The 285,039-nt window shown below is 41.8% G+C and overlaps 3 protein-coding genes and 2 long non-coding RNA genes across 8 annotated transcripts; 2 read left to right on the top strand and 3 right to left on the bottom strand.

Moving 5' to 3' along the window:
• The first annotated feature begins 1,056 nt into the window (after positions 1 to 1,056).
• Positions 1,057 to 10,793, top strand: LOC112256343 (peptidyl-prolyl cis-trans isomerase D). The gene is made up of 10 exons (XM_024429517.2): positions 1,057 to 1,227; positions 1,683 to 1,823; positions 2,535 to 2,641; positions 2,806 to 2,994; positions 3,163 to 3,285; positions 4,448 to 4,554; positions 4,743 to 4,887; positions 9,279 to 9,365; positions 9,961 to 10,003; positions 10,335 to 10,793. The coding sequence occupies exons 1-10, from the start codon at positions 1,143 to 1,145 to the stop codon at positions 10,421 to 10,423; spliced, it is 1,116 nt and encodes a 371-aa protein (XP_024285285.1). The 5' UTR covers positions 1,057 to 1,142; the 3' UTR covers positions 10,424 to 10,793.
• Positions 10,794 to 10,828: 35 nt separating this feature from the next.
• On the bottom strand, positions 10,829 to 31,229 carry LOC112256342 (electron transfer flavoprotein-ubiquinone oxidoreductase, mitochondrial-like). Its single transcript, XM_042325640.1, has 13 exons — positions 31,013 to 31,229; positions 26,870 to 27,022; positions 24,976 to 25,205; positions 20,551 to 20,632; positions 20,290 to 20,408; positions 19,652 to 19,729; positions 19,249 to 19,395; positions 18,927 to 19,067; positions 18,502 to 18,645; positions 16,861 to 17,029; positions 16,307 to 16,489; positions 15,869 to 16,090; positions 10,829 to 11,335 (listed from the first exon to the last, which is right to left on the bottom strand). The coding sequence occupies exons 1-13, from the start codon at positions 31,041 to 31,043 to the stop codon at positions 11,172 to 11,174; spliced, it is 1,863 nt and encodes a 620-aa protein (XP_042181574.1). The 5' UTR covers positions 31,044 to 31,229; the 3' UTR covers positions 10,829 to 11,171.
• Positions 31,230 to 32,324: 1,095 nt separating this feature from the next.
• On the bottom strand, positions 32,325 to 37,385 carry LOC112256341. Of its 2 annotated transcripts, none has more exons than XR_002954390.1 (3): positions 37,108 to 37,385; positions 34,302 to 34,418; positions 32,325 to 34,201 (listed from the first exon to the last, which is right to left on the bottom strand). It is a non-coding gene; the product is annotated as an uncharacterized LOC112256341 (long non-coding RNA). The 2 variants fall into 2 exon arrangements; XR_002954391.2 differs by lacking the exon at positions 37,108 to 37,385 and adding an exon at positions 34,564 to 35,943.
• Positions 37,386 to 54,899: 17,514 nt separating this feature from the next.
• On the bottom strand, positions 54,900 to 187,231 carry LOC112256337 (relaxin receptor 1-like). Of its 3 annotated transcripts, none has more exons than XM_024429516.2 (19): positions 186,937 to 187,231; positions 170,439 to 170,585; positions 112,296 to 112,379; positions 90,025 to 90,130; positions 89,341 to 89,412; positions 80,800 to 80,871; positions 80,369 to 80,440; positions 80,089 to 80,160; positions 79,618 to 79,686; positions 79,457 to 79,528; positions 79,134 to 79,205; positions 77,958 to 78,029; positions 77,702 to 77,773; positions 71,719 to 71,790; positions 66,048 to 66,277; positions 57,781 to 58,191; positions 56,221 to 56,439; positions 55,875 to 55,990; positions 55,429 to 55,597 (listed from the first exon to the last, which is right to left on the bottom strand). In XM_024429516.2, exons 1-19 carry the CDS (start codon positions 186,977 to 186,979, stop codon positions 55,574 to 55,576), a joined length of 2,097 nt encoding a protein of 698 aa, XP_024285284.2. In that variant the 5' UTR covers positions 186,980 to 187,231; the 3' UTR covers positions 55,429 to 55,573. The 3 variants fall into 3 exon arrangements, 2 of the variants coding, with proteins under 2 accessions (XP_024285283.2, XP_024285284.2); XR_006083905.1 differs by having other exon boundaries at positions 55,580 to 55,597; positions 55,875 to 56,057; XM_024429515.2 differs by lacking the exon at positions 55,875 to 55,990 and having other exon boundaries at positions 54,900 to 55,597.
• LOC112256338 lies at positions 135,899 to 170,555 on the top strand. Its single transcript, XR_002954388.1, has 3 exons — positions 135,899 to 136,172; positions 168,483 to 168,586; positions 170,471 to 170,555. It is a non-coding gene; the product is annotated as an uncharacterized LOC112256338 (long non-coding RNA).
• Positions 187,232 to 285,039: the final 97,808 nt, after the last annotated feature.

A 285,039-nucleotide genomic window follows, 5' to 3' on the forward strand; every position in this document is an offset into this window, starting at 1 on the left:
TGAGGATCAGCGAAGTGGAGATGTTTCCTACCTTCACCACCTGGGGGCGGCCCGTCAGGAAGTCCAGGACCCAATTGCACGGGACGGACAGATAGGGGGGCCCCTTATCTGAGATACCTACTGCAACCCTCATCCTCCACATTCAACAACCGTTCTGCCAGTCACATTCTGTTAAAAGTCCACAAAGCACACACATCCTTGGTTTGATCCTCTTTTCAGTGTTCTGCAAATAGCGACTGGAACGAGCTGCAATGAATACTCAAACTGGACAGTTTTATCTCCATCTCTACATTCAAAGACTCAAACATGGACATTGTTACTAACACTTACTTATTGTTGTCTCTTCCTTTTTGCCCTTTGTGCTGTTGTCTGTGCCTAACAATGTTTGTACCATGTTATTGGAGCAGCGGTCTAAGGTACTGCATCTCACTGCAAGAGGCATCATTGCAGTCCCTGGTTTGAATCCAGGCTGCATCACATCCGGCCGTAATTGAGATTCCCATAGAGCGGCGCACAATTGGCTCAGCGTCGTCCAGGTTTGGCCGGGGTAGGCCGTCATTGTAAATAAGAATTTGTTCTTAACTGACTTGCCAAGTTAAATAAAGGTTAAATACATTTTTAAAAGTAGTGAGTAATCCCATCCCCGCTTTTACTTCGGCACATAGAATCGTTTTCTCTTTAACCCAATATGTAAATTGTAGGCCAACAGTTTATTTCATTAATGGAGAATAAAGTATTGCTGGCCATAAAGACCTCAGTCCCGCATGAAGGAACACCATACAGATCCTAGTGAGGAATCCTAACCCCACTTTTACTTCAGCACCTAGAATAGTTTTCTCTCCATAAGAGTACTGCGTTGGGGGCATTTATTTGACCTTGGAACATGTTTTAAAACCCACATTAAATGCAAATGTCACTTAAATATGAACAAATATTCATCATTATTAATGTGTAGACAATGTTTCACATCATGAATAAATACAGGTTAATGACACTTGTACTATTACGTGAGGGGGCTTTTATTTGTAATTTTTCGGAAATTCAGTGACCCGGAAGTTCTTTTTGAGTGTTGCTGACGAGTCGCTGATAACTAGGAGTATTGTGGAAGTAACTTTAGCTAGCTGACGTTTAGAATTTTAGAAATGTCTAACGCAACACCCGTGACCAAGCCTTCAAACAAAGAAAACCCCCGTGTCTTCTTTGATGTAGACATTGGTGGTGAAAGAGGTTAGGATATTTTCAATAAAGCGCTGTTAGTCATTCAACTGGACACGCTAGGCTAATGGCTAGCCAGCAGCGCCGGGTGGTTTCTAGAAAAAGCACATTCATGCTAGCTAGCATGATCTTAAATTAACGTTACAGCGACCAATGTATATTAAAGTACACATTTGTAATTCCTATGCTATTTTGAACCATTTAGGTACTTGTATTGTTAGCTATTTGTTACTGTCTAAATATAACAAGTTAGTCTAATTTGTGAATATCCATTCGCCTGATACATTAACGTTCCATTCGAAGCAACAAGCACGTGCTGTCATGTTTTTCGTAAATATTCAACACTCCAGTGTCTACCAGATTAGCTAGTTGAGGACTAAAAGGCTTGTTTTTGAGTTACATCTACTTTGAAATTGCATTTTTTAAAGACCAACTATCCACATAATGTCATGCTATGTTGTCACCAGCTGGCCGAATCGTGTTCGAACTGTTTGCTGATGTTGTCCCCAAAACCGCTGAAAACTTTCGAGCACTCTGTACTGGAGAGAAGGGAACTGGCAAAACCACAGGAAAACCACTCCATTTCAAAGGATGTCCTTTCCACAGGAGTAAGTATTGTGCATTTCCACTGCTTGTTAGCCAGCAGATCGTACCTGCTTGCTTACAGCCTGACTAGGGTCTAGTTAAGCGATAAGGCCTGAGGAAGTGTGGTATATGGATAATATACTAATGCTAAGGGCTGTTCTTTAGCACGACGCAACTCGTAGTGCCTGGACCCAGTCCTTAGACGTGGTATATTGGCCATATATTACAAACACCAAAGGAGCCTTATTTTTATTTTACCTTTATTTTACTAGGCAAGTCAGTTAAGAACAAATTCTTATTTTCAATGACTGCCTAGGAACAGTGGGTTAACTGCCTGTTCAGGGGCAGAACGACAGATTTGTACCCTATCAGCTTGGGGATTTGAACTTGCAACCTTTCGGTTACTAGTCCAACGCTCTAACCACTAGGCTACCCTGCCGCATTGCTATTATAAACTGGTTACCAATGCAATTAGAGCAGTAAAACTTAAAATTGTGTCATACCTGTGGTATATGGTCTGATATTCCATGTCATTCAGCCAATCAGAATTCAGGGCTCAACCGCCCAGTTTATAATGATCAATATGGGCTATTTATCAATGTTTGTAAAGACTGCTGAATGAGTCCAAAAACGTGTTGTGATTTATTTTGATGAGTAGTACATCCATTTTATGGTAACAAACTGCAGTAAGATCAATAATGACCACAAACATGTACGCTGTCAATCAATTTAAGTTATCAAGCAGTTCATGATCCAGGGAGGAGATTTCTCCAACCAGAACGGCACTGGAGGGGAGAGCATCTATGGGGAGAAGTTTGAAGATGAGAACTTCCATTACAAGGTAAGGATTTTCATAATGACTTGGAATAACATAGGAGATTTTCTTGACCAGTATAAAGTCTGGGCTTTAGTCATAGGAATAACTCCTGGCCCTTAGCATGACAAATTATTTCTGTTTTCTTGGTCATCATTGAATTAACATGTGGGTGTCTGTGTCCTCTCCAGCACGACAAAGAGGGCTTGCTGAGTATGGCCAATTCTGGACCCGCCACCAATGGCTCCCAGTTCTTCATCACCACTGTGCCCACTGCTCATCTAGATGGCAAACACGTTGTCTTTGGACAAGTCTTGAAGGGGTTAGGGCTGGTGAAAACACTGGAGGCCATAGAGACTAACGAGGACACACCTCTCAAGGTCAATCAATGAGAATAACTACCGCCACATTCGATAACATTAATGCAGCAGCAAGCTGTATGTTTTGCCTTGCAGCAGGTAGATTACCTAGTATTTTTCTGTAGTGTGTGACACTTGTGAAATGCTCATCGTGTATTTACAGTTTTGCTCTTGATTCTTTCCCCATAGCCCTGTGTAATTGCCGAGTGTGGTGAGCATAAACATGGAGACAACTGGGGAGTAGCCCCGAACGACGGCTCAGGGGACACCCATCCAGACTACCCAGAGGACGCCGACGTCGATTTAAAAGATGTTAGTAGTCCTACCTCATTTTCTCTCTAAACGCTTCTCTGAAGATACCCATGCTGACGTTCTATTTTTTATTTTGGTTATTGTCAGTCTCAAAAGGTGATCTTATGAAAAAAATAATATATAGCTCCATTATCTTTTCCACGTACATTATCTGTTTTTAGTTTACACTGACATTTTACAATCACGGAAATTATAACGCCTCTTCATATCTTTTGGAGTGACAGGCCGCCTCTGCTAAATTTATGTAGGGGAAACACTGGTTGCACCTGTATTACTGTACCTCGATTCCACCTCGCAAAGTTTGCATTTCCTTCTAATTTAATTTCTCAAAGCATTGCCATACAGGACTTTGCTGCTGTCGCTTGCCTTTCTCTGCCTTTTCCCCAACTGTTAACGACAATAATGTAGTGGCGGAGAGTCCACTAAAATAATAATCGACTACAAAGATTCTGTATTTTTTGGAACGGAGGAGACAGATTAGATGCCGAGAACACAAACACTTGTGTCTTTCATAGTGAGCTAGCGAGAGAGGGGAGGGGCACAGTATAGGCAGGTCGGCCACTAGCCAGACATTCAGAACCGTGCACTAGGCCTATCTAGAGGCAATTAAAAGGTGTATCTCACAATGGAATGCTGCATTTCGCAATGTCTTGGCTTGCAATGTCTCGTAACTTCAGTAGGTTATGATATTCTTCATTAGCAAAGAGCAGGTGAGCCAGCGTGCGAGAGTGGAGGGGGCAGGCTGAAAGAACCGTACTCATGTCTTGGTAATCTGTATCTCGAAATGTCTTGTCTTGCATGTCTCGCACATTCACAAAAAATTGCAGGAAGTTAGCCTCTTCCTCTCTGGTTCTATTTAAATTACACAACTTTCTCCAGGCCTTTATAGCCTATTGTCTAGTTAGGCTATGGCTAGGAAAATAATATGCTTTGTGATAACTGCACTGTGATTTTAATTTTATGGATTTATTATTATTTTTTGGTTGTGGGTGTTAACGTTAAGGATCCTGATTTAGTTTAAATGTTCACATATGTGGATTGATTTATTTAGTCAAAATGAAGTGTGACATGAACTATGAATTTCTGTGATTGTGAAATGCTGATGCAGCACTGATTGTGAAAATAGCATAAATGTCTCATACTTGTTTTTTTGTTTTGTTAGGTTGACAAAGTCCTATGTGTTGCTGAGGATATTAAGAATATTGGGAACAACTTTTTCAAGAACCAAGACTGGCAGTCTGCAATCAAGAAGTACTCCAAAGCTCTCAGGTGAAATGTTGTCTGGGGTTCACTCCACTCGCACTGTGATTTACAGTGTGTGTGTGTACTAGGCCTGCTTGTGTCACAGCATGACATGCATTTGAATGCACAATGACCATAGGAGTTGGCCAAATGGCACAAACCGATCTGGGACCAGCCTAGCAAAGGACTAAATGGTGAAACGTGTCACTTGCCAGGTATCTGGCAGTTGCCGGTGATGAGCAGGAGATTGAGAAAGCCCAGGCGAAGCTGGAGCCCACGGCGGTGAGCTGCATTCTCAACACCGCTGCCTGTAAACTGAAGATGCAGCTCTGGCAGGAAGCCATGGACAGCTGTGACGAGGTAAGTAATTTAGGCCAATATGGGGGCATTACACAGTCCTGTGCAGACAGAAATGGCTTATAAAGCCAACAACTAAAAACAGTACAGCCTGCAGGTAAAATAATATCCTAATAAAATAAAAAATCCTATAAATCACATTGGCTGTGAATGGCCTGTCTGAAACGAACTTGAAACATTGTATCAACTATGAACTTGGATCCGTCTGAAGATCCATGCAACATCGTATAACATATTCTGGGCACTCATAGTTTCCCGCGCCAGTGACCTCAGGACAGACACAGCTCTAGGCTATGTCCGCAAGGGATAAGTAATCAGGTAGGCCTATTTTATGATGTTCCCACTGGATCAGAGCATGACATTTCAGGCTGAGTGGTTATCGAAAGGGAGAGGGCTGGAAAGATTTTTCAAATACATTGAGGAGTTGTCAATGTCTGTAAAAACAGACTTTGTTTGCTTGCTGTTTGAGGCGAAGAATACATTAATTTGAAGCTCTACAGCTCATTAGTGGTGGTGCATTAAGCCGATCATAAATACTATCAGATCTCCAAATGGGAAAATTTATAAGCCTACATTTGCACGCATCCAGGCAGCCTATAGACCTACTTCTATGCGTAATCAGGTGACGTCATTACTCAACATTGACAGGAGTGCTCCAAAAAAAGACAATGACTAAATTGACACAACACAAATGAAATTAACAAAAAAACGTGTTTCTCACAAGTGTAGCATAGGTTGTTTACTCTGCAAACAACATGTCCGCTCCTACAATGAGAACGGTTAAAGACTGGAATAATATATTGAATGCCTTGACAGACATAACCGTAACCAACCAAACATTGTAGATTAGGAATTAATGATAAATGTACTACTGGTGATATATGTAATGGGAACTCGAGACACTAATAATCGAACGCAAACAATTCACACAATGAAGTTATGAAACAATGAATGTGCACAAATTGGTGGGAGAGAGCGCATTCTGGAGAGAGACGTGCATTGTGCAGCCACACCCCTTCTTGTACTGTGCCATCCCCTAGGCCTACGCAATGGATTCGTTCACTTCGATTGGCACGAATAAGACGGGTGTCTTGTGTGCCCTAAAAATATAAATATATATATGCTACTGCTCGACCAAAAAAATCTTGGTCGACCAACAGCGTATCGACCAAGCAATTGACCAGTCGAATAATTGGTGTCAGACCTACTCAGTCACAGGAGAGGTGGTATGGTTATGGGATTTCTTTTTTTAAATAAAGTGGATTAGAAATTATGCAAACAATTTTAAAATTGAAAGAAAAATATTTTTGGCCAACTGAAATCCTAGATGCCAGCCCCATCACACTTCCACCACTCAACTACGGTACAACTGTTTATTAGTGGCAAAGATTCAAAGGCCATTTGTGGTCAGCACTATAAAAGTCTTTATGGAACTCATTGTGAATGCAACTGAGGATATGTTTTTGTAGAGTACCATAATATTTCTAGTTAAATCTGTTGATAAACATTCTTATTCAGTATTTATGGCGCCGGGGGGATGGCTGCCGTTTTACTTGCTCCTAACCAATTGTGACCTGTTTCAGGAAACTAGCTGTATGTCGCAAGTCACAACTTCACAGGAGAGCCATTTAAATGTTTTATTTATTTTTATTTTTTACCCCGTTTTCTCCCCAATTTCGTGGTATCCAATTATTTTCAGTAGCTTGTCTCATCGCTACAACTCCCGTACGGGCTCGGGAGAGACTAAGGTTGAAAGTCATGCCTCCTCGGATACACAACCCAACCAAGCCGCACTGCTTCTTTAACACAGCGCGCATCCAACCCGGAAGCCAGCCGCACCAATGTGTCGGAGGAAACACCGTGCACTTGGGTAGCGCGCACTGCGACCGGCCCGCCACAGCAGGTGCGCGATGAGACAAGGATATCCCTACCGGCCAACCCCTCCCTAACCCGGGCGACGCTAGGCCAATTGTGCGTCGCCCCACGGACCTCCCAGTCGCGGCCGGTTACGACAGAGCCTGGTCGCGAACCCAGAGTCTCTGATGGCACAGCTGGCACTGCAGTACAGCACCCTTAACCACTGCGCCACCCGGGAGGAGTGGCCAGGAGAGCCATTTTAACGTTATTTTATTTATCAAAATGCGTTTTTTGGCAGAAATGCCTTCTGCAACGTCAATTTTCATGTGCCTTAATAATATACTTTTATGCCATCTGTAATTATGAATACAATTGTTAAATTACTAGCCTTGTTGGTTAAGCCACAGAAGAAAAAAAAAACTTCCCACTAGCCATGATTGGCTGAGATGAGTGGGCTGGACTTGCCGAGAGAGGAGTTTGGATTGGTGTGCCATATAGAAGGCTTTTGTCTATTTGAGCTGGTCAGTCTGTGTTGGTAATCCTGTCGAACGCGGCTTTTTATAACAATGTGTAGTGGAGCTGTTTAAGTGTTGCTCTCCACTTTCTAGAGGATCATGTTTTGAAATCAGTGGAATTAGAGTATGATAGCTAAAGAGATGGAGAAACAACTCCGGATTACATCTTCAAACTAAGGGAAACCGTGGCATGGCATCCGTGACAGGGAGACGCATCCATCATGCATGATGATGTATAAGATAAGATAGTAAGATAGTCTACCACTAGTTAGATACATTTTCAGATATTACACGTGTCTAATTTTGACCAAGTGGTTTCATTTCAAGTTAGTGTACTGTTAGCTAGCTAACTAACATTAGCTGGCTGACTCCCTAGCTAACGTTACATGTATGACATTATTATTTGTATCCCAGAACTGTTTGCTTTGCTAGTTAGAGCCTAATGTTAGCTACATTTGAACCTGGTTGGTTAGCTCCCAGCAGATTCATGCAGGGTAGTAACAACATGATTTGGCACTATTTCATTGTTGTTTAACTAGCTAACGTTAGCTGGTTGGCTCATTAGCTAACGTGACGTGTGTGCAGATGGACGTGGTACCTTCAGCCGTTTGGAAATTGCTCTCAAGGATGAACCAGACTTGTGGAGGTCTACCATTTTTTTCTGAGGTCATGGCTGATTTCTTTTGATTTTCCCATGATGTCAAGCAAAGAGGCACTGAGTTTGAAGGTAGGCCTTGAAATACATCCACAGGTACACCTCCAATTGACTCAAATGATGTCAATTAGCCTATCAGAAGCTTCTAAAGCCATGACATTTTCTGGAATTTTCTGAGCTGTTTAAAGGCACAGTCAACTTAGTGTATGTAAACTTCTCACCCACTGGAATTGTGATACAGTGAATTATAAGTGAAATAATCCATCTGTAAACAATTTTTGGAAAAATGACTTGTCATGCATAAAGTAGATGTTCTGACTTGCCAAAACTAGGTTGTTAACAAGACATTTGTGGAGTGGTTGATAAACAAGTTTTAATGACTTCAACATAAGTGTATGTAAACATCTGACTTCAACTGTACATGTTTCAAGCAGACCACCATAGCCCGTTTCCAAGAAAGCTAAAGTAACCTACCTCAATGACTACTGCCCCGCATGGCTCACATCAACACTATCATCCCGGAAACCCACAGATGACGCAGTCACACTCCACACTGCCCTTTCCCACCTGGATAAAAGGAACACCTATGTGAGAATGCTGTTCATTGATTACAGCTCAGTGTTCAACACCATAGTGCCCTCCATGCTCATTACTAAGCGGGCACGACGATGCCTTTCCCCCTCAGGAGACTGAAAAGAGTCGGCATGGGTCCCCAGATCCTCAAAATGTTCTACAGCTCCACCATCGAGAGCATCCTGACCGGTTGCATCACCTTCTGGTATAGCAACTGCTACAGAGGGTAGTGCGTACATCACTGGGGCCAAGCTTCCTGCCATCCATGACCTATATACTTGGCTGGGTCAGAGGAAGGTCCCAAAAAAATTGTCATGGACTGTTCTCTCTGCTGCCGCATGTAAAGTGGTACCGGAGCGCCAAATCTATGTCCAAAACGCTCCTTAACAGCTTCTAAGCCCAAGCCATAAGACTGCTGAACAATTAATCAAATGGCCAGTCGGACTATTTGCACTGCTGATACTCGCTGTTTATTATCTATGCATAGTCACTTTACCCATACCTACATGTCCATATTACCTTGACTAACCTGTATCCTCGCACATTGACCTTTTACCAGTACTACCTGTATATAGCCTCAATGTTATTGTGTACCTTTTTTTTCTTTTTCTTAACTCTATTTTCTGAAAACTGCATTGTTGGTTAAGGGCTTGTCAGTAAGCATTTCAGTTTGGTCTACACCTGTTGTATTCGGCGCATGTGACAAATATAATTTGATTAGGAAGGGAAAGAAACACTGAGAAGTGCAGTCACTAAATAGTTTGATTTATATATGTTTGCTTGTTTTTTTTTAGGCACTGGAGTTGAACCAGAAAAACACTAAAGCTCTGTTCAGGAGGGCCCAGGCCTGGCAGGGACTGAAGGAGTACAGTAAAGCCATGGTAAAGAAAAAAGTTGATATACACTCTTATCATACCAATCATGACTTCAGAATGTGAACCATTTGTCCCAGCCTAACAAAAATGGGCTTTCTGGACTGGAACCCATGCGACAAGGATATTTTCCCCCACCGATTCATATGGGTTTATTTGCACTAAAACATTGCTTCCAAAGAGTTGGGGCGAAACAATGGTCACCCGGCCTGTGTATTGGTATACAACTGAGGAATGGGCCTGGAGAAATGTAACCACTCAAATACAGACAGAGCTATCAATTTACGGACTGACCATCCATGATATCATCATTTTAACCATGTTCTGACGCTATACAGTGTTTTACATTGGTGTAAAACAAGCATGTATTTTGGGTTCTGATGGGGTACGACTATTGAACTAATAAGCTCATGAGGCATTTATAAATGATATTCTTGAAGAATGAAATGGGTATATCATTCATTTGTAAGTCCAAAAATGGATGTAGCAACTAAGGATTCCAGCTTTAAATCTGGAATTGGAGGAAGTGGTCAATAGCTGGATCATTGGAGTATGACTTGTCTGTCAACTCACTAAAATATTTCTCACCTTTTGCCATTTGCAGAGTGATCTGAAGAAAGCTCAAGAAATAGCACCAGAGGACAAAGGTTGGTACTGCTTCTTTATGGTAACAATCAATCCAGGGGATCATTTGTGTCCTTATGGCAGCATTTACACAGGCAGCCCAAGGATAATCTATTGCCCAATTAGTGGAAAAAATATGAATAATTGGGCTGCCTGTGTAAATGTAGCCATGTGTTCTTTTGAATATTCTAAAGGCTAACTAGAACTTAAATGGTCAATAGTGAGAGCAGTATGATGCTCAAAGTAACTTATTTACAAAACCCCTTCATGACATATGCAACAGTTTTGCCATTTCGTTGTGATAGGTTGTTTTCCTTGCCTGACAAGTGAATTTACTTGTTCATCCTTTGACAGCGATTGGAAACGAGATGAAGAGAGTCCAGTTGAAAGTGAAGGAGGAAAAGGAGAAAGAGAAGCAAATCTATGCAAAAATGTTTGCATGAAGATCAGACAATCATTTGATAAAGTCCACTCGCCAATAATGAGTTATTTCTGTAAGGCAGCTAGCTACAATCAGGTCCCAATTGAAAACCACCACAGTATAATATTGGCTGTTGAAAGTTATTTGTGTGGCTGAAAATTAAGTATGGAGGACGCTTAACCCTGTCAGCATTTTGTCTGAGTATTTCACTGTATTCATTTATTTGGAGTGTTATGTCAATGATACTCATGTTTACAAAGAACTACTGTAATATCCCTTTGTCTGAATGTTTAAGATAAGCCATAAAATTGTGGTTGGTTAGTTAAGACTCATTCTGGAATTTGCCTACTCCACCTGTATGCGGTGCAATTAAATTCTACCTGAACATTCAATGAGAGCTGTGATTTGTGGATTAAGCTGACACGAGGCATGGCAAATATTTATTCACCAACATACATTTGTCCCACTAATGACATTATGTACAGTATCTCTCAGATCATACGCTGTTGCAAATGGTACCTGCAATAGCTAATACATTTAAGTGGGTTAAGTTAGTCTATTTTAAAGTTATGTCAATGCAGCTTTCTGCTTATGACGTGCATTATTCAGGACACCATACATGAACCAAAGCCACTTGTCTTTTATAACCATTTTACAATTCCCATATTGAAAGAATATGGTGACATTCCGTTTCATATCTAGGCACACAGTATAGTATTCTGCAAGCCCTGAATGTGTTTTTGCAGCCACCTCAACGAAGAGAATCAAAATCACAATCCGTTGTAGGCTGGTCCTCCACTGCCTTCGGGCACCACCCAGTTGATGTTCTGGCTGGGGTCCTTGATGTCACAGGTCTTGCAGTGGACGCAGTTCTGAGCGTTGATCTGCAACCGCATACCTTCTCCAGTCTCAAGGGGAACGTACTCATATACACCTAGTAAAAGGGGGGAAAGAAGGGCGTCATTCAAAATGGAAACAGCAAGCAAAGATGTATTCCATCCACTGTACATTTAAATTGTTACAGGAAAGATAGGATATGTTTGTGTTGCACCAGAATGCAAGGCCAAGCAGTTATGCATCGTAGGGGACCAGTTTTTTTTTTATAGATTGGGGTACTCCATTAAAGAGATTCTAGTCTTAACTCATTTGGCAATGGTGATTTAGTCTCCCTTGCATGCTTTTACATTTCTTCCCATTCTGACTTTGGTATTAGGCTATAGGCCTAGTGAAGTATGTACAGAAGAAATTGAAGTTGTAAATGCCAATTATTGTTATGCCGTATTTTAATTCAAATGTAACTTGTACTTTTTTCAGGTTTTAATATGAACGTTTTCCCCTCAAAGTTCTTGATTTATTAATATATAATTTGTCTGATTATCATACTGCATATGTAAGACTAAATGCCATTTGTAATATGTTTTAGTGCAGGTATGTACCAGTAGTTAATATACAATCCAGAAGTGTCTGATTAAAGGACATTCCATAGAATTCTACAAAAATACGACCGTTCCCTAAAACTGCTATAACTCAGAGGTAAATGCATTTCTATTCGGATTTCAAACCTTACAAAATAAGGAAGACTTAATATGCTCCATCTGCAGGTTCAAAATATCATAAACTCTGAACCAATTCATGGTCTTATTTTGTGATAAAGATATTTTTGGGGAAAATCTTGCCAGTGATGCAACAATGGCAATTTCCAGCCAGTTTACTACTAACTACTCACTGGACCCCTTCAAAATATGATCATTACTTTCCAGCCAGCTAACTACTCACTGCCTCTCCCCCTAATGTCAATATGCCTTGTCCATTGCTGTTCTGTTTAGTAATGGTCTTATTTCACTGTAGAGCCTCTAGCCCTGCTCAATATGCCTTAGCTAACCCTTCAGTTCCACCTCCCACACATGCGGTGGCATCACCTGGTTTAAATGATGTTTCTAGAGACAATGTCACTGTGCCTAGGTTTACATCCTACCATAACTTTGTCTGTACATTATGCCTTGAATCTATTCGAAAGCAAAGTTAACAAAACAGATCACAGACCATTTCGAATCCCACCGTACCTTCTCCGCTATGCAATCTGGCTTCCGAGCTGGCAATGGGTGCACCTCAGCCCCTTTCAAGGTCCTAAACGATATAACTGTAATCGATAAGAGACAATCCTGTGCAGCCGTATTCGTCGACCTGACCAAGGCTTTCGACTCTGTCAATCACCACATTCTTATCGGCAGAGTAACCAGCCTTGGTTTCTCAAATGACTGCCTCGCCTGGTTCACCAACTACTTCTCTGATAGAGTTCAGTGTGTCAAATCGGAGGGCCTGTTGTCCGGACCTCTGGCAGTCTTCTATGGGGGTGCCACAGGGTTCAATTCTCAGGTAGACTTCTCTGTATACGTCAATGTCGTCGCTCTTGCTGCTGGTGATTCTCTGATCCACCTCCATGCAAAAGACACCATTCTGTATACTTCTGGCCCTTCTTTGTTAAATGTTTAATTAGGGGACAGGTTAAAAAGCATTAATGTAATTGGTTCAGAGTTTGTTTTGATATTTTAACCTGCGTGTCGTGATCGCATTTGGTGTGGGGGGACAAAATAAATGTATGCACGATGCCACTCGCGCACAGCCGGTTTGGGTTCCGTGTAACACCTTTATCTACTACTGTAGGTCTGCTCTCGAGTGACTCATATTTGATTATCAATGAACCTGGTTTTGCAAAGAAAGGCCACACCTTACTTTCCTGATCCTACATACACAACATGATCAAAAGTATGTGGACACCTGCTCAAACATCTCATTCCAAAATCATGGGCATTACTATGGAGTTGGTTCCCCCTTCGCTATAACAGCCTCCACTCTTCTGGGAATGCTTTCCACTTGATGTTGGAATATTGTCGCAGGGACTTTCTTCCAGAGCATTAGTGTGGTTGGGCGATTAGGCCTGGCTCGCAGTTGGCATTCCAATTCATCCCTAAGGTGTTCGATGGGGTTGAGGTCAGGGCTCTGTGCAGGCCAGCCAAGTTCTTCCACACCGATCTCAACAAACCATTTCTGTATGGACATCCGTTGGACTGCCAGATGCTGAAGCGTGATACATCACTCCAGAGAGCGCATTTCCACTGCTCCAGAGACCAATGGCGGCAAGCTGTACACCGCTCCAGCCGACGGTTGGCATTGCGCATGGTGATCTTAGGCTTGTGTGCGGCTGCTCGGCCATGGAAACCCATTTCATGAAGCTCCTGATGAACAGTTCTTGTGCTGACTTTGCTTCCAGAGGCAGTTTGGAACTCGATAGTGAGTGTTGTAACTGAGGACAGACGATTTTTACACACTTCAGCACTCTGCGGTCCAGTTCTGTGAGCTCGTGTGGCCTACCACTTCATGGCTGAGCTATTGTTGCTCCTAGACGTTTCCATTTCACAATAACAGCACTTACAGTTGACTGGGGCAGCTCTAGCAGGGCAGACATTTTATGAACTGACTTGTTGGAAAGGTGGCATCCTATGACGGCCATTCTACTGCCAATGTTTATGGCGATTGCATGGCTGTGTGCTCGATTTTATACACCGGTCAGCAACGGGTGTGGCTGAAATAGCCGTATGCACTAAATTGAAGGAGTGTCTACATAATTTTGTATATATAGTGTAGGTTAATGATAGGTTTGTGAATATAGCTATGCAGCCAGAATCATGATTGTTGTGTGCAGTGCAGCCCTCCCAAACAGCCATTATGTGTCCCTACTCATTATCCATCAGATTACCACCCATTTGAAAACGTCAAGTTCAACAATGTATGTAATAGTTATATTATGGATGGAAAACCATAAAAAAAGATTAACAAAATAAATAACAGGTTCAGGGACAGTATTTTGGGCCAGACATCTGTGGAGAAGACTGATTTCTAACAGTTGTCTATGTCGAATCAATCATACTGCATGCATTACATCTCTGCCTTAGTAGCAGTAATGGGTTTGATGGCCATTTCACAAATATATATATAACTCTGATCATTTATTGAGACTTCCAGAGAATAAACCTGGCTGTGCTGATCAATATCAATGTCTTGAGTCATACTGGTCATGCAGGCAATGACAGCACTTGGAAGCGGCAATGGCGTGCTTGAGCTTTATTCATGGAGGGTCAGGTGTTTCAGTGGACAGTAATATTCAATTCCACAGAGATCCCTGGCCTTGCTCCATACCTCCTAGGTGGAGCTATTGGGCACGTCCAGGTCGTTCTCATTGCAGTCGTGCTGCACAGATTATTATATCTCACAATGCCTGAAGGCACCACAGTAGTATTACACAGCAATCTTAAACACATGCTGTTTTTAAGGAAACGTTAACCATTGTTGTAATATTATCACCTCTTGAAGAGCATAGTCAGAACTATACATTTTTGATTATTCCAGGCAAAACAATTGCACACATTTTGCTTGAGTTATACAGCAGTTCACTGCTGTATAACTCAAAGCAACAATTGATCATGTAATTTCAGATACGTGAGGGTATCCTCTCTCTCGCTCAATATTGGCCACCATTAATTGGATATTTGAGTGATTTAAAATAAAAGTGAACTATAATTGACATGTATGAGTGGTTTAGGTTCATTTCCCAACCTTTGTGGGATCTGCCTGTCAAGCAGCAGAAAGGCACATTTGCCGATGTAGTTAGCTGATCATGTTTACTTTGCAAGCTACCAGTAGAAACTTTGTACAGTTGGCTAAACATATTAATCAAAGGGAAGTTTGTTATAAAGTGTTTGTCCTATATCAGAGATAAGAAGGAATAGAAAAAGACACTTAACCCTTTTTTTAGCCACTAAACTACTTCCATAAGTATTGCCATTCATTTTTCTAACTGGTACTGGGCTACCTTTTGGCGAGGCTTGTGGGCGTCCTAGAGCAAAACATGTACGTGTCCGAGAGAGAGTCACCTTTCTATAGAGGGATCATATTAGTGTGTAGCCCAAACTGTTGGGACGCTACAGACAGAAGTTGGCAGATCAGCGGTACCGAGTTCAGACGAGTCCCGTGACGCTTGTGGGGGTCTTTTCAAAAGTCTAATCCGACGAAGCAGCTAAATGACACATTGTTTGCTTAGCTGGCTACATGCCAATCGATAGGCTATTCCTCACATATCTGAAATGACATGATCAATTCATGTTTACTGATCATAAAAAGCACTGATGTACTAGTAGCTAAATGTGGAATAATCAGAAATGTGTAGTTCTGACTATGCTCTTCGAGGTGTGACTATATTAAAGTCAAATAGTTGGCTAGGTAGCTATAACATTTATTTAACAATCCCTTAAACTACGCGTAATTGTCAAAGATCGAATGCTCTGCACTGTATTGTAACGTTTTATTGATAATGACCTATTGCTTATACCTATCCAACCCTTTCAGATCTAAATTAAGTGCCTGTGTTGTATGGGCTAAGGATGGATTTGTAATTGTGCATCAGTCGTACCTGCTGGACAGAAGCGCTGCTCGGGCCCATCGTAAATGGCCAGGTTGTTGGCCACAGGGATGCTGTCGTCCTTCAGGGTGAGGTGGGGGGGCTGGTCCCCCTCGTGGTTGGTACCGCTCAGGGCCACAGAAGAGAGCAGGTCGAAGCTCAGCTTGCCATCAGGCTTGGGGTACTCGATGGGCGTGCACTCCTTAGCCGGTTTCAGTTGGGCTGAGTCCAAGCCTAGGGTAAAAGAGTTGGGAGTTATCAAACCTCAGTTGGTTGCAGGCCAGATAAAACATTGGTTTGTTCCTTGAGGCAATTCTTAGCATGAGTGCATGATTTTGATGTGCATATAGCAAAACTGAGTTGTTGCTTTGTCCAATATCAACTTGGCCGAAACAGAAACGGACCATCTTTTCTGATGAATACGTCATACAAATCATCAATATGCTGCACCTGCATGTTTCAGTGTCCATGGCTCCTTCCCTCTAAGTATCCAGTAGAAGACACCAGTGTAGATCATGCCCCCGTACAGTCCAAAGTAGTTGTGGAACGACGGCCTGATGTTCCTCACTGCGTACAGCTCTTTCCAGATCCAAGACTTCTTCAAATTGTCCTCATACTCCGGTATGTGAAGTCCTGGAAGACAAATTACCAGAAAAGTATAATTCTATTCAGATGACAGTAAAATGTTAGAGATGATCTTGCACCCACAAATTAAAATTGCTCATTTACTTTGTGTTTTTTTTATCAAATAAAATTCCATTAATTTACTTTTAAAAAATGACACACTGGAGAGAAGCAATTAACATCTCCCCCCCCCAATTAGCATTAGCGATAAAAGTCTCAACAAATTACACTCTTTAATAGTGTATTCATTGCATATTTTATAATGTAGAAATGTGCCTTTGGCTTCACTTTACAATCAGTGAGGTGTGTGTGTGTGTGTGTGTGTGTGTGTGAGGGAGCATTTAAATCAAAGGAAAAGGTTTTGGTCTGGTTTAACCTACCTGCCGTTTCAGATGCTGGGTCTTCGGCTGTGACTTTGGGGAAGATGGCCTCTGCGGCCAGCATGCCGCTCTTCATGGCCGTGTGGGTGCCTTTGATCTTTGGTACATTCATGAAGCCCGGACTGCATCCGATAAGCATCCCCCCAGGGAATGTCACTTTAGGGAGGCACTGGATGGAGGAAGACCGGTAAAGATTATAATCATGAATGTAATGGGGAAATGCTTTCATGGAATAAGAACCAGTGGAAAACCTGACCCAAGATTCACGTATTTCCCATTTTTGATGCCGAGACACACATTAAAGTTACAAAAATGTGGCGCAGGACATTTGACAGGCAGCATTTTTATTTACCGGACCGGATTAGGGATTCCATCCATGGTGCTCAGAATGAGAGAAATCCCATTTAGATTATAAAAAGAATATGCAAGTCGAGGATGCAACAATGTGCAACAACTCTTACCGAATTCCGATGTGCATTTTGAAGATGTTAGAATAACTCTCCATGTGTACTTTTCCTCAGCCAACAAGATGAGTAATGAACAGCAAAAACACTAGCCTATGTCAATCTACTATCCCCCATAGTAGAAAAGTTTACCTATTGTATTGGTCAGCTTTTCAAGAAAGAAACAGCCTATTCAAAACAGACTCTGGAACAGTTGTGGGACAATAGATCCCAAATTCATGCAACCAGTGGGCCCTTGGCTACATAAAAAGAAACCTTAAAAAGCAATGAGTCTGATGGAACAGATCTGAATGTTTAGCTTAAAAATGTTGATAAGCTGTTAATTTCTTTACATAAAACGTAGCAACGTGCACAAGACAGTAAGGCAACGCGCAAATGTTTGTTCCATAATGCAATTCATTGGAAAACACCCTTGTGAAAGTGCACCAACACATGCAAGCGGTTTCATGTGACAAAGATGAAAATATCTGTTTGAAATGTTGAAAGAGGGGAGCTCTAATATGCGACAACTAGCATGGGCTGCTAATATGACTAGGATTTTGCCTTTGGCTACTGGACAACGAGAGAAAGTTGATATAGAAGAATTGCCACCACGGATATGGTCTGATTTTAGCTAGGCTACCTTGAAGCAAGGTAAGACATGCCTCATAATATGTAGTAAAACGTTCGGGTTTCAAACAATTAAGTATACGTTTTCAAAATGCATACTGCCTCCAGCTCATTGCAAAGTGGTGTGTGTGACGAGCTGAGGAAGCCTGCCTTCCGTTGCCTGTGCATTTGCTGTTTGAGATGCTGTTGCAGCAGCAGCTCTCCTGCTGTCTGACAGATTTTCCGCTCAAAGGCTCTGTATCTATATGCTGTACGCATGTGATAAATAAGATACAGAAATACTGTACATGCGCTAATTTAATTCCACATAATTATGCATTTAACCTATAGGACGATAAGCATGACCAGTCAAATGTCTTTCCATCAACTGGTATTTCCATCAATGAATAGGTTAAAAAGCATTATTTTGCAATGGGATTTTTTTCTCTTCTTCTTCTTCTTCTCCCGGGCAATTTACGGGCGGCAATTTTATTTATCACTGAAAAGCTGGCTATTATCGGCTAACAGAAACCTTGGCACAGAGCCACACACATACCTTTGAGTAGTACATACAAAAATACACACACACCTGATAGCCTCCCTCGTTGAGCGCCCTGGCTCCGTAGGCGATTCGGTCACCTCCCTCCAGGGTCTTGGCAACGAAGGGGTGGTGCTTCCAGCGCTGGAACTCTCTGAAGGGGCTTAGGTAGGGGTTGGTGTAGTCCAGACCAACCTGGAAGTGGGGAAATACACAGCATTACGGTTTTGGATACAATCGGTCATTGACCCCAATGTATGATCTTCATAAAAGTTTGAGTTATCACATATCTCAAGTTGTCCTAATGAAGATAAAGAGAAGGGTAGAAGTATAGTGCATTGTCATACACTGACCTCAGTTTTACAAATGTTATTTCATTTAGTGTTTAGACCGTTGCCAAGTGTTAGCATGGCTGGTAGTTTGGCAGTTGACATCCATTGCAAAGAGCCAAAATGGCTGCCATAACCGGGACTCACCACAAAGCCCAAGGCCACCAGTGGCTCGCCCTCGTTCAGGTGGTAGAGGAAGGAGCCGCCATACGTGTTCCTGTTCAACGGCCAGCCCACCGAATGCTCCACTCTGCCTGGCCTCCACTTCTTCTCATCAATCACCCACAGCTGGTTAGACAGAAAAACAACATTCATGTACGTAAGTCGTTGTGCATAAAACATCTGCTAAATGACAAAAATGTAATGAATATGACATTCTGATTTGGCTACATGAAGATCTGGTTGCATGACTGATTAAAAACAGATTATTTGTTTATTCGGTCCAAATACAGTTGCTTTGGGATTTTACCTCTTTCAGGCCAATGGCGTAGGTCTGTGGTTCACAGTTCTCCCTGAGGTTGAACTGCCTGTAGAGCTGCTTGGCCAAGTGGCCGTGGCAGCCCTCTCCGAACAGGGTCACTTTAGCATGGAGCTCCATCCCCCTCTCAAACACATCCTGCAGAGGCAAATTCAGAGGAGAATGTTAGTCTGATACACCAGGGATGAGGCTACTTGTCGCTTTCATAAAACAAATTATATTCTATTCAGTGCTGATTCTTCCTCAGTTTTTACATTTACAATTTACAAACTCTATACTGTACAAAGTGACCATACATAGGAGAAAAACATTTGTACTTTGTCCAATGAAAATAACTTAGACTTTCCGTACAGCGATGAGTCCATTTTATTGACACAAATCTGCATAAGTTTACCTTTGGCGAACCATCCTTAGCGATGCCCACGTCATTGGTGGCAATTCCTTTCACACTTCCATCTTCATGAAACAAAACCTGAAAAACAAAATCTGAAATGAAAACACTTTTGAAAGTGGAATGACACCTCAAGCAAACACGATCAATGAAAGCCAGTCGCGATACGTCAACGCATCAGTGAAATCGACCTCAGGGATGAAAACGGAGCTGGCTCAAAATATCAGTCTATATCTCTGCCCTACCAAGAAAAAAGGCAGTAACTGCTCATTTGTTTGAAAATGAGTTAATGTCATTTTTGCTACATTAAATACATGCTTAATCATGTGGACAAGTATCCTGCCTCTATTGTACTGTGTTTGGGAGAAAATGGGGGTCATGTTAGCAGTAACTGCATAAAGTTACTGTGAAACCAAGGTAAATAAAAGCCATTTTTCTCAGTTCCACACTATGAGCAGTTACTGCCTTTTTGCTTGGTAGGGCAGATCTGGTCAAAGGCATACAATTATGTAAATGTTTACTGACAAAAAGCTGATGTTCCAGGAAAGATCAATGTAGCTTGTCAATGGTAATTATCACGCCAATATTAGTAAGATGGCCTGTGTTTTCTGAAATTGTCATGAATGGTGGGCAGTGCTCACCTCAGCAGCAGCGTAGCCTGGGTATATCTCCACTCCCAGCTCCTCAGCCTGCTCTCCCAACCAATGTACAAAGTGACCCAGCCGCACAATGTAGTTCCCATGGTTGTTCATGGGCAGACCTGGGGGGAAAATCAAAAAATTAAATAGAATGAAAAACAGACTAGACTAGCTAATAGCTTTATGTTTAGGACAGAGCTTACAGGTGACAAGCTAGAGTTGTCATTTGAAAAGATGTCCTGTAAAACATGCATGTGACTTTACCTGGCAACATTGGGACAGGGATTCTATACTTCTCGGTTAGAATACTAAACAAATCTTCGGTCACTGGTGTGTTCAAGGGTGCCTAAGAGAAGAGTACACAAATAACAGAACACTTCATTTTTTTTAGCCTAGGTGTTGCTTGCAAGAGGTTCCCTTGGGCAGGATCATGGTGTTGTCTAGGACTGTGATGTACTCTCAACATTATGTCGGTGATAGTTATGTCTGCAGTTAGGTATGGCGGCAGGTAGCCTAGCGGTTAAGAGCGTTGAGCCAGTAACTGAAAGGTTGCTGTTTCGAATCCCTGAGCCGACAAATCTGCCGATGTGCCCTCGAGCTAGGCACTTAACAATAGTGACTTACAGGAGCCATTTGGGTTAAGATCATCTGCTAAATTACTTAAATGTAAATTCTGAGACTAAAAAAAAAAGACAACAAAAAGAAAATGCCAGGTCCATAATCCTGTGTGTATCTGTGAATTATGCTGCATATTTCCCCTCACAACCTTTCCATAGACTGGCAACCTTTCTTAGACTGACGTGCTCAATACTTAAATAATAGAGAGCAGAGTTGTGGACAATTTCATTTGAAATCTCTCTCAGTGGAAAGAAACTCCTGCAGAGTGAACTCAGTGTGAAGATGCTTCTTTCCGCTGGATGACATTTGAACATTTTCAACGGACCTGCTGAAGCAGCCCTCAGACGAGAGTGCATTTCATTTATAAATCTATCCCTCTCTCCATAGAACTAGATAGGGCACATCTCCGCAGGAGTGTAATTCAATTCATGAATGTCTATGGTCCACTGACTCCAACTCTGCTATAACTAACAGAATAATGTAAGGAACATCCAAATATTAGCACATAGATCGAAGTTTTTGCAGAAATATTCAAATTTGCCCTGGGTGCATGTCACCAGTAAAGTAAGTTTGCCATGATAGCCCTAAAGGCTTGCCAGCTAATTATTGATATCGCTGCCCATCTCCATTACCCAGAATAAGGAATACACACATTAGCAAGCGAGTAGAGTAGGGCTGTCCCAGGGAAAAAAGGGGATTTATTTTTATCTTGGTCGACCAAGAGTCGTCTGTTCTTTCGACCAATCGATTGGTCAACATTTCTTTGTGTATTTTTCCATATATACACACACATCCTGTGTGTTTTAATCTAATCAACTATATGCACTGAGCTTGTCTAATGCTTTAAGTGCACAGTTTGATGAAATAATTAAGACACACAACTAGAGGGAGTCTGACCGCAATTGATTGGATTGTGCGGGCTGGGCTCAGACTTGCTGCGCTGTATATACACTTGTTTTTTTATAAAGACAGCGAGTGACTGACTAAAACCCGTTGTTTCTCACTCCTTCCTGCTGCAGCGGCCACCACAGAACATCAACAGTGTTTCTCACTCTGTCCGTGTTGCTGAAGCGGCAACAAAATTACAGCCATTTCTGACTGAAAAGTTCTGTTCCCGAAATCCCTCATTTGTCAAGGAAAAACATTCCCTACTACGTTAACTCTTGCTCTCTTTCCAGGGCACATGCATGCATCACATGCACGTGACCAATAGGGCCTGACCTATAGCACATCATAATCACATCAATAAAATGGTTACGACAAACTCTGAACACATTAACAAGTGACAGCAAAATGGATGCGGAGGACAACTCGAAACAGGGGAATGTTTGTTTACTGGTTGCTCAGGACATAAAGGGGAAGTCAGGTGTGTGGAATACATTTGACTAGTTGTGGAAAATACTGGAGATCAAGAAAAAGAAGTTAAGGAGCAATATAGTTTGACTGTTTAGAACAATGTCAACACTAAATAAATGATAAGCGTTGTAATGTTTTTTTTTGTAAAGCATTTATTACAGCAAAGACTAATCAGTCGCAAGCATTCGCGAAAGCGACTGCCAAAATGGAAGAGTTTATTTATTGTTTACAGCTAATAATTATTCCCCAAAATGTTGTGGTTATTTTATTTTAAAACTAAAATGGTTGATTGCATTTCAAATCATGAATGACTTGAACAAATGAATGATTATTTAATTACTTAGGCTACTGTATGAATCATAGGCCAAAGTTACAGTATTAAGACAAAACAGAATGCGCTCTTAGGACTACAGCTCCATCGATGGTGGTTATACAAGACTGCTATAATAAGTCTACTAATAATAATAATAATGATATTACTTATTATAAGTATCATAATAGTGATAATAACAGGGAGGGTTATTAATAATATCATTTTTTTGACCATTTGAAACAGTGTAAACACCAAATTAAAAGTAATACCAGAGAAGCTGTTCTAATGGGGGGAAAAAAGTATAAAGCCTTTATTACAGCATAACGAAGATGAAAAACAGTCAGATTTGTGAAATTGTTTATCCTACATGTGGTTGCGTGAGGCTTGGTGCTCACGGAAATCAGTAGGCTACTAAACAAACACTCAAACAGGCAATAGAAGCAGGATGTCTTATTTCTGTAGACATACAGTGCATTTGTAAAGTATTCAGACACCTTCACTTTTTCCACACTGTTACATTAGCCTTATTCTAAAATGTATTAATTAATTTCCCCCCCTCAATCTACACACAATACCCCATAATGACAAAGCGAAAAACAGGTTATTAGAAATGTTTGCAAATTTATAATAAAAAAAAATTAAAAACAGAAATACCTTTTTTACATAACTATTCAGACCCTTTGCTATGAGACACAAAATTGAGCTCAGGTGTATCCTGTTTCCATTGATCACCCTTGAGATGTTTCTACAACTTGATTGGTGTCCACCTGTGGTAAATTCAATTGGCTGGACATGGTTTGGAAAAGGCACACACACCTGTCTATATAAGGTCCCACAGTTGACTGTGCATGTCAGAGCAAAAACCAAGCCATGAAGTCGAAGGAATTGTCTGTAGAACTCCGAGACAGGATTGTGGCGAGGCACAGATCTGGGGAAGGATACTGTAAAATGTCTGCAGCATTAAAGTTCCCCAAGAACACAGTGGCCTCCAACATTCTTAAATGGAAGAAGTTTGGAACCACCAAGACTCTTCCTAAAGCTGGCCGCATAGCCAAACTGAGCCATCGGGGAGAAGGGCCTTGGTGAGGGAGGTGACCAAGAACCCAATGTTCACTGACAGAGCTTCTCTGTGGAGATGGGAGAACCTTCCAGAAGGACAACATCTCTGCAGAACTCCACCAATCAGGCCTTTATGGTCGAGTGGCCAGGCAGAAGCCACTACTCAGTAAAAGGCACATGACAGCCTGCTTGGAGTTTGCCAAAAGGCACCTGAAGGACTCAGACAACGAGAAACAAGATTCTCTGGTCTGATGAAAGCAAGATTGAACTCTTTGCCCTGAATGCCAAGCATCACGTTTGGAGGAAACCTGGCACCATCCCTACAGTAAAGCATGGGTGGAGTGGGGATGTTTTTCAGCGGCATGGAATGGGAAACTTGTGAGGATCAAGGCAAAGATGAACAGAGCAAAGTACAGAGAGAATATTGATTAAAAACCTGCTCCAGAGCACTCAGGCCCTCAGACTGGGGTGAAGGTTCACCTTCCAACAGGACAACGACCCTAAGCACACAGCAAAGACAATGCAGGAGTGGCTTCGGGACAGGTCTCTGAATGTCCTTGAGTGGCCCAGCCAGAGCCCGGACTTGAACCTGATCAAACATCTCTGGAGAGACCTGAAATAACTGTGCAGCGAAGCTCCCCATCCAACCTGACAGAGCTTGAGAGAATCTGCAGAGAAGAATTGGGAGAAACTCCCCAAATACAGGTGTGCCAAGCTTGTAGCATCATACCCAAGATGACTCAAGGCTGTAATCGCTGCCAAACGTGCTTTAACAAAGTACTAAGTAAAGGGTATGTAAATGTGATTTGAGTGTCATTTTTAATACATTAGCAAACATTTCTAAAAACCTGTTTTTGCTTTGTCATTATGTAGTAGTGTGTGTAGATTGAGATTTTATTCTATCCATTTCATAAATAAGGCTAACGTAACAAAATGTGGAAAGAAGTCAATGGGTTTGAACACTTTCCGAATGCACTGTATCTAGCTGTGAATTCCATACTGTAACTGCTGCACAACAGTGAGTGCCTCAAGGTGCCGGTCTCTCATTGTGTGCTTGTAAACAAACACAACGTGACTGGGGACTACATGTAAGCTTCATAATGAAAAACTCCTAATTAACGCAATCTTCTTTATCTCCTAATGTATTGCAGAAGTTGACTGCAGGTATTTACTTAAAGTAGCTACAAATATTCACATTTATAAAACAAAATGTAAAGGAAATAGTTTCAACAGTATTGAAAAACCATTGCATGGTATACCGCCCAAGCCTAACAGATACAATTGAAGCTAGAGACAGATAGCCTATAGGCCCTATACACACACACGAGATGACACTAACATACCCCTCTCTCCTTCCAGTCTGGGAAGAGTTCGTTGAGGGCGCTGGGCTCCAGGCAGGCCCCGGAGAGGGTGTGTGCTCCGATCTGTGACGCTTTCTCCACCAGGCACACACGCAGTTCCTTCTCCTGCTCTTTGGCCAGCTGCTTCAGCCGGATGGCTGCCGACAGCCCCGCGGGACCCCCTCCCACTATCACCACATCAGCCTCGTCAGCAAACCGCTCCATCTCCACACCTGGACAAAAACAAAATGCCACACACAAATAGGTATGTGTCACCAAGTGTGTTTGGAACCTTGTTCGTCTGAGCAGCACAAGAATGTACTAGCCCACTAAGCTACAGCCTAGTCATTAGCTTGGGGGAGATCACACAAATCCTCAGGTTTCGGGCAAGTTTACACAAGCCTCCATAAAGACCAACTGGAATATTAGTATGTTGTACTATCTGAATGTCAAAAGTAGAAACTTGTAGTTTTGACAGTGTTAATTTGCAAACAGCATCCCATAGATGCACATTGAAGGACAACTAGTATTTTCCACAAGCACATGGAGTAGCCAGCCAAATAGAAAAAGTTGACAGCCAGGATCCCCCAGGATTGCCGAACAAGCTCTATTTTTCATGGCCTCTGGTACATTCTAATGCCTTGATTCAATCTGAAATACAAAGCAATTATTTAATAGTTTATTAAGTTTACCTCCCTGATTGGAAACATTAGTTGTGGTATTGTGTTTACAATTTAAATGACTGAAAATGTATGAATTCAGTATTGTTATAATTTTCTAGGCCTTGAAGATCAGGCCTATTTTCTAAGTAACTTTTTTTATTTAAATATTGTACATTTAACCTGTCTTCGATATTAAAGTATTTTACTGCAAGATATGAATTTAAACAATTATGTATGTTCTTCAAATAGTTTATCAAAACAGAATTTGGGCTATTTACTTAATTAATTTAATAAATAAATCAAAGGTTCAATTCAAATTGTGTGATTGGCACTTTCTCAAATGGGTCTCTAAAATAAACAGAACAAATGCTCATTTTCTCAGCTATCTGCAATAAAACGTATGACTGAAAAATGAAGCAGGTGTTAATCATGGGCTTTGCTACGCAGAAAGCAGCAGTTGATTACTCCATTGTCAACACTTGGATTAAATCAGTAGACCTATATAAATAATCTTTGAAAATACTATATACAGTGCATTCATTAAGTATTCAGACCCCTTAGCTTTTTACATATTGTTACGTTCGTCTTATTGTAAAAAGATTTAATACTTTTTCCTCAATCTACACAATACCCCATAATGACACAGTAAAAACAGGTTTTTAGAAAATGTATGCAAATGTAGAGGGCAGCAGGTAGCCTAGAGGTTAGAGCGTTGGACTAGTAAACAAAAGGTTGACTCAAATAGATAAAGGAGCATCATGCTCTCTCCCTCAGTGTAAAGAAATTTGACTTCAACCGCAGCATACACAACACACACCGGGAGGTGGGACAGACAGCAGACTGTTAAAATCAACAGTGTTTCCCTGTCATCGCTCACTTTGACTGATGGGCGCCTGTCCTATGAATAGATCGCTAGAAGATGCATATTGTTTATTCTAGCGGGACCGGGCTCAGCTAACTTTTATTCTGACTTACGAATTGTAAAAAAGTACCTGGCTGAAAAGGAGTGGGTAACTGGCTGTATAGCCAACACGAGAGGAAAACACTGCAAATATGTTTGTTTTAGAAAGACAAATCTAATATTCCCCACGCACTCACATATGAGATCAGTTCAAATGTTATCAGCATTGGTATAAGGTAAAAAAACAAACAAAGGAAACAAAGGTGTTTGGGTCTCGCATAATATAACACATTCCATTTCAGACAGTGTGTCAAGGGTGAGAATTACACAGTACCTTCCCATCGTGGGTCTTTGTCCCTGGGGAAGATTGTGTAGTGTGATGTTATGCGAGGCATCACTGCAGATGAGCAATTCCGTCCCCACGTGTAGTGCTGTGAAGGTGCATGTTCCGCTTGCACTGTTTTCAATGCTCGTATACACCTTTGGGCTGCAAAGAACAAGGCAGATCCAGTCAGTGCCGACGGACTGGCGAGGAAGCTGATAAGGTGAGGTCCTACTGTATACCTTCAGAGTGTGTACACATGTTACCTTATGCACAGTACAAACAGTCAGACAGTAAAAAAGGACATTCAAGAGATGACTTTGTTTACAGCTATCTTGATGACTCAAGTCATTATGGAAGTTTTATTGTGGTCATACAGCAGAACTGTTACGCTGTACAATACATTGCAACTGAACGTGTCACTATTCTTCTGTGTAGCAGCCTATGAGATTTGTATGGGCTTATGTAGCAGTGGAGGGTTATCAGGAGGTAGGGGAGGGCCATCCTACTCTGCAGATTTCATAAAAACAGTGAAACTTTAAAAACAAAAGTGATCCTTAGATAAAACTATAGTAAATATATTAATGTCACCAAATAACTGATTAAAACTGTTTTGCAAGTAAGTTCTACAGTAGCCTCAACAGCCTCTAGGGTTACACCATGACTTCAATACAAAACCCAGGAGGCTCATGGTTCACATCCCTTTTCCATAGACTTACACAGTAATTATAATCGATTTCCGGGGGACGTCCTCCAACCTATTATAGCTCTTGCAGTATGAACTGATGTTGTCCATCCAATCAAAGGATCAGATAATTAATATAGTACTGAAAGCATAACCTACAGCTAGCGAACGCTGCAGTGCATATAATGCGGTGAGTAGTTGACTCAGAGAGAGAAAGACAATAGCTTAACAGTTGAACAAATTAATTTCTTAAATTAATGAAGCAGCAGAGCTATATTTTGTTATATTTCTTCTCTTCTTAGTTTACCTTTCACTTACTTAGCTTATGCGGCTAATTTAGCCTACTCAACAACCTGACTGAAAAAGAGAGGAATGTTATTTATGTTAGCTAGTAGGCTAAGACTATCCACCACTGCAACTCTTCCAAGTTAAGCAAAGCTTTCGGTTTTATTAATTTGCCATTGGGGTCCGCCGGTGTAACTGCTAAACTACTCGCTGTACTGCATGATTGTACACCTGGTTTGTGGGTTTACTACATGTTAGCTGTTAATATGGTAACATCGATGTAGGCTAAGTAGAGGTTATGGTATGAAGGTTTGCCTTGGAGAGGTTTTTGCGCCTGGTCAGACTGCGGTTGTGTTGTGCACTGAAGTCCACAAGCAAAGGGAAAAGGTGAGAGGAGAAGAGGGTGTAAATGTGAGAAGAAATTAAACAACGCGCAAAGTGATGTTGATGCATGCTTTGTGGCTGCTATGAGAGTGAACTGTGTGTGCAGGTGATCTGGGGGGAATTCATTCTGCTGATTCTGTTGCAAAACGTTTCTTAAATGGAATGAAACGGGGAGGGACCTACCGGAATTTGTCCAATACAAACTCTGATTTTTGACTAATGATTACACCCCTGATCAGCTTGATGCAGGCAAGAGTGTGCAAGGTCGGTATTGTAAGTTTCACTGTCATCTTGATTAATCCAATTTGTCTCTTGAACTGTGCACATACATTATTAACTTTCATTTGTAGGCTAGGTTGTAGCAACCTCATGATGGGTATAGGGCAAATTTTAGTATCCCATAGAAGCATAAACTCATCTATGTTAGATTGAGCTGGGTGAATGGTACAGTATATGAATGACAGTCATCTGTAATAGAAATAAGGCCATATACAGTGCCTTGCGAAAGTATTCGGCCCCCTTGAACTTTGCGACCTTTTGCCACATTTCAGGCTTCAAACATAAAGATATAAAACTGTATATTTTTGTGAAGAAACAACAACAAGTGGGACACAATCATGAAGTGGAACGACATTTATTGAATATTTCAAACTTTTTTAACATCAAAAACTGAAAAATTGGGCGTGCAAAATTATTCAGCCCCTTTACTTCCAGTGCAGCAAACTCTCTCCAGAAGTTCAGTGAGGATCTTTGAATGATCCAATGTTGACCTAAATGACTAATGATGATAAATACAATCCACCTGTGTGTAATCAAGTCTCTGTATAAATGCACCTGCACTGTGATAGTCTCAGAGGTCCGTTAAAAGCGCAGAGAGCATCATGAAGAACAAGGAACACACCAGGCAGGTCCGAGATACTGTTGTGAAGAAGTTTAAAGCCGGATTTGGATACAAAAAGATTTCCCAAGCTTTAAACATCCTAAGGAGCACTGTGCAAGCGATAATATTGAAATGGAAGGAGTATCAGACCACTGCAAATCTACCAAGACCTGGCCGTCCCTCTAAACTTTCAGCTCATACAAGTAGAAGACTGATCAGAGATGCAGCCAAGAGGCCCATGATCACTCTGGATGAACCGCAGAGATTTACAGCTGAGGTGGGAGACTCTGTCCATAGGACAACAATCAGTCGTATATTGCACAAATCTGGCCTTTATGGAAGAGTGGCAAGAAGAAAGCCATTTCTTAAAGATATCCATAAAAAGTGTCTTAAAGTTTGCCACAAGCCACCTGGGAGACACATCAAACATTTGGAAGAAGGTGCTCTGGTCAGATGAAACCAAAATGGAACTTTTTGGCAACAATGCAAAACGTTATGTTTGGCGTAAAAGCAACACAGCTCATCACCCTGACCACACCATCCCCACTGTCAAACATGGTGGTGGCAGCATCATGGTTTGGGCCAGCTTTTCTTCAGCAGGGACAGGGAAGATGGTTTAAAATTGATGGGAAGATGGATGGAGCCAAATACAGGACCATTCTGGAAGAAAACCTGATGGAGTCTGCAAAAGACCTGAGACTGGGACGGAGATTTGTCTTCCAACAAGACAATGATCTAAAACATAAAGCAAAAGCTACAATGGAATGGTTCAAAAATAAACATATCCAGGTGTTAGAATGGCCAAGTCAAAGTCCAGACCTGAATCCAATCGAGAATCTGTGGAAAGAACTGAAAACTGCTGTTCACAAATGCTCTCCATCCAACCTCACTGAGCTTGAGCTGTTTTGCAAGGAGGAATGGGAAAAAATGTCAGTCTCTCGATGTGCAAAACTGAGAGAGACATACCCCAAGCGACTTACAGCTGTAATCGCAGCAAAAGGTGGCGCTACAAAGTATTAACTTAAGGGGGCTGAATAATTTTGCACGCCCAATTTTTCAGTTTTTGATTTGTTAAAGTTTGAAATATCCAATAAATGTCGTTCCACTTCATGATTGTGTCCCACTTGTTGTTGATTCTTCACAAAAAAATACAGTTTTATATCTTTGTTTGAAGCCTGAAATGTGGCAAAAGGTCGCAAAGTTCAAGGGGCCCGAATACTTTCGCAAGGCACTGTACTTATTTTGTTCTCCCTAATTTTGAACGGCACCAACCGCCACTGATGTGCAATTGTCAATAGGCAATGTAATCCACGTCCATTTAGGTCATGAGATTGTCAGCAAAAGAGTACTGGTATCAGCCAGTTAAGTTATCACCTATAGCAGTCAACAAATACTGCTAGCTTTCCCGAGACAATGATTCCTGCCTTGGCTTGTCAGTAGATTGACGCCATGAGACGTCACAACTGTCAATATTGACACTCACGGTCAAGCTAGCTAGCTAGTTAGCTAAGATAGTCAGCCAATTACTTTTGAAAGTGCATAACTAATAATATTACTTTAGTTCAATATTAGTTAACGTACAAAATACTTAATGTATTTCTGCACGTACTAAACTAACATTGGCTGACCAAAGGACAATCGTTAGTGACCTATATTATAACAGTATTTGACTTCAACTTTGCCCTATATTTAGCTTAGCTAACTAGCTTAGCAAACCGGGCAAAAGGTGCCAGACTGGAGCTAGCGTTTCAAGATTCCACAAAGCTAATGTCAACCGTATTTACTAAGTAAATGTTAGTCCATGCCACTCTCAAATTATAGATAACTATCATTTACAAAATAGGGGAACATAGTGTCAAAAGGCAAGACAGAGAATATATGGAAACTGACAGGCGTATGAATAGCTGGCTACCTAACTTACCTTGAATTGAATATCTGCTAGCTGGAAACATCGTATGAAGGTCAGCTAGTGCTAGTAGCAGTCCTCTTTAGGTACTGACAAAGGCTCTTGCAGCTCAGCCACCCCAATGATCATGCAAGTCTGTTGGGACAACAAAATTCGTCTCATAACAGACCACTGAAGTTGTCGGTAACTCCACACAGTGCGCATATGCCTCAATGTCCTGGCACGTTCACACGTGAGTCAAATGAGGCGGTACCTGGGTAAATTTAGATCTAAAAACCGGAAATGAGTTATGGGGAAATAAAGTTTTGGGATAAACCGCAACAATTAGGTCTGAGGTTAACGCAGGCTTAGGAAATCTTATACGTTTTGTTTTTTATACGTTTTTTATTGTTTTCAGTCAGTTTTTATTTTCGGCGTTTATCCAAAAACCCGACAAACTCAATTTATTTCCACATAGGCTTTGGCCAACAAGTCATGGCTGAGTTAATGCCTACACAAAGATGCCATTACTATTGCTTTCTATAGAACTCCTCAGTGGACAAATAATAACCATAAAACCTTGCAGTCAAACACATAAATGGTTCTAATCATCTTCCACCATTCATTTTTTCACATAGTGAATTTTACAAGCACTTCAAATGTAGTATGTGTTTTGTGTAGTTTTAACTTGGTGTGATGTTTTGATAACTTTGCAATTCTCTCTTGGACAAGGTGAGTTTTATCAATATATTCACCTCAATTTACTCTGACATTTTTATTAGCAACAGAGAGAACCTCAGCAAGACAAAAAATCCTGCAGGAAGTTCCTGCACTTCATCTTTACCCGACGTTGTCAGCTATCATTCACCAGCACGATCAGAGAGAGACCTGTGCCCAATCCATGATGAATCCATGTGCTGTATTGAAATTACTTGAATTAAGTGTTGAACTTCTTCATCCCCTTTCTGTGTCTTCGCTAGCCACTGACTACACTTTAGCTAGCTAGTTGGCAGAGCAGTAGATCAATAAATCAGCCTAGATAGTTTTTTGTACAGTATATCGACTTTGGTGTCTATTTAAGACCTTATAGCATTTTTCAAGGATGAGCATAAGAACATTAAAAGGGGAGAAGACCACTAAATGTGGACAAGTGCAGCTATTGTGAGGTGCAATTTACTGGTTTGGTCAGGGCCAGCTTGAGGGATAAAGTTTATCCTGTGTCGGGGAGTGTATCTAAGTTAAGTTTGAGCATATTAGCAATACAATGTGTTCTATACAGCTGTCAACGTTCTACAAGGAAAGAGCCACTTAATAAACTATATAATCATTAACCAGATTACCCCGGATACCAGACTTAGGTGAGTGATAACTCAGTTCTAGAATGTTGTCATTGAGAATTAATCTAAAAATCTATTGACATTCAGAATTGACTTTGTTTAGAAATCGAGCCTGTATTGTACTTGCATTACCAGAGACAAATCTTCAAAGGCACATTATTTATTTACAGTCTTGATTTATAGGATCCTTCCCACTTTATGATTTACATGTCAAGTGATAAAATCCCAAGTTATTAATTACACATTTATGGGAAAACTGCACTTGTCCTCGAAAATTACAGTTTATGAAATATTATACACCTTCTAATGTCATCAATCAAATCAAACTTTATTTATATAGCACATTTCTTATAACAAATGATTTAAGGTGTTCAAAGTCATGCATTGAAAGACGTGGCACTTAACATCCTTCCTCTTGGCAGGTGTCTATAGGTGACCAGGGGATTCTCTCTACCCCATGCGAATGCCTCTGTGGAGCTCGTAAGTGTAGCCATATAGCCTAAGCCAGCCGTGCCCAACTAGGTGCAATTAGTGGCGGACCTGTACCCGGCCGAAGACTGCAACCCTCTGTCCAGGGGATCCCACAGAGGACGATCTTCAGTGGCTAAGGAACCGTCTCCAGGGCAAGTTCAATGGAATGGCATATCTCCATGAACCTGAGCCAGATCAACCGCTACCCTTTCTGTCATCCCTGTGTGTACCGGACATTGTTTAGAAGCAAGGGAACCTGGGGCTTGCAGGCATCCTGGCTGGCATGGCGCTGTCGGTGGAGCAGCAGGAGGCTTTACGGCAGCGCACCAACCCCAGCGCACCAAGTTGGACAGCGCACCAACCCCAACTGGCACACCATGAGGAGAGGGAGGTTGACGGCCAGCAGTTATGGAGCAGTGGTTATGGCCAAGCCCGTTACTCTGTTGCTGCCAAAAAGGGTCCTCCGATCACAGTCATTGGTTGAATTGTTGTCTGTAAAGTGGGGCATAGATATCAAAGACGAGGGCATTAAAAATGGCTACAGGGATGGATCTGCAGGAGTCAAGGCTTTGGGTCATGGAGTCTGGGATCCTGGGTGCCTCACCGGATGGCCTGGTGGGTACCACAGCAGTGGTGGAGGTCAAGTGTCCCTATGGTGCAAGGGATCTTACCACTGAAGAGGCAGTGAAGTCAAAGGATTTCTATATCAAGGAGGTAGGATCTTGCCACCTCTGTAAAGACCATTCTTACTGGTACCAGGTCCAAGTTCAGATCCTCATCACTGGAAGGGACACCTACTTCTTTGTTGTGTGGACCACCAAAGCCTCCGTCATCATCCCCATCCAGCATGACAACCTCTGACAGACTCATATTCCAAAAATATTCCACACAGTTCATACAAACACACTAGGCTCCCATAATAGGTTATATTACATACAAATACATTTGTGGTTAACATTATCATGGGCACAGTGGGAATTTATACATGTGATGTTCAAATTATTTTTTAACCCAGTGTCTTGATGAAGGCCCCAGTCATCCCTGCCTGTACCTGACATTGTTGAAAAACAAGTGAACAATGAATAAAGATCATACACAAACAAAAGGTTCCTAGAATAGGTTCTATTATATTCAAGTTTTGCTCACAGCAGCCAACTAAAGTAATATAGTTAAGTTCAATCACAGGCTGGTCTGAATGCATCTCCTCCGTTTCATTCAGTAGTAAAACAGTTGACATTGCATTTTATCATGGGCACAGTGGGAAAATATTTCTGTGATGTTTAAATTAGGTCTTACCCCCAGAGGGAGTGAGTGAGAGAGTACATCACTTCCAGCAGATCTCCTTGCTGAGGATGGCGTTGATCATGCACTGCTTCTCGTGGGGTGAGCTTGATGTTCTGCATGTCACGCCTCATGTCTAAAACATGGGGGAAAATGGGACATGAAGTCAACATTTCGATGCATCTACAAATTCAATGTTTTACACAATATTGCGTCACATTTGATGAGTTACTGACCTGTCCGTCCACATGCTCGATCTGCTGTAGTCTCCACAACTAGACGCTCGCGCTCGGATCACAACTGGTACAAGATATCCATGCACCGGATTGTCTGAGGGATACACTCCTGTTGGACTGGAAAACGGAGGCATTTGGTCAGTGTTAGGTATTTTTCAATGCTGTATCCCCATCTTTATCTGGACAGAAAACACATTGTCCAGGGTGTGTTTGTGTTATGATAAATAATGTGACATGGTCCCTTAACACCCAATTGTCACACCTCATTGTTTGTTCTTGTTTCCCAATCGACAGTCTGGATCTTCCTCTTCTGCCATGGGGGATGAGCTACCTTTTTTCTGGTAAATACTGGGCCATTTATCTTTCCCAACAGAAAATGGCAGCTGCAGACCAGTGTGTTGTCACTGGGTTTCCAGTTCGCCCATCTGAAAGTAGCTAGCTAAAAGAATTACTAAAATGGTAACATCTATATTAAAATACCATAACCTACAGACTTGACTATAGTAACGGTAAAATAGACTGGGTTTTGATCTAGCTGCACATCTAAAATCCTACTATGTGGATGGAACATTTCTGCTGGGATGGAGGAATTATTTGGAATGCTCAACTAGATGATCAGGACAGTCTAGGGTACTATTTGCCTGAAGATGTGAAGTATTGCTATGAGCTATAAGACTGTACGTCTGATTCTAATTCTCAAGAGGAAAGTTAAATCCCTCAGCCGTGAGGTCACTGAGGACCAACAGTAGTAGGGGGATCATCTGGACTGAGATGCAGGGATGGAACATAAGGATTTGGGGTAATGGCCAGCAGACCATGATTTCTACTAGCATGTAGGTCTTATATCTGTGGCATGCGATGTTTGTAAAGGCAAAATTTCACTGCTGTGTCAGGCTAGTTTGGCACATTGTCCACTAGCCCAGTCTGAAAAGTACTAGCCTCGGGCTAGCTTAATTTTCATCCCTGACTCCACAGGCCATTTGATCAGTCATGTCCAACAGATGCAGTAATGGAACAAAACCGTTTGTGTTATGTATGGGAAAACATTGAGCCCACACGTCCTTTGTGAGCTAGCTGGCCAGATAGTTAACGTTAGCTCACCGTTCGTGTAGTCACACTTTTGACATGCTAGCTAATGTTAGCCCACCAGGATATTTAGTGAAAGTTTAACTAGCTAGTTACGTTAGCTCATCGTTCGTGGAGTCAGACTTTTCCCCAGACCCCAGTGGTGGTGACATGCTAACTAGTCCACCAGGGCAGGGATATTTAATGTTTTCTCTAACATGTCATCCATCGCCTGTTGGGAAAGTCAGACTACACGACAGTGAGATACGGTGCAACATTAGCTAGTTAACTTTAGCTAATGTAGCCAACTAGGCAACCAAGGTGCCTAACCAGCTAGCCCATCAGGCAATATATAGCTGGATATATCCTTGCTTTGGTGGGCTAGCATGTCACCACGTGAAAAAGTATGACTACATAAACTGTGAGCTAAAGTTAACTAGCTGGCTAGTTCACGAAGGACTTGTCAATAATAAGAGGAAGGCGCAGCAGCGCCTCTTCAACCTCAGGAGGCTGAAGAAATTCGGCTTGTCACCAAAAGCACTCACAAACTTCTACAGATGCACAATCGAGAGCATCCTGGCGGGCTGTATCACCGCCTGGTATGGCAACTGCACCGCCCTCAACCGTAAGGCTCTCCAGAGGGTAGTGAGGTCTGCACAACGCATCACCGGGGGCAAACTACCTGCCCTCCAGGACACCTACACCACCCGATGCTACAGGAAGGCCATAAAGATCATCAAGGACATCAACCACCCGAGCCACTGCCTGTTCACCCCGCTGCCATCCAGAAGGCGAGGTCAGTACAGGTGCATCAAAGCTGGGACCGAGAGACTGAAAAACAGCTTCTATCTCAAGGCCATCAGACTGTTAAACAGCCACCACTAACATTGAGTGGCTACTGCCAACACACTGTCAATGACACTGACTCTACTCCAGCCACTTTAATCATGGGAATTGATGGGAAATGATGTAAATATATCACTAGCCACTTTAAACAATGCTACCTTATATAATGTTACTTACCCTACATTGTTCATCTCATATGCATACGTTGATACTGTACTCTATATCATCGACTGCATCCTTATGTAATACATGTATCACTAGCCACTTTAACTATGCCACTTGGTTTACATACTTATCTCATATGTATATACTGTACTCGATATCATCTACTGTATCTTGCCTATGCTGCTCTGTACCATCACTCATTCATATATCCTTATGTACATATTCTTTATCCCCTTACACTGTGTATGACAGTAGTTTTTTTTTTTGGAATTGTTAGTTAGATTACTTGCTCGTTATTACTGCATTGTCGGAACTAGAAGCACAAGCATTTCGCTACACTCGCATTAACATCTGCTAACCATGTGTATGTGACAAATAAAATTTGATTTGATTTGAGGTCACAACAGTCATTATGCTAGCCTATGCTGTTTTTTTTGGGTTTTTTTTACTTATGAGGAACATGCTTTGCACACGTAACTACAGTCCGTGGTTATCTAGCAAATATTTAGGGATGCACCGACATGACATTTTCGGCCGATACCGATATCTGATATTTTCCTTGCCAAAATAAACAGATACCGATAACCGCTATTAAAATGTTTAGGGCCTTTAAGCATTCTAGTACAGTTAAATAGTTTAAACACACACTGACCAAAAGGTTATTTTGTTGGTATTTACGTATGTCCCCATCACCAGTAAAACATAATCAAAACCTATTTCTTTCACTTACTTGCTGTGCTGTTTCGTTGTTCATTTGTTCAGTCATTTCAATCTCAACCAGGATTTGATCATACATGTCAAGCAGTGAAGTTTCAGCTCTCTGTCCATGGTCTCTTCTGTCGTGGGTCCTCTTCAGTGCGCACTGTCACGGTGTACGTTTCCATATTGTTCAGCTGTGTCAAACATTTCAGGTAACCCTGTTTCTTGTCTGCATCAAAGTAGCGGCCCTTGTATCTAGCATCGAGCATGGCGGCGACACAGCAAAGAATGCCACCGAATCACTTGTTCACTTGTTCACTTGTTCCGAATCACTCCTCCTCCCAGTTAGGGGGAGTGATGAGCTCTACAGCAGAGTCTCACAACTCAATCGCTGGTTGAAAACTGTTTTCTGCCCCTCCCAAAAGATAGAATTTGTAGATAATTGGCCCTCTTTCTGGGACTCACCCACAAACAGGACCAAGCCTGACCTGCTGAGGAGTGACGGACTCCATCCTAGCTGGAGGGGTGCTCTCATCTTATCTACCAACATAGACAGGGCTCTAACTCCTCTAGCTCCACAATGAAATAGGGTGCAGGCCAGGCAGCAGGCTGTTAGCCAGCCTGCCAGCATAGTGGAGTCTGCCACTAGCACAGTCAGTGTAGTCAGCTCAGCTATCACCATTGAGACCGTGTCTGTGCCTCGACCTAGGTTGGGCAAAACTAAACATGGCGGTGTTCGCCTTAGCAATCTCACTAGGATAAAGACCACCTCCATTCCTGTCATTACTGAAAGAGATCATGATACCTCACATCTCAAAATAGGGCTACTTAATGTTAGATCCCTTACTTCAAAGGCAATTATAGTCAATGAACTAATCACTGATCATAATCTTGATGTGATTGGCCTGACTGAAACATGGCTTAAGCCTGATGAATTTACTGTTTTAAATGAGGCCTCACCTCCTGGCTACACTAGTGACCATATCCCCCGTGCATCCCGCAAAGGCGGAGGGGTTGCTAACATTTACGATAGCAAATTTCAATTTACAAAAAAAAAAAAATGACGTTTTCGTCTTTTGAGCTTCTAGTCATGAAATCTATGCAGCCTACTCAATCACTTTTTATAGCTACTGTTTACAGGCCTCCTGGGCCATATACAGCGTTTCTCACTGAGTTCCCTGAATTCCTATCGGACCTTGTAGTCATAGCAGATAATATTCTAATCTTTGGTGACTTTAATATTCACATGGAAAAGTCCACAGACCCACTCCAAAAGGCTTTCGGAGCCATCATCGACTCAGTGGGTTTTGTCCAACATGTCTCTGGACCCACTCACTGTCACAGTCATACGCTGGACCTAGTTTTGTCCCATGGAATAAATGTGGTGGATCTTAATGTTTTTCCTCATAATCCTGGACTATCGGACCACCATTTTATTACGTTTGCAATTGCAACAAATAATCTGCTCAGACCCCAACCAAGGAACATCAAAAGTCGTGCTATGAATTCACAGACAACACAAAGATTCCTTGATGCCCTTCCAGACTCCCTCTGCCTACCCAAGGACGCCAGAGGACAAAAATCAGTTAACCACCTAACTGAGGATCTCAATTTAACCTTGCGCAATACCCTAGATGCAGTTGCACCCCTAAAAACTAAAAAAAATTCTCATAAGAAACTAGCTCCCTGGTACACAGAAAATACCCGAGCTCTGAAGCAAGCTTCAGAAAATTGGAACGGAAATGGCGCCACACCAAACTGGAAGTCTTCCGACTAGCTTGGAAAGACAGTACCGTGCAGTACCGAAGAGCCCTTACTGCTGCTCGATCATCCTATTTTTCTAACTTAATTGAGGAAAATAAGAACAATCCGAAATTCCTTTTTGATACTGTCGCAAAGCTAACTAAAAAGCAGCATTCCCCAAGAGAGGATGACTTTCACTTTAGCAGTGATAAATTCATGAACTTCTTTGAGGAAAAGATTATGATTATTAGAAAGCAAATTACGGACTCCTCTTTAAACCTGCGTATTCCTCCAAACCTCAGTTGTCCTGAGTCTGCACAACTCTGCCAGGACCTAGGATCAAGAGAGACGCTCAAGTGTTTTAGTACTATATCTCTTGACACAATGATGAAAATAATCATGGCCTCTAAACCTTCAAGCTGCATACTGGACCCTATTCCAACTAAACTACTGAAAGAGCTGCTTCCTGTGCTTGGCCCTCCTATGTTGAACATAATAAACGGCTCTCTATCCACTGGATGTGTACCAAACTCACTAAAAGTGGCAGTAATAAAGCCTCTCTTGAAAAAGCCAAACCTTGACCCAGAAAATACAAAAAACTATCCGCCTATATCGAATCTTCCATTCCTCTCAAAAATTTTAGAGAAGGCTGTTGCTCAGCAACTCACTGCCTTCCTGAAGACAAACAATGTATACGAAATGCTTCAGTCTGGTTTTAGACCCCATCATAGCACTGAGACGGCACTTGTGAAGGTGGTAAATGACATTTTAATGGCATCGGACCGAGCTCTGCATCTGTCCTCGTGCTCCTAGACCTTAGTGCCGCTTTTGATACCATCGATCACCACATTCTTTTGGAGAGATTGGAAACCCAAATTGGTCTACACGGACATGTTCTGGCCTGGTTTAGATCTTATCTGTCGGAAAGATATCAGTTTGTCTCTGTGAATGGTTTGTCCTCTGACAAATCAACTGTAAATTTCGGTGTTCCTCAAGGTTCCGTTTTAGGACCACTATTGTTCTCACTATATATTTTACCTCTTGGGGATGTTATTCGAAAACATAATGTAAACTTTCACTGCTATGCGGATGACACACAGCTGTACATTTCAATGAAACATGGTGAAGCCCCAAAATTGCCCTCGCTAGAAGCATGTGTTTCAGACATAAGGAAGTGGATGGCTGCAAACTTTCTACTATTAAACTCGGACAAAACAGAGATGCTTGTTCTAGGTCCCAAGAAACAAAGAGATCTTCTGTTGAATCTGACAATTAATCTTAATGGTTGTACAGTCGTCTCAAATAAAACTGTGAAGGACCTCGGCGTTACTCTGGACCCTGATCTCTCTTTTGAAGAACATATCAAGACCATTTCAAGGACATCTTTTTTCCATCTACGTAACATTGCAAAAATCAGAAACTTTCTGTCCAAAAATGATGCAGAAAAATTAATCCATGCTTTTGTCACTTCTAGGTTAGACTACTGCAATGCTCTATTTTCCGGCTACCCGGATAAAGCACTAAATAAACTTCAGTTAGTGCTAAATACGGCTGCTAGAATCCTGACTAGAACCAAAAAATTTGATCATATTACTCCAGTGCTAGCCTCTCTACACTGGCTTCCTGTCAAAGCAAGGGCTGATTTCAAGGTTTTACTGCTAACCTACAAAGCATTACATGGGCTTGCTCCTACCTATCTCTCTGATTTGGTCCTGCCGTACATACCTACACGTACGCTACGGTCACAAGACGCAGGCCTCCTAATTGTCCCTAGAATTTCTAAGCAAACAGCTGGAGGCAGGGCTTTCTCCTATAGAGCTCCATTTTTATGGAACGGTCTGCCTACCCATGTCAGAGACGCAAACTCGGTCTCAACCTTTAAGTCTTTACTGAAGACTCATCTCTTCAGTGGGTCATATGATTGAGTGTAGTCTGGCCCAGGAGTGGGAAGGTGAACGGAAAGGCTCTGGAGCAACGAACCACCCTTGCTGTCTCTGCCTGGCCGGTTCCCCTCTTTCCACTGTGATTCTCTGCCTCTAACCCTATTACGGGGGCTGGGTCACTGGCTTACTGGGGCTCTATCTTGCCGTCCCTGGAGGGGTGCGTCACCTGAGTGGGTTGATTCACTGTTGTGGTCATCCTGTCTGGGTTGGCGCCCCCCCCTTGGGTTGTGCCGTGGTGGAGATCTTTGTGGGCTATACTCAGCCTTGTCTCAGGATGGTAAGTTGGTGGTTGAAGATATCCCTCTAGTGGTGTGGGGGCTGTGCTTTGGCAAAGTGGGTGGGGTTATATCCTTCCTGTTTGGCCCTGTCCGGGGGTGTCCTCGGATGGGGCCACAGTGTCTCCTGACCCCTCCTGTCTCAGCCTCCAGTATTTATGCTGCAGTAGTTTATGTGTCGGGGGGCTGGGGTCAGTTTGTTTATCTGGAGTACTTCTCCTGTCCTATTCGGTGTCCTGTGTGAATCTAAGTGTGCGTTCTCTAATTCTCTCCTTCTCTCTTTCTTTCTCTCTCTCGGAGGACCTGAGCCCTAGGACCTGAGCTCCAGGACTACCTGACATGATGACTCCTTGCTGTCCCCAGTCCACCTGGCCATGCTGCTGTTCCAGTTTCAACTGACCTGAGCCCTAGGACCATGCCCCAGGACTACCTGACATGATGACTCCTTGCTGTCCCCAGTCCACCTGGCCATGCTGCTGCTCCAGTTTCAACTTCCACCTGACTGTGCTGCTGCTCCAGTTTCAACTGTTCTGCCTTATTATTATTCGACCATGCTGGTCATTTATGAACATTTGAACATCTTGGCCATGTTCTGTTATAATCTCCACCCGGCACAGCCAGAAGAGGACTGGCCACCCCACATAGCCTGGTTCCTCTCTAGGTTTCTTCCTAGGTTTTGGCCTTTCTAGGGAGTTTTTCCTAGCCACCGTGCTTCTACACCTGCATTGCTTGCTGTTTGGGGTTTTAGGCTGGGTTTCTGTACAGCACTTTGAGATATCAGCTGATGTACGAAGGGCTATATAAATAAATTTGATTTGATGATTTGATTTGATTCACAGCCTCTAGTCGAGTACTTTTGCAAGTTTTAACCCCACGGTCTGTTTTGACAGTTTTATTGAGCAGGTCTTTCAAGCGCCATGACAGAGGATATCACGTCTGCTGCAGACGCAGTTGATGAGCTTATTTCTCAAGTCAGTTGTTCGAATGGAGCTAGGAGTGTGTTCATGTTTCAAACATGTTCTCAAATGCCATTGAAATGGCAGAAGCGGTATGAGAACCAGCACATTCTTGAGCATGCAATACGGCTTTCCTCATTACGAAATCCTTGTCGACCCACTGTGCTGTCAGAGCTCATTGGGCTGACATCGCTGGTTCAAATGTCAGTCGTGAAGCTAATAGCAGTGACGCCCATATCAAGTAGCTAATTAATGTGAGTTTCAACAATACTGTGTAACTCCGGTAGTGCAACATCTGAAAAATAGCGCCTACTTGGTAGTATGTACCGGGGCTCGAGGTGCTTGACCAGTCGAAAGCCAACATCATCCACGACAGAACGGTTGATTGTCAAGCTCAATGAATACCATTATCTTGGCATTAATGGATTTCGCCTTTGAGTTGTCTCGCTGAAATGTTTTTCCTCTTTCAAATGACTGCTCGACTTGAACTTGTTTAGTTGTTGGAAGTATGTGTTTAGTTTTTTTCTGCTTTTGTCCTGAGTATTCGCTGAACATCTGGGGATGATGCATTTTCAAATGAGTAATTAGGTATGTGGTATTGAATGATTTCACTTTCTCCCCTCCTCAGGAAATAATAGGAGCACAAACGTTGCATATGGCCTTTTTTTTTATCTTCGTTTGAAACTTCTAAATAGATCCCCACAGCAGAAATTGTGGTTAGGAATGCTGTGTTGCATGTATAGCGTCAGCTTTGACATCAGTTTTGCGCACAGTGTTAAACTAGACATTGGGCCGATGTTGCCATTTTTAGATAATGTCGGCCGATTCTGATATGCTTACCATTGTGCATCCCAACTCATTTTCATGAGTTTCTAGCTAACCACAAATATTTGATCTAACCAAAATGGCTTGTTAGTGTAATAGGTTGAAAAATTGTCACACAAAATAGACACCCCCTAATTTGAAAAAACAAAAAACAAATTGTATGTATCTTAATAAACTTTGGGCCAGTAACCGAAAGGTTGCTGGATTGAATCCCCGAGCTGACTATGTAAAAATGTGTCATTCTGCCCCTGAACAAGGCAGTGAACCCAATGTACCCCGGTAGGCCGTCATTGTAAATAAGAATTTGTTCTTAAGTGACTTGCCTAGTTAAATAAAGGTTTAAAAAAACTATTTTCTACACGCTTTAGCAGTATTTAGCCCATCAGTCCAATAGATGGCGCTGTTTCATTGTGGCAGTGAGGAAAGCAACAAGTTCTGACCAAGCGCACATAATTTCCTTAAAAGTGCCAGAACTGTAAAGACTAACTTTTGTGCCCGTTTCTTATTATCACTACAGGTATGTAACAGCCCATTTGAACTTTCTAATACCGAAAGAACATCATAACATGCTGGATGACAAACCAGTAAAGGGATTATCATGTTTGGTGAATGTTGTATGTGTTCATTTTGTATCAAACTGAGTGGTTGAAGAACGTGACAGAATTAATGAGTGTATGTTAGCTTTTATGCTAGCTGTGGTGCAAACTATTTTACAAGTCACATAGAGACGTTGGTTTTCTGAGTAAATGTACATGATTTCCTAATAGTAATTTTGCAAATAATCAATTTATTTGAGGTTTCTGAGTTGGTTTTACGTGTTATTAGTCTTCTGTAAAATTGTGCTCCCTGCCTGTGTCAACGGACTTTAGTATAGGCAGTGCGGGTGCGAGAGAGAGAGTTAATGTCATGGTTGCACCACTGTTTTGAAGCTGAATGTAATGCTTATCTGTTTTCTGCATGTGTAGCAATATTCAGACACGTCAGTTGTTTATCTTTATCCATAAGTGTTTCGATTGTGAATGAGGGAATGTAGGTACATTGCATTTGTTTCAAGTTAATGTGTGCACTTGTATGTGGATGAATGTTTTGTCATCACTTATCAATCCACAGTGGTGTAAAAAGTACCCAATTGTCATACTTGAGTAAAAGTAAAGAAAGATATGTTAATAGAAGATGATTCAAGTGAAAGTCACCCATTAAAATTGAATTATTTGGTTGTAAATATACTTCACTATCAAAAGAAAAAGTATAAATCATTAAACATTTTATAAAGCAAACCAGGCGTCACCTTTTTCATAGTTAAAAAAATGTATTTACAGATAGCCAGGGGGACACTCCAACACTCTGACATAATTTACAAACACAGCATGTGTTTAGTGAGTCCGCCAGATCAGAGGCCGTAGGGATGACCTTAGATGATCTCTTGATAAGTGTTTGAATTAGATAACCAGACAAGCATTCTGAAGTGTCTTAACACTTAGTACTTATTTATGTAATAAGAAAGACTCTGAATACAAGCAATTGAACTGGAGCTTCACATTTACTCAAACTAGTTAGTACCAGAATAACATAGAACAACACTGCGCATGACCAAGGGTGCTCCATTCTTAAAGGGGACATCAGTAATTAACAGAACATAACACATTCAAAATGCAACTAGTACTTTTGGATGTCAGGGAAAATGTATGGAGTAAGTTTTCAAAAATATAAATAGTAAAGATACCCCCAAAAAACGACCTTAAGTAAAAAATACTTCAATGTACTACTTAAGTACATTACACCACTGTCAATCAATTTAAATTTAATTGATAACCAAATATTTGAAATGAGAGAATTTAATTTTAAAAATCATATTAGAGAATAAAGAATGTGTCAAAAATCACTTCAGAGGCCACCTTCAAAGTCAGTCTGAGGCCGGTAACATTAGAAGCTAGCAAACAGGACTTACTTGCCTTATCACACAGCTCCAGCGACATCTCTCGCTTACAGAGATCAGAAAACGATCAAATGGAGAAATGTGGAGGTTTTTCCCTACCCTGCGTCTTGAAGAATGACATCAAAGCTTGTGACAGGATGTGTAGTTCTGTATGATAGCCACATTGGCAGCTAATTTCATTTTTGGTGGGTACAGGCGAATATATTGATAAAGGTTACCTTCTCCAAGAGAGATTTCCGCAGTTATCAAAACGTCATGCCAAAGAAAGCCTACACAAACCAGCCATATATGAAGTAGTTCTAAAATCCACTACGGAAAAATGAATGGTGGAAAAACGATTGGAACCATTTCCGAATTTTACTGCTAGGTCTTATGACTATTACTCATACTATGGTACTCAATTGACCCAGAGCCATGTACAGTATTTTATATATTGACTCATAATGCAGGTTTCAATGTTTTTACTCATCTAGAAACATTTTTTTATACACATTGAAAAGGATAATATGACAAGAATGATATAAAATATTACATTGCTCACGTTACATCTAGAAAGCAAACAAATCATGCATAGTTTTTTATTTCCAAGCTTGATGCTATGTAAAGCTTTACAATTTTTGGGGGCCAATATCATACTGTAATACTGTAATATATGGCATTTACGTAACAGGTGTTTTTATCCAAAGTGACAACAGGGAGTCCACACATTTTTGTATGGGACCGCAGAGTGGTAATTTGACACTAGCGATCCACCACTCTGTTGTTGCTAGTGCCATGCTCTTACTAATTAAGCCACACAGGACGACTACAATACATGATTACAATACAGGTGGAAGGTGTATGATCGCCACCCACTTGAGCGTACCACCCTCCCAAGGCCTTGGATGAGGTATGCAATGACATCAATCCAGACCTGTCAAGCTTGGATTCATCATGCCAAAAGGTTTTCCCCAGGTGAATGAACAACCAACAGCCAAATGCTCAAGACAGATTTGATGCAAACTAGTGCCCGCTAAACATTGTTTCCTTCATTCATTTCATTTGTTTCTAGTACACCTATGATATCATATTTGAACAATACATTTATTTTTTGCATCAATAATTATGAAATATGTCTTCAATGATCACGACTTTGATTACACATGGGATTTTCACATTTTTATGGGTCAATTTTGACGTGTAGTGCAAGTGTATTGCCTAATGTGAAAACAGTTTAATGTACTGTCATTTACAGTACTGTAGCATATTACATTCAAATTGCAATTTTGAAACATGTATCTTGCATTTTTTGCTATTGGATTAACTGGTTGTTAAAATAACTAAAATTGAGAAGATATCATTATGTTGTGTTTTGGTAATTAACCCAAATATCTCTAACTGTCGCCCGTGCGTGAGTTAGTTTTTTTCATGCGCGTGAGGTCAGAATGATCTCATTGTTCCAAAATGTTACCTGCGCTGCCCTCAAACCAAGGCATGCTGCCTGCTAATTATCTATAGGCTGTTTCGATTTCAAATGATTTTCTAGCAAGTTTTATTTTCTTAACAACAGTTTGAATTGAGGTGTGTTCCGCCTCCTTGTTATGTCACATGAAGAAGCCCATTTCACTGTTGTGGACAATTTTATATTTGAGGCTTTACTCAGCTGGACAAACTTCTCTCTTCAAGAGCCCAAGCACTTCCTTTGTGTTTCCCAGATCAAGTATGAAGACATCGTGCATATCTAGTCAGAACAGTCCTTGCACAAATATTTTCCCCCGGCACATTATCTGACTGGCGCCAGCATTGCCTTCATAGTTGTTTTCCTTACAAATTGAACTTCGGAACGCACACATGTCCAATCAAAGTAAGGGGCTTATTTTCTGTATATCGTTTCTGCTGTAGCACACCGTATGTATGTATGTATGGATCTTAATGTATTTACGGTTTTATTCACGTTTTAAAGTTCTGGTGACAAATTATGCATTCCGATTCTTGCATAGATTGTAATGGATACACATGATGTGTGTAAAATACTTTTTTGAATGTTGTACTGATTACGATGAGCTAATGCTAAGCTATGTGTGGCGCCATGTTTGTTGACATTATACAATGCATTCTGTCAGACCAAAGATGTTATAACGAGAGAGTTCGCTCAACTGACTTATGGTGCTTTCAAATTCGGAGGTCTAGAAAGAGGCTTCACTTCCAAGTTGGAGCGTTCAAAACAATTTTTCCCATTTGGAGAGTCGTCCCCCCCACATCAGATTGTAACTTTGGTATTTCAGGGTTGGCAGCTCAGAGACCCTCCCTTTCCAGTTTAAAAAATATATATTTAACGTATAAACTCTTGTGTTTGTCCCCCATTTGTTGATAAATCCCCTATCATAGGTAGGCCGTCATTATAAATAAGAATTTGTTCTTAACTGATTTGCCTAGTTAAATAAAATAAATAGTAATATTTCCTGCAACATATCACCCCATGATACCGTCCCACATGTTTTAACCCCAATGGATTTAAACCCCCCTACAAATGAAATGAACCCCCCCTAAAGGGCCACTTTATTAATGGGAATTGATGGGAAATGATGTCAAATATATCACTAGCCACTTTAAACAATGCTACCTAATATAATGTTTACATACCCTACATTATTCATCTCATATGTATACGTATATACTGTACTCTATATCATCTACTGCATCTTACGTAATACATGTATCACTAGCCACTTTATCTATGCCACTTTGTTTACATACTCATCTCATATGTATATACTGCACTCAATACCATCTACTGTATCTTGCCTATGCTGCTCTGTACCATCACTCATTCATATATCTTTATGTACATATTCTTTATCCCCTTACACTTGTGTCTATAAGGTAGTAGTTTTGGAATTGTTAGCTAGATTACTTGTTGGTTATTACTGCATTGTCGGAACTAGAAGCACAAGCATTTCACTACACTCGCATTAACATCTGCTAACCATGTGTGTGTGACAAATAAAATTTGATTTGATTTGAACTGGCTCTCATGAGGTCCGCCACAGGAAAAGAAGACCCAGAGTTACCTATGCTGTAGAGGATAAGTTCATAGTTACCAGCCTCAGAAATTGCAGCCCAAATAACTGCTTCACAGAGTTCAAGTAACAGACACATCTCAACATCAACTGTTCAGAGGAGACAGCGTGAAATCAGGCCTTCATGGTCGAATTGCTGCAAATAAACCACCACTAAAGGACACCAATAAGAATATGAGACTTGCTTGGGCCAAGAAACATGAGCAATGGACATTAGACCATTGTAAATCTGTCCTTTGGTCTGATGAGTCCAGATTTGAGATTTTTGGTTCCAGATGCCATGTCTTTGTGAGACACAGAGTAGGTGAACGGATGATCCCTGCATGTGTGGTTCCCAACGTGAAGCATGGAGGAGTAGTTGTGGAGGAGGACTTGTGATGGTGCTTTGCTGGTGATACTGCCTGTGATTTATTTAGAATTCAAGACAGACTTAACCAACATGGCTACCACAGCATTCTGCAGCGATACGCCATCCAATCTAGTTCGCGCTTAGTGGGAATATCATTTGTTTTTCAACAGAACAATGACCCAACACACCTCCAGGCTGTGTTTAGGTTATTTGACCAAGGAGAGTGATGGAGTGCAGCTTCAGATGACCTGGCATCCACAATCACCTGACCTCAACCCAATTGAGATGGTTTGGGATGAGTTGGACCGCAGAGTGAAGGAAAAGCAGCCAACAAGTGCTCCACATATGTGGGAACTCGTTCAGAACTGTTGGAAAAGCATTCCAGGTGAAGCTGGTTGAGAGAATGCTAAGAGTGTGCAAAGCTGTCATCAAGGCAAAAGGTGGCTACTTTGAAGAATCTCAAATATAAAATATATATTTATTTGTTTAACACTTTTTTGCTTACTACATGATTCCACATTTCTACAATGTAGAAAATATAACATTAAAAAGTACTGGTACTGTACTTGTGAAAATAGCACCAAAGAGTAACAAAAAAAAGTTATTTTTGCTATCATGTCATGTAGTTCATGAAAATACATCCTCAGCAAAAATCAAACAATATGTCTGCAAAATAATATCCACAAAATCAATACATCAGAAATATTTTAAGACCACTCAACACTGGCATCAGTTGATTTTATTACATATAATTACTACAAATAAAATATCGAATGATAACACACATATTGTAAAGTGTGGGAGAGACAGTGAAAATATTACGATAGCTCATCCTTCCTTACAAAGGATGAATGACACAGTAGCACTGTTATCAGCAACTGTAAATTGACACCTTTGAACATCCTGTCATTTCTAGCCCCCTGTTGTCATCAAAGATGGTCAGAAACCCAAGGTCAACCATCTTTGGAACAAGAGATATCTTTTGTGTTGCAAAGGCAAATACAAGTCACCTCTGCAGTCTGCATAGCCTGTACCTTAAAATGAGAAACATGAATCCTTCAGCAGTTCACTGCTCCTCTCATAGATGACTTCATCATTACAGTGCATTCGAAAAGTATTCAGACCCCTTGACTTTTTCCATATTTTTTTTTTTACATTACAGCCTTATTCTAAAATGGATTAAATACACTGCTCAAAAAATAAAGGGAACACTAAAAATAACACATCCTAGATCTGAATGAATGAAATATTCTTATTAAATACTTTTTTCTTTACATAATTGAATGTGCTGACAACAAAATCACACAAAAATTACCAATGGAAATCAAATTTATCAACCCATGGAGGTCTGGATTTGGAGTCACACTCAAAATGAAAGTGGAAAACCACACTACAGGCTGATCCAACTTTGATGTAATGTCCTTAAGACAAGTCAAAATGAGGGTCAGTAGTGTGTGTGGCCTCCACGTGCCTGTATGACCTCCCTACAACACCTGGGAATGCTCCTGATGAGGTGGCGGATGGTCCCCTGAGGGATCTCTTCCCAGACCTGGACTAAAAGCATCCGCCAACCTCTGGGCAGTCTGTGGTGCAACGTGGCGTTGGTGGATGGAGCGAGACATGATGTCCAGATGTGCTCAATTGGATTCAGGTCTGGGGAACGGGCGGGCCAGTCCATAGCATCAATGCCTTCCTCTTGCAGGAACTGCTGACACATTCCAGCCACATGAGGTCTAGCATTGTCTTGCATTAGGAGGAACCCAGGGCCAACCGCACCAGCATATGGTCTCACAAGGGGTCTGAGGATCTCATCTCGGTACCTAATGGCAGTCAGGCTACCTCTGGCGAGCACATGGAGGGCTGTGCGGCCCCCCAAAGAAATGCCACCCCACACCATGACTGACCCACCGCCAAACCGGTCATGCTGGAGGATGTTGCAGGCAGCAGAACGTTCTCCACGGCATCTCCATACTCTGTCATGTCTGTCACATGTGCTCAGTGTGAACCTGCTTTCATCTGTGAAGAGCACAGGGCTACAGTGGCGAATTTGCCAATCTTGGTGTTCTCTGGCAAATGCCAAACGTCCTGCACAGTGTTGAGCTGTAAGCACAACCCCCATCTGTGGACGTCGGGCCCTCATACCACCCTCATGGAGTCCGTTTCTGCCCGTTTGAGCAGACACATGCACATTTGTGGCCTGCTGGAGGTCATTTTGCAGGGCTCTGGCAGTGCTCCTCCTGCTCCTCCCTGCACAAAGGCGGAGGTAGCGGTCCTGTTACTGGGTTGTTGCCCTCCTACGGCCTCCTCCACATCTCCTGATGTACTGGCCTGTCTCCTGGTAGCGCCTCCATGCTCTGGACACTACGCTGACAGACACAGCAAACCTTCTTGCCACAGTTCGCATTGATGTGCCATCCTGGATGAGCTGCACTACCTGAGCCACTTGTGTGGGTTGTAGACTCTGTCTCATGCTACCACTAGAGTGAAAGCACCGCCAGCATTCAAAAGTGACCAAAACATCAGCCAGGAAGCATAGGAACTGAGAAGTGGTCTGTGGTCACCACCTGCAGAACCACTCCTTTATTGGGGGTGTCTTGCTAATTGCCTATAATTTCCACCTGTTGTCTATGCCATTTGCACAACAGCATGTGAAATGTATTGACAATCAGTGTTGCTTCCTAAGTGGACAGTTTGATTTCACAGAAGTCAAATCAAATCAAATCAAATTTTATTTGTCACATACACATGGTTAGCAGATGTTAATGCGAGTGTAGCGAAATGCTTGTGCTTCTAGTTCCGACAATGCAGTAATAACGAGCAAGTAATCTAACTAACAATTCCAAAAAAACTACTGTCATACACAGTGTAAGGGGATAAAGAATATGTACATAAGGATATATGAATGAGTGATGGTACAGAGCAGCATAGGCAAGATACAGTAGATGATATCGAGTACAGTATATACATATGAGATAAGTATGTAAACCAAGTGGCATAGTTAAAGTGGCTAGTGATACATGTATTACATAAGGATGCAGTCGATGATATAGAGTACAGTATCAACGTATGCATATGAGATGAACAATGTAGGGTAAGTAACATTATATAAGGTAGCATTGTTTAAAGTGGCTAGTGATATATTTACATCATTTCCCATCGATTCCCATGATTAAAGTGGCTGGAGTAGAGTCAGTGTCATTGACAGTGTGTTGGCAGTAGCCACTCAATGTTAGTGGTGGCTGTTTAACAGTCTGATGGCCTTGAGATAGAAGCTGTTTTTCAGTCTCTCGGTCCCAGCTTTGATGCACCTGTACTGACCTCGCCTTCTGGATGGCAGCGGGGTGAACAGGCAGTGGCTCGGGTGGTTGATGTCCTTGATGATCTTTATGGCCTTCCTGTAGCATCGGGTGGTGTAGGTGTCCTGGAGGGCAGGTAGTTTGCCCCCGGTGATGCGTTGTGCAGACCTCACTACCCTCTGGAGAGCCTTACGGTTGAGGGCGGTGCAGTTGCCATACCAGGCGGTGATACAGCCCGCCAGGATGCTCTCGATTGTGCATCTGTAGAAGTTTGTGAGTGCTTTTGGTGACAAGCCGAATTTCTTCAGCCTCCTGAGGTTGAAGAGGCGCTGCTGCGCCTTCCTCACGATGCTGTCTGTGTGAGTGGACCAATTCAGTTTGTCTGTGATGTGTATGCCGAGGAACTTAAAACTTGCTACCCTCTCCACTACTGTTCCATCGATGTGGATGGGGGTGTTCCCTCTGCTGTTTCCTGAAGTCCACAATCATCTCCTTAGTTTTGTTGACGTTGAGTGTGAGGTTATTTTCCTGACACCACACTCCGAGGGCCCTCACCTCCTCCCTGTAGGCCGTCTCGTCGTTGTTGGTAATCAAGCCTACCACTGTTGTGTCGTCCGCAAACTTGATGATTGAGTTGGAGCGTGCATGGCCACGCAGTCGTGGGTGAACAGGGAGTACAGGAGAGGGCTCAGAACGCACCCTTGTGGGGCCCCAGTGTTGAGGATCAGCGGGGAGGAGATGTTGTTGCCTACCCTCACCACCTGGGGGCGGCCCGTCAGGAAGTCCAGTACCCAGTTGCACAGGGCGGGGTCGAGACCCAGGGTCTCGAGCTTGATGACGAGCTTGGAGGGTACTATGGTGTTGAATGCCGAGCTGTAGTCGATGAACAGCATTCTCACATAGGTATTCCTCTTGTCCAGATGGGTTAGGGCAGTGTGCAGTGTGGTTGAGATTGCATCGTCTGTGGACCTATTTGGGCGGTAAGCAAATTGGAGTGGGTCAAGGGTGTCAGGTAGGGTGGAGGTGATATGGTCCTTGACTAGTCTCTCAAAGCACTTCATGATGACGGATGTGAGTGCTACGGGGCGGTAGTCGTTTAGCTCAGTTACCTTAGCTTTCTTGGGTGTGATTGACTTGGAGTTACATTGTGTTGTTTAAGTGTTCCCTTTATTTTTTTGAGCAGTGTAGTTGGAAGGTGAACCTAGGGCTGTTGCGGTGACCATATTACCGCCAAACCAGCGGTCATGAGTCCTGAAGGCAGTCAAATTCCACATGACCGTTTTAGTCACGGCAATTAGGCTTCTCCAAGCTCTGATGCTGCTGCTGGTCATTAGTAGCCTACCAAACATGCTAACTGCCTAGTACTCCACATTCTATTGTCTCTCTAATCACTCTGACATCAATGCAAATATCTTCTAAAAAAATCTAATCAAACACTACATGAAAGCCCATGAGCTCATGTTGCGCAACATTTATATAGGCTATGCAATTGCAGGAGAAAACCGAGTGATGGCCACTAATTAAAACAAGATCCCTTCAGCTTTCTATAGGCTTACTATATTTATTTCTCAACTTTCCTAATACTAAGCACTTTGCTTATATTTACAACCAGAGTATAACCTACCTGACTGACTGGCATGAAAATAAACCCCCCCCCCAAAATAAAACGTCCTCCATTCGCTATTTAAGTGCATTGATGACATGTATTCTTTCCCGCTGCCCGTTTTGATACAGGTGCATGATGATGGTCCATTCTAAATCAAAGCAAATGTTTCACATATTATTTAGTATATTTATATATTTAGTATATTAAATCAAGTATACTCTGATGGGTGACAATATTAGCCTGTCACTTGTGAATTATATATTATCACTTGTGAATGCAAAAGAAACGGCCGTTTTGGCGACTTAATCGCACACCACATGTAGCTTAGCCCATAGGCCTATATGTTTTGAAGGTTTGTATCCCAACTATAGTGGCCAAAAAACGTCTTAAAAGTAAGCACATTAAGCCGATTACAAGGGGTGTAGAGCCTAACTAGCTTATATAAGCAGTGGGTGAGTTTCAATTTTAGGGAAGAACATTTTCACCATAGAAATTCACCTTTTATCATAAAAGCATTAAATGCATAATTGCATTTGCAGTCACTTTTGATAATGGTGTTTTCCGCTAGTGCAACATTCACGCTTTTTAGCCTACTGCCATGTGTGCATTGCTGCGCTTATAATGTGAAGAAATAGCCTAATAGTTTATCAACATTTTAAGCTAAACGTTCTGATCTGTTGCGTCAGCCACATTGCATAATTTTTTTTTTTTGATGCTAGTGTTTGTGTTTGCCATTAATTTGTGATCTATCGCATCCCACAACTGTCCCAGACTATTTAATTATCGCACAGAATGGAATAGGTCAACCTTTGTACTATGGGGGATAGTAGATTGACATATGCTAGTGCTTTTGCTGTTCGTTAAGGCCTACTCATCTTGTTGGCTGACAAAGTAAATGTGGACATCCAATATCTTCAATATGCTCCTTGGAATTGGATAAGGACGCGTGCAGTTGCGTCCCCAATGTGTGGGGACGCAACTTGTGAGAAAGACCCGATCACGTGACGGAAAGCCGTGTACACTCAGGGAGAAGAGCATAACACAGCACTCCGGGCCGAAAAAGGCATAGATTTTTTTAGGGTGCATACGGTCACAAAGGGGATGCCGCTGTGAAATTCCAGGCATTATCAAGTGCTTGTCAAATTGTGAATGAGAGACCATTGGCTTGTGTACAGCCTTCGTAAAAACAAAGCAGAGCTCATGCCTTTGAAGTGACGTTCATCATGCGGCCTTACAATGTATTAAAAATCCAAACATATAGCCGAACGTTTGTAGAACAACTAAAGTTACATTCATAACTCTACATTAAGCATATAGGAGTACTTATTTCTTTGTTAACCACTCAACACAGAATAGCCGCATGTGCACACTCCCTCAAATCGTTTGGAGAAAATATTTATATTTTATTCAGCGTTGTTCTATTGTATTCTTCATACTATTGTCTGTTAAATCAACTAGTGTAGCCCACAGCCATTTGGCATAGCCACATCAGGACAACCCAGAGTATGCTATTATTTTCTTATGAAATAGACTAGATTTTCTTCATATCATGTTTCATTAGACCTGTCTAAAATACATACATTTTGTGAAGGTGTAGGCTGTATTACATGGATTTATTACACATTTTAAAAGGGCTTGTAGGCTATGTGTGGAAGCCAGAGTGTGCAAAGCTGTCATCAAGGCAAAGGGTGGCTACTTTGAAGAATCTAAAATATATTTTGATATAACACGTTTTTTTGTTACTATATGATACCATATGTGTTATTTCATAGTTTTGATGTCTTCACTATTATTTTACAATGTAGAAAATTATAAGAATAAAGAAAAACCCTTGAACGAGTAGGTGTTCAAACTTTTGACTGGTACTGTACATGACAAATCCCAGTCTAGAACAGAGAATGACAGTGATTGCTTTATTCTATACAATACTGTACACAATCTGTAGGCTCCAGTACATCAGGAGCAATCTACTATACAGAAATGAATGCTGATGGGTGTGATTTATGTTTTTAGGAATAAGTATGTTAATAATCACATCAAACCGAAGGCATTCACAAAGCCAAAGTTTAAGCATCAGCAGAGTAGAATTGCACATAGTCCAACGTGTACAATGAGATCCTTTGTCTGTACAAATCACAGTGCAAAATGTTAATTGACTCTACAACCGTCAACATGCTGTAAACGTACCATTCACATGAACCCACATGAATTGTTGAAACCGAAGGGCATTATACACCATTTGTTCTTTCCACGGGCAGTAGCTGAGACGTGCAGGATATTTTTGAGGGATTCGCCATGTAGTCGCCAGGCGAAGTCAGGGTCTGGCTGTTTTCTTGGAGAGGCCACATCTCCTGCAATGTGAATGAGGGTTGGTGGGCTGTGTGGTTGCTCATCAGAGGTCTCCTCTGCCTGTAGTTGGCCCATACCTGGAGGATGGTTTCTTTGAATGGCCGTGTGGTCAGGGTGTACAGGATGGGGTTGAGGGCGCTGTTGATGGGCAGAATGAAGATCACCACCCAGGAGCTGATGGTTCCTATTCGGGAAGAAGATTCCATTATTGTCCATTTACTACATGAGCAATGCAAATGTGTTTTTTGTAATCCCATTCTCCCTGTAGACAATATGCATAACATACAGGCAGGGATGGAAATTAAGATAGAACTAGCCCGTCAGGCCAGTGAAATGGTGTCTTCTCAAATATTGCACGGCAACAAATGTGTACCCTAATGTTACCCAGGCTAGTTGAAATCATGTTCTACTAGCCCAGCGGGCTAGTGCTCAAAAGTTCCATGCCTGTATACAGTACATACATAGAAAGTAGGGGTGAGGTGGGTTGGTGGGCTGAAAGAGAAGATGATGGATGGAGGATGTTCTGTGATGCCAGTCCATTTGTAAACACGCAAACACCCATCCGCCTGGAAGTTTGCTATTCAATTTACAACCAGAAAATAGGATTGATTATGGAACTAATCTGAATGATGCAAATATAACATCTGAAAAAGAGACGAATTGAAATTATTATATGTTGATGTAAGATGGCACTGCATAGTAGCTTACATACGTTTTATAGGCTACAAATTGAGCCTGTCTGGGTTTCCAAATACAATGTATGAAATTATAAAAATTGTCAGATTATGACAGTACTGAAACTCCTACCTGGAATTTCCACCTGCAACAGTGATAGAATCTTGAGGACAAATATGGGTATCCAGCAAAGAGAGTCGGTGATGACGATGGAAAAGAACCTCTTGGCTATGGTCACCTCCTTTTTGATGTGGTTACTATATTTTGTCGTCTGTGTCCCTGTCCTCTGGATGTTGTAGAACATACTCCCGTAGGACAGTACGATTATAAGGAATGCAACCAGGTTCAGGCCTGTTGAGGAAAATAAATGAATCAGCTCATTGGAATTTATTCAATTGTAGATAATGTTAGGTCCATTATTATACAAAGTAAAACATGAAATTGCTTTTACAACACAATTCAAATAATTATTGCAGTTTTACACACACGTGATAAAAGACAGTGTGGCAACTTTAATGAGACAAAAGCAATGCATTTGTTTTAGCAATGCATTTGTGGTACTTCCTTTGTAACAGATAGATAATTGAAACATTTTCAATAATGGAAAATTGTCTTCTCCACCAACCCCTCATTGAAAGGCTGACAGTGGAACACTGCCACCTACAGTGTAGTAACCCTGAGGCAAATTGCTCAAAGGCACAATGGAAGTATACACTGAGTGTACAAAACATTAGGAACACCTGCTCCTTCATGACAGACTGATCAGGTGAATCCAGGTGAAAGCTATGATCCCTTATTTATGTCACCTGTTAAATCCACTTCAATCCGAGTATAAGAATGGGAAGAGACAGGTTAAGGAAAGATTTTTAAGCCTTGAGACAATTGAGACATGGATTGTGTGTGTGTGCTATTCAGAGGGTGAATGGGCAAGACAAAAGATTGAAGTGCCTTTGAACGGGGTATAGTAGTAGCAGAGAAGGTTGATGGGAGGAGCTATAGGAGGACAGGCTTATTGGAATGGCTGGAATGGAATTAATGGAACGGTATCAAACGTATGGAAACCACGTTTGACTCAGTTCCATTGATTTCATTCCAGCCATTAGAATGAGCCAGTCCTCTATAGCTCCTCCCACCAGCTTCCTCAGGGTAGTAAGGTGCCAGGCTCATGAGTTTGAGTGTGTGAAGAACTACAAAGCTGCTGGGTCTTTCACGCTCAACAGTTTCCTGTGTGTTTTCAAGAATTGTCTACCACCCAAAGGACATCAACTGTGGGACGCATTGAGGACCATTGGTAATAGTAATTACTCTAACAACTCACTTCCACCACCCAATGCTTCTGACACCTTGTAGTCCATGTTCCGACAAATTGAGGCTGTTCTGAGGGCAAAAGGCAGTGCAACTCAATATTAGGAAGGTGTTCCTAATGTTTTGTACAATCAGTTTATACGGTAGTTTGGGTTCTGACAACAGCAGCCTTCTTGTTGTCAGTTCAGTCGCCAGGCTTGGGAGTTGAACCAGGCAGAAACCCTCCAGCTACTGGCATAAAATGTCTAATAAAATGTAGGCTACATCTATAAAAAAAAAATGTAGGCTACATCTAATAAAAGCAGCAGAGAGCCATTGGAACAATACTAATTTCAGAATGACATTGGAAATAGACTCATTTGACCTTGAATTAGATAAGACACCCACCCAGGAAGATGACGATGGAGTACACCTGCGCCCCCGTTGTCTCAGGCTGCTCTGAGTGTAACGGAAAACACACGCCGTTGGTACCATAGAAGTTCCTGAACAATCCTTTGAATACCAGGGGGAGGAAGGCGATGATGAAGCCAATAAACCAGATGCTCAGAAGGATCGAGACAGTGCGCCGGCATCCGGGGGTTAAATACTGGAAGGGGTAGACGATACAGATGTACTTCTCCAGGGTGAGGTAGGTGAGAAGGAGGACAGAGACCTCGGTGGAGAGCATGGCGAGGGAGCCGATCACCTGACACTGGACGCTGTCCATCCAGGCCTGGGCATGGCGGTTGTACTCACCGCGGAACTTGAGGTCGTAGGCACCAATCATGAAGAGGTAAACGCCCATCAGTCCGTCAGCACCTGGGTGGTGGAAGTGTGTTGTTAGAGTAATTACTATTACCAAATTGAACTCAGTATGTGCATTAATACTATCTGCTCAACTTTTTACAGTGAAACGTCATACATCGGTTAAAGCTCATTTATTTTCAATCTAACTCCTTGGTTACATGGACTTACTCCATAGTCAATTAATTCTACATTCATTTGAGAGTCATAAAGTGCAGAAAAGAGAAACTGCAGATTTGGAGCAATGCAAACTTCAGTAATGTAATGGGCCAAGCTTTTAGTCTCAGTAGTAGGCCTTCAGAGCATCTACAAGTGGAATGTAAGTACAGCTCAACTTCGACACTTCTGAGGTGTAAATTTGAAGGACAAATTGATTTCAGAGTCAACAATCCATTCAGGGTTAATAACATTGTCATGTACACACCTTGTAATATAACCAGTGCTTAATTTGAGCCGCATCCTGCCAGAACAGGATCTGGCACCTCTCCATTTTGGACTGTTTTGTTCCGGAACCTATTTGACCAGATCCGGTACCTCTCGTGCCATGAAAAATAATTTTCACTGTTTGCAATGTAAAAATCCTAACAAAAGCTATCTTTTTTTATTTATCCGTTATTTTACCAGGTAAGTTGACTGAGAACACGTTCTCATTTGCAGCAACGACCTGGGGAATAGTTACAGGGGAGAGGAGGGGGATGAATGAGCCAATTGTAAACTGGGGATTATTAGGTGACCGTAATGGTTTGAGGGCCAGATTGGGAATTTAGCCAGGACACGGGTTAACACCCCTACTCTTACGATAAGTGCCATGGGATCTTTAATGACCTCAAGAGAGTCAGGACACCCGTTTAACGTCCCATCCGAAAGACGGCACCCTACACAGGGCAGTGCCCTGGGGCATTGGGATATTGTTTTAGACCAGAGGAAAGAGTCCCTCCTACTGGCCCTCCAACACCACTTCCAGCAGCATCTGGTCTCCCATCCAGGAACTGACCAGGACCAACCCTGCTTAGCTTCAGAAGCAAAGTTCATTCGAGTAGCCTCTTCATTAATTAACCTGCCCCACAAAAAAAACAATGTGAAAAGTACATTTTCAGCCCAGGCCTAATATTCTAAGAGTTGATTCGGGTTTGGCCGGCCCTGCTTTAGGGTTTGAGCAACATTGTAACCTTGGTTTGCAACACATGTCCATGGCTGTGTGAGAAGCGCGCCAGTATCTCTTCCATAACTAGAATGAGATTCACTTCATATGATCTATCTGCTCTGATAGACATGAACCTACATCTCATCTCTCCAGCGCTGCACTATATCATTTATTTCCTTATAGAATTGCGCAAAGGATTCTGAAGGAACTGCAGCACCACTGATAGATTTAAATACATTTTCCAAAGTTATGCTGTCTGTTCAGAAATAAATTGAATCATTCAGAATTGTCTACTTCTCCATGAGAATGCTTATAATTTAGCCACAGAGGTTCATTAGCTTATTTTAAGCTAAGTAGCTTAGCTGTGGATTGTAGCAAAATAACAATGAATAGTTTACAGTCGAGAATGCGTGGCAAATATGTCAGTGAAAAAACTAAATTGGAAATCACAAGTTGGATAGCAAATGGCTCCTGCTGTAGGCTACCAAAATACAGTATTTGATCAACTTCGATATATTGTTTTACTAAAAACAAGAGCGCGAAAGGATTTTGGCACGAGCGCATTAGCCATCACCAGCGAGTGAGCTGCGCATCATTGGGTTTTTAGGACCATAATTTCCTCATATTGTAGCCTACAATATTTGTCTCCACTCACCTAGGCCTGGGCTAATGATGGATTCAAGACCAGGTCATTTTTATTGATCTCATATTCTCAGTTTGTCAGTGTCAAAGTAACCTGCCATTTCGATCATTTGTGCGGTATTAAAAAAGGTTTTGCCAAAGTCTCGTTATGTAAAATGATGTGGGATTGCATGAAAGGTGTTTATAAAAGGCCCATTTTTTCCTGGACCCTAGGATACTAAAAATATTCCTCGTGTGCAACTTCTGTAAGTGCTTCTACTCTTCTACTGCAAAATGCCACTTTTTTCTCATGCGTTCCTGTCACCCCCCTCTCACTCTCACTTTTTGTTCCCCGTGTTACAAATGAAGCACTGAATATAACTGATGTTATGAGCAGCAATGACAAACTTTTCTGGTAATATATTAACTTTATCTTAAACCTCCATATTTGCAAGTAAGCTTTAGCCAAACTTTGAAGTCTGTTAGACTCTACTGAGATGTCCCCTTTTTCAGTAAGCCTTCAATCAACTTGGAGATGATATATTTGCACAAGGAAATCAAACAGAAATGTCATGTAAATTGAATACATATGACATTTCGGTAGAACACAAATTCATCTGGCTGGTGTTTGACTGCAGTCATGGTGATGCCAAAACAGACAACATACAGTATTTACCGCTCACATTTCCTCTGTATGGCACGAGGCTCTCTGTCTCTTACATGACTCAGTGACTCATTCTATAACATAGCTCTAGACCGTGTCATTGTACTTCCTTTGATGTAGAAAGGTACCAAATGTGCAAATCAAAAAAGCATTTTATCTGAAACATGCCAACATTAAAGTGTAAAGGATGGTGGGGGGTATGCCAAACACATTCTGATCTTCACAAGGATAAGTCCAAAACACATCAAGAGCTTGGGACTATAGGGTTCTACCTGCATTTTTCCCAAAGTTTAATTATTGACAGCCTTGTTCCGTTCAATGTTCTCTACCTATATAATACTCTTAATACTCCAATTAATGTTGTTAAGTTCAAAAGAATACAAGATAAAAAATAGCTGACATCATTCAAACCAATGAGGGTTCGGGAACTTTAAAGCCAATTCATCTTTTTGCAGATAGATCCTTATAGTCCCAAGCTCTCGATATACTGTATACCTCTAGGATTTTTTTATTTTTTTGGGTGGACAGATCAGCTTTAATATTACCTCAAGCCTTGCATACTGTATATCAAAGCTTAGTTAAATTGAACAGAAAGGTGTGTCTTACATTGCAGGGTACAGATACATGGAAAATTCGAGAAATATCGCTATCCTGCTAACTTCCAAGGAAGTAAGCCATTAACATGTCTCTCTCATTCCCTGCATCACCGTATCTGACATAGCTAGTTTAATAGAGCAGAAAGGTGGGCCTGGCTTGTAGCAAAGGCACAAAGACATGTTATGTCGCCAGATAATGTAGCTCTCTCTCCGACTCCCACGTTAGTAAGAAATAAATATACTATGTATCAATGGTTTGGTGGTGGCCACTGTGAATGTCGACAGTTCAAAAGCTAAGCCTGCACATCAAAGCTAAAGACCCCAATTCATTTGTTTGCTGAAAAGAAACCTGCAGTGAGGGTTCACTAAGAATGTTCACTCTTGAGTTGTTCACCACGTCTTAATCAACACACCCAGAACATTGTCCCTCTCACAGACATTGCCACTGGATATTGACACATTCTCACCTTCCCTTACAATAATGCGTTGAAGCTTCAGTGTGGTTTTTCTTTATTTGAAGTCAATAAGGGCTGTCCCCGCCTAAAAAAAATGTTGGTATACCGAAAGTTGTCTGTTCTTTCGACCCATCAATTGGTCGACAGTTTTAAACTTGTATTTTTTCCCTATAAAGACACGACCTACAGTGCATTTGGAAAGTATTCAGACCCCTTGACTTTTTCCCCTTTTGTTATGTTACAGGCTTATTATAAAATGTATTAAATATTTATTTTAATCATCAATCGACACACAATACCCCATTATGACAAAACCCATGACAAAGTTTTTAGAAATGTTTGCAAATGTATTAAAAAATGGAAATATAACATTTACATAAGCATTCAGACCCTTTACTCAGTACTTTGTTGAAGCACCTTTGGCAGTGATTACAGCCTTGAGTCTTCTTGTGTATGACGCTACAAGCTTGGTACACCTGTATTTGGTTAGTTTCTCCCAATTCTTCTCTGCAGATTCTCTCAAGCTGTCAGGTTGCATGGGGAGCGTCTCTGCACAGCTTTTTTCAGGTCTTTCCAGAGATGTTCGATCAGGTTCAAGTCTGGGCTCTGGCTGGGCCACTCAAAGACATTTGGAGACTTGTCCTGAAGCCACTCTTGCATTGTCTTGGCTGTGTGCTTAGGGTTGTTGTCATGTTGGAAGGTGAACCTTCACCCCAGTGTTGGATCCTGAGCACTGGAGCAGGTTTTCATCAAGGATCTCTCTCTGTACTTGGCTCCGTTCATCTTTCCCTCGATCCTGACTAGTCTCCCAGTTCCTGTCGCTGAAAAACAACACCATAGCATGATGCTGTCACCACCATGCTTCACCGTAGGGATGGTGCCAGGATTCCACCAGACATGAGACTTGTCATTCAGGCCAAAGAGGTTTCATCAGACTTGTTTTTTCTCTGGATTCATCAGACCAAAGAATCTTGTTTCTCATCGTCTGAGTCCTTTCGGGGGCCTTTTGGCAAACTCCAAGTGGGCTGTCATGTGCTTTTTTACTGAGACGTGGCTTCCGTCTGGCCACTCTACCATAAAGGCCTGATTGCTGGAGTGCTGCAGATATGGTTGTCCTTCTGGAATGTTCTTCCATCTCCACAGAGGAACTCTGGAGCTTTGTCAGAGACCATTGGGTTCTCGGTCACTTCCCTGACCAAGGCTCTTCTCTCCTGATTGCTCAGCTTAGTGGTTCCAAACCACTTTCATTTAAGAATGTTGGAGGCCACTGTGTTCTTGGGGACCTTCAATGCTGCAGACATTTTTGGTACCCTTCCCCAGATCTGTGCCTCGACACAATCCTATCTCGGCGCTCTACGGACAATTCCGTCGACCTCATGGCCTGGTTTTTGCTCTGACATGCACTGTCAATTGTGGGACCTTATATAGACAGGTGTGTGTGCCTTTCCAACGGATGTCCAATCAAATTTTATTTACTACAGGTGAACTCCAAGTTGTAGAAACATCTCAAGAATGATCAATTGAAACAGGATACACCTGAGATCAATTTCAAGGCTCATGGCAGAGAGTCAGAATACTTATGTAAATAAGGTATTTCTGTTTTTTTTTTATTTTGTAAAATAAATTTCATTTCAAAAACCTGTTTTTTGCTTTGTCATTATGGGGTATTGGTTTGTAGATTGATGAGGAAAAAAATAAATGTTATACATTTTAGAATAAGGCTGTAATGTAAAAAAAAGTGGTAAAAGTTAAGGGGTCTGAGTACTTTCCGAATGCACTGTATGTGTTTTAGGAAAATCATCTATATATTTATTAAGCTTGTCTGATGCTTTAAGCTCACTGTTTAATGAAATAAGACACACATTACTCAAAAGGGAGCCAGAGATCGAGATAACCAGAAGAACAAAAATCTTAACCTGTCCCAACCATCATCCACCCGCTCCTACTGGCTTTCACAGATTCTGCAGTTACTCTCCTGAAGTTGCCGGTAATAGGCTACACGAGGAGTCAGCTAACTTTCTTATGTGGAATGCCAATTTATCTTACCATTTCTACAGATCTGCGTGCCAGTTACGGTTTTCATATGCACATTTTCATTAAACTATTTCATTTCTAATAACGTCTTCCCATCTCTAAATTATTGTCATGTGGTTAATTAAAATTAGATCCAAATCTAAATGAAAATTATACAAACCTAAAAAGTCACTTCTATTGTCATTGCCAACTATGTAAAAATAGCCTCATATAGCCAACAACAACAAAAAAGTGTAGCCTGCAGTAGGAAAATATCCTGATATGAAAAAATCCTATAAATCACATTGGCTACGCATGGACTGTGTGCAACAAACTTGAAACATTATATCAGCTTTGGGTCCAAGCTATAGATCATTGCAGAATTGTACAAAATATTCTGGCCCCTCAGAGTTTCCTGTACCAGTGAGCTCGGGACAGACACAGCTGTAAGCTATTTTCGCAAGGTAAGTAATTAGGTAGGTCTATTTAATGACGTTTCCACTGTATCAGAGCATTACATTTTTCCTTTCATACTGTGTGGTTATCGATAGGGAGAGAGCTGGAAAGATTTTTCAAATACATTGAGGAATTATTATCATTCTCAATGGATGTAAAAACAGATGTTGTTTTCTTGCTTTTTAAGGTGAAGAAAACATTACTTTGATAAGCTCCACAGCTTATTAGTGGTAGTCCATTAAGCCAATCCGAAATACTATCAGATCCCCAAATGGGCACATTTATAGGCCTACTTCTATGCGTAATCAGGTATATATTAAAATAATATATTGAATGCATTAACAGACATTACCGTAACCGAACAAACATTGTAGATTAGGAATTAACGGTAAATGTACTGCTGGTGATATATGTAATGGGAACTTGATAGACACTAACAATCAAATGCAAACAATTGAATGTGCACAAATTGGTGGGAGAGAGCACATTCTGGAGAGAGACGTGCATTGTGCAGCTGCACTCCTCTTCTTGGACTGTGCCATCCCTGCGGCCTCTGCAATGAATTAGTTCACTAAGATGGGTGTGAATACGCGAGGTATCTTGTGTATCAAAACAATAAATTATATATATACTGTAGTACCAGTGAAAAGTTTGAGCACAACTACTCATTACAGTTTTTCTTTATTTTTACTGTTTTCTACATTGTAGAATAATAGTGAAGACATCAAAACTATGAAATAATACATATGGAATCATATAGTAGCCTATTTTTTTTTTAACAAATCAAAATATATTTTATATTTGAGAGTCAAAGTAGCCACCCTTTGCCTTTGATGACAGCTTTGCACACTCTTGGCATTCTCTCAACCAGCTTCATGAGAAATGCTTTTCCAACAGTCTTGAAGGAGTTCCCAAACATGCTGAGCACTTATTGGCTGCTTTGTCTTCACTCTGCAGTCCAACTCATCCCAAACCATCTCAATTGGGTTAAGGTCAAGTGATTGTGGATGCCAGATCATCTGATGCAGCACTCTATCACTCTCCTTGGTCAAATAGCCCTTACACAGCCTGGAGGTGGGTTTTGGGTCATTGTCCTGTTGAAAAACAAATTATATTCCCACTAAACTTAAACCAGATGGGATGGCGTATCGCTGCAGAATGCTGTGGTAGCCATGCTGGTTAAGTGTCCCTTGAATTCTAAATAAATCACTGACAGTGTCACCAGCAGAGCACCAACATACCTCCTCCTCCTCCATGCTTCACGGTGGGAACCACACATGCAGAGATCATCCGTTCACCTACTCTACGTCTCACAAAGACAAGGAGGTTGGAACCCAAAAATCTCAAATTTGGACTCATCAGACCAATGAACAGATTTTCACCGGTCCAATGTCCATTCCTCGTGTTTCCTTGTTCAAGAAAGTCTCTTCTTTTTCATTTGTGTCCTTTAGTAGTGGTTTCTTTTGCAGCAAATTAACTTTTAACAAGGCACACCTGTTAAAATGCATTCCAGGTGACTACCTCATGAAGCTGGTTGAGAGAATGTCAAAAGTGTGCAAAGCTGTCGTTAAGGCAATGGGTGGCTACTTTGAAGAATCTCAAATATAAAATATTTGGATTTTTTTTAACACTTTTTTGTTACTACATGATTCCATATGTATTATTTCTTAGTTTTGATGTCTTAACTATTATTCTACAATGTAGAAAATAATCAAAAATAAAGAAAAACCCTGGAACGAGTAAGTGTGTCCAATCTTTTGACTGCTACTATATTTGTTTATTTATTTATTTGCTACTGCTTGACAAAAAAAAAACATTCGGTCGACCAACAGCCGAATATTCGACCAGTCGAATATTTGGGGCCAGCCCTAAATCAATTGAATCGGGACCTGAGTTGAATTGATATGAAAGGTGTCTCTTACAACATAGGGAGATGATACACATGGCATGGAGCTTGTTCTCCGATCGGATGTAGGAGCGCATGCAGATGACGAAGATGTTGCCGAAGCACGTGGTGGCCGACACCACCCAGACGAAAACCCTCAGGACGATGTTGGCCAGGAGGTCCTCGAAGGACGAGATGCCGTCCGTGTTGGGCTTGCAGCTGCGCACGTGAGGGGCGTAGCCGCAGTACTGGAACTTCTTAAAGTAACTAAACACAAAAAGGAGGGAAATCAATTACCAGGATGGAAGCAGGAGACTCCAGATACCATCCCTAGCCTCTAGGCCAGTGGTCACCAACCTTTTCTGAGTCAAGTTCATTTTGAGTCAAAATGCAAGCTGAGATCTACTGTTAAGAAAACGTAAGCATATTCATCATTAACCAGTTCGAAACAGTTCTCTAACACTGAGGTTTGTGCAGTAGGTTATAGGCCCCATACATTAGCACTGCATATTGGCTCAGCTTGAATTGCCCTGCCAATGTTGTTATCAGACCATTTAGAAATTATATTTCAAAATTGTAGGTAGCCTATTTGATCACACTGGTAATATATAATTTGTTGTATTACTTGTGAGGCACAGCTGAGGGAGTGTAATAATTTATTTGTTTTTTACTGGACTGATGGCCTGCATCTGATGGTCAGTCTGGGGGCAGAGAGCAGCAGTGAGGATCCTGCTCACCCAACTAACCATCCCTGCACTGTGAAAAGGGGACACAGTCTTCCAGCTGATGGTGAAACTTAAGTCGCACTGCACTGCCTTATTTCTGCCTCATACATCAATTCATGGTGTTACTCCATGACCAGAAAAAGTGATATCTTCCTCGATATTAAAAAAAGACACAAGACGCAAATAATAACGTAAGTTTATCGAAATAGTTTGCTAAAGGCTACTCATTCATTACAGCTGCAGTGCTGGTAACACACATTTTATGGCTTATAAAATGGTTGACAGTTCTGAATAACAACTTAAACATGAACTTACTCATATAAACAGCAGCTCTATGCTGTATTCATTGAGTCTCTCTCTAGTCATGTTCAAAAAATAAATACAAAATTGGAAAAAGGAAATCTCACATTATAAACTGCTGTGCGCTTGAGGCTTCTTTTTACAGACTGTGGCGCAAGGAAACTGTGCAGACACTGTGATCTGAACTATTGGTCAGCGGTAGGTCTATAGGCAATGTTCCCTTAAATTTTTGGGGGCACTGAACAAATTGTAGGTCTTGTGAGTGGGAACTTGAACATTGTGAGAATTTTGTGCAACTTCTGGTGTGCATTTACAGTTTTAGACAGTAGCCAATTTTTTATTTTTTATTTAACTAGGCAAATCAGTTAAGAACACATTCTTATTTACAATGACGGCCTACACAGGCCAAACCCGGATGACACTGGGCCAATTGTGCACCGCCCTATGGGACTCCCAATCATGGACGGTTGTGATACAGCCTGGATTCGAACCAGTACAGCGGTAGTGACGCCTCAAGCACTGAGATGCAGTGCCTTAGACCGCTGTGCCACTCAGGAAGCTATTTGTGCATAATGTAGTTCTACCAACAAAACCAATGGAGCAAATCCCATAACATTTTCACATGGGAATAGCTTTTGATTTCTAGGGACTACAGTAGCCTACTGTATATGTGGTGTTCAATGCAGGCCTACATTGCGACTTTTAAAGTTTCTACATTATGAAGGGGTTGACATGAATTAATGATTTTCTGTAAAATCATGGGTCAAATAGGTGACTGTGAATTGTATTGTATGATGCAAGACACCACTTTATAAAATAAATTATTATTGCCATACAGAGAATTAGACAATGTAGGATACCCCTTTCCTATTGGCTTAGTTACATATTCAAGCCTGTCTCAAAATACAACACTGCCCCTTTAATTAAGACATAGGCTAAGCTTTTTACTGGACTGGTTTTTCAAAGACAGCTTGAAAATGGCGCCGGAGAGGATGGGGGACGTTTTACATCCTCCTAACCAACTGCTATTTTGTTTGTTTTTTTGCAACTTTTTTTTAACGTAATGTTTGCTGCTACCGTCTCTTATGAAGAAAAGACGGAGAAAACGAGACATTAAAAACTGTAATATCTTATGTTTCACCGAGTCATGGCTGAACGACGACACGGATAATATAGAGCTGGAGGGATTTTCCGTGCACCGGCAGAACAGAGAAGCTATGTCTGATAAGACGAGGGTTGGGGGTATGTGTCTATTTTGTCAATAACAGCTGGTGCGCGATGTCTAATATTAAAGAAGTCTCGAGGTATTGCTCGCCAGAGGTAGAATACCTTATGAGAATCTGTAGACCACACTATCTACCAAGAGCGTTCTCATCTATATTATTCGTAGCCGTCTATTTACCACCACAGACCAATGCTGGCACTAAGACTGCACTCAACCAACTCTATAAGGCCATAAGCAAACAAGAAAATGCTAATCTAGAAGCTGTGCTTCTAGTGGCCTGGGGACTTTAATGCAGGCAAACTTAAATCCTTTTTACCTAATTTCTACCAGCATGCCATATGTGCAACCAGAGGCAAAACATCTCTAGACCACCTTTTCTCCACACACAGATACATACAAAGCTCTCCCTCACATTCCATTTGGCAAATCTGATCATAGTTCCATCCTCCTGATTCCTGCTTAAAAGGAAAAACTAATGCAGGAAGTAACAGTGACTCGCTCAATACGGAAGTGGTCAGATGACGCAGATGCTACGCTACAGGACTGTTTTGCTAGCACAGACTGGAATATATTCCGGGATTCATCCAATGGCATTGAAGAGTATACCACCTCAGTCACCGGCTTCATCTATAATTGCATCGACGACGTCGTCCCCACAATGACCGCACGTACATATCCCAAACAGAAGCCATGGATTACAGGCAACATCTGCATTGAGCTAAAGGCTAGAGCTGCCGCTTTCAAGGAGAGGGACACTATGCCCTCAGATGAACCATGAAACAAGCAAAGCGTCATTACAGGATTAAAATTGAATCCTACCACACCGGCTCCGAAAACTATTATGGACTGCAAAGGGAAACCCAGACGCGAGCTGCCCAGTGACGCTAGCCTACCATCACTCATTCATATATCTTTATGTACATATTCTTTATCCCTTTACACTTGTGTGTATAAGGTAGTAGTTTTGGAATTGTTAGGTTAGATTACTCGTTGGTTATTACTGCATTGTCGGAACTAGAAGCACAAGCATTTCGCTACACTCGCATTAACATCTGCTAACCATGTGTATGTGACAAATAAATTTGATTTGATTTTGATTTGAAATACCTCGTATGCTTGCTTCGAGGCAAGCAACACTGAAGCATGCACGAGAGTACCAGCTGTTCTGGACGACTGTGTGATAACACTCTCGGTAGCCAATGTGAGCAAGACCTTTAAACAGGTCAAAGCCGTGGGGCCAGTCGGATTACCAGGACGTGTACTCAAAGCATGCGCGGACCAACTGACAAGTGTCTTCACGGATATTTTCAACTTCTCCCTGACCAAGTCCTGTTCCCAAGGAAGCGAAGGTAACCTGCCTAAGTGATTACCACCATGTAGCACTCACGTTGATAGCCATGAAAGGCTGGTCATGGCTCACATAAACATCCTCCCGGATACCCTAGATCCACTCCAGTTCCCATACCGCCCCAACAAATCCACAGATGACGCAATCTCAATCGCACTCCACACTGCCCTTTCACACCTGGACAAAAGGAACACCTATGTGAGAATGCTGTTCATTGACTACAACTCAGCGTTCAACACCATACTGCCATTTCTAAGGACTCTGGGACTAAACACCTCCCTCTGCAACTGGATCTTGGAATTTCTGACGGGCCGCCCCCAGGTGGTAAGGGTAGGCAAAAACACGTCTGCCACGCTGATCCTCAACACTGGGGCCCCTGAGGAGTGTGTACTTAGTCCCCTCCTGTACTCCCTGTTCACCCACGACTGCGTGGCCAAACACAACTCCAACACCATTAAGTTTGCTGACGACACAACAGTGGTAGGCCTGATCACCGACAATGATGAGACAGCCTATAGGGAGGAGGTCAGAGACCTGTCAGTGTGGTGCCAGGACAACAGCCTCTCCCTCAATGTGAGCAAGACAAAGGAGCTGATCGTGGACTACAGGAAAAGGCTGTATTTATTGTGTTACTTTTTATTATTTTTTACTTTAGTTTATTTGGTAAATCTTTTCTGAACTCTCCTTGAACTGCACTGTTGGTTAAGCGCTTGTAAGAAAGCGGTAAGGTCTCCACTTCTTGTATTCGGTGCATGTGACAAAGTTTGATTTGATTTGAAATGTAGCCTACACGTTTTGTGCTCTTATAGGAAGCATTGTTGACCTGTACTTATATAACTGGGCTAATAACTCGCTAACCTGCAATGAATATCAACAAATGTGCACATTTGGCTCTGATCTAAACTGATCTGAAAAGTCCATTTACTCGCAGGGATTGAAAGCTTCGCTCGTGGGCTACCGCCAGTTGCACGCGCTCCAATAGAATTCCGTTGCACTCTTGCTCTGCCTATACCAAAATCACAGACTCAGTCTTGCAAAGTTAAATTTGTTTTGGTTTGTTGCATTGTAAAGGGCCTGATATGATGCTGATTCGCTCACGGAAAAAATGTTGATATATAGTGCAAACTAATGGGGCAAACTCATGGAATTTCAATCTCTTGCATCTCTGCGCAGAATTGCATTTATTCTCTGCAGCAGTCCTGGAAGAAGTTCCCACGAGCGCTGTTTAGATGGAACATTGCCTATAGGTGTACTTGATTTGCTCTCTGGGCCTGCCGGATAGATAGAGTTCCATCTTCAGACACATGAAACCGATCAAAATCTGAAAGTGCACCTACAGGCAACACTGCGAAACGAATAAATAAAATAGGAACGCAAAGGCTTTATCATTGGGTTTTTTACAGAAATGTTTGGTGATCGAGGAGGAATGGCTTGGAGATCGACCTCTCGATCGGATTCGACCGGTTGGTGACCACTGCTCTAGGCAGTTCATGATCTGAAGCAATATGTGAGTAAGCTCTACCTTTACCTCTGATAGGCTAGGTGGTATTTCTGCCATATTGCTTACATCTATTATGTCCTTTCAGATCTACTCAAGTCCCTAGTGTGTAGGGGTAAGGAATTGTTTCCGGGCACCTATCTGGATAGGATGCACATCCAAAGGTTGCATAGAAGCGAGATACAAAGTTGTGCAGCATATAGTGAGAGGACAAGTATTTGGTTTCAAATTCATCTCATCATGGACCAACAGTGTTTTGGGATGACCTTACTCACAGTCAGATCAATTATGTATTGCACAGCTAGTGATCACACAGTTGGGAGTGAACATCTTGAAGCTTCAGATAAGGACCTGGGGCCAGATTGACTAGGAATCTTTTACAATAGTGGTGGTAAAGTTTGCAACTGCAATGGTTTAAAAGATAAAAGGAAGAGCAAAAGTTAAAGTAAATGTTGGGATGAGGGATAAGAACTAAGAGGTGCAAATGCTTTTTAAATAAAAATCATTAAACTCAAATATTTTTTTGCCAGGTGCAAAGGATTTTGTTCAAAGTGTAATTTCGGGTTTGATCATCAAATGAATTTGACAAAACAAAATGAACAAACTACTCACATGTGGGTCAATTGTTTGAGTGGTTCAAACATCCTTCGCTGTATGTTCCCAATCTCGATTCCCTCTATGCTCCTAAAAAACACAAACAAACGTTGTTTCCCTTAGGAGCTCACAGAAAAACAAACTAAACAAAAGATTTGAATTTCAGAGACCCTCTTTGCAACACTCCTTCCCCCAAAATTGTTGGTATTTTACACCTTTTTGGGGGGCAAAGCTTTGATGTATGACCTAAAATGCTATTTGTTTTCTTTCCTGATATGTGTGAATTAGGGAATTCCTCATGTGTGGGCCAGTGAGTGCACTCTGTTCCAATAGGATAACACATAAAACACATTGCATGTTATGTAGCCACATAATTGTATTGTATGATAAAAGGGTGCACATTGTAAGGTCACGTGCCTTTTGGTCTGGGCATGATGCAAGCTATGATTATATGTGAAATTGCATGGAATAGATCATGGGTTTCTCGTAAGTCTGAAAGGGCCACAGAAATGGATGTATAGAGAAGATGTACTAACTCTACACAACATATATTGGGATGCAAACTCAAAATGTAACAATATTTCAACTCTATACCTGACATGGTACAGTTGTCTACTTTATTTAAGTCCATAACCATACTTTTGTTTAAAAGTACATTTGTTTAAAACTACCAAGCAACCGTGTGACCCTGATTTAGCCCACTGCAGTAAAAGTTAAGAAAATATATTGAGCATTTTATTCCAAAAACAGCCAAACTGTTGTAAGAATATGATGTGTGACTATGCTGAGTGAAGTGCTAACATTAGTAGAATTGCATTTTTAAGTTTAGTTTGGCAATGCTAGTCCCTGTGTATTTTGATTTGTAGGTATCCAATGTTAGCTAACTAGCTAGCTGTGATAATGTTGCTATTGTTATAGCCAGACAAAGGAACAATTTAATTCAATCTTCATAATCCCATTTAATTATATATATATATATATAATTATTTGCTTGCTTGCACAACCTATTTTCTCCCTTTTGTTGTCACTCCTGTCACCTTGTTCTCTGATTGGCTTTAAGTATAGTTGTCGGCCACTGAGGAGCATTGCCATTTCATGGTTTAGAGCAGTCCATTGACTGCTTAAGAGGTAAGGAAAAAAACAAACTACATCACCAAAAGTATGTGGACACCTGCTCGTCAAACATCTTATTCCAAAATCATGAGCATTAATATGGAGTTGGTCCCCCTTTCGCTGCTATAACTGCCTCCACTCTTCTGGGAAGGCTTTCCACCAGATGTCGGAACATTGCTGTGGGGACTTACTTACATTCAGCCACGATTTTGGGTGATTAGGCCTGGCTTGCAGTCAGCTTTCCAATTCATCACAAAGGTGTTCGATGGGGTAGAGGTCAGGGCTCTGTGCAGGCCAGTCAAGTTCTTCCACACCGATCTCGACTAACCAATTCTGTGTGGAACTAGCTTTGTGCAAGGGGCCGTGTCATGCCTTCCCCAAACTGTTCCCTTCAATGGAACTAAGGGGCCTAGCCCGAATCATAAAAAACAGCCCCAGACCATTGTTCCTCCTTCACCAAACTTTACAGTTAGCACTATGCTTTCGGTATGGTAGCATTCTCCTTGCATCCACCAAACCCAGATTCGTCCATCGGACTGCCAGATGGTGAAGCGTGATTCATCACTCCAGAGAACGTGTTTCCACAGCTCCAGAGTCCAATGGTGGTGAGCTTTACTCCACTCCAGCCATCGCTTAGCATTGCGCATGGTGATCTTAGGCTTCATGAAGCTCCCAAAGAACAGTTCTTGTGCTGACGTTGCTTCCAGATGAGGTTTGGAACTCTCGGTAGAGAGCGTTGCAACCGAGGACAGATATATTTTCTGAGCTTCAGCACTAAAAGTCCGGTTCTGTCAGCTTGTGTTGCCTACCACTTCACGGCTAAGCCGTTGTTGACGTAGATGTTTCCACTTCCCAATAACAGCACTTACAGTTGATCGGGGCAGCTCTAGCAGGGCAGAAGTCTACGTACTTTTGTATATACAGTTGAAGTTGGAAGTTTACAAACACATTAGCCAAAAACATTTAAACTCAGTTTTTCACAATTCCTGACATTTAATCCTTGTAAAAAAAATCCTTGTTTTTAGGTCAGTTAGGATCACAACTTTATTTTAAGAATGTGAAATGTCAGAATAATAGTAGAGAGAATGATTTATTTCAGCTTGTATTTCTTTCATTACATTCCCAGTAGGTCAGAAGTTTACATACACTCAATTAGTATTTGGTAGCATTGCTTTTATATTCTTGAACTTGGGTCAAACGTTTCGGGTAGCCTTTCACAAGCTTCCCACAGTAAGTTGGGTGAATTTTGGCCCAATCCTCCTGACAGAGCTGGTGTAACTGAGCCAGGTTTGTAGGCCTCCTTGCTCGCACATGCTTTTTCAGTTCTGCTAACAAATGTTCTATGGGATTGAGGTCAGGGCTTTCTGATGGCCACTCCAATACCTTGACTTTGTTGACCTTGAGCCATTTTGCCACAACTTTGGAAGTATGCTTGGGATCATTGTTCTTTTGGAAGACCCATTTGCAACCAAGCTTTAACTTTCTGACTGATGTCTTGAGATGTTGCTTCAATATATCCACATAATTTTACATCTTTATGATGCCATCTATTTTGTAAAGTGCACCAGTCCCTCCTGCATCAAAGCACCCCCACAACATGATGCTGCCACCCCCGTGCTTCACGGTTGGGATGGTGTTCTTTGGCTTGCAAGCCTCCCCCTTTTCCTCCAAACATAACGATGGTCATTATGGCCAAACAGTTCTACTTTTGTTTCATCAGACCAGAGGACATTTCTCCAAAAAGTATGATCTTTGTCCCCATGTGCAGTTGCAAACCGTAGTCTGGCTTTTTTTTATGTCCGTTTTGGAACAGTGGCTTCTTCCTTGCTGAGCGGCCATTCAGGTTATAATGATATAGGACTCGTTTCACTGTGGATATAGATACTTTTGTATCTGTTTCCTACAGAATCTTCACAAGGTCCTTTTCGCACCAAAGTACGTTTATCTCCAGGAGACAGAACGCGTTTCCTTCCTGAGCGTTATGAAAGCTGCGTGGTCCCATGGTGTTTATACTTGCGTACTATTGTTTGTGCATTTGAACATGGTACCTTCAGGCATTTGGAAATTGCTTCCAAGGATGAACCAGACTTGTGGAGGTCTCCAGCTGGCCGGTGTGTTTACGGACATATTCAATCAATCACTATACCAGTCTGCTGTTCCCACATGCTTCAAGAGGGCCACCATTGTTCCTGTTCCCAAGAAAGCTAAGGTAACTGAGCTAAACGACTACCGCCCGTAGCACTCACATCCGTCATCATGAAGTGCTTTGAGAGACTAGTCAAGGACCATATCACCTCCACCCTACCTGACACCCTTGACCCACTCCAATTTGCTTACCGCCCAAATAGGTCCACAGACGATGCAATCTCAACCACACTGCACACTGCCCTAACCCATCTGGACAAGAGGAATACCTATGTGAGAATGCTGTTCATCGACTACAGCTCGGCATTCAACACCATAGTACCCTCCAAGCTCGTCATCAAGCTCGAGACCCTGGGTCTCGACCCCGCCCTGTGCAACTGGGTACTGGACTTCCTGACGGGCCGCCCCCAGGTGGTGAGGGTAGGCAACAACATCTCCTCCCCGCTGATCCTCAACACTGGGGCCCCACAAGGGTGCGTTCTGAGCCCTCTCCTGTACTCCCTGTTCACCCACGACTGCGTGGCCATGCACGCCTCCAACTCAATCATCAAGTTTGCGGACGACACAACAGTGGTAGGCTTGATTACCAACAACGACGAGACGGCCTACAGGGAGGAGGTGAGGGCCCTCGGAGTGTGGTGTCAGGAAAATAACCTCACACTCAACGTCAACAAAACTAAGGAGATGATTGTGGACTTCAGGAAACAGCAGAGGGAACACCCCCCATCCACATCGATGGAACAGTAGTGGAGAGGGTAGCAAGTTTTAAGTTCCTCGGCATACACATCACAGACAAACTGAATTGGTCCACTCACACAGACAGCATCGTGAGGAAGGCGCAGCAGCGCCTCTTCAACCTCAGGAGGCTGAAGAAATTCGGCTTGTCACCAAAAGCACTCACAAACTTCTACAGATGCACAATCGAGAGCATCCTGGCGGGCTGTATCACCGCCTGGTATGGCAACTGCACCGCCCTCAACCGTAAGGCTCTCCAGAGGGTAGTGAGGTCTGCACAACGCATCACCGGGGGCAAACTACCTGCCCTCCAGGACACCTACACCACCCGATGCTACAGGAAGGCCATAAAGATCATCAAGGACATCAACCACCCGAGCCACTGCCTGTTCACCCCGCTGCCATCCAGAAGGCGAGGTCAGTACAGGTGCATCAAAGCTGGGACCGAGAGACTGAAAAACAGCTTCTATCTCAAGGCCATCAGACTGTTAAACAGCCACCACTAACATTGAGTGGCTACTGCCAACACACTGTCAATGACACTGACTCTACTCCAGCCACTTTAATCATGGGAATCGATGGGAAATGATGTAAATATATCACTAGCCACTTTAAACAATGCTACCTTATATAATGTTACTTACCCTACATTGTTCATCTCATATGCATACGTTGATACTGTACTCTATATCATCGACTGCATCCTTATGTAATACATGTATCACTAGCCACTTTAACTATGCCACTTGGTTTACATACTTATCTCATATGTATATACTGTACTCGATATCATCTACTGTATCTTGCCTATGCTGCTCTGTACCATCACTCATTCATATATCCTTATGTACATATTCTTTATCCCCTTACACTGTGTATGACAGTAGTTTTTTTTGGAATTGTTAGTTAGATTACTTGCTCGTTATTACTGCATTGTCGGAACTAGAAGCACAAGCATTTCGCTACACTCGCATTAACATCTGCTAACCATGTGTATGTGACAAATAAAATTTGATTTGATTTGATTTGATTTGATTTACAAAAAAATGTTTCAGAGACCTTGGCTGATTTCTTTTTATTTTCCCATGATTTCAAGCAAAGAGGCACTGAGGTTGAAGGTAGGCCTTGAAATACATCCACAGGTACACCTCCAATTGACTCAAATGATGTCATTTAGCCTATCAGAAGCTTCTAAAGCCATGACATCATTTTCTGGAATTTTCCAAGCTGTTTAAAGGCACAGTCAATTTAGTGTATGTAAACTTCTGACCCACTGGAATTGTGATGCAGTGAATTATAAGTGAAATAATCTGTCTGTAAACAATTGTGGGAAAATGACTTGTGTCATGCACAAAGTAGATGTCCTAACCGACTTACGAAAACTATAGTTTGTTAACAAGAAATTTGTGGAGTGGTTGAAAAACGAGTTGTAATGACTCCAACCTAAGTGTATGTAAACTTCCGACATCGACTGTATATTATTCAATGATTGTTTATGGGCTAATGGCAGTAAGGCCAAATTCACTGTTTCATCAAATACATATTTTTGTATATATATATATATATATATATATATGTATATGTGTGTGTGTGTATATGTGTGTATATATATGTATATATATATATATATATATGTGTGTATATATATATATATGTATGTATATATATATATGTATGTGTGTATATATATATGTGTATATATATATATATATGTTCTATACCTACAGGGGTCCTAATATTAACAATAGGATCCTTGGTAAGAAAATCTTAAAACATTTTCATATGTTAGCTTCGTAGAAATCCAGTCCGGGCACTATGAATGATCTCTCAAATTATTATTACATATTTTAAAAGTGTTTTATAAATGTGTGAATAACTAGCTTACTAACATTAACACGTGGGAGTAATGATTCATAAATGATAAACAAACTACTCTACTGATGCTTTTCCCTTTCAAGTGTAACATGCATGCACAAAGTGAGCAGTAAAACAAACAATGGCTACTTACAAGGATTTCAATTTATGCAAGTTATCAAAGTGGTCAACTTGGAGATCCACGATAGGGTTACACGAGATGTTCCTAAAAAACATGTAAAAGCATTGACATCAGAGCTCCAGTAACAGCATCAATTATGAGACATAATATTTAACAAGAACTATAGCACCATAGCCGTATAACAATGTCTTTCAACGTTAGAGCAACAAACACATATAAAATATTCAAAGAATGTTTGTGCACAGATCCGAGTGTGGCTCTAACTCACAGCTGTAGTAAATCTCCCAGATGAACAAAGAGATTGGGAGGGATTGCCACGAGTCTGTTGCTGGACAGATCTCTGTGGAGACAAAGCTATTTACTGGAAACAAACTACAAGAACCAATATACCACAGCATTGTTGAATACTCATTTATGACTGGCCAGAAGGGCATTCTAGAATGAGCATTAAAACCAGATAACGGGACAGTTGGAAAAGATATCGGGAGATCATGCAATCATGACGCAATATAAGGCGACACATGCAGACCATACTTGCTACAAAGCTACAGAAAGCTAAACCATCAACTACACAAACCAACATTGTAAACGCAGGTCCAACGACAAACGTAGCTAGCTAGACATATTTTTTTTTGAGCATCTGATGACCTAAAATGGTGAGTGATGAACATACTGTAATGAAACAGCAGGGAGCAGGTCTCGAACCATCGACCTTCGAGCCCGAGGTCCGGCGCGCTATCGACTGTGCAGCAAAAGCATGCTCGTGCGGCAGGGTCGATGTCTGCGCATATAAACCCAGGGTCGTTACACTGCTCCCTCCTTTCAAAGAGCGCGTCCTCGCGCTTGCTTGCGACTCTACGTCTTACAGGAACGCGCTCACCGGCCAAGCACACGCACTGTCGTGGATGCAATGGTAAAGTATGAATTTGTTTCTAAAAATATATATATTTTTAAAAATACGTTATTTCTACCGGTAAATGTGTGCTTTAGTACTGTTTTCTTTGGCAACTGTTGTATAAGCAGGATAGACACCTCCATTCTGTACATTACCTTTGAAATAATGGAGTCCATTTTTCAAAGGTAATGTACAGAACGGAGGCATTTATCCAGTACTTATACGGTGGATGAAACTTACACAAGGTTTACATGACCACCTGTTCTGTAAATCCAGAAACAAGTGTAAATGCATGTCAGAATAATTGTTTGGATTCACTAAAACTCATAAAATATAAATCATAATCAACATCTTGGCCTGGGAACATGTTGTATATGTATAGTGCAGTCTGTACTGATTTATATGGTATTATCTGAATTATTTTTTTTAAAGTCAGTGGAATAGGTGAAGATATCACTGTGTCTGGGACTCAAAATTAACTGTGTCTGGGTATGACAGAAGAAAATGTCAAGCAATTTCATGTCTTGAGGCATACAAAACACAACTTACAATTCCCCAAGTTTCTTTAGAAATGAGAACGCCTGTTCATGTATGCGACTGATTCTGTTCTTCTGTAGGACACTAGAAAGAGTTAAGGAAAGACTGTCAAAACAAGAATTATAAAACAGACTGACATTTTCTCACTTTATTATCTTCTCTGTTGGTTCTAAAAGCAATTTAACAAGATTGTTGTTTTGGCCTCCACTATTTAGAATCCCTTAGGGAAACAAATAGATGTTGATATTTGGAATTGTAATGGTTATAGCCTAGTGAGAAAGCCAAGGACACAACAATAAAAATGAGGAAAACGAAACAAATTAAGTCACACTTACAGCACAGTCATCATGTTGCACGACCAGAATGTTACGTTTCCAACACTTTCAATTTGATTTCCCTCCATGTCCCTGGAGACACACAAGCGCACAAAAACATATTTTGAAAGTAATATCATGCTGATAACAAAGCTCTTTGATTTGTTGACTTCCAAACGTACAGCCAGTTTAGTCTTGGCATTTCCAGACAGATGTCATCCAGCTTTGTCAGAGCGTTGTTCAACAAAACCCTGCGAACAAAAAACAAAACAAGAGCGGTCTGATTTGTGTGCCATTCAAAGAAAACAACACTCACTGCCAAAATACTTTAGCTTATCACATTGGCCCTTTAATAATACCAGAGCACTTCAATAAAGTGCATATGAAAGCATAGACTTGGGAAGTAGTTTGGGGGTGGGGGTGCTGCAGTACTACAGCGGTATTAAAGGTCCAGTGCAATACTTTTGTGAATTATTTATTTCTTAAAAAATTTAAAAATAAATACAAATAATAGTATTATTTTTTTATTCAGATTTTTTCAGTGCAGCACCCTCAGCACCACTACTTCCCACTGCTACGTATGAAATAACTTATTCGATGGAAAAAGCTAAACAAGCCCAACTCATGAAGGTAAAAGGTAGAAATATACTCACAGGAGTACCAAGGAACGCAAGCCTGAAAAGGTCATGGGGGATATCTGATGGATACTGTTGTTTTCAAGGATCCTACAACCAAAGGGTAGAGTTTATTTTCAGCTCTCTTATTAAATTAAGTATTTGGTTGAACGTTGGTTGAAAGGAAACTGCAGCGATACAAGCTTTGTGCGATAGTTCTGAAGGCTGTCTAAAAATGTCGTTTTTGTACCCATTGTGTTAACAGTATGTCTATATATGCAAACAGGATATACAGACTATGTCAGTAAGGATAACCTACAACCACTCCAGCTTGTGTAGATCTTGGAACACCCCGGGCATCAGGATGGATATCTTGTTATAGCTTAAATATCTGAGGCAGAAAATTCAGATTTTAAATATGCACATTGAATTATTTACCATTTATTTCAAACATAAGCAACTTGATAAGGAAAACTTAAATCAACAACATGCAAGGTAAAAATCTGTCGTTCTGCCCCTGAGCAAGGCAGTTAACCCACTGTTCCCCGGGTGCCGAAGACGTGGATGTCGGTTAAGGCAGCCCCCCTCACCTCCCTGATTCAGAGGGGTTGGGTTAAATGCGAAAGACACATTTCAGTTGAAGGCATTCAGTTCTACGACTGACTTTTTATCCCCCTTTTCCTTTTCATTATAAAGTCCAACATAACACTGTCAAGTGCACGCATCGATGTATGAATATTATGAACTTACAGTCTTGTTAGATTGTATAGTCCTCTGAATGCGTTAGGACTCACAGCTCGAATTCTGTTATGTTGTAGATATCTGAAAAGTAGTATGTTAGAAGTATGTTAAAAAAATATCTTGTTTAATTGAACATTTGCTGTGTCCAAAATATGTACTACTTACTAAAACTAAACATTGTGTACTAATAGTGCATTGTGTTCAAAATACTATTTTTAGTCTTACATCAATTTGTGTGTTCAGGAGAACAATTGCCACGATGACTAACAAGTGAAAATTATTTACAACAAGTATAGAAGCCTCGCATTTCTACATTAAAGACCTAAATATAAACGGGTCCCCGTAGAACAAAATAAAAATACCAATTGGTAGATACTTTCATAGTATGTGGTTTGATTAGTTTTTTAGAAGAAGAAAATTACCCAAACAATATTGCATAGCTGACTTTATTCGAGAGATAGTTCTTGGCAGTCAATGAGGCATGTTTTTAGTCTCCTCATCTTGCTACTACTTCCATGCTGCCAATATGTTTCAAGGCCAATGTGATCCAGACTACTGCATTTGGGTCCCCGGGGCACCTACCTCCAGAGCCCCCCTCCTTCCTGTGCTGTTCCTACCTCCAGAGCCCCCCACCCCTGTGCTGTTTTATAGTTAATTCCATTAAGTCATTCAAATGAGATATTAAGTCATTCAAACAAGATACTAAGTCATTTGAATGACTCATTATCTTGTTTGAACGACTTTAAAGTTATTTTGTCTAATTATTCCTCATTTGTTATGCAGCTTGTCAGACCACATAATGGAAGCTGTGGCCATTCATTCACTGATTCTATCCATTGATATGATTATTAATTGTCAGTTCTTTGATAGCCTAAAGCAGGGCTGTTTTTAGGGCCAGGACGATACCAGTATTGCCATCGTCCAGGTTTGGCCGGGGTAGGCCGTCATTGTAAATAAGAATTTGTTCTTAACTGACTTGCGTAGTTAAATAAATGTGAAGGAACTTGTGAAGATACTGGACTAAACAGGTACAAAAGTATCTATATCCACAGTAAAATTAGTCCTATATCGACATAACCTGAAAGGTCGCTCAAAACCGACATAAAAAATCCAGACTACGGTTTGCAACTGCACATGAGGTGAAAGATCATACTTTTTGGAAAATATCCTCTGGTCTGATGAAACAAAAATGGAACTGTTTGGCCATAATGACCATCGTTATGTTTGGAGGAAAAAGGGGAAGGTGTGCAAGCCGAAGAACACCATCCCAACCGTGAAGCACGGGGGTGGCAGCATCATGTTGTGCGGGTGCTTTGCTGCAGGAGGAACTGATGCGCTTCACAAAGTAGATGACATCATGAGGAGGACATTTATGTGGATATATTGAAGCAACATCTCAAGACATCAGTCAGGAAGTTAAAGCTTGGTCGCAAATGGGTCTTCCAAATGGACAATGACCCCCAACATACTTCCAAAGTTGTGGAAAAATGGCTTAAGGACAACAAAGTCAAGGTATTGAAGTGGCCATCACAAAGCCCTGACCTCAATCCTATAGAAAATTTGTGGGCAGAACTTAAAAAGCATGTGCGAGCAAGGAGGTCTACAAACCTGACTCCGTTACACCAGCTTTTCAGTTTATAATCTGTGGTGTTCAGTACTCTCGAGAATAAACGCTGCTGGTTGATTTTGAGACTGGTCTCTGTCCATTTTATGCAAATAAGAGTCTTACAAATTCTTAGGAATTGACAGAGTGTTTAATTTTAATTGGGTATTAAAACATAGAGGAATTTCATTCCTGTTACAGTCACTTAGACATTTCCTTGTTTTTGAAAGAAAACCACAGTTTTTGTACATTGAAATAAACATCAAATTGATCAGAAATACAGTGTATACAATGTTAATGTTGTAAATGATTATTGTAGCTGGAAATGGCAGATTTTTTATGGAATATCTACATAGGCATACAGAGGCCCATTATCCGCAACCATCACTCCTGTGTTCCAATGGCACGCTAACCTAAGTTTATAATTTTAAAAGGCTAATTGATCTTTAGAAAACACTTTTGCAATTATGTTAGCACAGCTGAAAACTGTTGAGCTGATTAAAGAAGCCATATAACTGGCCTTCTTTAGACTAGTTGAGTATTTGGAGCATCAGCATGTGTGGGTTCGATTACAGGCTCAAAATGGCCAGAAACAAAGAACTTTCTTCTGAAACTCGTCAGTCTATTCTTGTTCTGAGAAGTGATTCTATTCCATGCAATAAATTGCCAAGAAACTGAAGATCTCGTACAACGCTGTGTGCTACTCGCTTTACAGAACAGCGCAAACGGCTCTAACCAGAATAGAAAGAGGAGTGGGAGGCCCCGGTGTACAACTGAGCAAGAGGACAAGTACATTAGAGTGTCTAGTTTGAGAAACAGACGCCTCACAAGTCCTCAACTGGCAACTTCATTAAATAGTACCTGCTAAAACACCAGTCTCATCGTCAACAGTGAAGAGGCGACTCTGGGATGCTGGCCTTCTAGGCAGAGTTGCAAGGGAAAAGCCATATCTCAGACTGGCCAATAAAAAGACAAGATTAAGATGGGAAAAAGAACACAGACACTGGACAGAGGAACTCTGCCTAGAAGGCCAGCATCCCGGACTCGCCTCTTCACTGTTGACCTTGAGACTGGTGTTTTAGTCACCGAGGGCATGCGCAATGGTGATATCACCAAAAGAGGACAGCTTATTGGTGCGTGAAATCAAATCTTAACCTTCAGCCCTTAAAATACTAATAAATTATCTAAATCACCAAAGGGACAAATCGTTTTTGTGATTTCAGACTAGGTGTGGCAGAAGGCATGAAGATCACTGCTCTGCTTCAAATGCCCTGATTGATAAAAATGCCGCTATGTAATTGTGACAATTTTGTTTCCCAAAGACCCCACAATTAGGCATTAGTTAAACTTCTTCCTGCGAATAAAAACAACTTCCCACAACATTGTTGTCCAAATAACCAGACACGTTTTGCCCAGTAGGTGGCTTTTGACTCCTGGTAGCTGGAAGTGTTTGAAATAGCTTAATCGGTCTACGTCAGCCTGCGCAGAATAGTAAGGTAGTAATTGATTATTATTATTATTACTGCTATTAATATGCATGAGGCTATAAAACTGCAACAGGAAGTTGATCCCTGCAATGCAAAGATTTATTTTGAAACCCTTCCTCCAAATCTATCCATTACGCAAGGTTCTCCCGATGAAGTACTCCATTTCAGGATGCTTTCAAAACAATACTTTTTCTTTGCCTTATCATCAAATTAAAAGATTGTTGTCATGGGTGAGACTGAAAATCGTATAGATTACTTGTATTTCTGTAAACCATTAGCCAACACTTCAAAAATTTAACAGTGTCATCATGAAAGTTGACTTTCTTTTCATTTTATTTCAGTAATTACATTTATTTTTTCCTGTTACCTGTCACGCCTTGGTCTTAGTATTTTGTGTTTTCTTTAATTATTTGTTCAGGCCAGGGTGTGACATGGGTTTATTGTGTTGTCGTATTGGGGTTTTTGTAGGCATTGGGATTGTGGCTGATTAGGGGTGTGTCTAGCATAGGCTTGGCTGCCTGAGGCGGTTCTCAATCAGAGTCAGGTGATTCTCGTTGTCTCTGATTGGGAACCATATTTAGGTAGCCTGGGTTTTACTGTGTATTTTGTGGGTGATTGTTCCTGTCTCTGTGTTAGTTGTCACCAGACAGGCTGTATTAGGTTTTCACATTTCCGTTTGTTGTTTTTGTATGTTTCGTATTTATCATCATTAAAGATGTCTCGATTTAACCACGCTGCATTTTGGTCCGACTCTCCTTCGACGGAAGAAAGCCGTAACAGAATCACCCACCACACCCGGACCGAGCGGCGTGGTAACAGGCAGCGACAGCAGGAGCAGCGAAAGGAGGAATGGACATGGGAAGACGTGTTGGATGGCAAAGGTTGTTACACTTGGGAGGAGATACTGGCCGGAAGAGATCGCCTCCCATGGGAACAGGTGGAGGCATTTAGGAGAGCAGAGGCAGCCGGAGATAAGAGCCGACGATAAGAGGGAACACGGTTGGCAAGGAAGCCCGAAAAGCAGCCCAAAAAATTTATTGGGGGGGAGGCTCAGGGAGAGAGTGGCAGAGTCAGGAGTCAGACCTGAGCCAACTCTCCCTGTTAATCGTGAGGAGCAGCTATCAAAGGACTTCTGGACTTGGGAAGAGATATTGGACGGAAAAGGACCCTGGGCACAGCCTGGTGAATATCGACGCCCCAAAGAAGAACTGGAGGCGGCGAGAGCGGAGAGGCGCTGGTATGAAGAGGCAGCACGGCGACGCGGATGGAAGCCTGAGAGTCACCCCCAAAATATATTGGGGGGGGCTCACAGGGAGTATGGCGATGCCAGGTAGGAGACCTGCGCAAACTCCCTGTGCTTACCGGGGGGCTAAAGAGACCGGGCAGGCACCGTGTTATGCTAGTGAGCGCACGGTGTCTCCAGTGCGGGTGCATAGCCCGGTACGGTACATACCAGCTCTTCGTATTAGCCGGGCTAGAGTGGGCATCGAGCCAAGTAAGGTTGGGCAGGCTCGGTGCTCAAGAGCTCCAGTGCGCCTGCACGGTCCGGTCTATCCAGAGCCACCTCCACAAACCAGTCCTCCGGTAGCGGCTCCCCGCACCAGGCTTCCTGTGCGTGTCCTCGATCCAGTACCACCAGTTCCAGCACCACGCACCAGGCCTTCAGTGCGCCTCGCCTGTTCAGCACAGCCAGAGCCATCCTTCTCTCTAGCGCTGTCGGAGCCTCCCGCCTGTTCAGCGCAGCCAGCGTTTTCCTCCTCTCCTGCGCTGTCGGAGTCTCCCGCCTGTTCAGCGCTTCCAGAGCCTTCCTCCTCTACAGCGCTGCCGGAGCCTCCTGCCTGTTCAACGCAGCCAGAGCTGCCAGTCTGCATGGAGCAGCCAGAGCTGTCAGTCTGCATGGAGCAGCCAGAGCTGCCAGGTTGCATGGAGCAGCCAGAGCTGCCAGGTTGCATGGAGCAGCCAGAGCTGCCAGGTTGCATGGAGCAGCCAGAGCTGCCAGTCTGCATAGAGCTGCCAGTCTGCATAGAGCTGCCAGTCTGCATAGAGCAGCCAGAGCTGCTAGTCTGCATGGAGCGGCCAGAGCTGTCAGCCTGCATGGAGCAGCCTGAGATGTCAGTCTGCATGGAGCAGCCAGAGATGTCAGTCTGCATGGAGCAGCCAGAGCTGTCAGTCTGCATGGAGCAGCCTGAACTGTCAGTCTGCATGGAGCAGCCAGAGCTGCCAGTCTGCATGGAGCAGCCAGAGCTGTCAGTCTGCATGGAGCAGCCAGAGCTGTCAGTCTGCATGGAGCAGCCAGAGCTGTCAGTCTGCATGGAGCAGCCAGAGCTGTCAATTTGCATGGAGCAGCCAGAGTTGCCAATCTACATGGAGCAGCCAGAGCTGTCAGTCTGCATGGAGCAGCCAGAGCAGCTAGATCCGCCAGTCAGCCATGATCTTCCAGATCTGCCAGTCAACCAGACTCTTCCAGATCCGCCAGCCAGCCAGGATCTGCCGGAGCCAACTACCTGCCTGAGCTTCATCTCAGTCCCGGGCTTCCCCTCAGTCCCGGGCTTCCCCTCAGTCCCGGGCTTCCCCTCAGTCCCGAGCTGCCCCTCAGTCCCGGGCTTCCCCTCAGTCCCGAGCTGCCCCTCAGTCCCGAGCTGCCCCTCAGTCCCGAGCTGCCCCTCAGTCCCGAGCTGCCCCTCAGTCCCGAGCTGCCCCTCAGTCCCGAGCTGCCCCTCAGTCCCGAGCTTCCCCTCAGTCCCGAGCTTCCCCGCAGTCCCGAGCTTCCCCGCAGTCCCGAGCTGCCTCAGTCACGAGCTGCCCCTCAGTCCAGTGGGGTTCTGGGTGAGGACTACGAGGTCATGGTCGGCGGCGAGGGTGGACTATCCCAGGACGCAAGGGGGAGGAACTAAGACATTTATGGAGTGGGGTCCACGTCCCGAGCCGGAGCCGCCACCATGGACAGACGCTCACCCGGACCCTCCCTATGGTTTTGAGGTGCGTCCGGGAGTCCGCACCTTGGGGGGTTCTGTCACGCCTTGGTCTTAGTATTTTGTGTTTTCTTTAATTATTTGTTCAGGCCAGGGTGTGACATGGGTTTATTGTGTTGTCGTATTGGGGTTTTTGTAGGCATTGGGATTGTGGCTGATTAGGGGTGTGTCTAGCATAGGCTTGGCTGCCTGAGGCGGTTCTCAATCAGAGTCAGGTGATTCTTGTTGTCTCTGATTGGGAACCATATTTAGGTAGCCTGGGTTTTACTGTGTATTTTGTGGGTGATTGTTCCTGTCTCTGTGTTAGTTGTCACCAGACAGGCTGTATTAGGTTTTCACATTTCTGTTTGTTGTTTTTGTATGTTTCGTATTTATCATCATTAAAGATGTCTCGATTTAACCACGCTGCATTTTGGTCCGACTCTCCTTCGACGGAAGAAAACCGTAACATTACCTTTTGAAGTAAAGGCCTATCACAATCCTCTTTTTGTAGGTGATTCTGGTAGGCTAATAAAAGCATGTTGTTCGCAGCATAAACTATTATTATTATTTCTGAAGTTCATTCATTTATTAGTGATGGATACTATAACTGTGCGCTTAGGTTACTGTTATTAAAGCACTCACATAGGCTACTTCTCTGCCAGATTGCGTGAGATAACTAGTCTTATCGGTAAGTGTGGTCTAAGCAATCCCCTTATGGTATCATGTTACCTCCCTACATTGATTGCACATGTAACGCAGGTCAACTAATGTTGAATACTTGTCAGTACTTATCAGTGAGATTCCAGTAACCAATCATATTATACTATATTGCTAGTGATATGTTTAAATTGACAGCTATTACAAATCAGCTGTCAGAAGCTGCATGACGAGCAGTTTATTTTGAGCCAATCAAAACTCAAAATTCTCTTAGTCTCTGTCCTAACCTCACGTTATACACCAGTTGGCACCAACATGCTAAAAACAAAAGCTAAAAAGGATCATGAAGAGCTACTGCCATTCCATGGAAGAAAAACTATGTTTCAAATTGTTGAGGAGTTGTATAAAACTGAACTAAAAAGAGAGAACTGGATATTAACACTCACTTATCAATACGAATGTGCTGTGAAGGGATTGAAGGGATCTGTTTTTATAAAGTTTTCCACTTTGTAGTTATGGTGTATTGTGTGTAGATTGATGAGGGGGAAAAAACAATTTCATCCATTTTAGAATAACGAAGCAACATAACAAGATGTGGAAAAAGTAAAGGTGTCTGAATACTTTCCGAATGCACTGTATAGGCTACTGTGGGTGGGGTAGGCTAAATAATTATTACAGAATAGGCCTAATTTAAAAAATTGTGATACAGGAAATAAAAATTGCTAGGCAGAGCAATACCAGAGTGGAAGAGAAGGCAAACACAATTCTTTAAATCTGCTCCACACTCGCCAACTTAGTCTCTGGCATTCAAAAGCAGCCCTGCTTTATATATTATTTTTTACCACCTTTTTCCTCCCCAATTTTGATCTTGTTACATCGCTGCAACTCCCCAGGGGGTGAAGGTCGAGTCATGTGTCCTCCGAAACATTACCTGCCAAACCGCGCTTCTTAATTTAACACCCGCCCTCTTAACCCGAAAGCCAGCCGCACCAATGTGTCGGACAAAACACCATTCACCTGATGACAGAGGTCAGCCTGCAGGCACCCGGCCCACCACAAGGAGCTGCTAGAGCACAATGAGTCAAGTAAAGCCTCCCCGGGCAAACCCTCTCCTAAACCGGATGATGCTGGGCCAATCGTGAGCCGCCCTATGGGACTCCCAATCACGGCCTGTTGTGATACAACCTGGGATCGAACTCTGGTCTGTAGTGATGCCTCTAACACTGCAATGCAGTGCCTTAGGCCGCTGATCCACTCGGGAAGCCCTTATATCAAAAGATCTTTCAATGAATAATCATATTGATGATGGAGTCAGTGAATTAATGCCTGCAGCAACCATTACATGGTCTGACAAGCTGCATAACAAACGAGTCCTTTTGAATGACTTAATACATTTTGCCAAAAAAAGTAGCTGTTTTAAAGCGAATTCCCTGCAATTCTACACATTTTGCCATTGCTTATGACGTGTTCATATGTTATCGGTGTGGCCCCCGACCAAAAAAAAAGAATAATCCAGTAATCTGGCCTCAAATGTGATAGCACAACAAGACTGAATGACAATCTTGAAAGTTTGTTTTTCCTTACAACCATCATCTGAAGGTAAGTCTTGCTGAATTAATGTTAAACACAGCCAATGTAAGCTTGTTTTGGCCATCACAACCATCAAAAGGGGACGGGAAATGCTTTGATATTGTCTGTGGCTGTCACAGAGGCCTTGAGTGGTTAGTCTATTAGAGAGTGTTTTTGAAGTGCTATCAAAATATTTACTTGCCGACTACAACTTAATCAAGTGACTTCTCTCGCCTGAAGACATTTTAAAAATGCAATCAATAATTCAACAACAACTTACAGTTTCTGAAGACTCTGGTACTTATAGAATATGTCACCATTCAATATCCGAAGTCGGTTCCTTTGCAGGGACCTATGGGATGTGATTAGTTCATAAGGTCGACCAGATAAATAAACAACAACAAACACAACATTGTGCCACCAAACAATACTGTGTGAATTTAAAAAGAGTAAAAACCTTTTCATTTTAATTACTAGGTTCTCGGCTCATTGTCTGTTTGAGGTTGGAACTAATCACATTTCTATGTGACCACATTGTGTGTATTCGGGAAAATCTTCCAATTACATTTGAAATAGAATTGGTGATGGAACATATCATTATTCCAAACAGAAGGAGCATCTTTCTTTATATTGTGACAGAGAATGCATAATTTTGCCATTTTAGTGATTATCTAAGCTCATTCCACCTCGATTACCACGGTAGCCATGTTACCTGAGGTTATGGAGATAAGCTTTGAATTAGTGAAGAAAGTAATTTAATTGAAATTTAGCAATGCGGAACGTGCCGCAGCAGTCTACAGGACCTCAATGAAACCTCCATCGAGACACTCATTAGCTAAGTGCGAGAGACACACTTTGTTTAAGTTGTTTTTCTCTTCCAATTCATAGGAGAAACAGGAAAAAGTATCTGCACACTTCCAGTCAGATGCAAATGTATGTATTCGAAATGTGTGCGGCAACTCACATCATGGTGACGTTAACAGACACGGCTGGGACATGGTGAAACTGGGCACCGTCACAGTCCAGCTCCAGATCTCTGCACTGACACAGCTCTGGAACAGCCAGCAGCACTGGATGAGGAAGAGACGGAGGGAAGGAAGATATCAATGACTGACGCAGATCCACGTAGGAGCTGGACAAAAAAAAAAATAGCAATGAAAATGAATGTCAACAAGGTCTTTGGACAACACTGTTGTTGTAGAACTAGCTTTACTTAAGATTACACGGAGACATAGGAGAGTGCCAGGGACCAACCTCAATCACTGCATATGTACAGTAGCGCCACACGTGACGGATGTGACTGCTTTGCAGTTTTGCTTTCTTCCCTGTCTGGGCACAATGTCCTTGCAAAGGCTCCAGGTACCCTCTGCTTCACAAACACGTTACCGCCCGCTTGATAACGTCGTTGCCCGTTACGACACCGAAAGTGACCATTTCGTTAGCACGAGTGGAGACATTTCAAGATGTGAAATGAGGTTACTGCACAATCTCAACACTGTTGCACACGGCCACAGAGAATTTAATTGAAGCAGCAATCTATTGAATTGGGGCCTCATGCCAAAGGAAAAGACAATTATTCTTTTCAAATTCAATAAGTCCAGGTTCCAACAGGAAATGTGTAAAAGGATAATAGCATTCAGTTAAGTGGGCATCAGAAATAATTCCTTTATGCTGTATCTGAGGGGATGTATAATCAGGCATAAAGGAAATGATAAGACTCCATGGAAATACTAAAATATCAATGGTATTCAAAGTTCTGTAGTGTTGATTTCCATTTTCCTTGCAAGTGAATTGATCATCGAGTACACTCATTGGGTCCTGACTAAAGGGGAAGAATGGAAATCAGCAATCTGGTTTTGAATATTGATGTTCTGATGGGGACATATTTGAGGACAAATTTGAATCGTTCTGATATTCAAAGAATGAAATATATGAAGAAAGAATAATCTTCTGTACATCTGACATCTAATGCAATGCATGTGTAATGACTAAATTGAATCCAAGATTTGTATTTGACCTAAAGTGTGAAATCCTATACTCGTCACTCATTTCAAAAGTATTTTTGAAAGATGGGTAATTTGCGATTTGAATATCCTTGTCAGTGACCTCTGTTGTACTCAGAATAAAGTTACTAATGAATTGAAAACATCTGATTCTGCCAAGGACAATTGAGAAAACATTGGATATAATCAAAGGATTATATGCACAAACTTGGAAGAAAAGAAACCTGTTTATTCAATAAGGAATTGTTTATTGCTTGTTATTTGATACCATGTCAGTCTTGGTGTAATATGAAGATGTGTTATTTAGAAACTCCAAATAGGGAAAGTTGCAACTCAATATTAGGAAGGTGTTCCCAATGTGTGGTATACTCAGTGTATATCAACAATGGACTAATGAAACAAATACCAAATTATTGTTTTGGGGCAGAGTTTTCCTTTAATGCCTCGGGGGAGGCAGCACAAATGGACTGTTCAAAACCACTCGATTTCCATCTGGTCTGTTTAATTCAGATCCACAAACTTAAAACATAGCTGCGAGCAGCAATGAACAGGCTGACCGAAGGACACAAGATCAGTTGGATAACAAAGCAAACACTGTTCCTATGTAATACTCTTCCTTTATGTGCAATCAGTGTTGAGTGGATATAATTGAGCATATTAGCATATTACCGTGTTTTTATGAATATTGCTAAATTACATACCCACAGTCAAAGAGAATCTTCTTTCTAATAATGTCAATTTTAATTATCAACTCCTAATATTGAGCCAAATATACTCACTGTAGTAGCTGACACACAGTGCATTGTCATGGCTGTGTGCTTAGGGCCAGTTGTATCCAATTGGTAGTTAGTCTTGTCTCATTGCTGCAACTCCCATACGGACTCAGGAGAGGCGAAGGTCGAGAGCCATGCGTCTTCCCGAAACCCAACCAAGCCGCACTGCTTCTTGACACAATGTCCACTTAACCCGGAAGCCAGCCGCACCAATGTGTTTGACGAAACACCGTACACCTGGCAACCGTGTCAGCGTGCACTGCGCCTGGCACAGGAGTCACTAGTGCGCGATAGGACAAGGATATCCCTGCCGGCCAAACCCTCCTCTCACCTGGACAATCCTGGGCCAATTGTGCACCACCCCATGGGTCTCCCGGTCACGACTGGCTGCGACAGAGCCTGGACTCGAACCCAGAATCTCTAGTGGCACAGCTAGCACTGCGATGCAGGGCCTTAGACCACTGCGCCACTTGGAAGGCCTGAAATTGAACCTTCGCCCCAGTCTGAGGTCGTGAGCGCTCTGGAGGAGGTTTTCATCAAGAATCTCTCTGTACTTTGCTCCGTTCATCTTTCCCTCAATCCGGATTAGTCTCCCAGTCTCTGCCGCTGAAAAACATCCCCACAGCATGATGCTGCTCCCACCACCATAGTGCCAGTTTTCTTGTAGATGTGATGCTTGGCATTCAGGCCAAAGAGTTCAATCTTGGTTTCATCACACCAAATAATCTTGTTTCTCATGGTCTGAGAGCCCTTTACTGTAGGCATCATTTGGCAAACTCCAAGCGGGCTATCATGTGCCTTTTTACTGATGAGTGGCTTCCGTCTGGCCAGTCAAATCAAATCAAATTTTATTTGTCACATACACATGGTTAGCAGATGTTAATGCGAGTGTAGCGAAATGCTTGTGCTTCTAGTTCCGACAATGCAGTAATAACGAACAAGTAATCTAACTAACAATTCCAAAACTACTGTCTTATACACAGTGTAAGGGGATAAAGAATATGTACATAAGGATATATGAATGAGTGATGGTACAGAGCAGCATAGGCAAGATACAGTAGCTGATATCGAGTACAGTATATACATATGAGATGAGTATGTAAACAAAGTGGCATAGTTAAAGTGGCTAGTGATACATGTATTACATAAGGATGCAGTCGATGATATAGAGTACAGTATATACGTATGCATATGAGATGAATAATGTAGGGTATGTAAACATTATATAAGGTAGCATTGTTTAAAGTGGCTAGTGATATATTTACATCATTTCCCATCAATTCCCATTATTAAAGTGGCTTGAGTTGAGTCAGTGTCAGTGTCAGTGTGTTGGCAGCAGCCACTCAATGTTAGTGGTGGCTGTTTAACAGTCTGATGGCCTTGAGATAGAAGCTGTTTTTCAGTCTCTCGGTCCCAGCTTTGATGCACCTGTACTGACCTCGCCTTCTGGATGATAGCGGGGTGAACAGGCAGTGGCTCGGGTGGTTGATGTCCTTGATGATCTTTATGGCCTTCCTGTAACATCGGGTGGTGTAGGTGTCCTGGAGGGCAGGTAGTTTGCCCCCGGTGATGCGTTGTGCAGACCTCACTACCCTCTGGAGAGCCTTACGGTTGAGGGCGGAGCAGTTGCCGTACCAGGCGGTGATACAGCCCGCAAGGATGCTCTCGATTGTGCATCTGTAGAAGTTTGTGAGTGCTTTTGGTGACAAGCCGAATTTCTTCAGCCTCTTGAGGATTAAGAGGCGCTGCTGCGCCTTCTTCACAATGCTGTCTGTGTGAGTGGATCAATTCAGTTTGTCTGTGATGTGTATGCTGAGGAACTTAAAACTTGCTACCCTCTCCACTACTGTTCCATCGATGTGGATAGGGGGGTGTTCCCTCTGCTGTTTCCTGAAGTCCACAATCATCTCCTTAGTTTTGTTGACGTTGAGTGTGAGGTTATTTTCCTGACACCACACTCCGAGGGCCCTCACCTCCTCCCTGTAGGCCGTCTCGTCGTTGTTGGTAATCAAGCCTACCACTGTTGTGTCGTCCGCAAACTTGATGATTGAGTTGGAGGCGTGCGTGGCCACGCAGTCGTGGGTGAACAGGGAGTACAGGAGAGGGCTCAGAACGCACCCTTGTGGGGCCCCAGTGTTGAGGATCAGCGGGGAGGAGATGTTGTTGCCTACCCTCACCACCTGGGGGCGGCCCGTCAGGAAGTCCAGTACCCAGTTGCACAGGGCGGGGTCGAGACCCAGGGTCTCGAGCTTGATGACGAGCTTGGAGGGTACTATGGTGTTGAATGCCGAGCTGTAGTCGATGAACAGCATTCTCACATAGGTATTCCTCTTGTCCAGATGGGTTAGGGCAGTGTGCAGTGTGGTTGAGATTGCATCGTCTGTGGACCTATTTGGGCGGTAAGCAAATTGGAGTGGGTCTAGGGTGTCAGGTAGGGTGGAGGTGATATGGTCCTTGACTAGTCTCTCAAAGCACTTCATGATGACGGATGTGAGTGCTACGGGGCGGTAGTCGTTTAGCTCAGTTACCTTAGCTTTCTTGGGAACAGGAACAATGGTGGCCCTCTTGAAGCATGTGGGAACAGCAGACTGGTATAGGGATTGATTGAATATGTCCGTAAACACACCGGCCAGCTGGTCTGCGCATGCTCTGAGGGCGCGGCTGGGGATGCCGTCTGGGCCTGCAGCCTTGCGAGGGTTAACACGTTTAAATGTCTTACTCACCTCGGCTGCAGTGAAGGAGAGACCGCATGTTTTCATTGCAGGCCGTGTCAGTGGCACTGTATTGTCCTCAAAGCGGGCAAAAAAGTTATTTAATCTGCCTGGGAGCAAGACATCCTGGTCCGTGACTGGGCTGGATTTCTTCCTGTAGTCCGTGATTGACTGTAGACCCTGCCACATGCCTCTTGTGTCTGAGCCGTTGAATTGAGATTCTACTTTCTCTGTACTGACGCTTAGCTTGTTTAATAGCCTTGCGGAGGGAATAGCTGCACTGTTTGTATTCAGTCATGTCACCAGACACCTTGCCCTGATTAAAAGCAGTGGTTCGCGCTTTCAGTTTCACACGAATGCTGCCATCAATCCACGGTTTCTGGTTAGGGAATGTTTTAATCGTTACTATGGGAACGACATCTTCAACGCACGTTCTAATGAACTCGCACACCGAATCAGCGTATTCGTCAATGTTGTTGTCTGACGCAATAAGAAACATCTCCCAGTCCACGTGATGGAAGCAGTCTTGGAGTGTGGAGTCAGCTTGGTCAGACCAGCGTTGAACAGACCTCAGCGTGGGAGCTTCTTGTTTTAGTTTCTGTCTGTAGGCAGGGATCAACAAAATGGAGTCGTGGTCAGCTTTTCCGAAAGGGGGGCGGGGCAGGGCCTTATATGCGTCGCGGAAGATAGAGTAACAATGATCCAAGGTCTTTCCACCCCTGGTTGCGCAATCGATATGCTGATAAAATTTAGGGAGTCTTGTTTTCAGATTAGCCTTGTTAAAATCCCCAGCTACAATGAATGCAGCCTCCGGATAAATCGTTTCCAGTTTGCAGAGAGTTAAATAAAGTTCGTTCAGAGCCATCGATGTGTCTGCTTGGGGGGGGATATATACGGCTGTGATTATAATCGAAGAGAATTCTCTTGGTAGATAATGCGGTCTACATTTGATTGTGAGGAATTCTAAATCAGGTGAACAGAAGGACTTGAGTTCCTGTATGTTTCTTTCATCACACCATGTCACGTTAGTCATAAGGCATACGCCCCCGCCCCTCTTCTTACCAGAAAGATGTTTGTTTCTGTCGGCGCGATGCGTGGAGAAACCCGCTGGCTGCACCGCCTCGGATAGCGTCTCTCCAGTGAGCCATGTTTCCATGAAGCATAGAACGTTACAGTCTCTGATGTCCCTCTGGAATGCTACCCTTGCTCGGATTTCATCAACCTTGTTGTCAAGAGACTGGACATTGGCAAGAAGAATGCTAGGGAGTGGTGCACGGTGTGCCAGTCTCCAGAGTCTGACCAGAAGACCGCCTCGTTTCCCTCTTTTTCGGAGTCGTTTTTTTGGGTCGCTGCATGGAATCCACTCCGTTGTCCTGTTTAAGGCAGAACACAGGATCCGCGTCGCAAAAAACATATTCTTGGTCGTACTGATGGTGAGTTGACGCTGATCTTATATTCAGTAGTTCTTCTCGACTGTATGTAATGAAACCTAAGATGACCTGGGGTACTAATGTAAGAAATAACACGTAAAAAAACAAAAAACTGCATAGTTTCCTAGGAACGCGAAGCGAGGCGGCCATCTCTGTCGGCGCCGGAAGTAACCGCCATAAAGGCCTGATTGGTGGAGGGCTGCCGATATGGTTGTCCTTCTGGAAGGTTCTCCCATTTCCACAGAGGAACTCTGGAGCTCTGTCAGAGTGACCATCGGGTTCTTGGTCATCTCCCTGACCAAGACCCTTGTTCCCCAATTGCTCAGTTTGGCTGGGTGGCCAGCTCTAGGAAGAGTTTTAGTGGTTCCAAGCTTCTTCCATTTAAGAATGATGGAGTCCACTGTGTTCTTGTGGACCTTCAATGTTGCAGAATTTTCCCAGACAATTCCTTCAATCTCATGGCTTGGTTTTTGCTATGCCATACACCGTCAATTCTGGGACCTTATACGTATAAACAGGTGTGTGCCTTTCCAAATCATGTCCAATCAATTGAATTTACCACAGGTGGACTCCAATCAAGTTGTAGAAACATCTCAAGGATGAGCAATGGAAACAGGATGCACCTGAGGTCAATTTCAAGTCTCATAGCAAAGGGTCTGAATACTTACATTTCCAGTCAAAAGTTTGGACACACCTACTCATTCAAGGGGTTTTCTTTATTTTTATTGTAGAATAATAGTGAACACAAACTATGAAATAAGGAACCACACATGCAGAGATCATCCGTTCACCTACTCTGCATCTCACAAAGACAGCGGTTGGAACCATAAATCTCAAATTTGGACCTATCAGACTAAAGGACAGATTTCCACCGATCTAATGTCCATTGCTTGCGTTTCTTGGCCCAAACAAGTCTCTTCTTCTTATTGGTGTTCTTTAGTGGTGGTTTCTTTGCTGCAATTCAACCATGAAGGCCTGATTTCACACAGTCTCCCCTGAACAGTTGATGTTGAGATCTGTCTGTTACGTGAACTCTGTGAAGCATATACAGTGGGGCAAAAAAGTATTTAGTCAGCCACCAATTGTGCAAGTTCTTCCACTTAAAAAGATGAGAGAGGCCTGTAATTTTCATCATAGGTACACTTCAACTATGACAGACAAAATGAGGGGGGGGAAAAAAATCAAGAAAATCACATTGTAGGCTTTTTAATGAATTTATTTGCAAATTATAGTGGAAAATAAGTATTTGGTCAATAACAAAAGTTTCTAAATACTTTGTTATATACCCTTTTGTCACGTTCTGACCATCGTTCATATGTGTTTTCCTTGTTTTAGTGTTGGTCAGGACGTGAGCTGGGTGGGCATTCTATGTTTGGCCTGATATGGTTCTCAATCAGAGGCAGGTGTTAGTCATTGTCTCTGATTGGGAACCATATTTAGGTAGCCTGTTTTGTGTTGGGTTTTGTGGGTGATTGTCCTTAGTGTCCTTGTTCCTGTCTATGTGTTAGTTTACACAAGTATAGGCTGTTTCGGTTTTCGTTACGTTTATTGTTTTTGTAGTGTTTGTATTTAGATTCGTGTTACGTTTGTTTATTAAATTATGGATCGCAATCTACACGCTGCATTTTGGTCCGACTCTCCTTCACACCTAGAAAACCGTTACAGAATCACCCACCACAAACGGACCAAGCAGCGTGTCAACAGGCAGGAGCAGCCCAAAGAGAAGATGCGTAAGAAGGATTTCTGGACATGAGAGGAAATCCTCGACGGGAGAGGAACCTGGGCTAAACCAGGGGAGTGTAGCCGCCCAAAGGTGCAGCAGGAGAAGAGGCAACAGGAGCAGCCCAAAGAGGAGTACAGTATGGACTATACTTCTTGGGAGGAGATAGACAGGTGGGCGGTCAACCCAGGGAGAGTGCCGGAGCCCGCCTGGGATTCGATGGAGCAGTGCGCGGAAGGTTACAGGAGAATGAGGTTGGCGAAGCAAGCACGGCGGCGCGGACGGAAGCCCGAGAGTCAGACCCAAAAATTTCTTGGGGGGGTATGGCTATGCCAGGTAGGAGACCTGCGCAAACTCCCTGTGCTTACCGGGGGGGCTAGAGAGACCGGGCAGGCACCGTGTTATGCAGTGGTGCGCACGGTGTCCCCAGTGCGGGTGCATAGCCCGGTGTGGTATATTCCAGCTCCTCGGATCGGCCGGGCTAGAGTGGGCATCAGCCAGGTAATGTTGGGCAGGCTCGGTGCTCAAGAGCTCCAGTGCGCCTGCACGGTCCGGTCTATTCAGTACCACCTCCACACCCCAGCCCTCCGGTGGCAGCTCCCCGCACCAGGCTTCCTGTGCGTGTTCTCGGTCCAGTACCACCAGTACCAGCACCACGCATCAGGCCTACAGTGCGCCTCGCCTCTCCAGCGCTGTTGGAGTTTCCCGCCTGTTCAGCGCAGCCAGAGCCTTCCTCCTCTACAGCGCTGTCGGAGTCTCCCGCCTGTTCAGCGCAGCCAGAGCCTTCCTCCTCTACAGCGCTGCTGGAGTCTCCTGCCTGTTCAGCGCAGCCAGAGCTGCCAGCCTGCATGGAGCAGCCAGAGCTGTCAGTCTGCATGAAGCAGCCAGAGTTGTCAGTCTGCATAGAGCAGCCAGAGATGTCAGTCTGCATGAAGCAGACAGAGATGTCAGTCTGCATGAAGCAGCCAGAGCTGTCAGTCTGCATGGAGCTGTCAGTCTGCATGGAGCTGTCAGTCTGCAAGGAGCTGTCAGTCTGCAAGGAGCTGTCAGTCTGCACGGAGCTGCCAGTCTGCACGGAGCTGCCAGTCTGCACGGAGCTGCCAGTCTGCACGGAGCTGCCAGTCTGCACGGAGCTGCCAGTCTGCAAGAAGCTGCCAGTCTGCAAGGAGCTGCCAGTCTGCACGGAGCGGCCAGAGCTGCCAGTCTGTAAGAAGCCGCCAGAGCTGTCAGCCTACATGGAGCAGCCAGAGCCACCAGTCAGCGTGGAGCAGCCAGAGCCGCCAGTCAGCATGGAGCAGCCAGATCTTTCAGTCTGCCAGGATCCGCCAGTCAGCCGGACTCTTCCAGATCCGCCAGTCAGCCGGACTCTTCCAGATCCGCCAGTCAGCCGGACTCTTCCAGATCCGCCAGTCAGCCGGACTCTTCCAGATCCGCCAGTCAGCCGGACTCTTCCAGATCCGCCAGTCAGCCGGACTCTTCCAGATCCGCCAGTCAGCCGGACTCTTCCAGATCCGCCAGTCAGCCGGACTCTTCCAGATCCGCCAGTCAGCCGGACTCTTCCAGATCCGCCAGTCAGCCGGACTCTTCCAGATCCGCCAGTCAGCCGGACTCTTCCAGATCCGCCAGTCAGCCGGACTCTTCCAGATCCGCCAGTCAACCGGACTCTTCCAGATCCGCCAGTCAGCCGGACTCTTCCAGATCCGCCAGTCAACCGGACTCTTCCAGATCCGCCAGTCAACCGGACTCTTCCAGTGCCGCCAGTCTGCCCAGCGCCGCCAGTGCCGCCAGTCTTCCCAGCGCCGCCAGTGCCGCCAGTCTGCCCAGCGCCGCCAGTCTGCCCAGTGCCGCCAGTCTGTCCAGCGCCGCAAGTGCCGCCAGTCTGCCAGGATCAGTTAGATCCACCAGTCAGCCAGGATCCGCCAGTCTGCCAGGATCTACCAGTCTGCCAGGATCTGCCAGGATCCGCCAGTCTGCCAGGATTCGCCATTCAGCCAGGATCTGCCAGTCAGCCAGGATCTGCCAGTCAGCCAGGATCTGCCGGAACCACCAGCCAGCGGTTTACACAAGTATAGGCTGTTTCGGTTTTCGTTAAGTTTATTGTTTTTGTAGTGTTTGTATTTAGATTCGTGTTACGTTTGTTTATTAAATTATGGATCGCAATCTACACGCTGCATTTTGGTCCGACTCTCCTTCACACCTAGAAAACAGTTACACCTTTGTTGGCAATGACAGAGGTCAAACATTTTCTGTAAGTCTTCACAAGGTTTTCACACACTGTTGCTGGTATTTTGGCCCATTCCTCCATGCAGATCTCCTCTAGAGCAGTGATGTTTTGGGGCTGTTGCTGGGCAACACAGACTTTCAACTCCCTCCAAAGATTTTCTATGGGGTTGAGATCTGGAGACTGGCTAGGCCACTCCAGGACCTTGAGATGCTTCTTACGAAGCCACTCCTTCGTTGCCCGGGTGGTGTGTTTGGGATCATTGTCATGCTGAAAGACCCAGCCACGTTTCATCTTCAATACCCTTGCTGATGGAAAGAGGTTTTCACTCAATCTCACGATACATGGCCCCATTCATTCTTTCCTTTACACGGATCAGTCGTCCTGGTCCCTTTGCAGAACAACAGCCCCAAAGCATGATGTTTCCACCCCCATGCTTCACAGTAGGTATGGTGTTCTTTGGATGCAACTCAGCATTCTTTGTGCTCCAAACACGGCGAGTTGAGTTTTTACCAAAAAGTTCTATTTTGGTTTCATCTGACCATATGACATTCTCCCAATCTTCTTCTGGATCATCCAAATGCTTTCTAGCAAACTTCAGACAGGCTTGGACATGTACTGGCTTAAGCAGGGGGACACGTCTGGCACTGCAGGATTTGAGTCCCTAGTGGCGTAGTGTGTTACTGATGGTAGGCTTTGTTACTTTGATCCCAGCTCTCTGCAGGTCATTCACTAGGTCCCCCCGTGTGGTTCTGGGATTTTTGCTCACCGTTCTTGTGATCATTTTGACCCCACGGGGTGAGATCTTGCGTGGAGCCCCAGATCGAGGGAGATTATCAGTGGTCTTGTATGTCTTCCATTTCCTAATAATTGCTCCCACAGTTGATTTCTTCAAACCAAGCTGCTTACCTATTGCAGATTCAGTCTTCCCAGCCTGGTGCAGGTCTACAATTTTGTTTCTGGTGTCCTTTGACAGCTCTTTGGTCTTGGCCATAGTGGAGTTTGGAGTGTGACTGTTTGAGGTTGTGGACAGGTGTCTTTTATACTGATAACAAGTTAAAACAGGTTCCATTAATACAGGTAACGAGTGGAGAACAGAGGAGCATCTTAAAGAAGAAGTTACAGGTCTGTGGGAGCCAGAAATCTTGCTTGTTTGTAGGTGACCAAATACTTATTTTCCACCATAATTTGCAAATAAATTCATTAAAAATCCTACAATGTGATTTTCTGGATTTTTTTCCTTCTCATTTTGTCTGTCATAGTTGAAGTGTACCTATGATGAAAATTACAGGCCTCTCTCATATTTTTAAGTGGGAGAACTTGCACAAGTGGTGGCTGACTAAATACTTTTTTGCCCCACTGTATTTGGGCTGCTAACTCTAATGAATTTATCCTCTGCAGCAGAGGTAACTTTGGGTCTTTCTTTCCTGTGGTGGTCCTCAGGAGAGCCAGTTTCATCATAGTGCTTGATGGTTTTTGCAACTGCACTTGAAGAAACTTTCAAAGTTCTTGAAATTTTCCAGATTGACTGACCTTCATGTCTTAAAGTAATGATAGAATGTTGTTTCTCTTTGCTTATTTGAGCTGTTCTTGCCATAATATGGACTTGGTCTTTACCAAATAGGGCTATCTTCTGTATACAACCCGAAAAATGTCACAACACAACTGATTGGCTCAAATGCGTTAAGAAAAATAAATTCCCCAAATTAACTTTTAACGTGGCACACCTGTTAATTAAAATGCATTCCAGGTGACTACATCATGAAGCTGGTTGAGAGAATGCCAAGAGTGTGCAATGCTTTCATTGTGGCTACTTTGAAGAATCTCAAATATAAAATATATTTAGATTTGTTTAACACTTTTTTGGTTACTACATTATTTCATATGTGTTATTTCCTAGTGTTGATGTCTTCACTATTATTATACAATGTAGAAAATAGTTTAAAAAATTAAGAAACCCTGGAATAAGTAGGTGTGTCCAAACATTTGACTGGTACTGTATGTAAGGTATTTCTGTTTTGTAATTTAAATAAATTAGCAAAAAAATGTAAACAGTTTTTGCTTTGTCATTATGGGTATTGTGTGTAGATTGAGGGGATTTTAAAAAACAAACATTTTAGAATAAGGCTGTAACGTAACAAAAAAGTCAAGAGGTCTGAATACTTCCCGACTGCACTGTAGGCTTTAAAAAAGCACCCATGAATAGACAAGCACTGGCTTGGACATACATTTTTGCCAACACATGGCTAACCTTTGTTTAACCAGCTAATCAGCTGCTCTTAGTGAAAATGGAGTTCCTTTTTATCTAATAGGCTATGTTAGTTTACACTTCCTCTTCCAATTCTAATGTGGGGAGGTCAAAATAACTATCCACCAAATCTATTCATTTTTAAAATCTAAACGTTAATTATAGCAAATGGACTGGGATTGTGTTTTTGGGTCCAATACTTTTGAAGAGTACCAATTGAGCATAAGCACGACCCACATCCTACACAGAGCGCTATATGCACATTCGATGAAAGGCCCAATACTCCAAGGCGATATTCACGTAATTCCCCTCGACCACGCCCACAAATTAGGGAAAATAAACATTCTTTCCTATTGAACCCCATTGTTAAAGAGCAAACTTCGTACATTTTTGTAATAATATAATATTTACAGAAAAGCTGATGTTGTTCAATGTACAGATGTGGCCAAAAGTGTTGAGAATTACACAAATATTAATTTTCACAAAGTCTGCTGACTCAGTTTGTATGATGGCAATTTGCATATGCTCCAGAATGTTATGAAGGGTGATCGGTGAATTGCAATTAATACCTCATCTCTGTACCCCACACATACAATTATCTGTAAGGTCCCTCAGTCGAGCAGTACATTTCAAACACAGAGTCAACCACAAAGGCCAGGGAGGTTTTCCGAAGCCTTGCAGAGAAGGGCACTTATTGGTAGATGGGTAAAAAAAAAAGCAGACATTGAATATCCCTTTGAGCATAGTGAAGTTTGTAATTACACTTCGGATGGTGTATCAATACACCCAGTCACTGCAAAGATACAGGTGTCCTTCCTAACTCATTTGCCGGAGAGGAAGGAAAACGCTCAGGGATTTCACCATGAGGCCACTGGTGACTTTAAAACAGTTTGAGTTTAATGTATGTGATAGGAGAGGATGGATCAACAACATTTTAGTTGCTCCACAATACTAACCTAAATTATTTAGTGAAAAGAAGGAAGCCTGTACAGAATAAAAATATTCCAAAACATACATCCTGTTTGCATTAAGGCATTAAGTAAAACTGAAAAAAAAGCTGAATACAAAGCATTATGTTTGGGGCAAATCCAGTGCCAAGTTCTACGTCATATTTTCAAGCCTGGTGGTGGCTGCATCATGTTATGGGTATGCTTGTCATCAGCAAGGACTAGGGACTATTTTAGGATAAAAATTAAATGGACTAGAGCTAAGCACATGCAAAAACCTGTTTCAGTCTGCAGTGGAAGACAAATTCACCTTTCAGTACAAACAATAACTTAAAACACAAGGCAAACTATACAGTTGCTTACCAAGACGACATTGAATGTTCCCCATTGGCTGAGTTAGTTTTGTCTTAAATTTGCTTGAAAATCTATGGCAAGACTTGAAAATGGTTGACTAGAAATGATCAACAAACACCTTGACAGAGCTTGAGTAATTTGTTTTAAGTATAATGTGCAAATATTGTATAATCCAGGTGTGCTAACCTCTTAGAGCCTAACCCAAGAAGATTCACTGCCAAAGGTGATTCTAACATGTATTGACTCAGTGGTGTGAATACTTATGTAAATGAGATATTTATCCATTTAATTTTTATAGATTTGCAAACATTTCTAAAAACACATTTTCACTTTATCATTATAGAGTATTATGTGTAGATGGGTGAGAGAAAAAAAAGATTTAATCCATTTTAAATTCAGGCTGTCACAACTGTTATGTTTGTTCGTTATATAATGACAAACAGGTGCGTAGGTTTAACTACGTTTAATGAACATGTACTTCAGCTAGAAAAGTCCATGTTTAGCCATGCAAGGCATTCTTTAACCAACTCCCGCGCCCGCATAGCCTGCTGGGTAATGTAGTCTAAATGTTATTAACACATAACAACACAACAACAAAATGTAGAATAAGTCTAGGGGTATGAATACTTTCTGAAGGCACTGTATCTAATACCGACTGGGACTATATAAATGTGATACTCTTATTGTCCATTTGATTCCATGGTTGCCATGGTGCCTTTATGGCAGTTTAGGCTTATTCTGCCCTACAAAGGGAAAATGCAGCACTGCGTAATTTTCTTTTAAGCAAAATCTGACTTCAAAGTCTTTTTCTGTCTAGGCAGAAAGCAATTTCTGATACTTAATGATATATTCTTATCACCTGGCTTGTTCTACTGTCAGGAATACCACATTAATCAGATAATATGCCTGGCCATTAGAACAGATGAAATACTTTTAACCAAATTAGTAGTTACTTTGTTTTGCCTTTGTAGGGCAGTATTGCTCTGCTATTTTAGTTGCAATTTAGTGTTGTTTTTAAAATGTGATTTTTTTTCCTGAATAACCTTTTGTTTTTGAGTAGCTAATCAAGTACTGATCATTTTAATGTAGTAATTATGAACCTCAATGTTAAAATCAGTTAAGCAATTGGACTTTCCTGCCACCAACAAAGTATATATTTTTTGTTTTATGTTTAATACCTGCATTAAAGTGTCTCACCTACTATCTCCTGAGGACTACAAAGTACAGAAATGGGGGACACTCACTCGCATATTTTACTCAAGAGGATTAAACAAACCCTGAGTAAGTAGCAAAAAAGTGACTTTTTCAATTTCTTTAGTACAGAAAAGCTCACAGGCCGGTACGAATTCCATTCATAAAACAGTCCACACAGAACTGTATGTCTCCCTTTCTCTATACAGCATAGATTCTGACTCTGCGGCCTGTTAAAAAAGTCCATGTGCCACCTCTGTCTGAGGCCCCTTTAAGACTAGGCACTGTTGAATGTATAGTCTCTAACAAATAAGTCTCTACTAGTACAATAGCTTATCACTGACAATGACCTGGGACTAATATGTTTGACGGAAACATGGCACAGAAATGGTCATTTATACCTACTCAATGAAACTAAATATCTGGAAAAGGCTTGTGCCCATGGCAAGGGTGGTGGTCTTGCTGTTGTCCACAGACTGTTTTGATCTGAAAATGTTGCCTGCCCCTGCTGTCTTTATTATTTGAGTACATGGCTTTTAGAATGAAGACTCCCAGTTCTCTCACTGTGATACTTATCTTTCGCCTCTCCAAAAAAGTGTCTTGTAACAGAGTTTTCTGAGCTGATCACCTCTGTGTCCTTCCCTCTCCAATGTTGTAATCCTAGGTGATTTAGTTCACATTGATTCAACAAAATGCTCCTCTGCTACTGACTTCCTGAACGTGTTTGACTGGTACAGCATGTCAATGTCCCCACACACAATCGTGGTTATGTTGGGGTTCGTTCCTTGTTCCTTGTCAATTATTGGCTCATTGGTGAAATTAGCATTCAGACAATATCTTTAATTAAATCAATCAATTAAATCAATCATCTTTATTAATGCAATTACAGACAGAAGTTGACAACAGGAACATAGCACACATGTTTCCGAGTAAGTTCTGGAAAATAGTCAAGGGTCCAAGTTATTTTAATAATCCTAAAGCCCAGCCTTAGTGATGTCAATGCCTACATCATTACCTTCTACTCATGAGACCAATCCCATCCATACACACAAATACAAACAATAGTTTCAGTGTTATCTAAAGGCTCAGCAGTAAATGTCCACTCCCCAAGTTGATTTATAGTGGAATGTCTGACTAGTCTCCTTTCTCTTTCACTCCCCTGCAGGGTTCTTTCGTCACAGACACCCTGTATTGACTGCCATAATTCACACATCCCTCAGACCATTTCTTTATAAGAAGAAGAGACTAGAAAAGAATCGTGGAACAATATTAAACCTTTAATTAATATATAACAATATATATATATATATATATATATATATATATATATATATATATATATTGTTCATCTGTAGTCTAGGACCCTATAAATTCAAAGAGGGAGGGGTCTTATAACTCTCCTCCTTCTATTAATACATCATAAGCATAATCAATTATTATAATACATAAACATTTGGTACAGCCCCTACCATGGCCCCAAGGTGAACCCAACAGTTATACAACTAAACCTCATCACTGGAGAAGTCCTAGATTTACATGAGCTACAAATCACTAAAAGAAGACCGCTCCGCCATTAAAGACTATGACCGAGGAAATCCCAGGACCTTGTTTTCTACCATCAGTCGCCTCCTCCACCCTACAGACGCCCTCCCAGAACAACTACCGAACAATGCAACCGATTTGCTAAGTTCTTCAAGGCTAAAATCAACGCAATTTAACAAAACATTGTATTCTCCAACCCCACGCTGGCTCATAACCCACGGCTTCACTTGCACCTCAGTGCTTACAAGCTTTATCAGGCTCTCCCATCTGGCTTTACACTCATGTCCAGTACTGAGACAGCCCTGGTGAAGGTTGTAAATGAAATGCTCAATGCTGCAGATACAGGATCCTCCACCATCTTGATTATTCTGGACCTCGGTGCTTTTGACACAATAGATCACACCATTCTACTGCAGTGCATCAGAGAGCACACTGCCATTTGTGGGACTGCACTTAACTGGTTCACCTCCTACCTCTCTAACCGCAAGCAGTACATCACCCTAGGTGAGGAAAAATCAGAGTCCACCTTAACCTGCAGTGTCCCACAAGGGGTCGGTGTTGGGACCTGTCCTCTTCCTGCTTTACTTGCTCCCACTTATCCAGATCTTCAGACAGCACAGTGTCTAATTCCACTGCTATGCAGACGACACACAGGTGTACGTTGAAACAAAGCCTGACACAACATCTGCTCTGTCAACATTGTCCAACTGTCTGGAAGAAGTAAAATATTGGATGCAGAACAGCTTCCTCCAACTCAGCAGCAGCACGACAGAGGCTGATAGGCACCCCCCAGCAGACCACCAACTCCTGCAGCATCCGCCTGTCATGGATGGCTGTAGGGCAGCCCCCAAAGTGACTCTTCTTATCAGCACTTATTAAAAAGGTGTTGTTTTCTGCTCAGGAATTCAGCCTTCTCTGTATTGTCTCTCCAACCCCCAATCTGTCGCACCTCTGAGAAGCAGAAGCTATGTTGTCTTTTGATTGGAGGTTAACTTTACAGTAATGCTATTGGTCAACAAATCAGACGTTTGTATCCAAACAACTCAGATGTTATAAAGGGTCTTAGATTCATTGTCTCTTTCTCTTCTGTTCCTGACCTGCGCTGGTGAGATACCTACACTCTCTCCCTCTCCCATGAGCTATGGGCCATGGTGCAAGCCATGGTTTCTCTCTTCCTCTCTCTGATCAAGCTTACAAAAATGCCATGAAAGGCTTGTCAATGCTTTGTAACTTAAGCTTCATGCTTTGTATGTGAATCCATACATTTTATAAAGTAATTAAATGCACTTGTTAGAATTCCCTCCTCAGACATGTCTTTGCCTTTTACTGTAACAACTATAGTCTCTTGCATATTGCTAAATCATACCTCATTTAATAGACTTTGTTAACATTAATTGCATAGTCTTATTACGAGTCGCATGTGAGGTGTATATAATATGCATATATGATAATTATTACCCCACTACATGGACACATCATTCCCCTCTCCTCAGCCATCACTAATTTGGGTATGAAATTTGACCCCACACTCTATTTCAATGCCCACAGTAGTCACGTCTTTAAAACGTCATTCTTTCACTTGAAGAACATCACCCACCTAAATCTCTCACCACATCTGACGCAGAAAGGCTAAGCCATGCATTCATTTTCTCCAGAATTATGGGAACACAGTACTTGGGGGGCCTGCCTTCAAATTCAATTCATAAACTACAGCTCATCCAAAACAGTGCCTCTTGGATTCTGACACAAACTAAAAAGTCTACTCACATCACCCCTATCCTTGCTGTTCTCCATTGGCTACCTGTTCCTCAAACAATTGACTATAAAATGATCCTCCTTGTCTACAAAGCCCTAAATGGCGTCAGCCCCGCCTACCTGTCAGACCTACTCTCCCCCTATGAACCTCCACGCACCCTCCGTTCAAGCCATGCAAAACTGCTCGGCCAAGTTTGTTGTGTCTTAAATCGGCTTTTAAAACTATGGGAAAACTTAAATAGCTGTCTACCAATGATCAACAACCAACTTGACAGAGCTCGAAGAATTGAAAAAATAATAAGGTGCAAATATTGGGGCTGCAGGTAGCCTAGTGGTTAGAGCGTTGGGCCAGTAACTGAAAGGTTGCAAGATCAAATCCCCGACCTGACAAGGTAAAAAACAATCTGTCGTTCTGCCCCTGAACAAAGCAGTTAACCCACTGTTCCTAGGATGTCATTATAAATAGGAATTTGTTCTTAACTGACTTGCCTAGTTAAATAAGTGTAAAAAATAAAAACAATATTGTACAATCCAGATCTCTCTTAGAGACTTACCTAGAAAGACATAAAGCTGTAATTGCTGTCAAAGTTGATTCTAACATTCGGACATCTAACATTTACTTTTCCCACATTTTGTTAGCCTTATTCTAAAATGGATTCAAGCACAGGTGCATCCTGTTTCTTTCCATTTTTTTAAATTTCACCTTTATATAACCAGGTAGGCCAGTTGAGAACAAGTTCTCATTTACAACTACAACCTGGCCAAGATAAAGCAAAGCAGTGCGACAAAAACAACAGAGTTACACATGGGATAAACAGACGTACAGTCTATAAGGCAATAGAAAAATCTATATACAGTGTGTGAAAATGTAGTAAGATTGAGGTAAGGTGATAAATAGGCCATAGTGGCGAAATAATTACAATTTAGCGTTAACACTGGAGTGATAGATGTGCAGATGATGATGTGCAAGTAGAGATACTGGGGTGCAAAAGAGCAACAACAAAAAATTATATATGGGGATGAGGTAGTTGGGTGGGCTATTTACAGATGGGCTGTGTACAGGTGTAGTGAAAGGTAATCTGCTCTGACAGCTGATGCTTATAGTTAGTGAGGGAGATATAAGTCTCCAGCTTCAGTGACTTTCACAATTCGTTACAGTCATTGGCAGCAGAGAACTGGAAGGAAAGGCGTGCTACGGGTGGGTGTTGCTATGGTGACCGGTGAGCTGAGATAAGGTGGGGCTTTACCTAGCTGTTACGAATCCCTTTTGGCCCGACAGTCCAGGGGGGATGGTAATGAGACCCGTAACATAACTCATGCAAATTATTATTGTGACAAAGTTAAAGTGTGAACGAATTAACCACGACAACAGAAATCTACCGTCAAACTCCAGGTTTATTTATAAACACACGGTAATGGGGGGAGGGAGCAGGAAAAGGGGCTGAGCTGGACCCAAGGAAAGAAACAATAAACATACAAAAACACCCCTAAGCTAGACTAGCCTACTTTAACAACAGCTAACTAACTAACCAAAAATACAGTGGGTGGTCCGCCCAGTTCTAACTAGTGTATTTAACAAAGTTCACCTACGGGTAGTGTATGCCCATGGGCGACTTGTCTTGGTTTCCCCCTTTTCCCACCAGCAACAAACAAACACCATAACCAAAAACAATACTCACAGGTGATGACAAAGTGCTATGGAGGTGCTCAAACAAAAGAGAGGTTAAGGCACAAAGCGAGAGTGAAACACAGAGACCTACAGACATGGCATTTACAGAGAGAATTGAGCTCTAGAGCAAACACATGATGGGGTTTTTAAACCATGGGGAAGGAACTGTGATAGGGTAGGAAATAGGAGGAGGTGTGATTGATTGGTGTGATTGATTGTTGACTGATTGGGGAGTGATGATTTTCACCTGTGAGGGGAGAAGGAGAGAAAAGAACACAGGATACACACACACAGGATACCTGTATCCGTAACACTAGCAAAGACTTATAGATAACCTGGAGCCAGTGAGTTTGGCGACGGATATGTAGCGAGGGCCAGCCAACGAGAGCATACAGGTCGCAGTGGTGGGTAGTATATGGGGCCTTAGTGACAAAACGGATGGCACTGTGATAGACTACATCCAATTTGCTGAGTAGAGTGTTGGAGGCTATTTTGTAAATGACATCGCCGAAGTCAGGATCGGTAGGATAGTCCGTTTTAGAGGGTATGTGTGGCAGCATGAGTGAAGGAGGCTTTGTTGCGAAATAGGAAGCAGATTCTAGACACCATTTCGGATTGGAGATGCTTAATGTGAGTCTGGAAGGACTCACATTAACCAGTGTCTAACCAGACACCTAGATAATTGTACTTGTCCATATTTTCTAAGTCAGAACTGTCCAGAGAGTAGTAATGCTAGTCGGGCGGGCGGGTGTGCGGGCAGTGATCGGTTGAAGAGCATGCATTTAGTTTTACTAGCATTTAAGAACATTTGGAGGCCATGGAAAGAGTGTTGTATGGCATTGAAGCTAGTTTGGAGGTTTGTATTTTTCCATTGACCATTCTTGAGATGATTCTGCAACTTGATTGGAGTCCACCTGTGGTAAGTTCAATTAATTGGGCATGATTTGGAAAGGCACATGCCTATATAAGGTCCAAAAGTTGATTGTGCATGTCAGAGCAGTAACCAAGCTATGAGAGGATTGTGTCGGGGCACAGATCTGGGAAAGGATACCATTTATGCAGCATTGAAGGTCCCCAAGAACACAGTGTCCTCCATCATTCTTAAATTGAATAAGTTAGGAACCACCAACATTCTTCCTAGAGCTGGCTGCCTGGCCAAATTGAGCAATCAGGGGAGAAGGTCCTTGGTCAGGGAGGTGACAAAGAACCCGATGGTTATTCTGACAGAGCTCCAGAGTTCCTCCGTGGAGATGGGAGAACCATCCAAAAGGACAACCATCTCTGCAGCACTCCACCAATCAGGCCTTTACGGTAGAGTGGCCAGACGGAAGTCACTCCTCAGTAAAATGCACATGACAGCCCGCTTGGAGTTTGCCAAAAGACACCTAAAGGACTCTCAGACCATGAGATGCAAGATTCTCTGGTCTGATGAAACCACGATTGAACTCTTTGACCTGAATGTCATGCGTGATGTCGGGAGGAAATGTGCCATCATCCCTACGGTTAAGCATGGTGGTGGCAGCATCATGTTCTGGGGATGTTTTTCAGAAGCAGGGACCGGAGACTAGTCAAGATCGTGTGAAAGATGAACGGAGCAAAGTACATCGAGAGCCTTGACGAAAACCTGCTCCAGAGCGCTCAGGACCTCAGACTGGGGCGAATATTCACCTTCCAACAGGACAACAACCCTAAGCACACAGCCAAGTCAACGCAGGACTGGCTTCGGGACAAGTCTCTGAATGTCCTTGAGTGGCCCGGCCAGAGCCCCGACTTGAAACTGATTGAACATTTCTGGAGAGACCTAAAAATAGTTGTGCTGCAACACTCCCCATCCAACTTCACAGAGCTTAAGTGGAACGGCAGAGAAGAATGGGGGAAATTCCCAAATACAGGTGTGCCAAGCTTGTAGCGTCATACCCAAGAAGACTCAAGGCTGTAATCGCTGCCGAAGGTGCTTCAACAAAGTTCTGAGTAAAAGGTCTGAATACTTATGTAAATGTCATAATATTATTATTTTTTGTATACATTTGCAACAATTTCATTATGTGGTATTGTGTGTTGATTGACGAGGGAAAAATATGATTTAATACATTTTAGAATAAGGCTGTTGTCATGATCCCTACGGAACTTTCATCACGCACACCTGTCCCCTATTCCCACTGATTAGTATTTGTATATATGTGCCCTTTATTTTCCATTGGGCTGTCCATTATTGTTACTATGTTTGTTGGTGCGTGTGAGTACCTGTGTTTTGGCTTTTGTGCCATTGTGGATTGCGCGTCGGTATTGTGTGCAGATGGGTGCGAAAAGCAATCAATTTCACCAATTTTGAATTCAGGTTGTAACAAATCAAAATGTTGAATAAGTCAAGGGGTATGAATAGTTTCTGAAGGCACTGTATTTGCTTGGTTTATTTCTCTCAAGAAGACTTGAAGAAATGTTCCCCTATACTGCTTGTGAGTAGCGAAGTTATAGAACTGCCAAAAAGGATGGATTAAAAAAAAAGAATTCAAAGCACTGATCCAGTAGGCAGAATGGTTGTCTTTCTGCACTAATGCACTTGCTTATTGGTTATTTGAAAACATTTGACTCAACTTACCTGTAATAAGCATAATAGTTATTGGAGAAAGGGGAGACAGTACATTTATGAAATTTCATATACAGTACTTACAACATTTATCGGACTTGGTCCCGATGTCGATGTTGGGCATCCCAAAATACTTGTCAAAAAGATGGGGCCATCCATTGTTATCTCCTAGGAAACAAAATATAAACACATTATTTTACTGGCCAGAAATAGTACATCCTTATGTCCATCTTCCACAGAGCAAACATAAACATTCTATCATACTTTATTAATAATTTAGATACATGCCAAGGTGTCAATTAATACCTTCTACAACACAGCAGGAACAATCTATTTTTTTTGCCTGACATCAGCTTGACATCCATTAACCAGCCAGTAGGCCTCAAGTTTTGACATGGCAGATTCTTACTCAAGAAGTCTAGGGCTTAGACTAGGTGCCAATCGGTTTCTGCTCTCTTGCCAACTCCTTATGGAATTATCATGTTTGGCTTGACAATAACAGCAATGGAGTTGGCAGGAGCACTACAAGATATGGGACCAGGCTTTCTAGGGCTCATTCATTGAACCATGAAAAGATAAATAGATTGCCTATTTTTGGTAGATCAATCTGGAATTAAGTTTGGGTTTGCCAATATACACTGAAAAAAAATAGAAACGCAACATGTAAAGTGTAGGTCCCTTGTTTCATGAGCTGAAATAAAAAATCCCAGACATTTTCCATAAGCACAAAAAGCTTATTTCTCAAAAATGTTGTGCACAAATGTGCTTTCATTCCTGTCAGTGAGCATTTCTCCTTTGCCAAGATAATCCATCCACCTGACAGGTGTGGCATACCAAGAAGATGATTAAACAGCATGATCATTACACAGGTGAACCTTGTGCTGGGGACAAAAAGCCCCTCTAAAATGAGCAGTTTTGCCACACAACACAATGCCACAGATGTCTCAAGTTTTGAGGGAGTGTGGAATTGGCATGCAGACTGTAGAAATGTCCTCCAGAGCGGTTGCCAGAGAACTGAATGTTAATTTCTCTACCATAAGCCACTTCCAATGTCATTTTAGACAATTTGGCAGTATGTCCACCTGGCCTCAAGCCGCAGTTTGCTGATGTCAACATAGTAAACAGAGTGCCCCATGGTGGCGGTGGGGTTATGGTATGGGCATGCATAAACTACACACAACGAGCAGAATTGGATTTTATCGGTGGCAATTTGAATGCACAGAGAATCCATGACGAGAACCTAAGGCACATTGTCGTGCCATTCATCCACCGCCATCACCTCAAGTTTCAGCATGATAATGCACGACCCCATGTCGCAAGGATATGTACACAATTCCTGGAAGCTGAAAATGTTCCCATTCTCCCATGGTCTGCATACTCACCTTACATGTCACCTATTGAGCATGTTTGGGATGCTCTGGATCAACGTGTACGACAGTGCATTCCAGTTCCCGCCAAAATATCCATCAACTTTGCACAGCCATTGAAGAGGAGTGGGACAAAATTCCACAGGCCACAATCAACAGCATGATCAACTCTATGTGAAGAAGATGTGTCGAAGCTGCATGAGGCAAATGGTGGTCACATTGGTTTTCTGATCCACGCCTCTACCTTTTCTTTTTATGGTATCTGTGACCAACAGATGCATATCTGTATTCACAGTCATGTGAAACCCATAGATTAGGGCCTAATTTATTTATTTCCATTGACTGATTTCCTTATATGAACTGTAACTCTGTAAAATCTTAGAAATTGTTGCATTTCTATCTTTGTTTAGTATAAATACTACAAGCTTTTAGGACAAACCATCTCAATAGATTCATATTTGTAAAACATTTTTTTTACTTCCTTAGACACAAAAAGAAGTTATTATGTTAACAAGGAATAAATTGTCCTTTCTAACAGCTCCCCTATTACTAGTGCAAATGGTTATGCGGTTTTTGCTGCCCTTCAACCTACTGCAGCATCATCAGTCACGACTGTCGCATATTTCAAAAGTATAGCATGGATGTGGTATCGTAATTTGAGCCAGTTTGCTACAGCAGGAAAATAATCCTTCAAGAACAGGAAATGTGAATTATTATGTGCATTATAATTAATGGATATTTTTGTAGGGGTTGATACATTTTCAGTATATTAAGTCTGACATTTCAAAGTAAAACATTTCCAACAGGGTGATCAAATTAAGATTCTACTTCTGTACAAGTTAGGGCCTTTTAACACCATATAGTGCAAACACACATACTCACAGCCCCAGGCACATACCCAAACATACATACACCAAAACATACAGTATACACACACACACATGTTTGTTTTACTATCCCTGCGCGGACCTGATTTATTCCTATTCAAACCCCTAACTCCAGTTGTAACCCTTAACCTAACCTCTAAGCCTTAAAATAGCCTTGTGCTGACCTGCGAAATGTACCCGCTTGTCCAAATGTTCCTTGTTTTATCATCCTTGTGAGGACTTCTGGTTTAAGACCAAACACACACGCACAGACACTCATCTCCACAGTCACTTTCAACTTGTTCTTGTCCCAGTCTGTAATCCCCACTAGAGTTCTCATTTTCAGCCCCAACACAATTCTGTGAATTGAGTCGCGCAGGGCGGGACTCGGGCTTGCCGTGCTATGTGAATAAAACATGAACTATGTGTCTGCGCACCTTTTAGCCTACTACGGCTCTCTCTCTGCTTGATTTTACTTAAAGGCATGAATGACTCGTGTTGCATCATGACATGAATGAATGAGTGTTTGATTATATTAAAGAAGGCAAAGTTACGTTATAGATAAAACTGGACACACACTCACAGTTTGATGATGGATAGATTGTATTAGGCAACTAGAGTCCAGATCAAAATAATACAATTGATTTAGGCTACATTATTGCAAGCTAAATGTTTCTGGTCAGTGATAGATGAGCACACAAATAAATGAGCTACCACCTCCATTTGCCCAGCCAGAGATCAATTAACCAAATATACAGACCGATGAAACAAAATCACATTGATTCAGACATGTCACAGGCTTTTGGTCAGGAGTAGGACAGGCTACTATGTGAGTGAAGAGCAACATTCAGTTGTTAAGCTACATAACATGCTAACAAAATGTTCTGATTGGCTAATATATGAGTAAACTATATATTTTTTTATTTAACTCAGCAAGTCAGTTAAGAACAAATTCTTATTTACAATGACAGCCTACCCCGGCCAAACCCGGACGATGCTGGGCCAATTGTGCGCCGCCCTATGGGACTCCCAATCAAGGCTGGATGTGATGCAGCCTGGATTTGAACCAGGGACTGCAGTGACACCTCTTGCACTGAGATGTAGCACCTTAGACTGCTGTGCCACTAGGGAATAAAGATGATCATGAGCACTCACTTTAATTTAGCCATACTGTTTCCAAATATCCAAACGGAAATTCAGTGAAAACTGTAATCGGACATCGATTGTCTCAAAGCTGTGCGATGGCGCTGTCCCAATCTAATGGTGCTGAAATGATCATCTCGGTGACCACACACCACTATTGGTTTAAATTGGCATAATAGTTTGATATGACTTTGGGGACTCTATTTTCGTCTGGCGTTAAGGCGACGCTAGTGTCAAACGCACGTTAGTTTGCAATTCTGTCACGTAAAAACTGTCGCACTGGCAATTTCCAGCCCTAATGCCATGTTCGGCAATTTACCTGTGTAAAATCAGCAAGCTCACGCTCTGATGGGAAGGCTGGAAATATTTTAAGCGTGTACTTAAAAACATGATCCAAAGTGCTAATGTCAGGCAGTGCTAGTAGGGATATTTAGGACCAACCAATAGCTGGTTTTAGCGGTAAAGATTATGGCATGAATTTAGACGGCGGAAACGCAGCCTGTCCAGCCGTGTTGCACACTGGACATATTCACATGAAACGAGATGGGATGTGGTGCCTGTATACTTAGTAATAAGAAACATAAAACATTCATGTTTTTTCCGCCATTTTCGTTTTATTTGATTAAAACCAAGCATAGCCTCCCCTTCTCCGTTAGGGTCACCACTTTATTTAAAAAATATGAAATGTCAGAATAATAGTATAATGATTTATTTCCGCTTTTATTTATTTCATCACATTCCTAGTGGGTCAGAAGTTTACATACACTCAATTAGTATTAAGTATTGCCTTTAAATTGTTTAACTTGGGTCAAATGTTTCGGGTGGCCATCATTAAGCTTCCCACTATAAGTTGGTTGAATTTTGGCCCATTCCTCCATGACAGAGCTAAGTGTAACTGAGTCAGGTTTGTAGGCCTCCTTGCTCACACACACTTTTTCAGTTCTGCCCACAAATGTTCTATAGGATTGAGGTTAGGGCTTTGTGATGGCCAATCCAATACCTCGACTTTGTTGTCCTGAAGCCATTTTTCCACAACTTTGGAAGTATGCTTGGGGTCGTTGTCCATTTGGAAGTCCCAAGCGTTAACTTCCTGACTGATGTCTTGAGATGTTGCTTCAATATATCCACATAATTTTCCATCCTCATGATGCCATCTATTTTGTAAAGTGCACCAGTCCCTCCTGCAGCAAAGCACCCCAACAACATGATGCTGCCACCCCCATGATGCTGTCACCCCACTGTACACCTATGTAGTTATTCCATTAAAAAATGTCATTAAAATAACAAAAAACAGCCGTTGACAGCTACATAATTCATTTTCAACATTAACAATGTCTGCACTGTATTTCTGATCAATTTTATGTTATTGCAAGTGAATGACCCCAAACTTTTCAAACCTAGTTTATATATTAAGAGCATAACAAATGGCCCCAAGAAGAGTTTGCGGGCAATTCTCTTTGTCATTTCAAAGTTTTATCTGCATTCTATTTTGGGTGAAATATGAATGTGACTCATATCTTGGATGCACAGATACACACGTTGTTTTTTTTCCTTACTTGTCAGGACATTTGGGTGAATTGTTAGGGCATTGGGGTCCTGATAAGGTAGGAAAACAATCACACACACACACACACACACACACACACACACACACACACACACACACACACACACACACACACACACACACACACACACACACACACACACACACACACACACACACACACACTTCCTTTGCTCAGACTAGGCTATTACAATGCTCATAGGAGCTGTTTATGAGTAAAATACAGTACATTAACTACAGGCAGACACTGAGGAACCCAACCAGACCCAAAATGAATTGGTTTGGGTCCTCTTTCATTTCGTCAAAACAGTAGTTGGCTACATCTGGCCCACATAAAATGGGCCAACAACACATTTTGTTCTCCTGACATTCTCCTGTATGGTGCCGGGCAAAACTATCGAACATATTAGCATGCAGATCATGTGTTTCTTGAAATAATCAATTGACAAGGTAATGATATGAACTTTTGCCGTAATGCTTTAATGGCAGGCAAAGGCCACCATTCAATAACTGTTTTATAGTACTGTTTGATTTATTCCTGTAAAAATCCACTTTTTTATGCTCTTCTCTTTAGAAAAGCGAGATTATCCCGGTTGCTTTGATGTTGTCTAGAGTAGTGTCAAGTTGGGTTCATTTGCATATAATAAAATCCACTCCAAAAATTGATTTTCAGACTTTCCAATTCTCCACAAATGTGTGACCAAAGTATCTATTATCAAGTAAATATCTGTAGTTGCTACCCACAGGTTATGAATCATTTGACTGATGGGAGTAGTATGTTTACTTATATTTCACATTGCATACTGTAGTTGTTAACGCTTAAGCACTCAGACCGAGTTATTAGTAACAGAGGTCATGGAAATTCATTACTCAAAAGGTTTGCACCTGATTGACAAGTCAATGGAATTGGTATGCTAAACAATGGATTGATGCAGATAGTCGTGATATTCTGCCAGGTAGGCATAGACTACTTTGTAGTTAACATTTTAATTGAGAATGTTTTTGGAAAAGTGTTTCCATCTATCAGAAGTTGTTATTAGCATCATCGCTACGGATTACACAAATTGGTAGGCAAATGCGCTTACACAGACAGGGGCATTCCTGTGCCATTGCTTCTTCAGAAAGTTGAGGGAAAATACAAATCACTGATCCATTTCGTTCATGTCATGTTTATCTTGGGCACATTTATAAATGTTCCAATAAATGTTCAATACATTTAGTTGATTTCCTACAAAGTTCCAAAATATTTTTTTATATTGTTGAATTCTGTTTGAATGTCTGGATTCCGTGATTCCGTCTGTTGCTCTCCGTATCGCAGATTTTATAGGGCCCTACAAACAGTGACTGTATTATTGTGTCCTATTAAGTTCGCAGAGAGAGCGAGAGCGCAAAGTCCAGTGAAAGATATTTATGTAGAACCCCCCCGCCGCTAAGATAGGGCTTAGATTCTAGAGGGTTAATGGCTCTTTTAACATTGCAGATGGCCTCCTACCATTTCGATGGCTGAAGTCCAACATGAATAACTGTTCAGGTCTGAAAAAGCTCTACATTTTTTGTCACCCTCAAGGTGTCTGCCTCTTGCAAACAAACACAGGATACACACACTCAATCACACTCACACACACACACACTTTCATGAACACGTACACGTATACACCCAACCGCAATGGCGATGACTTATCTACTTTCCCCAACTGTTAGGAACAAGACCATCTATCTGTGTCGCGCAGATGGCCACCTCCTAAGCCTCATAGTCCTTTGCACTGACGAGACATTTCCCAAACACATTTGTCAAAGAATACCACCATGCATAAAGCAAAACCAAAATATTTTTATGATACTTGCAGAGACTGAAGCAAACAGCCACCAGACGTGAACCATAATGATCTAGTATCTATCCGCCGATGCGAGCCACCATTTGACAAATTATGATTATATGCACTCTACCTCCTTGAGGCTCTCTGGCAGCTAGGATGAGAGGCTCTCTGGCGGCTAGGATGAGAGAGTACAGCACAGAGAAGAAAGGGGAGATGAAAACAACTTGAAAGAAGAGGATGAGGTTCAAGGGAAAAGGGTGATTCAGCTTTGCAATTATGCAGGAGTATGTTCGCAAAATATAGAAAGAAGGCTCCCCTGCCTGCCTTCTTCCAATTTGGTTCGGACTCATCAACGAGCAAAGGGGAGGAATTTCGACAATCATGCGCCGATCTCAAATCAATCCCACCTTGTTTGGGAGATAAAGGTTCGCGTAGGCTGTATGAGTCATCTTATGCCACGATTTTGCCTTCCCAGACAACATTTCCACGTTGCGTGCAAATTCTTAGGTCAAAACGATTGTCGGACATCTTGGCTCATTCAGTATGACAGGGTCTAGGGTCTAGGTTTGCCAATGATCCTGCTTTGTAGTCAAAGAGGCCATAACAATCCCACTCTACCTGGACCAGATGGTGATAAGTCTGGCAGACTGGCAATAGAAGCTGGATCAGCCCAGGAGGCTCAGCTCCTTAGCTGAAAGGTAGGCCCAGGTGGTCAGCTTCTAAAACAGACGTGGCTTCTGGTGTTAACTTACTATATACAGTATCTTCAGGTGTTGCAAACAATTGGGCCACCCCTTCCACTGCCCATTGGGATTCTGTAGAGCTGGAGGAACACTACTTCTCTGAAAGGGGGGAGTGAGAGGGGCTTAGAATATGGAGGAGGGGAGTTAGAGAAGTGGATTTGAGAGCAGGTGGGAATGGTGCAATGACAGCGGATCTAGATAGCCATTTTTGTTGGTCCGTAAAATAGGGACCTTGTAGATGTCATAGTGCTTTTTATTTGCAGATGAATCAGATGGTCCAATGAGTAATATTGACACACTGGTCAAAAAATTTATATTTACAAATTTCACACAATACTTAGTAGCAGGCAAACCTGTTTATTCCAAAGAGACCAGGTTAGGGGTGTACCAGGCTCAGCAGCCTTCCCTCTCATTTACCAAACTGCATCTCCCTAGAAGCCCGAAAATAGCCGCTTACAGTTGGTATCATAAATATTCACCCCCCTTGGATTTTGTTGCATTACAAAATGGGATTGAAATAGATTTAATTGTGATTTTTTTTTGTCAAAGTGAAAAGAACATTATACAAATGTGTCCTAAAATAGTAGTTTCATAAGTACAAGTATTCACCCCTTATGCTTAGGCAAGCCAAAATGAGTTTAGGAGTAAGGTTTGGCATAACAAATTACATCAATTACATGGGCTCACTGTGTTAAATAATTTGGGCTTGACCTGAATTTTGAATGATTTGTTCAGTGAAGTATTGAATTTAAAGAACATATTCAACTGCAAAGACCAGGGAGCATTTCGAAGCCTCATAAAGAAGGACAATGACTGGTAGATGAGTAACAAGAACAAATTAGACATTGAATATCACATTAAGCATGGTCAAGTTAATAATTATGCCGTGGATGACGTATTAAACCACCCAGACACATCAAAGACAGTCATCCTTTAGAACTGAGCTGCAGGGCAGGAAGGAAACTGAGGATGGATCAATAACATTGTAGTGACTCCACACTAATAATCTACTGTAAATGACAGTGAAAAAAATACAATTATACCGAATACAAAATATTTTTAAACATGCATCCTGTATGCAACAAGTAATACTGCAAAAAAACAAAATGGCAAAGGAATACACTTTTTGGCCTAAATGCAAAGACTTGTGTTTGGGGCAAATCCAACACATCACTCCTGATTTTCAAGCATGGTGGTAGCTTCATCATGGTATGGGTATGCTTGATTTTGGCAAAGACTGGGGAGACTTTCAGGATGAAAAGAAACCGTATGGAGCTAAGTACTGGCAAAATCCTAAAGGAAAACCTGCTTGAGTCGGGCCAGATACAGTTGAAGTCGGAAGTTTACATACACTTAGGTTGGAGTCATTAAAACTCATTTTTGAAACACTGCACAAATTTCTTGTTAACAAACTATAGTTTTGGCAAGGCGGTTAGGACATCTACTTTGTGCATGACACAAGTAATTTTTCTAACAACATATTATTTCACTTGTAATTCGCTGTATCACAATTCCAGTGGGTCAGAAGTTTACATACACTATGTTGACTGTGCCTTTAAACAGCTTGGAAAATCTCAAAGAATCAAAAGAAATCAGGCAAGACCTCAGAAATTTGTTTTGTGGACCTCCACAAGTCTGGTGCATCCTTGGGAGCAATTTCCAAACGCCTTAAGGTGCCACGTTCATCTGTACAGACAATAGTACACAAGTATAAACACCATAGGACCACGCAGCAGTCATACCACTCAGGAAGGAGACGCATTCTGTCTCCTAGAGATGAACGTACTTTGGTGCGAAAAGTGCAAATCAATCCCAGAACAACAGCAAAGGACCTTGTGAAGATGCTGGAGGAAACAGGTACAAGAGTATCTATATCCACAGTAAAACGAGTCCTATATCGACATAACCTGAAAGGCCGCTCAGCAAGGAAGAAGCCACTGCTCCAAAACCGCCATAAAAAAAGCCAGACTACGGTTTGCACATGGGGACAAAGATCGTACTTTTCTAGAAATGTCCTCTGGTCTGATGAAACAAAAATAGAACTGTTTGGCCATAATGACCATCACTATGTTTGGAGGAAAAAGGGGGAGGCTTGCAAGCCGAAGAACACCATCCGAACCATGAAGCACGGATGTTGCAGCATCATGTTGTGGGGGTGCTTTGCTGCAGGAGGGACTGGTGCACTTCACAAAATAGATGGCATCATGAGGAGGAAAATTACATGGATATATTGAAGCAATATCTCAAGACATCAGTCAGGAAGTTAAAGCTTGGTCGCAAATGGGTCTTCCAAAAGGACAATGACCCCAAACATACTTCCAAAGTTGTGGCAAAATGGCTTAAGGACAACAAAGTCAAGGTATTGGAGTGGCCATCACAAAGCCCTGACCTCAATCCTATAGAACATTTGTGGGCAGAACTGAAAAAGCATGTACGAGCAAGGAGGCCTACAAACCTGACTCCGTTACACCAGCTCTGTCAGGAGAAATGGGCCAAAATGCACCCAACTTATTGTGGGAAGCTTGTGGAAGGCTACCCGAAATGTTTTGACCCAAGTTAAACAATTTAAAGGCAATGCTACCAAATACTAATTGAGTGTATGTAAACTTCTGACCCACTGGGAATGTGATGAAAGAAATAAAGTCTGAAATAAATCATTCTCTCCACTATTATTCTGACATTTCACATTCTTAAAATAAAGTGGTGATCCTAACTGACCTAAGACAGGGAATTTCTACTTGGATTAAATGTCAGGAATTGTGAAAACAGAGTTTAAATGTGTTTGGGTAAGGTTTATGTAAACTTCTGACTTCAACTGTATACACTGGAGTTGCGTACCAAAATGACATTGAAATCTCCTGAGTGGTCTAGTTACAGTTTTGACATGAATAGGCTTTAAAATGTATGGCTGTCTAGCAATGATCAACAACATAATTGACAGAGCTTGAAGACTAAAAAATTAAAATATTGGACAAATACAGTATTGTACAATCCAGGTGTGCGAAGCTCTTAGACTTACCCAGAATGACTGACATCTGTAATCACTGCCAAAGGGAATTCTAACATGATTTTACTGTCTCTCAATCAATAGTTTCAATAATTTTTGTCTCTCAATCAATAGGTTTGAATTCTTATTTCCTCTTCACATCATGGAACAGAAAAACACAGATAGGGTTATTTACAGATTTGTATTACTTTTTATTGAACATTTATTCAACTAGGCAAGTTGGTTAAGAACAAATTCTTATTTACAATGACGGCCTACCCAGGCCAAACCCTAACCCAGACGACACTGGGCCAATTGTGCACCCTATGGGACCAATCACAGGCCAGTTGTGATACAGCCTGGAATCAAACCCGGGTCTGTAGTGACGCCTCTAGTACTGAGATGCAGTTCCTTATTAAACCGCTGCGTCACTCGGGAGCCTATGCCGAATCAATCCACCCCTGCCATTTTACATTACAGCAATCGATACAACAGAACCTGTAAAATCTTCTGCATACAATACTGTGGGTTCGCTCCTACAAGAATTCAGCTAAGCGAAGTGAACATCTGTGCTCACATACCTTTGCATGAAAAACGAGCCAAGGCTGTTGCACCTGTCTGTGTGGATGGAACATTTCAGGTTGTCAGTGATGTGCACACCGAGGAACTTGAAGCTTTTCACCCTCTCTGTTCCTCGTCGATCTGGATGGGGGTTAACTCCCTCTGCTGTCTCTTGAAGTCCACGATCAGCTCCTTCATTTCGTTGAGGGAGAAGTTATTTTCCTGGCACCACTCCACTAGGGCCTAATATGCATGAACTGTTTTGACTGGGAAGCATATAGTAGGCTTATGACCATAGCAGGGCTCCAGACTAAGGTTTTCCACTCGTGGCACTGGTTCCACTAACTTTTTCAATTGGAGGCACCGGCACATGATTTGGTTGCAAGAAAATTCTGTCGTGGCTTAATGCAATATATCTATATTTTTCTTTAGAAGCCATTCACAGGGCTATATTGCCAAAGATAAACTATGAGATTAAAGAAAACTTTTTTTTTTCAGCAAGCACGTAAAGGTAATTTCAACTGCACTCTTTTTATAAACTGTTTTTTCCCCGCAGTTGCATTTTGCATCAATCTGTTCAAGTTTTTTAGTTCCCCAAATTGTCTTTCAATCATTGGGATTGAATATTTATTTCCTCTTTTCACATCATGGAACGTTAATATTTATTGGACTTCATCATGAAATAAACACAGATAGGGTTATTTACAGGTAGCCTATGTAAAAACAGTAACATCTGGCCATTACTGCCATCTTACATTAGAGAATTCAAGACAACATAACTTGTAAGATCATAGACATACAGTACCAGTCAAAACTTTGGACACACCTACTCATTCAAGGGTTTTTCTTTCTTTTTACTTTTTACTATCTTTTTTGTGTGAGGCCGGTTGGACATACTGCCAAATCTTCTAAAACAACGTTGGAGGTGGCTTATGGTAGAGAAAATAACATTAAATTATCTGGCAACAGCTCTGGTGGACATTCCTGTTGTCAGCATGCCAATTGCGCGCTCCCTCAAAACTTCAGACATCTGTGGCATTGTGTTGTGTGACAAGACTGCACATTTTAGAGTGGCCTTTTATTGTCCCCCAGCACAAGGTGCACCTGTGGAATGATCATGCTGTTTAATAATCTTCTTGATAATCCATCCACCTGACAGGTGTGGCATATCTTGGCAAAGGATAAATGCTCTCTAACATGGATCTAAACTAATTTGTGCATCTTTCTGGTACATTTTATTTCAGCTCATGAAACAACACTTTACATGTTGCATTTATATGTTTATTTCAGTGTATATAGGCTTGGCCTTACAGCATCTATCTAAATGGTTTTGGATCAGCTTGTGAATTTTAGCACCTTCCCCTATTTGTCAATTTCTTGCATCACCAGCTCCACGGGATAGCTCGCCTCTATCTTTTCAGATGATTTAAAAAAGACTATCAGATCAGTCTCCAGCCGTGTCACCTGCTGTTTTAGAATGTAAAACCTCTTGCCAGAGTTGAAGTGTTGTCAAGATCCTCAACCTGGCCAAGTCATTGTACTGATTCATTACAACTCTCCCAACAACTGTGAGTTATGTCCCTGACTCTCTACACCCCCATTCATTTGACAATGCCTCTCAGTCAAAGCCCTTATTCTTAACTCCATGATTAATTTGAGTGATCTTAAAAGGCGGCACTTACACAGTTCAAAATCTAGGACACAGTTCAACATCTAGTTTAGATTTACATTTGGTTGAGTTGTCAACTATCGTGAATTCAATGTGAAAAAAAATCATGTCATTGGATTCACTTTCCAGCCTAGGCTTAATCTGTACTATAACGGTGGATATTGCTCGTCCGCCTGCCGCTAACTACAGCAGGATTGTAACTGAGCATGCATGTCGCAGATGGCTCATCGAACACCAAACTCTTCGTTGAGACAATGCTGAAAAGTAAATTCATGGGCTGGTCTGTGCTACATTTTCATTTGTGCCGAAATCAAAACGAAAATAAGGTTATCTTGCAAATTCAGCAGGCTCTGGTGTGAAATAGGCTTTTAGAAGTGCAACTCTCATTTGATTACTTCTCCTTAATGCCGCCTTTGATGTGTTTATCAATGCACAAGCACCTTTTCCCCACATTCCTATCGCCCCTTCTTCTGTGAAACAGCTTGTGTTGTGACCATAGAAATTATCCATAGAAGGGTTTTGGAACCTCTAACCCTGGCAATTTTGGGGGAGGGCCCTTTTCTCTTTCAGCATGACAAAGCGAGGTCCTGACAGAAATGGTTGGTTGAGATGGTTGTGGAAGAACTTGACTGGCCTGCACAGAACCCTGACCTCAACCCCATCGAACACCTTTGGGATGAATTGGAACACCAACTACGAGCCAGTCAGTCACGTAGTGCACTGGCGGTTCTAGCTTGTATGGCTCCTTGGGGGAATGGGGCTCCTTGGGGGAATTTGTGTTGATTTGGCACTCAAGCGTCAATACATTACCCATCCCCCGACACTGTCAACCAAGAGTCAAGACTAAACCAATTCACCTTGGTGGTGTGCAGACTGGCTTTATATTATTCTTAACCATTTCTCACAAACCAGAAAAAAATTCAACAATATGTCTTGTGAAACTATATATTCACAGTATTATGAATGAATTGTGGTTTATTTGGTAGCATTTCATAGTGGGACAGATTTGACTAATTGCATTGGTACTGTAAAACGTTAGAGGTGAGCTATTTGATAGATTCTCCTGCTCCACCTACCTCGGGCTTCCAGTGGGGAAACCTGAGGTCAACCTTCCCCCGCCCCCCTCCCAATCTTGTACTTCTGAGTGGGAGACCTTCCCGGGCAGTAGCCTGCCTAGCTCACAAACTAGAATCAGGGTACCCACTCCGACAAGGTTAATTGACCCACAGTCCCACACGGTGACATGATATCATTGACGTGACGTGCAAATGAGCAATAGAAAACCAATGGCACAAATGTCACTGTAACGATTTTTATTGTGCCCCGTGCCACCCCGGCAAGATGCCGCCCTGGGCGGCTGCCCATGTCGCCAATAGCTAAATCGGCCACTGATGTAGTGTACATTTTACGGACACTGTATATTTAACATTAGTTATCTTTTTTGATTGTTTTTAGTCCCATCCTTCAGCTACCTTCAACTCTTCCCATCTATCCTTGAAAACCATCCAGTTTGGATTTCTTATTGCCATATATTTTTCAACTGTGCTGTTTAACAACAGTTCTGAAACCTTTCTATTCTCAGTTTCTACAGATTGTAAATTAAAGATAAATATTTACTAAGAGTATTATTACAATATATGATCAATTGACTACAGCTTTTCAAGTCACCCAGCAGTGCTATTTGCAGAGTTAGCTTCAGGTATATGTCACAATTCTTAAGCCATTCCTGAACCTGCGACCAAAAATACTCCCTGTTCACCTAGGACTGAGTGGCTAAACACGACTCCAATGCCATCATTAAGTTTGCTGACGACACAACAGTGCTGGGCCTGAATACCGACAATGATGAGACAGCCTATAGGGAGGACGTCAGAGACCTGGCAGTGTGGTGCCAGGACAACAACCTCTCCCTCAGTGTGAGCAAGACAAAGGAGCTGATTGTGGACTATAGGAAAAGGCGGGCCGAACAGGCCTCCATTAACATCAAAGGGGCTGTAGTGGAGCGGGTCGAGAGTTTCAAGTTCCTTGATGTCCACAACACCAACGAACTATCATGGTCCAAACACACCAAGACAGTCGTGAAGAGGGTACGACAACACTGTTTCCCCCTCATGAGACTGAAAAGATTTGGCATGGGTCCCCAGTTCCTCAAACAGTTCCACAGCTGCACCATCGAGAGCATCCTGACATGTTGCATCACCCCCTCTTATTGAAACTGCTCGGCATTTGACCGTAAGGTGCTACAGAGGGTAGTGCGTATGGCCCAGTACATCACTGGGGCCAAGCTTCCTGCCATCCAGGACCTACAGTTGAAGTCGGACACATTTAGCCAAACACATTTAAACTCAGTTTTTCACAATTCCTGACATTTAATCCTAGTAAAAATGTATTCCCTGTCTTTGGTCAGTTAGGATCACCACTTTATTTTAAGAATGTGAAATGTCAGAATAATAGTAGAGAGTATGATTTATTTCAGCTTTTATTTCTTTCATCACATTCCCAGTGGGTCGGAAGTTTACATACACTCAATTAGTATCTGGTAGCATTGCCTTAAAATTGTTTAACTTGGGTCAAACATTTCAGGTGGCCTTCATTAAGCTTCCCACAATAAATTGGGTGAATTTTGGCCCATTCCTCCTGACAGAGCTGGTGTAACAGAGTCAGGTTTGTAGGCCTCCTTGCTTGCACACGCTTTTTCAGTTCTGCCCACAAATTTTCTATGGGATTGAGTTTAGAGCTTTGTGATGGCCACTCCAATACCTTGACTTTGTTGTCCCTAAGCCATTTTGTCACAACTTTGGAAGTATGCTTGTGGTCGTTGTCCATTTGGAAGACTCAAACTTTAACTTCCTGACTGATGTCTTGAGATGTTGCTTCAATATATCCACATAATTTTCCACCCTCATGATGCCATTTATTTTGTGAAGTGCACCAGTCCCTCCTGCAGCAAAGCACCCCCACAACATGATGCTGCCACCCCCGTGCTTCACGTTTGGGATGGTGTTCTTCGGCTTGCAAGCTTCCTCCTTTTTCCTCCAAACATAACAATGGTCATTATGGCCAAACAGTTCTATTTTTGTTTCATCAGACCAGAGGACATTTCTCCATAAAGTATGATCTTTGTCCCCATGTGCAGTTGCAAACCGTAGTCTGGCTTTTTTATGGTGGTTTTGGAGCAGTGGCTTCTTCCTTGCTGATCGGCCTTTCAGGTTATGTCGACATAGGACTCGTTTACTGTGGATATAGATACTTTTGTACCTGTTTCCTCCAGCTTCTTCACAAGGTCCTTTGTTGTTGTTATGGGATTGACTTGCACTTTTCGCACCAAAGTACTTTCATCTCTAGGAGACAGAACGCTCCTTCCTGAGCAGTGTGACGGCTGTGTGGTCCCACAGTGTTTATTCTTGCGTACTATTGTTTGTGCAGATGAACATGGTACCTTCAGGCATTTGAAAATTACTCCCAAGGATGAACCAGAGTTGTGGAGGTCTACAATCTTTTTTCTGAGGTCTTGGCTGATTTCTTTTGATTTTTCTATGATGTCAAGCAAAGAGGCTCTGAGTTTGAAGGTAGGCCTTGAAATACATCCACAGGTACACCTCCAATTGACTCAAATTATGTCAATTAGCTTATCAGAAGCTTCTAAAGCCATGACATCATTTTCTGGATTTTTTCAAGCTGTTTAAAGGCACAGTCAACTTAGTGTATGTGAACTTCTGACCCACTGGAATTGTGATACATTGAATTAGAAGTGAAATAATTTGTCTGTAAACAATTGTTTGAAAGATGACTTGTGTTATGCACAAAGTAGATGTCCTAACCGACTTGCCAAAACTATAGTTTGTTAACCAAAAGTTTGTGGAGTGGTTGAAAAACGAGTTTTAATGACTCCAACCTAAGTGTATGTAAACTTCCGACTTCAACTGTATATACTAGGAGGCGTCAGAGGGAAGCCCAAAGAATTGTCAAAGACTTCAGTCACCCAAGTCATAGACTGTTCTCTCTGCTACCGCACGGCAAGCAGTGCCGGAGCCCCAAGTCTGGACCAAAAGACTCCTTAACAGCTTCTACCCCCAAGCCATAAGACTGCTTAACAATTAATCAAATAGCCAACTGGACTATTTACGTTGACACCCCGCGCCCCATTTGTTTTTACACTGCTGCTACTCGCTGTTTATTATCCATGCATAGTCACTTTACCCCTACCTACATGTCCAAATTACCTCGACAAACCTGTACTCACAGGCTATTTTATTGTGTTACTTTTTATGATTTTTTACTTTGAGTTTATTTGGTAAACAACAGGTTAGTTCTGAAGGATTCATTGCCATGGAAATGTACCTAAGCCGAGTTGGCGAAATCCTTGCTTGATGTACAGGTCAAAGTATTGTGATGACATAATACATATTGAACCCAGTAAGCATAATGACTTTGAAAATGCCTATTTTCCAGACATTGACGTCAGGTGCACTTTAGGTGCTGATCGGAAGGTGAAAAGGCACACATTATGCTACATTATTTCGAATACCAGCTGACCTGGGTTAATCAAAAGAGAAGATGTCTTATACAGACATGAAAAAGACCGCAAAAGACGTCCGTATACAACGTTTACATTTTTTTTTTAAATACCCAGTTCCGTTGGTGTTTATTTTGTAAAATAATTGTAACTTTTATTTATCTGGTTTTCTCATTGAGATGAAATATATATTTTCAAGACAGACCTGGTCCAACAGCAGCTGTTGTCTATAGTTTTATTCTTATATTGAACAAAACTATAGACAACATTGAAAAAAAACTATAGACACACATACAGTACAACAATTAGAACAACAAAAACATGAATGTCACAACTAAAAAACGGCTACCCTAAAGACAGTTACACTCTTCTAAACTCAGCAAAAAACAGTAGCGTCCCTTTTTCAGGACCATGTCTTTCAAATATCATTTGTAAAAATCCAAATAACTTCACAGATCTTCATTGTAAAGGGTTTAAACACTGTTTTCAATGCTTGTTCAATGAACCATAAACAATTAATGAACATGAATTAATTACACATTAATTCATTAATGAAACAATTCATTACCCGTGGAACGGTCGTTCAGACACTAACAGCTTAGAGACGGTAGACAATTAAGGTCACAGTTATGAAAACGTAGGACACTAAAGAGGCCTTTCTACGGACTCTGAAAAACACTAAAATAAAGATTCCGAGCGTCTCTGCGTGAACGTGCCTTAGGCATGCTGCAAGGAGACTGCAGATGTGGCCAAGGCAATAAATTGCAATGTCTGTACTGTGAGACGCCTAAGACAGCGCTACAGGGAGACAGGACGGACAGCTGATTGTCCTCTCAGTGGCAGACCACGTGTAACAACCTCTGCACAGGATCGGTACATCCAAACATCACACCTGTAGGACAGATACAGGATGGCAACAACAACTACCCGAGTTACACCAGAAATGCACAATCAGTGCTCAGACTGTAGGCTGAGAGAGGCTACAGTATTTGTAGTTGTCCACATATTCTAAGTCAGAACCGTCCAGAGTAGTGATGTTGGACGGGCGGGCAGGTGCAGGCAGCGATCGGATGAAGAGCATGCATTTAGTTTTACTTGTATTTAAGAGCAATTGGAGGCCACGGAAGGAGAGTTGTTTGGCATTGAAGCTCGTCTGGAGGGTTGTTAACACAGTGTCCAAAGAAGGGCCAGAAGTATACAGAATGATGTCGTCTGCGTGGAGGTGGATCAGAGACTCACCGGCAGCAAGAGTGACATCATTGATGTATACAGAGAAGAGAGTCGTTCCAAGAATTGAACCCTGTGGCACCCCATAGAGACTGCCAGAGGCCCGGACAACAGGCCCTCCGATTTGACACACTGAACTCTATCAGAGAAGTAGTTGGTGAACCAGGTGAGGCTATCATTTGAGAAACCAAGGCTATCGAGTCTGCCGATGAGGATGTGGTGATTGACGGAGTCGAAAGCCTTGGCCAGGTCAATGAATACGGCTGCACAGTATTGTTTCTTATCGATGGCAGTTATCGTTTAGGACCTTGAGCGTGGCTGAGGTGCACCCATGACCAGCTCTGAAACCAGATTGCATAGTGGAGAAGGTATGGTGGGATTCGAAATGGTCGGTAATCTATTTGTTGACTTGGCTTTCGAAGACCTTAGAAAGGCAGGGTAGGATAGATATAGGTCTGTAGCAGTTTGGGTCAAGAGTGTCCCCCCCTTTGAAGAGGGGGATGACTGCAGCTGCTTTCCAATCTTTGGGAATCTCAGATGACACGAAAGCGAGGTTGAACAGGTTAGTAATAGGGGTGGCAACAATTTCGGCAGATAATTTTAGAAAGATTGTCTAGCCTCCAGATTTTGCAGCTCTTTCACAACATCAGCTGACTGGATTTGGGAGAAGGAGAAATGGGGAAGGCTTGGGCGAGTTGCTGTGGGGGGTGCAGTGCTGTGACCGGGGTAGGGGTAGCCAGGTGGAAAGCATGGCCAGCCATAGAAAAATGCTTTTATTGAAATTCCCAATTATAGTGGATTTATCGGTGGTGACAGTGTTTCCTATCTTCAGTGCAGTGGGCAGCTGGAAGGAGGTCTTCTTATTCTCCATGGACTTTACAGTGTCCCAGAACTTTTTTGAGTTTGTGTTACAGGAAGCAAATTTCTGCTTGAAAAAGCTAGCCTTGGCTTCTCTAACTGCCTGTGCATATTGGTTTCTAGCTTCCCTGAAAAGTTGCATATCACGGGGGCTGTTCGATGCTAATGCAGAACGCCATAGGATGTTTTTGTGTTGGTTAGGGCAGTCAGGTCTTGAGAGAACCAAGGGCTATATCTGTTCCTGGTTCTAAATTTCTTGAATGGGGCATGCTTATTTAAGATGGTGAGGAAGGCATTTAAAAAAAATAACCAGGCATCCTCTAATGACGGGATGAGATCAATATCCTTCCAGGATACCCCGGCCAGGTCGTTTAGAAAGGCCTGCTCGCTGAAGTGTTTCAGGGAGCATTTGACAGTGATGAGTAGGAGGTTCTTTGACCGCTGACCCAATTACGGATGCAGGCAATGAAGCAGTGATCGCTGAGATCTTGGTTGAAAACAGCAGAGGTGTAGTTAGAGGGCAAGTTAGTTAGGATGATATCTATCAGGGTGCCCGTGTTTATGGCTTTGGGGTGGTACCTGGTAGGTTCATTGATCATTTGTGTGAGATTGAAGGCATCAAGCTTAGATTGTAGGATGGCTGGGGTGTTAATGGGCTAATCCGTTCACATATGGTGTCCAGAGCACAGTTGGGGGCAGAGGGTGGTCTATAGCAGGCGGCAACGGTAAGAAACTTGTTTTTAGAGAGGTGGATTTTTAAAAGTAGAAGTTCAAATTGTTTGGGTGCAGAGCTGGATAGGAGGACAGAACTCTGCAGGCTATCTTTGCAATAGATTGCAACACTACCCCCTTTGGCCGTTCTATCTTGTCTGAAAATGTTGTAGTTAGGGATGAAGATTTCAGAATTTTTGGTGGTCTTCCTAAGACAGGATTCAGACATGGCTAGAACATCTGGGTTGGCACAGTGTGCTAAAGCAGTGAATGAAACAAACTTAGGGATGAGGCTTCTAATGTTAACATGCATGAAACCAAGGCCATTACGGGTACAGAAATCATCAAAAGAGAGCGCCTGGGGAATAGGAGTGGAGCTAGGCACTGCAGGGCCTGGATTCACCTCTACATCACCAGAGGAACAGAGGAGGAGTAGGATAAGGGTACGGCTAAAAGCTATGAGAATTGGTCATCTAGAACGTCCAGAACAGAGAGTAAAATGAGGTTTCTGGTGGCGATAAAATAGCTTCAATGTATAATGTACAGACAAAGCTATGGTAGGATGTGAATACAGTGGAGGTAAACCTAGGTATTGAGTGAGGATGAGAGAGATATTGTCTCTAGAAAATCATTGAAATCAGGTGATGTGTGGGTGGTGGAACTGAAAGGTTGGATAAGGTATATTGAGCAGGGCTAGAGGCTCTATAGTGAAATGAGCCAATAAACACTAACCAGGACAGCAATGGACAAGACATATTGACATTAAGGAGAGGCATTTTAAGTCGAGTGATCATAAGGGTCCAGTGAGTAGTGAGATTGGTTGGGGTCACGGCGATTCAGACAGCTAGCCAGGCCATCGGTAGCAAGCTAGAATAGGATGGAGGTCTGTTTTTAGTCACCTCGTGCGTTTCCGTCGGTAGATTAGTGGGGTTCCGTGTGGTAGAGGGGATCAATCCAATTGGCAAAATAGATATAGTTATAGTGACCCAAGAAATGTTGTCTGATAGACCTATTCAGATAGCAGCTGATAAGACAGCTAACGATTAGCGGGCTGCAGATGGGCGTTCAGGTAACTTCGCAACGGAGGGACCCGTTGGATAACTCCCTCGGGCAGATAACGTCGGTAGTCCAGTTGTGAAGGCCTGGTGGGGCTCCGCATCGGCAGTAAAACGGGTCCAGATAGGTGATTGTAGCCCAGGAGTGGCTGATGGAACTCTTCAGCTGGCTAGCTCCGGAATAGTTGATGTTTGCTCCGGAATCTACGTAAGTCAATAGTCACACGGATAACAGCTAGCAAGCTGCGAGATCCAGGTGTAAATGTCCATAGCTTGCGGGTGAAATCCGGGGATATGAAGAGAAAAATAAGTCCGGTGTGTTCTGGTCTGAGTCACGTTGTACAAAACTGGCGTAAGCTTTTCGAGCTAAAGGATAGCTGATGACCACAAACTGTGGTTAGCTGAATACTAACGTTAGCCAGTAAACTGGTTAGCTTCTGGCTAGCTTTTGGTAAGCTTCTGGCTAGCTTCTGGCTAGCTTCTGGTTAGCTTCTGGCTAGCTTCTGGCTAGCTTCTGACTAGCTTCTGACTAGCTTCTGACTAGCTTCTATTGTGGATTTTAGATTTGAGGTAAATAATACTTTTTTTAAATTGGTGAGGCGGGTTGCAGGAGAGTGTTTTGAAGTTGAGTTTTTGGAAAATAAAAATATATAAAATATATTCGAAGAAAGATGTAAATATATAGAAGTTACAGGTCTGTGAGAGCCAGAAATCTTGCTTGTTTTAGTCATAGTTGAAGTGTACCTATGATGAAAATTACAGGCCTCTCTCATCTTTTTAAGTGGGAGAACTTGCACAATTGGTGGCTGACTAAATACTCTTTTGCCCCACTGTATATACACGGGACACGACAAGACGAGGACAAAGGACAGCTGACTGCTATGCCATCTTGGTATATAAGTTCCACATGTCTTCAATTTATGTCTCAGTTTTTGAATCTTACATTGAGACGATGTTTCTTTTTTGCTGAGTTTATGATATTTAAATCGATTAAGTGTTTAAACTCCACCAATGTGACTAGATCATCAAATCTATAAACGTTCAGGAGAGAATTCCAGGACCACAGAGCTGAGTAACTAAAACTATTTCTACCATGACCTGTTCTAATTCTTGTTACTGTTAAAAGCAAATGAGAATGGGACTGTAAATTATATTTATTTACTGATCTGATTAAAAAAGAACAGAAATAAAGTGGCATTTTACCCAGTATGGCCATATAAATCAGTGTATACCAGTGTTTAAGCCTACGCAAGGTCAATAATGTCCAGCCAACGGCGCTGTAGAGATCACAATGTGTATAAGAACATTTTTACGATAAATAAACAACGCAGAGGATGAGAGGACGAGAGAGTACTAGAATTAACGATCAATCGGGAATTGTCAATGTAAATAAGAGTTGGGTTTCAGTTAAACAGCTGTTTAGAATCTGTGGAATGTCACTCCTGATCTCAGAGATACGTGTGCTACGGTCTGTACATTGAGTCTGAAGCAGGATACTTGTTACTTACATGGTGGGTTATAAATGGCATCCTGTTCCTTTGTTCTGTGGAGAAAAGCTGAGGACAGGGGAGACTGAATATCTACTTCCCAGCATAACATGTATGATTTGTCCTCTCTTACTAAACCTATTTTTCTCCCCCTGATTTGTTTTGGGGTTTGTGTTATTGAAGAATAATTTCAACCGCTAACACTTGGTGCCGTGACCCGGATGAATTGGTCTGAACAACAACAAGAAAAATGTAGCAACTGTTTGTTGATCCAGAGGAAAGAGAGAAGGCTGCGTGCAACCCACTTTTGGGGGGTCAATTCTTAATCTCCTGATTGATGGCAGAATTGCTGGGTGAGTCCAGACCAATATCATTTTAAAAGAATCAAATCAGGCTAAAATAGTGCATGCAATTAGTGATACATATCTTTGATGTGTAAGGTTCAAGTCCTTTGTTCTCTATTAAAAGGTTCAAGTCCTTTCTCTATTATAGGGGGTCAGTTCGCTGTAAAAATATTTGAGGCCTCTGTTTTTGTGAAACCTTCTTGTTGCATAGAAGTGAGTGGAATAACAATTTTTACACGTGTGGTTAATTTAAGCCTTCAACAAGCTTTTTGAAGGGAACATATGTTTTATGGATAGCCAGGCCCTACAAAAGAAAATTGTATTCTAGAAGAGGTTTGAGTACTCAAAAGGGGTTATGTAAATATATATATTTTGAGGGGGTTAATGTAATGTCATTTTTATGTGAGAAAACCACTCTGGAAAAAGACGGAACATCTCTTCTGGATGTGAACATGAAAGAGATTTTACATTTACTGTCTAGTAAACCATTTCAAAGTAGAGGAGACACGGGTGAAAAAGACATGACCCCCACCGGTGGCCTCTCTGTTCTCCAATCTATCCTCACACTGAGTTGTGCAAGGCAGATCAGGTTTCAAGCATCTGGTCAGCACTGCCTGGTTTTGAGTCAACAGATTCTGACAGTAGTGACGAACGATGTCTTAGGCCACCCAGAACAGAGGCTGGAATAGGAAGTCAAAAATAAACTTCTAGTGACAGTAATCACACATAAATCAGCATCTCCAAAACAGTTGGATGAATGGTCAAAAACATTTAAGCATTCACGAGATGTGGTTATGAGAGTTATGCAGGTTCTGAGTGATACCAACAACATTAGTTCAGCAAAAGAGAAACCTGGTGTATGTCATTATTGCGGGATTTCTGGTCACTGGCAATGAGAATGTCGGAAAAGAAAACATGATTTTATGAGAAGTGGCCAGGAGAAGAAGGGTCCGTCTCTAAGGGAAAATGGAATCAGGACAACAGCCCCAGAAATGTAAGAAGCTCTCGCCGGCTCAGCAGCAGAGTTTGCTGGATGCTGTGGAGGTAAACTACGACTCCCCTTTTTACGTCCCATCTCAGCTGGTGTACATGTGAAATCGGATGGAATATATGTGAACATTATGGTTGATAACTTTGCAGTAGATTTTTTGTAGATAAGGGTGCTGAAGTCACTGTAGTTCCCATATCTTAGGCAAAACATAGATGTCGTCAGAAGATTAAAGCAACAGGATTGGGGGGGACAGATATGAAACAATTTCTATTGGTCCAATGAAGATTGATGCAGGGGTGTAGATAGGCTCATTTGAACAACCTATTTTAGGCCTTGACTCTACATTGAACATTTCTGAAGGAAAGGTGACGTGGCAAATTAGGCAACTGCATGGTTCTACAGTTCAGAATCATGCTATTTGGACTACGAAGAAAAATCAGTGTGGACCTTTGGATATGGAACCAGTGTGTTTGACAGGTGTTGCCCCACCGTGCACAGAACAATATCACATTAGCAAGGAAGCTATGGACGCTACTAAAATAGTGAATAAAGATCTATGTGAAATGGTTATAGTTGAAAAGACACCATGTAATCCAGCTATTCGGATGTATCCTACAGATACCACATTACTTGAACACGACTGTTGTGAGTTGTTTTGGAGAGCTTCTCTGATGGGTTTATAGAGTCATTCTTGGGAAAACCCTAAGTTTATCTTATACACAGATAGTTCAACCATTGTGGAGGGGGGTGTGAGGAAGTAGGCTGGGTAGTTACTACAATGGACAATGTGATAATACCAGGCACGTTAGATTTGAGAGAAACAGATGTTCACTTTGAGTGACACAATGCTTAACTATTGCATACAACTCTCTAATAGGGAATAACTCCCGAGGGGGACATGACGTAGTGCCAGGACAGCGGGTGATGGTAAAAAAAATGTCACAGACACATTAGGGCCAAAATGGGAAGATCCTTATCAAGTTTTGCTCATAACGAGGGCAGCAGTAAAAGTCCAGGGAAAATCACGAGACATGTCATTCATTGCAAGGTTGTCCATGTTGATGACAAAGCGGAGCCTGGAGAATAAAGAACTGATTGATTAGCAATCGGTGGCCAATCTGGGGGGGGGGGGGGGAGCATAGTAAGATGATCAGAACCTGATAAGCTTCTATGTTGTATACCGCAGTCGTCATATTAGGGATATCTAGGTGAAATGACACATTTTTTCCTGAAAATTGGGACATGCTTAATTTCTCTTGAAACCAGGACATGTTACTTTCTCTTTTTTGTTTCCTTCGTTACAGGTTATGAGAATCTATAGTCTGAAGCTAAAGCAATATCCCTCGATTCAAGATATTTGATTTAAAGCTGCAGATATTTGATTTAAAGCAGTATCCAAATCCATAGGAGGTAGTGATCACAATATAATAACCATATCTAGGAAAACCAAAGTTCCAAAGGCTTTGCCTAATTTAGTGTATAAGAGGTCATACAATAAATTTTGTAGTGATTCATATGTTGATGATGTAAAGAATATTTGCTGGTCTGTGGTGTGTAAATGAGGAGCAACCAGAGACTGCACTTGATGCATTTATGCAACTACTTATTCCAGTTACTAATAAGCACGCACCCATTAAGAAAATGACTGTAAAAACTATTAAACCCCCTTGGATTGATGAGGAATTTTAAAAATGGTATGGCTGAGAGGGATGAGGCAAAAGGTATGGAAATTAAGTCTGGCAGCCCAGCTGATTTGCAAACGTATTGCAAATTAAGAAATCATGTGACTAAATTAAAGAAAAAGAAACTACACTATGAAACAAATATCAATTATATAAAGAATGATAGTAAAAAGCTTTGGGGCATCTTAAATTACATTTTGAGAAAAAAAGCCAATTCGTCTCCTTCATTCACTGAATCAGATGGCTCATTCATTACAAAGCCCACTGATATTGCAAACAACTTTAATGGATTTTTCATTGGCAAGGTAAGCAAACTTAGGGCCATGCCAGCAACAAACGCTGACACTACACATCCAAGTATATCGGACCAAATTTTGAAAGACAAGAATTGTACTTTTGAATTCCGTAAAGTCAGTGTGGAAGAGGTAAAACAATTATTGTTGTCTATCAACAATGACAAGTCACCGGGGTCTGACAATCTAGATGGAAAGTTACTGAGGATAATAGCAGACGATATTGCCACTCCTATTTTCCACATCTTCAATTTAAGCCTACTAGAGAGAGTGTGCCCTCAGGCTTGGAGGGCAACTAAAGTCATTCCGCTACCCAAGAATAGTAAAGCCCTTTACTGGCTCAAATAGCCATCCAATCAGCCTGTTCCCAACTTCTGGAAAAAATGATGTTTGACCAGATACAAGGCAGCATTTTCACCTACTGGATGAATGGCGTGCTCAGAGTAAACTGCCTCTTACTCAGTCCCAGATGCTAATATATGCATGTTATTATTAGTATTGGATAGAAAACACTCTGACGTTTCTGAAACTGTTTGAATGATGTCTGTGAGTATAACATAACTCATATGGCAGGCAAACACCTGAGAGAAAAATCCAAACAGGAAGTGGGAAATCTGAGGTTTGTAGTTTTTGAACTCAGCCCCTATCGAATTCACAGTGGGATATGGGTTATTTTGCACTTCCTAAGGCTTCCATTAGATGTCAACCGTCTTAGAACGTTGTTTCAGGCTTCTACAGTGAAAGGGGGCCGGATGAGAGCTGTTTGACTAAGGGGTCTGGCAGCAGCCTCTTTCTAAGTAACGCGCATTTCACATGAGAGGTAGCTCTCGTTCCATTGCTTTTCTACAGACAATGGAATTCTCCAGTTGGAACATTATTGAACATTTATGATAAAAAAACATCCTAAAGATTGATTCTATACTTAGTTTGACAAGTTTCTTCAACCTTTAATATAACTTTTTGAACTTTGTGTCTGACTGGACCTGAACGCGCGTTTGGATTTGTTTACCAAATGCCCTAACAAAAGAAGCTATTTGGACATAAATGATGGACATTATCGAACAAAACAAATATTTATTGTGGAACTGCGATTCCTGTGAGTACATTCTGATGAAGATCATCAAAGGTAAGTGAATATTTATAATATTCACTTACATTGACTAATGTTGACTGCGCAACATGGCGGATATTTATTTTGTCTGGTTTGGGCTCGGAGCGCCGTACTCAGATTATGCTTTTTCCATAAAGGTTTTTTGAAATCTGACACAGAGGTTGCATTAAAACCTTTTGGTGTTAGGGGGCAGTATTTTCATTTTTGGGGAAAAAAAACGTTCCTGTTTTAAACAGGATATTTTCTCAGGAAAAGATGCTAGAATATGCATATAATTGACAGCTTTGGATAGAAAACACTCTAACGTTTCCAAAACTGTAAAGATATTGTCTGTGAGTATAACAGAACTGATGTTGCAGGCGAAAGCCTGAGAAAAATCCAAACCGGAACTGCCCCAGGTTTTGAAAGCGCTGTGTTCCAATGACTCCCTATTCAGCTGTGAATGTACCATCAACGAGCTTACGATTTCTACGTATTCCCCAAGGTGTCTACAGCACATAGGCAGCCACATTGCGTAAGTGGTCACTTGGTGGCTCCGAGAGAGATTCTCGCGTAAAATACAGAGGTAGCCATTACTCCAATCGGTCAGAGTGAAAAACGAATTGTCCCGACTGATATATTATCGAATAGATATTAGAAAAACACCTTGAGGATGGATTCTAAACAACGTTTGCCATGTTTCTGTCGATATTATGGAGCTAATTTTGAATATTTTTTGGTGTTGTTGTGACTGCAATTTCCGGGCGATTTCTCAGCCAAATGTGAAGAACAAACGGAGCTATTTCGCCTACAAAAATAATCTTTTGGGAAATGAACTTTGGCTGTCTACCTGGGAGTCTCGTGAGTGAAAACATCCGAAGTTCATCAAAGGTAAACGATTTAATTTGATTGCTTTTCTGATTCTGTGACAAGTTTGCCTGCTGCTAGCAAGGCATAATGCTATGCTAGGCTATGATAAACTTACACAAATGCTTGTCTAGCGTTGGCTGTAAAGCATATTTTGAAAATCTGAGATTACAGGGTGATTAACAAAAGGCTAAGCTGTGTTCCAATATATTTCACTTGTGATTTTCATGAATAGGAAGATTTTCTAGGAAGATTTATGTCCATTGCGTTATACTAATTAGTGTCAGATGATGATAACCGTCCCGTTCACGGGCTGGGCGTCACTACAGGTTAAGGAGGAGTGTATCTAAAGTTCTATGCATAACACTTGAATTTTCATCAACATTTATAATGAGTATTTCTGTGAATTCATGTGGCTCTGCACTATCACAGCATGTTTTAGAACTACTGAATGTAACGCGCCAATGTAAAATTATGCACTTTATCGAACAAAACTTACATGTATTGTGTAACATGAAGTCCTATGAGTGTCATCTGATGATCATCAAAGGTTAGCGATTAATTTTATCTCTATTTGTGCTTTTTGTGACTCCTCTCTTTGGCTGGGAAAATGGCTGGGATTTTCTGTGACTTGGTGGTGACCTAACATAATCGTTTTTGGAGCTTTCACTGTAAAGCATTTTTGAAATCAGACACTGGGGCTGGATTAACGATAATTTTATCTTAGAAATGGTGCCTAATACTTGTATGTTTGAGAAATTTGATTTATGAGATTTCTGTTGATTTGTATTTGGCGCCCTGCAATTTCATTGGCTGTTGGGTTCCGCTAGCGGTTAATGGAAACATAATCAAGTTAGAATCAGGAATTCCCCAAGGTAGCTGTTTAGGCCCATTGCTTTTTCAGTTTTTACTAATGGCATGACACTGACTTTGAGTAAAGCCAGAGTTTCTATGTATGCGGATGACTTAACACTCAACAAAGAGCTGCAGTTAGTTTCAGAGTGGGTGGCAAGGAATAAGTTATCCCTAAATATGTCTCAAACTAAAAGCATTGTATTTGGAACAAAACACTCACTAAACCCTAAACCTCAACTAAATCTTGTAATAATGTGGAAATTTTGCAAGTTGAGATGACTAAACTGCTTGGAGTAACACTAGATTTGAAACTGTCGGGGTCAAAACATATTGATGCAGTAGTAGCTAAGATGGGGAGAAGTCTGTCTATAATAAAGCGATGCTCTGCCTTCTTAAAAAGCACTATCAACAAGGCAGGTCCTACAGGCCCTAGTTTTGTGGCACTTTGACAACTGTTCAGTCATGTGGTCAGGTGCCACAAAAAAGGAGGAGAGATTGACTTGATCACTACTTTTATTTATGAGAGGTATTGACATGTTGAATGCACCGAGCTGTCTGTATAAACTATTGGCACACAGCTCGGACACCCATACATACTAGAGGTCGACCGATTATGATTTTTCAACGCTGATACCGATACCGATTATTGGAGGACCAAAAGAGCCGCTACCAATTAATCGGCCAATTTTTTTAACATTTATTTGTAATAATGACAATTACAACAATACTGAATGAACACTTATTTTAACTTAACATAATATATAAATTAAAATCAATTTAGCCTCAAATACATTTTGAAACATGCTCAATTTGGTTTAAATAATGCAAAAACAAAGTGGGAAGAAGTCAAAGTGCAATATGTGCCATGTAAAAAAGCTAACGTTTGAGTTCCTTGCTCAGAACATGAGAACATATGAAAGTTGGTGGTTCCTTTTAACATGAGACTTCAATATTCCAAGGTAAGAGGTTTTAGGTTGTAGCTAATATAGTATTTATAGGACTATTTCTCTCTATACCATTTGTATTTCATATACCTTTGACTATTGGATGTTCTTATAGGCATTATAGTATTGCCAGTGTAACAGTCTAGCTTCCGTCCCTCTCCTCACCCCTACTTGGGCTCGAACCAGGAACACATCGAAAAAACAGCCACACTCGAAGCAGCGTTACCCATCGCTCCACAAAAGCCGCGGCCCTTGCAGAGCAAGTGGAATAACTACTCCAAGTCTCAGAGCGAGTGACGTTTGAAACGCTATTAGCGCACACCCAGCTAACTAGCTAGCCATTTCACATCGGTTACACCAGCCAATAGCATGATAGGCTTGAAGTCATAAACAGCTCTGTGCTTGCAAAGAACTGCTGGCAAAACGCACGAAAGTGCTGTTTGAATGAATGCTTATGAGCCTGCTGCAGCCTACCATCGCTCAGTCAGACTGCTCTATCAAATCATAGACTTAATTATAACATAATAACACACAGAAATATGAGCCTTTGGTCATTAATATGGTCGAATCCGGAAACTATCATTTCGAAAACCAAACGTTTATTATTTCAGTGAAATATGGAACAGTTCGGTATTTTATCTAGCGGGTGGCATCCCTAAGTCTAAATATTCTTGTTACATTGCAACCTTCAATGTTATGTCATAATTACGTAAAACTCTGGCAAATTAGTTCGCAATGAGCCAGGCTGCCCAAACTGTTGCATATACCCAGACTCTGCATGCAATGAACGCCAGAGAAATGACACAATTTCACCTGGTTAATATTGCCTGCTAACCTGGATTTCTTTTAGCTAAATATGCAGGTTTAAAAATATGTACTTTTGTGTATTGATTTTAAGAAAGGCATTGGTGTTTATGGTTAGGTACAGTCGTCCAACGATTGTGCTTTTTTCGCAAATGTGCTTTTGTTAAATCATCCCCCAGCGTTGTATCGATTATTTTCAACGCAGGACACGCTAGATAAACGAGTAATATCATCAACCATGTGTAGTTATAACTAGTGATCATGATTGATTGATTGTTTTTTTTATAAGATAAGTTTAATGCTAGCTAGCAACTTACCTTGGCTTCTACTGCATTCGCGTAACAGGCAGGCTCCTCATGGAGTGCAATGGGAGGCAGGTGGTAAGAGCGTTGGACTAGTTAACTGTAAGGTTGCAAGATTGGTTCCCCCGAGCTGACAAGGTGAAAATCTGTCGTTCTGCCCCTGAACAAGGCAGTTAACCCACCGTTCCTAGGTCGTCATTGAAAATAAGAATGTGTTCTTAAAAGCTCTCCGACACAACCCGAAATAAGAGGTTAACTAGGGATTTATGACTCCTGGGTAATAACTTATAGTTGTATAGGTAAGACCTATTGTCCGATCGACAGTCAACGCTATAGATAAAGTTTCCAGAAAGGAGAAACACACATTAAATACACCAGGACCCATCCGAGAATTCAGAAGGTGGTAACTTGATCTATAGTTAGACGATGAGGATTTTGTATTAACCAAGCATAAGAGATCACTTTATCTGGATAAACAGGGAGTGTAGTGAAGGTAAAGGTTTCGGTTGACACCTTGGTGCCATTCCGGGTAGAAGAAGTTAGGGCAGATGATAGCTCTATAGTCAGCCAGAATACAAGCAAAGCCCCTGACAAAGCAGATACTGACCGTGGAGTCGTCCAGAGCCAAGGGCCGGTGAGGATAGTGCAGACGAAAGATCTTAAGGAAGTGATTGAGGTGGAAACGGGTTATGTGGAATCTAACCTATGGTTAGAATGGATTCAGTATAAAGCCAGATCAGTAGCGAAAGAAGAATGTTACGCCTGCTTCACAGCAAAACCTCAGTTGACAACCAATTCCTTTCCATTTGATGGAATTGATGCACCCAGGGGAATGGTCTGTATGGTAAAGCTGTTCATGAGGGAAGGGAAGCCAGACAGTGACAGTTGCATTGATATGTTTTTACCTTTATTTATTTAACCAGGCAAGTCAGTTAAGAACACATTCTTATTTTCAATGACAGCCTGGGAACAGTGGGTTAACTGCCTGTTCAGGGGCAGAACGACAGATTTGTACCTTGTCAGCTCGGGGGTTTGAACTCGCAACCTAGTCCAACGCTCTAACCACTAGGCTACACTGCCGATATGCATTATCTATATCCCCATGTGCCCATTACATTCAGACTTCCCCCTTTCACAGTTACTCGAAGACATTATTATTGTATGGCTCGATACATCACACATAAGGAAAGTAAGAACATGCAATAGGACAGAGAATGTTACAACCGACAAGACAATGAGGGACTTGACTGGCAGATGAAATGGCCTGGAGTGGATGTCTGGTGATTTGTGGTGGTGTGAGACTGTGACCTAACCTGCCTACCAATTGGACCGGTAGTTGTGCACTAGTGCAGCTAGGCATGCTCTTCACCCTTGCCCAGAGCCAGGTAGAAGAGAGAAAAGGAGTGCTCCATCGGGATGTTTTGACAATAGAGTTTACATTGATAGCATTGGAGTTACAAGGGGGTTACCTGATGAGTTCTGGATTGGAATCAAGCATCTTATGGTGAAAACAGCTGCAACTAGGTTAATGGGATGTAAGGATAGAATAGCCTTGGATACGTTACTGGCTGAAAAGGGTAGGGGTGTGTGTGAGGTTTCTTCCCGGAATAACACAGCTCCAGACGGATCAGTGACCAAGGCCCTGGCAGAGAACTCTGGGGTAGATAATGCTCTAACAAATTTGTTTGATAGTGTGTTTGGGAAATGAATAAACGTCATGATCACTGTGTTTTGGGCAACCTTCACCTGTGTGACTGTGTTAGTTTTGTGCAGATGATTCCGTTGTGAAAGGTTCTCATATCCAGGACTCGATGAGACAACAGATGGTGAGATACGGGCCGATTCTGAGCTCTGACCAGTGGAATGATGAATACATGATTCTAGACCTAGCGGATGGATTCGGCTCCTTCACATACAAGGAGCCTAAGTTGGATGAGACCATTTTTGATGTTTAGGGATTTTAGGTTGTTTCTTGTTTTGATGTTTAGACTGTTTCTTTGATGAAGATTATAACGAAAATCCTGATAAGAAGAGTTATGATTCTGATGTAGGCCTGGAACAGTCAATGCAATACATATGTTGGCCTTTGTTAGGTTGTATTTGGATAACAAGAGATAGTTCTAATAAAAATAGATGGGTGCTTTTTAATATTTTAATAAAAATAGAGGTGTACCGCTTCTCATTCGATTTGTAATGTTTTTAAATTGTATAAACTGCCTTAATTTTGCTGGACCCCAGTTAGAGCAGCTAATGCGGATCAATAATAAATACACATACAAGCCAGTGGAACGGAAGAAGAATTCCTCACTTCCGGCAGACTGTCAGAATATAATTTCTAATAGTTATCTATGTGGGACTGATATCAGTGTGGAAGAGCTGGTCACTTTTAACTTCTTGCGACGAGCAAACCCGTATCCGGGAGCGTAATCATAGCCTCAAATGCATTACCATAACGCAACTTTTCCTATTCATGAAAATCGCAAATGAAATGAAATAAATATATTCAAACACAAGCGTAGCCTTTTGTTAACAACACTGTCATCTCAGATTTTCAAAATATGCGTTACAGCCAACGCTAGACAAGCATTTGTGTAAGTTTATCATGGCATAATGCTATGCTAGGCTCTGCTGGCAGCAGGCAACATTTTCACGAAAATAAGAAAAGCAACCAAATTAAATAATTTACCTTTGAAGAACTTCAGATGCTTTCACTCAGGAGACTCCCAGTTAGATAGCAAATGTTCCTTTTTTCCAAAAATAACATTTTTGTAGGTGAAAAAGCTCCCGTTTGTTCATCCTGCTTGGCTGAGAAATTGACCGAAAAATACTTCAACTATAATGCCGAACCTTTTTCAGAATTTGCTCCATAATATCGACAGAAACACGGCAAACGTTGTTTAGGATCCATCCTCAAGGTGTTTTTAACATATGTATTCGATAATATATCCGTCGAGGCAATTGGTTTCTCATAAGAAATTATTGGAAAAATGGCTACCTCAGTATTTTACGCAAGATTTTCTCCAGGAGACACCATGTGACCACTCGCTATATATGGTCCCTTACAGCCATTCTCCAATGGAAATGCCTAAAAAGACGTCACAATGCTGTAGACACCTTGGGGAATGCGTGGAAACCGTAAGCTCATTCGTAGCTCATTCACAGCCATATAAAGAGTCATTGGCATGAGGCGGTTTCAAAAAATGCGGCACTTCCTGATTGGATTTTTATCTGGGTTTCGCCTGTAACATCAGTTCTGTGGCACTCACAGACAATATCTTTGCAGTATTGGAAACGTCAGAGTGTTTACTTTCCAAAGCTGTCAATTATATGCATAGTCGAGCATCTTTTCGTGACAAAATATCTTGTTTAAAACGGGAACTATTTTCATCCAAAAATTAAAATAGCGCCCCCTATATCACTTCGTGAATGATTACATTGACAATAGGAGGGTTGAATATTGTCTTGCAGACACGTGAAAGATGTTTGAAAATTATTTTTCTTGTGAGTTTTCTCCTAGTACAGGATGTGGTTGGTGTTTCCTTTCTAACACAGAGATGTATCAGCAGGATGAGGGTCTCAGGCATCAATACGTTTCTAGCCCTCTCTCTACACCATGCCACAGTAGTCAATCAAAGTAGTTGATGTCTTTGTACGTATACACCATTCACATCAAGGGCAGGTATTCCATTAAGGGCTATTCCTTTTAACCAGAGTGAAATGTTGGATATATGGAGAGATGTTAATTGGTATAAGGCGATTATTGGTACTAATTGGAGTGTTGAGTATCAACATGTGAGAGTACCAGTTCTGCAGTACCTTCCTTCATTTGGAATTACCAATGACCCTAATCAGCGACCACCTTACCTATGTATTACACATGCCCCTGTTAGGTGGTTATGTTTTAATAGGACACTCCTTTTGTAAATAAATGGAAGTATGAAGAGTCTTTTGTCCTGCTAATAGCCCATCATGGAAACATTTGCAGAATTCACAGCCTGCTACACTTGTGAAAATCTGTCACGCCCTGGTCTTAGTATTTTGTGTTTTCTTTATTATTTTTGTCAGGCCAGTGTGACATGGGTTATTTATGTGGTGTGTTTTGTCTTGGGGTTTTTGTAGGTTATGGGATTGTGGTATAGTAGAGTTGTCTAGGTAAGTCTATGGTTGCCTAGAGTGGTTCTCAATCAGAGGCTGGTGTTTATCGTTGTCTCTGATTGGGAACCATATTTAGGCAGCCATATTCTTTGAGTGTTTCGTGGGTGATTGTTCCTGTCTCTGTGTTTATTTGCACCAGATAGGGCTGTTTTTTTTCACGTTACATTTATTGTTTTGTATTGTATCGTCATTATCTTTATTAAAGCTGTATCGAGATAACCACGCTGCATTTTGGTCCTCCTCTTACGACGGAAGAAAACCTTAACAAAATCAAAAGGCCTCCAGCTGTCCATCACTACTGTAAATATAAACACAGCATCTACATTGTTAAATATATGATTGAATTCTATTTTTTTTAAAACTGTAAACGCACATCATTTTCAATTTTATTCTAACAAGTGGTTGCCATGGTGAACAATCCAATAATAATTGGTGTGACACGGCTCTGGAAACTCATTAAGAGAAAGCTTCTAAATGAAAATACTTGCAGATCAATAAAATATCCCTGTAGATCTAATTAAATGTAGAGGATTGCAGGATTCTAAATGAATATCTAAGGGGATTTTATACAATTATAATGCAGGGTTAATAATACATGCATATATTTCTACAGTAGGAGTTGATGCATTTTTCGTTAGGGCAAATCTGGTCTGTGATATTGATTTAGAAATGTAGAAACTTACAGATAATATCTAAGGGGCTTTTATATAATTATAACGCATGGTTAATCATAATAATAATCGTTGGATCTCTCGGAACTCACTACGAGGCGGCTTCTATCTTCAATATATTCATTAATTCAGAAGGTTAAATCCATAGGTTTTAGGCCTGGAGTAGGTTATAATAATCAATGCCTTTTGGGAATGTTAAAAAGTTATGGGTGGCGATAGAATTCCGGCTGTCAGAACTATTCAAATCAACCACTGTCAGCCTTTAAATGCTTTATTATCCACATGTTTAAAGTGTGTGTGGGCGACGGAGAGAAACAAAATAGTGCAGTTTGAGGCCATGAGGCAGAGAGTGATGCGGGCCCTGGAGATGGGGGTGTTAACAGGTGGGTCTGGGCGGGTGTGACGTAGTTGTCGTTTATGTGTCGGTGCCGAGGCTATATGACTGCGCCATCAACTTGATTATTTAGCAGAAATCCCTTGCTGCTTTTATTCAGTCAACATACACAGTTGAAGTCGGAAGTTTACATACACTTAGGTTGGATTCATTAAAACTCGTTTTTCAACCATCCCACAAATTTCTTGTTGACAAACTATAGTTTTGGCAAGTCGGTTCGGACATAGGGTTGATCCGAACGTTCTGACCTGAACAACAGCGGACGGAAGATAATGGCGGACGGAAGACAGGGTGGTGCGGCAGGTGCCGCTTCTCATTCGAATGCTGTTATTTTATCTAAAATTCAGGTGTACGCCGACCCCAGCTAAGTAACTCATGCAAAGAGTTAAAGCGCAATTATGTGTTTTATCTCCAGTACTTTGCCATGATTGTCAGTTATGTAGCTGCTCTACTGATAATCTCAGTGCGTCCTTGCTGGGATGAATATCAATACCAAACACATTGGTTCACCGTTCCACAGGAGCGGACAGTACACAGCATCCCATAATGTTCTGAATAATGGCCAAGTCTACTTCGCTCCCTATTCCACTGAACCACTTAGGCGTAACAAACACAAGTCCAAAATTTATCGGAAACTGTTAAACTACCTGTTCACTACCCTCCTGCTCTCCGGGGATGTGCAACTCAATCCTGGGCCTAACATCACCGAGCCAGCGATACTCACCGGAGTGGAAAGCAGTGGATGGCCTCGTCCACTGATCGTCGCCGCTGTGGAAGTGGGTGAGTGCCATGGTCCCATAGTTTCTCTTGACTCACCCGGCTCCAGGGTAGATTTTGACTCTTCAAACATACCCAAGTCTCTATATGCGATCCCTGACTCTGCTTCTGGTATGCAAGCTGTTTTAATTAGTTCCCCGCATCCAGTGCAGGCGGGAGAGATTGTTAATTGCGCTACCGAACTGCCCCTAATCAAAACTAAACAAAACGGCCTAAACCCAGCTGTCAGAAAACAGGGAAAATGTCACTTTTTTTCAATATGTCAGTCACTCTCGAGTCACTCTCTCGATTTACATAAAAGAACATATCCGATGTAAACAAATTGAGTGGTCATGTGATAATGAACTAGAATGTATTGGGCTGAACGTTAGACTGTCTCCCCAAATGTATTTTACCCTTATTGGAATGTGTAGGCCACCTTCCACCAAAAGTGTGTTTTTTGATCAGTTTAATAACATGCTTAGGGAATGTGAGAGAATGGGAAAGAGGTAATCTTAATGGGAGATTTTAACATTTAAATATGAAGACAAGTCTTGTAGGAAAACCCTCAAACGGATCACTAATACCTTTGACCTTACACTGCTAGTTAAAGGGCCAACCAGGGTGACTTGTTGCTCTAAAACACTGATTGATTTGGTGTTCAGTAATAAACCAGAGAGTGACTAAATCATTCAATATGGTTACTGGGCCATCTGATCATAATCTGACACTTATAGCCAGAAAGCTGTCTAAGAGTAGGTTTAACCTCTCTACTGTTAGAAAGCCGGATCAACTAAGAATACCTAAGAGTTAATTAAACTATTTTGAAGAGGCAATTAAAGGGAATTAACTGGAATGATCTCTTGTCCTATACAGACATGGAAGCTGATAGTTAGGTTTTTCTATCCACAATCCAGACTACAAAAATGGTTTCCTAAAGAAAATCAAATCCAACCCTGGCCACACTCTTCCTTTGCTAAATGGAGAAATCTGGAAATTGATGAAAGAACGAGATTATGCTCTAAAAATAGCCCTAAGATCCAAATTGGAGCATGACAGATGTTGAGAAATAAGGTGATGAAAGAAATCAGACAGGCCAAGGCAAACATTTTAATTAACATAATTGGTGAAGCAAAGGGAAATTCTAAATTGATTTGGGAGAATCTAAAAAAGTTAACAAGGGAAGACCATAGTAACACTGCAAAAAGTGTAACAATCTAACACAGGATGCAGTCAAAATAGCAATAGCCTTCAATTCCTACTTTATTGACTCTGTCAGGGTACTGACACAGAACCCATTGACTGCTTTCTTGGGCTCAGCGCTAGTGAATGACGCTCAACCTGTCTTCATCATAAGGGAGGTTTCTGAGTCAAAGGTGAACAAGGTGATTAGCTCACTAAAGAACTCTAAAGCCAAAGATGAGTTTGGGCTGGACTCTACCTTTCTTAAAAACTACAAAGAGTCACTCATTGGCCCCATTACTAAGGTCACCAACACATCTATCTATTGGTCTCGAGGTGTTTCCAAGGGTATGGAAGTCGGCCATAGTAACGGCCATCTTTAAATCAGGCAACCCTGCTGACGTGAGTAACTACAGGCCCATTAGTATACTACCTGTGGTGTCAAAGGTTGTTAAAAAGTGTGTAGATAGCAGAACAACTGATTGCCCACCTCAACAACAGCCCCTTCACATTACACTCCATGCAGTTTGGCTTCAGAGCGAAACACTCCACAGAAACGGCCAACTGCTTTCTTCTGGAAAATGTGAAGTCCAAGATGGACAAAGAGGGCGTTGTTGGGGCTGTGTTTCTGGACCTAAGGAAGGCTTTTGATACTGTTAATCATGAGATTCTCATCACATTGTCCAAGTTCAACTTTTCCCCTGATGCCTTGAGATGGATGAAATCATACCTTGAAGGCAGAACTCAGTGTGTCAGAGTGAGCAATGAGCTGTCGCCCACTCTTAGCTATGATGTGGGCGTGCCCCAAGGGTCAATACTGGGACCCCTCCTGTTCAGCCTGTACATTAATGATATGCCTTCTGTCTGTACTGGGTCTGAAGTTCAAATGTATGCAGATGATACAGTGATATATGTGCATGCAAAGAGCAAACAACAAGCTGCACAAGAACTCACTACTGTAATGGTCCAGGTTACAAAGTGGCTCAGTGACTCGTGTATGCATCTCAATGTGAAAAAAACTGTTTGCATGTTCTTCACAAAGAGGGCAAAAGATGCTACTGAGCCAGATGTCTATGTGTCAGGGGAGAAGCTCCAGGTGGTATCTGATTTGAAGTACCTTGGCATCAAACTTGATTCCAACCTCTCTTTAAAAAGCATGTGAAAAAGGTAATTCAAATAACCAAATTCGACCTACCTAATTTCCGATTTATACGAAATTGTTTGACTACAGAGGTAGCAAAAATGTACTTCAAATCTATGATACTCCCGCACTTAACATGCTGCTTGACTAGTTGGGCTCAAGCTTGCTGCACAACATTAACACCTAAATTAAAAAGTCTGTCAACAAACAGGCTCTCAAAGTGCTTGATAGGAAGCCCAATAGCCATCGTGACTGTTACATCCTCAGAAAGCATGAGCTCCTGAGTTGGGAAAATCTTGTGCAATACACCGATGCATGTCTTGTATTCAAGATCCTAAATGGCCTGGCTCCCCCTCCACTCACTGTTTTTGTTAAACAGAAACCCCAAACATATGGCAGCAGATCCACAAGGTCTGCCATGAGAGGTGACTGTATAGTTCCCTTAAGGAAAAGCACCTATAGTAAATCCGCTTTCTATGTGAGAGCTTCCCATGTCTGGAATACACTGCCATCAGACACACATAACTGCACCACATATCACACTTTCACAAAATGCATGAAGACATGGCTAAAGGTCAATCAGATTTGTGAACATAATCCCTAGCTGTGTATTGCCGCTTTCCATGTTGTCTGTAGCTTGTGAGGTGTGGAAACACTTTGTTGCTTTTATGAATTTTTGTCTTGCTGCTTTTTGTTTTATGTTGCTATGTCTGTATGCTATGTGTTGCTTGTCCTATGTTGCTCTGTGTGTGCTCACTGCTCAATGATTGTCTATATGTCATTGTTTTTAATAACCTGCCCAGGGACTGCGTTGAAAATTAGCCGGCTGGCTAAAACCGGCACTTTTACTTAAATGTTGATTCATGTGCACTGTCCCTGTAAAAAATAAAATAAACTCAAACATCTACATTGCGCATGACACAAGTCATGTTTCCAACAATTGTTTACAGACAGATTATTTCACATATAATTCACTATATCACAATTCCAGTGGATCAGAAGTTTACATACACTAATGTCACGTTCTGACCTTAGTTCCTTTGTTTTGTCTTTGTTTTAGTATGGTCAGGGCGTGAGTTGGGGTGGGCAGTCTGTTTGTTTTTCTACGTTGGTTTTTGAGTTTAGCCTGGTATGGTTCTCAATCAGAGGCAGGTGTTGTTAGTTGTCTCTGATTGAGAATCATACTTAGGTAGCCTTTTCCCACCTGTGTGTCGTAGGTGTTAATTTTCCGTGTTAGTGCCACACGGGACTGTTTCGGTTTGATTACTTCATGTTTATTGTTTTGTTCAGTGTTCATTACCTTATTAAAAAACATGAACACTTACCATGCTGCACTTTGGTACTCACCTTCTTCCACCACAGACGATCGTTACAACTAAGTTGACTGTGCCTTTAAACATCTTGGAGAATTCCAGAAAATGATCTATATCCACAGTAGAACAAGTCCTATATTGACATAACCTGAAAGGCCACTCCGCAAGGAAGAAGCCACTGCTCCAAAACCGCCATAGAAAAAGCCAGACTACGGTTTGCAACTGCACATGTGTACAAAGATCGTACTTTTTGGAGAAATGTCCTCTCGTCTGATGAAACAAAAAATAGTACTGTTTGGCCATAATGACCATCGTTATGTTTGGAGGAAAAAGGGGGAGGCTTGCAAGCCGAAGAACACCATCCCAACCATGAAGCACGGGGGTGGCAGCATCATGTTGTGGGGGTGCTTTGCTGCAGGAGGGACTGGTGCACTTCACAAAATAGATGACATCACGAGGGAGGAAAATTATGTGCATATATTGAAGCAATATCTTAAGACATCAGTCAGGAAGTTAAAGCTTGGTCGCAAATTGGTCCTCCAAATGGACAATGACCCCAAGCATACGTCCAAAGTTGTGGCAAAATGGCTTAAGGACAACAAAATCAAGGTGTTGAAGTGGCCATCACAAAGCCCTAACCTCAATCCTATAGAACACTTGTGGGCAGAACTGAAAATGTGCATGCGTGCAAGGAGGCCTACAAACTTGATTCAGTTTCACCAGTTCTGTCAGGAGGAATGGGCCAAAATTCACCCAACTTAAGCTTGTGCAAGGCTAACCGAAATGTTTGACCCAAGTTAAACAATTTAAAGACAATGCTACCAAATACAAATTGAGTGTATGTAAACTTCTGACCCACTGGGAATGTGAAATGAAATAAATAAATCATTCTCTCTACTATTATTCTGACATTTCACATTTTAAAAATAAAGTGGTGATGCTAACTGACCTAAGACAGGGCATTTTTTACTAGGATTAAATGTCAGGAAATGTAAAGAAAAACTGAGTTTAAGTGTATTTGGTTAAGGTGTGTGCAAACCTCCAACTTCAACTGTATATCTTAAGAATATCATGGAATTTAATTGAACATTTTAATTTCTCTTAGAATAAAAACCTTAGCATAACAACAGTTTTAGTAAGTAATATTCTACAGTCCGGTTTCAGCTTCTTCTGACCAAGTAGAAACAAAAGAATAAGTGTATTTGTTTCGGGTTTGCGTGCAGGACAGAGGAATCATAATTCTTACACCCTTGTTCTAAATTCAATCACCTTCTTCATCATCATTCAGTTCATTGAAATTCTCATTTTGAGAATTCTCATTTTCTATTTGGTTTATATCGTCCATCCATTGACAGCATTCGTTGAGATAGAGACACATTAGCGCCTTAGGACCCAGAAGCATTATCAGTGCTCGAACGCTTCGAACACACTGACAAAATAGTAAGCAGCATCATCTGGGTATATACGCAACAAAAGATCAACATTCATCTTCTGCTACCATTTCTGTCCAAACGTCTAAGCATACAGTTTGACGCATACGTTCGATAAATCCAATGTATTCTCCACACTGAACATACTGCAACTGTCTGTTTCATTGGTATCAATATGCAATGACACTGTTGGTGTGTTCGAAGCGTAACTCCCCCTTGTGGTGGTCTGGAGCAATGAAGCAATGATGCAAGGTAATGTACTAAACCACAAATTACCTCTAAATCCTAATTTTAAAACTTTTAATTGAGGAACCACTGTAGAATGATAAAATAACCATTGGGCGAAAACAAAACCATGAAGGTGGTATAATCATTAACCAGAACGGTAATAAAAATTGCTACAATCCAGACCATAATGGATGGTCATGTAAAAGCAGGGAGCGAAATGTTTGGTGATCAGATTCAGTGTGATACAGAGGAGGTACTGACTTCTTGTAAAATTGTTTCAAGAAACGATTATCGGAACCTAGTGCTAAATCTCACATATGATAGACAGCAAGCTCCTCAATTACTACTGGGGTGGAAGTGAAATAATGTACTTGGATTTAACCATTTGAACATACTTTCAAATAGTGGGCTTTTAAAGGGAATCAGTTAACAGTAGAAGTAGTTGATACCGGCCACTTTAATTGAATATGCTAAATTAAACAAAGTATTCAAGTATTTGATAACTAATAATCAAATGTTAAATCATGTCGTTGATACATACAAAAACAATGTTAATAGAGCAGACACGCCAATCGATTCAGATCAATTTCTATGGTTACCCCGCATCCAGTTTTAAGTGCTCTGCCATGACACCATTGATTTCTACTTCAAGGGCCTTCAGGTCCCACTTCTTTACTGCACCTGCCACATTAACAGGGAAATATGCAGTCATGAGTACGGAAATGGCTAAAACAATGGCTTGAATTATTGCTACCATAAAGGAGAAGTGCGTAATAGATCCCACGGTTCTATTGCAAAGTAACATCACCATAAATGTAGCAAGACACATCGTAGCTGTAACATATCTTGATAAGAATGTAATCAATGCTAGTGTCAATTCACAAAACAATGGAAAATGGTGGTAGGTTTTGTTCACTACAGAGCAGATGGTGTTTAAGAAGGGTACTTTGGACAGGTTCCTGAAAATTAATGGAAAAGATAAGGAAACTATACTTGTTTTTTGTATTGTTTTTTATTTTGAACTTTTATTTAACTAGGCAAGTCAGTTAAGAACAAATTTTTATTTACAATGATGGCCTACCAAAAGGCAAAAGGCCTCCTGTGGGGACTGGGGCTGGGATAAATAAATTTAAATATATATGTAAATATAGGACAACACTTCACCCTGTCCGGGGGTATCGTCGGACGGGGCCACAGTGTCTCCCGACCCCTCCTGTCTCAGCCTCCAGTATTTATGCAGCAATAGTTTGTGTCGGGTGTCACATTCGTCGAAGTGAGGAGACCAAAGCGCAGCGTGATTAGAATACATGTTATATATTTTAATAAAGACGGACACTAAACAAACTACAAAAACAACAAATGTGCCGTTATAATAATACTAGTGCAGAGACAGGCAACTAGACATAGACAATAACCCACGAAATACCCAAAGAAGATGGCTGCCTAAATATGGTTCCCAATTAGATACAACGATAAACAGCTGCCTCTAATTGAGAACCAATCTAGGCAACCATAGACATACATAAACACCTAGATAGTAAACGACCACATAAACCTACAAAACCCCTAGACAGTAAAAATACACATACATCACCCATGTCACACCCTGACCTAACCAAAACAATAAAGAAAACAAAGAATACTAAGGTCAGGGCATGGCAGGAGCCCCCCAAAAATGTGGACTCCTGGCTGCACACCTAAACCTACATGGGAGGGTGTGGGTGGGCATGACTCCGAGGTGGCGGTTCTGGCTCAGGACGTGGACCCCGCTCCACTTCACCCTTACTTAATGTCTCTGGAGCGGGAACCCTCACCGCCGACCACGGACTAGAGGACGCCACTGGACTGATGGTCGAGTCTGGAGTGAGTTGCGCCTCTGGATTGGAGGGAGATTCTGGCGGAACCGGGCTGGAGGGAGACTCTGGCGGATCCGAACTGGAGGGAGACTCTGGCGGATCCGGACTGGAGGGAGACTCTGGCGGATCCGGACTGGAAGGTTCCGGACTGTGACCCGTCGTGGTAGGTTCCGGACTGCGACCCATCGTGGTAGGTTCCGGACTGCGGCCCATCGTGGTAGGTTCCACAAATTCTCCTATCTACGCACGCACTTGCGAGTGCACAAGCATTTTTGATGGTCTGTCTTTTCATTTTGAAAATATATTACCTTTTAATATACCGCTTAGCAGAACCAGTCGTAGCGTTTTCATCTGATTGTCAAACAAATCACTTCAAAGGCACCGTAGGCTACCATCAGATCCAACAGCTATTGATACACTTCTGGTAACCTGGATTGTGTTAAGGTTGATGCATCCTCTTGAGTCTTGGTCTCGGCCGGTCGTCTCTGCTTTGTCAATATTTCAGTGAACTCTAGTCTCACACACAATAGCAAGTACCCCCCAACCCCACACACACAATAAGCCAATAGAAAATTACGACGGGAAAAGACTTTATCAAGCAAATGTTTAACGGACACAGAGTACCTCAAGTCCTGTCAACATAACAAATAGGCCAACTATTTAACAAAAGCTATTTCCTATAGAACTTTGTGTGTGGGCGGCGGCCTGGCGCTGTGGCCAGAGGAAAGAGGTGGAGAGCGCTGTGGTGCTCACCATTACATCACATTCAAAGATGAATCGTCGTGAACATTAGAAACATTCAATATATCACCTTTCAATATATTTACAGTACCAGTCAAAAGTGTGGACACACCTACTCATTCAAGGGTTTTTCTTTAGTTTGACTATTTTCTACATTGTAGAATAATGGCGAAGACATCAAAACTATGATATAACACATATGGAATCATGTAGTAACCAAAAAGATTTCAACAAATATATATTTCATATTTTAGATTGTTCAAAGTAGCCACCCTTTGGGCTCCTGAGTGGCGCAGCGGTCTAAGGCACTGCATCTCAGTACTAGCGTCACCACATACCCTGGTTTGATTCCAGGCTGTATCACAACCAGCTGCGATTGGGAGTCTCATTGGGCGGTGCTTAATTGGCCCAATGTTGTCCAGGTTTGGCCGGTGTAGGGGGTCATTGTAAAAAAGGTGCCTTGATGACAGCTTTGCGCAATCTTGGCATTCTCTCAACCAGCTTCATTGGAATACATTTCAATTAACCGGTGTGCCTTGTTAATTTGTGGAATTTCTTTCCTTCTTAATGCGTTTGAGCCAATCAGTTGTGTTGTGACATGGTAGGAGTGATATGTACAGAAGATGGCATTTTACCAAATAGGGCTAAATCCATATTATGGCAAGAACAGCTCAAATAAGCAAAGAGAAATGACAGTCCATCATTACTTTAAGACATGTAGGTCAGTCAATCCAGAAAAATTCAAGAACTTCGAAAGTTTCTTCAAGTGCAGTTGTAAAAACTATCAAGCGCTATGATGAAACTGGCTCTCATGAGGACCGCCACAGGAAAGGAAGACCCAGAGTTACCTCTGCTGCAGAGGATAAGTTCACTACACCGCATATTGCAGCCCAAATAATGCTTCACGGTGTAAGGGTCCTATGTGTAGCTGGTGTAGGGAGTCAGGCGCAGGACAGCAGATATGAGTAATCAAAGTACTTTACTCAAAAAATACAAATATACAAGGCAACAATGATAGCCCACAAACACGGACCGATTTACAAAAAACAATCACTCACGAACACAACATGGGGAACAGAGGGTTAAATAATAAACAAGTAATTGGTTGAGTGAAGCCAGGTGTGATAAGACAAAGACAGAAAAAATGGAAAATGAAAAGTGGATCGGCGGTGGCTAGAAAGCCAGTGACGTCGACTGCCGAACGCCGCCCGAACAAGGAGAGGGACCAATTTAGGCGGAAGTCGTGACACACAGAGTTCAAGTAACAGACACATCTCAACATCAACTGTTCAGAGGAGACTGTGTGAATCACGCCAATAATAAGAAGAGACTTGCTTGGGCCAAGGAACATTAGTAATGGACATTAAACTGGTGGAAATCTGTCCTTTGGTCTGATAAGTCCAAATTCCAGATTTCCAAATTCCAACCGCTGTGTCTTTGTGAGACGCAGAATGGGTTAACGGATGATCTCCTTATTTGTGGTTCCCACCATGAAGCATGGAAGAGGTGGTGTGATGGTGTGGGGGTGCTTTGCTGGTGACACTGTCTTTGATTTATTTAGAATTCAGGGCACACTTAACCAGCATGGCTACCACAGCATTCTGCAGCGATACGCCATCCCATCTGGTTTGCGCTTAGTGGGACTATAATTTGTTTTTAAACAGGACAATGACCCAACACATCTCCAGGCTGTGTTAGGGCTATTTGACCAAGAAGGATGCAATGATGCATCAGATGACCTGGCATCCATAATCACCCGACCTCAACCAAATTGAGATGGTTTAGGATGAGTTGGACCGCAGAGAAAAGGAAAAGCAGCCAACAGGTGCTCAGCATACAGTATGTGGGAGCTCCTTCAAGTCTGTTGGAAAACCATTCCAGGTGAAGCTTGTTGAGAGAATGCCAAGAGTGTGCAAAGCTGTCATCAAGGCAAAGGGTGGCTACTTTGAAGAATCTACAATCTAAAATATATTTTAATATAATAACATTGTTTTGGTTACTACATGATTCAATATGTGTTATTTATTAGTTTTGATGTCTTCACTATTATTCTACAATTTAGAAAATAGTAAAATTATAGAACAACCCTTGACTGAGTACGTGTGTCCAAACTTTTGACTAGTACTGTATATATATATATACATACAGTACCAGTCAAAAAACACACACATATATATATATATATATATAACCTTTAAAACTCAAAGAAAAAACTCCTAAATTAGTTAATCGTATAACTTCTCATTAGTTTGGTCCACTTCACGTAGCCATTAATGGCATCAAAACATAGCCTATCAAGCAGATAACACCTCCCCCATTCCAAATATTAAGTTTGGCAGACTTTTTATATAGTTTTTCTTCTTTTTCTCCATGCCAGCAATTGAATGAGCTTGTATTCTCTGTATGTACGTGTTCATCAGGCGGTCTGCCCTGGGGATGGTCAACTGCCTCTGCTGTAGAAGTTCAGGAAGGTTCTTAAGTTCGGTCAGCACATATCGCATCAACCAAAGGCAGTGGTGTAAAGTACTTAAGTAAAAATACTTTGAAATACTACTTAAGTTGTTTTTTTGTGTTATCTGTACTTTACTATTTATATTTTTGACTACTTTTACTTTACTACATTCCTTTAAGAAAATATTGTACTTTTTACTCCATACATTTTCATTGACACCCAAAAGTACTCATTACATTTTGAATGCTTAGCAGGACAGGAAAATAGTCCAATTCACACACTTATCAAATGAACATCCAGGATCATCCATGCCTCTGCCTCTGATCTGACAGACTCACTAAACCAAAATGCTTTGTTTATAAATGATGTCTGAGTGTTGGAGTGTGGCCCTGTAAATAAAATAAAAAACAAGAAAATTGTGCCATCTGGTTTGCTTAATATAAGGAATTTGAAATGATTTATACTTTTACTTTTGAAACTTAACTTTTACTTGAGTCATTTTCTATTCAAGCATGTTTACTTTTACTCAAGTATGACAGTTGGGCACTTTTTCCACCACTGACCAAAGGTCGTTCACAAAGTTCACGGAGCACAGTTTGGAGAGCATACCTTGGAACTTGGCTCTGTCTTTGTTGTCTTGCTGTTGATCCTGGGAAGCCTATTCGAAGTGCTTGGCGAGAGCAGGGAAGAATCTCCATACTGCACTAACAGCTCTCCAAGATGATGCAACCCACCTCACACTAAATACCCTCCCTATTTTATTAAGCAAGGTGTCTAGCTATTGCACCTATCTCCCTGTTGTTTTTATTGCGTGTAAAGCGAATCGAGGAATGACTTAGTCATTAGTTCCCCCTGTAGCCACCAAGCCAATGAGCAATTCCCTCAAGAACTCATCAGTGAAGTCGTTACGCATGAGACAGGTTAGTATCTGTTATTTTATGTGGGCTCCACTCATGCTTTGGAGCTCTACGAGGTCCAGGGGGAAAGTAAGGAGCTCCATGATGCCATCAACACTCTCAGGAAAATGATGAGGGTCGATTTTTTTTTTTTAAACAAGATGGTGGACTCATCAACAAGCACAGTCATTTTTGATTTGTTGTTAAACCTCTTCTGCACAAGTTTTTTCCCGCATGTCAGCGGCGATGATCAATTATTTCCCCGCACACAGTTTTGCCGTGTAGCAGTCGCCCTATATCTACCCCATTTGCAGCCTGCATGTCTAGAAGACTTTCAAAATCTGTGTATTCTGTTTTGCAACGCAATATGCCGTGCCGAGAAACATTGGAAGTTGATTGAAATGCTGCCTCCTCACTGTTGGTGTTTAAGTTACGGAGTACTTTTTTGGCTATACGTAAAAGCCTAGTGACCACCTAGTGTTCAATGCCATTTTTGTGCTCGTCGATTCTATGTGGGTCTCTTTCGTTTTACCACAGGGTGCTATTTTGCAGTCAGCCCACTGCACTGTAATGTTGACACCCCTGGCAGAAAAGAATTTGGAGCCTGCAGCTCAAGGCGGGTCGCAAAGCCCATTTCCCCCCTCCGACGCAGAGAGCCATGTGTTTTTTTTCTTTCTTGAACTGCTCATATTGGGTACGTGACCAAACAGACGGGAATACCTGGGTACTGTTCATCCCCTTGCCATTTTCAGTGGTTCCCTCTGTGTCTACTATTTACAGCATCCACACTGCTAGTTGCCCTAGACATGTTTCCCACCACAACAGCAGCCCGATCCTCCTCCTGCTCCATCCCCACCGTGGCCAATAACAGTCCCGCTGTCTCTCCGCTGGTGGTTGCCTCTTCATGCTGCGCTCTGGATCTTTTGTTTGAGGATGATGATGGGCCATCACCGCCTCCTCGCTTCAGCATTTCTAAAATGCTTCTTTGCATTGTAGCCTGCTGCCGGCTTTATTATATAAAATGTTAACAATAGCCTAATGGATTAACTAGCTAGCACAGGTGAGCGAAGAAGCCGGCCACATGTAACTGCAACTGGATAGCCCTTTCTTTTGGACATTACACATGCAAATATGGTTTCATCCTGACCGGTAAAGTTTTTTTTCTGAGAACTGAAGTGAAAATTGTTGGAATGTTTATCTTTAGGTTTCAGGGAGGTTGTGGACATTTGACTCTGGTTCCTTGAAAGTTTTCCCGTGAAAACATGTGCCACAGCACAACAGCAGGCTGCCAACAGCCTTTTCTCCTAGTGTATTTACTTTATACAAATTCAAAGCACACACATAATTGACACTACCAGATTGCACCCGAGACCAAAATGCAGTTAAGAGTTTTCATCAGAGCTGAAAATTCAATCCCGGTCTGACCCAAGCCCGGTGAGCTGAAGCCTGAGCCACGGCCTAGTCCGACATCACAGACAATTATTGATTTAAACTGGTGTTGAGAACAATGTGGCGGCAGCGGAGTGAATTTTTTAAAATTAATAAATAAAAAATGCAAAGAGAGGAAAACTCATATTAGTTCTGATCAACTGAATGAAGAAAATATTGGAATAAAGTAGGCTAATGCAATGTAAGGCATGTATCAAATTGTTGCTTATATTAAAACTCCCAAAGTCATATACAACTGTTAAAGCAACATATATATTTACATCACTGTTTCGGTTGGGACAGTGCCATCGCACTCCTTTGGGATATATCAAATCAATCAATGTCAGATCTTTGATTTCACAAAATCTCCGTTTGGATGTTTGGTAACAATTAGGCTGGGGAAATGTTAGCTAAGTTGAGGTGAGTGCTAATTATCATCTTTACTCATATATTAGCTGATCATACCATTTTGCTAGCATGTTATACAAGTGGATGTTGCTCATCACTCGCTTTGTAGCCGGTCCTCTTCCCAACAAAAACCTGTGACTTGTCTGATAATCAATCAATGTGATTTTGTTTAACTGAATCTGTCTGTGTTTGGTAATTGATCTCTGGCTGGACAAGTGGAAGTGGTAGCCGATTTATTTGTTAGCTTGTCTATCACTGATCAGAAACATTTTAGCATGCAATAATGTAGCCTAAATAAAGTGTATTATTTTTCTAATGACTCACGTAGTAGCCTTATATAGCCTTATATAAAGCTAAGGCTACTTTCCCATCATCCCAATCCCACTGATACCCAAAATCCTGACTCCTGTCTTGTATGAAAATTCCCAACATTATTCTGTCATCGATAGGTTGCATGATCAAAGCACGTCTCGCCTATGCATGTCAAAATACTGCGATGACATGTCACCCGCTTCTCTGTGCCGTCTTGCATTGAGCTTCGGCAGAGAATCTGTGATCAACAAATGGTAGGAGGGTATATATGGATCTTTTTTTAAACAGAGTTGGCCCCCCGATAAGATACCTTGATATTTAAACAATTTCCTCTCTTCATCTCCCTGTTATTCATGAGCTGATCTGCTATATGTATAATTATCAACTCAATTTAGCCAAATGGGAGAAATTCTGTCATTTGTTGGTGGTTATCTAGCAAGTTTAGCAACTTTGGCCATTCGACTATAGTTTGACTGCCGTTACAAAGTTTGCGTTATTCGACAACACTACGGCCTACTCTGTCCAGATAGCCTAGGCAGGCCAACTGATGAAAAGGTAAACGTAATGATCAGGCTGGTTCCACCAGGCTACGTAGGTTAAGGTGAATTGCGGCAAAACGCAAAACTGTTTTGGTCAGGTATCACCAACCTGATACAAGTATTCGCCCTGTTCCATTTATAGGAATGCTCACAGCGGGTTCATGTTTGTTTGATCCTGAGGGTCCCCTTGCTGGCCTTCTCTATGTTGCATGTTTGGCTGAAAACTGGACTGTCTCTCGAACAACTGCGGCAGGCAATCCTCAAAAACAATGCACTTCTTCATCTTCTGAGGTGGTGTTAACTGGGAGGGCCTGTGACAGGGTGATACAGCCAAGTGGTAAATTGCAATTTGTTATAAAGAAAGAAAAAGCTTGTGATTTTAAACCTAACCTTAACCACACTGCTAACATTATGCCTAAACCTAACCTTAAATTAAGACGAAAAAGCACATTTTTTTTTTCATGAATTTTGACAATATAGCCAATTTTGATTTTGTGGCTGTGTTAACTAGTGGAAACCCCTAATTCTATACTTTACAGATGTAGACTGACTGTAGTTCCAGATTGGATTAGATTCAGGCTGGTGATGCCGTTACAGTTTGTTGCTCCTAGTTCACTGTATTAGTCCAACTCAGACAGGAGTTAGCTACCACCATAGCTGCATCCATTATTTAGTTTTGCCCTAAACAATACAAAATACATTTGTATGAGCTACGAACTAACTTACAAATCAAACTTATAGGCTAACGCTAGCTAGCTAGCTGACTTGCTAACATTTTCAAATGACAACGTTACATAACCAGGAGTATATAGACAATACGCAAACTAAAACATTGGCCTGCCTGACTCGCTAGCTAACATTAGCTTCGGCCTCACTTTATCAAAAGATAGCTACCTACATAACCAGCAATTACGTTATCTAAAGTTGTTAGCTAAGTTAACCAGAGAGACAATTATATTCCAGTATCTCTGGTTATACTCACCACCACCGGTCGTTGCACACCAAGCTAGTGTTGCTGGTGCAGACTCAGCCTCCTCTCCAGCCTCTTTGAGATAAATCAAGGCCGATCCAGACTGGATCAAATCTGAACCAATCGTAGATGTCTTTTTTGGATCAAATCAAGGCCGGTCCAGACCAAATGTGAACCAATCATAGTTTCACAAGTTTGAACAGCACAGTATAGCACAGCACAGCACCGTACAGTACAGTTTAGTAGAGTAGATTAGTGGAGTACAATACAGTACAATACAGGATATATTGTAGTCTACTGTGCTCTACTGTACTGTAATCTGCAAAGTTCTACTGTACTATCTGTACTGTCCAAACTTATAAAACATAGCTGTCTATGATTGGTTCAGATTTCGTCCGGTTTGGACCTGTTCAAATCAGATCCAATCATAGACGTCATTTTTGGGTCAAATCAAGTCCGGTTCGGACCAAATCTGAACCAATCATATATGTATTTTTTGGGCCAAATTAAGGGCGGTACGTACTGGACTAAATCTGAACCAATCATAGACCTCTATGTTTCCCAAGTTTGAATAGCAGCATAGCACAGTACCGTACAGTACAGCTTAGTTCAGTATATTAGTTTAGTAGAGTAGGGTTAGGGTTACTGTGCTCTAATGTACGGTACTGTACTCTACTGTACTGAACTATGCTGTTCTCCACTTTTCTTTACTGTACATTACTGTACCGTACTGTACTTTGCTGTGCTCTGTGCTGTACTGTAATCGCCGGTGCTCTACTGTACCATAATGTACTGTACCATACTGTACTATCCAAACTTATGAAACATAGCTGTCTATGATTGGTTCAGATTTTGTCCGGTCTGTACTTCATCAATCGGAACCATTTATAGACATCTATGTTTGGGCCACATCAAGGCCAGCCCTGCCTAGACCAAATCTGAACCAATTATATACGTCTAGATTTGGGCAATATATAGGCAATATACTACTCCCCGCCTACAAACAGAAACTCAAGGGGGAGCCACCAACGGAGAGAATAGTGAAATGATGTACGCAGCGAGCTGATTCAATACTCCAGGACTATTTTGAGAATATGGATTGAAATATGTTCAAGGACTCATCTACCCACGATTCATCCACTAACATTGAGGCATAAACATCATCAGTCACGAGTTTCATCGAAACATTTGTTGATGATATTGTACCCACAGAAAAAAACGGACATACCCCAACCAAAAACCCTGGATGAATTGAGGAATCCGGGCCATGCCGAGAGCCCAAACTGCAGAATTCAACGCTTCAGCAGAGCTAACCCAGATTATAGGGTTGCGCGCTCCGGATTCCATTAGGGATACAAAAAGACAATATAGACTCAAACTGGAATCACAATACAACAGCTCAGAAACACGACACATGTGGCAAGGACTACAGGCCATTATGAACTACCAAGGCATATCCAGCTGTGTGATGCCCACCGAATCCTCCCTCCCAGATGGGCTCAACACATTCTATGCTCGCTTTGAGGCGACCAACACCGAGCCATTCAGTAGGGTTCCCACTGCTCTCCAAGGCTGACTCTGACGAATATTCTCAAGAGAGTGAATAATCACAATGCTGCCGGCCTAGATGGCATCCCTGGCCGTGTCCTCAGGGCATGTGCCAACATACCTTAAGGGAACATTTTGACATTCGCCATATGGTTAGTGAGAAAGTCCATATTGCAAATGTACGGTCCCTTACCAGACATCCGAAAACGTTTGTAAAATTCGCAGACCGCGTCGGGCCGTGCGGCAGGGCCGGATCTACTGGGAAGTCATCAAACAAACTCTCTCGGACATTCGGTTTCCGTTTTAGAAAATGTCCCGGTAAATCCCACAAGAGGGCATAAGCAATCATATTGCAAATGTACAAAACATCACGAATCACGACGTGGCCTTATCTCCGAAACGGAAAATATTTCAAAGCCGAAACTTGGTGAGCGTAGGTTTGGCATAATGGGTAGTTGGCCCCGAAAAAGATGGCATCTAGGCCTCAACGGTTTTTGAGTTATGGCCATTTTTCTGGGATTAAAGGTCCAAAATGAAAATAGAGCAATAATTTTTCCGCTTCACGTCAAAGTCAAGGAGCCTCCGGGGGTCAATAAAAAAAGAACCAGCCATTTATCTATCGTCATTTATGAGAAATCGTACAATGTCAAATTGGTGATGTTCAAAAATAGGTGTTTATTTTTTTAAACAGTTACAGATACAGTTGCAGCTTGTTCATACAAATCTTTTTAAAGTGTGCTTCGGAGCTCTGCGAGATTTCTGTGATTTTCTGTGATTTTCTGAAATAACACACACTCACTAAACCCTCCTTAAATAAGTCAGTTCTTAACATAAAGACTTAAAACTCAAAATTCTATAATTGCCTACCCCAAGGGGGATATGTGTTCACTTTCAGCTTCCTGTGTCAACTGGAAGTGCCTTAAAATGGTGTCATAGGTGCTGTTTCCAAGGGTTAAAAAGGTCAGATCTTTTCAAAACTTCATATGTGTGATTAGGCAACCGCCATGAACTGTAAGTCAGTCATTTCTCCCAACAGATGTCAAAGAAAAGCTCTCTCACACACACAGCAAGGATGGAGTGACAAAGTGCGGTGCTTAAAGACACACAGAGCCTGCAATGGCATTTCCATATTCTCTAGGCTGTGCCGAGTTCAACGAGATGCCCCGCTTAACCGTAGCTCACTCAGAGTGCAGCGACCGTGAAAACAAGTAGGCCCAAAATGAAGCCTGGCCCTAAATGTCATTAGCTTTTGGGTGATAGTGAGAGAACCGTTAGGCTGAGAAGCACAATTCGACCTCAGGTACGATCCTGAGGTCCTCCCGATCTGTGCAAACCTAACCTTGACTGTGTGGGATTAACTTCTTGCATCGAGCAATCCCGTATCCGGGAGCGTAATCATAGCCTCAAGCTCATTACCATAACGCAACGTTAACTATTCATGAAAATCACAAATGAAATGAAATAAATATATTGGCTCACAAGCTTAACCTTTTGTTAACAACACTGTCATCTCAGATTTTCAAAATATGCTTTTCATCCATAGCTACACAAGCATTTGTGTAAGAGTATTGATAGCTAGCATAGCATTAAGCCTAGCATTCAGCAGGCAACATTTTCACAAAAACAAGAAAAGCATTCAAATAAAATAATTTACCTTTGAAGAACTTCAGATGTTTTCAATGAGGAGACTCTTAGTTAGATAGCAAATGTTCAGTTTTTCCAAAAAGATTATTTGTGTAGGAGAAATCGCTCCATTTTGTTCATCACGTTTGGCTACGAAAAAACCCCGAAAATTCAGTCATTACAACGCCAAACCTTTTTCCAAATTAACTCCATAATATCGACAGAAACATGGCAAACGTTGTTTAGAATCAATCCTCAAGGTGTTTTTCACATATCTATTCGATGATAAATCATCCGTGGCAGTTGGGTTTCTCCTCTAAAGCAAATGGAAAAATGTACGCAGCTGGAGATTATGCAATAATTTTGACGGAGGACACCAAGCGGGCACCTGGTAAATGTAGTCTCTTATGGTCAATCTTCCAATGATATGCCTACAAATACTTCACAATGCTGCAGACACCTTGGGGAAACGACAGAAAGTGTAGGCTCATTCCTGGCGCATTCACAGCCATATAAGGAGACATTGGAACACAGCGCCTTCAAAATCTGGGCCATTTCCTGTTTGAAATTTCATCTTGGTTTTGCCTGTTGCATCAGTTCTGTGGCACTCACAGATAATATCTTTGCAGTTTTGGAAACGTCAGAGTGTTTTCTTTCCTAAGCTGTCAATTATATGCATAGTCAAGCATCTTTTCGTGACAAAATATCTTGTTTAAAACGGGAACGTTTTTTTATCCAAAAATTAAAAGAGCGCCCCCTTAAGGTTAAGGGTGTGTGAAGTTTTTTCAAAATATTTGCTATTTTTGTCTTTTGACTTCCTATGAAATCATATTGCAAATGGAGAAAACATATGCCTTATGCACAAGTTAAAAAAAATAAAAAAATGATGATAATAAAATCTGACTAATGTATGCTGATACAGTTCTTATAGATGTGTAATTGACACAAAAATCGAAAGAATTTTGAAAAACAGTCCAGAAAGCACTTTTTTAAGGGTGTGTGAAGTTTTTTCAAAATTTCTGATATTTTTGACTCTTGACTTCTGACTTCCTATGAAATCATATTGCAAATCGACAAAACATTATGCACAAGTTTTAAAAAATGTAAAAAAATTATGATAATAAAATTGGACAAAAGTATATTCATACAGTTCTTACACATGTGTAATTGACAAAAAAATCGAAAGAATTCCGAAAAACGGTCCAGAAAGCACTTTTTTAAGGGGTTACTAGGTTTTTGAACATTTTTTCACTTTTTCAAAATTTTGCTTTTGGATGTTGACTTGTGTTGCATTTGCAATATGAAAAACCATGGTGGAGCGCGCTCGCCACCTGTTGGATTTTCAAAGTGTTACAACTGGCATTTGCCATATGGCATTTGCAATCAACTTTGAACGAAACAACGCCGAATTGAGTGGTATTGGACACCGTGTATATGGTTTGTCCAGTGCCAATGACTTCCCATTCATTTTTGTCCATTTCAGAGGGGTGTTTCCTTACTAGCTGGCAGGCGTCAACATGTCCCTATCCCAGGCTGTAGTCCCCACATGCTACAACCACCATCGTTCCAGTGTCGAAGAACACCAAGGTGACATGCTTACATGACTATCACCCCATTGAACTCACCGTCAAGTTCAAATTCAAGTTCAAGTTTTGTTTTATCACATGCACAAGTACAGTGAAATGCTTAACTCAGTTTACCTTTGCAAAAGTGCAGTATCTGATATCGAAAAAGTATAACTAATAAGAAAAAAATGTAAATTTGTTTTAAATCACGAGAAATAATAAATAAGAGAGGAAACTATATACTGGGTCAGTTCCAGTACCAAAATGACAATGTGCAGGGATACTGGAGTATTGAGGTAGATATGTACATATAGGCAGGGATTAGGAGAAAGTGACCGGTAGAAGGATAAATAATAATAATAATAGTAAACAGTATGGCAGCAGCCAGGTGATAGACTCTTAAACAGATTCTATTGGTCTGAGCCATGATGCATCAGTACCACCTGCCGGACGGGAACATGGAGAACAGTTCATGTCTCGGGTGGATGTAATAAAAAAAAATGTTTGAGGCGTTTTTTCAACATGAAGTGGTTCAAGAGGCTGGTTATGGCCAACGTTAGTCAAGACCCACTTCAAAGCCAGCATGCCAGACCCACTGGACCCACTCCAATTCACCTACCATTCCAGCAGATCCATGGAAGATGCCATTTCCATTGCTATCCACATGGCTTTATCACACCTGGACAAAAGTAACACCTATGTAAGAATGTTGTTCATTGACAAAAGGTCAACATTCAACACCATTGTTCCCTCCAAGCTTGTCACCAAGCTCAGGGCCCTGGATCTCCAAACTACTCTCACCCTCTGCAACTGGATCCTGGACTTCCTGACAGGCAGGCCACAGGTTGTGATGATTGGCAACAGCACCTCCCCTACTCTGACTCTCAACACAGGGGCCCACCAGGGATGTGTCCTCAGCCCACTGCTCTACTCCCTGTAACATGACTGTGTGTGAAGCATGACACCAACCCCATCATCAAGTTTGCAGATGACACCGCGGTGGTAGGCCTGATCACTGACAACAACAAGTCAGCCTAAAGGGAGGAAGTCAGAGACCAGGCAATGTGGTGCCAAAACAACAGCCTCTCCCTCAATGTCAGCAAAATGAAGTTGAGTTGATTGTTGACTTCAGGAAGCAGGGAGGAGGACATGCCCTGATTTACATCAACAGGACTTCGTTGGAAAGAGTCAACAGCTTCAGGTTCCTTGGTGTACACATCACCACACATGGACTGACAACACCACTGCCCTGGTCAAAAGTGTCCTGACCAGCTGCATCATGGCCTGGTATGGAAACTGCTCTGTTTATGACCACAAGGCCCTTCAGAGTGTGGTGAAGACTGCCCAGTGCATCGCTGGAGACATCACCAAGGACCCCGATCACCACAGCCACGGACTATTCACTCCGTTACTGTCTGAGTAGAATGTCCTTTTTAAAAAATCAACAGAACTGACCTTCTGTGCACTGACAATCTAATTATTAGCTGTCTAATGATTTATTCAGCCTACTTTTTGAACATACTGTACAATAAAACAGTTGATTAAAAAACAACTGACTTTTCCACAGTGCTACAAAAAATGTATCCTGGTGGGGTATGTTCCTGCACAGTCAGAATACTTGCGAACATAATAAATGAGCAAGTAAATCAGGGGTGTCAAACTCAATTCCTGGAGGGCTGTGTGTCTACTGGTTTTTGCTATTTCCTTTTAATTTGTGGCCAATTAAGACCTAGACAACCAGGTTAGGGTAGTTCCTAACGAATCAATTAATCAACTATAAAGGAGGAGTAAAACCCCCAGACACTCGTCTTTCCAGGACTGGAGTTTGACACGTGCAATAACTAAATATATAAATGAATAAACTGACAACTCACCACAGTTCTCCTCGTCTGCTTCATTTCCACAGTCATCGACACCGTTGCAGTGCATGAGCTGGGGCAGGCACATGCTCAGGTTGCCACAAGGAAAATATCCTAGGGGGCAGTTCGTCTTCTCCTCTGAGACGTTGAACGAAGTTCCTGCTGAAAATTCAAGAGCTGTGTTTCAATATCAACGTTGGTGTCTCTCGATGAGGGTGAACACATACTATACTGAAGAAAAATATAAACACAACATGTTAAGTATTGGTCCCATGTTTTATGAGCTGAAATAAAATTTCCATACTTATTTCTTTCAAACTTTGTGAACACATTTGTTTACATCCCTGTTAGTGAGCATTTCTCCTTTGCCAAGATAATCCATCCACCTGACAGGTATGGAATATCAAGAAGCTGATTGCACAGCGTGATCATTACACAGGTGCATCTTGTGCTGGGGACAATGCCACAGATGTGTAAAGTTTTGAGGGAGCCTGCAATTGGCACGCTGACTGCATGAATGTCCAACAGAGCTGTAGCTAGAGAATTTTATGTTCATTTCTCTATGATAAGCTGCCTCCAAAGTCATTTTAGAGAAATTGGCAGTGCGTCCAACCAGCCTCACAACCGCAGACCACGTTTAACCATGCCAGCCCAAGACCTTCACATCCGGCTTCTTCATCTGCGGGATCGTCTGAGGGGGAGATGTGGGTGGGTGGGTGGGTGGGTGTGGGGGGAGTGCTGAAGAGTATTTCTGTCTGTAATAAAGCCCTTTTGTGGGGGAAAAAAAAATCTGATTGGCTGGGCCTGACTCCCCAGTGGGTGGGCTCGGGTGCCAAGTGGGTGGGCCTATGCCCCCAAGGCCCACCCATGGCTGCACCCCTGCCCAGATGTGAAATCCATTGATTAGGGCCTAATTCATTACTTTCATTTGACTTATTTCCTTATATGAACTGTAATTCAGTAAAAATGTTTAAATTGTGGCATATTGCGTTCATATTTTTGCTCAGTATATAAGTGAGGAGTAGGAACCCTTAAACCCACAGAAAATTAAAGAGCGGTTGACCATTTTAAAATGGGTGTATTTTCTGAGTGGGAGCACATTTAAATATTAAAGGAGCCCTCTAAAAATTATACACGTAAACATCTCACAGTATCGTCCACTCAAGGGGAGCTAGCTGTACATAATCAGTCAGTGAGCTCTGGATGTGTTTTTCCAAAACACTTCAGCATTTTTCTCACAATGTTTCAATTACCAGTCAATTATGAAAATTTGTGAAACATGAAGTATTAACAGGACTCCCATGGTGTTCCGTTCACAGAGTTGATTTATTCACAGTTCAGAGTGTTTATGTGCTCTCTGGAGGATAGGTTAATTGCATCTGCTTTCATGATAATCAAACTAAATGGGTGTCCTTTCACATACAAAGGCCACCCACTGCCTATATGTTCCTGAAATATACCTACATATCATACTGTAGTCGGTTATCTGTTTCTGAAGCACACAGGTCTGACTGCTTACGGGCTTGAACCTCAGTTTCCATCCCAACTTCCACAAAATAATCAAAAACCAATGCAAAGCTGCTGACTGGTTGAGTGCCTCGATTATGTAATATTAATCCATATTCAACCAATGGACCATATACTTAATTGTCCATTGGTTAGAACAGAAATGTGTCTTCTACCTTTCCCAACACCCCCACATACACGCACGCGCACATACACACTGAGAGGCACAGGGTCAGCCATGGTAAAGCACCCCCAGATGGAGATTGTGGGGGGTTAAGTGCCTTGGTCAAGGGCACATGGGACAGAGACCAGCAGCTGCCAGTTCAGTTCCATTACCATGTTTTGTGTCGCCCGGCCCGGGGCTGCTGGTCTGTCTCTAACCTCTAGGCCTGGGGTCATCAACAAGATTCATCCTTGGACCATTTTTTTCTTGAGAGGATGGTCATGGGGCTGGAAGATAATTACAAATAATTTTTAGACTACTAAGTGATGACAAGAATTAATCCCAAAAAGATAAAATATTGACTAAAATATCAATTTCTTATCTTGCTTAAATTTGTATACGATCACATATATCTCTCTTTGGTACAGATTTCCAAAATTAAAATCACTTGGAGATGAGCACTTTTATTTCCATGACTGATCAAAACTCATTTTCTCATGTCTATCTCTTGACCCTGGTTAGCAGTATGTTTTGAACATTGAATCGCAAAAAAAATGCGGTATTGAGTCACAATACATATAGAATTGAGAGAATTGCAATACATATCGTATCGGCACCTAAGTATCATGATAATATTGTATTGTGAGGTCCCTGGGAATTCCTAGCCCTAGTTGACACATGGTCATCATGGTTTACTGACTAGATAACAATAAACAATAGGACATATTTCCCAGTTGTCTTGATGTCATCATGAAAATACATCTTTACCTGGTTATCCAATGCCTCTCCAATCAGAAAATTAAAATGACACATTTTCTCACTGAGATCATGAGCCTGAAGACTACATGAACCCTAAAGCCGGTTGTGTAAACAGCTGATAGTGACAACGCTGTGCTTATTGTAAAGATGAACATGGTTAAGGGCCATGGTAAGTCATTTGCAAACCTAAGGACCTAAGGGCTTTGACAAACCACTGCCATGCACTCAATCACAAATGTGACATGAGTGAGGGACCAAGAATCACACGCTCTAAAAAAATTCACCTCTCAACCACGCAGGTTCTGATGTTGTGTAATACAGTATCAGGAGAAGGATGATTCCAACCATCCATCTGAGCTTATACACAAGCTCACCTAAGGAAAACCAGTCTGCCGGCTGTAAACTGTAGCCACCAAGAAACCGAGAAGAACTGCAGATCCTTGGATCTGCTGATCTTAGACGGGATACTGTGGAACGTAAACATCTTATCCTACTTACTGTTGTTTTTCGCAGTCTGTGCAGGCTCAGTTTCGCTTAGTATCACCTTTGAAGTTCAGATGGGAACAGTAATGGTTGGAATGGTAACTGACTGTAGGACTCACATGTACATGTAGCTATTATAAGAACTGTGTTTCTTGCAGTAAAACTATAAACCAAATATACATTTGTCTCGGAAGCAGAAGTGAAAAAAGTATAAATGAATTTCATCTTGAGGATGTGCGAATGTGCACTGACAATAAAAAGTTCTGTGTAGCCTAAAATAGAAAAAAATTCAGGCAACATAAAGTCTGACAGTTTTTGACTTTTAACCACATAAAATATGCATCCAAAATTAATTGAAATACTATCAGAAGTGTGGTGGATCGTTTTACAGTTTTTAATTTCCTTATAACCGATCAACAAACCGATTAGGAAATTAGGAAATGTAGCACCGGAAAACTCTGAACGTTTTTAAGTCTCAATTAGATATTATTCTGCTTATACGTTCCAACATTTGATAGTCATTATTTGATGCTCTAGAACAGGGTTTCCCAGACAATGCTAATTTGGTAAAATGGTTGTCTCAGGCAGTTATTGACAGGATGAATTAGCATCAGCGGCCAAAGTGAAAAACCGCAATTACTGGTAGCAGCAGTTCCATGGCACTTGGACAACCCCTTGCCAATGGCTGTTCTGATGAATGCTCGTTCCACATCCCACAGTTTCTAGGGATTAATGGAGCATTAATGCTGGGTAGCATCAGCAAGTCTAACTGCTTGGTATCCAATGGAGAGGCTGATCTACTGTATTTGTACCTTCCTTAGAGGCGTGGCTACATTAGGAAGAGCCAATGGCAGTCTTGGCAAATTTCTATTCTGCTGTGGTCAAATTCTGTAAGAAGGAAATTGCCCAGCTATAAAGGATGATGTCATATTGCTTTAATTTAAAGGATATGTTTTTCTTACATCTAAATCTCTACTTTTTATGTAAATGGCATGTTATAGAAGGATCCAGACACCTTTTTGTGATATCATTTACCCCAAAGAGCAAATCACTTTCTCATACTTGTTCTGCAGTATGGTGGCACTGGAAAAACATGAACCAAGGCTCCAAAAACACCCAAGTACGTCCTTTTAGAAATGGCAAAGCTCTCAATATAGCGTTGCAGGTCTTAAGATGTTGTACACACGAAATTGTGTCATTCCAAACTTTATACGCAATGGTATATGTGTACAACATTGATTGACCTGCATCATTATACAGAATGCTTTGCTGTTTAGAAAATAATTGAGATTTCTCCTTTGGTGTTGACATAGTTCACCTTTAAGCTAATGAGCACAGCTTGTGGAATCTAGTTACTATAAATCTCTCATGATAACCAAAGGGTATGAATAAAGATGTATTATTTTTCCTGATATACTGTATTATATTATACCAAGTGGTTGTCAATGTAACACCTATGCCTGATAAGACATCAGTGAAACATTTTCTCATTTTCTCCTTTCACAGTGGGATTACATCATTCAGTTAAGTTTTATTTTTCACACCAAAGGAGCACTTAACCTTCTTAGATTGTCACTGGTATAAAATGTATGGATTATCTTTCAAAACTCATCTCTCATCTTTTCGAAGACAGAACACCTTTCCCAAAGACCTTAAAAAATGATCTGCATGCCTCACTGGTGCTGAACGTTCATATTTTACCACCAAAGATTACCAGATGTAGAGAAGAGATACATCAATTATCTTTCAGAAGTCCTTGCTCATCCATCCTAATAAGAGCTGCTTGTGTGTTTCCTTCACAAATCTTGAAACCATCTCTCTTGTGTAACATCTTTCAAAAGATATTTGCAAAGCTATTTATCCAACATCTGTTCCCACCATAGCAGGTGATGCAGTGAACGGCCTATGCCAATGTTGTAAAGCCACACAATCATGTCAGTTAAATTGCATGGTTGCACGTGGGCAATGTCATCAACTATAACCTCAAAAGCCTCGCTCCAGTCTAGTCATACCGGCTGACCATCCCAGATAATTGCATTTGACCTCAGCACATTAAAAGTCCTCTTCACCAGGGATAAAGCTAAATGCCAGTCAAGATGGAATTGTTAACACTGACAACCTTTTTCCAACATTCTCCCCCCGAGACATAAGCATGTCATATACAGTAGTTGCTCTGAAATGTTGAAGGGAAAGAGCGATCAATCAGTGTCTCTACTAGGGTCAAAAGGGAGATCCGCATATTGCTTCCATTTCAAGTTAGGGTAATTGACATAAAATATCCACCGCATTTACAGAGCCGTGTCATTCCAGATGCAGTACATTCCCGATACAGTATATCATAGAAGCCAAGTTCTATTTGTAAATGTCATGGGATGCATTTGCTACAATTTTCACTTTTTAGTTGGTGGCTGACTATTTGATAGCATTTGGCGTTTAATCCTCTCTGACATCTGCAATCGATATCAATCACATAAATACCACATAATCATGTGTACCTTCACTTGCTCCTTCTTACCCCTATGGTGTCCAAATTAGGACAGCTTCCCAACTAAAGTCCTAGTCCACTCCAAAAATCAAGGTTTGTCAGGCATTTTCCAATATTTAAAGTGGCCCAATGCTGAGATGAGTCCACCTTCCATGCCATCTGTTACAATAAAGTTCCAGATCAGCCCCAAATGAATGGGAAAGCTGACTCATGGTGACATTTGATAACGTTTGAAGAAAGAAGAAACATCTGCCACACTGATTTTGGAATGAAGTAGCACGTTAAATTAGTTTGCATGGGACACTTTAAAAGACATTTGCCTTTCATGTAGCCTGTGTGCTCACTGACATTTTCATGCTGTTGGATTCTTGCTTGAAATATACTTATTCATGTTACAATACTAGAACTTATTGATTACTTCACATGTATAAGGAATGTATATATTGGGGACAATGAAGGGTGGATAGAAGCTTGAGGTAGGGGAAGTGCAGAAAGTTAATATTCTGTTTGAACATGTTATTTTGTTACGAAGGAGGGAGGCAAAGGTCAACCGTCTGGTTTCAGTTTCTGATAACGCAGGCCAGCTGCGGAACTAGGGAGAAGCGAGGAATTCAAGTCAACACTTGAAGTGACAAGAAACCTCTGGAAGGGGGGGCCGGAGGGGCCCAACCCAATGACCCTCCCACTACAGTCCTATTTCACATGGATACACTTCCAAGCCACACGGAGGTTCGAGCATCAGACAGGGCCATGACTACACCAGTGAGATGAACCAATTAAGTTCCTGCCTAGCAACAGAGATGTATTGGCTGTCTAGATGTGTAAGGAGTTGACCCTGCCTAGTAGGAGGTTATAAATATATGTGTTGTGTAAAGGGACAGAGCATAATTTTTTGTCTTTGCAGCTGTATGACCTAGTGGGTGAGGAAACTTACTTTGAGCTTTTCCTAGTCGTCCGTTTGAGTTTTTACTCTGTTTGTTCAGAACCTAACAATGCCAAATAAATCTGAATCAATACAAAAAGCATCTCTTGATCTGTGTACAAAATCCATGCAAATGAAAGTTATTTTGGTCTGCTGATGTTGACTAAGACTGATGTTGATCCGTTTCCCAGTCCATCTGTCAATGTGGACCCTTTCCAGCACCGAGCCGCAGAGCAACCTTGTGCTCTGCCAAACATTTTCTTGGATGTGTCTTACAATATGTGTAATGCTAATACAGTATGTTAAATTATTGATTTTTCTAGTCAATATATGTTTGATATCTGAAAGTGTTGACAATGTTATTTAAGCATGACTCTCAGGGCCAAAATCTTTGCCTTGCCAATTTGAGGAAAGCACAGTGCAAGACTAAAACATGTTAGATTTAATGTATGAGCAACAATATGTATCTCTATGGTATGAGCATCATGAAGGAGATGATTTCTATATCATTGACTCTCTACTGATGTTCATTCCACATCACTAAAATAAGGTGAACAGTTATTTAAAAAGGTCCCATGACCTCAATACTCCCTTACAAACAAATTGTGGGAAAATACAGTACATTATTTATATGACTGAGACCCTTGCAAATATCTCCAAACTTCATAAACAGCACCACCTCAACTACAATATCTGAATGCGAAACATCAGCAGTGTCACGTCCTGACCTTAGTTCCTTTTTTATGTCTCTATTATAGTTTGGTCAGGGCGTGAGTTGGGGTGGGCATTCTATGTTTTTCTTCTATGTTTCGTTTTTCTGCTTTTGGCCTGCTACGGTTCCCAATCAGAGGCAGCTGTCAATCGTTGTCTCTGATTGAGAACCATACTTAGGCAGCCTGTGTTCCCACTATGATTTGTGGGTAGTTGTTTTCTGTCTCTGTCTGCACCAGACAGAACTGTTTCGTTTTCGTTCGTTCTCTTGTTATTTTGTTTTGTGTTCAGTTTAAATAAATATTAACATGGACACGTACCACGCTGCATATTGGTCCGATCCTTCCTACTCCTCCTCAGAAGAGGAGGAAACCCGTTACAAGCAGCCAGCAGTCATTAAGGCAATACAAATTCCCTTTGCCCCCATATCTATATGCAGGAGGGATAGCAAATCAACATCTTCACAGTGTGTGTTGTTTAACCTTACTTGACTTAACTAGGTGATATGTATTTTAAAGGTTACTTGATTTAACTAGGTTATGATATGTATTTTTAAAGGGTTATACTGAAGCAATGTTATCTTTCACTTTATGTGCTCACTGCTCAGTATGCCTATCCATAATAGTTGGATAATAGAGCACAACAATTCCCACCAGATGATTCAATTTCATGGTAGCTTATGAGCATGTTGAATGGGCAAATCATATCAAATTATGTCACGTGCCGAATACAATAGGTGTAGTAGACCTTACAGACTGAAATGCTTACTCACAAGCCCTTAACCAACAATGCGGTTTTAAAAAATGTTTAAAGTCAAAATAGATAAGTACATTTAAAAAAAATAAAAGTAACATATAATTAAAGAGCAGCAATAAAATAACAATAGCGAGGCTATATACAGGGGGTGCTAGTACAGAGTCAATGTGCGGGGACACCGGTTAGTCGAGGTAATTGAGGTAATATGTACATGTAGGTAGAGTTAAAATGACTATGCATAGATAATAAACATAGAGTAGCAGCAGTGTACAAGAGGGGGTGGGGGCAATGCAAATAGTCTGGGTAGCCATTTGATTAGCTGTTCAGGAGTCTTATGGCTTGGTGGTAGAAGCTGTTATCTGTTCAAATCAAATCAAATTTTATTTGTCACATACACATGGTTAGCAGATGTTAATGCGAGTGTAGCGAAATGCTTGTGCCTCTAGTTCCCGACAATGCAGTAATAACCAACAAGTAATCTAACTAACAATTCCAAAACTACTGTCTTATACACAGTGTAAGGGGATAAAGAATATGTACATAAGGATATATGAATGAGTGATGGTACAAAGCAGCATAGGCAAGATACAGTAGATGGTATCGAGTACAGTATATACATATGAGATGAGTATGTAAACAAAGTGGCATAGTTAAAGTGGCTAGTGATACATGTATTACCTAAGGATGCAGTCGATGATATAGAGTACAGTATATACGTATGCATATGAGATGAATAATGTAGGGTAAGTAACATTATATAAGGTAGCATTGTTTAAAGTGGCTAGTGATATATTTTACATTATTTCCCATCAATTCCCATTATTAAAGTGGCTGGAGTTGAGTCAGTGTCAGTGTCAGTGTGTTGGCAGCAGCCACTCAATGTTAGTGGTGGCTGTTTAACAGTCTGATGGCCTTGAGATAGAAGCTGTTTTTCAGTCTCTCGGTCCCAGCTTTGATGCACCTGTACTGACCTCGCCTTCTGGATGATAGCGGGGTGAACAGGCAGTGGCTCGGGTGGTTGATGTCCTTGATGATCTTTATGGCCTTCCTGTAACATCGGGTGGTGTAGGTGTCCTGGAGGGCAGGTAGTTTGCCCCCGGTGATGCGTTGTGCAGACCTCACTACCCTCTGGAGAGCCTTACGGTTGTGGGCGGAGCAGTTGCCGTACCAGGCGGTGATACAGCCCACCAGGATGCTCTCGATTGTGCATTTGTAGAAGTTTGTGAGTGCTTTTGGTGACAAGCCGAATTTCTTCAGCCTCCTGAGGTTGAAGAGGCGCTGCTGCGCCTTCTTCGCGATGCTGTCTGTGTGAGTGGACCAATTCAGTTTGTCTGTGATGTGTATGCCGAGGAACTTAAAACTTGCTACCCTCTCCACTACTGTTCCATCGATGTGGATAGGGGGGTGTTCCCTCTGCTGTTTCCTGAAGTCCACAATCATCTCCTTAGATTTGTTGACGTTGAGTGTGAGGTTATTTTCCTGACACCACACTCCGAGGGCCCTCACCTCCTCCCTGTAGGCCGTCTCGTCGTTGTTGGTAATCAAGCCTACCACTGTTGTGTCGTCCGCAAACTTGATGATTGAGTTGGAGGCGTGCATGGCCACGCAGTCGTGGGTGAACAGGGAGTACAGGAGAGGGCTCAGAACGCACCCTTGTGGGGCCCCAGTGTTGAGGATCAGCGGGGAGGAGATGTTGTTGCCTACCCTCACCACCTGGGGGCGGCCCGTCAGGAAGTCCAGTACCCAGTTGCACAGGGCGGGGTCGAGACCCAGGGTCTCGAGCTTGATGACGAGCTTGGAGGGTACTATGGTGTTGAATGCCGAGCTGTAGTCGATGAACAGCATTCTCACATAGGTATTCCTCTTGTCCAGATGGGTTAGGGCAGTGTGCAGTGTGGTTAAGATTGCATCGTCTGTGGACCTATTTGGGCGGTAAGCAAATTGGAGTGGGTCTAGGGTGTCAGGTAGGGTGGAGGTGATATGGTCCTTGACTAGTCTCTCAAAGCACTTCATGATGACAGAAGTGAGTGCTATGGGGCGGTAGTCGTTTAGCTCAGTTACCTTAGCTTTCTTGGGAACAGGAACAATGGTGGCCCTCTTGAATCATGTGGGAACAGCAGACTGGTATAGGGATTGATTGAATATGTTAAGAAGCCTTTTCAACCTAGACTTGGCGTTCCGGTATCGCTTGCTGTGTGGTAGCACCAGGCGGTTCCGGCTACGGAGAGTGTGACCACACAGTCATCCGGAACAGCTGATGCTCTCATGCATGTTTCAGTGTTACTTGCCTCGAAGCAAGCATAGAAGTAAATTAGCTCGTCTGGTAGGCTCGTGTCACTGGGAAGCTCGCGGCTGTGCTTCCCTTTGTAGTCTGTAATAGTTTGCAAGCCCTTCCACATCCGACGAGCGTCTAAGCTGGTGTAGTAGGATTCAATCTTAGTCCTGTATTGACACTTTGCCTGTTTGCACATTTTCGTCTGAGGGCATAGCAGAATTTCTTATAAGCTTCCGAGTTAGAGTTCCACTCCTTGAAAGCGGCAGCTCTACCCTTTAGCTCAGTACGAATGTTGCCTGTAATCCATGGCTTCTGGTTGGGGTATGTACATACAGTCACTATGGGGACAATGTCATTGATGCACTTATTGATGAAGCCAGTGACTGATGTGGTGTACATCTCAATGCCATCAGAAGAATCCCAGAACATATTCCAGTCTGTGCAAGCAAAATAGTTCTGTAGTTTAGCATCTGCTTCATCTGACCACTTTTCTATTGACCGAGTCACTGGTGCTTCCTGCTTTAGTTTTTGCTTGTAAGCAGGAGGATAGAATTATGGTTAGATTTGCCAAATGGAGGGCGTAGGAGAGCTTTGTACACGTCTCTGTGTGTGGAGTAAAGGTGTTTTTTTTCTCTCTGGTTGCACATTTAACATGCTGGTAGAAAGTAGGTAAAACTGATTAAATTTTCCCTGCATTAAGGTCCCCAGCCACCAGGAGCGCCGCCTCTGGATGAGCATTTTCCTGTTTGCTTATGGCCGTATAAAGCTCATTGAGTGCGGTCCTAGTGCCAGCATCGGTTTGTGGTGGTAAACAGACAGCTACGAAGAATGTAGATGAAAGCTTTCTTGGTAAATAGTGTGGTCTACAGCTTGTCATGAGATAGGTGAGCAAAACCTTGAGACTTCCTTAGATTTTGTGCAACAGCTGTAGTTTATAAATTTACACAGACTGTCACCCCTTGTCTTACCGGGGACAACTGTTCTATCCTGACGAAAAAGTGTGAAACCAGCAGCTGTATGTTATTCATGTCGTCGTTCTGCCACATCTCAGGGAAATAGATATTACAGTTTTAATGTCCCGTTGGTAGGATTTGCGTGCTCGTAGTTGATCTATTTTATTATCCAATGATTGTACATTGGTTAATAGAACCGATGGTAAAGGCAGATTACCCACTCGCCCCCGGATCCTTACAAGGTACCCATACCTACTTCCCCGACATTTCCGTCTCTTTCTCCTGCGAATGACGGGGATGAGGGCCTTGTCGGATGTCCAAAGTAAATCCTTTGCATCCGACTCATTAAAGAAAAAATCTTCTTCCAGTAATGGGGTGAGTAATCACTGTCCTGATATCTAGAAGCTCTTTTCGGTCATAAACATTATATACAAAATAAGTTACAAATTACCTTTTTAAAAACACACACAATAGCGCAAATGGATAAGGGACCGTAAAACGGCAGCCATCTCCTCCTCCTCCAGTGCCATGTATGCATGTGGGCACTGGAATGGATCCAACCTAGACATTTTTATTTAGAAATAATCGTGCTACGTTTGCTTCAGTTGCATTCCATTAATGAGAGGAAAGAAACGCAAAACTGGCACCTGTCATTATTTCCCGCACTTACTGATCACAATGATTTGTTTATGCTCTTTTCGGTTATACTATTTGTCCCTCCTCTCTTATTTAAAGATGGAGTCCAGACAGGATACTTTAGGATACCTTCTGAATGGACCTTCGTTTTTCCAAATTGCCACCTTTATTTTTTCATTAAATTGAGTTTATGACGGAGGCCTGATGTTCTTTATTCTAGATGTGAAGATATTACAACATCATGTCTAGGTGATACAAGGCTACACCAATGACAGTGCATTCAGAAAGTATTCAGACCCCTTGACGTTTCACACATTTTGCTACGTTACAACCTCATTCTAAAATGGATTAAATACATATTTACCTCATTAATCTACACACAATACCCCATAATGGCAAATCAAAAACAGGTTATTAGAAATGTTTGCAAATGTATTAAAAATACAAACAGAAATACTTTACACCTTGCATAAGTGTCCAGACCCTTTGCTAAGATACTCAAAATTGAGCATCTTGTGCATCTTGTTTCCATTGATCATCATTGAGATGTTTCTACAACTTGGAGTCCACATGTGGTAAATTCAATTGATTGGACATGATTTGGAAAGGCACACACCTGTCTATATAAGGTCCCACAGTTGACAGTGCATGTCAGAGCAAAAACCAAGCCTTGATGTTGAAAAAATTGTCCGTAGATCTCAGAGACAGGATTGTGCCGAGGCACAGATCTGTGGAAGGGTACCAAATATTAGCATTGAAGGTCCCAAAGAACACCTCTATCATTCTTAATTGGAAGAAGTTTGGAACCACCAAGACTCTTCCTAGAGCTGGCCGCCCGCCAAACTGAGCAATCGGGGAGAAGGGCCTTGGTCAGACCTTGACCAAGAACCCAATGGTCACTCTGACAGAGCTCCAGAGTTTCCAGAAGGACAACCATCTCTGCAGTGGCCAGATGGAAGCCACTCCTTAGTAAAAGGCACATGACAGCCAGCTTGTAGTTTGCTAAAAAGCACCTAAAGAACTCTCAGACAGTGAGAAACAAGATTCTCTGGTCTGATAAAACCAAGATTTAAATCTTTGGCCTGAATGCCAAGCTTCACCTCTGGAGGAAACCTGGCACCATCCCTCTGGTGAAGCATGGTGGTGGCAGCATCATGCTGTGGGGATGTTTTTCAGCGACAGGGACTGGGATGCTCGTCAGGATCGAGGGAAAGATGAACGGAGCCAAGAACAGAGAGATCCTTGATGAAAATCTGCTCCAGAGCATTCAGGCCCTCAGACTGGGGTGATCCTTCCAACAGAACAACAACCCTAAGCACACAATGCAGGAGTGGCTTTGTGACAAGTCTCTGAATGTCCTTGAGTGGCCCAGTCTGGACTTGAACACGATCGAACATCTCTGGAGAGACTTAAAAATAGCTGTGCAGCTATGCTCCCCATCCAACCTGACAGATCTGCAGAGAAGAATTGGAGAAACTCCCCAAATACAGGTGTTCCAAGCTTGTATAGCTTCATACCCTAGAAGACTCAAGGCTGTAACCGCTGCCAAAGTTGCTTCAACAAAGTACCGAGTAAAGGGTCTGAATACTTATGTTTTTTTTTCTTCTGAAACCTGTTTTTGCTTTGTCATTGTGGGGCATTGTGTGTACATTGTGTGTACATTGTGTGTACATTGTGTGTACATTGTGTGTACATTGTGTGTACATTGTGTGTACATTGATGGGGGGGGGAAAACAGTTTCATCCATTTTAGAATAAGGCTGTAACAGAACAAAATGTGGAAAAGGTCAAGGGGTCTGAATACTTTCCGAATGCACTGTAAGAAGGGCTACACTGATCACTTGTGCTTGGCTACAAAATGTATAGGTGTCCCCATAGGCCTAATACTTAAATTGAGGAAATGTGAATATAATCATTATTTTAGCGATGCACGGTAGACGTCCCTCCTAATATAAAGTCCCCCCCTGCTGATGTGAGCTGCTTTAGAGCCCACTTGCATTAATACATGTTTACGGATGAGACAGGGATTTATTTATTTTATTGAACCTTTCTTTAACTAGGCAAGTCAGTTTAGAACAAATTCTTATTTACAATGACGGCTACCCAGGCCAAACCCTAACCCGGACGACGCTGGGCCAATTGTGCGTCGCCCTATGGGATCTGTTGCCTACATGGGTTTCATTAAATAGGCCAAGGCACTATATTTTTTGTATTGCACATTGAATTAAACTGACGCATATTTACGCTAGCATACGAATGGTGGATTAACAGCCCAGCCTAAGAATTAACTCCTGATTTACACATTTCTGTCTTCACTGTTTCCCTCTTGCGCAATTCATGCATCTCCTCTGGCATCTCCACTGGCCTCTCTCTCTCCATCCTCTCTCTATTCCTCTTATAGCTCTTGATCAGTTGCCTAGCCCAATGCGTGTTCCAGAAATGGCCATTTTTGTCAATAAAAATATATATACAATTGGGGGAAAAGCACCTTGCTCTTGTTTGCTGGATATAAAATAGGCTACAGTGTTCACACAGTGGGGACGTTTGAATGGCGAGAGCTTTCTTGGTGTGATGTGATCACATTGGCTGGTGGTAAAAATGCAATAAAGAAGCCCATCTTGTATGGCAGAAGGAGATTATTTGTTCAAAAATCTAATAAGTAATCTAATAAGGATCTGCTGAGATTTTTGTCTGGTTTTCCTTATATGCCTATGGTATGCCTGTGGTATGCATATGGTATGCCTGTGGTATACAGTATGTGTTAATTTATATGCCTTATATGACATACACAATTGAAAACATGCTTGTGGCCATTTACTACAAAGATACAGTATATAATATTATGAGAAACATTTATGTTTTGACAATGTAACCTCTACAAAAGAAATGGTTTCCTTTATAGGTTTTACATTGTTTTTTACAAGTCAACATATAAAACAACATGACAATTATTCGGGATGGGACTCGCCAGTATCGTGTCAAGGAAACAAAACACAAAGCGGATTTTTACTTCTATAGGAAAACAGTCCTAACGTTGGAAACAAACGTCATTATGTTGTCATCCAGAGTCACAGTTACTTATTTTCCAAGCTAAAGCACACAACATTACAGCAGGTTTTTAAAGGACCAAAGAGTTTGGTCTAGAGGGCTGCATTCCTGTAGTACTGAGAGATTAAATGCATTGTTTTGGTTATATAATAACTAACTGACCAACATTTACTTGAATTCTATTTATTTAGTTCTGTGTTTTTTGTAAGCCAAACATGCCGTTTCTCTATAGAGAAATCAAATCATTCACCAGATAAATGAAGTCAAGATCTATATTGGGACGCTGGGCTGAAGGGGGTTGTAATTTTCATTAAGCAAATATTCAACCTAGTTCAGTGCAGAAACGTGGTAATAAACTACAATGACCATATTCTATTGCACCTGTTCTTTTCCGTCTGGGACACAGATGGATAGACGTTTAGCCTGCTATGTTAGATTAGATACACACAGACTGCATACGATACCACATAAGAGAGGAAGGTACACAACACAACGATGAGAAGAGGGATAGAGAGTTTATGAAAGAATGCCTTCTCTACTTTGAAGAATGAGAAGAAAAGAAATTCAGACAGCGCTGCAGTATACTTAGGCATAGTCTAGATAAATAGGATGTACAGTATGTGGAGAACCGAAATAACATTATATGGTTGTCTGGCTGGCTGTTACTGCCTGAGCAGAGATGAGATGATGACTTGAAGGAATAAAACATTATAAAGTCGTCATATAAAACTAAATAGTGGAATATATTTGATTATTTAATAGTACTTTCCTATTTTTCTATGTGAACCTTAGAGAGAAAATTTCATATTTTCAATGTTTTGGCATTGCATTTAAAAAGCTCTAATCATGTTAAGGTCATTATTTCGTAATGGGTTTAATGTTGTTTTTTTTAAAGAATTGAAACCGAAAACCGTGATTATGTTTTAAATAATCTAAACCAAAACCGTACCTGTGTCAAAAAGCACTTTTCATGCTACGGTGGAGAGTGGAGGTCAGACAGGCAATTTTGGGCAGAAAATATTTTATCTGCTTTGTATGCGTTAACCTATCTATTGTATTAAGAGCACACCTTTGTCACATTATTCAAACACACTCATTACACTGCCTAGAAATAAATATTGATCACCTATATTTGTTTCCGTCTGAAAATCATCTCACTCTCTAGCTGAAAATGTTTGTAGTCCAGACCTACTCGCTTTTATGAAGCTACATATATATATATATATATATATATATATATTTTTTTTTTTTAGGCTTATTTATTATTATTTTCAAGTGCTTTGAGATTCTTTCTGTACTGAAAAGCACTATAGACGCTGAATATATTATAATTATTGTTGTTATGAGACTGAGAAAGTGTTGCCGTTTTAAAGCTAATTTCCATGAATGGTTTATGACATGTTCGTATGCTATCTGGGGGTTGGGGTTTCACAAAACTCGTGGGGGTGTGTGCTAAGTCTGGAGTCTGGATTGGACCATATGCACAGCAAGTTTTCTTATTTTGTCCGTCAATGTCATAATAGGGCATTTACAAGTCATTTCATCTGTCAAGTCAAGTGTCCCACAGTATTTCCGATAGCAAGGTATATAGTATATGATGCATTTAGCTGCTTCTATTGCAATATAGGCTGCACTTATTGCAAGTCTAAGAAATTGGATCTAAGAAAACTTCCAGAAAGCCTATCAAAATTAAATGCAAACAATGTCAGAATTGGAGGGGAAAACAGAGACTATACTAGAAACCATAGTATCAATCAATATTGATACATTTCACATTTAACAAACTTATGTGCAACATATAATTAGAATAAACATACCTGTCACTCCATACATGAGGATCCAAGCGACATAAGCTTGCATATTTAACTGTAACAGCAAACACGAGAAAAAAAGAAGTTTTAGTTTTCTTGCAAGCCCCCAATGCGTAAAAACGGTAGACCAAGAACTGCTGTTACCATGATGGGCTAGGCTACTTGGTAGTTGAGAAATAATGTCAATCAAGATGAGGTTGGCAAGCAAGGTAAGTGGCGTGTCTTGTGCCAGCAGGAGAGAAAACGATTCGCAACTGCTCCAGAGAATCAATTGCCATCAACTGGAGCGCTGAAATCTCCACTGCTACTCTAGGGCGAGTGCGAACCGTTTGTCATCGACAGAGGAAGAGGGAGACAGGGGAGAGCGAGAGAGAGACATACATAAATATATATATATATACATATACAGAGAGAGAGAGAGCGCGTGTGAGACAGAGAGGAAGATTACAGGCTGTGGCCATACTGTATTTTGTGTCTGCAGGTAAAACGATGAAAACAGTTTCCATAAATGCATTTTTACCACAGCAATGAAGATGTTTGATGTAAAAAAAAAAGTTCCTTACTAAGGGTAGACTCAGCGATATGATGTAGGTGCACAAAGTAAACAGCATAGTGGGTCAATTTCCACAATAACTAGGAGCGTTGAAGCATGAGAATGAACTTCTTAGCTGTTTTGGTCGATTACCTACCATGCTCTACCCAAAAACGTGGCTATTTTTGTCTCAGCTGGAAAGCTGTTTGCTGACAGATGAAAACATAATTGCAGATTTACAAAATATTTGCACCAGGTGGTGCCTGGTTTTTACAGCAGGGGTTAAAACCCACAAACGGTTTTAATTTACACTTGTCTACAATTCCTCCTTATTTTCCCTATTTGTTCTTCCTCCTGTGTTATATGGTAGAGAGAAAAACAGTATAGAACAGGTACAAACTTTTTCCCTGGGCCATAAGTTTAATATTTCAACCCATTGTGTAGAAAATGCTGATAAGGCAATAATACTGAAATAGCTTCAGGTCGGACACAATTCATTTAGAACCAAACAATTATTTGATTAACATCAGAAACAGTGCTGAGCTATGGTTTTCAATTATGCCATTTCTCACACTTCACACTCTGACATTGATAAGCTTGCTCCAGATCATTTCTGTAATTTTTTTTGTTCAGTAACATACTTGTTGAGTGGCATTGATGGTGCACGGAAAACTGACGCAGCAATGACCTGTAGCGAATATGGGAGGGGGGGGTAGACCAACTGGGCCTTAGACTCAGATCCGTTCCAACCCCTTAGAAATGGCACCAGGAGGTCTGGACCTCTTGATAAGGTTGCTAGGGGGTGTTAAAGGTAGATACAGTACAGTAGGCCTACATTTGCACACAAGGATATACATTACACCGTAGATTAACTCTGAAAATAAACTCAGCAAAAAAAGAAAAGTCCCCTTTTCAGGGACCTGTCTTTCAAAGATAATTCGTAAAAATCCAAATAACTTCAGAGATCTTCATTGTAAAGGGTTTAAACATTGTTTCCCATGCTTGTTCAATGAACCATAAACATTTAAAGAACATGCACCTGTGGAACGGTCATTAAGACACTAACAGCTTACAGACGGTAGACAATTAAGGTCATAGTTGTGAAAACTTAGAACACTAAAGAGACCTTTCTACTGACTCTGAAAAAACACCAAATGAAAGATGTCCATGGTCCCTTGCTCATCTGCATGAATGTGCCTTAGGCATGCTGCAAGGAGGCATGAGGACTGCAGGACTCCAGGGCAATAAATTGCAATGTCCGTACTGTGAGACGCCTAAGACAGTGCTACAGGGAGACAGGACGGACAGCTGATCATCTGCGTAATGGCAGATCATGTGTAACAACACCTGCACAGGATCGGTACATCCGAACATCATACCTGCGGGACAGGTACAGGATGGCAACAACAACTGCCTGAGTTACACCATGAACGCACAATCCCTCCATCAGTGCTGGACCGGACAGGACTGGCAAAAAGTAAAATCTTCACTGATGAGTTACAGTTTTGTCTCACCAGGGGTGATGGTCAGATTCGCGTTTATCGTCGAAGGAATGAGCATTACAATGAGGCCTGTACTCTGGAGCGGAATCGATTTGGAGGTGGAGGGTCTGTCATGGTCTGGGTCGGTGTGTCACAGCGTCATCGGACTGAGCTTGTTGTCATTGCAGGCAATCTCAGACACCCCCCTCTCTCATGTGGCACCCTTCCTGCAGGCTCATCCTGACATGACCCTCCAGCATGACAGTGCAACCAGCCATACTGCTCATTCTGTGCGTTATTTCCTGTAAGACAGGAATGTCAGTGTTCTGCCATGGCCAGCGTAGAGCCCGGATCTCAATCCCATTGAGCACGTCTGGGACCTGTTGGATCGGAGGGTGAGGGCTAGGGACATTCCCACCAGAAATGTCTGGGAACTTGCAGGTGCCTTGGTGGAAGAGTGGGGTAACATCTCACAGCAAGAACAGGCAAATCTGGCAAATATTTACACATGTTAAGTTTGCTGAAAACAAATGCAGTTGACAGTGAGAGCATGTTTCTTTTCTTGCTGTGTTCATGTAGAACAAGAGTTAGAAATATATGTGGACAGCACCTTCAATCTTCAAAACAGAAGCTGCTGAACATTGGAGCAAAACTAGATATACCTGTTTTTGTCTTTACTGACAGTGCTAGCCTAGAGCGTGGGAGGCTGACATGCGATTGAATGAAGGCTACTTACTCCCCTTCCTCCTTATTTGTATTCTCAACAAAGCTTCAGTCCATCACTCCAATACATCAAACCTGTACTGTATTGACAACTAAAGGACTGCTTGTTACCAAGTCATGAGAGCAGAGTCGATTAGCCGTATAGAGTGGCACAATAACGTTCTAATGCTGAATTGTAAAATGTGTTGTTTTGTATTCTGGATGCCGATTGGTTGATAGCAGGGAGCTATATCCCAGCAATCCCCGCATTATACGGGTAAAGCCTGTTAATAGCTCCGTTAGATTTATCAATGCGCATCCACTGTCCCACAGCCTAGTCAGTCAATTTATAAACTCAATCTTCACGGGAACAAAGCGTCTCGATAAATTTTCCCCATGCAACTAGGCTAACATTTGGTTTACAACAGTCGGGGTTTGTCTAAACTCTAAACCTTGCTGTCAGCCCCTCCAAACTGTGAAACCATGTTGCATTTTTTGTTTACATCACCACCATGGCATGCATATATAACTTGATGAGACTGACAGCTTCTCTGAGCCAGGAAAATTATTTTATCAGGATCATTATAATGGTCATCATTAGTTACTGCAGCCACAAAGTTATAAACCCCGCCCATATCTACAATCTCTCTTATTATTTCAACCCTAACCCTAACCCTAGCCTTAACCACACTGCTAACCTTATGCTTAACCCTAAATTTAATTAAGACCATAAAGCAACATTTACTTTTCATGAATTTTTACAATATAGACAATTTAGACTTTGTGGCTGTGGGAACTAGGGGAAGTCCAAAAGAAATGGCAATATAAACAAAGGTAAAACAAATGAAAGTGCACATACACTCTTAAAAAAATAAGGTGCTATCTAGAACCTAAAATGTTTCTTTGTCTGGCCTCATAAGATAACAATTTGAAGAACTCTTTTTGGTTCCAGGTAGAACCCTTTTCTACCTGGAACCCAAAAGGGTTCTATCTGGAACCAAAAAGGGTTTTCCGATGGGGACATCCAAAGAACCCGTTTGGAAACCTTATTTATAAGAGTGTTGGCAACCATTTTATTTAAGTGATAATGCCAGAGAAGCCGATGATTGAAGGATATATTCGTCAAGGGCCAGCAAACCATGCCAATATATCCTCCAAACACCGGCTTTGGGGACATTATCACTTTTCTACAACAGATTATCAACATATTCAAATAATGATTTACGCATTTTCATTACAAACTTTCATTCATTCATGCTATTTCATCCTTCCACAAGATTTAGTCAAAGTAGCTGCATTTTGTTTAAGCGTTTTTTTTTGTGTGAAACTTATTTGAATACATCCATAACAATGAGCTCACGACAGGGGAGCTAGCCAACAACACAGCTAACACAATCACTTCAAACTGATGCTGGAAATATTTGTTTTCTATTGATAGTTCTTTGTATATATCCATAAAAAATATGCTGATTCATGATTTCGACTGGCTGAGAAAAGCTGCCTATCTCTCTGTCTCATCCCGATACGTTCATCACTATGGAACATCTGGAGATTGAATTTGATTATGTAAACAATGTTGCAAAAGTCGTAGAGACAGACAGCAAGGTTTATGTTTTTATTTAGGGGTAGATCAGCTAGATTGTAGATTCTATCAATGTAATTGTCTGCATCATTTCCAATCCCCCATATAGTTTTGTAAATATATATATATACATATATACACATATACTACATGAAAACTAAATGTTAGTGTCACGCCCTGACCTTATTTTAAAATGTTTTAATTTTTTTATTTCACCTTTATTTAACCAGGTAGGCTAGTTGAGAACAAGTTCTCATTTGCAACTGCGACCTGGCCAAGATAAAGCATAGCAGTGTGAACAGACAACACAGAGTTACACATGGAGTAAACATTTAACAAGTCAATAACACAGTAGAAAAAAAAGAGAGTCTATATACATTGTGTGCAAAAGGCATGAGGAGGTAGGCGAATGATTACAATTTTGCAGATTAACACTGGAGTGATAAATGATCAGATGGTCATGTACAGGTAGAGATATTGGTGTGCAAAAGAGCAGAAAAGTAAATAAATAAAAACAGTATGGGGATGAGGTAGGTAAAAATGGGTGGGCTATTTACCGATAGACTATGTACAGCTGCAGCGATCGGTTAGCTGCTCAGATAGCAGATGTTTGAAGTTGGTGAGGGAGATAAAAGTCTCCAACTTCAGTGATTTTTGCAATTCGTTCCAGTCACAGGCAGCAGAGAACTGGAACGAAAGGCGGCCAAATGAGGTGTTGGCTTTAGGGATGATCAGTGAGATACACCTGCTGGATCGCGTGCTACGGATGGGTGTTGCCATCGTGACCAGTGAAATGAGATAAGGCGGAGCTTTACCTAGCATGGACTTGTAGATGACCTGGAGCCAGTGGGTCTGGCGACGAATATGTAGCGAGGGCCAGCCGACTAGAGCATACAAGTCGCAGTGGTGGGTGGTATAAGGTGCTTTAGTAAAAAACGGATGGCACTGTGATAAACTGCATCCAGTTTGCTGAGTAGAGTGTTGGAAGCAATTTTGTAGATGACATCGCCGAAGTCGAGGATCGGTAGGATAGTCAGTTTTACTAGGGTAAGTTTGGCGGCGTGAGTGAAGGAGGCTTTGTTGCGGAATAGAAAGCCGACTCTTGATTTGATTTTCGATTGGAGATGTTTGATATGAGTCTGGAAGGAGAGTTTACAGTCTAGCCAGACACCTAGGTACTTATAGATGTCCACATATTCAAGGTCGGAACCATCCAGGGTGGTGATGCTGGTCAGGCGTGCGGGTGCAGGCAGCGAACGGTTGAAAAGCATGCATTTGGTTTTACTAGCGAGAGCCTTAGAGAGCCTTTTTTATTCTCTATTTGGTTAGGGCAGGATGTGACTTGGGTGAGCAAATCTATGTTTCTATTTCTTTGTTGGCCTGGTATGGTTCCCAATCAGAGGCAGCTGTTTATCGTTGTCTCTGATTGGGGATCATACTTAGGCAGCCCTTTTCCCCACCTTAGATTTGTGGGATCTTGTTTGTGTGTAGTTGCTTTCTGCACTGCATGTAGAGTTACGTTCATGTTTGTATTTTGTAGTTTTTTTGGTGTCATTTAAATAAAAGTAATAAAAGTAATAAAAGCCTACCACGCTGCACCTTGGTCCAATCCCTCTCTAAACGATCGTGACAGTTAGTCGAAAAGAAATGTGAGATCATTTCTAGATGCTTTTTCTAGAGGAGATCAAGTTTATAAAGTGCTGGGCTGATGAGACAGTGGATTGCACAATCAGATGGAACAGAGCAAATAGGCATTTTAACATCATATATTTAGCTGGTGGTAACTTGTGGAATAGACACTGGCTGGAATGCGGTTTTAACCAGCATCAGCATTCAGGATGAGACCCCGCCGTTGTATAAAAACGCAATAAGGCCCTCAAACCTGGAAATTATCGATAATAACACCCTCCTAAGTGCTGTTTCCGCTGCCCTCTTTGCATTGGGCCTAAGGAACAGGCCTCATAGTCGGCAGTTATCTGGTTCTTAAGCCTTAATTATATTGCTTAAGTAGGGCATGGAATCCTCAAAACAACGTTGAATTACGTCAATGTATTGGGCTCACATAGGGAAGGAGGATTGCTATTATCACGACACTAGGCGAGACCCAGATGCAGACACAGGAGGCAGATGGTTTGAGCTCTGGTTTTTATTATAATCCAAGGGATGGACAAAAGGCAGGTCGGGGACAGTCAAGCGTTCATAGCCAGGGCAGAGTCCAAAACAGTACAGGGTGGCAGGCAGGCTCGAGGCCAGGGGCAGGCAGAATGGTCAGGCAAGCGGGCTCAGAGTCAGGACAGGCAAGGGTCAAAACCAGGAGGATGAGAAAAAGAGAGACTGGGAAAAGCAGGAGCTGAGAGAAAACCACTGGTTGACTTGGCAAACAAGACAAACCGGCACAGACAGACAGAAAACACAGTTATAAATACCCAGGGGATGAGTGGTGAAGATGGGTGACACCTGGAGGGGGGTAGAGACAAGCACAAGGACAGGTGAAACAGATCAAGGTGTGACAGCAAAACATGTATTATTGTCAGTAAGGGTTTCTGTGACTAAGCATTACCATTCATTCCTTGGGGCCTGTGTTCTGCTATGGCCTAGGGCAGGGGTCGGCAACAGGCGGCCCGCTCCTCGAAAACCATCCTGCAAGTGTTTGTTTTTTACTCCAACATTTTTCAGATAAAGAAAAAAATATATATAGTTAATACTTTTTTTGCTTGGGGGGAGATTGAGTTTTTGGAAATAAAAAAATACTAACATCACAAGGAATTAAGATATATATATTTTTTGGGGGGGGGGAATCTGTTCACCAAGTATTCCCACGCATAAAAAAAGAGACATATACTGAGTATACCAAACATGAGGAACAACTTCCTAATATTGAGTTGCACAACCCCTTTTGCCCTCAGAACAGCCTCACTTTGTCAGGGCATGGGCCCTACAAGCTGTCAAAGCGTTCCACAGGGATGCTAGCCCATTTTGACTCCAATGCTTCCCACAGTTGTATCAAGTTGGCTGGATGTCCTTTGGGTGGTGGACCATTCTTGACACACATGGGAAACTGTTGAACGTGAAAAAAACCCAGCAGTGTTGCAGTTCTTCACCAAAACCGTTGCGCCTGGCACATACAACCGTGCCCCGTTAAAATGCACTTAAATATTTTGTCTTGCCCATCCACCTTCTGAATGACATACATAAACAATCCATCTCTCAATTGTCTGAAGGCTTAAAAATCCTACTTTAACCTGTCTCCTCCCCATCATCTACACTGATTTGAAGTGGATTTAACAAGGGACATCGATAAGGGATCATAGTTTTCACCTGGATTCACCTGGTCAGTCTGTGTCATGGAAAGAGCAGATGTTCTTAATGTTTTGTCGACTCAGTGCATGTGATTGTGTCTCAATGTAATCAAGATATACAATTATTTTTATGTTCAAATACAATCTCTTTTTGAGCTTAGTTGTGGTCAATTTGCAGTATCCAAATTTATTACATTTACGTTCCGGCCTGACGACCATCCTCTCCGACAAAAATCAGCCCTCAACTAAATCTAGTTGCTTACTCCTGGCCTAGGGGTTTGGGCAGGACAGAGTGAACTATGCCTGCTATCTGCCATGCAGCTTGTGTGTCCATCTTATCACCCTCTCTCCAGCAGCTTCAAAGGTACCTGTGAAATGAGTCTCGTTGCTATGAATTTACATGTAATTTCACGTGACCATCACGTGTGTCCTTGTGTCAAACTTTTGCTAGGTTTAACTTGTTAGGAACATTTGGGGTAACAGGAAGTAAAGTAAAACCAGAAAGTGTCATCAAGATTGTGTGTGATAAGACTGATTGAAGTTGAATGTTGATATGGTCCATCAGACATACATTGTCAACATGCTTGTTATATAATCGACAGAAACAAACAGTAGGCTACAATGTGAATGGTGTGAACCCAATATTTTTCAGGTGTCACTATCAGGCAGTGTAACCAGGCAAGTGGGATTTTTTTGACCTAAGGAAATAGGAATTTGGAGTGTATTCACAGTGCTACTTACTGTAAATCCTGTGAGATAAAAATGTCCACTTTTTTTTTGAATTGCAAGGATTCCATAGCTCCTATTTTGTCAATTCCAAATTCAGCTTCAGCTCAAGCTAAAAGTGTGGGTATTGTCTCGCTCAGCGTCAAACATTAAACATAGGAAATCGAATGAGAAAAGTTGCCTCTCACGCTATCTTAGTAAATAAAAGTGTGATTACAGATTGTAATATGAAGTACATATTAATTCATAGGAACATATTTGAATTGAAGAGTTTTGATAACAGTTGACATAGGGGAGGCTTAGAGTATGACAGTAAATACTGGTTGGTCTTTGTGCTATGACAATGGCGCTGGGCCATGAGGGCAGTGTCACCCGCTGCCAAACTTGCCAACACAATTGTCTTCTTTTTAGCTCGCCTCATTACTGATTGGGGTCGTGAACTTTTGTGCCGTATCTCATCTGAGGTCACTTGAATTCTCTACCTCTCTTATGTGGGCCAAGAGGGCAGTGTCACATGCCACGGCATGGGCGCTGCCAAACTTGCCAACACAATCGTCTTCTTTTTGAGCTCGCCTCATTACTGATTGGGGTTGTGAACTTTTCCGCGGTATCTCTCCTCTCACAAAACATTGAGTACTGTACATTTGAGGTCACTTGAATTCTCTACTTCTCTTATGTAGCCTAGGATATACCCTAGCTGCAATACAATGAATTTATTTCCATTGCCATTTGGACTCCATATGGCTGCACTGCATTGAGGGCATGTTAAGAATACACTGAAAAGGTTTCTTTTCTTTCTGATAAACCTATGTTGATTCAATTCTAGAATTTTATCCACACAGTCACAGTCCCCACCACCGAGTCCCTGTCCTTCGGCTCGTTGTATACGTATAGCCAACCACTGACTTTCTAATATACTTTTCTGTCAGGAATTCATTGCTGAAGTTGACATAGATTAAATTGGCAGTATTTGCATCTTAAAGTTCCAATGCCGCATGGTCTATTAACCAATTTACCACATGGTGATGTCAAAACTCTCGCCCTTTCAAAACTGCTGATTATCCTCTTGATACTACCCATCCCGGGTCCGGGTGCGTATGTAACAGTATAACTTTAGAGTCCCCTCGCCCATACCCGGGCGCAAACCAGGGACCCTCTGCACACATCAACAACAGTCACCCACGAAGCATCGTTACCCATCGCTCCACAAAAGTCGCGGCCCTTGCAGAGCAAGGGGAACCACGTTCTAAACCACGTTCTAAACGTTCTAATGACTTATTGTCTACTTTAGTATAGAGTGGCTGATGGTAGAACACCTGATTATTTCATTTGAGTAAACGCTGAATTGTATTGTATTCTACTTTAGTATGTAGAAAACCTGATTATTAGGTTTTTAAGTAATTGCTTAATAGTATTATTTTGTAAGTTAGTGGAAAGACTCATACGGCTTAAATACAAGTTCTACAATCATAGCCACAGGAAGTAGAGGCGCTGAGGGTTCTGCAGCACCCCTAAAACATCTGAATAATAATAGATTGTTTATAAAAAATAAAAAATATGTACACTGCTCAAAAAAATAAAGGGAACACTAAAATAACACATCCTAGATCTGAATGAATGAAATATTCTTATTAAATACTTTTTTCTTTACATAGTTGAATGTGCTGACAACAAAATCACACAAAGATTATCAATGGAAATCAAATTTATCAACCCATGGAGATCTGTATTTGGAATCACACTCAAAATTAAAGTGGAAAACCACACTACAGGCTGATCCAACTTTGATGTAATGTAATGTCCACTCCTTTATTGGGGATGTCTTGCTAATTGCCTGTAATTTCCACCTGTTGTCTATTCCATTTGCACAACAGCATGTGGAATTTATTGTCAATCAGTGTTGCTTCCTAAGTGGACAGTTTGATGTCACAGAAGTGTGATTGACTTGGAGTTACATTGTGTTGTTTAAGTGTTCCCTATTTTTTTGAGCAGTGTATATATCACAAAAGTAGTCCTGTATTAGCAGACTGGTATAGCCTTCTTGGGTGCAGGCAATTTTTTGTTGTTGTTGAAAAATGTATATTTTCACAAAAGTAGTGTACTGGGCCTTTACTAGTCCTGTATTAGTGGAACGATATAGCCGTCTGTAGCACGGGCACCCCCACCCCCAAACATCTTCTATGTCTACAATACAATACAAAACAAACGCACACATGCCTCAGGGGATAAGTGTGATTGGCACATGACTCAATTATTAGTCATTGATCTTATCAATAAAAGCTCTGTAAGCCTCCGGGACTTAAATGTTGCAGAATACTAATCTACCTTAAAGCTAAATAACAAGTGAATGCAGCAGCATTTTGACCTTTTAGATGATTTTCCAAGTTTACTTTGTAATGAACTCTCAAGGGCAGTAAGTACATTGAAGAATGGTGTGCAACAGAGACGTTCTTTCTGTGCGATAAAGATCAGCCTTTGCCCTTTAATATTGACACATTATTAATCATATGAAAGGGAGCACGCTCCATTCTTCGTGTGAATGTTAATAAGATTATAGACTGCGTAATAAGAACTGAAATGACAAGTTCCATTGGAAGTTTCAGTTAATAAAAGAGTAGGAGTGAAGTTTTAATGGTCAGGGCAATGTTTATTATCATCAATAACGCTTATACTCACTTGTTTTTCGAGCTATAGTGTGGAGTTTCTACAGGAGTGGTTGCCAAATGTTTTGACACATAAAGGCTTTTAAAAATTCCTGTCCCCCCAAATTAACCAAACAATATGCATTGTATACCACCAGCCCAAATAGGCTAAGCCTTGACCCAGAAGGAATTGATTGCAACTAAGTCCCAATTTTAGAAAGACTGTTTTACAGTGCACAGACAACACCAAACTACTGTCCATAGGATAAGCGCAAATGGTGCTGTGCTGTTCACTAGTCCCAATTCCGATACATTCTTTTTTACTTATTTTGACACTATCTCCCAACAGTACTTTGGTTCAGTGCATGCAATGACATTCAAAAAACATAGTATTTATCAGGAGTCGACTGTCCTCTAGCGGAAGAATATTGACATCTCCATCTCAACAAGGGGGATTATAGTTGTGGCATACTGCAAAATGATCATGTTGAACAGGAAACAAGCATTTGCTAAAATCTTACCATTATAAACTTAAAGGAGTTGTTCACAATTTTACAACTTAATGTTAGATTATACCTCACTCTGAAAGTTATCTATTGGCCAGGATAAACTTTTATCCATGGTTCAGTTTTCTTTAAACAGCCATTAAAAACTTCAGCTAACTTTAGCAACCATTTACATTTGACATTTTAGTAATTTAGCAGACACTCTAATCCAGAGTGATTTACAGTGCATTCATCTTAAGATAACTAGGTGGGACAACCACATATTACAGTCATAGTAAGAACATTTTTCCTAAATAATGTAGCTATCAGCAAAGTCAAAGCTAGTAAGGGTGGGAAAAAGTAAAGTTTATTTCTAAATGTTTTTGATGGGGGGTGGGGGAGGGGTGAGAGGGGGTGTGCGAAGGGGTGTGCTGTGACATTATTTAAGATACTCTTTGAAGAGGTACAGTTTCAAATGTTTTTGGAAGACGGGCAGGGACTCTGCTGTCCTACCTTCAGGGGAAGCTCGTTCTACCATTGGGTTCTGGATAAGTTGCAGGGGTTTGGCACAAGCGGGGAGCCCAGCCAACAGTGAATTTTCCCCAGTCCAGACGGGAGATGACAAGTTCCTGGATTAGGACCTGCGCCGCTTCCTGTGTGAAGTAGGGTCCTACTCTACGGATGTTGCAGAGCATGAATCTGCAGGAGCGAATCACTGCTTTGACATTTACAGAGAATGACAGGGTGTTGTCCAGCGTCACGCCAAGGTTCTTTGCACTCTGGGTGGGGGACACCGTGGAGTTATCAAACATGATGGAGAGGTCTTGGAGTGGCAAGGCCTTCCCCAGGAGGAAGAGCAGCTCCGTCTTGTCGAAGGTTGAGCTTGAGCTGGTGGACCGACATCCAAGTTGAGATATTTGCCAGGCACGCAGAGATGCATGTCACCACCTAGCGGGAGAAGGAGAAAAGTTGTTACGTGTCATCTGCATAGCAATGGTAGGAGAGACCATGTGAGGATATGACACAGCGGAATGACTTAGTGTATAGAGAGAAGAGGAGAGGGCCTAACACTGAGTGCTGGGGGACACCAGTAGTGAGAGCGCGTAGTGCAGAAACACATCCTCTTAGGAGCGGCTTGCAAGGTAGGATGCAATCCAATAGTGTGCAGAGACTAAGATGCCCAGCCCAAAATCACATTGTAGGATGAATTTTTAATGAATTTATTATCAAATTATGGTGGAAAATAAGTATTTGGTCACCTACAAACAAGCAAGATTTATGGCTCTCACAGACCTGTAACTTCTTCTTTAAGAGGCTCCTCTGTCCTCCACTCGTTACCTGTATTAATGGCACCTGTTTGAACTTGTTATCAGTATAAAAAACACCTGTCCACAACCTCAAACAGTCACACTCCAAACTCCACTATGGCCAAGACCAAAGAGCTGTCAAAGGACACCAGAAACAAAATTGTAGACCTGCACCAGGCTGGGAAGACTGAATCTGCAATAGGTAAGCAGCTTGGTTTGAAGAAATCAACTGTGGGAGCAATTATTAGGAAATGGAAGACATACAAGACCACTGATAATCTCCCTCGATCTGGGGCTCCACGCAAGATCTCACCCCGTGGGGTCAAAATGATCACAAGAACGGTGAGCAAAAATCCCAGAACCACATGGGGGGGATCTAGTGAATGACCTGCAGAGAGCTGGGACCAAAGTAACAAAGCCTACCATCAGTAACACACTACGCCGCCAGGGACTCAAATCCTGCAGTGCCAGACGTGTCCCCCTGCTTAAAATATCCAGGCCTATCTGAAGTTTGCTAGAGAACATTTGGATGATCCAGAAGAAGATTGTGAGAATGTCATATGGTCAGATGAAACCAAAATATAACTTTTTGGTAAAAACTCAACTCGTCGTGTTTGGAGGACAAAGAATGCTGAGTTGCATCCAAAGACCACCATACCTACTGTGAAGCATGGGGGTGGAAACATCATGCTTTGGGGCTGTTTTTATGCAAAGGCACCAGGACGACTGATCCGTGTAAAAGAAAGAATGAATTGGGCCATGTATTTCAAGATTTTGAGTGAAAACCTCCTTCCATCAGCAAGGGCATTGAAGATGAAACGTGGCTGGGTCTTTCAGCATGACAATGATCCCAAACACACCGCCCGGGCAACGAAGGAGTGGCTTTGTAAGAAGCATTTCAAGGTCCTGGAGTGGTCTAGCCAGTCTCCAGATCTCAACCCCATAGAAAATCTTTGGAGGGAGTTGAAAGTCCGTGTTGCCCAGCAACAGCCCCAAAACATCACTGCTCTAGAGGAGATCTGCATGGAGGTATGGGCCAAAATACCAGCAACAGTGTGTGAAAACCTTGTGAAGACTTACAGAAAATGTTTGACCTCTGTCATTGCCAACAAAGGGTATATAACAAAGTACTGAGATAAACTTTTTGTTATTGACCAAATACTTATTTTCCACCATAATTTGCAAATAAATTCATTAAAAATCCTACAATGTGATTTTCTGGATTTTTTTTCTCATTTTGTCTGTCATAGTTGAAGTGTACCTATGATGAAAATTACAGGCCTCTCTCATCTTTTTAAGTGGGAGAACTTGCACAATTGGTGGCTGACTAAATACGTTTTTTTGCGCCACTGTACCTACGTGATATCAAATTGGGCCAACCAACTTTCTGGAAAAGAATGCAGTCATGAGTACAACATTTTTCGCCCATAATAAAGTGCAGTGCACTGTGATAAACTGCATCTAACGGCTTTAATGAAGTGGCAGCTGCGTTCATATTTATGAGGTCGCCACAGTCTAGCACTGATAGGAAAGTCGACTGAATAATCTGCAGGACCCATTTCTATAGAAGAAGCCCATTTTTATTCCCAGCTTCTTTACTAACTCATCAATATGCTTTTTAAAAGACAGTTTTTCATCTGTCCAGATACCCAGATATTTGTAAGCAGGGACAAAATACACATGTTTAAATCATCAGAGTCATTTTTATGCGCTCCAGAGAACAACATATACTTAGTTTGACCTTCATTCAATACTAATTTCAGGTTAATAAAGTGTTTCTGTAATACAATGGAAGCAGACTGTAGTTCAGATAGAGCCTGGTCAACTGTGGGAGCAATAGTATACACAACAGTATCTTCAGCATACAAGTGCAGGTTACAGTTTTTTACAGACAAGTCGATATTGTTCATGTAAACAGTAGAAAGTACAGGACCCAGAATCAACCCTGGTGGGACACCTTTCGTTATATCCGGGAAACCTGATTTAACACCATCAGTAGAGACACATTGAGTTCTGTCTGTCAAGTAATTTTTAAACCAGTTACATGCCGCCTGGTCTAGACCAATTGAGGAAAGCCTCTGAATTAGCAGTGAGGGATCAACAGTATCGAAAGCCTTTGACAGGTCAAGGAAGAGGGCAGCGTTTAGTTAACCATATAATTTATAACTAGGGTGCAGCAGAGATAGTGCTATAACCTGGTCTAAATCCCGACTGATGTACAATTAGAATACATTTTGAAGATAAGAAAGATCGTAGCTGAGAATGAATCAAGGATTAAAATATTTTAGCTAGGCAAGAAAGTTTAGAAATAGGGCAATAATTATTTAGGTCACAAGGTTCACCACCTTTGTGAAGGGGGAGTACATGGGCCACCTTCCAACCCTTGGGGAGAGTACCAGATATAATCGTCAGGTAAACAAATGTGGGTTACTGATTCAGAAATCAGTGGGGCAGAGAGCTGCAGCAAAAATAAATCAGCCCCAGTGGATTATTAGTAAGAATTTTATCAATCAATGAGGAGTTACAAGGGTTTTTCACATTTATGGGTTGGGTTTTGAGATCAATTGAGTCCGATTAAAATTGATCTGAGGCCGGGACAGCCAATCCAGATTCAAATCCCCTAAAATGACCAACTCCTGGAACAAAAAATATGTTAAACACATGGATATAGTACCAATAGCTACAAATAAATGTGTATTCTGATTCATGGACACATTTACAACCAGGAGCTCAAATGTATTGCAAACAGAAATATTTCAAGATTGGTACACCATGAAATTAGATCTTACATATATGGCCACTCCTCCCCCTTTCTCTAATCTGTCACATCTAAATACATTAAAATAATTTACGTCAAAGTCTTTGTCAGATACAGAACCATTTAACCATGTTGCCGAGAGAACCAGAATGTCAGTCCTGTCTTGGGGATGGGAGTAACGAGGGTAACCAAAACTAGCCTGGGAGGGAGGTTGTGGGGGGAATTTAGGAGGGTGGTGCGGAGGGCAGTGTGGCTGGCGAAGCTCCAAACTCTCAGCATATGAGGGCTGATGGTGTGAATGATACATGGTGTGGACTGCATAATTTGGTGCACTACCCTCAAATGTGTTTTGCCAGACCCTAGGGTAGTGGTCGGTGCTGTGTAGAGCTGGGCTGAGTTGAGGTGGGCCTGGTCTGGCAGAGCTGTGCTGTGATGGGCCGGGTCAGGTGGAGCTGTGCTGTGATGGGCCGGGTCAGGTGGAGCTGTGCTGTGATGGGCCGGGTCAGGTGGAGCTGTGCTGTGATGGGCCGGGTCAGGTCAGGTGGAGCTGTGCTGAGGTGGGTGGGTCTGGTTGAGCTGTGCTGTGATGGGCCGGGTCAGGTGGAGCTGTGCTGAGGTGGGTGGGTCTGGTTGAGCTGTGCTGTGATGGGCCAGGGTTACGTGAGCTCGTTTCTTATAAATGGCCAAATGGCTGTTTATTAAAGAAAACTGAACCATGGATTACAGTTTCTCTTGGCCAATAGACTACTTTCAGGGTTAGAAATAATCTAACATCAAGTTGTAAAATAGTGAACTACTCCATTAAGACAATATGAAAAGTTGGTTTAAGTTGCTTTAAATTTGTTGTGGAGTTTTATGGAGAAATGTCATTGGGACTTGTCAACGGAGTTCTCTTTCAGACTTTTTCCAACTGGCCATGACAGCTGACATGTCACTGTTGACACAAGTAAGCAACAATGATGGATGAAAACGCAGAATTCTCTCTCTCTCTCTCTCTCTCTCTCTCTCTCTCTCTCTCTCTCTCTCTCTCTCTCTCTCTCTCTCTCTCTCTCTCTCTCTCTCTCTCTCTCTCTCTCTCTCTCTCTCTCTCTCTCTCTCTCTCTCTCTCTCTCTCTCTCTCTCTCTCTCTCTCTCTCTCTCTCTCTCTCTCTCTCTCTCTCTCTCTCTCTCTCTCTCTCTCTCTCCCTCTCTCTCCTCTCTCTCTCTCTCTCTCTCTCTCCTCTTTGAAACCGCCTTTTAAGCTGGGGCTGCATGGCAATCAAAGAGAATGTATGGAGACAGAGGACACGTCTGTCTGACATACATCAAAAAAAGCTGCTGAAAGCAGAGGGCGGTGAGCGGCGTTTGTCTTGTCAAAACATTTATAACAAAGGAAGTAATAACACAGTTCGGATTGGGAGGCTGGCACTCACAAGTGCTGGGTTCTGCCTGGCCTTTGTGACCACACGGTCCTCACAAATAAAGGTCGGCACATGTCCAGTGCTGTTGTGCTGTTCTTGGAACACAGCCACTTTTGAGGAGCATGGATGGTTCTTGGAGCATGACCACAAAAAAAAAAAGAAGAAGTGTCCTTTGTTTGTTGTGTATTGGTTCGTTGAGCAATCTGTATTGGAAAGGACACACACTATGTAAAAGATGGTGTGAGTGTTGAACATGCATAGAAAGGCACATTTTACCACTGAGTGTAAAATGTTTACCACTGTGCATATTTACCACTGAATAATTCTATCTATTTCTCACCTGGGTTTGCAGTACTTTTGCAAAAGTGTCAACTTTATCTGTAGTGTATAGGTGAAAATTAAGTTATGTGGTATTCACTACTCATCTCTTTTCTTTGTCTTTATAAAATCTTCTGTGACATGCAGTTTGTTTGCTATGATAAGGATTCATGAGAGGGTTTATATTTGTATTGGTGACAATGTCGGTTTGCTTCTCAAGGTTTTAGGATTTGGGCTTTGGCATCTATCACCTTCATGTTCTAAAATATGTTGAAGAATCAACTGATGTGTGACAGACACTCAGTGCCAAGGCTGCATAGAGGTGTAAGCAGAACGTTTCCCATTTCTCTCTGCCTCATGACAAAAGTTTTAGAATTACAGGACATTAGCTTTAAAACTGCAACATTTTCTCTCGGTCTCGTGGAAAAATGTGCACAATTAAAGATTTGCTATGAAACTGCAGAAGGTTAGCTGTATCCCTCCTACAAAATGCCTTGCTTGGACCTTGCCACTGTTCCCATTCCTGATAGAAATGGCATAGATGAAAGTAGACGTTTGGCCACCATCTTGGATTTGGCCAGGAGGTTGAAGTGGGACAAAAAGGGGAAAAATGTCTTTACATGTAATCTTTCATTCAGTGTGAATAAAAATATTATATATGCTGGTATCAGTCGTTTAAAAAATATTTTGTGTTCAAATAAAGAAAAGAATGTGCCTCATTAGCAACTTAACATTTGACTAACACTTGATTTACATCATCATCAATATTCGGTCTGCTTGGCTGATACGAGCAGCAGAGAGAGGCAGAAAGACAGTAGAGATGAGCGGCTGCATCAATGACTCTCTGACTCAACTCCATCCATTCTTCAGTCGGAAGTTGTACCTGTGTCAGGGCAGCAGCAATGTGTGTTGTTGCAGAAATAGGCTTATGCTCAGATTTTGAACACCTTCCCCCTGAAAGGTCTGTGCATGGCTCTGCGACCAGTAATACACAATTGATTTCCTCCAGTAATACATAATTGATTTCCTTCTTTCCGATTCAACTCCATCCCTTCTTCAGTTGCGGATTGTGTGTCTGGGCAGCAGCAACACAGGTAGTCTACACTCTAGCTAACCACCATATACTAAAATATCCACACAAGACACTAGCCAGTCAAATCAAATTAAATCAAATTGCATTTGTCACATGCTTTGTAAATAACAGGTGTAGACTAACAGTGAAATAGCCCACCCTCTTTTCCCAATGTTAATCATATCTTTAGGAGGCACTGCAACTAACTTGCTTACTATTTGTGATGAGTTTATTGTTGCTGAAATACGCCTATGCCCTTGAAAGATATGTGTACGGCCCTGCAACCAGCAATACACAATTGATTTCCCTCTTTCAACGATTTTACACTCTATGATTTTCATTTCCAACTAGCATTCTAGGGTGAGAAGCCGAGGAAGTCGATTATATAATCAACAAAGGCAACACATTTTCAAAGCCAAGAAACATGCATCCAAGACAACAAAGTTCAATCATGACCCAACATGCTCTCATTGAAATCTGCATGAACAGCCTTGTCTCATTGAAGCAAGCGAAAACAGGCATTGAAGTCTTTCTGTGCACCCAATAAACGATCAAGTGTGGTAGGGGAATTACTTGTTCCATGCCATCGTGTTATCTTCCAAGAAAGTCAGAATCCATTGTGCAGCATATTGTCGTTTTTGCAACACGGTCGCAAGATAATTATAACAACTAAATAGTTCTAAAACGTTTGCGAGCCTCTCAGAGAAATAGGGAAAGTGTCGTAGCTAGTACCTCTGGTTAGTTTTAAAGAAGTGCCTTAAGCCAAATTCTCTAAATTGACGTTGTAGGCGGCTTATGGTAGAGAAATTAACATTACGTTATCTGGCAACAGCTCTGGGTTTCACACCCTGATCTGTTTCACCTCTTCTCCCCCATTATCCCCAGTGTATTTATACCGGTGTTCTCTGTTTGTCTTTGCTGGTTCGTTTTGTTCATCAAGCCTACCAGCCTTTCCCCCTTTGCTCCTGTCTGTTTCTAGTTCCTGTTTTCTATTTTTCCTGGTTTTGACCATTCTGCCTGTCCTGACCCTGAGCCTGCCTGCTGTTCTGTACCTTGTCACATCACACTGGATTATTGACCTCTGCCTGCCCTGACCCTGAGACTGCCAGCCATTCTATACCTTTTGGACTCTGATCTGGATTACCGACCTCTGCCTGCCCTTGACTTGTCGTTTTGCCTGCCCCTGTTCTAATAATATACGTTTGTTACTTCGACACTGTCTGCATCTGGGTCTTCCCTAAAACGTGATACTGGTGGACATTTCTACAGTCAGTATGCCAATTGCACACTCCCTCAAAACTTGAGACAGCTGTGGCGTTCTATTGTGTGACAAAACTGCACATTTTAGAGTGGCCTTTTATTCTCCTTAGCACAAGGTGCACCTGTGTAAAGATTGTGCTGTTTAATCATAATTCTTGATATGCCACACCGGTCAGGTGGATGGATTATATTGGCAAAGGAGACATGCTCATTAACAGGGATGTAAACAGATTTGTGCACAGAATTTGAGAGAAATAAGCTTTTTGTGTGTTTGGAAAATTTCTGGGATCTTCTATTTCGGCTCATGAAACATGGGACCAACACTTTGCATGATGTATTTATATTTCTGTTATATGTAAGAATACAGTACACACGCTATACAATTAAGCCTAACATTCCGTACATCAATAATGCTTTGCGCCACTGAGGCAGGCCTTGAAATCTTAATATCACTGCACCAATATTCTTTAAACAACCTGGAAGGTTCTCACAATATCAGTTAGTCAGTAAACTGAATGGCGCGTCATCTGTATCAGGTGTAAGAGCCTTCTTTAGTGTGCCGGCAGAAACGTACTGTCATGACAGCAACAACAGTTTTTTTCCTAGGGAAAACAGGTGTATCAACGTGTCTTAAATATTTGATCACCTGGACATCATTGAGGGTGGGGCGACAACAATAGTTATAGCAAAGAGAGAAGACGCCAGGATCGGAGTTGTTGAATATACCAAGGATGGTGAGCCATCCATTTTCCAATAGCTTGAAATACTCATTCTTACTTGCTATAAAAAAAAATGAATCTTTACATATGGGCCATAAAGTTGTCATGGATTATTAATGACACCATCAATAATTGACTTGAGCGATAAATTGACAATGAATGATCGTCTGAGGAGACACCTCTACTCTTACGCCCTTTCGAATAGTGTCTTGTCTACATTAGTCACATTGGGCCAACCTGTACAGAGCATGTGAACACACCAATTAGATCAGCTTGTCAATCAGCTCTACCATGATTTCTAAGGGGTGGAAATGTTAGAATGCAAATGGACAATTAATTAACTGCCCAATACCGGAACATGCCTGGGTGTGTGCTTGGAGCATTGTTTAGGTGGTAGGCTAGTATCGACGCATCACAATGAATTAACTCAAAACACCTGAGAACACTGGTTAATTAACTGTGGCTCAGCACTCCGTACACTTTCACTTGTTCTGTCTACCACTTTCACTTTCCACGAATGAGATTTGGTGTCCAATGCTCGGAATGGGCGATCAGACTGGCTTGTTTTGACTAACACATGTTAGCCAGGTGATTTATCGCATGAGATTAAGAAGACAGACCATGCCTGTTTCTTTAATTAATTTGGAGCCTTTGTTGCAATATGGGGATAAAACTCGGAGTGAAATTCCTGATTGGCTCTCGACTAATTATCTATGCCAAGTTTCTGAAAGAAGATTGTCATTCATAAACTCTTGTCTATGGGGAAATTAAAGCTTAACTCCACCACTTCTCTCTTCTCTATAAAAACAAAACAAACTTCTATAGTCTCAGTAGGTTTCCAGAGTAGTTGGACTTTCTTCTAATTGAAGAGACACTTATTTTGTAACAGATGCAGTTCGGTCGAGAGATGCAGTTCGGTAGAGATGAACATATGGCAATGGCTTAGTAAAACTGGATAAAATACACCTGTGATCAGCAAATCTTTAACGTAATTATAGAGTAGCATGCACTTAACCTGTCTCAATTACTTCAAAGCAGTGGAGAGGATGGGAGCAAGGGCAACAATAAACAGTATACACTTTGGTCGATCAACACGGTCTCCATACTAGGAAAGCCTCAGAATCACAAGGAGTTGGGGTCAGTGTCTGACTTGGAAGCCTTTGGAAGGAGTCTAAAGCTGCAATATTTGAGTCTGACACTGACACCAACTCTTTCTGTCCTAATATGGACACTGTACATGGGTGGGAGGGTCATCAAGGACTGGTGTAGCTTTTGACTTTGGCTTCTGTTATTTCATGGAAAGCTGGAACAAACTGTATTGGACGTGATATGACTTGTTTGTGCTCTGCTATCAATCACTTTATATGAAACAAGGCTCTTGTGCTAACGTTCCTTCAAAAGTCATTACAATTTTTGTTGTAGAAAGACTCATTATTTCCATATAGGAAATGGGGAGAAAAGTAATTCCAAATGATTTATGTGACAATACGTTGTGTTCAGTCAATGGAAAGGTGTTGCAGGTGCAAGGAACCAGATAATTGTGATGGATAGCGGAGATACCGTAGCTTCCATGCACCTGCTATCTATCTATGTGATCCATGACAATAATCGTCACCTTGAATAAGTCTGATGCTGATTAAGATTTATTAGCAAGATAGGAAAAGTAGATGAAATTTGTAATTGTGGCTTAAAAACTATTTTCTGAATGGACACAAATGAAAACACTGGATAGTTAAGACAAAGTGTGATCTTTTAATAAACATGCAGTACATAGTGTATCAGATACACTGGGATAGTATTAGGCAGTGGCAAAGAGAACCACTACTTATTTCATGACCTGTTATCTTGAATATATCGAATGAATTATTGTCAGCCACCCAAACATATACAGTATCTTCAGAAAGTATTCATACCGCTAGACTTATTCCACATTCTGTTGTGTTACAGACTGAATTCAAAATGGATAATGTATCAATTGTTTTGCACCCAATACCCCATAATGACAGAGTGAAAAAAAATGTTTTTCTTATGTTTGCAAATTTATTATAAAATGAAATACAGAAATATCTCATTTACATAAGTATTCACAACCCTGAGTCAATACTTGTAAAAGCACCTTAGGCAGCGATTACAGCTGTGAGTCTTTCTGGGTAAGTCTCTAAGAGCTTTCCACACCTGGATTGTGCAACATTTGCCCATTTGTTACAGTTTAGACTTAAATCTACTTGAACATCTATGGCAAGACCTGAAAATGGTTGTCAAGCAATGATCAACAACCAATTTGACAGAGCTTCATTCACTTTATGAAAGTTGAATTCATATCCCAGTCTGTTGGAAGGCAAACTGAACCAGGTTTTCCTCTTGGATTTTGCCTCTGGTTATCTCTATTCTGTATGGTTATTTCTTATTTTGAAAAGGTCCCCAGTCTTTAACTATTACAAGTATACCTATAACATGATGCAGCCACCACTATGCTTGAAAATATGGAAAGTGGTACTCGCTAATGTGTTGTATTGGATTTTCCCCAAATATAACACTTTGTATTCAGTACAAAAAGTTAAATGCTTCGCCACATTTTTTGCAGTATTACTTTAGTGCCTTGTTGCAAACAGGATGCATGTTTTGGAATATATTATTTCTGTACAGGCTTCCTTCTTTCCACACTGTCAATTAGGTTAGTATTGTGGAGTAACTACAATGTTGTTGATCCATCCTTGGCTTTCTTCTATTGCAGCCATTTAACTCTGTAATTGTTTTAAAGTCACCATTGGCCTCATGGTGAAATCCCTTAGCAATTTCCTTCCTCTCCGGCAACTGAGTTAGGAAGGACGCCTGTATCTTTGTAGTGACAGGGTGTATTGATATGACATCCAAAGTATAATTAATAACTTCACCATGCTCAAAAGGATATTCTGTCTACTTTTCAATTCTTTTTACCCATCTACCAATACGTGCTCCTCTTTGCGAGGCATTGGAAAACCTCCCTTTTCTTTGTGGTTAAATCAGTGAAATTCACTGCTCGACTGAGGGACCTGGGGTATTGTGTATAGGCCAGTGACACATTTTAAATTCAGGCTGTTATATAACAAAATGTGGAAAAAGTCAAGGAGTGTGAATTATTTCTGAATGCACTGTAACTTCCAAATCCTGGTTAGTTATCAATATCTTTGTCCGAGTTAATGAATTGGCTAGCTATCTAACGTTAGCTAGCATAGGGATCTTCTTAGCTAGCCAGTTCGAGTTGAAACATTATTGATAGCAAGTTGGCTAACGTTACATCCTATCAAACCTTATCGTCAGGTGCAATGTTAGCTATACAAATCTTCCTCTCTATGGCATCACATCACATTACACATTAGGGAGAAGCTGTGTATTTAGCTAGATACAAAGTATAACAGTATCATAGCTAGCTAGCTACTAACCACACGTCATGTTGTGCTTTTTGTTGTATGTATGCATTAGAACTTTGTACCAACTTCACGGAAGCCCATTTTCACTCCTATGCTGAGCAAGTGTGTGTGCATTGCAGACGTAGACAACATATCCACAACACAAGACAGCTCACGGTGGAACACACCTTGTTGTCTCTGGTCAACAGGACTAGTTCCACTAGTTTAACTGTAAACACTAAAACGTTATATGGGTGTTCCCTGAAGTCTACTGATATACAATAAGATGTTCTATTTTGTGTCCATTTAATCAATGTCACAGGAAACCTTCCCTGTACATGTCACTTTGGGTAAAATACCATAGGAATGCATTATGTTCAGCAGAGAAACAGGTAACCCATTTTAACAAAACGCTTTTATGATGATACCTTTCAGCCTTTACACAAATGAAGTAAAAGGCTAAATAAAGATGTCTAGCTATAGTGCCATTGTGGATTTAACCTCTTAAACTCTAAATGACACAACTGATTGGCTCAAATGCATTAAGAAGGAAAGAAATTCTGCAAATTAACTTTTAACAAGGCACACCTGTTAATTTAAATGCATTCCAGGTGAATGAAGCTGGTTGAGAGAATGCCAAGAGTGTGCAAAGCTGTCATCAAGGCAAAGGGTGGCTACTCAAATATAAAATATATTTTGATTTGGGTAACACGTTTTTGGTTACTGCATGATCCCATATGTGTTATTTCATAGTTTTGATGTCTTCAATATTATTTTACAATGTAGAGAATAGTCAAAATAAAGAAAAACGATTAGGTGTGTCCAAACTTTTGACTGGTACTGTACATCACAGAGGACTGAAATATAGCAAAATTGTTTGACATAGAAACACTGGATTTTCGGCTAAATGTTTTTATTAACTATGAAAAATATTATTAACATTCCACTCATGAGGCCACTAGGTCATTTGACTGCAGGAAAGAAATACTGAAGTCGATGACTGATGTGGTAAACTCCTCAATGCCATTGGATGAATCCCGGAACACACTTCTGTATTGAGCGCGTCACTGGTACTTCTTGTTTGAGTTTTTGCTTGTAAGCAGCAATTAGGAGGATATAGTTTTACTCAGCATCGGAGTCACGTCATAAATTAGAACATGTAAAGCCACGCCCCTTGTTTGGGGGACATGTCCTGGTTTGTCCCATAGACCGCCATTCAAAGGAAATGGTTGCATATCCCAGAACCAATGTAATTCTGTGAGCAGGGGTTGTGAGAGAGCTTTCAATGTTGTGCAGATCAGGGATATACATTTTATAATAAATTATACATCTTTTTATTTATTTATTGTCCTATCATGGTGGAACAGCGTTTTAAAATAAATTACACATCTAATTTATTTATTTATGGTCCTATATTGATGGAACAGTCCACAACCCCATACCCTAGACACCCACTGGAACGATCCAGATACTAAGGAGTCCCTATCTGTTTTATGGGGCTGCTGTAAGTGGCCTGTATGCAGCCAAAATGCGGTCAAAATGTGGCAACACTAGCTGTAGTAACCCATGGGGAGGGGGTCACACTCGAACATTCAGAGAGGGGGCATATTATTGTGGACCTTGTGGACAGAAAATCAAAGGTCTGACTGCACGGAGATGCTTGGGAATATGGTCACCACGGGGGACCATGTTGTGGATGTTTCAGGGGAAGGAGATATATCTGACCACCATCATCTAGGACATGACAATGGTTCATCAAATCTCCCCAATTATGCCCATTTCTTTGCACAGTTTTGTCAGCCTTCTCATACAGCTGCAACTGTATATGAATTCTTAAATCAAGACCTTTCTTGAGTTGGGCTCTGGGATGGTGCAACTGTTGAGAATCTGAGTCTATGGTTGTTGTGGGGGAAAGGGGTTGAGTGTGTATGAGTGTGTGTGTGTGTGTATCCCACAACTGTTGCGAGGGAGTAAAAGATTTTTGGGACAATATAGGATGATTCACAATAATTGTTTGCTCATATAATAATTGCTTGCCATAATGTAATTTTGGAAATGGCGAGACTGGTGAGAGGTAAAAATCCTTTGCATAAATTGCCTACATTACTCCAAGTATTAATAGCTAATTAAATATAATACAAATCGAGGTGAGGGCGTTGGAAATGCTTTTGGCGGTTGATCTGCTTCTGTTCTGTGGATGGCACTGTGTGCTCTTTTTGAAGGATGGGTCACGGTCTCTCCGGGGCTATGGAATCCGGGGGATCAGTGGTGGTCTGCCAGGCATTGGGATGACAACTCAACTCGGGATGAGGAGGGCTTTTAGCGGGTGGAATAGGGGGGACCAATTGGAGGTTTACTTAGTAGCAATGCAAATATCATGGTGCAGCTATATAGACACTCTATCATCATGTTACTTTTTAATGGTACGTTATTAACAAACGTATATTTTGATGAATAGAATTTAAACCTGTGTCTCATTGTGGTAAGTGGTGAAATAGGTATAGCCAGTTATATTTGTATTGGCTTAGCAGATAATAAGAAAATATGATCAGTATTTACCTGGTTAGAAGAGAATGAATATAATATCTATTGATTACAGGAAACTCATTCAACAATTTTGGATGAAGTTTTGTGGAAAAAAGACTGGGGGGTGAAATATACTTCTCCCATGGGCAAAGAAATTCAAAAGGGGTGATGCTATTAATTAACAGTCATTTTGATCAAGATGTGCAAATTGTCCAAACAGATCATCAAGGTAGATGAATTATTTTAAAAATGTTATTGGACAACAAACAGATATGGCTTATTAACCTATACAGACCAAATAATGAGAATCCAAGCTTCTTTGAAAATATGTATCCACTCTACAAGCAACACGAGACTATTATTGTGGTGGGGGATTTTACTACGGTTTTAAATACTTCTATGGACTGTAAAGGAAATCATGAATGTCATGCATTGGATGTATTAGTGGATATATGGAGGCTTGAATACACTGACCTAGTGAGATACACATGGCTGAGGCTTAATCAAGCTAGTCATCTTGATTACTTTATTATGTCATTCTCTCTGGCAGCAAAAATAAAAAGAAAGTGTTGATAGGGGACAGAATCTGGTCAGATCATCACATAATTGGCATATACAGTTGAAGTTGGACGTTTACATACACGTTAGCCAAATACATTTAAACTCACTTTTTCACAATTCCTGACATTTAATCCTCGTAAGAATTCCCTGTCTTAGGTCAGTTAGGATCACCACTTTATTTTAAGAATACGAAATGTCAGAATAATAGTAGAGAGAATGATTCATTTCAGCTTTTATTTCTTTCATCACATTCCCAGTGGGTCAGAAGTTTACATACACTCAATTAGTATTTGTAATATTGCCTTTAAATTGTTTAACTTGGGTCAAATGTTTTGGGTAGCCTTCCACAAGCTTCCCTCAATAAGTTGGGTGAATTTTAGCCCATTCCTCCTGACAGAGCTGGTGCAACTGAATCAGGTTTTTAGGCCTCCTTGCCTATCAGAAGCTTCTAAAGCCATGAAATTTTCAAAGCTGTTTAAAGGCACAGTCAACTTAGTGTATGTAAACATCTGACCCACTGGAATTGTAATACAGTGAATTGTAAGTGAAATTATCTGCCTGTAAACAATTCTTGGAAAAATGACTTGTGTCATGCACAAAGTAGATGTCCTAACCGACTTGCCAAAACTGTATTTTTTTAACAAGAAATTTGTGTAGTGGTGGAAAAACAAGTTTTATTTTTATTTATTTCACCTTTATTTAACCAGGTAGGCAAGTTGAGAACAAGTTTTCATTTACAATTGCGACCTGGCCAAGATAAAGCATAGCAGTTCGACACATACAACGACACAGAGTTACACATGGAGTAAAACAAACATACTGTCAATAATACGGTATAAACAAGTCTATATACGATGTGAGCAAATGAGGTGAGATAAGGGAGGTAAAGGCAAAAAAAGGCCATGGTGGCAAAGTAAATACAATATAGCAAGTAAAACACTGGAATGGTAGATGTGCAGTGGAAGAATGTGCAAAGTAGAAAAAAAAATAATGGGGTGCAAAGGAGCAAAATAAATAAATAAATAAAATAAATAAATACAGTAGGGAAAGAGGTAGTTGTTTGGGCTAAATTATAGGTGGGCTATGCAGTAATCTGTGAGCTGCTCTGACAGCCAAAGAAAGAATTGGTTTTGGGGGTGACCAGAGAGATATACCTGCTGGAGCACGTGCTACAGGTGGGTGATGCTATGGTGACCAGCGAGCTGAGATAAGGGGGGACTTTACCTAGCAGGGTCTTGTAGATGACATGGAGCCAGTGGGTTTGGCGATGAGTATGAAGCGAGGGCCAGCCAACGAGAGCGTACAGGTCGCAATGGTGGGTAGTATATGGGGCTTTAATGACTCCAACCTAAGTGTATGTAAACTTCTGACTTCAACTCTTACAGAATTTCCACGTGGGCGAGGATATTGGAAATTTAATCAAATCCCACTTGATGATAACTTGTTTATAACTAAGACAGAAGATTTTAAAGCAGACTTTTTTCGACATAACATAGGTACAGCAGATCCTCTTATTGTATCGGACACTTTTAATGTGACTTTAGAGACCATGCAATTCAGTACTCATCTATACAACAGAATCAATTTAGATCAAAAGAGTCCATATTAGCAAAGGAAATTGAAGGACTAACAATACAGTTAGATAGCAATAAAAACAGTACCACAGAGGCACAGAATAAGTTAGAGGAAAAACAAAAAGAAATTGAGGAACTTGTGTAATATATTGTAAAAATAAAGTGAACTGGACGGAATAAGGGCAAAAATGCACCAAATTATTTTTCAATCTTCAACATAGAAATGCTACCAAAAAAAATGTATTGAAACTTGTTACAAATGATGGAGTCCCTCATGATTCACCAAATTATATTTTGAAAGAGGAAGTAAAGTACTTAAGAATATAAGAATAAGAATATGTTTTCGTTTCAGTCTCCTCCATCTCCACTAACCGAAGCCAATTGTATGGATTTTTTTCCTATTAATAATGTCAAATTAACATCTGTACAGAAAAACTCACGTGAAGACCACTTCCCAGAGGAGGACCTTTGTTTTACATTTTTTAATTTAATTTATATTTTACCCTGTTTCTCCCCCAATTTCGTGGTATCCAATTGTTTTTTTAGTAGCTACTATCTTGTCTCATCACTACAACTCCCGTACGGGCTCGGGAGAGACGAAGGTTGAAAGTCATGCATCCTCCGATACACAACCCAACCAAGCCGCAATGCTTCTTAACACAGTGCGCATCTAACCCGGAAGCCAGCCGCACCAATGTGTCGGAGGAAACACTGTGCACCTGGCAACCTTGGTTAGCATACACTGTGCCCGGCCCGCCACAGGAGTCGCTGTTGCGCGATGAGACAAGGATATCCCTACTGGCCAAGCCCTCCCTGGATGGCATACCAGTGGAAGTATACTAAACTTTTTTTGATATACTCAGAGGACCATTATTAGCATGTTTTAACCACTATATAAACAACAGATTATCGGACACGCAACAAGGTGGTCTGATTTCATTATTACTGAAACAGGATCCAAGTGGTATATATAAAGATCCAGTCCATTTAAAAAATTGGAGGCCTCTTACACTTCAGTGTATGATGCAAAAATTCTAGCTAAATGCTTGGTGCATAGAATGAAAAAGGTATTGTCAGATATTATTCATCCTAATCAGACAGGTTTTTTACATGGACGATACATTGGAGATAATATAAGACAAGTACTGGAATCAATAGAATACTCTGAAATATTGGGTAAAAATGTTTTCATAGATAATTTTGAAAAGGTACGACTGGAGTTTAGTGCCTAGAATATTTCAGTTTTGAAGAATCTCTTATAAAATGGGTTAAAGTTATGTATAGTAACCCTAGTTGTAAAATAGTAATAGCTACATCTCAGAACATTTAAAACTGTAAACGGGAGTAAAACAACGTTTTCCACTATCGGCATATCTATTTATTTTTGCCATCGAAATGTTAGCTGTTAAAATTAGATCCAACAATAATATTAAGAGATTAAAAATCCGTGGCATTAAAACAAAGGTGTCATTGTACGCTGATGATTCATGTTTTCTTATAAAACCACAATTAGAATCCCTCCACAGCCTCATAGAGGATCTAGATTATTTTGCTAACCTCTGTGGATTACAACCAAATTATGATAAGTGTACTATACTATGTATTGATCACAAAAAAAATGCAACTATTACATTACATTGTAGTTCACCAATAAAATGGTCTGACGAGGATGTGGACATACACGGTATACAAATCCCGATAGAAAGTAAGGTTCGCACTCCAATATATTTTTATAGATAGTTAGCAAAAATAGATGAAATCTTGATCCATGGAAAGGAAAAAACCTGTCTATTTGTGGAAAAATCACCCTGATGAGCTCTTCAGTCATATCACAGTTTACCTATTTGCTTAAGGTTTTGACTACACCTAGTGACCTGCTAATGTTAGCAATCTCAAATCCGACATTGTAACCACTTATAAACTAAAAGGTTGCAGTTAAAGCCATCCTGAAAGTACATTATTGAGCTAACTTACGTTACCTGTCTAAGAAACAAGGACATGTGTTGTGTTGGCCTGTTGTGTACACAGGATTAAGAGCTGCCCATTAATTGGGCCGAAGCTGAGCTCCCCCACCTTGGCTTGGGTCTAAATTAGTGAAAGCCTGTTGTGTAATTATTAGACCTAGCAAATTTGTTACAATATAATGTTACAGCCATTGATTTTAGAAGAACATTACTTTCTTATCTATACCATAACTAGGCCAATTGCTGTTATTACAACCTGTTACAGGAGGCAAATGTGCATACCGACAGGAAGCATGGGGAGTGTGTAGCTCTGTTTTTACCTAAATAAATGTGGTTATATGTAGAAACCAGACAAAAGTTTAAATCAAGCCTCTAAACTTGATAAATCAACATATCCCCGAGCAACTGAGAGAGTGTGAGCGATCAGTTACGTACAACAGCAAACCAATCATTTGGTACAGTGACGCGGCAACAAAAGCCCAAAAAGCCATGGCTTCCCCCAGAAGAAAAGTCAAGGAAAAACTTGGAGATGCAAACAAGGGCAAAGAACAGTTAATGGCTATCAAGGAAAACATACTGTAGCAAAAACAGTTCTCAATGCACACAAAAAAAACTGCTACTATCTTTTATTACAAAAGTAGATTTGCTTGAAAATAAAGTAGAGGCTATCGTGTCAGACATGAACAAACAAGAAAACAAAATGTACCTTTTTGAAAAAAAAGTTTCAAACTTTAGAAGATGAATTGGACCAGGGAGAAAACAGAAAGAGACAAAAACAACCTGAGAATGTTGTCCTTACCCAGAAGAAAAGGAAGAAGGAGACTTTTCCAGCTACGTGGTCAAGCTGATATCAGAGGAACTTGACATGGGATATCACCAGAAAATGTATCCTTTCCCTGCCCAATACAATCTACACTCTACTTCCCCAAGTCACTGTTATTCTCTATGAAGTAACACTAGAAGTAAGCGATGCCAATGGGCTACATGGACACTGAACAGATAATTCAAAGTGAAATATAGCATGCATTCGGAAAGTATTCAGACCCCTTCACTTTTCCCACATTTTATTTACATAAGTATTCAGACCTTGAAATATTACCACAACTTGGAATCCACCTGTGGTAAATTCAATTGATTGGACATAATTTGGAAAAGCAAACACCTGTCTATGTAAGGTCCCACAGTTGACAGTGCATGTCAGCACGAAAACCAAGCCATGAGGTCGAAGGAATTGTCCATAGAGCTCAGAGACAGGATTGTGTCGAGGCACAGATCTGGGGAAGGATAATGTAAAATGTCTGCAGCATTGAAGTTCCCCAAGAACACAGTGGCTTCCATCATTCTTAAATGGAAGAGGTTTGGTACCACCAAGACTCGTCCTAGAGATGGCCCACGCGGGGGAGAAGGGCCTTGGTCAGGGAGGTTGACCAAGAACCCAATGGTCACTCTGACAGAGCTCCTCTGTGGGGATGGGAGAACCTTCCAAAAGGACTACCATCTCTGAAGCGCCACACCAATCAAGCCTTTATGGTTGAGTGGCCAGACAGAAGCCACTCCTCAGTAAAAGGCACATGACAGACTGCTTGGAGTTTGCCAAAATGAACCTAAAGGACTCTCAGACCATGAGAAACAAGATTCTCTAGTCTGATGAAACCAAGATTGAACTCTATGGCCTGAATACCAAGCGCCACGTCTGCAGGAAACCTGGCACCATCCCTACGGTGAAGCATGGTGGTGGCAGCATCATGCTGTGGAGATGTTTTTCAGCGGCAGGGACTGGGAGACTAGTCTGGATCGAGGGAATGATGAACGAAGCAAAGTACAGAGAGATCCTTGATGAAAACCTGCTCCAGAGTACTCAGGACCTCAGACTGGGTAGAAGGTTCACCTTCCAACAGGACAACGACCCTAAGCACACAGCCAAGACAACACAGGAGGGGCTTTGGGACAAGTCTCTGAATGTCCTTGAGTGGTCCAGCCAGAGCCCGGACTTGAACCCGATCGAACATCGCTGGAGAGACCTGAAAATAGCTGTGCAGCGATACTCCCCATCCAACCTAAGGTTGAGAGGATCTGCAGAGAAGAATTGGAGAAACTCCCCAAATACAGGTGTGCCAAGCTTGTAGCGTCATAACCAAGAAGACTCGAGGCTGTAACCGCTGCCAAAGGTGTACTCAGTAAAGGGTCTGAATACTTATGTAAATGTAATTTTCAAGTTTACATTTTTTTTAAATAAATTTGCAAACATTTCTAAAAACTTGTTTTTATGGAGCATTGTGTGTAGAAGGAGTGACATCAAACACGTCTTTGTGGGCCCTCCACTCATCTCACTTCAGTCTCTTGGTGGACCCACTCTCCCCAAGTAACCCCCAACAGCAACTATACTTTAATTACATTTACAAGGGGGCCTGCCTCACGCTGCACCACTCAGGGGGCTCTCTTGTACAATAAATTAAATTAAAGTATAGTGGCTGGTACCTCTACTTGGGTAGAGTGGGTCCACCGAGTGACTGAAGTGAGATGAGTTGAGGCCCCACACATAATTTAGAGAAGTGACCGGGAGCCAGGCACGACCGGGAGCCCTATAGGGTGGCACACAATTGCCCCCCTCCTCCCCCTTCCGGGTTAGTGGAGGATTTGGTCGTGGGCTTTCCTTGGCTCATCGCTCATAAAAAAACAATAATAATATGAATAATAATTATAATTTACAAGGTAATAAATACAAACTGACCACAGTACTTACATAATCCACAGACTTTTGGTACATTAGGAGAGGAGTTGGAGCTCAGAAAACCTAAGATGACATAGCACCTCAATGCACATTGCTTTATGTTTATTTATTTGTTCTCTGTGAAATATGTGCTTAGCCCACATGCTCACACACTTTATATTCACTTAGTGTACAAAACTATTTGAACACCTGCTCTTTCCATAACATAGAATGAGCAGGTGAATCCAGGTGAAAGCTATGATCCCTTATTAATGTCACTTGTTAAACCCCCTAAGATCGATATCTGCACCCCCACGGAAATCGAATCAACATAATACAACAATCCCCATAAAAATCTGCCAGTTTAAGGTAGAGGTATCAGTTACCTTGCATTGGATGCATCTCAATCCACCGCATCCACCTGTCACACTTCTGTATTTGTGATGAAAGGTGGCAGGGCTAGAGCTGTGTTTGTCAAACCATTAGACATCCCGAAACTGTGTCTTCTCGCAAAATCGTCTGTAGCTTCCGAATGGTTTGGCCTACAAACTACTGCAGTGGTTTCTCAATTCAACGTTTTGAGATGATGCTGCGGGACTGAGAGGTCATTTGTGGTTTAGTACGTTACCCTGCATCACTGCTTCATTGCTCCTAACCACCACAAGGGGGAGTTAGAGCACTGATTATGCTTTTGGGTCCCACGGCACTAAATATGTCTCGACCTGACAATGAATGGGCGATATAACCAAATAGAAACTGATAATTGTGCACGACTTCAAATTTGAATTTCCATTGAGTGAATGATGAGGATGAAAAAGGTGATTGAATTTAGAACAATACTGTCAGAATTTCTATTCCTCTGTCCTGCACTCACACACCAAAAAAATTCACTTTTTTTCCTACTTGGGTCAGAAGAAGCTGTAATTGGACAGTAGCGTATTACTTACTAAAATTGTTGTTACACTAAGTTTTTTGTTCGAAGAGAAACCAAAACGTTCAATTATATTTCATGAAATTCTTAAGATATAAATGTGTTAACTGAATATAAGCAGCAAGTGATGTTTGCTAAATAATGCTGGTGTAACTGAATCAGTTTTGTAGGCCTCCTTGCTCACACACGCTTTCTCAGTTCTGCCCACATATTTTCTATAGGCTTGATGTCAGGGCTTTGTGATGGCCACTCCAATCCCTTGACTTTGTTGTCCTTAAGCCAGTATGCTTGGGGTCATTGTCCATTTGGAAGACCCATTTGCAAACCAAGATTTAACTTCCTGACTGATGTCTTGAGATGTTGCTTCAATATATCCACATAATTTTCCTGCCTCATGATGCCATCTATTTTGTGAAGTGCACCAGTTCCTCCTGCAGCAAAGCACCCCCACAACATGATGCTGCCACACCCGTGCTTCACGGTTAGGATGGTGTTTTTCGGCTTGCAGACCTCCCCCTTTTCCCTCCAAACATAACGATGGTCAGTATGGCCAAACAGTTCTATTTTTGTTTCATCAGACCAGAGGACATTTCTCCCAAAAAGTTTGTCCCCATCGGCAGTTGCAAACCGTAGTCTGGCTTTTTTTATGGCGGTTTTGGAGCAGTGGCTTCTTCCATGCTGAGCGGGCGTTCAGGGTATGTTGATATAGGACTTGTTTGACTGTGGATGTAGATACGTTTGTACATATTTCCTCCATTATCTTCACAAGGTCGATTGATTTGCACTTTTCACACCAAAGTACGTTCAACTCTAGGAGACAGAATGCGTCTCTTTCCTGAGCAGTGTGATGGCTGCGTGGTCCCTTGGTGTTTATACTTGCATACTATTGTTTGTACAGATGAACGTGGTACCTTCAGGCGTTTGGAAATTGCTCCCAAGGATGAACCAGACTTGTGGAGGTCTACAATTTTTTTTCTGAGGTCTTGATGATTTATTTGGATTTTCCCATGATGTCAAGCAAAGAGGCACTGAGTTTGAAGGTAGGCTTTGAAATACATCCACTGGTACACCTCCAATTGATTCAAATGATGTTAATTATCCTATCAGAAGCTTCTAAAGCCATGGCATACTTTTCTGGAATTAACCAAGCTGTTTAAAGGCACAGTCCACTTAGTGTATGTACACTTCTGACCCAGTTGAATTGTGATACTGTGAATTATAAGTGAAATAATCTGTCTGTAAACAAATGTTGAAAAAATTACTTGTATCATGCACGAAGTAGGTGTTCTAACCGACTTGCCAAAACTATAGAAATTTGTGGAGTGATTGAAAAACATGTTTTAAATGACTCCAACCTAAGTGTATGTAAACTTCTGACTTCAAGCTGTACATAAAACTGAGTGACTCACTCATTCATGGCTTTGGATCAAAATAAATAATTACTAACATTGTTTCTGACAGTCTAAAAGAGAAAAATAGAAAATACAAGTGATTTTAAAAAGTCACGACTCTACAATTGATCGCTAGTTTTGGTCTCAAATAAGCTCGGTCTGTGGAGAGCATTTAACTAAAATAAGCGGAGAGTCAGGGGGAGAACGACCTGTTTAAATTATATGAATGCGTTCAGTTGATGCCCAACAATTTGGATCGGGTTTAAATCAGGAGACCTACAGTAGAGATGTAGAGATGTAGAGATTTTTTTTTATTTTTAATTTCGGTATACTCTAGGCCTACCGTTGGTGTTGTAGGTCTTTTATTTATTTATATTGATTTAACTTTTATTTTACTACATAAAGGTCTACTTACTCTGCTGGTGTCTTGACCCAGTTTATGCCCTCATTTGCACTGCACCCCGGGCGGCAGTGTGTTGATGGTCCGAGCAGACACTTTTCCCGGCTTACAGACATAGTTTTTATCAAGCCAGCTTCTTTCTATGGTGCTACCCGTTCCAGGGTTTGGAATGTAAACACCAGAGGACTTGAAAATGAGCCAGAGGTGAGAGGATCCACAAAACTAAAGGTATTTTGGTTTCAGTGCATTTTCAAAAAAAAAATGAAAAGGCTATCAATGTGTAGGCATACTGTGTAATGCAATCGATAATTGTGTACTAAAACGTGCATGTGTTCTTACAGAGCTTACAACCATGACGACAACCATCTGTGGAGATGAGTGGACAAGGGGCTGGACAACGGACTGCAGCAAAAAAAAAGCATGGTTCCACAGAATACCAACTGGGATGGATAATGACTCAAATGTGGCTTCTTCAACCACATCTTCATGCTTTTGTGAATAAAATAATGATTAAAAAAATACTTTTTCAAAATGCAGATGTTTATTTCGTTATGGATCCATAACAAATTACTATGGGAATAAATATCACTGAATGACAGAAATATTGTAACAAAGTAGGCTAATGAAAGGAAGCCAATTGTCGCTTACTGGAAAATACTCTTTCAAAATTAATGGAGGGGGCAAGCGGAAGGGGGAATTTTTTTTTCAAATTCTTGTTTTTCACAAGGGCCATCAGCAGGACAATAGACAAGATGTCCCAAAAACACCTCTCTGACATAGGGTCCAGCCTATCTCCTGATACACACTCAGTAACGCCTGTTAATGAGCTCAGAGAGCCGATCTGTTATCCAACGATTTGTTTAATAGCCCAGCTACTGTAGGTGTGAAAATCCCCCCCAACAAGCAATAGCCTAACTGCATGTGGTCAACTATTTCAGCACTGTTTTACGCTGCGCTGAGACAAGGAAGACTACTTAATAAACATACAGTATACATATTTAAGACAGTTGTAGATATTCATTAGAATCCTTGACATGTAATTAGATATACTACTGTACAAGGACATTTTATGGATCTGCCAGTATATTCATTTAGAGATTCCAGTAAAGAAATGTGTGTGTAGAGGGGTATCATTTTGTACAACTGTGTGATTAGCCTACCAGTTGGTGAAACTAATGTTAATTCTCTTAATTCTCTGCTCTTCACTATCACAATATTAAAAATGTTCAAATGCATTCATGAATTAAATCGCTTGAGCAGACATGCTGCGGATCATCTGATGAAGGATTGACTCGATCTATAAGCCCAGAACAATAGTAAGACGGGCAATAAGACACACTACAAGAAAGGGAACACATATATAACCGCAGAAAACGGTTGCAGGTCGGAGGGCCATCTAACAAGTGCAGATTGGAGGGCCATCAAGCAAAACAGACCAATGAAGCACAGGTAAACGGGGACCCACGCCCTCCGCTTCTCCCTTCCCTCTGTGTGGGGTTCTGGGCCGGGAGGGTCGGGAGGCTGGCTTCGGCTCTCGCCCGAGCTTGGTTCCCTCTCCCGACCAGCTCCATCCCCCTTTCCCCGTTAAGCACGGCTGCATGGCGCACTCCCTTTATCCGTTAGGCATGGCCGCATGGTGCACCCCCCCCCCCAATATCAAGGTGCACATGGGCCTATATATATAATGACTATGAATTCAGAGGGCAGAAATGATTAGAAATCTCATCAGACCTCTCACTAAAGTAGTCAGTCAAAAAAAGTTATACTTAAATCCGAACTGGTTGGAGATTATATAAGAGTACATTGCCATAAAGGCTAGATCATTTTTCAAGCTCTTCAAACATTCATAGATGACCAGCATTGTCAAATAACCGGTCAGCACCTTAGGAGTAAATGCTATTTGGTTTTTCATAGTCGAGCATTCAGAGATTGAGAGGTCGAGAGAGAGAGGTCGAGAGGTCGAGAGAGAGAGGTTGAGAGAGAGAGGTTAAATCGCTACTCTTCGAAGATGACCTATGCCTGCTGCCACCCACAGCACATGGCCTACAGCAGAGCCTGAACCTGCTAGAGCAGTACTGCCAGACCTGGGCCCTGGCAGTAAACCCCAAAAAGACTCAAATAATGATTTTTCCAGAGAAGATCCAGATCTCAGGGAATTAGACCAAAGTTCTCAATTGGTACAACATATATATAGTACTGCACACACTACAATTACTTAGGTTTAAAAATATTCTCAACTGGACACCTTAATGATGCAGTGAAGGAACTGAGAGAGAAAGCACGCAGGGCATTCTACGCCATTAAAAAAACAATTAACAATTACCAATTCAGATTTGGCAAAAACTAGTTGAATGTGTAATTAAACCAATTACACTTTATGCCAGCGAGGTGTGGGGTCCACTTGCAAAACAAGATTTCACCAAATGGGACAAACACCCCATTGGGACAAACACTCCGCCCCTGTGCCTTCTTCTCGAGGAAGCTCAGCCCGGCGGAGCGAAACTATGACTTGGAGGACTGGGAGCTGTTGGCTGTCATCAAGGCTCTGAAGGCGTGGAGACATTGGTTTGAGGGGGCTAAACACCCTTTTCTCATCTGGACTGACCACCGCAATCTAGAGTACATCCGGGCAGCGAGGAGACTGAAACCTCACCAGGCAAGGTGGGACATGTTTTTCACCTGTTTTGTTTTCACCCTTTCGTACAGACCAGGTTCCCAGAACGTGAAGGCAGACGCACTGTCCCGGCTGTATGACACAGAGGAGCGGCCCATGGATCCCACCCCCATACTCCCGGCCTCCTGCCTGGTGGCACCGGTAGTGTGGGAGGTGGACGTGGACATTGAACAGGCATTACGTGCAGAGCCCGCTCCCCTCCAGTGTCCCGCTGGGCATCTGTACGTTCTGTCTGTTGTACGTGACGGGCTGATCTATTGGGCTCACACGTCACCTTCCTCTGGTCATCCAGGCATCGGTCGGACAGTGCGCTGTCTGAGTGGGAAGTACTGGTGGCCCACTTTGGTTAAGGACGTGAGGGTTTATGTTTACTCTTACACGGTGTGCGCCCAGTGTAAGACTCCTAAGCACCTGCCCAGAGGTAAGTTACACCCCTTATCTGTTCCACAACGGCCATGGTCGCACCTGTCGATCGATTTCCTGACCGATCTCCCCCCATCACGGGGAAACACCACGATCCTGGTTGTTGTGGATCGTTTCTCTAAGTCCTGCCGTCTCCTTCCTCTGCCCGGTCTCCCTACGGCCCTACAGACTGCAGAGACGGGGTGCCTGAGGATCTAGTGTCTGATCGGGGTCTCCAGTTCGCTTCTAGGGTCTGGAGGGCGTTCATGGAACGTCTGGGGGTCTTGGTCAGCCTTACCTCGGGTTTTCACCCTGAGAGTAACGGACAGGTGGAGAGAGTAAACCAGGATGTGGGTAGGTTTCTGAGGTCTTGTTGCCAGGACCGGCCGGTGGAGTGGGCGGCGTTCGTGCCCTGGGCAGAGATGGCCTAGAACTCGCTTCGCCACTCCTCCACTAACCTCTCCCCCTTCCAGTGCGTACTGGGGTACCAGCTGGTTCTGGCTCCTTGGCATCGGAGTCAGACCGAAGCTCCTGCGGTGGACGACTGGTTCCGGCTCGCGGAGGAGACATGGGACTCCACCCATGTTCACCTTCAGTGCGCCGTGCTGCGCCAGAAAGCCAGCCCAGACTGTCACTGCAGTGAGGCCCCAGTGCACCAGGGGACCCGGTCTGGCTCTCAACCCAAAGCCTGCTCCTCCACCTGCCCTGCCCGGGAGTTGGGTCCGTGGTTTGTGGGGATGTTCAAGGTCCTGAGGAGACTCGAACGAGGTGTGTTACAGATTACAGCCCCCCCCATTACCGTATTAACCCCTCGTTCCATGTGTCTCTCCTCAGGCCGTTGGTGGCTGGTCCACTCCAGGAGTCTGAGGTGCGGGAGGTTCCTCCTCCCCTTCTGGACATCGACGGGGCCCCGGCGTACGCCGTTCGCGTCATACTGGATTCGAGGCGTCGGGCAAGGGGCCTTCAGTATCTCATGGAGTGGGAGGGGTACGGTCCGGAGGAGAGATGCTGTGTTCCTGTGGAGGACGTGTTGGACCCTACAATGCTGCGGGAGTTCCACCGTCTCCGTCCGGACCGCCCTGCACTATTTGAAATGGTCTGAAAAAATATTAATCACACATACTGTAATAATCAGGTAGAGCTTGCTCAGCCTACCCTCCTTGGTCTCCTCCTTCATGTCATTATCATTAGTAGGCAAACACCCATTAAACATCCATTACTACATTTCAAATCCCTAAAAATGGAAATCAACTTGGCAAGAGTCTATTGTCCTGCTAATAGTCCATCATTGGTGGATGGCTTCTTTTGTATTCCAATGCAATTGAATTCATTAATTACAGTCATTTACCATTCTTATTCTCAGAGTGGAAATGTTGTTTGAAGAGTCCACAGCCTGCTACACTTGTGGAAAATGCCTCCAGCTCACATTGTAAAGTGGTGGGTGACACGCTGATAGCCTGTTGCCTGCACTTGAATAGTGAACAGGAGACACGCTTCAATTATCAGTTAAGAAATAATAAGAGACCGATAAGCATGACGTTTAAATGTATTTACATCCAGAAATTTGGGGATTTTTCTAGGGTGAAATATTATGTGGATTATAATATATTCATATATTTGTAGGGGTTGTTGCATTTGTCATTGTATTTGGATGGCCAGATACCAATTAGTTTTGATCACCAATTAGTGATTATGAGGTTTTCTGATGACTATTGTCCAATTTAATGGCTCATCAATTCGTGAAATGTGACCAATGTCCATCACTACTGTAAGCCGATAACTGTACTCTGAAAATAAAAACACAGCATCTACAATGGTATAATTATTATTGAATTAGATCAAATAAAATGAAACGTTTCAAAAGGCATGTGTTTATTAGGCTACTGTGCAGTGTGACAAAAACCAACAGGACACTGAGACGTTTACTGTAGCCTACATGTACTGTACGCCTGGGGCGGCAGTGTAGCCTAGTGGTTAGAGCATTGGACTAGTAACCGAAAGGTTGCAAGTTCAAATCCCCGAGCTGACAAGGTACAAAATCTGTCGTTCTGCCCTTGAACAGGCAGTTAACCCACTGTTCCTAGGCTGTCATTGAAAATAAGAATTTGTTCTTAACTGACTTGCCTAGTAAAATAAAGGTAAAAAAAAGGGCATGTCCAGACTTACTCGCTGACCTCAAGTACTCATTCATTCGGTCTTTCATGCTTTTTTGGGTTGCATCACTCATGGACAGAAACTTCTGAGGCACAGTATTTTTATTTATTTATTTGATTGAATATCCGAAATGTACAATATACTTGCAATGAAGCCGCTCAACATCTACATCACACCAGTCATCCTACAGATTCCCATTCAGAGCGACACACAGATGTGAACACGAACCCTCCAAGATCCCCCCCACAGTTCCCCAATAGCTGTTCCTCAACCATTCGAGACCCCTCCCACAGCCCCCTCAAGAAGAAGAATAAAAGAAAAAAGTGAATGAATTCATTTCCTCACCCCCGTGAATCCTCCCCCCAATGCACCAACAACCAAGAGAATGAAGTAAAGAGAAAAAAGGAAAAGACAGAAGAAACCAGCAAAACAACAATGCAAAAAAAACCTAGAAATTAAAATAATACATTTAAAACAAAGGTCATCAAGAACAACTAAAATCATAACAGCAATGCCAACTGTATATGTTTATGTACATGTCTGCCACTAACCTGATTGGTTAGGCACCTGCAGATTCATGCAGGGTAGTTTGGATTATGGTTCATTGTTGACCTAGCTACCAAACTAGCTAGCTGTCTTAACAAAATACTCTAGGCTTAGTGTGTCAGAGCGCAGAATAACTGATGGATTTCCGAACGCTCAACACCCGTTGAATATGGCCACTGTCAGTAAACATCAGCAAAAAAGCTTAATTAAATTGTAGCCAACAGCACAGTTACAGTCACCAATGCCCTGGACAACATGAAATGGCCTAACCAGCTCTGCTAGGTTGAGTAAAATGGTCAGAGTGGGGTGTTCTCTCATTATTTGTCTAGAAGTTGCTAGCAAGCTAGCCAATGTTAGCCATTTAGCTTAGGTGCTTGACTGCCATTGTGAGGTTAGAACGTTCGGATCAACCGTACTCATTGGCCAGAGCATCCCGTGTGTGCTCTGAACCCGAAATGCTCTGAATTTACGAACTGACAATCTGACAGCACAGTTTCAGCCACCAACGCTCTGGATAACATACTGTAACAGCCTAACCAGCTCTGCTAGGGCGAGTAATGTTCAGTGAGCTTTTCTCTCTTACTTAGATGTCTGGAAGTAGCTAGAAAGTTAGTACAGAACGCTCAGATCATTCCTTAAATAGATGGATGGGGCTAAAGCTTAAGAGGGTGTGAACGATGCTTGAATGGTTGTAGACAAAGAAGAGCTCTCCAATAGTAGTACCATAACATTCAAAGGTGATTTTCTCAAAAGTAAGTTTACAAGTTTATCAACTTTCAAAGCAAAATGACTTTCCCGTTGTTCCTCAATTGTAGCGTATGATGTACTACATCACCAAATCAAATCAAATCAAATTGTATTGGTCACATACACATGGTTGGCAGATGTTAATGCGAGTGTAGTGAAATGCTTGCGCTTCTAGTTCTGACCGTGCAGTAATATCTGGAGAGTCCTCTGCCGATTACAGACCCATACGTTTAATAAATTGTCACAATAAAATAATAACAAAGCTTATTAACAATAGAATGGATAAAGTCTTACCAGACTTGATTAATTTCAATCAAACAGGATTTATTTTTAAAATATCAACACTTACAAACAAGGACATATTTCAGTTTAACATGCTAAAAAATAAGATATAGCTTTAGAAATAATGGCTGTTGATGCCGAAAAGGCTTTCCATCCTCTTTAATGGCCTTTTCTATTCAAAACTTCACAGCATTATCTGACAAAAAGGCTTTGGAAAGGGGCACAAGACATGGATGTCCTCTCTCCCCCCTCTTGTTTACATTGGCAATTGAACCGCTTGCAGAAAGATTTAGACAGGACCCAAACGTTGGTAAACTGGTAAACATTGGTAAACATGAATATAAACAAAACTTATTTGCACATGATCTCCTAAAATACCTGACCAATATTGAAAACTCAATGCCCCCCTTGCTAAAAAATATTGTCAAAATACTCAAAAGTCTCAGGATATAAATTAACTGGGAAAACATTTAAATAATGGTAATAGGAAAAAAATTAAGAATAACTCATGATCTACAGCAATCCTTTAAGTGGACCACAAAAAATATAAAATACAATAAGTGACAAAAACAAATATATAAAGATAACCTTATCCCATTACTTAACTATACAAAAGCAGATCACATTAAATTGAATAATATTCCAATAAATCTTCCAGGTAGAACAAAACTCTTCAGAATGGCATGGCTCCTAAAGTTTTTATATTTATTCTCATAATACCAATTACCACATCGAATAAGTATACTCGGTCAAAATACTTTATATGGGCAAATAAAACTCATCGAATAAAAAGGAACGTTTTACATCTTCCCAAGTGTGAGGGTGGTTTTACCCTCCCAGACTTGGAATTGTATCAACTCGCCACCCAAGGATTTTACTTGCAACACATAGTTAAATGCATTAAAGAGGAACAATGGGTACATATTGAAGATGTGAATGTCACATTTCTATTTTCAAAGGATAAAGCTGAGAACATTAACAACTTCATAGTTTAGAACACAATAACAATATGGAAGAAAATGAAAAATTCGACAAGAACCAATATCACTCCCTAAAAACATAACCCTATGGAACAATCCTTGGATATCTTTCACTGATAAATTGTTCCACATGATAAACTAAAGGCATAGAAACTGTAAATTACTTGGTAATAGGAAATACATGTATTTCCATGACAGAATTAAAAAGCAATTTTGGACTGACCAATGTAGATATTTTCTAATGCATGCAACTTAGAAGTTTCATATGACAAAAGTTGATTTGAAATCTTTTGGAAATCATAGCAGTCGTAAGGGAATCCTATTTTAGACAGAAAAGGATATTCATATGATAGGCAAGATTTAAAAAGCCTTGCAGAGAGGAAAGAATATAGACTATTGATTCCAATAATTTAAATAACTGATCATGGCGAAATATGGAGGGAATGTTGGAACATAATAAATGAAATTACAGTTAATAAAAATGTACACTTAATCCACTATTAACTAACGTATAGAATTTATTGTACAAGAGACAAAATTCACAAATTCTACAGCACAACGACAGAGTCATTTCTTACGTGTAAATCTAACAATGACTCAATAATCCATGCTTTCCGGGAATGCTATAAAGACCAAAAGTTATGGAAGCATTAGAAAGTTGGCTGTTCAAGTCGCAAGTTTACATACACTTAGGTTGGAGTCATTAAAACTAGTTTTTCAACCACTCCACAAATATCTTGTTAAAAAAAATACAGTTTTGACAAGTCGTTTAGGACATCTACTTTGTGCATGACACAAGTCATTTTTCCACAATGTTTTACAGACAGATTATTTTAATTATAATTCACAGTGTCACAATTCTACTGGGTCAGAAGTGTACATACACTAAGTGGACTGTGCCTTTAAACAGCTTGGAAAATTCCAGAAAAGTATGCCATGGCTTTAGAAGCTTCTGATAGGATAATTGACATAATTTGAATCAATTGGAGGTGTACCTATGGATGTATTTCAAGGCCTACCTTCAAACTCAGTGCCTCTTTGCTTGACATCATGGGAAAATCAAAAGAAAACAGCAAAGGTCTCAGAAAAAAATTGTAGACCTCCACAAGTCTGGTCCATACTTGGGAGAAAATTCCAAACACCTGAAGGTACCAAGTTCATCTGTACAAACTACAGTATGCAAGTATAAACACCTTGGGACCAACAGTCGTTATGCCGCTCAGGAAGGAGACACATTCTGTCTCCTAGAGCTAAAGTACAAATCAATCCCAGAACAACAGCAAAGGACCTTGTGAAGATGCTGGAGGAAACAGGCACAAAATACCTATATCGACATATCCTGAAAGGCCGCTCAGCAAGGAAGATGCCACTGCTTCAAAACCGCCATAAAAAAGCCAGACTGAACATGGGGACAAAGATCGTACTTTTTGTAGAAATGTCCCCTGGTCTGATGAAACAAAAATACAACTTTTTGGCCATAATGAACATCATTATGTTTGGAGGAAAAAGGGGGAGGCTTGCAAGCCGAAGAACACCATCCCGACAGTGAAGCACGCGGGTGGCAGCATCATGTTGTGGGGGTGCTTTACTGCAGGAGGGTCTGGTGCTCTTCACAAAAAAAGATGACATCATGAGGCAGGAAGATTATGTGGATATATTGAAGCAACATCTCAAGACATCAGTCGGGAAGTCAAAGCTTGGTGTCAAATGGGTCTTCCAAATCGACAATGACCCCAAACATACTTCCAATGTTGTGGCAAAATCGCTTAAGGACAACAAAGTCAAGGTATTGGAGTGGCCATCACAAAGCCCTGAGCTACTTCCTATTGAAAATGTGTGCAGACCTCAAAAAGCTTGTGCGAGCAAGGAGGCCTACAAACCTGACTCAGTTACACCAGCTCTGTCAGGAGGAATGGGCCAAAATTCACCCAACTTATTGTTTGAAGCTTGTGGAAGGCTACCTGAAATGTTTGACCCATGTTAAACAATTTAAAGGCAATGCTACCAAATACTAATTAAGTGTATATAAACATCTGACCCACTGGGAATGTGATGAAAGAAATAAAAGCTGAAATAAATAATTCTCTCTACTATTATTCTGATATTTCACCTTCTTAAAGTGATGATCCTAACTCACCTAAGACAGGGTTTTTTACTAGGATTAAATGTCAGGAATTGTGAAAAACTGAGTTTAAATGTATTTGGCTTAGGTGTATGTAAACTTCCGACTTCAAATGTTTGTGCTGTATGTATGTATACAGTACCAGTCAAAAGTTTGGACACACCTACTCATTCCAGGGTTTTTCTTAATTTTTTACTATTTTCTATATTGTAGAATAATAGTGAAGACATCAAAACTATGAAATAACACATATGGAATCATGTAGTTACCAAAAAAGTGTTAAGATATTCAAAATATTGTATATTTGAGATTCTTCAAAGTAGCCACCCTTTGCCTTGATGACAGCTTTGCACACTCTTGGCATTCTCTCTGCCAGCTTCATGAGGTAGTCACCTGGAATGCATTTTAATGATCAGGTGTGCCTTGTTAAAAGTTAATTTGTGGAATTGCGTTCCTTCTTAATGCATTTGAGACAATTAGTTGTGTTGTGATATTTTTCGGGTTGCATACAGAAGATAGCCCTATTTGGTAAAAGACCAAGCCCATATTATAGCAAGAACAGCTGAAATAAGCAAAGAGAAACGGCATTTCAATAACTTTGAAAGCTTCTTCAATACCAGTCGCAAAAACCATCAAGCGCTATGATGAAACTGTCTCCACAGTTACCTCTGCTGCAGAGTTTAAGTTAATTAGAGTTACCAGCCTTAGAAATTGCAGGCAAAATAAATGCTTCACAGATTTCAAGTAACAGACACATCTCAACATCAACTGTTCAGAGGAGACCACGTGAATCAGGCCTTTATGGTCGAATTGCTGCAAATAAACCACAACTAAAGGACACCAATAAGAAGAAGAGATTAGACTAGATTCTTCAAAGTAGCTTGATGACAGCTATGCACACTCTTGGCATTCTCCCAACCAGCTTCACCTGGAATGAACAGTCATGAATGAGTTCCCACATATTCTGAGCACTTTTTGGCTGCTTTTCCTTCACTCTGCAGTCAAACTCATCCCAAACCATCTCATTTGGGTTGAGGTTGGGTGATTGTGGAGACCAGGTCATCTGATGCAGTACTCCACCCCTCTTCTTGGTCAAATAGCCCATACACAGACTGGAGGTGTGTTGGGTCATTGTCCTGTTGAAAAACCAATGATAGTCCCACTAAGCACACATCAGATGGGATGGTGTGTCGCTGCATAATACTGTGGTAGCCATGCTGGTTAAGTGTGCCTTGAATTCTAAACAAATCACTGACAGTGTCACCAGCAAAGCATCCCCACACCATTCCCATCAGTTCAGATTGCCAGAGGTATATGTATAGGGATAATGCGGAGTTGAAGAGTGTGTCATGCAAATGTACATATTTTGCAGCATTATTTACTGTGTGTGTGGTACTGCTTATTATGAATTAGTAGATGTCCTAGTGAAAATCCATGCTAATATTGAATTAAAAGCCGACCAATATGAATCTGAACATTAGATTTGATTTTTGATTCTTCCACCTCTTTCCCTGGAAGTTGGCTTCTGCCACATGTGAATGCTAGGGTGAGGAACTGTACTCCTTTAGGAGCAAAGTCATCTGAGGGTAAAACCTCGGTGAGCCAAAATCTGAAATCACAACAAAAAACAAACAGCCATGATCAGAAATGAGTGCCAGATCTGGGTGCCAGATGTCTTTGAGATGTTTTGCCAACTCCTCTGGAGAGAATGCCAAGACTGTGCAAAGCTGTCATCAAGGCAAAGGGTGGCTAATTTGAAGAATCTCAAATATAAAATATATTTTGATTTGTTTAACACTTTTTTGGTTACTACATGATTCCATATGTGTTATTTCATAGTTCTGATGTCTTCACTATTATTCTACAATGTAGAAAATAGTCAAAATAAAGAAAAACCCTGGAATTGGTTGCACTAATTGCACTGTTTGTATACATAACCTGGTTCAAACATGCATGATATTACCCTGAAGAGGGCACAGTGATACCAACACGTTTGTAGTTTACCCAATAAATTACTGGGAGTTTATATATAGTGTGTGACTCTAATTCTTTTTTTTAATCAAAGTAGAAAGAATCACCCAAAGTGATGACATTTGGAATTCGAATTTTGTGTACAATGCACTGCTGAAATACTTGGGTTGTATATAACAATATTTCACTCATTATCTGAATTTCATTGATACACTGGAAGCTGATGAATTTCAAGCAGGGAGAAAGGTGATAGTGTACAATGCTGCATAGGGCAGAAATGGCATACAACAGTTGCCAACTGTTTTACAATACCCCTATTTCTGATGCTTTTTTCGTGCATATGTACTGTATACGGATAATGGAACTGTAAGAATTACATTTCTCAACCTATGTGTACAATTATTTCAAAAAATATATCTCTATTCAGCACTGAAATCTGTATATTTTTATTTCTGTTGGGTTGGTAGTTTAAATGACAATGGTCAGGCTCTCATTATCTGATGTATTGGTGACTAAACTAAATGTTCTCATTGCATTTCACCAAAAACGTAGATTTTGCATGAATGACTCAAGATGGAAGGCATTTGAATGAATGCACAATCAGTTTAGAGTTTTGTACTTACATTTGGGGGGAAAAATGCGTTGAAGTGATACATTTAAAAAAAAAAATAATAATACTTCTGCATGTGATGTGTCCTATGCATTCATTATGAATGTACTTAATTGTTGAGTTCACACAAATCAGAACGATTATCATGTAACAAGTTGCAGTTAATTAATAAAAACCTTCAATTAAAAAAACGGATTTAATAAGATTAGTTGAATTATTACATTACTTTCGTCTGCCCCGGTATGGCAGAAAGTCATTTTGAGAGGTTGTAGGTGACGTAAGATAATATCATTATAATAATATGGAAAATAACAGCTGGTAATGTCAAGCCAAAGAAAAGGATTGTATAACATTCAGGCAACTAAAATGATATTGGCAGATGACAAACTCATTTAACAATGTAGACAGTAGTTAATGTACTGTAACGCTAAAGAAAATGGCTGTTTCATTTCCAGTCAACCTGAACATTGGGCGATTAAGAACTCATGAAATACTCCATCTCTTCATTTAAAAGGCAACACCAGAAACTATTTTCACAGAAATGGGCCCTTGATTTAGCTGATAGACCCACATGTGTTTTAATGGCACTTACATTTTTTATTCCCCCACATCCATGTATTACATGTGTCATGACATATTACATCACATATTGCATGTTACATGGCTCTCTAATATGGCTGCTAATATTCTACTGACAGAAATGTATTTTCATCAAATGTCCTCCTACTTTCATTCATTCATGTGAATCTAACTTCGTCATACAGAATACATACAGTATCCTGCAACATAATGAAAAATACGGTGCTTGCATAGTCCATGGTAATAGGACACACAATCCCACAAAATGTAATTCAAACAGATATCACCATGGAGTAGATCCTTTGCAAAACATATTAACCCTGAGGGTATTCTGAGACTCGGACATGCTTGGGCCTTGATATTAACAGATTTTCATAGCTTTGATGTAACATGGAGATTGCATGTCAGGGGACATTAGACTACTCTGAGATAAAAGGCTACAGTTGAAGTCAGAAGTTTAAATACACCTTAGCCAAATACATTTGAACTCAGTTTTTTTTTTAAATTCCTGACATTTAATCCTTGTAAAATGTCCCTGTCTTAGGTCAGTTAGGATCACCACTTTATTTTAAGAATGTGAAATGTCAGAATAATAGTAGAGAGTGATTTATTTCAGCTATTATTTCTTTCATCACATTCCCAGTGGGTCAGAAGTTTACATACACTCAATTAGTATTTGGTAGCATTGCCTTTAAATTGTTTAACTTGGGTCAAATATTTTGGGGTAGCCTTCCACAAGCTTCCCACAATAATTTGGGTGAATTTTGGCCCATTCCTCCTGACAGAGCTGGTGTAACTGATACAGGTTTGTAGGCCTTCTTGCTCACACACACTTTTTCAGTTCTACCCACATATATCAATAGGATTGAGGTCAGGGCTTTGTGATGGCGGACTGCAATAGCATCGAATAGTCCCCGCGATATGCAACTGTTCAGGGAAGTCAGGAACCAATACACGCAGTCAGTCAGGAAAGCTAAGGCCAGCTTCTTCAGGCAGAAGTTTGCATCCTGTAGCTCCAACTCCAAAAAGTTCTGGGACACTATGAAGTCCATGGAGAACAAGAGCACCTCCTCCCAGCTGCCCACTGCACTGAGGCTAGGTAACACGGTCACCACCGATAAATCCATGATTATCGAAAGCTTCAACAAGCATTTCTCAACAGCTGGCCATGCATTCCGCCTGGCTACTCCAACCTCAGCCAACAGCTCCGCACCCCCCGCAGCTACTTGCCCAAGCCTCTCCAGGTTCTCCTTTACCCAAATCCAGATAGCAGATGTTCTGAAAGAGCTGCAAAACCTGGACCCGTACAAATCAGCTGGGCTTGACAATCTGGACCCTCTATTTCTGAAACTATCCGCCGCCATTGTCGCAACCCCTATTACCAGCCTGTTCAACCTCTCTTTCATATCGTCTGAGATCCCCAAGGATTGGAAAGCTGCCGCAGTCATCCCCCTCTTCAAAGGGGGAGACACCCTGGACCCAAACTGTTACAGACCTATATCCATCCTGCCCAGCCTATCTAAGGTCTTCGGAAGCCAAGTCAACAAACAGGTCACTGACCATCTCGAATCCCACCGTACCTTCTCCGCTGTGCAATCGGGTTTCCGAGCCGGTCACGGGTGCACCTCAGCCACGCTCAAGGTACTAAACGATATCATAACCGCCATCGATAAAAGACAGTACTGTGCAGCCGTCTTCATCGACCTTGCCAAGGCGTTTGACTCTGTCAATCACCATATTCTTATCGGCAGACTCAGTAGCCTCGGTTTTTCGGATGACTGCCTTGCCTGGTTCACCAATTACTTTGCAGACAGAGTTCAGTGTGTCAAATCGGAGGGCATGCTGTCCGGTCCTCTGGCAGTCTCTATGGGGGTGCCACAGGGTTCAATCCTCGGGCCGACTCTTTTCTCTGCATATATCAATGATGTTGCTCTTGCTGCGGGCGATTCCCTGATCCACCTCTACGCAGACGACACCATTCTATATACTTCCGGCCCGTCCTTGGACACTGTGCTATGTAACCTCCAAACGAGCTTCAATGCCATACAACACTCCTTCCGTGGCCTCCAACTGCTGTTAAACGCTAGTAAAACCAAATGCATGCTTTTCAACCGTTCTCTGCCTGCACCCGCACGCCTGACCAGCATCACCACCCTGGATGGTTCCGACCTTGAATATGTGGACATCTATAAGTACCTAGGTGTCTGGCTAGACTGTAAACTCTCCTTCCAGACTCATATCAAACATCTCCAATCGAAAATCAAATCAAGAATCGGCTTTCTATTCCGCAACTAAGCCTCCTTCACTCACGCCGCCAAACTTACCCTAGTAAAACTGACTATCCTACCGATCCTCGACTTCGGCGAAGTCATCTACAAAATTGCTTCCAACACTCTACTCAGCAAACTGGATGCAGTTTATCACAGTGCCATCCGTTTTGTCACTAAAGCACCTTATACCACCCACCACTGCGACTTGTATGCTCTAGTCGGCTGGCCCTCGCTACATATTCGTCGCCAGACCCACTGGCTCCAGGTCATCTACAAGTCCATGCTAGGTAAAGCTCCGCCTTATCTTAGTTCACTGGTCACGATGGCAACACCCATCCGTAGCACGCGCTCCAGCAGGTGTATCTCACTGATCATCCCTAAAGCCAACACCTCATTTGGCCGCCTTTCGTTCCAGTTCTCTGCTGCCTGTGACTGGAACGAATTGCAAAAATCGCTGAAGTTGGAAACTTTTATCTCCCTCACCAACTTCAAACATCTGCTGTCTGAGCAGTTAACCGATCGCTGCAGCTGTACATAGTCTATCGGTAAATAGCCCACCCATTTTTCCTACCTCATCCCCATACTGTTTTTATTTATTTACTTTTCTGCTCTTTTGCACACCAATATCTCTACCTGTACATGACCATCTGATCATTTATCACTCCAGTGTTATTAATCTGCAAAATTGTAATTATTCGCCTACCTCCTCATGCCTTTTGCACACAATGTATATAGACTCCCCTTTTTTTTCTACTGTGTTATTGACTTGTTAATTGTTTACTCCATGTGTAACTCTGTGTTGTCTGTTCACACTGCTATGCTTTATCTTGGCCAGGTCGCAGTTGCAAATGAGAACTTGTTCTCAACTAGCCTACCTGGTTAAATAAAAAATAAAAAAAATTGTTTTTATTTTTAAATGGCCACTCCAATACCTTGACTTTGTTGTCCTTAAGCCATTTTGCCACAACTTTGGAAGTATGCTTGGGGTCATTGTCCATTTGGAAGACCCATTTGCGACCAAGCTTTAACTTCCTGACTGATGTCTGCCTCATGATGCCATCTATTTTGTGAAGTGCACCAGTCCCTCCTGCAGCAAAGCACCGCCACAACATGAAGCTGCCACCCCCGTGCTTCACGGTTGGGATGGTGTTCTTGCAAGCCTCCCCTATTTTCCTCCAAACATAATGATGGTCATTGTGGCCAAACATATCTATTTTTGTTTCATCAGACCAGAAGATATTTATCCAAAAAGTACGATCAATGTCCCCATTTGCAGTTGCAAACCATAGCCTGGCTTTTTTTATGGTGGTTTTGTAGCAGTGGCTTCTTCCTGGCTGAGTGGCCTTTCTGGTTATGTCGATGTAGGACTCGTTTTACTGTGGGTATAGATACTTTTGTACCCGTTTCCTCCAGGATCTTCACAAGGTCCTTTGCTGTTGTTCTGGGATTGATTTGCACTTCTTGCAGCAAAGTACCTTCATCTCTAGGAGACAGAACGCATCTCCTTCCGAACAGTATTGTCACACCCTGACCTTAGTGTTCTTTGCTTTCCTTGTTATTTTGGTTAGGTCAGGGTGTGACATGGGTGATATATGTGTTTTTGTCTTGTCTAGGGGTTTTGTATGTTTATGGGGGTGTTTCCTTTCTAGATGTTTATGTAAGTCTATGGTTGCCTAGATTGGTTCTCAATTAGAGGCAGGTGCTTATCGTGGTCTCTGATTGGGAACCATATTTAGGCAGCCATGTTCTTTGGGTATTTTGTGGGTGATTGTTTCCTGTGTCAGTGCCACACAGGACTGTTTCGTTGTCAGTTCACTTTGTTGTTTTGTATTTGTGTTCATGTTGAGTTTTCATATTAAATACCATGGACACTTACCATGCCGCATATTGGTCCGATCCTTGTTTCACCTCTTCAGAGGAAGAGGAGGAAATCTGCCGTGACATGTATGATGGCTGTGTGGTCCCATGGTGTTTATACTTGCGTACTGTAGTTTGTACAGATGAACGTGGTACCTTCAGGCGTTTGGAAATTTATCCCAAGGATGAACTAGACTTGTGGAGGCATACAAATTATTTTTTTTCTGAGGTCTTGGTGGATTTATTTTGATTTTCCCATGATGTCAAGCAAAGAGGCACTGAGTTTGAAGGTAGGCCTTGAAAAACATCCACAGGTACACCTCCAATTGACTCGATGTCAATTAGCCTATCAGAAGCTTCTAAAGCCATGACATCATTTTCTGGAATTTTCCAAACAGTTTAAAGGCACAGTCCACTTAGTGTATGTAAACTTCTGACCCCCTGGAATTGTGATATTGTGAAATCTGTCTGTAAACAAATGTTGGAAAAATGACTTGTGTCATACACAAAGTAGATGTCCTAACCGACTTGCCAAAACTATAGTTCGTTAACAAGAAATTTGTGGAGTGGTTGAAAAACACATTTTAATTACTCAAACTTACGTGTACGTGAACTTCCAACTTTAACTGTATAGTCTGAGATGTAAATATTCATATTTTTTTTCATATTCATATAGCTAAGATCGGTCAACTAGGAAATTGGACGAAAGCGCCTAGAATGGCCGCTGTCATTCTTACTGATGGGGCTACAATAGGTGTGTTCAATTGTACCTTTTAATTTGCAGAGAAGCAATTCCTTTCTCCAGAGAAGTACTTCAATTACAAATGGTCATGGAAGTACAGTCTGTTAGGACAGCCTCAGAAGGACATTTGTTTCCACACTAAATGATGTTGATACCACAATTTAATTCTGATTGTTACCACAGTCCTTGCTCACACTAGTTACAAAATCATACATTACATGTGTGAGATTCAAGGAGTGGAGGAGTTTTTTTTCCTCTCGAGTATTTGAAAGTTTCCCCTGATGCAGTACAGTGTTATATCATTGCATTGCTGTAGTTAACCCACACTACCAACATTTTAGATACATGGAATACCAATTTTGGCCCCAAGAAGGAACTATTGTAAAAAGCCATCATTGCAAAATACCAAATAAAACTTAGCAAAACATTAGACATGTAAATAATGTTTATTTTTTTCAAAACCAACTGATTTTAGAAAAATGACAGTTAATATGCATACTTTCTCTTAATGTGCAACTTTTTTCAAAACTACAATCCACATTAGTACAAAAAAAATAATTTACCATAATTTGATTGTGGTATCATTTAGTTCTAAAAAAAATTGTAAAAAATAACTTGCATAGGTAATACACTAACATTTTAAATATACACTTTATTTTGAAAAAGTTATTCATCCATGACCAAAAATATGGCTTAGTTGCCTTTGTTTCACTAGCAGCAATGCTAAGTAAATAATGGGAGTGGTACACTCTTAGAAAAAAAGGGTTCCAAAAGGGTTCTTCGGCTGTCCCCATAGGACTTTTTGGTTCCAGGTAGAACCCTCTGTGTAATAGGTTCTACATGGATCTCAGAGTTCTACCTAGAACCAAAATGGGTTACTCAAAGGTTTCTCCTATGGGGACAGCCGAAGAACCCTTTTCAGATTCTATACGGCTCAAAAATATAAACGCAACATGTAAAGTGTTGGTTTCATGAGCTGAAATCAAAGATCCCAGAAATTTTCGACACGCACAAAAACTATTTATCTATCATTTTGTTAACAAATTTGTTTACATTCTTGTTAGTGAGCATTCCTCCTTTACTAACATAATCCATCCACTTGACAGGTGTCATATTAAGAAGCTGATAAAACATTATGATCATTACACTTGTGCTGGGGACAATAAAAGGCCTCTCTAAAATGTGCAGTTTTGTCACAACACAATGCCACAGGTTTGAGGGAGCGTGCAATTGACATGCTGACTGCAGGAATGTCCACCAGAGCTGTTGCCAGAGAATTGAATGCTCATTTCTCTACCAATGTCGTTTTAGAGAATGTGCCAGGATGTTCAACCGGCCTCACATCTGCAGACCATATGTAACCAAGCCAGCCCAGGACCTCCATCTGGCTTCTTCACCTGAGGGATCGTCTGAGACCAGCCACCTGGGCAGCTAATGAAACTGAGGAGTATTTCAGTCATTAATGCCCAGTCATGAGAACTAGATCCATAGATTAGGGCCTACTGAATTTATACCAATTGACTGATTTCCATATATGAACTGTAACTCAGTAAAATCATTGAAAGTGTTGCATGTTGCGTTTTTATTTTTGTTCAGTACAGTTTTTTTAAAGAGTGTAGAGCCTATGGCAGGATGCTTCAAAAAGCATGCTGAAATCCTCAGTCACTTCAAACCAAATGTTATACACGGTCACACCTAGCTACAACCAGTTATAACCATAGGAGAGTACATAATGTGCTCTCTCTCTTCAGGTGATTTGTCTATCTGGTCGAAATCTCTGATACAGGTCCCCCGACGATGATATGAGTAACTGAATATTATTTTTCCAGAGTAACCTCGATTCAAATAAATATTTTGTTTAGGTCTTTTTAAAACAACCTCTCACTCAACGTCAACAAAACAAAGGAGAGGATCGTGGACTTCAGCAAACAGCAGTGGGAGCCTCCCCCCACTTCCTCGGCATACACATCACATGCCAACTGAAATGGTCCGCCCACACAGACAGTGTGGTGTGAAGAAGGCTCAACAGCGCCTCTTCAACCTCAGGAGGGTGAATAAATTTGTCTATTCACCTTAAACCCTGACAAACCTAGACAGAAGCACAATTGAGAGCATTCTGTTGGGCTGTATCACCGCCTGGTACGACAACTGCCCGACCTCAACTACAAGGATCTCCAGAGGGTGGTGTGGTCAGCACAACGCACCACCAGGGGGCTAACCATTGCGGACCTTACGCATGGTGGGTGTATAAAACATTTGTCTCTAATAATTAAATAACAATGAGATGGGTGAATGTAAGTAATGGTTCTAGGAAATAACAAATATTTACAAATTGACCAAGTGGATAACCTGGAAGGCAAGACAAATCAGAGTGAAGTAACATATTCAGGTAAGAAATGGTCTCCTAGAGGTCTGAATCAAGAGTTTGATATCAGAACATTTCTTACCTTATGTGTTACTTTACTTTGATTTTGTCTTCCATTCCCGGTTGCTCACTTGGTAATTTTGTAAATATATAGGCACGAGAGGCAGCCCCAAAATACCTCTCGAACCATTACATGTCACGCCCTGGTCTTATTTTGTGTTTATATATTTATTTGGTCAGGCCAGGGTGTGACATGGGGTTATTTTGTGTTGTGTTGTGGTATTGGGGGTTTTAGTAGGTATTGGGATTGTGGCTGAGTAGGGGTGCCTAGCATAGTCTATGGCTGCCTGAGGTTCTCAATCAGAGTCAGGTGATTCTCATTGTCTCTGATTGGGAACCATATTTAGGTAGCCTGGGTTTCACTGTGTGTTTGTGGGTGATTGTTCCTGTCTTAGTGTTTTGTATTTCACCAGATAGGCTGTTTCGGTTTTCATTTCATTAGTTTTGTAGTTTCTGCATGTATAGGTTTTCCTTCATTAAAATATCATGAATCATCATCACGCTGCATTTTGGTCCGATCCTTGTTCTACCTCTTCGTCAGAGGAGGAGATAGAAAAGAGCCGTAAACATTACATTACATTCACCCATCTCATTGGTATTTAATTATTAGAAATATACAAATGTTTTTTTGCACCCACCATGTGTCATGTCCACAATGGTCATGTGAGGTGTATGTGTAAATTTCGGGATGTGAACACTCAGTGTGCTTGACCTGACGAAGATCCGTTTCGGATCGAAACGCTGTCAATAAAGCGATGAATTGGGAGCTTTAACAGTTTAACAGCTTTAACACTTCTTGTTCTATACATATCTTACATTACTCATCTCATATGTATCTTATACCATATATTGTATCTTTCCTCTCGGCCGTTGCTCATCCATATATTTATATGTACATATTCTTATTCTATCCCTTTAGATTTGTGTGTATTAGGTAGTCGTTGTGGAATTGTTAGATTACTTGTTAAGTATTACTGCACTGTCGGAACTAAAAGCACAATCATTTCACTACTCTCGCATTAACATCTGCTAACCATGTCTATGTGACCAATAAAAATGGATTTGATTACAGCCCTCCACGTAGATTCAGAGCTGATCTAAGTTCTATATTGCAGTTCTATCAAGTATGTATACCATTGGCAAACTTTGTATACCATTGGAATATTTCTATATGTACAGGAAGATTGTAATTTTGGTTTTGTACACAGTCATACAATACATGGTATATAAATCTTAGGCGAGTACATAGGGTGCTATATTTATTCATATGTGTCACGACTTCCACCAAAGTTGTTCCCTCTCCTTGTTCGGGCGGCGTTCGGCGGTTGACGTCACCGGCTTTCTAGCCGCCACCGATCCATGTTTAATTTGGATTGAGAAAACCAGTGATTGTTACTCTTACCTGTGTCCTGCGCCTGACTCCTTCGCTATCTTTTAGACTCTGACAATATGATCAGCCTATCTGGTCAAAATCACTGATACAGGTCCCCTCCACATTCTGGTGGTATGGATAACTTATGTCTCCAGAGAAATCTAAATTCAAATAAAAGGTCCTATCTATCAAATTAGTACAGGCAGAATTAGCTGGGGTCAAAATAACCCCAAAAGGACAATTTTTCTTCATATTGATACATAAACATCAAACATTGATTTAAATAAACCCATTGGGCTATGTTAAAAAATATGCCCCTTGGGTCAAAATTACCACAGTAGGTAGTATGAGGGGTTTTAATAAAAGAAGGAACATTTTCTTCTGAATCCAAGGCCTAATCCTTACTTGAGGTCCCCTTGACATAATGCATGATTTACACAAGTCAGAGTTAAGTGGGCATATTTTAAGTAAGGACTGTGCCCTTAGTGAATAAATTCTGATTCAACCAACCTTCTCTTGATATACACTGGGTCTTGGAAGAAAATATTTCTACTTAACGAGAAAGAGAAAACATACGCAGAGAAGGAGAAATAGAGAGTGAGAGAGAGGGGAATCAATCTACCAGGGAACAGGTTCTCTGAGGCAAAGTAGGGGTCTTTCTAATTGAATGGCAGAGGTTGAAGTCAGATTCTTCAGATATCATTTTCACCAGATTTAACTCTTCCTATTTTCATATGGAGGGTGTCCTCCTTATAACATAAGTTTCATAAGTGATGAGAAAATAAGAAGTTACATAAGTGACTCCACTCCTACCAAAAACTAATATGTAGTCTACGGACAATGTTAAGGTTCAAATTCAATCAAACTGTTGAAAATATGAAAATTATCAAGAGTAAGTCTAAATTCACTGCTAGACATTATTTGGGGTGTTTTTCTAGTCTGCCTACATTATTCTGATTGATGAGAGGTGTTTCAGACATAATTATGTACTATAGCAGTATTTTAGAATGTTTGTGCAGGGAGAGTTCAACCAATGAAGTCATCGGTTGATTGAGCCTGCTGTCTGATCAAGCAATGATTGGAGTCATGTTTTGAAGCAATTATTGTGGCCTTTGTGTTTCGCCGATTTGCTAAATCACGCTTGCAGCAAAAATATGCTTGTCCTTGTTCAACAAAGCCATTGTAATTATTCCTACCTCCCAGGACAGTGCAGGATATCTAGGTTGACTCATTTTCCCTGGCTTTGTAGACTACAGCCTGATGGGAGCCCTACTTCTTTTTCACCTTCGAAGGCGTGTTTTTCAAAACGGGGCCAGTGCTAGTTTCTACAGGTTGACGGGAGAAAGACTGAATCCAAACAATAAACTGCACTTTACATTTATTGTACTTTCTGCAAGATTTGTTGATAACGAAATGTGAAAATACTCCGATTGTATTCAGTAACATTATACGAATAGTCTTGGAAAATGTGAGGTATGTGCAACATAAGACCCAAAAGGATTTGAGTGGAAGGACGTACTGGTGTCCCCAAGTGGCACTTTTATGACTTACCTCTCCTATCTGTGCCATTGAAGAAATAGAGCAAGCACACTTGTAGTTGTTTAGTTTGAAGCACAGCATCCCCAACATCACTGTAACGGTTGTCTTCGTAGTCTGACGACGAGTATGAAATATCGGACCAATGCGCAGCGTGGTAAGTGTTCATTATGTTTTATTACTGAACACTGAAATACAAAATAACAACGTGAAAAAACAAAACAGTCCTGTAAGATGCATGAAACAATCACCCACAAAACACAGGTGGGAAAAGGCTACTTAAGTATGATTCTCAATCAGAGACAACGAACGACACCTGCCACTGATTGAGAACCATACTAGGCCAAAATATAACATAGAAAAAAGAACATAGACAACCCACCCCAACTCACGCCCTGACCAACCTAACACAAAGACATAAAAAAGAAACTAAGGTCAGAACGTGATAATCACACAATTGCTGTTGTTGTTTACACAATACAAAAAGGCACTTTATAATTTACAATCTGGGTCAGGTGGGCATCATTTGAAAGCTTGTTGCATTGCCAACATGACTAGCTAAGTTATAAAATACAATCTTATAGTGCTAATCTTTCACGGGGTAATTCAGAGAAACAGATGGTAAGGAGTCATGCGTGCATTCGGGGTGTTCTGCAGCAATTTTTCTTCAAAATAGACAAACATAGGCTTATTCTGTTTAGAACAACCCAGGGTATGACACCATGTCATCTTGTAACTGTACATCAAACATAGTGATCATAAACGTTGACACTGTATATGACATGAGTTTTTTGATATGGAAATGTAAAGTGCACATTTGGACTCACGGGTATTTGGTTTTCTTGTATGACATCAAAGCAGTATGTATTATAATCCTCAGCTTCTCATCTTTCAAAGTACATTGAGTCATCTTAATTTACAGCATGCCCTCACTCAGAAAACCAAACATTTGGGGGGGGGGCTCAAGTTCAGAACGTCTGTCATTCAAAACCCATACAGCGCTCTGAAACACAGAGCCTGAGTTCTGACATTATTTATAATATGTTACTGTACAGCATTTTCAACCCGTACACGGGTATGAGTGTAAAGGGTAAACATAGGAACACACAGCCATATTCATTTGAGCAGGAATATACTGAAGAGGAGTTGAGACAGCAAGAAGAAGAATTGCGAGACCAGCAAGCACTGGCCACTGCAGCCACCGCTCCTGACCCTGGGGAGAGTCCAGGTGACTAGTATGGGCCACCTCTCTGACGGACCTACTAGCTTCAGTCACTCGCAGGTAGTCTTTGCCTTTTGGATCTTGACCTCACAGGGTGGGTCAACTCCCACTGAGCATTGGCGGGACGAGCCTCTTTCCCGGTGAGGAGTCCTCCGTCTTCCTACCCTGAGCTGAGTTAGCAGCCCTGAGCTCCACAGTATCAACCGGGTCACCCCTCTTGGTCTGTCCCTCCTTCCTACTGATTACACTTCACGGGTCGTTTATGACACAGTATACTACGCATCAACAGGGGCTATTTCTGTACAAAACCAACAAGTAATTCAATATTTATTTTTGGGGTTTTTTGGGTACTATTTTATTAGATAAACTATTTTTTATAAGCACAGCATGATCTCATACACTCCTGCTACCGGCTGGTCCTCCCTCACTAAGTCCCGGGTATAGGGCTTCAGCTAAGACTAATTACTTAAAATTAATTACTAACTGATAGCAGGGGTTTGACTCTTATTCTAGGTAGAGGACAAACTATAGACATCCAGTGCTCCTTTAGTGCGCCTCTCGAGCTCCCCTTGGTTTCCTGCTGAGCCCACAATATGGTCTGGCACGGGCCACCTAAGGTGAATCGCCTGAGCCTGTAGTTGTTACAATGCTTCTCTTCTTCTTCAGCACTTTAATCAACAAATAAATGAACTAGTTAATGATAACCAATAAGCACTTCCCTTTTGGTTCCACAGCTTCACAACTGATGGATTTTATAGATTTTATATAGTAACTATAATGCAGTTGATTCTAAGGATAACAGCTATATTCTGTTCTTACCTTGCCCCAAAGTCTACTAACTTCAAATACAATCAGCTCCTGATCTGTATTCACCAACAAATCCCTCTTTCCGTATCTTTTACATTGTTTTTTTTGTACACTTTTTTTGCCCAAGCCCATGCCTCCATTGACTACAGCCACACAACTCATCCTGCCCCTTACACGTGACAACTTAAGCAAAGTTACATAACACATTGTCTCCTTTGCACGTGATGTCCACACAGAGTCCGGTAACACATTGGTTCCTTTGTAGGGGACGACAATCCATGGGGTCATCTGCTTCAAGCCCCACGTGCCATCAGCCAACTCCACCAGCTCACATCTAGGGCTAGAGTTTGATGGGGGTGTCGCCATTATAAGTTTAACCTCCACCCTCTGGCAGAGGAACATCTCCATAGACTACCAACATTTTCCTTCCTGTCCTTCTTCCGCTTCTTCTTTCTCTTCCTTGTTTCAGTGTTACCAGAGTCCTGTCTTGGGGACTTGAGAAGTCATCAGGTCATATTGACTAGGCTCATTCACGACAGGAGCCATGGTCAGAACACCTCAGCTAAATCAGGTGTAAGAAAACTGACTATCCAGTAGCACCTCACTTTGTTGAAGCTAACCATTCTATCTCCTCCCTCAAATACACAGGCATTGAGCATGTTGCCCTTCCAAGAAGAGGAGGTAACATAGAGATCCTACTACTACAACAGAGGCAGGCCTACTGGATACCCTACCTAAAAACATTGACCCCTAGTGGTCTGAATATTGACTTTGATCTCAGGCCCTTAGGAACAATTATTTTTTATGAACCAGTCTAATAAATGAATATATTATTTCTACAGCTTAGCAGTGTACACCCAATATGTTTCCCCCTGTTGATGATGCTTATTATGCATCATAGTTGAAGAAAAATATTACATGTAACAAAAATGAAAGGAAATTGGAAACAATTAAATATATTGTTTGTCTACGGTACATAACCTTGTTCAAGCATCCATTACATTACCCTGAAGAAGGCACAGTGATGCCAAAACTTTGGTGGTTTACCCAACAAACGACTGGGAGTTTATATAGAGAGTGTGTGACTATTTCTTCTTATAGCCCACGGTTTAGTCACCGTTAGTCAGCACCTCTACGCTAAATGCTTTTCTCTGGGGGTGAATTGTCCAGCAGTTATCAAACTATGTAGCGCATTCGGAAAGCATTCAGACGCCTTGAATTTGTCCACATTGTTACATTACAGCCTTGTTCTAAAATGGATTAAACAGTTTTTCCCCCTCAATCAATCTACATACAATACCCCGCAAAAACAGGTTAAGAAATGTTGGCCAATTATTTAAAAAATTCAAATGGAAATATCACATTTACATAAGTATTCAGACCATTTGCTCAGTACTTTGTTGAAGCACCTTTGGCAGTGATTATAGCCTTGAGTCGTCTTGGGTATGACGCTACAATTTTGGCACACCTATATTTGGGGAGTTTCTTCCATTCTCTGCAGATCCTCTCAAGCTTTGTCAGGTTGGATGGGGAGTGTCGCTGCACAGCTATTTTCATGTCTCTCCAGAGATGTTCGATTTAGTTCACGTCCAGGCTCTGGTTGGGCCACTCAAGGACATTCAGAGACCTGTCTCGAAACCACTCCTGTGTTGTCTTGGCTGTGTGCTTCGGGTCGTTGTCCTGTTGGAAAGTGAACCTTCACCCCCAGTCAGAGTTCCTGAATATTCTGGAGCAGGTTATCATCAAGGATCTCTACTTTGTTCCATTCATTTTTTTCCTCGATCCTGACTAGTCTTCCAGTCCCTGCCGCTGAAAAACATGATGCTGCAACCACCATGCTTCACCAGAGGGATGATGCCAGGTTTCCTCCAGATGTGACGCTCGGCATTCAGGCAAAAAACTCCAAGCGGGCAGTCAAGTGCCTTTTACTGAGGAGTGGCTTCCTTCAGGCCACTCTACCATAAAGACCTGATTGGTGGAGTGCTGCAGGGATGGTTGTCCTTCTGGAAGGTTCTTCCATCTCTACAGAGGAACTCTGGAGCTCTGTCAGTAACCATCGGGTTCTTGGTCAACTCCCTGACCAAGGCCCTTCTCCCCCAATTGATTAGTTTGGCTGGGTGGTCTTGTTGGTTCCACAAGTTTTCCACTTAACAATGATGCAACTGTGTTCTTGGGGACCTTTAATGCTGCAGAAATATTTTGGTACCCTTCCCCAGAGCTGTACCTTGACACAATTCTGTCTCCGAGCTCTACGGGCAATTCCTTTGACCTCACGGCTTGGTTTATGCTCTGACACGCACTGTCAACTGTAGGACCTTATGTAGACAGGTGTGCGCCTTTCCAAATCATGTCCAAATCAGTTGAATTTACCACAGGGGGACTCCAATCAATTTGTAGAAACATCTCAAGGATGATCAATGGAAACAGGATGCACCTGAGCTCAATTGAGTCTCATAGCAAAGGGTCTGAATACTTATGTAAAGAAGGTATGTTTATTTTTTATAAATTAGCAAAAAGACAAAACTTTTTGCTTTCTCGTTATGGGGTAATGTGTATAGATCGAGGAACAAAATTTAATTTGATCCATTTTAGAATAAGGCTGTAACATAACAAAATGTGGAAAAGGGGAAGGGGTCTGAATACTTTCCGAATGCACTGTATCTGTTAACTAGGCACTACATAGAGGGTCCTTTTGGTTCACTAGTTATCCGTTTTGAGCAGTTTGATTATGTGTGAGTTAATTGTATTAATTGTATTCTTGTCAAATGACAAGAAAATCATGTCAAAAATGAAGTGGATATTGCATTTTGAAAAGCGCATATTTAGATTGAATACATGTCCGAATTGAAAAAGTGATTGTGAATGGGATTGTTGTACTCAGTCAATTAAAAATGTTCTCAGAGTTTTGAAACCTGAGCCACTTTGATCTGTTTTGATTTTTGTGCTTTGAGTTGTGCAAATGTACCAAATGTACTTGTGAAGTAATAACATTTTTTTTTCAACTAATATTTTACTGCCCATACTGTACATTGCATAGCATCCCCTGCTGTTTGATTAAGTGTTTACGCATGAGGGTTATGAAAATAGAGATATGTCTGTGCGTGCATGATGGTTGACAGAGGTTGCTGATTATTTTTAGGTCTTGAGTATATCCATGTTTTTAGACAGATCACGGATCCCACTCCATCTCCAACCAGAGAGCCCTCTTGGTATGCACTAGCTCTCTTTGATTAGATATATAGAAGAGGCCCTCTTCCTATCCTCTCTTCCTCCACTCCCTCTTTTCCTCGCATCGTCTCTCCATTTGACTGGAAACCCTTAGCACAGTTTCCCCTTGAGAGCTGACGATGGCCTGAAGTGGAATTGGCAGCCTATACTTATTGGAGACTGGAGCTTGACATCTTCAAAGAAGAAAAATATGTGAAAAACACATTAAGTTGTTGAGCAGGCTGACTCCTAGCTGGTAGTAGAGTGGAGAAAAAGTCAACTTGTGAGGCCTTTATATGGGGTCGGCAACTCTGATCCCTGGTATCTATGGATTACCCTCTTATGTGTTGGTCCATAGCCTGGAAAAAGTGTAATCTGGGATTGGTGCATCCGTTTAAGAGTAGATACTGTACATGTCTCCAGTACACATCCCTCAGCAGTTTACCAAACCTAAAGTGGTGGGGTAACAGCTGTGTTGTTTGAATGTTAGAGTTTCCCATCAATTGGTTAATAGAGGACATCCAGTACAGTAGTTCTACTGTAGTGGATGTATTCATCTGTTTTTGTTGCTGGATCACCTATCATGCGGTCATACAGAATAGATCACTGTTGTGTAGAATAAAGAATGTAATGGTACGAGTATAACTACTGTTCCCTGAAGAAGGGAAATGACGTACCACATACTATGGGGGAGTGACACTCTGAGCCGCGCTGGAAGACCCAACTTCCACAGGTGATTCGTGTGAGGCTTGGATTCATTGCTTAAGTTTAATGATGCTCTTCACCGAGCTCAGGAATGGGCAGTGTGAGGGGCAGTGTGAGTCTAAACAGGTTTGTACCTCATTTCCCTCCTTCAGGGAACAGTAGTAGTAGTAGTAGTAGTAGTAGTAGTAGTAGTAATATGTATTTTATGTAGCACTTTCCTTATTTAAAAAACAAACAAAAGTAAATGTAGTACAATGGTCTTGAACAGAGACTGGCATATCCAGGTTACATCCAGCTTCGGTGAGCTGTACATAGGCCAAGCCAACAACACTCTCCTGAAAGGCAGTCAAGAGCCTTCACTCTCCATTCACAGATCTCTCATCCGCCACTCTGTTCTCATTGTATAGTTATCAAGTTACGTTCCCTTTTAGTCAGTCCCCAAGCCGACCCCATTGGATACTAAATGAAAACGGCCCATGGCAGACCACCCGGACCTGGGGGCAGCAGTCTGGGTAGTGCGCACATGGTGTGCTGCCTAGTGACTTTCCCCTGTCACAGCCGTAAGAAGTCTCCTTAAACAAACTTGTTCCTCCAACAATGTATCAATGCTACTGCATACGAGTCTTCAAGTTAACAACGTCAATTTGGAATAGAGGAAGAGGAGTTGGGATGCCTGGCTTTCCCCACCTACGTCCCTACAGACATCCCTAGTTAAACATTCCTGTGGATAGTACGACAACGGTCTTGAAAAATTGTACAAGCAGAACACAGAAGGCTACTTTACCTAATTCAGGCATTGTTCAAATGAGGGAAAATGTAGGAGTGCAAAAAGACTGTTGAAGGTGATGTTGGTGTGAAATTAAATATATTTTGTATTGCTTTAAATAACCTTATGGGTGGCCTTTGGCTGAGCTTGTTAACTAAAGGGAGTGTAACTTCTTATGGCTGCACGGGCAGTATTGAGTAGCTTGGATGAAAGGTGCCCAGAGTAAAAGGCCTGCTCCTCAGTCTCAGTTGCTAATACAGTGCCTTGCGAAAGTATTCGGCCCCCTTGAACTTTGCGACCTTTTGCCACATTTCATTTTATAAAGATATAAAACTGTATTTTTTTGTGAAGAATCAACAACAAGTGGGACACAATCATGAAGTGGAATGACATTTATTGGATATTTCAAACTTTTTTAACAAATCAAAAACTGAAAATTTGGACGTGCAAAATTATTCAGCCCCTTTACTTTCAGTGCAGTAAAATATATATATTTTGGCCGTTTATTATAATGTATGCAGAATATATATATTTTTTGTATTCGTAGATTTTCCATACACACAGAGAATACAAAAGTGATTTGATTTCTGTATCACACTCACTTTGGCTTTCATTCTGAGTTGAATATTAGTTGACGTCTGGGATGCTGCTCCTCTGCCTGCTTATTTTGTTGTCAGTGTTTAGTTGTTGCTGCCGTGACAGGGACATCTCTTGGTTTGGCCCCATGTCTGCCAACTGCACTCTACAATGTGGACAGGAGAAAAATAGAGGTAGAGTTGTCATAAGACGCTATTCTGCATGCATGCTGACATGGTGCACACATACATGTATCAGCAACACAATACTGCATTTTCATGCATATTTTAAGCGTAATGATTGCAAATGCATAAACAAAAGAGACTGCAGTCTGACCTTGACAGTCCCTGGTGAAAAGGTCACAGGAGCAAAGGGAGGCTATTGGACCACTGACGTTGACATCTGGGATGATGCTGCTGCTCCTGTCGTTGCTGTAGTGACAGGAACATATTTTGGTTTGTCACCAACTGCACTCTACAATGTGGATATGATAAATAGAAAGAGAGTCCTAGCATCACAGCTGTCCTTCTCCATGCATGCTGCCATGGTTTAGACATACATTGCCAGACCTACAACATAACCGTGTGTATTTAAGCATAGTTTTTGGACGAATGACTGCAAATACATATACACAATAAACTGCAGTCTGATCTTTATGACCATAAAAAGTTGTTGTAGTGATCAATCACTTAATAGCGATCAATTAGTCTTGTACATAACTGATCCCTATTGTCGGAGTGCAGTTGTACTTTTAAGTACTATTCTAAGGCCATAAACACTTAATAAAATATAGCTTGCTGATAAACCACCCTGGCATGTGATATTAAATCATGAAACTATCTATGACACAACTAAGATACATTGTCTTTGGTCCCTGATATTGGGAAATGTAGGCTTTGGAAAGTAAAAGGTAACAAAATATATATATTTAGCTAGCTACCTAACCAGCTACCTAACTTACTTAGATAGCTAGCTAGGTAGCTAGCCATTTAGATACCTACCTTCCTAGCTAGCTAGCTCATTATTATCTTCATCCTGACAAGCTTAAATTGATCTACTTAGGTTATAGGCTACATAGGAGTGATAAATGATTTATGTACACACACACACACACACACACACACACACACACACACACACACACACACACACACACACACACACACACACACACACACACACACACACACACACACACACACACACCACTGGTAGTGGCAGATGTTAGCTATTAAAATAACCAGTTACACAGAACCCAAACCAGTTGCGCGAGTGCACCATCGTGCACAAATGTATTTCCCCCCCACAACAAACATGATCACGACACGCAGGTTCAAATATCAAAACAAACTGAACCAATTATATTAATTTGGGGACAGGTCGAAAAGCACTAAACATGTATGGCAATTTAGCTCGCTAGCTTGCACTTGCTAGCTGATTTGTCCTATTTAGCTAGCTTGCTGTTGCTAGCTAATTTGTCCTGGGATATAAACATTAAGTTGTTATTTTACCTGAAATGCACAAGGTCCTCTACTCCGACAATTAATCCACACATAAAATGGCCAACCAAATCGTTTCTAGTCATCTCTCCTCTTTCCAGGCCTTTTCTTCTCTTGACTTTATAATGTGATTGGCAACTTTCATAAATTAGGTGCATTACCGCCACTGACCTCGTTTGTCTTTCAGTCACCCACGTGGGTATAACCAATGAGGAGATGGGAGAGGCAGGACTTGCAGCCCAATCTGTGTCAGAAATAGAACTGATTTCTATTTTAGCCCTTGGCAACGCAGACGCTCATTCTAGCCAACGGGAAGCCACAAGAATCAACAACAAACCCTCCAGGTGCACCCTCTCCACTTGGGCTGAACCTGCTCCACAGGGGGAAATGTGTAAAGGAGGGTCATAGGCCAAGGTGTCTGTTCCCAATGAAGCGTTTGGGTCTCTCATTAAGCGAAACAGACAAAAGTGCGCTTCCTCACGATGCGTAAAGATTTACAACAGTCGCTAATTAATCAATTTCCTCTACAGTCTCATTCTGAACGTCGCATAATCCGAGAATCCCGAGTCCCACCAATGAGTCCGTACCCCACCAATTGAGTTGATTATTTATTTACTAACAAGCTAAAATGATAATATAAGATACACATACACAAACACACAGTCTCGGCTGTTGATTCAAACTTAGTACAACGAAACAGCTCCCTAGCGGGCCAACACTATATGACACGTGTTACACAAAATGGGGATTTAAAAGACAGAGAGAGAGAAAAGCACACTTTGGTACATTTGTAAACTAGACCTAGTTTATCCCTAACCTTGCCGATCTTATGGGTCAGAATATAATGATGTAATTATGTGTTGAATTTCTCTGACGGGGTGTCTCTTCGTGGACAAGTTTCGGCTTCTCTGATGACAAACTTCTCTGGTTACAGGGTGTAACTCTCTGGTTGTCCTCACAATGTCAGTGTCCTTTGTCTTTGTGGTCTGTTTCCTCGTCCTTGTTTTGAAAGGGGTCTTTTGACGACAGCCAGCCCTGTAGCTCAGGGCTCACAGCGTAGGAATGAAAGCAGTGTAGACACACAAATCGATGGAGAGTGGTGACCAGGTGGTCAGAAATGGGCGTTTCCGCCTTTAGGGCAATTCTCTGGGCGTAACAAGTTTACGAGGCAAGGTTTGGATTTTACTCAGATCCAATTTAGACAACTAACTTCACATTTAATCTTTACAAAATATTTTCTTTGATCTGGACATTTTCCACACAATGTACAATATGCAAACATCAAGCATATACTAGGAGAACTCTTAAAGTTACAATGTTTTTGTTATAACGTCGTCGTTTAACCTTTAATAACATAACAAAAACTACATTCATTTTCATATTCCATCTATCGTCATTACCACCATTGTGGCTGACGAAACCTATTGTCCCAAAGTCCAGTTATTGCATGTTAATGTTCTGAGGCCGGTTCTCCATAGTTAGAGGACAAAGGAATTATGTCTGCTGCCTTAGATTTACAATGGGCGTGAGGTGTCATAAAATCCCCCATCTCCATACCTCTCGATTTCTTCCCCTCTGGTGGGTGTGAGAGATCTCTCTGTAGGATTGTGGTCCACGGTAACCTGACCCGAGCAGGCCAGTCATGACAGTCCCCCTCTGGTAGGTTCAACTTGGAAGGATTATCAATGTTGCAACCCACCATAAGAATGACCATCGGATGTCCCCCCCCCCCTTGGTGATTTACCCTGGTAGGATTTCTGCAAGCTACAGATTACCACCAGGCAGTGGCTCTGTGTTCCGGCCCATCGTCCAGTTGTCCCGGCCAGTGGATCTAGGCAGTAACTTGGGCAGACCTTAATAACGCACCACACTCAGGCAATACATCATTACATTTCTTCCCCAAATGAGCGGCGTTGTGTCTCTAACTGGTGGTTGTATGGGGAACTTGTTGATGGCTCTATCACTTCCTGTGTGTCAAGGGAAATGAAACAAACATTTAAAAACATTAACAAAATATATATTGTGTATATCTACCACACCTTAATCATCTAATTTAGACTATGTTCTATATTTGTCCAAGGTCTCTGCTAAATGACTATCATGGCATTGTCTCTAATGTCATATCTAGGGTGATCCTACTTGAAGGTGGGTAGTTAAGGCACTTGGAAAAATGGCCCCTGAAGGACAAAGCTTACATTGGGGACATTACATGCCTGACCTAGCAAATTCGGGAGAGGAGGCTGGGGATGCTGTGGATGGACCCCCTGATGGCGTTTCAGGATCTATTGCCAACTTTCCAAAAATCGGAATCGCTTCTGTCCCATGGGTAATCCTAGTATAAGACCTCATTAGGTCTTCCACTGCATGTGTGTGCCTGTGTATGTAGTAGGTGCACACACCAAGGGAAATAAGAGCAAGGATCATGGCAACAGTCAGGATACTGTCCGGCACCGTCCAAGAGCAGGTGACAGACCAATCTTTTGTATTGTCTCACAAATGTAGGAGCTGCTCCAGGTGGCGTAGGAATACGCACCATATGAATGCCCGTAACACCGCAATCCAGCGAGTCTGTCGACCAGATCTCACTGTGTTTGTTCTCAATTCTCTCAATTCTCTCAATTCTCTCAACTGATGCCGTTCAGTGTCAATGACAAGTGCATCAGTTTCCGACAGTAGTTGTACTATCTGTGCATGGAAAACAGGATATGGTTCGGCGACATTGAAGACCTGTACATTTGGTGGTGTCGGCATGTCAATGATGGGAGAATCATTGGTTGTTACCTCACAAGAGTATCCGTCACATGCAGGAGATGCGATATCGTCCTCCGATATCGTCCTCCGTGATGTACAGTATATTAACAGGTAGTTGTCAGAACTGACATCAAGCCTGAAAGTCGATGTGGCAATACGGAAGTAATTGTGATTGCTTTTGAGGGACAAGTAAACAGCATACCTCCCTCGCCACTTAGGTCTAGGGAGGATGGAAGAGGCCTAATCACGGGAACAACCAGTTCAAAATCATGGAAGAATCAATCAATGTTTCGAGCTGAGTGTACCGAGGAATGGAAATATCCACTTGAGTCAAGATTCTTTACCAGGAGGTAAGTGGATCTAGAGGTTAGTTCCAACAGCAGGTTGCCATTGATAGTTAGCCCCAAGTCGAATAGTCACGGAGAGGGTTGGAAGAACGCAGTGGTGCCTTCCATCCGGTATCCGGGCGCCAGGTTCAGTCTTACAGAAACCTCTGTGGTTCTTGCCGGAATCACCATGGCGGACTCAGTTATCACCTTGCAAGTATCAGGAATAGTTTGCCCGGATGCCATTCGCACCGGGTCGAAAGACAAGGTCTGGCTGCACCAAAGACCAAAGAACTTGGCGTATGGTATCGAGTTTAATACCCAATCTTACCAAAATGTCCGCTCCCACATTGACTGTATGTGGGAGGATTGCGACAACCAGTAGGTAGTGAGATACTTCCTTGGTTCCAATGTGGGTTGAACGCGCACACACCCCTATAGCGGTGAGTGTCGTCTGGGGAGTCGTTCCCAGTGGAAACATTTTCAGCACAAGGGGATGGCAGTTAGCCGTTTTCAAAATTGCGTTGAATATTTACAAACTGATTGCGGATTTTTCCGACCAGGTTGCCAGTATGGCATCCTCAACCATAGTGCCATTTAGGCACATACCCCCTATCAGAGGAGGGTAGTAAGTGTCGGGTGGTGAATCACACAAGCCACACACGAAAACCTCATGTTCGGTTAAGTTCCGAGTTGAACTTGCCACCTTGTCATTTGCCACCAATGGCGGATTCGTGACCAAGTTCACCGGGTTTGCGTCAGATGCTGACGTCGAACCCACATCGTTGCACAATGTATGGCATATAACCTTGGATAAATGTGGTGAAGTCAACGGAGTTGGCATAGGTATGTGACCAGATTATTAAAAAAAAAAAATCCATTAGTGGCACCAAACGATCAATTAAATCTATCACAATCAGCATCCGTTCGATGTCAATGCTAGTCACTTACACAGGGTTGATCAGTGACACGCTTTCGAAGTTGAGTTTAAGTAGGAGACGCTTGGTTAGGGGCGAGATAGCTTGAGTGAAACCTCAAAGTTGTGTCGCACGTTCCATTTTCAACCAACTTTTTGCTGGGTCCGCTGCTCTTTTTAGTTCATCCAGCAAAGTTTCGGATATGAGGGAAATTGTCGAACCCGAATCTATCAGAGCGTGACAGGTCAAACAGTCCTCCAGAACTGCTCTAAGGTATGGCCAGTTCGAGTTGTTTTTTCTCATCGTATCCCCAACAAAATGGAGTGGGTTGGGAGAATGGAGCGGATTGTAATCTGAATCGATTTCCAAGACAGAGAACTCACCTACGTGACCCAGTGAGTCTTCTATTGGAATGGGAGAGGAATCATCTGTTGCAACACTGCTTATCTTGTGCATCTCCACATCCGTATCCAAGTCTGTAGACAAAACCTGCAAGCTTGTGTCTAGAGCGAGCGGTCCCTGGACAGGGATTTGAGTGAGGGCGCGGGGTAATTGAAATGTTGATGTCCTATCGAATTGCATGAGTTTCGGCGGACTCGGTCTCCAACAATGTTACGCCTAGTCATGATGACTTATACTTTCTCAAATCTCTTCTGATGCTCTTATCAGGGCTTCTATATAGTTTTGGTTAGCATTTAGATCGTTGTTGAATACTTTGTTGCCCTTGTTACGCTTGTTGCCCTTGTGTCCTGACCCTTTGGGAGGGTTTGGCGCAGGGACGTATCGGCCAGGTTGAGCTCTACGGGACCTGTTAGGTTGGGGACGTTCATCATAGCTATTGTTACTGCGGTGGTTATCGGTGTGGTGGTGTTAAGGGAATTTTTATCAATGATGACTAATTATGTATACATTTCAATCAGGACTGACTAATCAGAATACTATTATGTTACTGTATATGTACTAATCCGAATACTATTATGTTACTGTATATGTACTAATCAGAATACTATTATGTTACTGTATATGTACTAATCAGAATACTATTATGTTGCTGTATATGTATGAGTTTTCTTTCTTGATCCCAGTACTGAATATAATGTGTGTGAATGTCGTCAAGAGGTAGAACAATGACTGTCTGTTCCTTGGTAGGAATGAATGAACGATATCTTCAGACTGGCATCTACACGAGAAGGCCTTGGCTCGTAAATTATATTAAATTGGTAGGGAGACGGATGTGGGAAGGCTTGAGATACAGCTTTTGTACTGGAACGGAGATGGCACGGGTTGGTGCTGAAACTAATGACGTCATTTTCAGTTTATAACCTGTGGTAACCTGTATCGTGTTCAGTACTCTCGTGAATAAACTCTGCTGTATGACTTTAAGACTGGGCTCTGTCCATTATTATAGAATAAGGGTCTTACAAATCCTTATGAATTGACAGAGTGTTTCATTTTAATTGGGTATTAAAACATAGAGCAATTTAATTCCTTTAACAGGTGGTTACTTGGTAGCCACCCCCATTGTGAGTCATCTTTTACCGCACCTGTCCCTGATGCTGCACCTTCTAAGTGGAGTGATAGTTCCCGCCTAAGCTTGAAAGTCTATTTGTCTGGGCTCTTAGCCCAACTTGCTTTTGATGTTTCAAAAGCTTGCAAGCTCTTGGAGCATCAAGATCGGCAAGCCAACATGGGCAGTAGGGCCCAAGTAGTTGAAGTTGGGAGACATGTTTGACAGAAACAGTTGTTTGAATGGAAATAGGTCTTCCATTCCTGTTTCAGTGAGCATGCCAAAGTAAACTGAACGAAGCCTGTGATAGTAGGCTTGTGGGTGTTCATTTTGAGCTTGTTTGTTATTGTTAGCCAACGAGCTGTTGTGTTTGCAGAACCACGAAATTCTATTTTCAAAACTGTGGCAAGTTTAGCGTAGTCATTTTGCAAGTGTTGCTGTTATAGACGGATGAACCTTGTCACGTGTCTGTTGGACGTTCGCTTCAATAGGTAGAGCCTGTTGGCATTCATAGCATTTGTGTAGCCATCCAACGCGTCCTCTATGTCTGCTAAGAATTTCTCAGTGTCGTTTGGCTTTCCTGGAACGGGGTCAAACAGGTGGAAGTTTTTGACGATTTTGTCAAGGCGATCCACGCCACGTGCACGGGGAGCATCTGCACTCTCCCATGGAGATTTAGATCTGGTGCTAGGGTTAGGGTAATGGTTAAGTATAGGGTTAGGATAAGCGTTAAGGTTAGGGTTAGAGCTAGTGTAGGTAGATATTTAGTTGAAATGTTACTGAGCATCTACAGATGGACTATCCAAATAAAGTTTTACCTATTATTTTTTATTATTAATTAACAACCACTGTTTTATTCAATTGATTCAATTTAGAAAACGTGAATTGAAAGCTATTCTGATTGGAAGCCATTTCAACAGTGAAAGTGTCACGACTTCCGCCGAAGTCGGTTCCTCTCCTTGTTCGAGCGGTGTTCGGCGGTCGACATCACCGGTCTTCTAGCCATCGCCGATCCACCTTTCATTTTCCATTTGTTTTGTTTTGTCTTGTTTCCCCGCACATCTGGTTTACATTTCCCTCATTACTTGTCGTGTATTTAACCCTCTGTTCCCCCCATGTCTGTGTGTAATTGCTTATTGTCAGGTTGGCACTCTTCCGGCTGGTTTGCAACGGGTTATATTTTACACCTGTGCATTTTGACAGCCTGTACTTTGTACTTTGTTATTTTGTACTTAGTGCTGCCTCACTTGTTCTGGGGGCATTTGTTATGTGACACGGTGGCGTTCTATTAATATATTGCCTCAGTAAAGTGCCTTGTCCACTCATCTCTGCTCTCCTGCACCTGACTTCCAATGCACCAGCTACAACCACACCTTGACAGAAGGTGAGATGAAAATCACCTGTTTCTGGGATAAATAATATGCAGTGTGTCAGGTAATAATTTAGAAATTGGCAAAATCAGCATTGTGTGATAGTATGGTTGTCACGACTTCCTCCGAAGTCGGTCCCTCTCCTTGTTCGGGCGGTGTTCGGCTGTCGAAGTCACCGACCTTCTAGCCATCACTAATCCATTTTTCATTTTCCATTGGTTTTGTCCTTGGTTCCAATCCCATCAATTGTATGTTGTGTATTTAACCCTATGTTTCCCCTCATGTCCTTGTCGGAGATTGTTTCGTTTGTATGTGATGTGCATTTTAGTGTTGGTGTGCAACGGTTTTGTACCCACTTGTTATTTTGTACATTTTGGTTGTTTTGGAGTTTTGTCAGTATTTATTAAACAACTCCGTGTTTACCAAGTCCGTTCTCCTGCGCCTGACTTCCCTGCCACCAACACGCACCCCTTACAGAATCTTTGACCTACCTATGGAGTCGGCAGGAGAAGGTACCTCGGCCATGGAGGTGGAGGTGCGCGTCCAGGAGCATGCGGTAATGATTTACCATCTGGGCGCCGCCATGGATCGCTTTGTTCACACAATGGACCGCTGGGAGAGACAGCGAGTTCTTCCAGCGCCTTCACCAGCAAAACCGGGGTCTCTCCTGAGCTCCCCTTTCCTGCCTGAACCCAGTGGGATTCGTCTCTCCATGCCACAGGAATATGACGGGAGTGCTGCCAACTGCCAGGGTTTCCTCCTCCAACTAAACCTCTATCTGACCACGGTCCACCCAGCTCCATCGGACCGTGAGAGGGTGTCCGCACTCGTCTCGTGCCTCACTGGGAAAGCCCTGGAGTAGGCCAACGGCGTGTGGAGAGAGGGAAATGCGGCGTTGGAGTTCACCCGCCGTTTCCGGGCAGTCTTCGTCCACCCGCCCGAGGGCAGAGCGGCGGGTGAGCGCATCTACCATCTGAGGCAGGAGACAAGGAGCGCCCAGGAGTTTGCCCTGGAGTTTAGGACCCTGGCTACCGGCACGAGATGGAACAACAGGGCCCTGATCGACCACAACCACTGCAGTCTGCGCGAGGACGTCTGCAGAAACACGCAGGCATAGGGCACACTGCACCCTCCCAGTGCCCCGGTGACACAGCACGCAGAGCCGGCGCAGGATACCCTGGGCCGAAACGGCGTACAGGAGAACGAACACGCTGAGCCGGCACAATACGCCCTGGCTGGATGCCCAGTCTCGCATGGCACTTGCGGGGGGCTGGCCTATAGGGCACCGGGCTATGAGCGCATACTGGCGACACCGTGCGCTTGACCGCATAACACGGTGCCTGACCAGTACTGCGCTTAGCACAGGGAGTTGGCTAAGGTCTATCGCCTGACTCCACCAAAAATGTTTTGGGGCTGCCTCTCATGCCTGTTGCACTGCCTTACCTCATATCGCCACCGCTCAGCTTTCGCTGCCTCCAGTTCTTCCTTGGGGCGGTGATATTCCCCAGCCTGTGTCCAGGGTCCCTTGCCGTCCAATATCTCCTCCCAAGTCCAGGAGTCCAGAACCCTCGGCTCCTTGTTGGCACGCTGCTTGGTCCTTTGGTGGTGGGTAGTTCTGTAATGTTTTTTTTCCTTTTCTGACGAGGAGTATGAAGGATCGGACCAATGCGCAGCGTGGTAAGTGTTCATGTTATTTTATTGGAACTGAAACACTAAACGCAATAACAAAGAGAGTGAAACGAAAACTAAACAGTCCTGTTAGGTGCAGTAACACAAAACAGAAACCAACTACCCACAACCCATAGTGGGAAAACAGGCTGCCTAATTATGGTTCTCAATCAGAGGCAACGATAATCAGCTGCCTCTGATTGGGAACCATACCAGGCCAAACACAGAAATACAAAAACGTAGAACAACACATAGAATGCCCACCCCAACTCACGCCCTGACCAAACTAAAATAGAGACATAAAAAAGGAACTAAGTTCAGGACGTGACAACAGGACCATGTATGTCACAACAAAAGTTGCTAAGTCAAAGCAGGTAGCCTGGTCTTGGGACCAGGCAAAAAAAAACTGGGTTTCAGAAGACTACATGCTTGTGTGGGAATAATTAATACAACTCAAATTTGAATGAGTATAATTCAAACTTTCTTCTTCATCTTGAGTTGATGAATGTGTATCTGAAGTGCATAGAACGTATCTGAAGTTAGAATTCAACCGAGACTGCCATTCATTGTAAATGCATTAATCTTGTAATCCAATGCAAGAGTAATTCTGATGGAACATTTAGCTGATGTAATGTGAATCATCAAGGTAATTCTCACTGTCAGTATGCGTTAGAATGTATATAGATCACATACTGTATTTAGAGAGAAAATAATTGCCCCCGTGTTGTTTTCTGCACACCTATCTATTTGAAGCATCGTTCGTATTCATCACCATGTGATCAGAGGTAAAACAATTCATTGTTGTCAATGTAAAATGGATGACTCACATGAATGAATTTACAACTGGATGTACCAAACTACCACCATGAAAGTTGTGAAGGAGAAAATTACAGGCTCTGTAGTAAGGATAACGTGTATACTGTGTGCATGTCCCCCTCTCTCCAAGAACTCAATATCATCATGCTCTCTCAATGCCAGAAAATCCCAATGCAATCAGTTGACTCACAACACATAGAATAATTTGAATCGCATTGAAATTCGTCACTCAGTGTACTGTTTTAAAACCCCTCATTCATAAACGAAAGGCCTTAATTTTCCGTACAAACTGATTTTGATATACCATGTGGATATGGCGGCCTGACAACAACAACAACAAAAGATTAGTGGAAGAATGCGAAACAGGACCCCAGTAGTTTAATCATGGACAGATAATGGAGGTGGATAGGAGACATACAATAGCTCCTAATTTAAATGCAAAAGAGCTTGCCTATGTATTGTACAATGACATGTGAAACATGAGTCAGATAGAGAGGCATGGGGAAAGTCATGTGCTCTTAAGATGGCCAAGAGGACTTAAGACAAGTTAAGTTTGGTTCTTTAGTTATCAGCAGCATACATTGTATGGCAGTCACGCTTAATATTTTCTTAAGCTACCTTGTCTCTTTAGCGCTGGGAACAAGATCAAATGCCTAGCAGAGAGAACAGAGAAAGCAGAGAAGACACTTTTTCTCAAGGGAAGAAAATTAGTTTAGGGAGATGTAAAATTAGTCTACAGCTAACCAGAACGGCTAGAATCATGCTCTCTGATGGGAAATCTCAATACAATCTGGTACTTCATGACTTGGAGTGCACTGAATTATTTGGATTTATTTAATTACATTGTACTTTGAGCTCAGTTTGCTCTTTTTGAATACGTATTAAATAAGCTCTGGGCTGCTTTTATTTCATTTCTACCGAAAACAAACCCCCTTTTTTTTTTTACAGAAATCGACTAAGATTAGTCAATAAACAAATCAATAAATGCACTTTAGGGTCACGTTGATGATCCATGCAAAGTTGGGGAATTATTTTACTCACACACAGAACTGTTCAACTGTTCAATGACATAATCATGATACATTAACTTTTTTTTTTACTATTTGGCAAATAATGGATTTGCACTTTTGAACCTATTGTTCAAACTAAAATGTAAATGTTTGAAATCGCAGCAGGGATGTGAATATTAAGATGTGTACAAAGCAAACTGGGAACGTTGTGCTTAAAGGTTGCCTCTATTTATAATATGTCGCTATTTTAAACCTCTGTTGACCTTCTGAAATCCAATCACTCCATATTACCAGAAAGAAGAATGAACATGTCATTTAATCATGGAGTCTTCAAACACATTCGGGTTTTTATCTCCACTTGCAGCTGGAGCACCACAAAGGCTTATTTGAATGACACTTATTGCCACACATTTCATACCTCCATATCTCCCTACAGTACATGGCGTCACTGAGACCGGACCCAGAAATCCAATACAAACAGTACAACTGTAATGGGGATATATATTGCTCCATAAATGAGTTTTAAAAAGGCATACATACACACTCACGGACACACACCCATGCACACACATGCAGGCACACACACACAGGTATTTGAACAACCTGACCATGTACATGAATAAATCAGTGCCTTCCACTGAGATAAAATATTTGATTTATATTCCTCGCTGATATAGAAAACTCAAGGTATGAGAATAGTAAATGTAAGTATTTTCTCAGCCATCTTATTTTTTCTCCTGTTCAAGCATCTATTGTACTATTCCAGTTCATGCTATAATGGGGAAGATGTCTTCATAACTAATTTGACACATTGTGAAAGAACTTAGAACATATCATGATTCACCAATAACAAAGGGATTAGTGCTTAGTAATAGTAACTAACAGTTGGACTAAATGCATTCCAAGCCGGGCCACCTGGAATATTAGCGCTACACAGTAAAAATGTAACACACGCCCACCTACCAGTTTTGAGTACACATTTTTATATTGCCTTTGAAAACCGAATTGACAGTAGCCTACAGTGTAACTTATGTCAACACCTATCCATACATCTACAAACATACCTGATACGAGGTCGCTAAACATTGGCTGTTCTTACCCCTATATTTAGTTCCAACCATAGCTTTGTAAGTGCTGCCAGGACATGTACTTGTCGACGCTTTACAGGTAACACCCTCCAGTATACCTTGTTCAGGGAATTGATCGGCCACAGTTGTAGGCCCTGCCAACACAGTGTCCTCTCAACAGCTATTGTGTAAAGGGACATCTATGTTATGTATATCTTCCCTCTGATGCCATCCAACACGATTCACTACGTGTTGTTGATGTAGAAGTTTAGGGGTCATTATGTTGCCATGGTATTCTTGCCTTCTATAACTACAGTAGCTACTAGTGTTTATGGACATACGTTTATGGACATGTTCAATCACTCCCTATCCCAGTCTGCTGTCCCCACTTGCTTCAAGATGTCCACCATTGTTCCTGTACCCAAGAAAGCAAATGTAACTGAACTAAATGACTATCGCTCTGTGGCACTCACTTCTGTCATCATGATGTGCTTTGAGAGGCTGGTTAAGGATCATATCATTTCTACCTTACCTGACACCCTAGACCCACTTCAATTTGCAAACTGCCCCGATAGATCAACAGATGATACAATTGCGTCGCACTGCACACTGCCCTATCCATCTGGACAAGAGGAATACCTATGTAAGAATGCTGTTCATTGACTATAGCTCAGCATTCAACACCACTGTACCCTCTAAGCTCATCATTAAGCTCGGGGCGCTGGATCTCAACCCCGCCCTGGGGAACTGAGTCCTGGACTTCCTGACGGGCCGCCCCCAGGTGGTGAAGGTAGAAAACAACACTTCCACTTCGCTGATTCTCAACACAGGGGCCCCACAAGGGTGCATGCTCAGCCCCCTCCTGTACTCCCTGTTCACCCATGACTACATGGCCATGCACACCTCCAACTCAATCATCAAGTTTGCAGACGATACAACAGTAGTAGGCCTGATTACCAACAATGACGAGACAGCCTACAGAGAGGAGGCAAGGGCCTTGGGAGTGTGGTGCCAGGAAAATAACCTCTCAATCAATGTTGACAAAACAAAGGAGCTGATAGTGGACTTCTGGAAACAGCAGAGGGAGCACACTCCTATCGTCACCGACGGGACCACATTGGAGCAGGTGGAAAGATTCAAGTTCCTCGGCGTACACATCACTGACGATCTGAAATGTTTCACCCACAGAGACAGTGTGGTGAAGCCTCTTCAACCTCAGGAGAAGAAATTTGGCTTGGCACCTAAAACCCACACAAACTTTTACAGATGCACAATTGAGAGCATCCTGTCGGGCTGTATCATGTATCATGTATCATGCAGAAGACGACGTCAGTACAGGTGCATCAAAGCTGGGACCGAGAGACTGAAAAACAGGTTATATCTCAAGGCCATCAGACTGACATTACTAGGCAGCTTCCATCCGGTTACGTAACCCTGCACCTTAGAGGCTACTGCCCCATACACATAGACTTGAAATCAATGGCCACTTTAATAATGGAACACTAGTCACTCTAATACTTTTTACATATTTTTGCTTTACTCATTTCATATGTATATACTGTATTCTATTCTACTGTAGTCTACTTTAGTCTATGCCACTCCGACATTGCTCATCCTAATATTTATATATTCCTTAATTCCATTCTTTTAATTTTAGGTTGTGTGTATTGTTGTGAATTGTTAGATATTACTGCACTGTTGGAGCTAGAAACAAAAGCATTTCGCTACACCCGCAATAACTTCTGCTAAACATGTGTATGTGAGAAATCAAATTTGATTTGATTTTTACTAACACTGTCTAATATATAGATTGGTGTACATTGACTCACCTCTTCATCTTATCGCCCAGCCACTATGGACCCTCAAGTATGGCCATTTTGACAGATTAAAAACAGATCCATGGTAACAGGTGTTTCTCCCAGTCCTGGCTCTCACGGCGGAGGTGTACACCTGTGTCGGAAAAGTGACGTGTGGGATATTATGGAATACAGATAGTCCCAGCGCAGTAGCCAATCTCTGGCCCCGTCATTCATTTGTCACCTCTTCTCTCTGCAGTTCCTCTCCCCATTTACAAAGGTGTACTGGCCCCCTGGTCCCCTTCTAGAGTATACTCTCCAAGCTGGTGCCACTTCCTTTAGCGTTTGCATAACGTGTCCTCTTGGGACGCTGACGATGCAGGTTTACACTCAAGTGTGCAGTGCTATCAGTGCTTCAGGTTCAACTTCCTTCCTTATTTCTCCCTGGCTAAGCAGATCTAAAAATATGTGAAGGTTGTCCGTCTATTCCACTTTAGGGCTCATAGCCTCCAAAGCCCTTCCAAGATCGTTGGGGATGATGAATTTCTTTTCTCTCTACCACACCACAACGCAACGTGAGTATATAACCTCTCTCTATACCCACAAAGAGGGGAAACTGTGAATTTGTTGGCTGCTCAGTCCTCACTATACATCCTCTGCAAATGACCCAGGTTTCATCTTCAACTTTTTACCTTGTTTTTACGGTAGATTGTATAAATCATCATATTCAATTTCCCACAATGTCTACTTTGATAGATGCATCGCTGTGGCGTTACGTAAACTAAACTACTTTTTTGTATGCCCTTGACTTTGATGCAGTACAGGACCAACTGTTGACTGGCATCTAGCTGAAAGCTTTGCAGCCCCAAGGGGATTGGCTTTTCCATGAAACCACCAGTATAGGGAGAAGACTAATCTTGGTTAAACCAGAACTAAAATCTCACATAATTTTGTCAGATGCTCGACTAGTCTGTCTACGATAGATTAGGAAAAGACTAATCTGCTCTAATGAGAGTTTAGAAATTTGCCTCAAGTTGAAATTTACTCAAAGCCAATATATTTAAATGATTTCATGCAAATTATTTCATTTGAAGAAACAATAGCACGCATGAATCAAAGTACTACAGCATTTTGAGATTTGAGATCAAATGTTTCATATGTAACAGAATGTCACCTTTGATTTGAGGGTATTTTATATCCGTTTTACAGTTTAGAAATGAAAGCACTTGATGTACAGTATATAGTCCCCACCATTTGAAGTAGTTTTTTTTACCCATTTGGACAAATTCACTTATAAATCAAATCACATTTTATTTGTCACTTTATTCAGGTATAAAATAGTGCAGCAAAATGCTTGTGTGCTAGCTCCCAGAACAATTGCAGTACAATAGTCAACATCAATAATAATTTCAATTAATAGAGGAGGTAGTATGCTTAGTAACACCCTGATATGTACACAATAGGGTATACAGTATAGATTATGAATGTGCCATGTCGAGCATGAGTATACTTACAAATATAAAGTTGGTAGTGTCTTGGTCACAAATTTAAATAGAATACAGTACCATTCAAAAGTTTGGACACACCTACTCATTCCAGGGTTTTGCTTATTTTTTGACTATTTTCTACAGTGTAGAATAATAGTGAAGACATCAAAACTATGAAATAACACATATGGAATCATGTAGTAACCTAAAGACTATTAAACAAATCAAAATATATTTTAGATTCTTCAAAGTAGACACCCTTTGCTTTGATGACATCTTTACATACTCTTGGCATTCTCTCAACCGGCTTTTCTTAATATATTTTTTTATTTCACCTTTATTTAACCAGGTAGGCAAGTTGAGAACAAGTTCTCATTTACAATTGTGACCTGGCCAAGATAAAGCAAAGCAGTTCGACACATACAACGACACAGAGTTACACATGGAGTAAAACAAACATACTGCCAATACAGTATAAACAAGTCTATATACGATGTGAGCAAATGAGGTGAGATAAGGGAGGTAATGGCAAAAAAAGGCCATTGTAGCAAAGTAAATACAATACAATATAGCAAGTAAAACACTGGAATGGTAGATTTGCAGTGGAAGAATGTGCAAAGTAGAAATAAAAAATAATGGGGTGCAAAGGAGCAAAATAAATAAATAAATAAAATAAATACAGTAGGGAAAGAGGTAGTTGTTTGGGCTAAATTATAGGTGGAATATGTACAGGTGCAGTAATCTGTGAGCTGCTCTGACAGTTGGTTCTTAAAGCTAATGAGGGAGATAAGTGTTTCCAGTTTCAGAGATTTTTGTAGTTCGTTCCAGTCATTGGCAGCAGAGAACTGGAAGGAGAGGCGGCCAAAGAAAGAATTGGTTTTGGGGGTGACCAGAGAGATATACCTGCTGGAGCGCGTGCTACAGGTGGATGATGCTATGGTGACCAGCAAGCTGAGATAAGGGGGGACTTTACCTAGCAGGGTCTTGTAGATGACATGGAGCCAGTGGGTTTGGCGACGAATATGAAGCGAGGGCCAGCCAACGAGAGCGTACAGGTCGCAATGGTGGGTAGTATATGGGGCTTTGGTGACAAAACGGATTGCACTGTGATAAACTGCATACAATTTGTTGAGTATGGTATTGGAGGCTATTTTGTAAATGACATCGCCGAAGTCAAGGATTGGTAGGATGGTCAGTTTTACAAGGGTATGTTTTGCATCTGGAATGCAATTCAATTAGCCGGTGTGCCTTGTTAAAATCTAATTTGTGGAATTTCTTTCATGCTTATTGCATTTGAACCAAAGAGTTGTGTTGTCACAAGGTAGGGGTGGTATACAGAAGATAGCCCTATTTGGTAAAAGACCAAGTCCATATTATGTAGAGAACAGCTCAAACTGTAAGGGATTTCCTCCTCTTCTTCTGAAGAGGAGAGGCGAGAAGGATCGGAGGACCAATATGCGGCGTGGTAAGTGTCCATGGTTCTTTTAATAATAAATACTACACATGAACACGACTGAAATACAAAAACAATAAATGTGGAACGAACGAAACCCAAAACAGTACCGTGTGGTGAAAAACACAGACATGGAAACAAACACCCACAAACAAACAGTGAAACCCAGGCTACCTAAGTATGATTGTCAATCAGAGACAACTAATGACACCTGCCTCTGATCGAGAACCATACTAGGCCCAAAACATAGAAATCCCCAAATCATAGAAAAACAAACATAGACTGCCCACCCCAACTCACGCCCTGACCATACTAAATAATGACAAAACAAAGGAAATAAAGGTCAGAACGTGACACAAACAAGCAAAGAGAAACGGCCGTCCATCACTACTTCAAGACATGAAAGTCAATACGGAAAATGTCAAGAACTTTGAGACTTTCTTCAAGTGAAATCGCATAAACCATCATGCTCTTTGATGAAACTGGCTCTCATGAGGACCGCCACAGGAAAGGAAGACCCAGAGTTACCACTGCTGCAGAGGATAAGTTCTTTAGAGTTACCAACCTCAGAAGTTGCAGCCCAAATATATGCTTCAGAGTTCAAGTAACAGACACATCTCAACAACAACTGTTCAGAGGAGACTGAGTGAATCAGGCCTTCATAGTCAAATTTCAAATAAACCACTCCTAACGGACACCAATAATAAGAAGCGACTTGCTTGGGCCAAGAAACAAAAGACTGGTGGAAATCTGTCCTTTGTTCTGTTGAGTCCAAATTTGAGATTTTTGGTTCCAACCACCGTGTCTTTGTGAGACACAGAGTAGGTGAATGGTTGATCTCTGCATCTATGGATCCCACCATGAAGCATGGAGGAGGAGGTGTGATGGTGTGGGGGTGCTTTGCTGGTGACACTTTCAGTGATTTATTTAGAATTCAAGGCACACTTAACCAGCATTGCTACCACAGCATTCTGCAGCGATACGCCAACCCATCTGGTTTGCGCTTAGTGGAACTATCATTTGTTTTTCAACAGGACAATGACCCAACACACCTCCAGGCTGTGTAAGTGCTATTTTATCAAGAAGTAGAGTGATGAAGTGCTGCATCAGATGACCTAGGAACTCCACAATTACCCGACCTCAACCCAACTGAGATGGTTTGGGATGAGTTTGACCGCAGAGTGAAGGAAAAGCAGCCAACAAGTGCTCAGAATATGTGGGAACTTCTTCAAGACTGTTGAAAAAGCATTCCATGTGGAGCTCGTTGGGAGAATGCCACGGGTGTGCAAAGCTGTCATCAAGACAGAAGGTGGCTACTTTGAAGAATCTAAAATATTTAATATATTTGTATTTATTTGTTTAACACTTTTTTGGTTTCTACATGATTCCATGTGTTATTTCATAGTTTTGATGTCTTGGTTGGCCACCCAATCAAAGGATTAGAGAATGAATCTAGTACTAAAAGCAGAAGCTACAGCCAGCTAGCACTGCAGTGCATACAATGTGGGGAGTAGTTGACTCAAAGAGAGAGAAAGACAATAGTTTAACAGTTTTAAACAAAGTAATTTCATCAAAAAGGGAGGAGCAAGATAGAGAGAGAGATTGCTATAGTTTGTCATTTTCTTCACTTTCACTTAAATACAGTAGCTAGCAAATGCAGCTAGCTAGTTTCACCAACTCAAACACCCAGGCTCAAACAGATGGATGCTATGTTATCTAGCTGGCTAGGACGATCCAACACTGGAACACTTCCAAGTCAATGTAAGCTTTTGGTTTTACAAATGCAGGCAAAGAAGGTGTTTAGTTTGTCTGGAAGCATCCTCCCTCATCTTAAATAGCAGTGACCACCACTGAAATACACTGAACAAAAATATAAACGATAAATGCAACATTTTCCAAGATTTTACTGAGTTACAGTTCATAAGGAAAACAGTCAATTGGTCTATGGATTTCACATGACTGGGAATACAGATATGCATATGTTGGTCACAGACACCTTTAAAAAAATGTAGTAGAGTTGATCAGGCTGTTGATTGTTGCCAGTGGAATGTTGTCCCACTCCTCTTCAATGGCAGGTCGAAGTTGCTGGATATTGGCGTAAACTGGATCACGCTGTCATACACGTCGATCCAGAGCATCCCAAACTTGCTCAATGTGTGACATGTCTGGTGGGTATGTAGGCCATGGAAGAACTGGGTCGTTTTCAGCTTCCAGGAATTGTGTACACATCCTTGCGATATGAGGCCATGCTGACACATGAGGTAAAGGCGGTGGAGGAATGACATGACAATGGATCTTGTCACAGTATCTCTGTGCATTCAAATTGCCATAGATTAAATGCAGTTGTGTTTTTTGTCCGTAGCTTATACCTGCCCATAACATAACCCAACCGTCACCATGGGGCACTCTGTTCACAACGTTGCCATCAGCAAACCGCTCGCCCACACAATATCGTACATGCTGTCTGCCATTTGCCTGGTACATTTGAAACCGGGATTCATCTGTGAAGAGCATACTTCTCCAGTATGCCAGTGGTCATTGAAGGAGAGCATTTGCCCACTGAAGTCAGTTACAATTCCAAACTGTAGTCAGGTTCATACCCTGGTGAGGACGACAAGAACACAGATGAGATTCCTTGAGATGGTTTCTGACAGTTGTTACAGAATTTCTTCAGTTGTGCAAACCCAGATGATCCCGCAGGTGAATAAACCGGATGTGGAGGTCCTGGGCTGGTTACACATGTTCTGCGGTTGTGAGGCCAGTTGGACGTACCGTCAAATGGAGGTGACTTATGGTAGAGAAATTAACATTAAATTCTCTGGCAACAGCTTTGGTGGACATTCCTGTAGTCAGCATTCCAATTGCAAATCTGTGGCATTTTGCTGTGTGACAAAACACATTTTAGCGTGACCTTTTATTGTCCCCAACACAAGGTGCACCTGTATAATGATCAAGCTGTTTAAACAGCGTCTTGATATGCCACACTTGTCAGGTGGATGGATTATCTTGGAAACGGAGAAATGCTTACTAACAGGGATGTACACAAATTTGTTTACATTTTAGAACATTTTAGAAACATAAGCTTTTTGTGCTCATGGATCATTTCTGGTATCTTTTATTTCAGCTCATGAAACATGGGACCAACACGTTACACTTTATATTTTTGTTCAGTGTCCAAACTCCCAATTCACGTAAATATCCCCTCGTGACTTTAATGCATGATTTGCAAATGTATCTCAAAGTTATCAGCCAAACTATCAACTGCAGCCCAGCTGACATTGGATGAGGTTTTGAGATGGCGTATGAAGAGAGAGAGAGATCTGACAGCAAAGCAGACCAGCCTTGATGCAATCCTAGATGAGCATGGCTCCAGTGAGGCTGGCTCACCAGACAGCATTCTAATGAGTTGCCATTGGAATGGTTCAGACCCTTTCACAGAATACATGACTTCTCATACAGAGCGAGAGATTACTGTATAGTAGTTGGCAGGGCCATGCACATACCTTTGTTTGGGCAAGTGTTCAGAGAAGAAACCATCAATAACTTAGGCTAGATAGAATCAGCTCGTAACAGAGCCTTCAGAAAGTATTCACACCCCTTGACTTTTTGCACATTTTGTTGTGTTACAAAGTGGGATTAAAATGAATTTAATTCTCTTTTTTTGTTGTCAACGATCTACACAAAATACTGTCATGTCAAAGTGGAAGTAAAGTTTGAACATTTTGTAAAACATCTAGAGATAAACCAAACACTAATTTATCTTGATTAGATAAGTATTCAACCCCATGAGTAAATACATGTTAGAATCACCTTTGGCAGTAATTACAGCTGTCTTTCTGGGTAAGTCTCTAAAAGCTTTCCACACCTGGATTGTGGAACATTTGACCATTGTTATTTTAAAAAAGCTCTGTCAAATTGGTTGTTGATCTTTGCTAGACAAACATTTTCAGGTCCCCACTCCACCATAGTCCTTCTGCGACCTCTTTACCCGCCTCCGTGGCCTCTTTAACGCGGCGACCCTCGCCGCCGACCTCGGACTGGGGACCCAAGCCACGGGTCCTGAATGGACGGGAGATTCCGGCAGCACCCGACGGATGGAAGATTCCGTTAGCACCGGACAGGCGGGAGACTCCGGCAGTTCCGGAGTGAAGGGCGATTCCGGCAGCGCCGGCGTGACAGGCAATTCTGGCAGCTCCTGGCTGACGGACGGTTCTGGCAGCTCCTGGCTGACGGACGGCTCTGGCAGCTCCTGGCTGACGGACGGCTCTGGCAGCTCCTGGCTGACTGACGGCTCTGGCAGCTCCTGGCTGACTGACGGCTCTGGCAGCTCCTGGCTGACTGACGGCTCTGGCAGCTCCTGGCTGACTGACAGCTCTGGCAGCTCCTGGCTGACTGGCGGCTCGTGGCTGACTGGCAGCTCCTGGCTGACTGGCAGCTCCTGGCTGACTGGCGACTCCTGGCTGATTGGCGACTCCTGGCTGATTGGCGACTCTGGCAGCTCCTGGCTGACTGGCGACTCTGGCAGCTCCTGGCTGACTGGCGACTCTGGCAGCTCCTGGCTGACTGGCGACTCTGGCAGCTCCTGGCTGACTGGCGACCCTGGCAGCTCCTGGCTGACTGGTGACTCTGGCAGCTCCTGGCTGACTGGCGACTCTGGCAGCTCCTGGCTGACTGGCGACTCTGGCAGCTCCTGGCTGACTGACAGCTCTGGCAGCTCCTGGCTGACTGGCGGCTCGTGGCTGACTGGCAGCTCCTGGCTGACTGGCAGCTCCTGGCTGATTGGCGACTCCTGGCTGATTGGCGACTCCTGGCTGATTGGCGACTCCTGGCTGATTGGCGACTCCTGGCTGATTGGCGACTCCTGGCTGATTGGCGACTCCTGGCTGATTGGCGACTCTGGCAGCTCCTGGCTGACTGGCGACTCTGGCAGCTCCTGGCTGACTGGCGACTCTGGCAGCTCCTGGCTGACTGGCGACTCTGGCAGCTCCTGGCTGACTGGCGACTCTGGCAGCTCCTGGCTGACTGGCAACTCTGGCAGCTCCTGGCTGACTGGCGACTCTGGCAGCTCCTGGCTGACTGGCGACTCTGGCAGCTCGGGGAGGTGCGGCGAGGTGGAATAGCCCGCACTGGGCTGTGCTGGAGAACCGGGGACACCATGCGTAAGGCTGGTGCCATGTACCCCGGCCCAAGGAGACGCACTGGAGACCAGATGCGCTGAGCCGGCTTCATGGCACCTGACTCGATGCCCACTCTAGCCCGGCCGATACGAGGTGCTGCTATGTACCGCACTGGGCTATGCCTGCGCACTGGGGACACCGTGCACATCACGGCATAACACGGTGCCTGCCCGGTCCCCCTCTCTCCACGGTAAGCACGGGGAGTTGGCGCAGGTCTCCTACCTGACCTCGCCACACTTCCCGTGTGCCCCCCCAATACATTTTTGGGGCTGCCTCTTGGGCTTCCAGCCGTGCTGCCGTGCTGCCTCCTCATACCGCCGCCTCTCAGCTTTCGCTGCCTCCAGCTCTGCCTTGGGGAGGCGGTATTCCCCAGCCTGTGCCCAGGGTCCTTTGCCGTCCAGGATCTCCTCCCATGTCCAGGAGTCCTGAGATCGCTGCTGCTGCTGCTGCCCTTTACCACGCTGCTTGGTCCTTTGGTGGTGGGTGATTCTGGAACGTTCGTCGTCTTCTTCTGATGAGGAGTAAGAGAGGTCGGACCAATTTGCAGCGTGGTAAGTGTCCAAGACAAACTGAACACTACAAAAATACAAAATAACAAAGTGGAACAAACGAAACGGTCCCGTGTGGTAACAAACACAAACACGGAAAATAATCACCCAACTCAAAAGTGAAACCAGGCTACCTAAATATGGTTCTCAATCAGGGACAACGATAAACAGCTGCCTCTGATTGAGAACCATATCAGGCCAAACACAGAAATCCCAAAACATAGAATAAGGAACATAGACAACCCACCCAACTCACGCCCTGACCATACTAAAACAAAGACATAATAAAAGAACTAAGGTCAGAACGTGACAATCGGCCACTCAGGAACATTCACTGTCTTCTTGGTAAACTACTCCAGTGTAGATTTGGCCTTGTGTTTTAGTTTATTATCCTACTGAAATGTGAATTCATCTCCCAGTGTCTGGTGGAAAGCAGAATGAACCAGATTTTCCTCTAGGATTTTGCCTGTGCTTAGCTCCATTTCATTTCTTTTTTTTCCTGAAGAACTTCCCTGTCCTTAACTATTACAAGCATACCCATAACATGATACAGCCACCACTACGCTTGCAAATATGGAGAGTGGTACTCAGTAATGTGTTGTATTGGATTTTCTTTTTGCGGCCAAATCTTTTGCGGTGTTACTTTAGTGCCTTGTTACAAACAGGATGTATGATTTGGAATAGTTTTATTCAGTACAGGCTTCATTCTTTTCACTATGTCAATTAGGTTAGTATTGTGGGGTAACTATAATGTTTTTGATCCATCCTCAATTTTCTCCTATCACAGCCATTAAACTCTAACTGTTTTAAAGTCACCATTGACCCTGAGCGGGTTCATTCCTCTCCGGTAACTGAGTTAGGAAGGACGCCAGTATCTTTGTAGTGACTGGGTGTATTGATACACCATCATAGTGTAATTACAAACTTCACTATGCTCAAAGGGATATTCAATGTCAACTTCATCTTTTTTTTACCACCTACCAATGGGTGCCCTTCTTTGCGAAACATTGAAAAACCTCCCTGGTCTTTGTGGTTGAATCTGTTTCACTGCTTGACTGAAGGACCTTACTGATAATTGTACGTGTGGGGTAGAGAGATGATGTACAATAGTCATTCAGAAATCCATGCAACTTCATATGTAACTTATTAAGGAAATGTTTACTCCTGAACTTATTTTAGGCTTTCCATAACAATGGGGTTGAATTCCTACATTCTTTTTTTAAAATGTATTTTTATTTGTAAACACGAAAAAAACAAAAACATAATTCCACTTTGACATTATGGGTTATTGTGTGTAGGCCAGTGACAAAAACATCCCAATTGAATCCATATTAAATTCAGGCTGTAACACAACAGCATGTGGGAAGAGCCAAGGGGTTTAAATACTTTCTGAAAGCACTGGAGCTAGGCTGTGCTGTCAAAACAAGCTAACTAGTCGTCACTTGATTTGAATTTGTTCTGCTCCTGATAGAGGCAAACTGCAGTTGCCCCTTACCCGTCCCTGACCATTTAGAAAACACATTCTAGAAATTCAAAAGTAACCTACTGGCCTGTATTCATTACAAGCTCATGCGTGCCACAATAACCAGCGCAGCAACTCACTGCCGGCAGGAGAGGGGACTTATTTCAAGGTCAATGAGTTCAAGAGAAATGATGTAGTTTGATATACAATTTGTTGCATTTAATGTGTATCTTAAAGCAAAGCATGCTGCTGAATATGTTTAATAGAAATACTGTACATATAAAACTTCTTCCGGTCTCATCTTATATGTTAAGCTCTGTATAATGGGAAGATTCTCCACAAATGACCTTCAAATTTTCCCGCTGTGAAGATTAAATCGGTGGAAGCAACAGGGGACTGAGGCAAAACACATTCCTCCTACGATTTCATGGTGGAAAGCATTATTCTCCACTTTGCAAGCCATTACCTATGGTGAGGAGGAAACACTTACTATTGATGTCACACCACTCACTGGAGGTGTAAAGTCTGTTATTTTCTTGCCATTGCATGAAAGTCTTAGCTTGGATAAACAAAGGCAATCGTGTGTCTCTAAAGGCGTCAGCATGCTTTGGTTTGCTGGCGCCAAGCAGATCTCTGCTAGGCGAACTGATCGAGTGTGGTCACATACTTCCTTAAAAGACCTTCACTTGAAAAACAAGAAAAAAAAGGGGGCTATAGTACTGTTTGTCCATCTTGAGACGCCATAGCAAAATATATAACTAGATAACTCAAGAAATCTGTAATTGTTTTGTACATTTTCTGTTTAGTCGTGCAATTTTACAACTAAGATGTTTTGTGCAGTATTTCTCAAGTGAAAACATTTGCATCTCTCTGAATGACAACAAACAATTAATTGAAGAATCCCTATTGTTGACCAATCGCAGACGAAGGGGCCTAAAATTCAGCTACCAAATTCGGCTGGCCTCGAGAAAAAATGTGTTCACGAAGAGCTGAAAAAACCCTTGCCAAAAGACAGAAAAAAGACCACAAAATGTCATCATAATATGTGCATGAACTGTTCCGAACTGTTTCGTATGGGAAGCATGCGGACGCCTGAAGGCAACTTCCCCTTAGGGGAAAATAAAGGACATCTTATCTGATAGACATTTATCAGGCCATAGCCTCATAAAATAAATACATGGCACTTCAATTTCCTGTTTCAGCACTGACCACCACCAAAACACATCAGTTTTGTCAATTTCCAATAAAACTAATTGGTTGCGCTGTCGTCCCAAGAAAATAATGCCTCTAGCTCGACTCATTGGAGATGACGCTCACTAGGTGCAGTCTGTTTCGTTTAATCCCTGTCACTGTCAAAAGGCTTACAAAGTCCTTTGAAGTACATATAAAGGCATTTATTTATAATTTATCCAGGTGATCCCATTGAGATAAAAAAATATATAATTCCTATGTTAAAACAATGAGTTTGTAAATGAGTGTGACAGTAAGCAATAACAATTGCCCATTTAACAAGAGTGTTTTCTATCCAATACTACCAATTACTGTATCCGTGAGTGTAGTTTTTAGTCAGAATTAGAGTATAACAATATATCTGTATTATAGTATCTTAAAAACAGACTGTCTGAGCAAGATTCGGTGCTGACCTTGGCAGGGGGCCACTGAGAGTACTTCCCAGGGTCTCCCTATCTTGAGAGAGGACGGGGAGTGATTCTCACGTCCCCTAATCTTTGTCGGCTGGGTAGCAGGAAAGTATGTGCGGAAGATATCTACTGTTTGTCTGGAAGTATGTGCGTAAGAAGCCAGTATAAAATGAATGGTTTTGTACAACTAACGAGCGCTCTCGTGAATCAACCTTATTGACTATTTTAGCTGGAACTCTGTCTGTTTCATTTCAATCAGTATCTTACAAATTCTGATGAGCAGACTGAGTAGTTTAATTGAATTGGTTTATGAACATAATTCTTGTGACAGAATGACACGAATATACATTTTCACAAAGTCTGCTGCTTCAGTTTGTATGCTTCAGTGTGTATGATGGCAATATGCATATACTCCAGAATGTTATGAAGAGTGATCAGATGAATTGCAATTAATTGCAAAGTCCCTCTTTGCCATGCAAATAAACTGAATCCCCCAAAAACATTTCCACGGCATTGCAGCCCTGCCACAAAAGGACCGTCTGACATCGTGTCAGTGATTATCTTGTTAACACAGGTGTGAGTGTTGACGAGGATAAGGCTGGAGATGACTTTGTCATGCTGATTGAGTTCGAATAACAAACTGGAAGCTTCAAAAGGATGGTGGTGCACCAGGCTACGTGGTTAGAGTGTTGGACTATTAACCGAAAGGTTGCAAGTTCAAATCCCTGAGCTGACAAGGTACAAATCTGTCGTTCTACCCCTGAACAGGCAGTTAACCCACTGCTCCTAGGCCACCATTGAAAATAAGAATTTGTTCTTAACTGACTTGCCTAGTTAAATAAAGGTACTTTTTTTAAACAAAAAATCATTGTTCTTCCTCTGTCAATCATCGTTACCTGCAAGGAAACACGTGCCGTTATCATTACTTTGCACAAAAATGGCTTCACAGGCAAGGATATTGCTGCCAGTAAGATTGCACCTAAATCAACCATTTATCGGATCATCAAGAACTTCAAGGATAGCGGTTCAATTGTTGGGAAGAAGGCTCCAGGGCGCCCTAGAAATTCCTGTAAGCGCCAGGACCGTCTCCTAAACTTGATTCAGCTGCGGGATCGGGGCACCATCAGGACAGAGCTTGTTCAGGAATGGCAGCAGGCAGATGTGAGTGCATCTGCACGCACAGTGAGGCAAAGACTTTTGGAGGATGGCCTGGTGTCAAGAAGGGCAGCAAAGAAGCCACCAGGAAAAACATCAGGGCCAGACTGATATTCTGCAAAAGGTAAAGGGATTGGACTACTGAGGACTGGGTTAAAGTTATTTTCTCTGATGAATTCCCTTTCCAATTGTTTGGGGCATCCGGGAAAAAGCTTGTCCTGAGAAGACAAGGTGAGCGCTACCATCAGTCCTGTGTCATGCCAACAGTTAAGTATCCTGAGACAACTCATGTGTAGGGTTGCTTTTCAGCAACGTGAGTGGGCTCACTCACAATTTTGCCTAAGAACACAGCCATGAATAAAGAATGGTACCAACACATACACATCCTCCGAGAGCATCTTCTCCCAACCATCCAATAACAGTTTGGTGATGAACAATGCCTTTTCCAGCATGATGGAGCACCTAGCTATAAGGCAAAAGTGATAACTAAGTGGCTCGGGGGAAAAAAACATCGATATTTTGAGTCCATAGTCAGGAAACTCCCCAGACCTTAATCCCATTGAGAACTTGTGGTCAAACCTCAAGAGGCGGGTGGCCAATCACAAACCCACAAATTCTGATAAACTCCAAGCATTGATTATCCAAGAATGGCCTGCCATCAGTCAGAATTTGGCCCAGAAGTTAATTAACAGCATGCCAGGGTGGATTGCAGAAGTCTTGAAAAAGAAGGGTCAACACTGCAAATATTGACTCTTTGCATCAACTTCATGTAATTGTCAATAAAAGCCATTGACACTTATGAAATGCTTGTAATTATACTTCAGTTTTCCAAAGTAACATCTGAAAAAATATCTAAAGACACTGAAGCAGCAAACATTGTGGAAATTAAAATGTGTCATTCTCAAAACATTTGGTCACGACTGTACTTTGTGCATGACACAAGTAATTTTCCCAAACCATTGTTAACAGACATATTATTTCACTTATAATTCACTGTATCACAATTCCAGTGGGTCAGAAGTTTACATATACTGAGTTGACTGTACTTTTAAACAGCTTGGAAAACGTAGAAGTTTCTGATAGGCTAATTTACATAAATTGAGTCAATTGGAGGTGTACATGTGGATGTATTTTAAGGCCTACTTCAAGGCCTCATGGAAAAAACACCTCCACAAGTCTGGTTCATCCTTAGGATAAATTTCCAAACGCCTGAAGGTACCACATTCATCTGTACAAACAATAGTACGCAAGTATAAACACCATGGGGCCACGCAGCCGTCATACCGCTCAAAAAGGAGACATGTTCTGTCTCCTAGTGTCACGACTTCCGCCGAAGTTGGTCCCTCTCCTTGTTCGGGCGGCGTTCGGCAGTTGACGTCACCGGTATTCTAGCCGCCACTGATCCACTTTTCATTTTCCATTTGTTTTGTCTTCATTGTACACATCTGCTTTCCATTCCCATAATTATGTTCCTTATTTAACCCTCTGGTTCCCCCATGGTTTTGTGCATGTTTGTTCATTGTAAGTTAGTCTGTATTTGTGAGCTTGCTTATTTTACTTCGGGAAATATTTGTTGTTTTGAGTAAAGTTACGTGATTTACTCATCTCTGTTTCCTGCGCCTGACTCCGCCTTACCTGCTCCACCGAGATGCCTTACACCTAGAGATGAACGTACTTTGGTGCAAAAAGTGCAAATCAATCGCAGAACAACAGCAAAGGTCCTTGTGAAGATGCTGGAGGAAACAGGTACAAACATATCTATATCCACAGTAAAACTAGTCCTATATCCACATAACCTGAAAGGCCGCTCAGCAAGGAAGAAGCCACTGCTCCAAAACCGCCATAAAAAAGCCAGACTACGGTTTGCAACTGCACATGGGGACAAAGATCGTACTTTTTGGAGAAATGTCCTCTGGTCTGATGAAACACAAATAGAACTGTTTGGCTATAATGACCATCGTTCTGTTTGGAGGAAAAAGGGGGAGGCTTGCAAGCTGAAGAACACCATCCCAACCATGAAGCACGGGGGTGGCAGCATCATGTTGTGGGGGTGTTTTGCTGCAGGAGTGTCTGGTGTACTTCACAAAATAGATGGTATCACAAGAGAGGAAAATTATGTGGATATATTGAAGCAACATCTCAAGGCATCAGTTAAAGCTTGGTTCGCAAATGGGTCTTCCAAATGGACAATGACCCCAAGCATACTGACTTAAGGACAACAAAGTCAAGGTATTGGAGTGGCCATCACAAAGCCCTGACCTCAATCCTATTGAAAAATTATGGGCAGAACTGAAAAAGTATCTGCGAGCAAGGAAGCCTGCAAACCTGACTCAGTTACACCAGCTCTGTCAGGAGGAATGGGCCAAAATTCACCCACCTTATTGTGGGAAGCTTGTGGAAGGCTACCCAGAAAGTTTGACCCAAGTTAAACAATTTAAAGGCAATGCTACCAAATACTAATTGAGTGTATGTAAACTTCTGACCCACTGGGAATGTGATGAAAGAAATAAAAGCTGAAATAAATAATTCTCTCTACAATTATTCTGACATTTCACATTCTTAAAATAAAGTGGTGATCCTAACTGACCTAATACAGGGAATTTTTACTAGGATTAAATGTCCGGAACTGAAAATTGAGTTTAAATGTATTTGGCTAAGGTGTATGCAAACACAGTGGAGCGGAGGCAACCAGAAGCGAGTGACAGGGGACACGGTGGTGAGGACGATGGAGTAGCACCTGGGGAGGGGTGCTCCATGGTGACAAAGAGGCCACCAGAGGAAGGGCAGTGGGAAGATGGCAGCGCAGTGGGAGGCGAGTTACAAGTGGATCGGGAATTCAATGAGGCCTTTGGGAAGAAGGGCTTACATTTTGTGCACTTAAACGTCCAAAGCATACTACCAAAGATCGATGAGATACTCTTGTTGGTTTGCCTATCAGAGGTGGGTGTCTTATGTTTACTGAGACATGGTTGGATTCGTCTGTTTGTGACTCAGAAATTGAGATAGGTAATTACTCTGTTGTCAGGAAGGATCGGAACGGTGGGGGAATATGTGCGTTTGTAAGATCAGACATTGCTTTAAAAGTCAGATTGGATTTAAACGCTGATCTGAGATTGTCTGGCTGGATATCTGCCTTCCCAAAACCAAGCCGATTTTGTTGAGGGTGTGTTATAGGCCGCCCAAGCAGAATGCATTCTATAAAAGTCTTGAAATTGTGATGTCAAACTGTAATGATTCCCTGTTGAAGGAAATCATTTTGTTAGGGGATTTCAATACTGATATCTGCAAAAAGAATAGCCCAACCCACAATGTATTTATGCACTTTCGTAGATCACTTGCTCTAACCCAAATGATTAAAGGTCCCACCATGGTATGTGAAACAGTGCAAAGTACAATTGACTTAATATTGGTGTCTGATAAATCTAAAATATCGCAGAGTGGAGTAATAGTCTATGGAATCAGAGATAATTTTATTACATTTTGCACAAGGAGGATTTTAAAGATACAGTGGGGAGAACAAGTATTTGATACACTGCCGATTGTCACGGTCGTCCTCCTCTTCATCTGAAGAGGAGAGGCGAGAAGGATCGGAGGACCAAAATGCGGCGTGGTATGTGTTCATGATGAGTATTTAATAAAAGAAAGCACTGAACACTGAATACAAAAACAATAAACGACCGTGAAGCTATAAATGAGACCTGTGCTGACACAAGCAACTAACATAGACAATCACCCACAAACAAACAGTGCAACCCAGGCTACCTAAGTATGATTCTCAATCAGAGACAACTAATGACACCTGCCTCTGATTGAGAACCATACTAGGCTGAAACATACAAATCCCCAAATCATAGAAAAACAAACATAGACTGCCCACCCAACTCACGCCCTGACCATACTAAATAAATACAAAACAAAGGAAATAAAGGTCACAACATGACACCGATTTTACAGGTTTTCCTACTTACAAAGCATGTAGAGGTCCATAATTTTTATCATAGGTACACTTCAACTGTGAGAGACGGAATCTAAAACAAAAATCCAGTTATTTTTAAGTAATTAATTTGCATTTTATTGCATGACATAATTATTTGATACATCAGAAAAGCAGAACTTAATATTTGGTACAGAAAATGTTGTTTGCAATTACAGAGATCTTACATTTCCTGTAGTTCTTGA

The sequence above is a fragment of the Oncorhynchus tshawytscha genome, linkage group LG08, assembly GCF_018296145.1.
Source record: "Oncorhynchus tshawytscha isolate Ot180627B linkage group LG08, Otsh_v2.0, whole genome shotgun sequence".
NCBI lineage: Eukaryota > Metazoa > Chordata > Actinopteri > Salmoniformes > Salmonidae > Oncorhynchus > Oncorhynchus tshawytscha.

Bases quoted from the DNA above. Each gene is read 5' to 3' on its own strand.
- LOC112256343 (XM_024429517.2), top strand. From the start codon at position 1,143: ATGTCTAACGCAACACCCGTGACCAAGCCTTCAAACAAAGAAAACCCC. The intron at 2,642-2,805 runs GTAAGGATTTTC...TGTCCTCTCCAG, and splicing joins ATGAGAACTTCCATTACAAG to CACGACAAAGAGGGCTTGCT. The intron at 9,366-9,960 runs GTAAAGAAAAAA...TGCCATTTGCAG, and splicing joins AGGAGTACAGTAAAGCCATG to AGTGATCTGAAGAAAGCTCA.
- LOC112256342 (XM_042325640.1), bottom strand. From the start codon at position 31,043: ATGTTTCCAGCTAGCAGATATTCAATTCAAG. The intron at 17,030-18,501 runs GTGTGTGTGTAT...TCCTCCATCCAG, and splicing joins TCAACGAGGGAGGCTATCAG to TGCCTCCCTAAAGTGACATT. The intron at 11,336-15,868 runs GTACGACTGATG...CCCTTTTACTAG, and splicing joins GCAGCGCTTCTGTCCAGCAG to GTGTATATGAGTACGTTCCC.
- LOC112256337 (XM_024429515.2), bottom strand. From the start codon at position 186,979: ATGCAAGCTTATGTCGCTTGGATCCTCATGTATGGAGTGACAG. The intron at 170,586-186,936 runs GTATGTTTATTC...TTGAATTTTCAG, and splicing joins CCTCATGTATGGAGTGACAG to CAGGAACTTCGTTCAACGTC. The intron at 89,413-90,024 runs GTGAGTTGCCGC...CACATCCCATAG, and splicing joins TCTGTTAACGTCACCATGAT to GTCCCTGCAAAGGAACCGAC.